General features: G+C 46.9%; 6 protein-coding genes across 16 annotated transcripts; 4 read left to right on the top strand and 2 right to left on the bottom strand.

Annotated features, from left to right (window-relative positions):
- The first annotated feature begins 20855 nt into the window (after window positions 1-20855).
- ENTPD4 (ectonucleoside triphosphate diphosphohydrolase 4) lies at window positions 20856-61451 on the top strand. 5 transcript variants are annotated; one of them, XM_082624828.1, is made up of 14 exons: window positions 20856-21043; window positions 26674-26773; window positions 29674-29764; window positions 30932-31129; window positions 31641-31846; window positions 37177-37327; window positions 38079-38182; window positions 47302-47361; window positions 47644-47798; window positions 49385-49551; window positions 52852-53176; window positions 54863-54948; window positions 56097-56258; window positions 57443-61451. In XM_082624828.1, the coding sequence occupies exons 3-14, from the start codon at window positions 29757-29759 to the stop codon at window positions 57669-57671; spliced, it is 1851 nt and encodes a 616-aa protein (XP_082480954.1). In that variant the 5' UTR covers window positions 20856-21043; window positions 26674-26773; window positions 29674-29756; the 3' UTR covers window positions 57672-61451. The 5 variants fall into 5 exon arrangements, with proteins under 5 accessions (XP_082480954.1, XP_082480953.1, XP_082480955.1 ...); XM_082624827.1 differs by lacking the exon at window positions 29674-29764; XM_082624829.1 differs by lacking the exon at window positions 20856-21043 and having other exon boundaries at window positions 26677-26773; window positions 29487-29764.
- A 23014-nt stretch (window positions 61452-84465) lies between these two features.
- LOXL2 (lysyl oxidase like 2) lies at window positions 84466-188215 on the top strand. The gene is made up of 14 exons (XM_082622073.1): window positions 84466-84654; window positions 113596-114007; window positions 121404-121579; window positions 136138-136349; window positions 144341-144563; window positions 147799-147982; window positions 156170-156321; window positions 167429-167596; window positions 169377-169542; window positions 174178-174421; window positions 181236-181351; window positions 182523-182659; window positions 186429-186540; window positions 187277-188215. The coding sequence occupies exons 2-14, from the start codon at window positions 113653-113655 to the stop codon at window positions 187354-187356; spliced, it is 2325 nt and encodes a 774-aa protein (XP_082478199.1). The 5' UTR covers window positions 84466-84654; window positions 113596-113652; the 3' UTR covers window positions 187357-188215.
- A 952-nt stretch (window positions 188216-189167) lies between these two features.
- R3HCC1 (R3H domain and coiled-coil containing 1) lies at window positions 189168-198413 on the bottom strand (the record flags this gene model as incomplete). Its single annotated transcript, XM_082626676.1, has 9 exons — window positions 189168-189489; window positions 190400-190495; window positions 192249-192319; window positions 193298-193470; window positions 194431-195031; window positions 195758-195895; window positions 197682-197809; window positions 198151-198232; window positions 198397-198413. 9 exons carry the CDS (start codon window positions 198411-198413, stop codon window positions 189353-189355), a joined length of 1443 nt encoding a protein of 480 aa, XP_082482802.1. The 3' UTR covers window positions 189168-189352.
- Window positions 198414-208702: 10289 nt separating this feature from the next.
- Window positions 208703-262685, bottom strand: CHMP7 (charged multivesicular body protein 7). 3 transcript variants are annotated; one of them, XM_082622133.1, is made up of 10 exons: window positions 262569-262685; window positions 219082-219253; window positions 213437-213622; window positions 213167-213300; window positions 212264-212312; window positions 211911-212030; window positions 211526-211624; window positions 211254-211314; window positions 210579-210758; window positions 208703-210146 (listed from the first exon to the last, which is right to left on the bottom strand). In XM_082622133.1, the coding sequence occupies exons 2-10, from the start codon at window positions 219220-219222 to the stop codon at window positions 210094-210096; spliced, it is 1023 nt and encodes a 340-aa protein (XP_082478259.1). In that variant the 5' UTR covers window positions 219223-219253; window positions 262569-262685; the 3' UTR covers window positions 208703-210093. The 3 variants fall into 3 exon arrangements, with proteins under 3 accessions (XP_082478259.1, XP_082478258.1, XP_082478260.1); XM_082622132.1 differs by lacking the exon at window positions 262569-262685 and adding an exon at window positions 221133-221514; XM_082622134.1 differs by lacking the exons at window positions 211254-211314; window positions 262569-262685 and adding an exon at window positions 221133-221497.
- Window positions 222178-225918, top strand: LOC309807283 (uncharacterized protein; the record flags this gene model as incomplete). Its single annotated transcript, XM_082626663.1, has 3 exons — window positions 222178-222193; window positions 222533-222629; window positions 222725-225918. The coding sequence occupies 3 exons, from the start codon at window positions 222178-222180 to the stop codon at window positions 222849-222851; spliced, it is 240 nt and encodes a 79-aa protein (XP_082482789.1). The 3' UTR covers window positions 222852-225918.
- Window positions 238775-276984, top strand: LOC309804659 (tumor necrosis factor receptor superfamily member 10A-like). Of its 5 annotated transcripts, none has more exons than XM_082622092.1 (10): window positions 262731-263039; window positions 266814-266919; window positions 267968-268081; window positions 268805-268916; window positions 269696-269751; window positions 269857-269952; window positions 270486-270517; window positions 270972-271148; window positions 273479-273554; window positions 274979-276984. In XM_082622092.1, exons 1-10 carry the CDS (start codon window positions 262857-262859, stop codon window positions 275290-275292), a joined length of 1266 nt encoding a protein of 421 aa, XP_082478218.1. In that variant the 5' UTR covers window positions 262731-262856; the 3' UTR covers window positions 275293-276984. The 5 variants fall into 5 exon arrangements, with proteins under 5 accessions (XP_082478216.1, XP_082478218.1, XP_082478215.1 ...); XM_082622091.1 differs by having other exon boundaries at window positions 262732-263039; window positions 269696-269769; XM_082622090.1 differs by lacking the exon at window positions 262731-263039 and adding an exon at window positions 238775-239073 and having other exon boundaries at window positions 269696-269952.
- Window positions 276985-286884: the final 9900 nt, after the last annotated feature.

Below are 286884 nucleotides of genomic sequence, written 5' to 3'. Positions count from 1 at the left end.
CAACCACTGCACCACCAAGGAAGCCCCAAAATGTATTTCTTAACTAATAGGACTTGAAAGTCAACACGACTCCTTGATCCACAGGCTGAACAATGAACGTTGTGTTAGCAGGAGTGAACACAACACTAATCTTGTTGTACATCTCCATCAAAGCTCTTGGGTGACGAGGTGCATTGTCAATGAGCAGTAATATTTTTCTGAGCAGTAGGTCTCAACAGTGGGCTTAAAGTATTCAGTAGACCATGTTGCAAACATGCTGTCACCTAGGCTTTCTTGTTCCATTTAAAGAGCACAAGCAGAGCAGATTTAGCAAATTTTTTTGGAATGGTAAATGAGCACTGGCTTCAGCTTAAAGTCACCAGATGCATTAGCCCCTAACAAGAGTCAGCCTGTCCTTTGAAGCTTAGAAGCCAGGTACTGACTTCTCCTCTCTAGCTATGAAAGTCCTAGATGACACCTTCTCCCAATATGAGTCTGTTTCATCAACACTGAAAAGCTGTTGTCTAGCATAGCCGCCTTCATGAATGATCTTAGCTAGATCTTCTGGATAACTTGCTGCAGCTTCTACATCAGCTCTTGCTGCTTCACCTTGCACTTCTACGTTATGGAGACGGCTTCTTTCCTTAAACCTCATGAGCCAACCTCTGCTAGCTTCAAACTTTTCTTCTGCAGCTTCCTTACTTCTCTCAGCCTTCATCAAATTACAGAGAATTAGGGCCTTGCTCTAGATTAGTCTCTGGCTTAAGTGAATGTCGTGGTTTGTTTGATCTTCTATCCAGACCACTGAAACTTTCTCCATATCAGCAGTAAGGCTGTTTTGCTCTCTTATTCGTATGTTCACTGGAATAGCCCCTTTAAATTCCTTCAAGAACTCTTCCTTCGCATTCACAACTTGGCTAACTGTTTGGCAGAGAGGCCTAGCTTTTTTCCTATCTCGGCTCTCAATACGCCTTCCTCACTATGCTTCCTCATTTCTAGCTTTTTATTTAAAGAGACATGCGACTTCTCCTTTCCCTTCAACACTTAGAGGCCACTGTAGGGTTACCAATTGGCGTAATTTCAATATAGTTGTGTCTCAGGGAATAGGAAGGCCTGGGTGGTGGGGTGAGAGAGAGAGAAGGAGAGAGAGAAGAAGAAGGAGGAGGAGGAGGAGAAGAAGAAGGAGGAGGAGGAGGAGGAGGAGAAGGAGAAGAAGAAAGAAGGAGAAGAAGGAGAGGAAGGAGAAGAAGAAGAAGGAGAAGATGAAGAAGGAGAAGGAGGAGGAGAAGGAGGAGGAGGAGGAGAAGGAGAAGAAGAAGAAGAAGAGGAAGGGATGGGGAGAAGGAAGAGGAGGGGAAGGGAAAGGAGAAGGAGAAGAAGAAGAAGAAAAGAGAAGAGAAGAAAGAGAGAGATACGGGGGAACAGCCAGTCGGTGGAGCAGTCAAAACACACTCAGCATTTATTGATTAGGTTCGCTGTCTTAGGTGAGCGTGGTGCTCCCTTTCCATCTCTCTGCTCCTCTCTCCTCTCTCTTGGCTGTACTCTCAGGCAGCCTCTCCCCACCCAACATCAGGTGGCTGCCCAACAGCTAGAGGTGGATACGGTCCTCAGTGCCTGCTTCTTCCCTTCCACCCCAGTGAAATCCCAACCTGACCCATCCACTGTGGTTAGCGTGGTGGTGTCTCTAAGTGGCCACGGTCCTGGGCGCACTGCCCACCCCTGGTGGACAGAACCTCACGTTGGCAAGTAATGGAATGGTTCTTCGGAGGAAAACTGCAGTGCTGTCATTGAGAGCAGGAGGGCAGGGTACTGGCTGGGCAAACATACGATGTCCACATTGGGTACATACAGAGCAGGACGGGGATGAGGGTCAGGGCGATGTTGAATAACTGCAGAGGCTGGGATTTTGGATTCTGGTGGTCGCTGAGGAAAACAAGGCTATGAGGCATGATGAGGTTGGCACTGATAACTCTTAGAGGAAGTGGGCAATCTTCCTGTTCGTTCTGAACACCCAGAGCACCAGAATGGGGCCTTGGCCATGGCGCCATCTAGAACTGTGTCATGGCATAGCGGGGGAAGCCAAGGCACAAGATGGCTTCCCTGTGATGGCTCACTCTTTCAGCACCATATAGTTTGTGGTCTAGGAGACGCAAGGGGTCATTTGCAAATGTCTGAAAGATGTGGGGAAGTTTGGGGAGGAAAAGTTAAGGACCACGTGATTGACAGCAGCTCTTGGCAGTTTGAAGAACCGACCTCTGGAAGAGGGAGGAAACGTAATCTACGTGGCTCCAGAGCAGAATCAGCACCAATGTGTAAAAGCTGGAGGAAAGTTTTGAACTAATAATTACAAGTAGAACTGTCTAGTGAAGAAGTGGCTTTATAAAAGACACATGCACCCCAATGTTCGTTGCAGCACTATTTACAATAGCCAGGTCACAGAAGCAACCTAAATGCCCATCGACAGACGAACGGATAAAGAAGATGTGGTACATATATACAATGGAATATTACTCAGCCATAAAAAGAAACAAAACTGGGTCATTTGTAGAAATGTGGATGGACCTAGAGACTGTCATACAGAGTGAAGTAAGTCAGAAAGAGAAAAACAAATATCGTATATTAATACATATATGTGGAATCTAGAAAAATGGTACAGATGAACTGGTTTGCAAGGCAGAAATAAAGACACAGATGTAGAGAACAAACGTATGGACACCAAGGAGGGAAAGCAGGGTGGGGGGTGTGTGGAGGTGGGATAATTGGGAGATTGGGATTGACATATATACACTAATACATATAAAATAGATAACTAACAAGAACCTGCTGTATAAAAAATAAATTAAATTAAATTTTGTTTAAAAAGTTGTTTTCTTCCAAGGCAGTGAGTTCCCTGTCCCTAAAAGTGTTTAAGCAGTGATTTGAATGCTTCTAGTCAGAGATATTATATAAAGCCTCCTATTTTGGAGATCTAGCCAGAACATTTTTAAGGTAGCTTCCAGATTTAAACTCTGTGACTTGATTCATACTCGGAAGGAGGAAGAAATCATCAGCCAAATAGTAGAGTGGCTAAATGTTGCCTCTGATACCTTTTCACTTCCCTTTTCTTACTCCTTTTTTCTGTCTCCAGGCACCTCCATCCCATCCCCAGGAACCTGCCGCTCTCATCACACCTCCTGGATTCCCAGGCAGGTCTGCCTTCTAGACATAATGTCCCTGCTGCAAAATGAGGCCTCTTCTTTCCCAGCAAAATATCCGGGATCTGACAAACAGCCTACTCTTGACAAACAATGCAGATGTAAACTAGCATGAACGTCAGAATTTGAGAAACTGAGCCCTGTTGGAGGAACTACAAATTTAATTGTAACCAGTCTGTATCATATATTCTGAATCATTTTTCATTTATTAGCTTCTGTGTTCTCTCTTAAATATGTTTTGGTTAATCTTGTCTCCTTTAATCAGATTGCTAGAATCTGCAGGCAGGAGTTTTGTGATATAATCTTCTGAACCCTGGACAAAACTTCATATTTCAGTAATAGGAGGTTTGTGGAGTAAAATCAAGGTGAGTAAACTCTAATCATGAACTAGTTTTTTCACTTGCTCACAACGCCTACCGTCCACACCCCAGGCACTGAGATAGCTGAGGGGGTCTTAAGGTGAGTGGGGTTCGCCCCCTGCAAAGTGCCTACTAAGCGCTGGGCGCTGTGCTAGACACACTGCATCCTTGTCGCATTTGACTCGTAGACAACCCCATCATGCAGGGATGGCTATTTTCCTTTTACATGTAAGAAAACAGGCCCAGAAAGGACTGTCCAGAAAATGAGAGCCAAAACTTAAACCCAAGTCACTCTGGCTCAATGTTGTCCATAAACAAATAAACAAAATATGATTACTAAACAAATCGGTTTTCAATTTTCATTTTTCTCTCTGGAGCCCCAGGAACAAAAAGACCATTTTTTAATCTATGATGGGATCCACAGAATAGAGCAAAAACTGCCTAGGTTAGTCCTGGGGGATACTAAAGTGAAATTCAGCGATGCAGGGAGGGACAGGAGTGGCTGCGTCTTACCTGGTGGATCTCCATGAGCGACCGTTCGCAGCCCAGCGATCACTCAACTCCTCAGAGGAGCCTCAGACCAACCCGCTTCTGGCCCCTCTTCCTGAGCGGCGGCGGTGAGCCACAGCTCGGGCGCCATCTAGTGGTGAGTCGGAAGCCTCACTCTAAGACTCCGAAAAGGCTCGGGACCAGCAGAGCTTCAGGATCCCTGTAGAGCTCAGATTCAGAGTTCGCTGTAACAGGTGGGTCCAGAACCACCGTAGCATCCCCAAAGAAATTCATTTGCTGCCCGCTTGCCATCAGATGCATATCCCTGAACTCAGAGCCCTCTCTCAGCTCACACCTTCACCTTCCAGGCTTTCTGGAAGGAATTGGAATGCCCTTCTACACCCCTCCTTGTATTTCCATTCATGTTAGTGACAAATGGAGAAAATAAAGAAGCTCAGCTAATCTAGTCTTTCAGCTACACACACACACACACACACACACACACACACCCCACCTGTTGGCAGGGTCATTCATCAGAGAGCCTCTCCAGGGGAACTTTTCCTAAACACAAGATCCAGGTGGGGAGAATGCAGCAGCTTGGGAAGGCAAAAGGATGAGGACCACCAAGGAAGAAAATGCTGTTTTTGCGAAAGGAATCTCCATAAACAGAGCTTTGAAAACAGGGGCATCCTCAGCAGGCTCTCAAGGCACTGGGCCACCTTCAGGGTCTCCCTCATGCTCCCCTGCCCTTTCATTTTGACTGGTATCCCACCCCTCAGCCCCAGCACCGCCCCCCCAACAGGGCAGGCAGTTGTGCAGAGCCTGGATCTGGACAGGAAGGGAGACGGGCAGTTTCAGTGGTCCAGAGATGCAGGCTTAACCTTGGTGTCAGAGGTGAGGGAGAGGCATCCCAGAGGATATTCTCTGAGTACCACTGGGTGATGAAGAGTTCTCCGAGCTCATACTTTTGTACTTGATTCACCCAATTTAATCATTCATTATACAAGTGAATGAATAATGTATATGAGCATATGTAATGTGTATGTATTCTGAATTCATATTCAGAATAACGAATATGTTCTGTGAATGCATTTTTTAAATTATTTATTTATTTATTTATGGCTGCGTTGGGTCTTTGTTCCTGTGCGCGGGTTCTCATTGCTGTGGCTTCTGTTGTTGCGGAGCACTGGCTCTAGGCGCGCGGGCTTCAGTAGCTGTGGCTCGAAGGCTCTAGGGCACAGGCTCAGTAGTCGTGGCGCACGGGCTTAGTTGCTCTGCGGCATGTGGGATCTTCCCGGACAAGGGCTCGAACCCGTGTCTCCTGCATTGGCAGGCGGATTCTTAACCACTGCGTCACCAGGGAATCCCCAATGCATATATTTTTAATTTAAAAATATATGTCCATTTTAGATCTCGTGGTCAGCAGAATCATCCCTCCCTCCCAAAATGTCCACCTCTTAATCCCCAAAACCTGTGAATACATTACCTTTCATCCTTGCATGGCCAAAGAGACTTTACAGATGTGTTTAAGGTTAAGGACCTTGGGATGGGGAGATTCTCCTGGATTATCCAGTCAGGCCCAATCTAATCACATTAGCTCTTTAAAAGCAGATGGATAACCTGGAAATAATTTTGCCGGTGACATAAGTGTCACAATGGGGATAAGAGTCAAATTTACAGAAAGTGGCTTGTAGCAGAATAAAATCACTATCAACTCTTAAAAGAAAAACAAAAAGCAGAGAAGCTTTCCAGCCTACGGTCAGAGAGAGAGAGAGATGAAAATGGGAGAAGGACCTGAGAGAGATGTGATGTTGCTGGCTTTGGAGATGGAGAAAGGATGCCATGCCCGAACCAAGGAATGTGGGCAACCTGTAGAAAATGACAAAGGTGAGGAAAAGGATTTTCCTGTAGAGTCTCCAGACAAGAAGGCAGCCCTATGGATTTTAGCCCAGCAAGGACCATGTCAGACTTCTGCTGAGCTGTAAGATAATTTGCAATGTTTTAAGCCACTAAATTTATGGGGACTTGTTAGAGGAGAAAGAAAAGCTCACACAGGCCTTTTTTGGGTTTTGAGATCTCAAAGTCTCACTCCGCGTCAAAGCAAGGGCCACCCGGAGCTCTGTTGCCTTTAGAGACTTTGCTCTGATCAGAGCCATATTTTTTGGATTTTTGTTTCAGGACCTGTGGGAAAAGCACCATGCCTATTAATAATCTATTTTATTACTCAGAAACCGAAAGATCTACTCTATCCCACCACATGAGCCTCCAATGAATGTCTTCAGACTCCTCAGCAGAGTTCTGAATTAAGGGGCTCTTGGGGGTGGCTTCTGTGCCTCTCATCACTGACTAGGACACACTCTGGAAATGGATACATGAGTACATACTGTTGAGAGGGCACAAATGGATTGTCTCTACCAGGAAGCATGGTCCCCTTAAGAAATTACTCATTGAATCATGAAGTTATCCAGACCTCCGTAATGCAATCATATTCTTCTTGGGAGTTTTTTATTTGAAACTAATTCCAAAGAAGTGAAATAAAATACGCATGAAATGTTTTACAATACAATTATCACAGTAAAAACAACAACAATGACGAAGCAAAGAGTCAAAATTCCAATGGAAGGAAGCCTTGAATACATTACTATTCCATGCCATTAGGCAACCATTAAAAATTACAATGATTCATACTATGGAAAATAGGGAAATATTCTTATTATGCTAAATGGAAGCAGCATATTATAGAATGGTGTTCATTCAATAATCCTTTATTGACCTCATGCTATGTGTACCAAGCACCAAGTAATTAATGGGAGTCACAGTAGATGTACATTCATTGCTCTTATGGACCGAGGTGTGCCATGACTGCAAAAATGTAAAATGATCTATGCACGTGGAAGGAGATGTACCCAAAAATGAAGGAATGGTGGGGTGTGGTAAATATTCTCCTTAACCTTCTTAAATTATGCCCTCAATTATAATCATTATATTAAAGGATAGGCCAGGAAGAAACATAAACCTCTAGACCTAAGTCCCAAAGCAGAGTAAGAATTGCAGCAGGCTCCTGGTTGAGGAAGCAGGGTTGGAATATACTGTTTAGAAACATAACAAGCAACAGCCTGGCAGGTCAGGAGGCCAGGCTCTTCCCCAGCAGGGGAGCAGGAATCCAGCTGTACACACAGGTCCTTTCCAGTGAGGTTGGTTCCCGGGGGGCCACATTTGAGCCTGACCTGACACCCTCTGTGTATCTGGGAAATTTTCACTGCACTAGGCTGGGCCCTGAGGGTTGGCGACACCTGTCTCTACCTGTCTCCCCAGCCTCTGAGAGGTTAACTGGGGAAGCAGATGCCGCATTACTCATCATTTTTATGCCACCATCTGTGTCGGGCAAGCCACATCCCCTGGGCCTGCCTCGGTTTCCCTGTGTGAATGAGGAATGTCAGGGCTTGTTAATTTCTAAAGCGCCTCTTAAAGGCTGCAGCCGTGGGAGCTGTGCTGGGCTCTAGGCCGAGCGAGCTAAGTCCTAAGAAGGCACAGCCCCGACCACTAGTTTCCTATCCAAAGACACTTTGATGATGGTACCGATATGAAGAAAATTATGATGACTGAACAACTACTGAGCGCATGACAAAAGTGAAGGTGAGACTAATTATCAATGAACATTAATTGTCCAACATGTATGTGTAGGGTAGGGTGTGGTTAGGAAAGGCACTTATAGAGATCTCATTTCTCTCTTGATTTACCTTCTCCTACCAAACAAGAAGTTACTTTATAAAGCATTAACAGCTTACTTTTATCAACTCTTATTACATGCCAGGCCCATGCTTAGCCCTTCATCTGGATTATTTCATTTAATCCTCGCAACGACCCAAATTAAGTGGGAATATGATCTCCATTTTGCCTTTGAGAAAAGAGGAGCTTAAGCAAGTGAATGACTTGTCCAAGGTCTCATAACCCGTAAGTGGTCCAGGACTTGGAAATCCTGGGTGAGCCTTCTCACCTGTGGATTATCACTGCCATTGGAATCTTGTGTCTGACTAATTCTACTCATTCTTCCAAATACAGCCAATAAAACAGCCTTTTCTGGCCTCCCCACTGTGCCACCTCCAACCAATCTCCCAACCTCCTGGGCTCTGTGGCTCTATGGGCTGTAGTTGCTGCCCACCTGATGTCCCTGACTTCTGTTTCCTCCCCTCAAGCCCTCAGTTTGAATGCACTTCTGTTCTACTCCTTCTCTTCTTCACTTTACCCTGTCTGACCCTCTACTAGGATATTATACTACATCTTGGGATATAGGATGCAGACTTGAGCATGTATCGAAATCACATGGAGGGCTTATTAAAACACAGATTACTGGGCCTCATCCCCAGAGTTTCTGATGCAGTGGGACTGGGTGGGACAGAGAATTTGCATTTCTCGCAAGATTCCAGATGCAGCTGATGTTGTTGGTCCTGGCATCACACTTTGATCATCCTTGCTCTGGGGAGCCTGCATTCCACTATATTTTCCTGTGTTGCTGAACTTTTTTTTTTTTTTAATAAATTTTATTTATTTATTTATTTATTTTTGGCTACGTTGGGTCTTCGTTGTTGCGCGTGGGCTTTCTCTAGTTGCAGCAAGCAGGGGCTACTCTCCGTTGAGGTGCGTGGGCTTCTCATTGTGGTGGCTTCTCTTGCTGCGGAGCACGGGCTCTAGGCACGTGGGCTTCAGGAGTTGTGGCATGCGGGCTCAGCAGCTGTGGCTCTCAGGCTCTAGAGCGCAGGCTCAGTAGTTGTGGCGCACGGGCTTAGTTGGGCATGTGGGATCTTCCCGGACCAGGGCTCGAACCCACATCCCCTGCACTGGCAGGTGGATTCTTAATCACTGTGCCACCAGGTAAGTCTCTGAACATCTCCTTAAACAAACTCTTCCCAATGTCTTACATAAGGAAACATGGCTTTCTGTGGAAGGCCCTTTACCCAGGTTTTGTTCTTTTTTCCTAGATCCCTGATCACAAGACAAGGAAGCGTGGTTCTCACTGGCACTTCTAACACCCTCATCTCACAATTTCTTTATTCTTCCAACTCCAGTAGCCATTTCCACACCAGACACCCAAGGCAAGCATGGCTGTGTCTCCAGCTCCACCTCTCCGCCAGCCCAAAACCCGCCCATCACAAACAAGAAGGGGATTCTCAGCCACCAGTCCAGGCAGCCCCACCGAGTCTGTTTCCTCCTTCCCATCTTCTGGGCTGCTGGAGACAGTCACAGAACTGGGATTGGGCCCATTATGTATTCAAGCCTCCTGACCTCAGATGGAACCCCACAACTGCTCACTTATCTTTATAATCATCACCAGCTGACTCACCTGTCTCATCCCCGCCGCTGGCTCCTATTTTAACCCTGGCCAGTCCCCGCCAGCCTTTACCTGCTCCACACCTCCCTCTCTCTCTTGCCACCAAAATGGCGGACCAAATGGGGATCAGTTATGAGCTACCTCAGCGTCCCTCTGATTTACTTCACATTACCTCTTCCTCTTCACTCATCCTGCCCTCCTTCCCTCCTATTTCAAAACAAGAGGAGTTTTCAAAACCACAGTGACAGGGCTTCCCTGGTGGCGCAGTGGTTGAGAGTCTGCCTGCCAATGCAGGGGACACGGGTTCGAGCCCTGGTCTGGGAGGATCCCACATGCCGCAGAGCAACTAGGCCTGTGAGCCACAACTATTGAGCCTGCGCATCTGGAGCCTGCGCTCTGCAACAAGAGAGGCTGCGCACTGCGATGAAGAGTGGCCCCAGCTTGCCTCAACTGGAGAAAGCCCTCGCACAGAAATGAAGACCCAACACAGCCAAAATTAAAAATAAATAAATAAATAAAAACTTAACCTGAGTTGCCAAAACTCAGGTTAAGATAAAAAACAAAACAAAAACAAAAAAAACAGTGACATACCACCGCACACCCATCAAGATGGCTACTATCAAAACAAAAACAAAAACCCAGAAAATAAAAAGTGTTGGTGAAGATTTGGAGAAAATGGAACCTTTGTGCATCGTTGATGGGAATGCGAAATGGTGCCGCCCTTATAAAAAAACAGTGTGGTGGTTCCTCAAAACATTAAAAATAGAACTACTGTATGATGCAACAATCCAACTTCTGAGCATATACCCCAAAGAACTGAAAGCAGAGTCTTAAAGAGATATCTGTACACTTAGGCCCATTGCAGCATTATTCCCAGTAGCTAAAATGTGGAAGCAGCCCAAGTATCCACCAACAGATGAATGCATAAGCAAAATGTGGTATGTACAAACAAGGGAATATTGTTCGGCCTTAAAAAGGAAGGAAATTGTGACACATGCTACAATATGGATGAACCTTGAAGACGTGATGCTAAGTGAAAAAAGCCAGTCACAAAAGATAAAATACTGTCTGATTCCACTTATAGGTGGTATTTAGAGTGGTCACATTCACAGAAACAGAAAGTAGAAGGCTGGTTGAAGGAGGCTGAGGAGAGGGGAAATGGGAGATGGGTACAAAGCTTCAGTTTTGCAAAAAGAAAAAGTTCTGGAGATTGATGGCACAACAATGTGAAGATATTTAGCACTTTTGAACTGAACGCTTCAAAATGGTTAAGATGGTAAAGTTTACGTTTATGTCTACTTTTCCACAATAAAAAAAATGAAAGTCTCGGCAAGGATATACAATGGAGAAAAGATAGTCTCTTCAATAAATGGTGCTGGGAAAACTGGACAGCTACACATAAAAGAATGAAATTAGAACACTCCCTAACACCGTACACAAAAATAAACTCAAAATGGATTAGAGACATAAATGTAAGACCAGACACTATAAAACTCTTAGAGGAAAACATAGGAAGAACACTCTTTGACATAAACCACAGCAAGATCTTTTTTGATCCACCTCCTAGAGTAATGGAAATAAAAACAAAAAGAAACAAATGGGACCTAATGAAACTTCAAAGCTTTTGCAAAGCAAAGGAAACCATAAACAAGACAAAAAGACAACCCTCAGAATGGGAGAAAATATTTACAAATGAATCATTGGACAAAGGATTAATCTCCAAAATATATAAACAGCTCATGCAGCTCAATATTAAAAAAACAAACAACCCAATCCAAAAATGGGCAGAAGACCTAAACAGACATTTCTCCAAAGAAGACATACAGATGGCCAAGAAGCACATGACAAGCTGCTCAACATCACTAATTATTAGAGAAATGCAAATGCAAACTACAATGAGGTATCACCTCACACCAGTTAGAATGGGCATCATCAGAAAATCTACAAACAACAAATGCTGGAGAGGGTGTGGAGAAAAGGGAACCCTCTTGCACTGTTGATGGGAATGTAAATTGATACAGCCACTATGGAGAACAGTATGGAGGTTCCTTAAAAAAGTAAAAATAGAATTACCATAGGACCCAGCAATCCTGCTCCTGGGCATATACACAAAGAAAACCATAATTCAGAAAGACACATGCACCCCAATGTTCATTGCAGCACTATTTACAATAGCCAGGACATGGAAGCAACCTAAATGCTCATCGACAGACAAATGGATAAAGAAGATGTGGTACATATATACAATGGAACATTACTCAGCCATAAAAAGGAACGAAATTGGGTCATTTGTAGAGACCTGGGTCATCCATCCATTTGTGGATGGATCTAGAGACTGTCATACAGAGTGAAGTAAGTCAGAAAGAGAAAAACAAATATCGTATATTAACGCATATATGTGGAACCTAGAAAAATGGTACAGATGAACCGGTTTGCAGGGCAGAAATAGAGACACAGGTGTAGAGAACAAACGTATGGACACCAAGGGGGGAAAGTGGTGGAGGGGGGTGGTGGTGGGATGAATTGGGAGATTGGGATTGACATATATACACTAATATGTATAAAATAATAATTAATAAGAACCTTCTGTATAAAAAACTGAATTAAATAAAATTAAAAAGTTAAAAAAAAAAGTCTTTCCTCTGCCTCACACTAATTTTTCTCTTTGCATCTTCAGTCTTATCTTGTGTTGCCCTTTCCAGGGGGCTGGTCCTTCTCTTTTCTCCCCTCCAGAATCACCACAGACATTTGTAGGACTGGGGGTAAGAGTACATGTATTGTTTAGAGATGTTCAAGATTATAAATGCAGATAACACACGAGTAGATAGAATGTGGTATTGTTCTAGCTTGAAAATATATCTTTGTGACAACAAAATGGCAAAGGGCATGAAGCTATGGTTTCTATAACACTGAAAATCAGTGAACTATCAAGACCTGGCTCTCTCCTTAAGCCACGCTCTCCCCACTCCACCAGCCCATTTCTGCACAGCAGCAGGGCCCAGGCCAGTCCACACCCTCAGGCCACAGCAGCAGCTTCTACAGATCCAGCCCAGCCTATACCTTCCGGCAAATTTCTTTGCCACCAGCAAGCTATGCATTCCTGCAGTAGCCACAGAGCTGCACAATTCCGCAGTCAGCCATGGGCCCTGGCACTCAGGAAAGCCCTGCATTTGACTGACTTCATGTTCTGCTGCCACTGTGTTGAAATTCTTAATAACTTTGGAACAAAGAGCTTTGTATTTTCATTTTGCCCTGAGTCTGCGTATTATGTAGCAGTCCTAGGTAGCCACACCCTACTGGAAAAGTTCTGAACCACAGCCTTGGGGTGGAGACAGAAACAGGGCTGGGGGATGTCCCCTGGGTCCTCAGTTCCTTCCTGTCCACTCCCTGCCCCAGCCCAGAGGTAGTAGCTGCTTTTCTGCACCTGCTTCTTCTGCATCCCTTCATGAAACCTCTTTTTACACCTTTTAGTAATTAACCACCTTCTACTAGTTAACAGCTCTTTATGTTAAATTTTTCCTTTAAATAGCTTATATTCTTTCTACCTCTTGACTGATATAGGGAGACAAAGAGTAAACTAACAAAATAAGAAAATCTGTAGTACGTCAGATAGATAGGAGCTACAGAGAAAAAGTAAAGCAGGGGCTGTGTGTAGAGGGTGTGGAGTCCACGGGGGACAGCTTGCCATTGTAAATGGGGGTCAGAGGAGGCATCCCAGAGAAGGATGCAGGGCTGAAAATACACATCTGACTCCTCATCCCCAATTCCAACTAAAATGATGAGAAAATGTAAAACTAGGGCTCAACCTGCATCATACAAGTGGAAAAGTCACCATCCAAGTCCAGAAATTCTCCAGAATTTCCTGCTAGTCACACAAGGCAAGTAGGATCAGAATATTGTAAGGAAAGATAAAGCTCATCTCTGGATCACCCCCTGCTTTTTTTTTCTCCCCTTTCTGTCCCCTCTCTTCAGTGAATTTGAAAGGTGGTGAGCAGAGAAGAGACCTCTTTTCCCAGGCTCTAACTTCATCAATGTCTCCCTTTGATCAAGAAGGAAAGTAATATCATTCATTCATTCACTAATTACTTAGCAGACATGTTTTGAACACCTCCTAAGTGCCTCGCTCTGTACTAAGAGAGTCCCTGTCTTCAAAGAGATCACAGTTTAATGGGAGAGGATATGGGAGACAGGATGTGTCTAGGCAAATAAGTATTATTCAATGCTAAGAAGGACAGGGACTTCTCTGGCAGTCCAGTGGTTAGGACTCCGCACTTCCACTGCAAGGGGGCCTGGGTTTGATCCCTGGTTGGGGAGCTAAGAGCCCAAAAGCTGTGCAGCACGGCCAAATAAATAAGTAAATAAATTAATTAAAATAAAATTTAAAAAGACATTCCTTAGGGAGGTGTCGGGAATGAACGGAAAAAAAAAAAAGCTAAGAAGTACAATGAGTGGGTTTGATAACAATATAGGAATTCCAAAGTTTCTGGCAGATGAAGCTTAGCCTGACTTGAACAAGATGAAATCTTCAATTCAGTTCCAGTAGACATTACTGAGCACCTCCCCTAAAAAAATACAGCATGGATTTCAAACAGGGATGAATTTGGAGCTGGGACAAAAGTCCATTGCAGTAGGAGGGGGGTGAAATCTATTTCTTTCTACCGAAGGCAAGGTAGCTAGAAACTTCTCAGTTCTGCAGGGAACAGGAGAGACACATGTGGGTACAAAGCATGTGTTTTTGAATGGAATTCATGTTTGCTCCAGGCTAGGAATGCCCAGAGGAATAAGATGGCAGCAAAAACCAACAACAGTTACACCAAGCAACGGTGCTGAGCGATAAAGGAGAAAGACTTTCTTGCCTGGGGAGGTCACATGACAACACACAACTTCAAGGGGCAAATTGAAGGATGAGAAGGAGGGTTTTTTTCCAGGCAGTCAAGGAAGAGGAAAGTATTCCAGCCGTAGGAAATGTGTGTAAAGACCCAGAGGCATGAAAATAGGGAACAATTTAGGAGCAAGCAAGTAGTTAAGCATGTTAGAACACAGGGCATATATGACATGAGGCTTAAAAAGCTGACAGCCTTGGGGTGTCATGCTAAGGAGATGGGTATTAGACCAACCTGTCAATAAAAATCGAATCACCCCACTGATTCCCAGAGTTGATTTGCTAGGAATTTCAACTGTAACCTAGAGGGGATGAGGAATTAACAAAGGATGCTGGGAAGGAGAATGATACGTTAGCTGGGGTGAGGAAGGAACACAGAAATGTTGAGATTCAAGGGAGCCAATAAATAACCTGCTGCTTCCTGCCCAAGTCTGAACGATTTGAGAAATGAAACAAAAACTGTACAAAAATCAAACTATCATCTTTTTTGCAGATGAAGCTGATATTGAAGAATGTAGCTTATATCTGATCAGAACAGCGTGACTCATGTGCCAATCACAGGGTCAGGGAATGAAATTGCTCTGCTTAACCAGGCCAGGGTCATATGTCCTGACCCAAATGGACTGAGTGCGAGACAGGCGTACTGCTTCAGAAATTCAAGGTACTGTTACCAAAAAGAGAAGGATGGTTGTAGGCAGCAAAAGCAACCATGTCCACTCCCTATTTTGTGTGTGTGTATGTTTATGTGTGTGTAATGATCCACATCCCACTAGACCCCTTTATAGTCCAGTTGGTCACATGCTGTGATGAGAAAAGTTTGAAGGAAACCCTGTGAATTTTGATGCTGCTTTGACCAAGTCCCTTCCTCTTTCTGAATCTCAAGTGCTTTCACTCCATGACAAAACACCATAAAATAAGAATTCTCCTGGCCCATTCCCTGCCTTAGGAATGCTGGGCTCATAAATGAGGTCATGTCTGCAAAGTGCTATGATCTTCTTGAAGACAAATGCTGTATAAATATATAGGATTATTAGCCAAGTCGCTCAAAAACCAGTCTGTGCATGCACGCATTGGAAGGCAAACAGGAACGGAGGAGGGCAATAGGACTCATTGTTTCCAAGGATCACTTGATTCCTTTGTTTCCATGACATCCAGTGCCTCACAGTCACCTCCTCCCAACACTTACAGACTGCCAGGGCCCGTTTGCCAATTTAGTCTCCCTGGAATGATGGGTAAAAACATTTGGAGAGCAAAGCCAACAGAATGCCAAGCTATGGCCATGTTGGAGGTTTTTCCAGAAAGATAACTAAAGGAAATGCTGTTTGGGTTCTAAATATTGATGGTTTTTTCACTGGCCCTAATCCATTCATGAAGATTCCCACATGCACAGTTTTAAAAGAATCTGGAGTTCAATTTAAAAAGGAAAGAGCTCTTCTATCTTATGTTAGATTTTATAATGAGGAAGCAGAGGTGGAGAAGGGGGAGAGGGGAAGGAGGAAGGGAGGACCTTGTTTCTGGTCTCTTTTGCCTCTTAGAAATCGTGGATTTCAGACCTTAGAGGTCAACCTAGCCACCTCTCCACTCCCTTTTTAAAGTTACATATGGATGGTGAGAACCAGTGAGGTAAACTAAATTTTTCTAAGCTTATGCAGTCAATGAATAGCATAGCAGGGACTGGGATCCAGGTTTCCACCTTCCAGTTTAGTTAGCTTCACATTCAATCATCCTGCATCCCTTCCTGTTTTAGGAACCTGAACAAGTCATGTTGCCTCTGAGACCTAATGGCAAGTAATGGAATATCCAGCCAGAAGTAATTTAAACAAACAAAGGCTTTATTCTCCTCTCATAACAAGGAGTAAGATGTACATCAGTGGCTAGTATTATTTTAGTGATTTAGTGATGCCATGATGGACCTAGGCAGCTCTCTCTTTCTGTTTCAACATATTTAGTATTGGCTTCTTATCTGCATCACTGTTGCCTCATGGTTACAGGATGGCTTCTGCAGTCCAGACATCGCATCCCTTTTTGAAACTCTGATTTAATACTTTCTTTTTTTTTAACATCTTTATTGGAGTATAATTGCTTTACAATGGTGTGTTCGTTTCTGTAGTTTCTGCTTTATAACAAAGTGAATCAGCTATACATATACATATATCCCCATATCTCCTCCCTCTTGCATCTCCCTCCCACCCTCCCTATCCCACCCCTCTAGGTGGTCACAAAGCCCCGAGCTGATCTCCCTGTGCTATGTGGCTGCTTCCCACTAGCTATCTATTTTACATTTGGTAGTGTATATATGTCCATGCCACGCTATCACTTCGTCCCAGCTTACCCTTCCCCCTCCCTGTGCCCTCAAGTCCATTCTCTACATCTGCGTCTTTATTCCTGTCCTGCTCCTAGGTTCTTCATAAACTTTTTTCCCCTTTAGATTCCATATATATGTGTTAGCATATGGTATCTGTTTTCCTCTTTCTGACTTACTTCACTCTGTATAACAGACTCTAGGTCTATCCACCTCACTACAAATAACTCAGTTTTGTTTCTTTTTCTGGCTAAGTAATATTCCATTGTATATATGTGCCACATCTTCTTTATCCATTCATCTGTTGATGGACACCTAGGTTGCTTCCATGTCCTGGCTATTGTGAATAGAGTTGTAATGAACTTTGTGGTACATGACTCTTTTTGAATTATGGTTTCCTCAGGGTATATGCCCAGTAGTGGGATTGCTGGGTCGTATGGTAGTTCTATTTTTAGTTTTCTAAGGAACCTCCATACTGTTCTCCATAGTGGCTGTATCGATTTACATTCCCACCAACAGTGCAAGAGGGTTCTCTTTTCTCCACACCCTCTCCAGCATTTGTTGTTTGTAGATTTTTTGATGATGGCCATTCTGACTGGTGTGAGGTGATATCTCATTGTAGTTTTGATCTGCATTTCTCTAATGATTTAATACTTTCAAAACACAGACTTGCAATAACGTACTTTGACCTTGCAACCATGTTAGATGTAGTTCTTTTGTAAATATGCTAACAAACTAAGGAAGATGATTCCCTTTATAGTTGATGAAAGCTTTTTGGTTTAAATCATGAATGCGTGTTGAACTTTGTCAAATGCTTTTGTCTACACTGATTGAGATCATATGAATTGTCTCCTTTATTCTGTTTATGTAATGAATAATACAGATTATTTTAAAATGTTGAACCAACCTTGCATTTCTTGAAAAAAATCTCATTTGGTTAAGCTATCTTACTCCCTTTAGATAGATATTGCTGGATTTGAACTGACAATGTTTTGTTAGAATTTTTGTGTTTATGTTCATAAATGATATTGATGTGTATGTAATTTTCCTTCTTTTTTATCTCTTGGAATCAGGATTATTCTGACCTCGTGAGTTAGGAAATATTCCCCCCTTCTCTATTTCTTTGAAAGAGTTTATATAAGATTGGTATGATTTCTTTCTTAAACAGTTGATAAAATTTACTGGTGAAACCATCTGGGCCTGGAATTTTCTTCTGGGGACCATAAAAGATATAGGGCCATTCAGATGATTTTTTCTTCTGTCAATTTTGGGAAATTGTATTTTTCCATTTCATCTAAATTGTTGAAACCAGCATATAGTTGTTCATTACGTTTTCTTATTATTTTTTTAAAATTTTGTAGGATCTGTAAGGATGTTCTTCCTTTAGTCTTGATTTTGATTATTTGTGTTTTCTTCCTTTTTTCCTGATCAATCTCACTACGAATTGATCAATTTTATTAATATTTTCAAAGAACCAACTTGTGGTTTTGTTAATTTTGTCCTACTTATTTTTAAAAATTACTACCTTCCTTCTATTTGCTTTGGTTTTAATTTTCTTTTCTTATCCTAACTTCTTAAGGTGGAAACTTTGATTTCAAACTTTTTTTTTCTTTACAAAAATAAGCTTTTAAAGCTATAAATTTCTCAGTAATTATCGCTTTGGCTGCATTCCATGAATTTTGACGTATTTTCATTACCATTCTATTTGAAATGTTTTCTAATGCTCTTAGAACTGTGCCTGGCATAAAGTACGCAGTAAGTGTTGTCTCATATTAGCTTAGTTTTTTAATTTCTCCTGTTAACAAGGGAGAATAAGTTGATGGCTCACTCTGACAGTTGTGTTTCTACCCACTTCAGAGCCTCTTTGCTGTTTCCACTGCCTGAAGCGCTACTCCTTCATATAGGCCCAGACTTCATCCATCTTCTGGTTAGTTCCTATTCATCTTGCTGGTGTGACCTCAAACATCACTTCCTCAGAGAAGCCTTCCCTGATGACCAAAACCGGGCTGGTCTCTCATGTACTGGGTTGAATAGAGTCCCCCCAAAATTCATGTCCACCCAGAACCTGTGAATGTGACCTTATTAGGAAACAGGATCTTTACAGATATAATCATGTTAAGAAGAAATCGTATTGTATTGGTTGGGAGGGGAGAGGGTGTGGCTAAATCCAATATGCTGCTGTCTTTTTTTTTTTTTATGCTGCTGTCCTTTTAAGAAGAGGTGAATTTGGACACAGAGACACACAAGAGAACATCATGTGACAAAAAAGGCAGAGATTGGAGTGATGCATCTACAAACCAAGAAATGCCAAAGATTGCCGGCAACAACCAGAAACTGACAGGCAAGGAAGGATCATCTCCTAGACTCTTCGGAGAGAGCATGGCCCTGCCAACACCTTGATTTCAGACTTCGAGCCTCCCATACTATGAAAGAATAAATTTCCGTTGTTTTAAGCCACCCAGTTTGGGGTAATTTGTTATGGCAGTTCTAGGAAACCAATGCAGCATATTCCATGTTTTCATATTTTATACTTTTTTTTCCTAGCTCTTATCAGAAAATTGTTGTATATGAATTATCAAGAAATACTGATGGTGTGATAATTCTAGTCTGGCATTTTGGTAGAGGCCTCCTTGAGAGAGAGACTACCATAATATGAACCAGTAACACAGATGGTAAGGACTTTGAAACAGACGTAATTTTGAGGGGTCCTGGCCCTAAAATCATAGCATGTCGGTGGCCAACTACTTCAGCTTCTCAAAGCTAACCTTAGGTATAAGTCACAGAGCTTTCTAATGTGTAAGCTATCCAAACGGGTCATTTTTTAAAAATAGCAACAGATTGCCATAAAAGGGCACTCACGTAGGAGTCAGAGCCAGAGGTTCTGGTTCCCCTTCTGCCTCTAGGGCAAGACATTCAGTCTCTCTGGGTTCCAGGTTCCTTAACACTAAAAGGAGATGGTTTGGTCTAGATAGTAACTATGGTCTCTTTGTTCGAACATTCTGTGGCTTTATGATTCTAGTATGGAGCAATAGTTAAAAGACAGTATTTACTTCTAAAGCACAAGACTCCTTGGTCACTGCTAGGCTTCTTCCATGAACAGTATCTGAATCCAAGGATGAAATGCTACCACAAGGAGATTTAACCCAAGCTGGTGCTGGACCAAGGATTCTGCTTAAAATTTATAACTACTAGTTTTGTCCAAGCTTGTTTAACTTGACACAAGTAATGGAGTAGACATTTCCAGGACTCTCATTTTTAAAAATATTTTAAACTGGCTAGGCTGGCTGGTCACTTTCTATCTCTGGGAAGCAGTGTATTCACCTGTTTAGAAAAAAAAAAAAAGAAAAGAAAAAAGGATAAAAAGCTGTGTTTCTCAAGGTCTCTTCCAGCTCTGTGACTTCAAGGCACTTTTTTTTGTCAAGCTAGAGTGGGGCCTTGAGCTAAGTCCAGGTCTTGGGGTTAACTCTCTGGAACTAGTGCTGTTCACCTCACTATTTCTACTCATAACCATCGACTATGTTGGAGGTGCTCTAACCCAGAGTAGGCTCTGAAACATGCAACTTTTGGTAAGGATGAAATCCTGGCTTTTACTGATTATGTGGACCTTAAGAGAGTCACTGAATGAGTTTGAGCTTCGTTTCCCCGCTTGTAAAATAGGGATAGCTACTGGCAAAGTTGCAAAATGAAATGTCGAGTCGAGCAAAAATGCCGTTCTTCTTAAGTTTTCAAGTGCTGTTTTCCATAATACTGAAGAACACAAATAAAAGATGAACTGTGGGGCTTCCCTGGTGGCGCAGTGGTTGAGACTCTGCCTGCCAATTCAGGGAACACGGGTTCGAGCCCTGGTCTGGGAATATCCCACGTGCCGCGGAGCAACTAGGCCCGTGAGCCACAACTACTACGCCTGTGCTTCGCAACAAGAGAGGCCGCGATAGTGAGAGGCCCGCGCACCGCGATGAAGAGTGGCCCCCGCTCGCCGCAACTAGAGAAAGCCCTCGCACAGAAACGAAGGCCCAACACAGCCAAAAATTAATTGATTAATTAATTAATTAATTAAGAAAAAATGAACTGCGGTGTCATAAGCACTTTGCGCCTCGCTGTCAGCGGGACAGCCTAGGATCGGCGGTAAGCAGGCCACTACTGGTTATTTAAGCCACAGTACTGGTTATTTCAGTGATGCCACTTTCATTTTCGGCATTCACTGAGCTCGCCTGCACCCGCGTGGTCCGCGGAACAGCGCTGCGCTCGGATGCCAGTCACGGCGGCGCGGCGCAGGCCCCACCCCTCGGCGTGCGCGCTCCCGCCGCTGCCGGTGACGCGACGCGGGTGGCTACGGGGTGGTGTTTTGGCGGTACGGCTGCGGGAAAGGAGCGGAGCTACTGGGGAGCTGCTGCCGGGAAGCCGCGACTGCGTTGCCGGCGCCGCCTCGCTGCGGTGGCCGTGATGCGCTCCGCTCGCGGGTCCCCGCTCCCGGGAACCCCGACCGCCGAGTCGGACGCTGCCGAGCAGGTGAGGCGGCCTTTCCGGCGCGGACGAGGGGAGGGTGGGCGGCCGAAGCGGGGCCCGACGGGGCCCGACGGGGCAGCGAGGCCGCGGACGAGCCACTCTGCCCCGGTGGCCCTTCCCGCGCCGTTGCCTCCCCGCCGCCCGGGCCGCGCGGACGCATCCGGGCGCCAGCCGTCAGCGTCCGTGACCCCGGGCGGCAGGTGCTGTCCCCCAGCCCCTGGCGGGAGAAAGCTGGCAGTCGTGCTGTCGGCACCCGCTCCGGTGACCGCGCTGGATTTCCCCTCTGACACGTAGTGGGCGCGGGTCTGGGCCGCATGGGGAAGGACCTGGCGGGGGAGAAGGATGCTGCACCGAGGACCCTGCGGGTCTTACCTGCCACCTTGTCATGACATTTACAAGTCAGCATCGTTTTTGCTTTACTCTGCCTTTACCAAGTTTCATGCTTTAGGTTTCTCCAAAATCTAAATCTGATTAGCTCCATTGGAAAAATAGAGCTCGTTGGGCAATAAAGTGATGGTAAGAGCAGTGTTTCACAAACTCGAGTAATGCGTGACACCTCTTAAAGGGACAGTTCACTCATTCTCTGGAATTTGACTCAGAGCCCGCAGGGGTTCTCAGACCCCAGTTAGACGAACGCTGGTGTAGACTGTTTAGGAAAGAAAAGAGATGCTTCCATGCTGAAAGATAAACTAGGTTATTAAAGAATTCTAAATTAGAGACTCAGATCCCTAGTTTAATTTCACATTACAGCCTTTACTGTGTTCTGCTTTGTGTAATGAAAATAATTTTCCAGCCTTGGAGAGGCCTAAAAGAATTATATTCTTTGTATTATGTTATATTTGATGTTATTGTGTCTTTGTATCAGGTCTGTTCATTCTGTCTGACACATTAGCAGAATTATAAAATGGAGTATTAATTTGTGTACGTAGTTTGTTTATTCCATTGTTAACCTTAACATTGATTTATTTGTTGCATATTGAATCTGTGGTTTACATCCTTCCAGGCCTAATAGGAATGCATGATCTCAACCCTTACCTATATAGTCTAGAAAGAAGAAACAAAATGAAAGTTATCTAGGTATTTATATTCTCTACATATTTATTCAGCATGTTTATCTTAAATCAACTACACATGAATAAAGAGAAGATTCAGAGTGTGGATAAACATTGGGAAATATAACAAGTTAAATCTTGGCAAAGAAAAATACTGACCTGTGCCTTGAAAGAAGTGTAATATTGTGAACAGGAAATATTACTTAGTAGGAAGTGACTTAAGTAATGGCCCAAGACAAGAACGAGAACAGCTTGTGTGGGAGAGGAGAGACTCACCTCACTAGAGCAGAGAGATGTTATCTGGGGCTGAGCAGAGAACAGTTTAGTAAAATAAGATGGGACCGTTTGATGAATGGAAGGTCTCAGATGCCACACAGGGACGCTGTTGTTGACCTGTAGGCTCTGGAAGGTTCTTTTTTTTTTTAATAGATCTTTTTTTTTTTTTTCTAATTTTTTGGCTGCGTTGGGTCTTCGTTGCTGTGCGCGGATTTTCTCTAGTTGTGGCGAGTGGAGGCTACTCTTCGTTGCGGTGCGCGGGCTTCTCATTGCGGTGGCTTCTCTTGTTGCGGAGCACGGGCTCTAGGCATGCGGGCTTCAGTAGTTGTGGCACGTGGGCTCAGTAGTTGTGGCTCGCGTGCTCTAGAGCACAGGTTCAGTAGTTGTGGCACACAGGCTTAGTTGCTCCGCGGCATGTGGGATTTTTCCGGACCAGGGCTTGAACCCGTGTCCCCTGCGTTGGCAGGCGGATTCTTAATCACTGCGCCACCAGGAAGTCCCAATAGATCTTTATTGGAGTATAATTGGTTCACAGTACTGTGTTAGTTTTTGTTGTACAACAAAATGAATCAGCCATATGCATACATATGTCCCCATATCCCCTCCCTCTAGAGCCTTCCTCCCCTCCTCCCTATCCCAGCCCTCTAGGTCAACGCAAAGCACCGAGCTGATCTCCCTGTGCTATGCTAACTATTTTACATTCCGTAGTGTATATATGTCGATGCTACTCTCACTTCGACCCAGCTTCCACCTCCCACCCTGTGTCCTCGAGTCCATCCTCTATGTCTACAACTTTATTCCTGTCCTGCAACTAGGTTCGTCAGTACCTTTTTATTTTTTTAGATTCCATATATATGCATTAGCATATGGTATTTGTTTTTCTCTTTCTGACTTACTTCACTCTGTATGACAGACTCTAGGTCCATCCACCTTACTACAAATAACTCAATTTCATTTCTTTTTACGGCTGAGTAATATTCCATTGTATATATGGGCCACATCTTCTTTATCCATTCATCTGTTGATGGACACCTAGGTTGCTTCAATGTCCCGGTTATTGTAAATAGAGCTGCAATGAACACTGTGGTGCATGACTCTTTTTGAATTATGGTTTCCTCAGGGTATATGCCCAGTAGTGGGATTGCTGGGTCCTATGGTAATTCTATTTTTAGTTTTTTAAGGAACCTCCATACTGTTCTCCATAGTGGCTGTATCAATTTACATTCCCATCAACAGTGCAGGAGGGTTTCCTTTTCTCCACATCCTTTCCAGCATTTATTGTTTCTAGATTTTTTTTCTTGAGCTGGTTGTATTGTGAAGGTAATGTTTTACAGAGAAATGTTTCCAAAGAATTGTGTTCACGGTGAAGGCGGAAGGTCAGTGACCTGCGTAGAGACCTATCCTGAGGTAGGGGTGTCTGCTGTGGTCATTTTAGATGTGTGGGCTGTTTGAGGAAGAATTGACAGGACCTGATGAATGACATAAAGTAGCAACACACAGATAATTGGGAATCAAGGTTAAGAACCAGGTGACCCCAGTCCATGATGAGACTCCTCTTAGACCTGGGGAATTTGGAAGGGGGTATTAGTTTGTGTCAAAAGATTTGGGAGCCCAATCTTAGACTAAATGAGTGTGTGGTAACTGAGTAAGCTCAGGATGTGGAACTGAAACTTGAGGGAAGTCAGAGTTGCAGATTTGTGAAACTACAGAGGGGATGCAGGGAAAAGTGTGACCAGAAAAAGATCATTTAAAATGGGGACCAGAAGTTTGCAAATGAACAGTGAGAGGTAGTGAAGAGGTTTGATTAGCACTTGCTATTGAAAAATAAAACTTAGAGACTTCCCTGGTGGCACAGTGGTTAAGAATCTGCCTGCCAATGCAGGAGACACGAGTTCGAGCCCTGGTCCGGGAAGATCCCATGTGCCGCGGAGCATCTAAGCCCGTGTGCCACAACTGCTGAGCCTGTGCTCTAGAGCCCGTGAGCCACAACTACTGAGTCCGCGAGCCATAGCTGCTGAAGCCCACGTGCCTAGAGCCCGTGCTCCGCAACAAGAGAAGCCACTGCGACAAAGAGTAGCCCCCACTCGCCACAACTAGAGAAAGCCCGCACACAGCAATGAAGACCCAATGCAGCCAAAAAATTAATAAATTTATTAAAATAAATAAATAAAATTTAAAAAATCTAAATATTAAGAAAATGTCGATCATAAATGCAACTATGTGCATTCTTCTTTTTTCTCTTATTTAAAAAAATTGAAGCATAATTGACCTACAACACTATGTTAGTTCCAGGTGCCCAACATAGGGATTCGATAATCCTGTACATTACGAAAAAGATCACCACCGTAAGTCTAGTTACCATCTGTCACCATACAAAAGTTATTACAATATTGACTATATTCCATATGTAAATTTCACCCCTGTGACTCATTTATTTTGTAACTGGAATTTTGTACCTCTTAATCTCTCTCACCTGTTTCTCTCCTCCTCCCATTTCCTACCCCTCTGGCAACCACCAGTTTGTTCTCTGTATGTTTGTTTGTGTTTCTGTTTTGTTATGTTTGCTCATTTGTTTTTTAGACTTCACATATAAGTGAAATCATACAGTATTCGTCTTTCTCTGTCAGACTTATTCCACTTAGCATAATGCCCTCCAGGCCCATCCATGTTGTCACAAATGGCAAGATTTCATTCTTTTTTTGTGGCTGAGTAATATTTCATTGTATACATACACCACAATTTTTTAATCCATCTGTCGTTGGGCACTTTGGTTGCTTCCATATCTTGGCTATTGCAAATAATCCTGCTATGAACACAGGGGTGCATATATCTCTTCAAATTAATGTTTTTGTTTTCTTCAGAAAAATACCCAGAAATGGAATTGCTGGATCATATGGTAGATCCATTTTTAATTTTTTGAGGAACCTCCATCATGTTTTCCATAGTGGCTGCACCAGTTTACATTCCCACCAACAATGCTCAAGGTTCCTCTTTTTCCACATCCTTGCCAACACGTGTTACTGTGCATTCTTCTTAAAACAACAAACGAATCAAGTTGTTTTGATATATTTTTCCCACAACTGAGTGCCACACAGCATCCTTCACTTCACTTTGGCCTCTCACTCTCCCCAAGACAGTCATTTCTTACAGAATTCTGCCTATTTGTGGGCTTCTTTTGATTTTTCCAGGTTCTCTTGTAATCTTTTGATATTCATATTGTTCTTTTTTGAAGCACCCTTCGTGGCATCTTACCTGTTCTTACTCAGGTTTAGCTCTTCCAGAGTCTCATTTTTCTGTTATTTTGTTTGCCTGTAATTTCAGAATTTGCTAATGTCTGTATCACTGCATCCTGCATTTTTCACCGTGGGAGCCATTTCACTTTGCAGTTGACTTGTATTGTTTTCACTGTTTTCCTTAGGACTGTCAATGAGAAACTGACTGAAAAGACTTTAACTCAGGACCCAGCGGACCTCACTCCGCTAAAGAATGTTCAGCTAAGGGGGGCCCCATCAGCTGAAAGAATTCGAGTTAATGCATCTCTCTGGTGATGGGCCTCACACAACTTAGGCCTTTTAAAAACATGGCAGTTTTATGTAATATTGCTAAGAGTTTGCCACCCTAAACCCTGTTGCCAAGACTCTTAGCTGCAAATACAGCTGGAGTTTACATTTTAAGATCAAATTACTGTCTTGTTGTCTGCTGGGTGATATTCAGCCATACTTTTGTCCTAAGTGAAAGTAATTACTTTAGCAATTTACAAGCTGACCTATTTTCTGTCTGTCTTTAAACACACATTTTGTAACTTACAAAAATATCTATTTATCCTCATTGTCAAAGTCATCACATATCTCAAAAAAAAAAAAAAAAAAAAAGGCCTAAGACAAACACCGGATTAAGTAACATTTACTAAGTTTGCCATGGTGCATCCTAACAGGGCCTCTTCTTTGAAAGGTACTCTCCTTTCTCCTCCCCCATCCAAAGCCTACTTCCCACCTGCAGGAATCTTGTAGCCTTCACCGTGCTCTCTGAACTGGTACAGCAGGAGTCCAGATAATTTAACATTGCCTTCTGTTACTCTCTTGATTATTTCTTGGGTGTTGGTATTTTCTCCATTACCAATCGGCAGAAGCCTCGAGATTGGAGTCAGTCTTATTACTCCTCTGTGCCCTTCATAATACAAATCGTTGAATCGTGAAAGGCCTTCCTTCTCCCAAGGACCTTGACTTTAAGCTGTTAATTAAACATTCTTTTCTTTTGTTCTTAGTTCAGCTATCACATAATTATCGATTTTTTAAAAATGTTCAGACTGGAATGAATTCCTGTGCCATGAAGGGTTTTGAAGACGGGCTTTCTTGATATATCCAGAAGAGGATTGGATGCTGGAAACTGGAGATATCAGTCAAAGGTAGCTTGTTAAAGACGGTTCTGTTGTTTCTTCTGATGATAAAATTAATATATGCCCTTTAAGCAATCTAGGCAAGCCTAGGGAAGAGAACAGAGATGATCCATTATCTCACTACTCAGAAATAACTAACCACTGTTAACATTTTGGTTTTTCTCCTTCCATTTTCTCCTTTCTATGCATGATGTTATTTTTTTTTACTTAACCTATCATGAGTATCTTTCCATGTCAATAAATGTAGATCTGTGTGAGCACCTTTAACAGTCACATCGTAGTCCATTGCATACATGGACCATGTTTAATTTAATCCACCCCCCTATAAGGCACATTCGTTTAGAACAGTGTTTTGCTATTATACGTAATACTGTGATGAACATCTTTAATCCCCTACCCCTCACTTGCCCCTCCCTCCTTTCCTCTCCCCACTGGTAGCCACTTAGTTTGGTCTCTATATCTGTGAGTGTGGAGAAACTGAATTTTTAATTTAAATTACTTTAGCCACACGTGGCAATGGCTACCGTATGGAATAGCGCAAGACTAGATCAAGAAGGACCTCTTTTACCATCCTAAGGAGTTGGGACTTTTTCCTGAGTGAGAGAGAAAAATTGGGAAGTGGGGAAGTGTCATGATGACTGTTTGTTTTGGAAAGATTACCCTAGTGTATAAGTTTGTAACCCTTTTGGGTCCCAGAACTCTGAAACTTGACTTCTTGCCAGGCCCTTTCCTAGGGGCTGCCACGCTGGGAATGCAGCCAAGCAGACCTAAATCTGGCCCCTTGTGGGGCTGGCATTCTGGAGGAGGAGACACATGAGCAAGAGAAATGCAAACACACACACACACACACACAGAGTGTGTTAGAGGACAGGATAGGAGTATGGATTCACATGCTTGAATCCCAGCTCTTTTATTTATATTCACCTTTTATTAGCTGTGTGACCTCAGGCACATTACTTAGCCTCTCTGCTTCATCTGTAAAATATTATGCAAATAGTAGCTACCTTGGTGGTTGATAGGAGGAATAGATTAGTATTTGTAAAGCATTTGAGCAGGGCCTGGCACATAATAAGCACTATATAAGAAGTTCATAAAGGGACTTCTCTGGTGGTCCAGCGGTTAAGACTCTGAGCTTCCACTGCAGAGGGCATGGGTTCGATCCCTGGTTGGGGAACTGGGAACCTCCATGCATGTGGTGTGGCAAAAAAAAAAAAAAGAAGAAGAAGTAAATAAATACGTAAATGCTAAGGAGGAGAAATAACCCAGGGAAGGGAGCTGGATGGAGGGGAGAGCTTGCAGTTATAGATTGGGTGACCAGGGCATGCCTCCCTGAGAAGGTGACATTGAGTAAAGATCTGAAGGGAGTGAAAAAATAAGCCATATGGATCATTTCCAAGCAGAGGGAGCAGCACATTGAGAGGCTCTGAGACCAGACAGTGCCTGGCGTGTGTGAAGACAGTGTGGACACCAGCGTGGCTGGAGTGAAGTGAGAAAGGGAGAGGGACGGTGAGGTCAGAGCAGTAACAGATGTCTGGATCCCGTAGGACGGGGAGTCAGGGTACAGCCTTTGGCCTTTATTTACTTGCGAGGGGAGCCGTTGGAGGATTTCCAGCACAAGATTAACAGGATCCTGGACGTGAGCAGGGATGGGGTGGATGTCAGTTTCCGTTGAAGAATCTGCCTGAAACTATGGGGTGAGGAACTGGAGAGCCGCTGGGTTGAGACGGCAGGTGGGAGACTGACGAGTCGGGCTGCTGTCCTGATAGGCCAGGTAAGAGTAAGATAAGCTCACCTCAGGCAGAAGTGCTAAGAAAAGGGACAGGCTTTAGAGGAATGGAGGTTAAAGAAATGGATGGACTCCGTAAGAAGTTGGCTCTGGAGGACGAAGAGGAGGGAGGGGTCAGGCACGACTCCCTAGTTTCTCCTTGAGCAGCCGATGGGGTTGAGACTGAGAGGAGGAGCGTGGGAGGAGAGGGTGAGGGTTACAGTGGAAGGCTTCAGCTTCAGAAGTGTTTCTCGTGGGCCCGTGCGATGTTCAGATGGGGGTGTTGGTAGGTGCTTGAAGATATGTACCTGTAGCTCAGAGGAGCAGCCTGGGGTGGAGAAAGAAAGTTCTGAGCTGTCGGATCATTGAAGCAGTGAGTGAAGTTGACCAGGAACAGAGATTAGAGTTAGAAGAGATTGGAGCCAAGACAGAGAACCTGGGGAACAGAGCAGACAGGACGTGCAGCAACGCCGAGACGCGGAGGGTCCTGAGAAGGAATCGTTCAAGAGCTAACAAGCAGACTAGGGGAGACAGCTGTCCCGAGAGGCCTGCAAGAGGTACAGCGGTGCCACAAGACCAAGAAGGAGACCCGGGATCACGCGTCCTTAGGATCCGGCGGGTTGGAAGGAGGCCCCGGCCTCCTGTTCTCCTGTGATTTGAGGTCTGGGAGCTGAAGGAGTGGCCGCCACGGTGAAGGTGACAGAGCTCACGAGGAACATGGTGCCTCGCATGGTACTTTGTACATAAAAGAGCCATCTAGTAGGTATTTATCAGATGGACGGAGAGTTCAGGCTCCCAGTCGGTTATTCATTCCGCCTGCCTCCTACTCCCAGCCCTAATCTTCCGTAACATTCAGCCCCATAAGGTGGTTAAGAGCTATTCGGTGACCTGTATTTTGGCGTCACTGATTGGCATTTAGGTAAAAATGCCAGACTGTTATTATCTCTTTTGATTTAGGCCTATGTCTCTGATAGCACGAAATTAACTCTGAAGCGTGTTGCTCAAAATAAACCGAGCTAAGAGCTCCGCTGCAAGGATCACAGACCAGATTACGTGTGCTTGGATTTAAGCAGGCACTTGATGAAGAACATAGCGTCTCCTTGGCTTGTGCTGTCTTGGTGACTTTTGTCGCTTCCTGGAACAGGAGGGCTCTGGCACCGGGAGGCCTTCTGTAATGGTGTGTGAGGACTGACTCCCAGGGCCTCGCCTGACCTCTGACCTGCCAGCATGGGGAGGTGAGTGATGGTGCCCAATCACCGGCACTGTAAAACCCAAGATTTGGTGCCACAGAAGCAGGTCTGGAGAGCGGGGAGGAACCTAAATCCCAAGTGAAAAGTGTTAAAGTTGTGCTACACTTCTGTTTAACACCTTTGTTCTTCCAGGTCCCCAGGGGGGCGCCTGTCACCGAAGGAAAGTGGGGTTCATGTAGTTTACTGTAAAGGACACACATGTTGGAATCTGGGAGGAGGTGTATTAAGCACAGGATAACGACCTGTAAGCCTCGGAGGTATGGGAGGGGTGATAAACTCCATGGCGTGGCCCAAGAACCCACATGGAGACCAGAAACTACAAATAGAAAATTCCATTGGGTTGACGGGATACCTCCCCCTTCTGTGAGATGTTTTAGTCCATGAAGCACTCTTTAAAGGGAAGAGTGTAGAAATTAACAGTAAACAGTAGAATTTATCCCAAAGGCAGCAAGGTTTGTTTTGTTTTGTTTTTTAAGCCTAATAATAGTCTCTCATTCCTGACAAACTGAGAAGAAAGTTTATTTGCAAAAATGGCTCAGGAATATTTCTAAAAACACAGGATATACAAAACGTATTTATTGACTGTTGCAGGGATGTTGTTAAAGATACTGTTTTTTCCCTTTTTCTCACGCAATCAGCACGGGAGAGATTGGCCTCGGGATTCAGTGTTAGACAATCTTATTCCTCCTGGGCTGTTTATATGTTTCTGCTGTAACAGACAGGGTTTTTGGTCGCTATCATGCTCAGCCATCTTTGCAGGCTTTCCTTATTACATGTGTTTCTGGGCTCTAAATTCAGCATCCTTAAACCTGGTTTCATTATAGATTTACATATTTATTGTATTGAACTTATTCTTATAAGCTGTCTATAATTCTATTTTTGGAACAAAGCAGGGCACAAATAAAACTACTTAATACTCTCCAGAAAGGGGGAACACAGAAGTGTCACAGAGCTTAATTCTCATTCATGTAGTTTTATAATAACGAGTTACATAGCAATAGCAATGTGGAAGATGCCGGTATACCGATAACCTACCAGCAGGGAAGTAGGGGCAGCTCAAGCTGAATGTTTTAACTTTCCGATCAGTGGAGGTGAGGGGAGGCCTCTCTGGAGCAGACTGCTTTAGCTAAACCTGTCTTTTTGAAATTTCAGGATCGGCTTCTCCTGTCTTTTTCCGGCTTCCTGGCATTTCAGCATCTCTCCAGTGGGGTGTCCCCGAATTCTGAACACCAACTTACGCCAAATTATCGTCATTAGCATTCTGGCTGCTGCTGTTTCACTTTTATACTTTTCTGTTGTCATAATCCGGAATAAGTATGGGCGGCTCTCCAGAGATAAGAAGTTTCAAAGGTAGGAGGGAAAAACATTTGTTTTCTAGATGGGATGCCATACCTTCATGTTATGACTTGCAGACTTTGGGCATTTGGATGGAATTTAAGGAGCAGGTGGCTGGAGGAAACAGATTTTGTACCGAATACAGCATAGCATGAAAAATTAAACTGCTTGAAATGGTTTAGTCGTTTACCACCAAATCCACATCATAAGAGGATTTAAGCATAAGCTTCTCCTGTGATATCTTTTAAGCTGATTTTTCAGTTAATGTTGATAGTCTGGAAATAGAGTTTTGCTTTTCAGAGCTTATTTGAACTTACTTAAAGGAATGATGAGTGTGTGTCTGCTCTAGATTACTTTTACCAGTATCACTTTTTTGTTTTCTTTTGACTTTCTAATCATTTGGCAGCCGTAAAAGGGTTACGGTGGTGCTACTACACAGCTTAGAGGTCACCGCTTTGGTGTCTGTTTATTGCATTACTGATAGCCTCTGTCTCATTAAAAGTACGTGTTTGTTTCTCTAAACAAGGTACTTGGCACGAGTTACGGACATTGAAGCTACAGACACCAATAACCCCAACGTGAACTATGGTATCGTGGTGGACTGTGGTAGCAGCGGGTCTCGGATATTTGTCTATTGCTGGCCAAGGCATAATGGCAATCCCCGTGATCTGTTGGATATCAGGCAAATGCGGGATAAAAACCGAAAGCCTGTGGTTATGAAAATAAAACCCGGTACGTAAATGATAAATATCTGACTGGTAACCAGGCTCTGCCTTTTCGTTCTCTGTGCTGGCTTTCACGTCTTTCCCTTTCTCTCCTTGCAGTCATCACCCTCATTCAGAGCTCACAGCAGGACCCAGTTGATCTCCTTGTTTCACTCTGTTTCCCCTTTTCTGTTCATCTTGCATAAGGTGACTAATACCTTCATAAAATAGCCTAAACCCTTGTCTGTCTTTTTTGTCTCCCGCAGCATTTACCATAGTGCCTTTACTTATGGTGTCTGCTCAAATGTTGGCTAGTTGACGTTAATTATGGAGGGATTGTTTTCTAGTTGGTAGCCGTTGGTCTGTATCCTTAATGACAAGGTAATTTCAGATAACTCATGGACATCTGTACTTGAATACACTGATATGTATTTGTTATTTTTAAAAATTGCTACCCCAGTGCATTTCTAATCATCTAGGTTATTTAAGAAGAGTGACAGTAGAACTTAGAAGAGCTGATATCACTATGTCTAGTTTTAAAGATACTGTCATTTCTAAGTCAGTGTGTTATGTAAAAATTGGGATTTGCCTTCCTCATTAGACAATTTAAATCTGTGGTTCTCAACCTTTTTCTGTATCTGTATCATTTCCACGGGCATTTCCACCCTTCTGTCAAGAGCGTTAGGAATGGAAGATCTCAGGAGTACCTTGAAATAGGCACCTTACGTCTCGATGGTTGATCATCACTGATGTGATTGGACCATAGATCTTAATGGAGTTTCAGCACTTTTATTTCATTTAGTTAATGTGTTGAATAGTAAAATATTAAATAAAAAATTCTGAAGAATTTATCTTTGAATATATTAGAGAATGTTGACAAAAAATAGCTGTCATAGCTTATAGTCTCCCATTTCAAAAATGTAAGTGAAAAAGAGATTAGTCTTAACCGATAAGAAAACCTGTCCTCATAGAACAGTCCACCAGGACTGTAGACCTTTCGCCTCCTACTCATTCTTCAGGGAATAAGTCAGTCCCACTTCTTTCTTCAGTCAACACTCGACAGGTTGACTGTTCTTTGAGGCTTGGGCAGCTTGGCACCAGCATATAGCTCAGAAAATTCAAAATCTCTACCTCATTTTTCAGGTTAAAGAGAGGGAACTTACTCTGAGTCTCTTGTATAAGCATTATTTTGATACCAGAGTACATTTCCATGAACACTTTTTTTAAATTAATTAATTTATTTTTGGCTGAGTTGGGTCTTTGTTGATGCGTGCAGGCTTTCTCTAGTTGCGGTGAGTGGGGGCTTCTCTTCGTTGTGGTGCACAGGCTTCTCATCGCGGTGGCTTCTCGCCGCGGAGCATGGGCTCTAGGGTGCGCAGACTTCAGTAGTTGTGGCACGCAGGCTCTAGAGTGCAGGCTCGCTAGTTGTGGTGCACAGGCTTAGTTGCTCCGTGGCATGTGGGATCTTCCGGGACCAGGGCTTGAACCTGTGTCCCCTGCGTTGGCAGGCGGATTCTTAACCACTGTGCCACCAGGGAAGCCCCCGTGAACATTTTTTAAAAGTTATTCGTAGAAGATCATTTTCTCTGTAAGTCTTAGTGAATGACTTTTAGTTTTCTATTTTCCCATTTCTTACATTTTTATGTGTCTCTAAATCTAGAAACATTTTCAGGGTTAAAGTAATATTCACCAAATAAATTCACCAGAAAATTAAAAAATAAAACTCTGTAAAGCACTTTGCATTTCATCTGGCTTCACATCCCAGGTTCCATCAGTGATTACCTGCTCTCATGGAATAAGGTGAAAACTTTCATGCCTTGGAGTTGTTCCCTGAGAACAAGGGGCAGCTACAACAGCATCCCAGGGTACACACCAGAATCTCATTAAAATCAGGCTGAATATGATGCTCTTTGACGCTACAGGAAATGTTTGAAGTGGAAATTCAGGTACCTTTTTATAGTACTTCTCTGTCCTGAAGCATGGGCTCTTGTGTAAAAACTCTAGAAATTTCCTTACTTAATAGATTCTAGATAGTTTTGGGCTTGGTGTCCATTGAAATGGCATTGTATGTGGAGTCCAAAAAATCTGGCTTTTAGTTTGCTTGATGCTGATTGCTCTGACAGATCGCTTAATCTTTCTGAGTCCACCATTTCCTAATCTGTGAAATAAATCTTGGACTTCAAAAATCCCCCTCAGCTTTAATGTTGTAGGCTAAATGACAGCTGGAAATAGTCATTCACTTACGTACTCATTCAGCAAATATTTGTTGAGCACCTGCTATTTGCCAAGAGACTGTGTCAGGTGCTGAGAATAAATTTGAACAAGACACAGTTTGTGCCCTCAAGAAACCTCCAGCGGAAATGAGACAGGCAAGTAAATAGGTAGTTTCGATGAGGTGGAATGAGTGCTCCACCGAGAGGTAGGGGTAAACATGGAATGTAATGAGAGCTCGCCTTCAGGGTCCTGTTACGGAGGACTTCCAGAGAGGGCATAGCTCAGTGGGTGAGCGGGAGTCAGCCAGGTGAAAGGGGCGGGGGGAGGGAGGCAGTCAAAGAGAAGCCTCTTCCTGGTGGAGCTGCAGGGGCCCTAAGGCCAGAGTATGATGCATTACAGAAATTTCATGCAGTCTAGTTGAAGCCAAATGGAAAGAATGTGGCAAGAGATGGGATCGGTGAGTGCTCAGGGCACGTTATGCTGTTCTAGAGCTGAGCTTTATCTGGAGGGCATTGAGGAGCCACCAGAGGATCTCAGACCGGGAAGATCTCAGACCATGGAGAGTGGTTGGGGATTGCCAGGACTTGAGAGTAGGATGTGCTGCAGCAGGCTGGCAGAGGCTGGTAGTGTCCAGCAGAGATGAGAAGTGAAATAGTGTGAGCAGAGCCAAGGATAGGCGATCAGTGAAACCCAGAACACACGTTGGGGTGAGGGAGAGGGATTTTACCCAGGACACTGGCTGGGGCTGCTGAGGTAGGTCATGAGCAGTAAGAGCCAGGTTTACAGTGGAAGTTGAGTTTGGGTTTGCATATGTTGCTGTGAGGACAAGCACATGTCCGTGTCCAGTGGACAGTTACTACATACTGATCTGGAGGTTGGGGAAGAGAGCTGGAGGGCTGCGATTGAGATTTGGAGATCTGAGGCATAGATGGTGATGGCCGCCATGGGAGTGAGTGAACTTGCTGAGGACAGTGGGGGCATGTTTCTCAAGGGCAGGGATGAGCTCATGTACAGCTGATCCCAAGTGTCTGACACACAATAGTTGCTCAGTTAGGTCTGTGATGACTGAGAAGAGAGCACAGGACTGAACAGGTAGCACCACCATCACTTAACAGCCGAGACACTGTGGACGGAGTTGCCAGAGGGATAGGGAAAAACTAGGGGTGTATGCTGTGTAGTGTGAATTGCTCTCAAATTAGCCTGATTAAAGAAGCATAACTTTCTTTTCTTTTGTACCTCTGAATCCCCTACCCTTATCTTGCCCCTCCCCCTCCCCTCTCCCCACTGGTAACCACTAGTTTGTTCTCTATATCTGTGAGTCTGTTTCTTTTTTTTAATATTCACTAGTTTGTTGTATTTTTTAGATTCCACATATAAGTGATAATAAACAGTATTTGTCTTTCTCTGTCTGACTTAGTTCACTAAGCATGATACCCTACAGGTGCACCCATGTTGTTGCACATGGCAAAATTTTATTCTTTTTTCTGGCTGAGTAGTATTCCATTGCATACACATACCACATCTTTATCTGTTGATGGACACTTAGGTTGCTTCCATATCTTGGCCATTGTAAATAATGCTGCTGTGAAAATTGGGGGGCATGTATCTTTTCTAATAGTGTTTTTGTTTCCTTCAGATATATACCCAGGAGTGGAATTGCTGGATCATGTGGTAGTTCTGTTTCTAGTTTTTTGAGGAACCTCCATACTGTTTTCCGCAGTGGCGACACCAATTTACATTCCCACCAGCAGTGTACAAGGGTTCTCTTATCTCTAAATCCTTGCCAATATTTTTTGTTTATGGTCTTTTTGATGATATCCATTCTGACAGGTGTGAGGTGATATCTCACTGTGGTTTTGATTTGCATTTCCCTGACGATTAGGGATGTTGATCATCTTTTCATGTGCCTGTTGGCCATCTATCTGTATGTCTTCTTTGGAAAAATGTCTCTTCAGGTCTTCTGACCATTTGTTAATCGGGTTGTTTGCTTTTTTTGATATTGAGTTGTATGAGCTGTTTATATATGTTGGACATTAACTCTTTATTGGTCATATCACTTGCAAATATTTTCTCCCATTCAGTAGGTTGTCTTTTTTGTTTTGTCGATGGTTTCCTTTTCTGTGCAAGAACTTTTATGTTTAATTAGGTTGCATTTGTTTATTTTTGCTTTCCTTTCCTCTGCCTTAGGAGACAGATCCAAAAAAAATATTGCTACTTTTTATGTCAAAGAGTGTTCTGCCTATGTTTTCTCTAGGAGTTTTATGGTTTCTGATCTGACATTTAGGTCTTTAATCAATTTTGAGTTTATTTTTGTATATGGTTTGAGAAAATGTTCTAATTTCATTCTTTTACATGTAGCTGTCCAGTTTTCCCAGCACCATTCACTGACGAGACTGTCTTTTCTCCATTGTATATTCTTGTCTCCTTTGTTGTAGATTAGGTGACTGTAAGTGCGTGGGTTTATTTCTGAGCTCTCTATTCTGTTCCATTGATCTATATGTCTGTTTTTGTGCCGGTACCATGCTGTTTTGATTACTGTAGTTTTGTAATATAGTCTGAAGTCAGGGAGTGTAATACCACCAGTTCTTTTCTTTCTCAGGTTTGTTTCGGCTGTTCGGATTCTTTTGTGTTTCCATACAAGTTTTTAAATTACTAGTTCTAGTTCTGTGAAAAATGATAGGGATTGCATTGAATCTGTAGATTGCCTTAGGTAGTATGGTCATTTTAACAGTATTAATTCTTCCAGTCCAAGAACACAGTATATCTTTCCATCTGTTTGTGTTGTCTTCAGTTTCTTTCATCAGTGTCTTATAGTTTTCAGAATACAGGTGTTTTACCTCCTTAAGTAGGTTTATTCCTAGGCATTTTGTTCTTTTTGATGTGATGGTAAATGGGATTGTTTCCTTAATTTCTCTTCCTGATAGTTTGTTGTTAGTGTATAGAAATGCAACAGAGTTCTGTATGTTTATTTTGTGTCCGGCAACTTTATCAAATTCATTGATGAGCTCTAGTAGTTTTTTGGTGGTGTCTTTAGGATTTTCTATGTGTAGTATCATGTCATCTGCAAACAGTGACAGTTTATGAAGAAGCATACCTTATAAGCTGAAGTATCTACTTGTTAACATGAGTGTCCTTTTTCTGTAGGCATTTCAGAGTTTGCTACCTCTCCAGAGAAAGTCAGTGATTACATTTCTCCGCTCTTGAACTTTGCTGCAGAGCATGTACCACGGGCAAAACACAAAGAGACCCCTCTCTACATTCTCTGCACAGCTGGAATGAGAATCCTCCCCGAAAGGTGATCCTTCCCACGAGGGCAGGGCCAGCCAGCCTGGTGGTGGTATTGGCTGTGGTGGGTTTTCTCCCTCTTCATCCCCCTCATCTCCCTCCTCCTTGTCTTCCTCTTCCATCGTCATCATCAAAAGGAAGACATTAAAAATTCTTTTTTCAAATCTGGAGTAGTACCAGACCTATTCCCTTAGTCAGAACTCACCAGATATCTTTTAATATACCTATTTATGACTATAAATAGTAAACTGTAAACTTGTCATAAAAAACTGATTTTCTATTTTATTAGTTAAGGATTGTTTGCAGTTGTAGTTTTACATCTCAGAATCACATAATTTACACAACTTCTGAAAATTCCTTCTCTTTTTTTGTAACATCTTTATTGGAGTATAATTGCTTTACAATGTTGTGTTAGTTTCTGCTGTATAACAAAGTGAATCAGCTATATGTATACATATATTCCCATATCTCTTCCCTCTTGCTTCTCCCTCCCTCCCACCCTCCCTATCCCACCCCTCTAAGTGGTCACAAAGCACCGAGCTGATCTCCCTGTGCTATGTGGCTGCTTCCCACTAGCTGTCTATTTTACATGAAAATTCCTTCTTAAAATAAACAGTCTTTTCAATGAACTGTTTTGGTTTTAAATTTTATTTTTTTCACATAAGGTGTACCAGAGCCATAGGGTTTTTTTTTTTTCTTTCTAAAACAGAAAAATTCAGGATATAATATATTGATATGTAAATTTTTGGATTGTCTTACAGTCAACAGAAAGCCATTCTAGAAGACCTTCTGACTGACATCCCCGTGCACTTCGACTTTCTGTTTTCTGACTCTCATGCAGAAGTAATTTCAGGGAAACAAGAAGGTTGGTATGTTAGTCTTCAACTTGAAATTTGGGAAGCTATTCCTTTAAGTCCTCCCAGTCTTCCTCATTTACACTTTATTAAATTACTCTTAACATCTTAAACTTTGGGAAACCATGCCTTCAAATATTATAATTTTTAAATGGAAAAATCAGTTTCTTATATGACTGGTCTTTATAATCCAAACATTAAGCCATTAAAAAGTAACTTGGTTTGTCTTCATCACATTTAGGAAGTATATTTTGGACTTGTTTTGATAGAAAAGCTTTGTGTTCCTTGCCTAAGTTATACAGCTTTCTGGAATTATGATAATTACTGAACTGTTAGAACCTTCTACTGATTTACTTGTTAGGAAGGGGAAATTATTCTTGACTTTAATACACTAAGGAAATGTTCTGTTTTCAAAGAAATAATTCTACTTCAGAATGAAAGGACAAGTCACTGAAATTATTTGGGGAATAGCTTGCTAGATAATGGAGACCAAAAATCATTTATTTCAAAATCATCTATCATTTCGCCAATAACTGGGCAAAATTCACATATTGCCGTGAAGCTGTTTATAGACAAGTAAGGTACACAGTTAGCTGCTTATATAAGGCAGAGTTTTAGATGCCATAAGGAAGATAAGGAAAAACTCATGGAAATTTGAAAGAAGGAGACTTTTTTTTTTCCTAACTAGGGGTATCATGGAGAAAGTGACATTTGAACTAGGCCTCAAGGGATAATTATAAACACAGCATGCCAAATCATGGTAAGGCTAGGACTCTGAGAGAGGGATAGGAAGCTCATTCTAGGCAGAAGAAATGATTTGAGTCAACACAGGTCGGAAAAGTTGCACTATGGACAGAGGAATAAACATATTTTAATTTGGTGGGATGATGGCCCTTTCAAAAGGTTGTGGTAATATTAAAAGTTGGACAGGTCTTGGTGATGTCAGCATCATGGTAGCGTGCATGGTTCCTTTTCTCTCTCCCCTTTGATTTACAACTAATTGGGCATCCATAACCAAAAAAAAGTGCCTCTGCACAGCACACTAGGACACCCAAGAGATCAACTCATCAGTGCCCAAGAAAGTGGGTGGATTGGACCTCAGAGGAGGCTACAGAGCCAGGCCAGGAGCAGCAGGGGTGGCAGTGGGCCAGCACGACCTCTGGCAGAGGAGGTGGAGGATGAAGGTGGTAAGCTGGGGTGGGGAGTTTACCTGGCTGAGTACTGCAGCTGGAGGGACTCTGAGGAGAGACCATAGCAACTGGGGGCAGAGAAAGAAAAGAGAAGAAGGCAGAGAGAGCTGAAGAAATGAGTTTCTTGCTGTCTGCCCTGGGATTCTAGCAGGAGGACAGCCCACAGACCTCTGGGACTCCCCCTCTCCACTCAAGGATCCTCTTCTGGGCTATGGCACACCCAAAGCCCCAGGTGCTAAGCACACATCTCCCCAACTCTGTCACCATCCATTTTTTTCCCTTTCCACTGGCTTTTTTTATGTTCATATTCCCAACCTTAGTGATGAGTCAGCTCAGGTAAGAAAAACCAAAAACCTGTGCTGTAGCGCCACCTTCTAGAAAACGAAACAAAGGCTTCTAGTAACCAGTGTGCTGAATTGTTAGAATGATAGTAAACAAAGCTTTACTTAAATAGGAAAGTCATTTGCTACTTCAAATGCAGTGACAGAGGCACTTTTCATCAAACACTATGAAAAATCAAAGCAGTGTGATATCACAAAAAGAAGAAAAACACTTTTCTAGCAACAGAACTTAAAGACATGGAATATTGCAATCTAACTGGTAAAGAATTCAAAATAGCTATTAGGAAGAAATTCAACAAGGTACGAGAAAACTCAGAAAGGCAGTACAGTGATCTCAGGAATAAAATTATCAAACAGATGGGCTTCCCTGGTGGTGCAGTGGTTGAGAGTCCGCCTGCCGATGCAGGGGACATGGGTTCGTGCCCCAGTCCGGGAGGATCCCACATGCTGAGGAGCGGCTGGGCCCGTGAGCCATGGCCGCTGAGCCTGCACGTCAGGAGCCTGTGCTCCGCAATGGGAGAGGCCACAGCAGTGAGAGGCCTGCGTACGGCAAAAAAAAAAAAAAAAATTATCAAACAGAATAATTTAGCAAAGAGATTGAAATTCTAAAAAAGAACCAAACAGAAATTCTAGAGCTGAAGAACTCAATAAATGAGATGAAGAATGCATTGAAAAGCATTGAAAGTGGAGCACATCAGATGAAGAGAGAATAAGTGAGCTTAAGGGTAGGAATATAGAAACGTTTCAGGTGGAAGAGGAGAGAGAACTAAGATTTTTAAAAAGTGGAGAAACCCTATGAAAACCATTAGGCTTTATTAGAAAAGCCAACGTAAGATGAATGGATATCCTAGAAGGAGAAGAGAGAGAGAAGGGAGCAGAGAGAATTCAGAGATATAATAGCTGAGAACTTCCCAAACCTGAGAAAGGAACTGGATATACAAGTCCAAAAGCTGATGGAACACTTTGTTATTTAAACACGAAAGACCTTGTCCAAGACACATTATATTAAAACTGTCCAAAGTCAGTGATAAAAAAATTTTAGATGCAGCCAGGGAAAAAAAGACAGTAACCTACCAAAAAAAAACCCTTTAGGCTATAACCAGAGTTCTCTGGAGAAACGCTATAGGCCAGGAGTGGAATGACATATTCAAAGTATTGAAAGATAAAAATTGCCAACCAAGAGTACTCTATCCAGTTAAGTTATCCTTCAGATATGAAGGAGAAGTAAAGGCTTTTCCAGATAAACAAAAGCTGGGGAGTTCACCACCACTAGACTACAAAAAATGTGGAAAGGAGCTCTTCAAGCTAAAGTGAAAAGATGAAAGTACACAAAACTCTGATTAAGGTGATAAATGGAATTAGAAAACTAAATCTTTTTTAGAATAGTGTACTAAACAATTACAGCATAAAAGTTAAAAGAGCATTAAGAATAGCTATAGGTACTACAACTTGGTAACAAAATTGCAGCATAAAAAGAATTTGTGACATGAAAAATATAGAAGGGGAAAAGTAAAAGGATGGGACCTTTACAAGCGAATGAAGATAAATTGTTATCAGCAGAAAAAGGACTATTTGTGAGATATTTTATGTAAACCTCTTGGTAACCACAGAGTAAAAATCCGAACAGAGATAAGTAACATAAAAAGGGGGGAAACTAAGCAAATCACCATGGAAAACCATGAACTTTCAAAGGTAGAAACAGAAGGAAAAAGAAACAATGGAGAGACAACCAGAAGACAAAAGATTAAATGGCAGTAGTAGATCCTTACACATAAATAATTAAATGTAAATAGATTGGGCTCACCAATCAAAAGGCACAGAATGACTGGATGGATCAAAAAAGAAAAATGACCCAACTATACACTGTCTACGGGAGACTCATTTCATCTCTGCAGACACACATAGGCTCGAAGTGGAAGGATAAAAGATGATATTCCAAGCAAATAGAAACCAAAAGAAAGCTGGCATAGTTATATCAGACAAAATAGACTTCTAGACAAAAAGGATAACAAGTATCAAAGAAGATGCTTATATAATGACAAAGAGGTCAATACATCAAGGAGATATAACAATTGTAAATGTATATGCTCCCAACACCTGAGCACCAAAATATGTTAAGCAAATGCTGACAGGCCTTAGGGGAGAAGTCAACAAAAATACAACAGTAGTAAGGGCTTCAGTACCTTGCTATCATCAATGGATAGATTGTCCACACAGAAAATCAACAAGGAAACATTGGAATTGAACCAGGACAAGCAAACTTAACACACATATACAAAACAATTCATCCAAAAGCACCCAAATACACATTGTTCTCAAGTGCACATGGAACATTCTCCAGGATAGATCATGTGATAGGACACAAAACAAATGTTAGCAAACTTAAGAAGATTGAAATCATACCAACTATCTTTTCTGACCACAGTGGTATGAAACAAAAAATAGGCAACATGAAGAAAGCTGGAAAATCTACAAATACGTGAAAACTAAACAGCATACTTCTCAACAACCAGTGTGTCAAAGAAGAAATCAAAATCAAAAGAGAAATTTGAAAATTACAGTAAGTCCCCTACTTATGAACGAGTTCCATTCCGAGAGCGTGTTCATAAGTCCAGTTTGTTCATAAGTCCAACAGAGTTAGCACAGGTACCCAACTAACACAATCAGCTATATAGTACTGTACTGTAATAGGTTTATAATACTTTTCACACAAATAATACATAAGAAACAACAAATATGAAAAATAAAGAACATTTTTAATCTTACAATATAGTACCTTGAAAAGCAATAGTATGGTACAACAGCTGGCATACAGGGGCTGGCATGGAGTGAACAGGCAAGAAGAGTTACTGGAGGAGGGAGAGGAGGTGGGAGATGGTAGAGCTGAAGGATCATCAGCAATAGAAGATGGAGGGCAAGCTGCAATTTCACTCACACCTGACATTGATGGCACAGGTTCTGGGCTTGGAATAAGGATGCTGTACTACTGTATTCCATACAGTACTGTACAGTAAAGTGCACAAAAGCACAGCTACTTTTAAAGGATGCACACACATGGCAGTGTATGCCAGACTTGTGAATTAACTTATGTGATAGCACATGCGAATGCATGCTTGCATCTTTGAAAGTTCGCAACTTGAAGGTTTGTACGTAGGGGACTTACTATATCTCAAAACAAGTGAAAATGGAAATACAACATATCAAATATTGTGGGATGCAGCAAAGGCAGTTCTAAGAGGAGAATTTATAGCGATAAATGCATGTATTAAGAAATTAGAAAGAGTTCAAACAACCTAACTTTGCACCTTAAGGAACTAGAATATGAAGACCAAATTAACCCAGAAGTTAGCAGAAGGAAAGAAATAATAAAGGTTAGAGCAGAAATAAATGAAACAGAGACCAGAAAAACAATAGAAAGGATTAACGAAACTAAGAGCTGGTTCTTTGAAAAGACAAACAAAATCGACACACCTTTAGCCAGACTAAGAAAAAAAAAGACTCCGAGTTAGAAATGAAAGAGGAGACATTACAACTGATATTACAGAAATACATAGAATCATGAGACTACTATGAACAATTAATATGCCAACAAATTACATAAGCCAGAAGAAATGGATACATTTCTAGAAACACACAACCTTCCAAGACTGAATCAGGAAATAGAAAATCTGACCAGACTGGTAATCAATGAAGAGATTGAATTGATAATCAAAAAACTTCAACACAGAAAATTCCAGGACCAGATGGCTTTACTGGAGAATTCTACCAAGCATTTAAAGAAAACATCAATCCTCCTCAAACTCTTCCAGAAAGGAGCTGGGAACACTCCAAACTCATTCTACAAAGCCAGCATTACCTTGACACCAAAACCACATAAAGATACCACAAGAAGGGCTTCCCTGGTGGCGCAGTGGTTGAGAATCTGCCTGCTAATGCAGGGGACACGGGTTTGAGCCCTGGTCTGGGAGGATCCCACATGCCACGGAGCAACTAGGCCCGTGAGCCACAACTACTGAGCCTGCGCATCTGGAGCTTGTGCTCCGCAGTAAGAGAGGCCACGATAGTGAGAGGCCCGCGCACCGCGATGAAGAGTGGCCCCCGCTTGCTACAACTAGAGAAAGCCCTCGCGCAGAAACGAAGACCCAACACGGCAAAAATAAATAAATTAATTAATAAAAAACTCCTACCCACCACCCCCCCAAAAAAGAAAAAGACCCTGTCTAGTTCTTAAAAAAAAAAAAAAAAAAGATACCACAAGAAAACTATAGACGAACATCCTGATAAATATAGCTGCAAAAATTCTCGACAAATCAACAAAATATTAGCAAACTGAATTCAAGAACACCTTAAAAGGATTATACACCATGACCAAGTGGGATTTATCCCTGGGATACAAGAACGATTCAACATATGCAAATCAATAAATGTTAATACATCAATAAAATGAAAGATAAAAATCACTTCATGTCAACAGATGCAGAAAAAGCATTTGACAAAATACAGCATCCTTTCATGGTAAAACAAACAAACAAGCAAAAACCCTTAATAAATTGGGTGTAGAAGGAACATACCTCAACATAATAAGGGCCACATATGACAAACTCACAGCTAACATTATATTCAATGGAGAAAAACCAAAAGTATTTCCTCCAAGATCAGGAATAAGACAAAGATGCCCACTCTCATTACTCCTATTCAATATAATATTGGAAGTCCTAGCTACAGCAGTTAGGCAAAGCAAAGAAATACATCTAAATTAGAAAAGAAGTAAAATCATCACTATTTGCTGATGATATGTTCATATATAAAGAAAATCCTAAAAACTCAGTCAAAAATATTGATTAATTGTTGCATTAATCAACTATTTCAGTAAAGTGGCAGGATGCAAAATCAACATACAGAAATTAGTTACATTCCTTTATGCTAATGATGAAGCATCTAAAATAGAAATCTAGAAGATGATCACACTCACAGAAGCACTAAAAATGTAAAATACTTAGGAATAAATTTAACCAAGGAAGTGAATGATCTGTACAATGAAAACTAAAAGACTTTGCTGAAAGAAATCAAAGCCATAAACAAACGGAAAGATGTCCTGTGTTCATGGATCAGAAGAATTGATATCGTTAAAATGGCCATACCACTCAAAGCCGTCTACAGATTGAGTGCAATCCCCATGAAAATACCAAAGACATTCTTCACAGAAATAAAAGAAACAATCCTAAAATTTGTGTGGAACCACAAAGGACCCCGAATAGCCAAAGCAATCCTGAGAAAAAAGAACAAAGCAATCAGGCATCTGGGTTTCAAACTATACTACAAAGCCATAGTAATAAAAATAGTATGGTGCTGGCACAAAAATAGACATAGCAACCAATGGAACAGTACAGAGCCTGGAATTAAATTCAGGCCTATATGGTCAACTAATATTTGACAAGGGAGCCAAGAAAGCTCAATGGATAAAAGACAGTCCCTTCAACAGATGATGCTGGGGAAACTGGAGAAACACATGCAGAGCAATGAAATTGGACCCCTGTCTCACACCATTCACAAAAATTAACTCAAAACGGATCAGAGATTTAAACATAAGGCTCAAAACCGCACAACTTCAATAAGAAAGGAGGAAGCTCATCTATTGGTCCTGGCAAGTTTTTTTGGACATGACACCAAAAGCACAAACATCAAAAGCAAAGATCAGCAAATGGGCTACATCAAACTCAGAAACTTCTGTACAGCAAAAGAAATAACTAACGAAATGCAAAGACAACCCACAGGATAGGAGAAACCGTTTGCAAACCATCTATCGTGTCAGTGGTTAGTATCCAGAATATCTAGAGAACTTGTACAATTTAATAGCAACAACCCAGAAACTCTGATTGAAAAACGGGCAGAAGAACTAAGACATTTTCAAAAGAGGCTGTCACAATGGCCAACAGGCACATGAAAAGATGCTCCACATCACTACTCATCAGGGAAACACAAATCAAAACCACAGTGAGCTATCACCTCACACCTGTTAGCACGGCCGTCCTTAAGAAGGTAAGAGACAACAGGTGCTGGTGAGAATGTGATGAAAAGGGAACCCTTAGACATTGTTGGTGGGAATGAAAATTTGTCCAACACTATGGAAAACAGTATGGAGGTTCCTCAATAAAATAAGTTCTCAATAAAAATAGGGCTACCATACGATCCAGCAATTCCATTTCTGGGTATATGCCCAAAGGGAATGAAAACAGAATTTTGACAAGATGCATGTACTCCCGTGTTTATTGAAGCATTATTCACAGTAGCCAAGATACGGAAACAACCCAGATGTTCATCAACAGACAGATGGATAAAAAAAGATGTGGTAGATATACACAGTGGAATCTTATTCAACCATGAGAAAGGAGGAAGGATATCCTGCTATTTTTGACAACATAGATGGACCTTGAGCACATTATGCTGAGCGAGATAAGTCAGAGAAAGACAAGGACTGTATGATATCACTTATTTGTGGAATCTGGAAAAGTCCAACGTGTAAAAAGACAGTAAAATGTTGGTTACTAGGGGATGGGGTCAGGAGATAAGACTGATAGTGTTCAAGGGTAGAAACTTGTAACAGTGGGTAAATAAGCCATAGACAGTTAATGCACAGTGTAGTCAATATAGACAATGATACTGTACCATAATGATGTAATGTGATAATATCACTACAAGGGCAATCATATTACGATATATAAACGTATCAAAGTAACACACTGTACCCCTTAATTTACACAATGTTACATGCCAAATTTATTCAATTAAAAACAAGTTGGACAGGTCTTGAATTGTTGGGCTGTGGAGTTTGGACCTTGTTCTGTAGATCAGCCCAGCAGAGGATAGCATGGGTTGGAGTGGGAGAGTAGGGGCAGGAAAGTCAATTAGGTCTCTGTACCAGCTTAAATCAAGGCAGTAATGAAAATGGGTGAAGGTCCAATGTAGAAAATGTTATAAAAAGAGAATCAGACTTGGAAACTGAGTGAAAGTGTGAGATAAAAGAATGGAACGGTTAAGGGCTTCCCTGGTGGCGCAGTGGTTGAGAGTCCGCCTGCTGATGCAGGGGATGCAGGTTCGTGCCCTGGTCCAGGAAGATCCCACATGCCGCGGAGTGGCTGGGCCCGTGAGCCATGGCCTCTGAGCCTGCGCGTCCGGAGCCTGTGCTCCGCAACGAGAGAGGCCACAACAGTGAGAGGCCCGTGTACCCCAAAAAAAAAAAAAAAAAAAAAAAAGAATGGAAAGGTTAGAGTTCACTTGTCTTTAAAACCTTGTACTTGATAGGTTTAACCTCATAAAAAGTGAAAACTCCGGTATTTCAAAACAACCTATAAATTTCAAAGAAACAGGAGTGCCTAGGGAATTATATTTTCAACCCACGCAAATGGTATGAAACTACAAAACTAAAAGCCGAGAGTTCTCGGAAAACCACTAGGAAAAGGTAATACATCAATAGAAATGTATTTTTTCAGATAACGTTTTCACAGCTTATCAGGGAATGAAATAAATGTTTGCACTGACTGCAATGATCAGGACTATATAAAATATTTTTAAACTTTACTCTTCTTATAACGTCTCTAGGTGTGTATGCTTGGATTGGCATTAATTTTGTCCTCGGACGATTCGAGCATATTGAAGATGGTAAGTATCGTGTTTCCAGCAAATGTATCTAACTGGAAGTTATGGCTTTTTCTGTTTCATGCAAAGCATAAAAAAGGAGCTGAGTGTTGTGACACAGCCGGGTGTGTAGGAGCAGAGTGGGAGGTGCTGCTGTGTCACACAGTAAACTTGGTCTTAGTGGGGAAAAGCAAGCTGGGTCTGCCTAGATACACTTGAACCCACCATCAAAGCAGGATGACTCTTCACAAGATCCCGCTTCTCTGCATTTGTTCCATTCCAGTGGCTGTTTCTTGTTCTTTCCAGATGATGAGGCAGTTGTGGAAGTTAACATCCCTGGTAGCGAAAGCAGCAAAGCCATTCTCCGTAAAAGAACAGCCGGTATTCTCGACATGGGAGGCGTCTCAACCCAGATAGCATACGAAGTCCCCAAAACTGTAAGCTTTGCCTCCTCACAGCAGGTTATTATCTGTACAAATTTCCTTCTGTTTGGTTTGATTTTCATTTAACATGTCTCCATCCATTTGTGTTTTGTTTTCTGAGTCTGAACACATCTTTACTGTGCTTGCTGAGGGTACCACCTTCTCAGCCCAGGAGAAAGGAGACGGGAGGAAACCAAGGCAAACCTGCACTAAGCCGTTTGTGTTTGTTCATTGAAGTCAGCTGGTTTGTTTTCTGAACTTACCTAGAATTTTCCTTTGGTGTATATGTCAGCCACACACTTGAGTTTTTGTTTCTATTTCCAGTCACTTCTTTTCTCAAAGGTACTGTAAAACTTAATATAATAGTATCAGATTTCTTAAGTTATAATTGGGAGAAATACTCTTGTGTGTGGCTCAGACAGCTTTTGATTTTTCTGGAAAGGATAGAGGTTTGTATCCACCGCTTCCACGTTTCTGAACTCATGTTTTACTCTGTCATTTCTGCATTATCCCCTTCGGTACTGTAGTTTCCCAGTAGGCTGGGTGGCCTTCTGTAGAGGGTGTCCAGATGCATTCCTGAATTGCTCTATGTCTTTATTACTGTTTCCATTCAGCTCTAGATTAATACCTAGCAGAGTGAGTGGTTAGAAAAGAGTGGAGCTGGACAAGCCTGAGCTGCATTGTCATCCTGTCCTCACTAGTTCTGGAATCTTATGCAAGTCACTTAGCTTTTTTGAGCGAGCCTCTTCAGCTATAAATGTGACTGCAAGTGCCTCTAACAGAGGATTATCATAAGGCTGATTGAGGTAGTGCATATATCCAATGGCCTGCTAGGCACCTTGTATCAGCTCAGTAAACATTATTGAAGTATTTATTAAGCTCCTTAGAAAATGCTTTGTAAATTCGAGTATTACAATTTGTGTTTCCTGCTTCCCATCCAGACATGCCTCTAGAAGCTATTACACTCTTCGTACAAAATCATGTTTTCCCCTCAAGTAAAGTAAGAAACTCATAGAAAAGTAGTTTGGAAAAATATTTCCCATGGATGCATCATCCAAAAAAATTATTGTTAGCATTTTGGCATATTTCTTTTCATTCTTTTTTATCTGTTTATAGTGTTCAAAAATATGGTTGTTACAATCTTACTGTTCGTACAATTTTTGTCCTTTATTTAGCACTGCATAAGCATATTCCTCCATAAACTTTATTACCATTATTAACTGACCCTACTTGAAATTGTATATATAGATGACATCCAGTTTTTTCTGTCACAGAATTGCAAAGGACATCTTTGTGTATAGAGGCTTTTCAATATTTATGATTATTTTCAAAGCACAGGATTCCATAAATAGATTTACTAGATCAGAGGATATGAAACCACATTGCTAATGTCCCTTTTCAAAAAGTCATATCAGTATCACAAATGTGCAGCCCATCTGAAATTTCTTTAAGTCAGGATTGTCGTATTGAATTAGGAGGGATGCTTAGAAGGACCCTTGGGAAATGCAGATGCAGAAATTTTTGCTCCTTTTTGACGAGAATTTTTGTAGGTCCCTCTTTTTAACAAGAGGTAATTGTTTTTGTATTGCTTAAAATACTAAAGTTTGTGGTCCTTACGTCTGTAGGAAGAAGTAGCTAAGAACTTATTGGCCGAATTTAACTTGGGATGTGACGTTCACCAAACTGAGCACGTGTACCGCGTCTACGTGGCCACATTTCTTGGGTTTGGTGGCAATGCTGCTCGACAGAGATACGAGGACAGAATATTGGCCAGCACAGTTCAAAAGAACAGGTAAAGCACCTTCCATTGCTCGGCCGTCACCTTGAAACCACGGTTTGTCCTCACAGAAGACATATCCAGGCCAAGCAGGGAGGCCTCAGTCAGCAGAAGCATATGAGCACGGTTAGCTGTTTATTGCCCCGCCCGCTGAGCTGGAGAAGAAATGAAAGGGCAGCAGGGTTCTGCCTTTGGCCCCAGCTCACCCGCCTCCAAAGAAGGCTCTCGTTCTCTCAGACCCATGGCTCCCCTGCTGGATTAGAGGTTTCACTTTCAGGATATTAAAATACTTTCGAACCCTGGGTGTTGCTATTCCAGATTGCAAAATCCTGCGGAAACTCAGCACCTGGGCCACTCAGATGTCCTGGAGGCCCCCAGGAAACGATGATAGCATTGAGTTACGGGATGTCCTGGCGGTGTCATGGGAAACCAGCCTGGCAGTTATTTAGTGAATAAGACCATAGTGAAGGAAGTTATTCACGAGAAAGAAACGATCTAGAAGTCAAAGTTAGTGATTTTAACCCTCTTTAGCAGTGAAATTTTAAAAAATGAGTTCATGAAGAATTCTGGTATAGAAAATATGCAAAAACACTTTAACAGTTTAAATTTATTTTATAAGTTTAAGTGTATACCAATTATTTATTTGAAATTAGTCCATAAGAACAGAAAAGCCATATGGATGAATAAGAAATCTGAAATCTGGGGTTTTGTAAAATGGTATTAATTACTGTGCTTTGTTTTGTTTTGTTTTTGACTGCGCTGGGTCTTCGTTGCTGCACGTGGGCTTTCTCTAGTTGTGGTGAGCAGGGGCTGCTCTTCATTGCGGTGCATGGTCTTCTCATTGCGGTGGCTTCTCTTGCTTCAGAGCACGGGCTCTAGGCGTGCAGGCTTCAGTAGTTGTGGCTCTCAGGCTCAGTAGTTGTGGCATGCGGGCTCTAGAACGCGGGCTCAGCAGCTGCGGCGCATGGGCCCAGTTGCTCCGCAGCATGTGGGATCCTCCCAGACCAGGGCTCGAACCCCTGTCCCCTGCATTGGCAGGCGGACTCCCAACCACTGCGCCACCAGGGAAGCCCCTTTGTTTTGTTTTGACGAAACAATTTTGAGGAGAAAAATCCTGATTCATAGAAATAAATGATAGTGTATTTCCTTGATCTATTTTAATCTTTTTTGTTGTTGAGGTATAGTTGATGTACAATATTATATAAGTTTCAGGAGTACAACATAGTGATTCACAATTTTTAAAGGTTATATTTCATTTATAGTTATTATAAAATAATGGCTACAATTTAATCTTAATAAACCTGTGGAGGCCTGAACTTTAAGAAAGGCCAAGTCAGAGCCATTCATTACCTCATTTTCCAGAAATTCACATGTGTGAATAGGAGAAGCAGTAAAAACTTGTTCTTTGTCTGCTCCAGATGTTAACTGAATAGCGTTAGTTAAGAAAGATTAACTAGTCCCTGTTTCTTTTTAAAAATAGTATGTTATATAGCATACTTTAGTATAATTATTTTTAGTAATAGTCTTAAAATAGAAATATTTTATAAGTGATGTTTAAATTAGAATTTTGGAGAAACACCTTCTTCTGCAACCCTAATTTTTACTAATTGGTTTTAATGTCAAGAAGGTTATATAATGGACATTGCAGTGGTACTTTTTAATTTAGTTGTAGAGCAACTAAAAACTGTAACATGAAGTATACATTTGACTCATCTTGGACTTTTATAATAATTGTAAGTGTTAGTCATCACTTTTTACATATGTCATGAATTGAGCCTTGAAATGCATATTTATCCCTTTGCCATTAGGAGTGATGATTGATTTTTTAAAATTACTTAAAACATTTTTAGTGCATTTTGAGTTGCCCTGATCTTAGGAATAAACAACTTGTCAGCTGAGTGGCAGGTAAAAAGTTGACTTAATGTCAGTGACTGAATATCAAATTCAGGCGCCTTCCTAATAGTTAAACACCTTTTAGGCCCATGGGATTTCCTGGTATCAAACAGTAACATAACTCCAGCTGTTGTATGCTCTTTTCTACTTCTCAGTTGCTTAATGGTGAGGACACACAGTAGGATGACAGATCTGGACATTTCATCGGCAGATAGTAAGCATAGGGCATTTCAGTGAACAAGTTAAGATTTCTACAGGACTTCTCAAAGCCTGTAGTACAATAGAAACTGTTATTTGCTGCAGTTGGGATCAATAGTTGGTTAACTTAAAAATTTAGTTAAAACAGAGAATCATAAAAATAGAATCAACCCCAAGCACTTTGTTTTAACTTATGTATTCATTTGCCAATCTTTTGCTCTGGACTAAAGGCTTTTCTTAGGCTATTTCTCTGGCAGGCACTGCACCCACTCATCTTGATGTCATTTTGGATACCAGGGCCTTAAAGACATCTGTGAAGCAATTTGATACCAATTTCATCTAGATTTTTATTAATTTTTCCCAACTTTTTTTCTTTTAATCTTGATAACACCTAATTTGACACCAGTTTTCTAGCGATCTGCCTTTATCATATTTTTCTAAGCCATCTAACCTTAGCTTTAACAGCACCAGCGACTTCTTGTCACAGTCACATTTCATCTGTATATAATTAAAATCACAAGCACTAGTGGCAGAAACGGGGCTGGGAACAGCACAGTGGTGGGCGTTGGACTGCAGTGAGCGGGACACTGGGAGGTGCTTGTTAACCGCGGACCCGCAGCAGCTGTGGACACCAGCCTATGTCACAGGTCACGGAAAGCGTCAGTAATCTGACCAAGTCACAGTTCCACTGGACCCCGTTCAGCTGTCTGCTGTTCGCACATGTGTATCATGAATCTCCAGGAGGGGCTTGAGTCTGTGTTTTCCCAACTTAATTTTTCCAGAACCCCCCCTTTTTTTTTTAAGAAGATGTTGGGGGTAGGAGTTTATTAATTAATTTATTTATTTTTGCTGTGTTGGGTCTTCATTTCTGTGTGAGGGCTTTCTCTAGTTGTGGCCAGCAGGGGCCACTCTTCATCGCGGTGCACGGACCTCTCACTATCGCGGCCTCTCTTGTTGCGGAGCACAGGCTCCAGACGCGCAGGCTCAGTAGTTGTGGCTCACGGGCCTAGTTGCTCCGCGGCATGTGGGATCCTCCCAGACCAGGGCTCGAACCCGGGTCCCCTGCATTAGCAGGCAGATTCTCAACCACTGCACCACCAGGGAAGCCCCCGGAACCCTTTTGTGTTCCACAGGGCAGAGTTTGAGAAACACTGACTTGCAGCCACTTTCTTCTTCACACAGCTTTCTGTTGGTCTCATGATGAAGTTTCTCTTTGTCCTGTAGGCTCCTGGGGAAACAGACAGGGCTGACTCCTGACACTCCGTACCTGGACCCCTGCCTCCCCCTGGACATTAAAGATGAAATCCAGCAGAATGGACAGACACTGTACCTGCGGGGGACGGGAGACTTTGACCTGTGCCGAGAGACCATCCAGCCTTTCATGAACAAAACAAACGAGACGCAGACCTCCCTCAATGGGGTCTACCAGCCCCCGATTCACTTCCAGAACAGTGAATTCTACGGCTTTTCCGAATTCTACTACTGTACTGAGGATGTGCTACGGATGGGGGGAGACTACAGCGCTGCCGCATTCACGAGAGCTGCGAAGGTAACCGCCCAGGAAGCCAGGGTCGACGGCGACAGGCCCAAGTCCAGAGCAGGGCAAGGGGGAGGGCGAAGGCTGTGTGTGCAGCACCTCGGCAGCCCTGCTCCCTTGGTTGGGCCAGAGGAATAGGCACAGCAGAAGCAGAAAGTCCCCTGTGAGACTGCGCTGGCCCTCAGTGGCTCCCAGAGGACAGTCTTTTACGTGTAATAGTGTAATTCTGATCTGACAGTTCCTCGCAGCTTCCGACCCTTTGTCTTCAGGACCCCTTTTCTCCTGTTCTCCCTGCCTTCCTGGCCCTTTCCTGGGCTCTCAGCCTTGGTGACCCCGGACGTCCTCCCTTGGTCCTTCGACCTCCAGGTTCTTGGACGGTGTCGTCCATGTTCGTGGTTCGCCGCTGCCTCTCAGGAGGAGGCTCTGCATCTGCCTGCCCAGCGCCTGCTAGATTTCACGACTGCAGACAACCCCCCTTTCTCCCCATTCTCTTCTGCTCTGTTGTCTCGGTCATGGCATTACTCAACCATCTAGTTCCCCTCCCCCAAACCCAGGAGTTACAGACTTCTGCCTGTCACTCATCCATCCCTCACCGTACACCCCATCAGAGCAGTCATCAAGCATGTTACTGTATGTCATACATTTTCTCAGAGCCCTGCTCTCCCTACTTTCTGTCCTACCCTCGCTGTCCTAGTCCTGGCCACTCTCTGTCGCCCGCACTATGCAGGGGCCTCCCCGTGGTCCTCCTGCATCTGGTCCCCCCTCTGGAGTTCATCCTCCACACCACTCCCAAGTGTTCTGTCTGAAACCCAAGTGCAGCCACCTGCTCTCCTAGTGAAAGTCTTCAGTGGCTTTCTCTTGCTTCCAGGATGAATTTCAAATACTTCAGTGTTTCCTTCCCACCCTGTTGCCTCATCTCCCCACCTAGCACTTGATACTCTAATCGTGTCAGGCATCTGTTTGTTGCCCTCCCATCTGTTCTCCCTCCCATCTTGTCTTCGTCCGTCGTGTTTCCTCTGCCTGACATGCATCCTCACCCTCTCACCCCAGGCTGAGTGCCATTCTCTGTATCCCCTGTTGTGACTTTCACTGCCCCTGTGAGCCTCAATGTCTTCATCCTTTAAATAGGGGTTAGAATAGCAGCTATGCCAAGGAGTTGTTTGAAGCATTACATTTAGAAAAGGTGCCAGCACTGGGTTCAGTAAATGTTAGTTGTTAATATAAACATTACAAATAACTTCAGGAAAAGGTGGCACCTCTTTCCCTTCTCTTGAAGACAAAGCCTTTCGTAATCATCTTTGTGTTCCCAGAACCTTGCACCATATAGCCACAGACACAGGTTTTCAGTCCGACCTGGCGGAAGGACTGCTTCACTTTTCCAAAAGTCTGTGCCTGTCACATGCGGTCACTGGGGGGAGAAACTTAGCAGCTTTGAAGAGGTCGGTTGTGGGCAGTGAGATTCTCTTTAACAATAACTTTGGCTGAATTTTAAGACAAAGAACAAGCGTTGTCTCAGCTCATCAGTAAACATTCACAGAGTGTTTGTGTGTCTCGTCCTCATGGGTCACAGACACAAGCTTGTGTCTCCTAATTGGAAGGATATGTTTGTTATGAATATGAATTTGGTAAAAACTTTTGAAATGAAAAACATTTAATAAACCTTTCCTAGTGATTTATTTGGGGTGAAATTTCTTTCAGGATTATTGTGCAACAAAGTGGTCGATCTTGCGGGAGCGCTTTGACCGAGGACTGTATGCTTCTCACGCCGACCTCCACAGGCTCAAGTAAGTCATAGACAGCTGGGCCCAGGGTGTGTTGAAGAAACTCTGTGTCCATTCTTGGCCACACCATGGCCCCAGTCTACCTTCTTGTCCTCACCAGTCCCTACTCCTCCTCATCCCCTCCAGGCTCCTTTCAGATGAACGGCAAATACTCGTGCTCAAACGTGTCTTGCAGTTTGGGGCTCAGTTTTGCTCTTCCGTCCACCTGGAACTCCCCTGTGCATCCTCTCCTCGTTGATGTCCTGCCCAGACATCAGAGGTCAGATGCTGTCCCTTCCAAGTCTTCCTCTGTCCACTTAGCTAGGCTCCATCCCTCTCTGCGAGTCTCCAGAGCACTCGTTATGTCCCTCTTGTGGCGTTTACCATGTTCTGTTTTTATAGTTATTTGTAGCTTTTTAAAAATCCTCTTTCATTGTAAGTCATTTAAGCACATTGGCTATCTTATTATTTATTTTGATGTCTTATTACTTGCTTAGCCCAGTGCTTTGCAGAAAGCAACCCTCTGATAAATGTTTAGAATCATAGGGCTTCCCTGGTGGCGCAGTGGTTGAGAGTCCGCCTGCCGATGCAGGGGACACGGGTTCGTGCTCCGGTCCGGGAAGATCCCACATGCCACGGAGCGGCTGGGTCCGTGAGCCATGGCCACTGAGCCTGCACGTCCGGAGCCTGTGCTCCGCGGTGGGAGAGGCCACAACAGTGAGAGGCCCGCGTACCGCAAAAAATATATATATATATATTTAGAATCATAGATTATCAGAGCTGAAAAGGACCTGCCTATCTTGTCATTTTATAATAAAGAAACTGAGGTCCAGAGAAGGTGGAACTTGCTCAGTATTTATTCAGAACTGAATTGAGTAAGTGATGCAAGGCCTGAGGGAAAAAATCTCCCGCGGCCACGTATTAAATTACACGGAGACCAAGCTTCATGAGCAGATTGATTTTAACAGGTGAGTGGTGTGGGACAGAGGGCGTAAAGCAAGCACATCAGCTGGAGATGCGTGCGGATGGTTTCGCCCTCAGAGCGCAGGCCTCGTGAAGCCTGTGAAGCCTGTGCACCCCCGCTGATCACAGAGGGCAAGGCCGGCTCCGCGAACGTGCTTCTGGACCCACCCAGTGACTCCGTCCCACTCCCACGTTTGTGCTATTTGTAGGTATCAGTGCTTCAAATCCGCCTGGATGTTTGAGGTGTTCCACAGGGGCTTCTCGTTTCCTGTCAACTACAGAAACTTAAAGACGGCTTTGCAAGTTTACGACAAGGAGGTTCAGTGGACCCTCGGAGCAATCCTCTACAGGACCCGCTTTTTACCCTTAAGGTATGGCTGCGAATTTGGTAATGAGAATCCAACAGCAGATGCTTCCCTGCATCCGAGGCGTCGTGGGCAGTGGGTGTGGTCGTTTGGGGCATTGTTAGCGCTGGCCGTGGGCAGAATGGGGGAGTCGGGGAGGTCTGACTTGGTCTCCCCCCTGGAGCCTCCTCCCTTCCCAGCCCACCATCCCAGCAAAGGCGCCACGAAAGTGCTTATTCTCAGCTGCGTGTTCCCTAGCCCCTGCACAGAAGGGTCCATTCCAGGGTCCTTAACCTTTATGACCTTGGACCCCTTCTCAAAATCTTGTTTTTAATGCATAACGTAAATACATAGGCTATAGAGGAAACCATTGTATTGCAGTACATTTATCAGAATATTACAGAAGACAAATTTGTGATACAGTGATATACGTTCTTCATTAGCACATTAAATAGCAAGACCTGGCAGCAGAATTCGTACTTCCTGTAAGTTCAGTGTGATGATGCCTGTTGATGATATTTTGAGGCATCTGCAAAACACCACAGTGTGATGTAAAAGATCTGTGAGTTTCTCTAGGAACAGATCTGCTGATACTATAGTAGCAATGGTTTTCTGTCTGCATTCACGTTCAGTGAAAATACTGCATTCCAACCAGAGATTGGTAAAATAAAGATGCGCCTTTTTTCCCACTCAAGTTCACAGACTTAGCTGTCAGTTGACCCCCCCCCCATAAGAACCCTGGTTCACTAACAAATGAGATACTGGCTGTTTTTGTTTTTGTTTTTTCCCTTCATTTAATTAAGCATCTCCCAGCAGCACATTTAGCTGGGTTAACTGCAAAACTTGTGAGTAGTGGGTGTTACTGATCATAAACATGTGGTTTGATTCCACATTAGCTTCTGTGTATTAGTGAAACACTCACAGTTGTAACTTTCTCTGATTTTTGTTACCCAAATTATAATGCTGGTAACAGCTACAGGCTTAAGAATACCCTTTCACATGTTATCGTGTTCATACTTACAACTACCCTCTGCTGGGCCACATTATCCTACATTTTAGAGGAGGGAAACTGAGTCTGGGAGACTGAGGTTACAGCTTCTGTCTGCAGAGCTGAGTCCTAAACCAGGTCCCTCCCACCCACGCTGCGCATCAATACATCACACTTCCCGCCTGCCTAGTTCTCACGTTTGTTCTTGTTCCCGTGTGGGCAGAGATATCCAACAGGAGACCTTCCGGGCCAGCCACGCACACTGGCGGGGCTTCTCCTTTGTGTACAATCACTACCTGTTCTCGGGCTGCTTCCTGGTAGTCCTGCTCGCCATCGTCCTCTACCTGCTGCGGCTGCGGCGCATCCACAGGCGGGCCCCGCGCAGTGGCTCAGCCACCACCGTCTGGCTGGAGGACGGCCTTCCGTCCCAGAAGATCGCTAGTACCTTGTGAGCCGGAGTTCGAGCCCCAGAAAGACTCTAAAGGAAAAGCCATTTTTGCCTCAGGGTTTCTCCTCTTCATTCTCATTTGTTTTGTTTTTCCTTTCCCTTTTTGTTCCTTGAAACAAAACCAAAATCCACCGTTCGTAAACTCTGCTGTCCTAGAAGCATTGCATTTAGCCGTTCAGTGTCCAGCTTTAAGTTGCAGAATAGGGAAAAGGGAACATCACTTCATTTTTGCTGCATAGGATATCTGCCAAAAATTACTAAGATTTTTGGTTGTTCTCTAAGGTATATTTGATTTTAAACAGATGCACTTTAATATTGGAGGCAAACGGCAGGCTTTTCTCTGTCAGGGGAGGTGGGACCGAGGGGTGACGCTTTCACAGAACCAGAACACATACCAACTGGACCGATCATCCCCTTTTTCTCTGTCTTGAAAGCGCTAACCTAAAGAGGGAGATGTTTAGTTTTATTTATCGTTCAGGGCTGTTGCTGTTTGTTTTCTTTGCAGGTTAAAAAAATCAAAACTGTTTATATCCAAAATAGAGAGGTACAGGCACCAAGAGGTAACAGTTTTTAAAATTGATAGTGAAGAGACCTGAAAAATGCGAAATGATGACCAGAGCGCTGTGTGTGTGTGAGGGTGAGAGTGTGTGTCTGTAAGGGTGAGAGTGGTGTGTGTGAGAGTGAGAGTGTGTGCGCGCGCGCATGTGTATGAAACCACTGATGGGAAAGAGTGAGGGAGTGCGGTGTTCTCCCTTTTCAAAGCACACACTTCAGAATGCAGTGTTTCATTTCATGTAGAACAATCATTCCCCGTTACCGTCACTACTTCTGACCACAGGTAGTTACTTTCTTCATGCCACCTTTCAGCGGCCTTAGAACACTACGTCTTTGAGTTGGAAAATTCATAGTTCACTAGTTTCGGTGTCGTTAGAACTGGAGCTGGTGCTTGTCAACAGGCACGTCCGTATTTCTCAGTAGCTCGTTTGTGCTTGTTTAATTGTGCTCCGGTTTCTTCCATCTTCAAGTTGGTACCCCCCTGCCCTCGTACTTCAGAGACCTAGCTTGACTGTCGCGGTTGAGGCTGTGCTGGCAGGGCCACTGTAAATCCAAATGAAGTGAAGAACTGAACACAAGAAATCGACTCACAGTTTGAAGAAAACGCGTTTGACATTTTAAACAAAAACCTAAAAAGGACAACTGGATTGCCGTGTATGAGATTAGTGGGTTTTCACCTATTGGTTTAGTTTAGAAGCTTTGGGAATTCTCATGCATAGTTTTTTAGGCGATGTTCTTTGTGTGTGTGTGTGTGTGTGTGTGCACACAAGCTATTTCTTAACTCCAGAACAGCTAAATTCGTCTAGTTGGTAACAAATGTATATTTCCAGAATCATCAACTGCTTTTTTAAAAAATCAATGATGAGAGAAAGAATTCAGGTTCTGAAGCCCTTATTTAATTTAGAAAAAATTTTTAGATTTTCATCTCGTCTATTAATTACTTAAAAACGTGGCATACAAGTATATTGATGACTTAAAAGATTATGAACTTATGAAAGAAATGCAAATCCTGTGATTCTGCTCTTCAAAGTGAATATTCTAACAACACACAAATTATTGGTAGAAAGTTTGCCTCTCAAATATAAAGAAGGTTAGAGGAGCTGTATGGGTTTAACATCTGATGTGTAGAGAGAGTTGTTTCAGAGAGGATGGAGACAGATGTCTCTCGAAAAATCCAGCTTCTGAAATGCTGGTCTCCAGCTATTTAAATGCTTAGTCCCTGGTAAATACTGTTCCTTTTCAAGACGCAGCCACACACGAGCTGTGTTATGGGTACCCCAGGGGCGTAGTGAGCTGGCGTGCTTCTCCTTGACTTCTTAAAGAAGGTTTGCCCTGTGGACTGTGGGTGGCATTAGTGGTGAAGAAGAAGTAAGTTTACGTGTTAGCTTTTCTGCCACCAGCCATTTGGAGTAGTAAGGCCCTAACCTGCAGAATGAAAATTTTCCAATGCCTAGAATATGTGATTTGGCCTTTCAAATCAAGGCAAGGATAAGCTAGCATAGGCACAGATCTAAATAGGCCTAAATTAAGACCTCCTACGATAAATAGCCACTTTGTAAATAAAGGGTGCTAACCTGGCCCAGCTCTGTACCATTTGGGGAGCGCAGTAGAGACCAGCATGGAGGATCCAAGCCTGAGCATCCATCTGCAGGGACCTAACTAACTCTCCAAAGGAAGTCCCCAAATTAGGGTTCCAAGGCCCAGCGGCCTTATACTTTGCACAGTTCGGTGCCGTGTCCCCTGCCAAAGAACTCCCGGAGCAGGCCTGGCAAACTTGCCCACAGAGAAAATCTAGGAGACCCTTGAGCTAAGAATGGTTTTTCAATTTTTAAAGGGTCATTAAAGAAAAAAAAGTGACGGATACACAACAGAGACTGCATGTGGCCTGTAGAGCCTCAAATATTTACTAAGTGTCCCTTTACAGAAGACATCTGCTGACCCTGCGTGGAGAGTCCCGTTCAAGAACAGATACACAGCCACATCCTCTTCATTCAGGAAGGTAGTTACCACCCATGAGCACAAAAAGAGGGGCAAGAGAAGTGACCAAACTTCAATCCCAAAATAGTTGTTTATGCTCCAGAATTTCACTTATCTTTTCCTCTAGATTCTTTTCAAGATCGGTTTTCTAGTAAACCAAGTAGCATACTCCTTCCCCCCGCCCAAATTTAAAACGTGCTGTTCAGGAGGGCTCGCAGTGTTGTGTTGAGATCTCTGCAGTCATGAGAAGGGCTCAGTAGCTTCTCCCCACCCAGCACCAGGGACGAGAAGACGGCCAGGAACTTTCTCTCAGCGATGCAGGCGCAGGCTGGGGTGAGAGGCAAGCACCGGAGGGGGCTTAACTCAGGAAGCAAAGAATATCAGTTAAGGGCTGGCCAAGAAGGCAGTAAACTCTGAACACTTTTAGCAACAGAAAGCAAGAGAAACTGGACCGGTGGGAACTTGCTAAAAGCCTCGCAGAGAACAATGTTACGTGTTAACTCTTGGTGGAAAGACTCCTCCAGTAAACGCTTCTGTTCCATCGTCATATCTGTGCTGCTGCTTTCTGAACCTCCAGAGGATGTTCTCGAAGATTTTACAGTCCACTTAAAAGTACAAACAGACTGATTTGTACCAGTGGTTTCTGCCCATTTTCACCCTAAACTGCTGGCTTTCTGCAGCACTCCCCACCTCGGGGGCTGGGCAGACGCTTGCTCTCCCGGCATCACAGCTGTGCACCCAGGAGGGCAAGCTCTAGATTACCCAGTGTTTAAATTTGAAACTCAGGCCTACATAGGATACTTTTCCTTCTGAGAAGCCTGCACCGCTTAGCAAGAAACTCCAAGAGGCAAATGTGTTTTCCAAGCTTTTAAAAAAAATCAGCTTTAGAATTTTGTGTGGTAACGTGCAATGCAGCAAAACTACCTATGAGTAAATTATTTAGTTATTTATTTCTATTTCAGGGTTTTGTTTTTTATGATTTTTATTGATTTTCCCCTTCCGTAATGAATGATGTGACCAACCAAGGAGAATTCTTTGTTCTGTTACTAAGATTATATTTTACGTTTAGGAATTGTACAAACTAAGGGAGCATCTTTAAATGTTTTTTATTTAAATGATGTTTTCCATTCAAAGAAGAATTATCTTCGGGAGATGGTTGTGGTGTCTATCACTTTCTGTATTTGGCAACCTCACATTGCCACCCTCCACACGGATGAGTGTCGAGAATAAAAAGTTCATTCGGTGGCCCACAGACTGTGTGAGCTTGCTTTCTTGGGATTTAAAGAGATTTTTCTCTGATGTTTGAATCAAGTTATCTGTTAGAATGCTTAGTTGAACTTGAATCTACATTCAGTAAAATAAATTGTCTGAGTCTGACTGCGCACTCCATGCCTTTGCTGTATCTGGCGTGCGTGTAGTGAAGCTCTGCTGTGTGCGGGTTTCCCTGTGTGCAGGGAAACCAAGCATTTCACAAGGAGAAATATATACCATGGTGTAATAGCAACCCCTTTGTCAACAATAAAGGCCATCCTGAGACTAAGGTTTTTAAGGTTATCATTTTAAAGTACCCGTTAACTATATATATACGTACAAGGAAAAGAAATTATCCAACCTTATGTATTTTGTCTTATAAATAGTAAAGTCATTGCTGCCAGTTTTGCAATTAGATCCAAGCTTACAGCCGTTGGCTTATTTCTAGAGAAACCTGAATCCCGTTGTTCACGTTGCTAACAACTGTTAGGCGCTGCCCCTCTTCCTCAGCCATTTGAGAAAATATAAATAGAGCTTTTCCTGCAGGAGGAAGGGCCTGAGCCATCACCTGAAAATAGACGATAGAGACAGATGGAAAGGGAAGGGGACTGGCTGTGAAGAGCAACAAAAATAGGGGCTTCCCTGGTGGCGCAGTGGTTGGGAGTCTGCCTGCCGATGCAGGGGACACGGGTTCGTGCCCCGGTCCGGGAAGATCCCGCATGCCGTGGAGCGGCTGGGCCCATGAGCCATGGCCGCTGAGCCTGCGCGTCTGGAGCCTGTGCTCCGCAACGGGAGAGGCCACAGCAGTGAGGGGCCCGCGTACCGCACACAAAAAAAAAAAAAAAAAAAAAAAAGAATAACAAAAATAAAAGCAGGGAAGGCTCGGGGGAGGCAGAACCAAATGGGAATGTGGGCATATGGTGAGCACAGGAGTGCGGAGCCCCAGCCTGTGACCACGGAAAGGAAAGCATAATAATGTTAAAAGAAAACCTGCTTAAATAATTTTTGAGGCAATGCAATAAATATAGGCCTCTGTGTCTAAGGGCAAATACATTAACATATACCAAAGGCATCTAAAGATGTCTACATTTTATTCCATTTCTTAGGGAAGAAGTGAAGTACGTGCTTCCAGTGGTTGCCCCTGTTAACAGATCTGCAAGGCAGCAGTTCTGGGTTTTGGTTTGTTTTTCATCTGTTTCCATTTGCCCCATGAGTCTGGAATGCACAAGTGGATTTTTTTTTTTTTTTCTCCTGAGATCCCGAAATGCTAATAGTTTGCACAGAGGGGTTTGCGGTGCTCTCACTGGCCTGGGAGCAGGGAAGTGAACGTCATCTCTGTCCAAGACACACTGTCTTCTTACGGAAAGTCATCAAAGACACAGGAGCACCCTTTGCAAAGCCCAACGTGCAGATTGGGGATTTGCCTGGAGCTGAGCGTCCCACCCGAGGAAACGCTACACCCCGAAGGGTCCTCCCAGCCCCATCTCATCTGGGAGCCTGATGGCCTCAGCCTGTGATCTGCTGCCTCTTAACAAAGGAGCGTTGATTGATGTGTTGCGTTTTCCTTTGTCCTCAGCAAGCTTAGCGCCCCCTCCTGCCTTCTGTTAAAGCTTCCATTGAGGCTGAAGAGCCTGCTTGGCCTTCCGTCTCCGCCATCACCCTTGATCCTGTTTGGCAGGTGGATTGCATCTGGGCTCCAGACTTCACGGCCACTTAACCATTTCTGTCAACAGCCCCGTTGTGTGTCAGAGACCCAAACAAGAAGCCCCAACAAGAAAGGCCGGCCTTAAGATTTCCACCCTGAGAAAACTGCTGAAAGCTGCTCACAGAACGTGGTGGTGATGAGCACAGAAGACGGGCTTCTTGTATAAACACAGAAACTCAAGGGAGGGAAAAGGAGATTTTTTTTTTTCTCCTGAAAAAAGGAGAAGGGGGAAAAGTTGGTCTGTGGCCAGGTCACCGGAAGACAGAGTGCATTCCTAATTCCCAGTGTGGGACGTACTCTTTCACTGTATTATTTCTGTAAAAGTCCCAGGCTGGTTCTCGCTGTCCCCCCAGGTTTATACTTGGTAATTTTGATACCACCTTCCACCCTTTTCGTGATAATCAGAGTTTGAAGTGGGCCATTTGGGAAGGATTAATCATCCTCTTCTTGCCTGTGATTGCACATGACTTTAAACTCCAGGAACCAGACTCAGCACTTTCTCCTCCTAAAAGTCCATCTTCTCCACCTGGCACAAGCTTGATTTATTACCTAGATTTTAGATTCAAAAAGATTGAGACACTTCAACGTTCAGTGGGCTCCACTCAGCCTTGTAAAGTTCTTTATTTGGGTCATGGCAGCAAAACAGAATTTTCTGGAAGTTCCTGGCCGTTCTCCATAACGTTCAAATTACATTTTAAAATCCTCTTCAACCTTCTGTGGCCCTGTTGTCCATCGGTCTGTCTGTTCCATCCCTGAATCCCCTTGAACATGGATCATGACATTTATAACTAATCCAACAAAGAAAACACCACGTAGCACACAGTGTTTCATAAATATCTATAGTCTAATTTAAAAAGCTAGTTGCTTTGTCAGGTCACTAACTCTTTAGGTCCATAGGGTTTGGGAAACACATATTTTACAAATCTTTTATTCTCAATCTTCTCTCTTTCCAGATGGCAGAGTTTTTGTGCAGATTTAAAACCACGTGCAGTGTGGTGTGAAGGGTGGGTGGAATCCCAGGCCTCTCTCTCTCTTCCCTCTCACCATAAAGTTTGTTAAGGGAGTGAAGCATTTTAAAGCTTTATGTAGAAGAACTTAGGAGAACCAAATTTACTTCAAGTGGTTTCCTTACTTCTTAACCATTTAGTCTGGGGAAAAAAAAGGAAAAAGAACCCCCCAAATTAGGTATTGATGTGTAGAGGCAAAATAAGATGGGGATTTTCTCCAAGCCCAGCTTGGAGGAAATAATCTCTGTATATGATCTTATTCTAAGCATAGCTTCAGAATTTTTTTTCCTTCTAAATCGTCCTGAAGTTAGTCACCTTTTAAACCCCACCCCCAAAAGCACCAAATGCAAGGAGAGGGGAAAGATGGATTTAGCTGCATCAAAAGTAACAATTTCTGTTAACAGCCATCACAGTCAAAGCTAACAGGTGGCAGACCAAGACGGTATTTGCAGTGACTAAAATTGAAAAGGGATTAATATATGTTATGCAAGGTTTCTTGTAAATCAGCAAGAAAAAGGAAATCCAAAAGAAAAATGGGCTATGGGGGGAGTTCCCTGGCGGTCCAGTGGTTAGGACTAGGCTCTTTCACTGCCGGAGCCCCAGGTTCAATCAATCCCTGGTCAGAGAACTAAGATCCCACAAACCAAGCAGTGCAGCCAAAAAAAAAAAAAAAAAAAAAAAAAGGTTTATGGGTGATCCACAGAAGGGTGAGCCTGAATGACTAACAAGAAGGAAGAAACTGAAGGAGCCAGAGATGTGCAAATGGAAATAAAGAGCTGCCACCTGGGGCTTTCCTGGTGGCACAGTGGTTGAGAGTCCGCCTGCCGATGCAGGGGACACGGGTTTGTGCCCCGGTCCGGGAGGATCCCACATGCGACGGAGCGGCTGGGCCCGTGAGCCATGGCCGCGGAGCCTGCGCGTCCGGAGCCTGTACTCCGCAACGGGAGAGGCCACAACAGTGAGAGGCCCGCGTACCGCAAAAAAAAAAAAAAAAAAGCTGCCACCTTGCTCCCCTGGAATTGACAAACTTCAAGTGTCGGCAGTGACGTGGGGACAGTCGCTTCAGTATTGCTGGTAGTGGTGGAAACTACTTCAGGCACTCTGGGAAGCTGGCAGCACTTTAAATTTAGCTGTGCACATGTCTAAGACCCAGCGTTCCCCAGAGCCATTTCTACCTGGGTCCATGAGGAAACTCCAGGAGGATGCTCTCAGCAGTGTTATTTAAGTAAAAGGTGGCAGGTGTGTACTGTGAGCACTGTGCAGCCGTTAGAAACAACTCGAGGTAAGTACAGCAGGGTGGATGGATTTTAAAGACAGTGCTGGCTGCTGAAGAAAGATACGAGATTGGTAGCATAATGCCATTTATGGAAAAGGGAGGCCCACAACACTGTCTTACAAGGGTGTGCATGTTTTGACTATTATACTTTGAAGTGGATGTGATGGGGGACACAGATGGGCTTTGAAATAAGGACAACAGATAAACCTGGTCTTGTGAGGCAAAACTATACAATGGAGGAAAGACTGTCTCTTCAATAAATGGTGTTGGGAAAACTGGACAGCTACATGTAAAAAAAATGAAATTAGAACATTCTTTAACACCATACACAAAAATAAAATCAAGATGGATTAAAGACCTAAATGTAAGACCAGATACTATAAAAACTCTTAGAGGAAAACATAGGCAGAACACTCTTTGACATAAATTTCAGCAATATCTTTTTTCTTCCATCTCCTAGAGTAATGGAAATTAAAACAAAAATAAATGGTACCTAATTAAACTCAAAAACTTTTGCACAGCAAAGGAAACCATAAAACTAAAAGACAACCCACAGAATGGGAGAAAATATTTGCAAACGATGAGACTGACAAGGGATTAATTCCCCATATTTACAAACAGCTTATGTGGCTCATTATCAAAAATAAACAACCCAATCAAAAACTGGTTGCCAAGGGGAAGGGTGGAGAGGAGGGATAGTTAGGCAGTTTGGGATCGACATGTACACACTGCTATATTTAAAATGGATAACCAACAGGGACCTACTGTAGAGCACAGGGAACTCTGCTCAATATTCTGTAACAACCTAAATGGGAAAAGAATTTGAAAAAGAATAGATACATGTATATGTATAACTGAATCACTTTGCTGTGCACCTGAAACTAACACAACATTTTAATCAACAATACTCCAATATAAAATAAAAAGTTAAAAAAAAATAACGGGCAGAAGACCTAAATAGACATTTTTCCAAAGAAGACATACAGATGGCCAAGAGGCACATGAAAAGATTCTCAACATCGCTAATTATTAGACAATTGCAAATCAAAACTACAATGAAGTATCACCTCATACCAGTCAGAATGGCCATCATCAAAAAGTCTACAGATAATAAATGCTGGAGAGGTTGTGGAGAAAAGGGAACCCTCCTACACTGTTGGTGGGAATGTAAGTTGGTGCAGCCACTATGGAGAACAGTATGGAGGTCCTTAAAAAACTAAAAATAGAACTACCATATGATCCAGCAATCCCTGTCCTGGGCATATATCTGGAGAAAAACATGGTTTGAAAGGATACATGCACCTCACTGTTCATTGCCCCACTCTTTACAATAGCCAAGACATGGAAGCAACCTAAATGTCCATCGACAGATGAATAGATGAAGAAGATGTGGTATATATACAATGTAATATTACCCAGCCATTAAAAAGAATGAAATAATGGCGTTTACACCAACATGGATGGACCTGGAGATTATCATACTAAGGGAAGTAAGTCAGACAAAGACAAATATCATACGATATTGCTTATATTCAGAATCTTAAAAAAAAAGTGATACAAATGAACTTGTTTACAAAACAGAAACAGACTCACAGACCTAGAGAATGAACTTATGGTTAGCAGGGGAGAAGCGGGGGGAGGGATAGATTGTGAGTTTGGGATTGACACATACACACTGCTATATTTAAAACAAAACCAACGAGGACCTACTGTAGAGCACAGGGACCTCTGCTCAATATTCTGTAACAACCTAAATGGGACAAGAATTTGAAAAAGGATAGATACAGTTATAGGTATAACTGAATCACTTTGCTGTACACCTGAAACTAACACCACACTGCTAATCAGCTGCATTCCAATCGAAAATAAAAATTAAAAAAAGAAAAACTGGTCTTCTGGTTTTAGGCTGACCAACCACACCCACTTGCCCAGGTCTGCCTTGGTTCTCACATCCCAGTGAAGCCTCAGTTCCGGGCCTGCGCGGATCTTTCTTGCCCCATCCCTACCCAGTCTCTCTTCAACATGACAGCTGTGAAAAACGCAATTCATATCATGACATTTGTTTGGCAAAAACCCATCCAGTTGGCTATTTCACTCCAAGGAAGAACCAAAGTGTTTAAAATGGCCTGTAAGGCCCTACGCAATATGCCTCTGCTGACTCCACACCTCTCTAACCACATCTATTTCTCCCCCCACTCACTCTGCTCCAGCCCCACTGGCCTCAGGACCTTCCCTGACTTCCTGTCCCATGGATGCCCACCTGGCCACCTACTTAAAGCTGACACTTCTACCCCTCCTCAGCACTCTGCGTGCCCCTTACCCTGCTCTAATTGCTCCCCAAGGTCCTACCTCCTAGCATATTCTTTATTCATTATGTTCTTAGTGAGGCCTCTACCGGAATGTAATCCACAGGGGCAGGAGGGTCTCATGTGTTTCTTTCGGTGTTGGATCCCCAGTATCCGGCACAGGGTCTAATACACAAAAAAAGGCTCAATAAACATTTGTGGGATGAAGGAAAAGAAGATCCCTGCAGGAAGGGGTAACAGTGGGCTAAGAACTGAGGAGTGTGTATGCTTAACTCTGCCCTCTGTCCCTGGGCCATGGGGAAGGGAAACCAGGCTCAAAGGACTTCCTTTACTGGATGGAAAGTACCTCCTGGACAGAACCATCCTAATAGCAGAAGATTATGATGTGCCAGGCAGGCTGCACTTTATGACCTCACATAATCCTGAAGACAACATCTTGAGGAGATGCATTTATTATTCTCACTTTATAGGGTGGGGAAACACACATGGAGAGGTGATATCACTTGCGCACAGCTACACAGCTAGTCAGTGGTAGGGCTGGGACTTGGCATCGGGCAGCCTGGCTCCAGTCTACTCCAGATCTAGCTGTCCAGTATGGCAGCTGCCGGCCACAGGAAATGTGGCCAGTCCTAAGTGAGATGGGCTGCAAAGAACACACCAGTTTTCAAAGACTTTGTATCCCCCGCAAAATAAAGAAAATATCTCAATCTGTATTGGTTACATAAGACATAATATTTTGGGGTTATACTGAGTTAAATAAAATAGTAGATTAATGTCATATGTTTCTTTTTACCTCTTTGATGTGGACACTAGAAACTTGCAAATTACTTGCGTGCTCACATTTTATTTCCATTGGACAGCGCGGCTGTAAATCCTTGCTTCTCAAAGCATGGTCCCTGGACCAGCAGCATCAGTAACACGGGGGCCCGATAGAGGCTCTGAATCTCAGGACTGGTCTCAGACCCTCCTGAAGCAGATTCTTCATCTCACACCATCTCCAGGTCAGTCATAATTCACACTGAAAGTTAAGCAGTGCTGCTCTAGACCAGGAATCAGCAGAATTGTTCTCCAAAGGGCCAGATAGGAAATATTTTAGCTTCACAGCCCATATGACTTCTGTCCAAAACTGACTTCACTCTGCTTTTGTAGTGTGAAATGAGTCATAGACAACATGTAAATGCATAGGTATGGCTTTGTTCCGATAAAACCATTTTTCTTTACAGAAGGTGGGTGGCAGGCCAATTCCATGGGCAGTGTCTGCCAACCCCTCCTCTAGACCACTACACTATGCTGGGCCTCAAATTAGGGAGGGTCATCCGGCCTCCAGATACCATCCTCCGCCTTTCATTTCCTTCCGCTCGAGAGTTACCATTATTTCTGCTTCCTAGCAGCTGTTACTTAGATGCCCCATAGCATCCTCCCCCAGACCTCATTCCTCTGAGCACTACCTGGTAACTCAGACCAGAAACCTGCATGTCATTCTAGACTTCTTTCTTATCACCCTCTCTCTCCATATAATAATCACCAATCAAGTATCAGACTCGTCATTTTTCTTGGATATAAGTTTCCAGGCGCAGCCTCAGTCATCCTATCTCAATAGCTTCTCCTGAGAGCTCGATCAGGGGCCCCATTGGCAGGTCTGGGGCATTCCACCCCCACTCCACCCCCACCCCCCACCCCCGCGCAGGAGCTGAAGTCCACCTGCTGTCCAGCTGCAGAAAGAGATGTCGCCACCTGGTGGCTGCTCTAACCCTCATTTCTCTCCCTCTCTCTCTCTCTCTCTCTCAGGACCTGAACTGCCCGTCTGAAGAAGCAATGTATCCTTTGCAACAGAATCACAAGCTAAAAGTAGTAATTTTATCAGCATAAGTCCAGAAAGGTCACGTGAATTGTACAAAGTGAGAGGGATCTAAGTCCACTGTTAGAGGGAAACCAGAGGTGCTCCCTGGATAACACACCTGTGTCTCCCCGGGCCCCTCCTCTGGAAGTTTCCACTGCTCACTCACCAGAGCAGAGGGTGGCCTGAGGCCTGGAGAGCTGAGGTCTAGCAGGACAGACTCACCCCTCACTCTCACACATGGGTCCTAAGCTGGGGTGGTGAGGCGTGAGTGGCAGGTAGTGAGAAATTCAGTTCAAACCAACACACTGGGATCGCAGGTAGATTAGTTTCCTGTGGCTGCCATAGCAAATAACCACCCATTTGGGTAGCTTAAAACAACACATTTTTTTGTTGGCCTCAGTGTTCTGGAAGCCAGAAATCCAAAGGAGTCGGCAGGGCCAGCCTCCCCACTAAGGCTGTAGAGAAAAGCCTCAGTGAGAAGGAGCCCTGCCTGACCATCTGGGTCCCTGGATCCATCCGGGCTTCAATTCACTCTACCCTTGGACTCCCCCCATTTCATGAGCCATGATGCTTTTGTGCCTAAGAGAGCTCGAGTTGATGAGCTTGCAATTTCCACTTGCAATTAAAAGAGCACTGATGACTATAGAGTTTCCCCCTTACAATGCAATTCTTTTTTTAAAATTCTTTTTAATTAAAAAAAAAACCAATTTGTTTTGTTTTCGTTTTTGGCCACACCACTTGGTATTCGGGATCTTAGTTCCCCGACCAGGGATCAAACCAGTGCCCCCTGCAGTGGAAGTGTGGAGTCCTAACCACTGGACCACCAGGGAAGTCCCTGCAGTGCAATTCTGATTCTACCTCCCCAGAATTAGGCCACACTTCACAGGTTGAGGGCACAGTCCCCCTCACAAGACTACCCTCACTTCAAACACCAGCTGCAAGTTCTGAAGTCCCCAGGCCCTTGCATTTCTGACCAACTGGCTACAAATTTTCTGGGCTTCTCACAATACCCTCAGGTTCAGTAACTCTCTGGAATGACTCAAAGAACTAAGGAAAGCACAATACTTACAATTACAGTTTTATTATAAAGGATACAAATCAGGACCAGCCAAATGAAGAAACATATAAGGCAATGTCTGGGAAGGTCCTAAACAAGCAGCTTTCCTGTCCTCAGGACACACCACCCTCCAGGCAACTAGATGTGCATCACTAACCAGGAAGTGCCACCAAGTCTTGGTGTCCAGAGTTTTTATCGGGGTTTCATTATATCAGCATGATTGATTGAATCATTGGCTACATAATCGGATTCAATCTCTAGCCCTTTTCTCCAGAGGTTGGGAAGTCAGACTGATATCATGTAGCCCCAAACCCCAATCTTCTAATCACATAACTGGTCCTTCTGGCATGCCCAGCCCCCATCCTGAAACTAGCCAGGGGCAAACCATGAGTCACTTTATTATCATAAACTCACGTGTGGCCGAGGGGCCGACTATAAACAACAAAGACACTCCTATCACTGGGGAGATTTCAAGGGTTTAGAGGCTTCCTGTCCAGAACCAGGGACAAAGACCAGACAAATTCTTTATTAAACAACCCCTGACACATAGACTCTGAAAAAAAAAAATCTGCAGTTACCGCAATACAGCCAATCCCTGAATAGCATCTGTACTCTCTACTCTCTCTGCTCCTCAACTAAACTGACAGAACTTTCCCTGACTTTGTAGGGAACAAGTGAATGTGTTTGCAAAAATATGAAAACTGAGAGAGGTATGAACTTCTGATTTTCCAAAAGGAGAGAAGTCAGGAACTGACAGTGAGAGAGAATGCTAGGTTGGGGAGCCATGCAGGGCAGCAGGGCCAGCTTTGTGCCTGCTCTCAGGACTCCCTGGCCTCAGAGAAATCCAGCCATTCATTCCACAAATATTTATTAAACAAAGGTATTGAAATAGCAGTGGAAAAAAAACAAGGAAAATAAAAAGGCAAGCTCTGCTGCTTTTTATGTAAGCTGTAAGCTGCAAGCTGCTGTGGAGCTTACATTCCAGTGGAGAAGAAAACAAATGAATAATGTACCACAGTATGCTCCAAGGTTTAAAGGCTAAATGTAGAAATAAAACATGGAGAAGGTGAATAGGAAATGCCAGAGGGGTGGGGGATGGAAGTGAAAATATTACAGTCAAGAAAGTTCTCCCAGAGAAGATGGCATTGGAGCAAAGTCTAAAAGGAGGCAAGGAGACCCAGAGAAAGACGGTTCTAGCACAAGGAAACCTGTGCAAAGGCCCTGGGGCAGGAGCAGGCCTGGGGCATTTGAGGAACAGCAGTGGGACTGGAGCAGAGAGATCAAAGGGGGGACAAGGTCAGAGAGGCATGGGGTTGGTGGGCAGAGGGTCTGTTTTTATGCCAGTACCATACTGTTTTGATTCCTATAGCTTTGTGGTTTGAAATTAGGGAACATGATGACTCCAGCTTTGTTATTCTTTCTCAAGATTACTTTGGCTATTGGGGGTTTGCTGTGGTTCAACACTAATTTTAGGATTGTCCTGTTTCTGTGAAAAATTCCATTGGAATTTTGATAGGGATTGCATTGAATCTGTAGATTGCTTTGGGTACTATGGAAATTTTAACAATATTAATTCTTCAATTCATGACCATGGAATATCTTTCCATTTATTTGTGTCATTTTCAGTTTCTTTCATCAATATCTTAGAGTTTTCACCCTAGTATTTTCTGTTTCATTCTACTAGATTTCTTTTTTTTAATGATAGTTATGACACACTAAATTGAGTTTATGACCAATTAACATATGGTAACCTAAGAAGGAGCCTTCTCTACTACTATGTAACGACGACGATAATGATATCATCTCATGTTTCTCAAGTGCTCACCAGAGTGGGGGCAGAGTGGTAAAGACCCCAAGCTCCAGACTTAAACCACCAGGGTTATTCTGACTCAGCCATTTCTGAGCTATTTGACTTTGAATAGGTTACTTGTATCAGCAATGACCCAATACAGCTACCACTAACAGACACCCCCCAAATCTTTGCTTAAACAAAATCGAAGTGTATTTCTCTCACATTAAAAAGCAGTTTAGAGGTGAACAGCCTAGGTTGCTTCCTTCAGGTTCTCTCCTCCACCATTCCTAGAGTGTGGCCTTCATCTCTATGATCCAAAATGGTTGCTAGAGCTCCAGCCTTCACATCCAGATCCCAAGCTGCAGAATGGAGAAAATGAAAAGGGACACTCTCCTTTCCTTTTAAGGAGACTTCCAAAGTAAATGCCTTGCAAACTTCTGCTTTCATCTCATTGGCCAGAACTTAGTTGTGTGGCTGTGCTTACCTGCAAAGGAAGGTGGGAAATGTAGTATTTTCACCAGGTAGCATTCTACCACCTAAAAAGGATGGTTTCTGTTAATTTGAGAAAGGGAGTATAGATGTTTAAGACTCTGCCAAATAAGCTCTGTGTGCCTCAGCTCCTGGGCTGTTGTAAGAACTTTGGCTTTCACCCTCGAAGTGACGGGAAGCCAGTGCAAGATGCTGAACAGAGGAGTGACAGGATCTGAATGATATTTTAAAAGCATTACTTGGCCTGTGGGCTCAAAAGTTGACTGTTGGGGCCAAGGCAGAAGCAAAGTGATCAGCTGGGCTATTTCAATCATCTAAATGAGAGGTGACAAGCAGAGGAGGTGAAGAGTGATCAGTTTCTGGAGATCCAGAGAAGGCAGACAACAGGACTTGGAGTGAATTTGGGGGTTAAAAGGAAAAGAGACATGGGTAGATTTGGGGAGACGATCAGGAGCATAGTTTGGGACACAACCCAGTTGAAGTGTCACTTGGATACCCAGTGGTGAGTTGTACACAGGAGTCTTATGAGTTTTGGAGAGGGCCAGGCTACTGATATACATTCTAGAATGGGCAGCATATGGAAGTAGTTAAGGCGAGGAGCCTGGATGGGATCCCCCAAATCTGAGCCCTGGAGCCCTCCAAGGACATTAAGCATTAAGAGATAGGAGAGAGACAGGCAGGCAAGTCATTACCATTTAAAAAAGGGGGGGGGGCTTCCCTGGTGGCGCAGTGGTTGAGAGTCTGCCTGCCCATGCAGGGGACATGGGTTCGTGCCCTGGTCCGGGAGGATCCCACATGCCACGGAGCAGCTGGGCCCATGAGCCATGGCCGCTGAGCCTGCGCATCCGGAGCCTGTGCTCTGCAACGGGAGAGGCCACAACAGTGAGAGGACCGCGTACCGCTAAAAAAAAAAAAAAAAAAAAAAAAAAACCAAAAGGGTGGGGGAGGTAGTGCTTACCTTCAGGGCAGGGAGGCAGTTTGGGGAAGGAGCCTGTGGGTTGTGGGGATGTTTCTGGGATGCCAGTAATATTCCAGTTCTTGAGTTGGATGGTAATTACATGGGTGTTTGCTTTGTATTAGTTATTATGCTCATATTTATATTTTATGTACTTTTGTGTATAACATATAAATTCTTAACTAGGTTATATTCCATAATTTGAAAAGTTTTCAGATGATAGATAGATAGATATATAGGTAGGCAGATAGATGTTGGACTAATAAGGAAAAACTAGGAGAATGAGACTGAATGGCCATAAATTATTTATATTGAGCCATAGGGAGCTGCATTTTCTTTTTTATCTTTTTTTTTTTTTCTTTTCTTTTCTTACAACAGCTCAGGAGCTCGAGGGATCCTTTAAAGGAAAATAATTCCAATTCCCAAGGTAGAAACTGCAAGGAGCGAGGGGCCATGTTCAAAGACTGGTGCTGCGCTGGCCTAAGCATCTCTGCTATGGTCTCTTAGCAACCAAGGAGGACAGTAGCAGGAGACGGGCCTCTAACTGCACTGATTTTCCTTGTGTTGCTCCTCCACCAAGAGTCAGAGAAAAAAGAACAAGTAGCCTTTGTTATCTAATTCAACCCCTCGTTTCCTGGGGAGAAAACCTGGGGCTGGGGTCCACGTTGCCTGATGTTCCTGGGGCTCTCCACCGTACACATCCATCAGCCTGGAAGAAGTCCTCTGGCTGCTGCTGGCACATCGCCAGCTCCAGAGAATAAGAATAAAAAGGAAAATAAGATCTTCGTTTTATTATGAAAATAGTTTAACCTCGTGGACCCCCTGAAAGGGTCTTGGGAACCCCCAGGGGTCCCCAGTCCACACTCTGAGAAACACAGCTAGCCTAGAGCACTAGTGGCCAACTGGGGGATGGGTGTCACCTGGAGGAAAGGCAGGGCAGTGACCTGGGGAAGGTGGTATTGGGGAGACACAACATTCTCCCCACATCTTTAGGGTGCCTCGATTTACTGGGCAGATCCCTTTGGTGGGAGGGCAGCGGGGGCTCAGAGTAACACGCGGAATGTAGCTGTGCTGCAGAGAGAATGGAGACAAAACCCCCAGGGTCACGGCGTTACCGACGCCAGCGGCGGCCAGGAGGCCGTCTTAGTCAGCTCAGGCTGCTGTAACAAAATACCACAGACTGGGCTCTTAAACAACAGGTATTTACCTCTCAGAGTTCTGGAGGCTGGAAGTCCAAGCTCAAGGTGCTGGCAGATTCAGTTCCTGGTGAGAACCCCCTTCCTGGCTTGCAGACGGCAGCCTTCTTGCTGTTCTTAACTCGGTGGCAGGAGAAAAAGAGAGGGCTTTGGTCTTCCTTTTCTCATCAAGCCATGAGCCCCACCCTGAGGGCTCCGCCCTTGTGACGTCATTGAACCCTCATCACCTCCCAAATACCATCCCACTGGGGGCTAGGCTTCAACATATGAGTTTAGGGGGATGTAGTTCAGTCCGCAGCAGTGTTCCTGCCATCGTGGTAAACAAGCTAGCCCTCGGGGTTTGGGCCTTTTTGCTGAACCATGACTTCCCACCCTCCCCAGATATTTCAAATAAGCAACTGCCCTTGCGGGCTCTTGGGGACCTTCTCCCCAGGGGTGGGGGAGCTGGTGACAGCAGGATTCTCACCTCCTCTCCCTCCCCTGGGGTGCTGAACTGGGTCTGGACGTGCAGGAGCCTTATAAATGCCAGTGGCTGGAATGGAACGGAGTCAGGCTGTGTCCTCAGCCAACCCTGAGCAGCCTGGGCAGGACACTCCGAGCTCTCCGGGAGCCAGCGGGGCTTTGCTGGGCTGCGGCCGGAGGAGGGGCCCTGCCAGATGCCAGCCCATCGTGGGGCAGAAGTGCTCCCATTTCTGTCTGGCCCTTCCCCTCCCTGTTTTAGCTGCATCTTTGAGACAAGGTGGTTTGAGCTGGCAGAAGCCAGGTGTCTGGGAATGAGATTTGGACCGATTTTTTAAAAACTTTTTTTCCCTCTAAATGACTGTGTGAGGTGAAAGTCTCCATCTTCTCTCAGTAGGAGACTTTCGGGTGGAGGGGGCGTGTGGGAAGGGAGGGGGGCAGCAAAATTCTAATGTGGGAGAAGCTGGTCTTCAGAACCTGTCACCCCATATTCTGTGGCTTTGCCAAATTCCCAGGGTCCAGTCTATGCCCAGCCCTACCCCACCTGTTCCCAGATGTCCCGAGGCTCGTCCCTGAACAAGGATTAAGCTGGTTTCCCAGGTCTGTGTCTTTCTCTTGCCACTTCCACCTGGACCAGCCTCTTCCCGGCCTGTCTAGTCCTTACCCTCTTCTTCTGCCACTGACCCACCCGTGCAGCCCCTCCAGACTCCATGCTCCCCCCCTGCCCCACCTGGGACTCTCCAGTCTCTCTGATCTCTGCTCACTGCAAAGTGCCAGGCATTTTGACCTGAATCTCATACTGTTTTGCTTGGTTATTTAATGTTTATGTGATTTTCACTCCCAAATCACGACATAAGCTCCAAATCATGATATAAGCCCAGTACAAGAACTGCATCGAATGTTATTTATTCCTAGTAACCATCCCTCTTCCAAATCCTAGCCATTTTACACACACACACACACAGACAGATAGGAAGGTATGATGGAACTCTAGGTGTTTTATGAAAACTGTTCAGAAAATAAAGATAAGCCATAGACTGGGAGAAATATCTTTGCAAAACACATATCTGATAAAGGACTGTTTCCAGAATACACAAAAAACTCAAAATTCAACAATAAGAAAACAAACAACCCAATTAAAAAGTGGAGGAAATACCTGAAAAGACACCCCACCAAAAAAGATAGGCAGGGGCTTCCCTGGTGGCGCAGTGGTTGAGAGTCCGCCTGCCAATGCAGGGGACACGGGTTCGTGCCCCGGTCTGGGAAGATCCCACATGCCGCGGAGTGGCTGGGCCCGTGAGCCATGGCCGCTGAGCCTGTGCGTCCGGAGCCTGTGCTCCACAACGGAAGAGGCCACGACAGTGAGAGGCCCTCCTACCGCAAAAAAAAAAAAAAAAAAAAAGCAGATGGCAAATAAGCACATGAAAAGATACTCCACATCATAAGTCATCAGAGAAATAAAAATTAAAACAACAATGAGACACCACTGCATACTTATTTAAATGGCCAAGATCTGGAACACTGACAACACCAAATGCTGGTGAGGATGTGAAGCGACAGGAACTCCCATTCGTCATTGCCTAAGGGAATATGAAATAGTACAGCCACTTTGGAAGACAGTTTGGCAGTTTCTTACAAAACTAAATGTACTCTTTTTTTCCCCACAACTACTGTGCTTTATGTGACTTTTCCCCCCAATTGTGTTTTATTGTGGTAAAACACACATAACACAAAATTTACCATCTAACACAAAATTTACACTTACATTGAAGTGTACGGTCCAGTGATATTAAATACATTCATAATGTTGTACAACCTTCACCACCATCCATCTTCATAACTCCCTTATAAGATCTCATAACTCCATCTCCTTCATCTTGTAAAGCTGAAATTCTATACCCTTTAAACAATGACTCCTGTTCCCCATCCTCCAAGCCCCTGGCAACCACCATTCTAGACTCTGTTTCTATGACTTTGACCACTCTAAGCATCTCATACAGTAGAATCATATAGTATTTGTCTTTTTATGACTAGCTTATTCATTTAGCATAACGTCCTCAAGATTCATCCATGTTGTAGCATATACGAGAATTTCTTTTCTTTTAAGACAGCATAATATTCCATTGTAAGTATACACCAATTAAACTAAACATACTATTACCACATGATCCAGCAATTGTGCTCCTTGGTATTTACCCAAATGAGCTGAAAACTTATGTCCACACAAAAACCTGCACACACACGTTTACGGCAGCTTTATTCATAGCTGCCAAAACTTGGAAGCAGCCAAGATGTCCTTCAGTAGGCAAATGGATAAACAAACTGTGATACATCCAGACAATGGAATATTATTCAGCAATAAAAGAAAAATGAGCTATCGAGCCATGAAAAGACACGGGGAAATGTTCAATGCATATTACTACATGAAATAAGCCAACCTGAAGAGGTTACATACTATCTGATTCCAACTATAGGACATTCTGAAGAAGGAGAAACCATGGAGACAGTAAAAGGATCAGTGGTTGCCAGGGGTTAGAGGAGAGGGAGGGATTAGCCCATAGCGTGGGACAAAGAATGATTATTCATCCTAGAAAATAGATTATATGAATGAAATTATACTTTTAAAATATAAAACCAGTATATGGATAGAAAACTACGGATGTCTGGATCTGAGAAAGCCAGGATAGGAGGGCCTGATAGATATCCAGCCAACACAGGACCACCGGAATATGTGAATATGTGCACCCTGGAGAAAAGGCAGAGGTATCCCAGCCACTCCTGACAATTGGCAGTTTCTTTTGTGCTTTCTGAGCAGATTCGTGACTCTAGGGCTCCGAAGACCTCAATCTGGATCCGGTTTCAGCGCTGCTGCTAACTTGCCGAGGGACGGTGATCCCATTGACAGCTCTCTGGGTTTTTGGTTCCATGTCTGAAATCAATATGCTTGGGCCAGATGTTCTCTAAAACCCTTTGGCTTTACAACTTGGCGCTGAAGAGTGCAAACGCTCAAGGCGGTGCGAGATGTGAACCACTAGGGGGCGCTGCCTCCTAGGAGGAAGCAGAAGGTGTTCCCTACCTTCTTGCCTATAAAGTGTCCACATTCATTAAAAGTGGTGGTGATACACAGATCAGCGGAACAGAATAGAGAGCCTAGAAATAAACCCATGCACTTATGGTCAATTAATCTATGACAAAGGAGGCAAGAATATACAACGGATAAAAGACAGTCTCTTCAACAAATGATGCTGGGAAAACTGGACAACTACATGTAAAAGAATGAAATTCGAACATTTTCTCATACCATATACAAAAATAAACTCAAAATTGATTAAAGACCTGAATGTAAGACCATAAACCATTAAACTCTTAGAAGAAAACATAGGTGGAACACTCTTTGACATAAATAGTAGCAATATTTCTTTGGATCTTTCTCCTAAGGCAAAGGAAACAAAGGCAAAAAAAATAAATAAATGGGACCTAATTAAACTTAAAATCTTTTGTAGAGCAAAGGAAACCACCCACAAAGCTGAAAGACAACCTACTGAATGGGAGAAAATATTTGCAAATTATATGGCTGATAAAGAATGAATATCCAAAATATATAAACAGCTCATACAAACTCAAAATCAAACAAACAAACAACCCGATTAAAAAATGATCAGAAGACCTGAAAAGACATTGTTCCAAAGAAGACATACAGATGGCCGACAGGCACATGAAAAGATACTCAACATCCCTAATCATCAGGGAAATGCAAATCAAAACCACAATGAGATATCACCTGTCAGAATGGCTATCATCAAAAAGAACACAAATAACAAATATTGGCTAGGATGGGGAGAAAAGGGAACCGTTGTACGCTGTCGATGGGAATGTAAATTGGTACAACCACTGTGGAAAACAGTATGGAGTTTCCTCCAAAAACTAAAAATAGAACTACTGTATGATCCAGCAATCCCACTCCTGGGTATATATCTGAAGAAAACAAAAACACTAATTTAAAAAGACACATACACCCCAATGTTCATAGCAGCATTATTTACAATTGCCAAGATATGAAAGCAGCCTAAGTGTCCATCAGCAGATGAATGGATAGAGAAGATGTGGCATATATAAATATCTATCTATCTATCTATCTATATATATATATATATAGATAGATAGATATATGGAATACTACTACATATAATGGAATACTACTCAGACAAAAAATAGAACAAAATTTTGCCATTTGCAACAACAAGGATAAACTTGGAAGGTATTATGCTTAGTGAAATAAGTCAGACAGAGAAAAACAAATACTGGGTGATATCACTTATATGTGGAATCTAAAAAATAAAACAAACTAGTGAAATAACAGAAAAGAAACAGACTCACAGATATAGAGAGCAAACTAGTGGTTACCAGTGGGGAGAGGAAAGGGGGGAGGGGCAAGATAGGGGTAGGGGATTAAAAGGTACAAACTACTACGTATAAAATAAATAAGCTGGGCTTCCCTGGTAGCGCAGTGGTTGAGAGTCCGCCTGCCGATGCAGAGGACACGGGTTCGTGCCCCCGTCCGGGAAGATCCCACATGCCGCGGAGCGTCCGGAGCCTGTGCTCTGCAATGGGAGAGGCCACAACAGTGAGAGGCCCGCGTACCGCAAAATAAATAAATAAATAAATAAGCTACAAGGATATATTATACAGCACAGGGAATATAGCCAGTCTTTTATACTAACTATAGGTGGAGTATAATCTTTAAAAATTGTGAGTCACTATGTTGTACACCTGAAACCTATATAATATTGTAAATCAACCATACCTTAATTAATTAACTAATTTATTTACTTATTTTTCAGTCATGCCATGGGGGCTTGCGGGGATCTTAGTTTGCCGACCAGGGATCGAACCTGTGCCCTTGGCAGTGAAAGTGCAGAGTTCTAACCACTGGACCGCCAGGGAATTTCCTATACCATACCTTAATTTAAAAAAATAAAATAAAACAAAAGTGGTTGTGATAGAACACTGCAGATTTCCGAATCTGAGAAAGCCAGATAGTAGGGTCTGATAGATATCTGGCCAAGATAGGACCACTGGAATACGTGAAATATTTGGCCAACCTGACTACTTTAACCACAATCTCCTCCTGGAGGGCCAGATCCAGACCCACATCCTGGCCCCTTGACACATATTCCAAATCACTTTCCCACATGGCTGGACCAGTGTTTGCCTGATTGATTGCTGGTTTCCCTTTTGACTTAACAAATAGGCAAGGTAGAGCCTCTTCAGTTCTATAGATTTAAACTACTGGTTTCTCCATTCTTACTAGTATGGGTAATCATGAATAATATCCACTAAAATTATTTCTACTTTAATCATGCCTTATAGGCTTTCAAGTGGTTTCGGTTCAATCTGATTCACTTCAACAAACAGTGATGGCCCGTGATATGCACTGCTGACCACAGAGGTTAAGGGGACACGGACCCGTGGTATCCATGCACAAGGCATCTGTGCTTGTAACAGTCTTCTAAGAGAGATAAATGGAATACACAAATAACTATAACACAAATAGGAAGTGATGCATAGTGCAGGAATGATGCAAGTTAAGTGCTATGGAGCCCAGAGGAATGCGAGTTTTCCACCCCACAGGGTTCCTCGTTCCCTCCTTTGAACCTCTGCCTGTGCCACCTCGCAGGTCGGGGTCTTCCTGGGCCCCCCCGGGCCCCCTCCCCCCCGCCCCCGTGCTTCCCTCACATTCTTTCCTCCCTACTCAGCTTCGGTTTTCTCCGGAGCATTTGCCACCTCCTGACTCCCATATTTCATTGTTTCTATGTATCAGTGTGTGTCTTGCCAGCCTCCCCGCACTGGCCAGCACATCAGCCTGGCCTCCACTTAGCCTCAGGCTGTGCTTCCGGGATGGGACACGCCCAGCCAATTAGGAAGGTGATTTGGCAACAGAACAGAGAGCCGAGAAAACAGTCCACGCCCTTGGACTCGTCATCGCGCCCTGGGAACGTGATTCCCGTGGCCCCTGTGAGGTGGGGTCGGGCAGGAGGGCGCTGCCTCCCAGCTTGGCTCAGGCAGGGAGTCTGCGCAGTGCGGTGCCCTCCTGCCCGCAGCCTTGCAGCACGGCAGGAGTGCACACCGACTTGTGGTGCAGCGTCACGCGACAGGGACTGTTCTGCACCCACTGTGCATCCAGCCCTTTCATTCCTGTAGGAGGTTTTGAGTGAAGTGTTTCCTACAGATGAGGCAAGTGAAGCAAAGGAGTCACCCATCCAGGGCAGGAAGTGGCGGAACCAGGATTGGAACCTAGGTCCTCTGACTGCAGAAATGCACTCAGAATCTGTTGGGTGGCCCTGCCTGTGGGGCAGCACAGAGCCTGGGACATGAGGGTGGCACATACAGACTTAGAGCCATAAAGCATATAGTCTTCATATTTCATCTAGAACAAGGGTCTACTACCTTCCTGAAGTGGCTTCCCAGGTCTTTGGTCCAATTCAACAGAAGTGCATCAGTGAACTACTCTGCAAGCTTCAAATACTCATTTACTCTTGGGAATGTGGGTTGGTGAGGGAAGCCCAGTGGATTTGTTGAAGCCTCCGGTGTGCAGCCACTTAGAACTTGCAAGAGGGGTCATGTACACTTTAGTGATCCCAGCCTGACCACTTAGCAGCTCTGTGACTCTGGGGAAATCACCTAGCCTCTCTGAGCCTCAGCTTTCTCATTTGTAACAATTAGCAGGAACCGCATAGTAGCTGCTCAATATTGTCTTGGTGTAATTTACACTAGTAACAATCGTAAACACCTTGAAGTCTAAGAGTAGAGAAATGACACTATGGAACATGGTCGTTTTGGAGACTGAAATAGTCTAAAGCCATTTAGAAGGACATTGAAAAATGTGCACAAACAATATAGTTTAAAAAAAATCTGGATACAAAAATTCTACACACAATTTGGTTTTAAAAGATATGATGAAAGAAATAGTCCAAAATGTTAAACGTTTCTCTGTGGGTGAGAGGACACCAGGGTGAAAGTTTTTTTCATTATACTTTCTCATATTTTCTGAATGTTCCACAGGGAGGTTGCATTATTTTCATAATCAGGCAAAACAGCATTTATAAAGTGTTTCATTTTATACCTTATTGGTTAATTCTTTACAGGAAGGGTAGGATTAGAAGAAGAGTGATCAGAGAAAGTGTGAGGGGAAGAGGAGAGAGCTCAGTTCCACTGGCATTTATTGAGCATCTGCTGTGTGCAGGCACTGTGTAGGGTGCTCACTGTGATAGCTAAGTGAGATCTCAAAGAACTAGGTGTTGCTGAGCAGACAGGCAAGGGAATGGCATGTGCAAAGGCCCTGGGGTGTGAAACAGTCATGGAGAACAGTTAGTAAGGTCTATGGGGGTGAGGGGAGAGTGTGGCTGGGAGATGGGCAGGCTGGAAATGCCCTTGAGGGGGGCCCTGTTAGCTGTATCAAGGGGTTCAGGCCGCATCCTGAGGGCCCTGGAGTTACTTTGAGCTTTTATTTTCAGTTGAAATTTTTATTGAGGTAACTGTAGATTCACATGTCATTGTAAATACTAATACAGAGAGAGCCCTCATTCACTTTGCACAGTTTCCCACAACATTTTGCAAAACTCTAGGACAATATCACAAGGAGACATTGATGCAATCCTCTGATCTTATTCAGATTTCCTCAGTTTTACTTATACTTTGTGTGTGTGTAGTGTGTGTGTGCTTGTGTATATTAAGTTCTATACAGTTGTATCACCTGTGTAGCTTCTTGTATCCACCATCACAGTTCCACACCACAGGGGTCCCTCCTGTTGCCCTTTTGGAATCACACCCACCTCCCTCCTGGCCCTTCCCTCCACTGCCCACCAGACCAGGGGATTGATTCAGTGTGGACGGTAGGGAAGAGGGCTGAAGAGGGGTCCCAGGAGTTGGTGTGCCAAGTTTGGGGCTCGCTAGGTTAGCTGTGGCTATGGGAATGTCCTAGAGACCAATGGATTTACAAGCCCACGGATGAGGAGAGAAGTCTGAGCTGGAGGCTGAGACTGGGAGTCCCCACCTATCAGGGCTGGAGCTGCCCGTTTGTAGGACGGGAGCAGAGTGGGAGGAGGGCACTGAGGAAGGACCCCGAGGAGGATCGCCATCCTGCCCGGCCAAACCTTGCTCTTGCTCAGGAAGCCCTGGGAATCTCCTTAGAGGGCTCCCCCAGCCCGCATGACCCCCTCACTTTGCCCCCAGTGTGAGCCTCAGAGCCAGGCATGGAATGTCCTTCTGCATGACATGCACCCTTAGCTGTGTCGGGTTCAGGCCCCTGATCGCAGGGCTTGCTAACCCTGGCCCTGCCAGGTGAGGAAGGACCTTAGAAGTCACTGAATCCAAAGCCTTTAATTTACAAAGGAGAAAACGGATTCTCAGAGGAGAGAGAGGCTCGATCTGCTGGAAGAAAGGGGGCTGTTTGTAGTCACCTCCGGAAAATGCTTTGCCCGTAGAGGAGAAACCCAGGAGAGGTAGATGAACGTATCTGAACTCTTTCAGTCATCAGTTTTTATTGAGCGTCTACTACGTGCCAGGCAGTGCTGGGCTCTCTGGATACGGAGATGGGTTAGGCACGAACCCTATTGCTGGTGGATAAGAACACCGAAGGGTTAAATTCCGGGAGCTCGGCGGTGGGGCGGTATGCGGGGGGGAGGCGTGTAGAGGAATCTCCCAGAGGAAAAGCCCTCTCCCTAGCTTCTCAGGCTCCGGAAACCTGGGCGAGAAAAGCCTGGGAAGGGCTGCGCCGCTGGCACGCAGCCTCCCCCGCACAGCCCCTCTGGCCAGGGGAGCTGCCGCTCTCGAATTACAACAAAAGGGGCAGGAGGCCGGGCCTGCTGCGGTGGCCGCCTTCAGGGAAGGGGGTGGGTCCGGGGAGGGGTTTGCGTTCCGACGCTGGTTAAAAGTGCCGGGAAAAGCGTTGGGGAGCGACACCAGCCCGCGGCTTCCTAAACGTGGAGTTCGGTTTCTCCAACGGCCGGAGAAGTCGGCTCGCCCCCTCTGCTCGGGAAAGGGGCTCCGCGGCGACGGGCGCAGAGAGGAGCCGTCGTGGAGAGCCTGACCCCAGCCGAACGAGTGCGCACCCCTGCTGACAAGTAAGAGCGCTGCCTGCGCCTCCTCCTCCCCACGGCGGCTCGCGGGAAAGCGGGGGTCCCGGTGGGGTCTCCAGGCTCCGCTCTCCGCGGGCCGCCTCTCAGCAGTGCTTGGGGTTCCCGGGAGCTGAGATGCGGGCACACAGAGCGAAGGCTCCTTGCTCGGAGACGCGAGGACGTGCAGGCTAACGGGTCCCGCTCCCGACTCGGGCGGACCCACCCAGCCCCACCTCGCCTGAATCCGGAGAGCCCGCGCAGCAGGGGCGCCCCCGGGAGCTGGGCGCTCGGTTCGTGGCTCGCCAAGGGCGCCTGCGACCAGACAGGACCGAGTCAGACGAGACCCGATGCGTGCTAGGTGCCTAGGAGGGTGCACCGTGGAGCCACGGACACCGGGGGCTGCGCTGGTGCCAGGAGTTCTGGCTTTTGAGGATGCGGAGCGCGCGGGGGACGGGGGCGCACTGGGGTGTCTCCGGAGCTGTGGCTTTGGGGATGTGGAGCGCACGGGGCTGGGGGGTGGGGTGGGGGGGGAGTGAGGGCTAGTGAACGAAGGAGCGCCCTGAGTCCTGTGGGCGGAGAGGCGCGGTCCGCACCTCAGGTATTCACTCCTGGCTGGTCAGGGTACCAGGAAACCTCTCCCGCCGATTATCAAGGGGAGGCCCTGGAGTAGAAAAGAGCCAGCACAAGCTAACCCATGGATGGGCCACGCAGGGTCGCCCCGGGGCTAATCCTGGTCTTAACGCTGATACTCCTCCTGTCCTCAGTGCCCACAACTTTTACGCAGGCGCTTTGAACACCGCGCTTCCGCCGCCCCGCCCCGCAACCCGCCGCCCAGCCAACCCCCAATCTGTTGCCCTCTGGAGTAGCTGCCTGCCTACAGGTGTCGCTGTAAATCAGCACCGGAATAGAAATGATTGGAAGAAACAGGCGAGATTCCTACTTCGTCATCCCTCACCCGGCCCCGGGAAAGACCACCAAAAATCAGCGAGGGTGGGGCGAGGGGATGCGGCGAAACACCACTGGGGAGGGGACTGAACTTCTCCTGGCTAGGAAACCTCGAGTCCTGATGAGAGGAGGGAGAGGAATGAAAGTCAGAAACATGCCCCAAATTAATTTCGTCCCCTGAAATCTTGGAACTGCGGAGATCTTCACATCAGTCCAAGGGATTCTTTTTGCGGAAAGGGAAGAGTGCTGAAGCTCAAGGCTTCTAGGTTAGTCGGGGTGGAGACTCGAATCCGTATCCCCTCCTCCAGGCCCCGCTCCTACCCCACCGCTAGCCTGTCTGTCCCTGACCCCCAAAAAGCCGTTCGTCACCCTTGGTGGAATTATTTCGTTATTTATGGTGTATTGTGTACTTAATGGTCAGGGATGGGGCTTAGGACAAAGTCGAAGTGCTCATTTCCCTGGTCAGTTCCCAGATGAATGCCTGACTCCCTGGACTCTCCCTTAGCTAAATTATTCATCTCCTGCCCCCACTCCCTTTGTCCTGTTCCCCTTCCTGGTCCCTAGTATCTGTTCCTGGAGTGACCATCAAACCCATGTGTGTGCCTCTCCGTGACTTTGTGCTAAAAAGTGATTTGGTCTAAGGCCACTTAGCCATTAAGTGGCAAAGTTGAATAAGAAACTTAAGCCTGAAGACAAAGCATCCACTTGACGTTACAGGTTGGCTGACATTTTGGTGCATGGCAGACAGGAGAGGCTACGAAGATGTTTTCATCTATCTCCTTTACGGCTGGGCTCCTTGCCTGGCCTCTCCTGGCCTTTTCCCAAATTCTTGTCCTCTGACCCCTGGCTGACCAGTGTACAAGGGCCTTGTGAACGAGGCAGATTTTCTGTGCTTCTGGTGGTGACCATTAGTGAAGCTTTCTAGTGTCCTAGAAAATTCTACACTGTTTATTTAAACATCATTTTTTTATTCAGAAAAATTTCAAATATAAACAATAGTAGGGAGAAGGCCCCCATATACTTCTCGCTCAGCTTCAACAGTTATTGACATTTTGCCACACTTGCTTCATCTACCCCTTTCTTATTTCTTTTTCAGGGAAGTATTTTAAAGCAAATCCGAGACATAAAATCATTTCATTCTTACATATTTCAGTGTGACCTCTAAAAATATTAAATAACCATTATGCCGTTAATATACTTAAGAAAATTAACAATAATTCTTTGGTATCATCTAATACCTAGTCCATATTCAAATTTTTTCCCCCAGTTTTCCCCCAAATGTCTTTTTACAGTTGACCGGAGTTCTGTTGATTTGTATAATTTATGTTTATTGTATGTTATTCTTTTCAAACCACTTTTCTGCCCACTGTGTTATTTGATTCTTACAACTTCCCACTAAAGAGCGAGGTGGGTTTTGTTGAATTCATTTTACAGTTGAGTAAACTGGCCAACAGATAAGCTGTCCAGATGGCACAGTTGGTGACTGGCCTAGCCAGGACTTGACCCAGCATCCTTATTCCTGGGCAGTGGTGGTCCTGTTTCTCAGTGGTGCTCATGGAATATAAGTTGTGCTCTGACGCATTCATCCTGGCTCTGGCTTCATCCTGGGCTTACCACTTCCTATACACCTGCTATCAGAAATCCCAGTGTAAATACTGAGTAATTGGCCATTTGGTGCTGGAGGTAAATCAGCTGCAAAGTCAGGAAGCCTGGGCTTGTTTCCCAGCTTCCTGTAAAACTGTAGGAAAGCCATTCACCTCTCGAGAACTCAGGATGGCCCTCTCTGAAGTAGGAGCCACCATCCTTCTCCATTCTCCGGTTCCTAGTTCTGAAAGTAGGGTGAGCGAAATGACTGGAGTTGGAATTCCTGGAAGAGACAAAGGGCCCAGAAAGAAATCTCACTGAGAACAATTACCCCTCACTGATCATTGCCCAAGTATTCTGGCAGCTGGCATCTTTAGTTGGAGGCAGCTGAATTCTATGGCAGAGGAGAGGCTCCCCTCTGAGGTTCTTCATTTATGGACAACTTTGTTTATTCTGCCGTTGTCTCATGAGGATACAGGACACCAGAACTTTTTACTTTTAGCATTTTTACTACTTGTGTTTATTTGCTTTGGAAAGGGGTGATAGCGAAGTCATTTTTACATCTTATTAATGAGACTCATGAATTGGAATTCTCCTTTCTTGGCTGGCTGTGTGGGAAAAAGGAGTCTCTTATTTCTTGATGCCTAGATTTTCTGCTCTCATGTTCATTGCCCTGAAATAGACAGCGAATGAACAGACCTTCCACAAAACAGCCAGTTAGGGAGAGAGAAACTGGTTGCTCCAAACCCATTATTCAACCCTAGGAACTCCAAAGGGACAAAGCATTACCCTTTAACCACACCATCCTCTGGCATCCATGAATTCTCTTCCCCCTCAGCTAACAGGCTGTCTCCATGGGGGTAGAATTTCTAGGTGATTTCATGTCAGCAGCTGCTGTGGCTTTCTTCCTTTTACAGTTTTGGGAGCTTTAGGAGGTATACTTTCCCTCTCCTGGGGTTGCCTGGGTTCAGAAGGACAGGTTGTAATGACTATTGTTCATTTCCCTCTGGAGAAGGGCATTATGGTCAGTCTGCATGTCAGTGTCACACAGTCCCACCTGTACTCCAGACCCGGGGGCCATGAGACCTCAGATGAAGTAGCCGCAGCCTGTCCTGCTCCAGATGCATAGAACCAGCAGGACTGGCGATCGTGGGCCAGCAAAAGGAAAGCCAACTTGATGCCCAGAGAGACAGATCTGCAGCAATGCACTACTTACCTTCTAAGTCTCTGCCCTGTCCAGGTTGTAGCGAGTCTTCAGACCTTCTCATCCTCGTCATTCGAGCTGTCCTCCTGCAGGAGGTGTGTGTGACCCACCAGGAGCACAGCCCAGCCAGGTGTGCTGGCCCATCTTCCCCCGCCACCAGCATCAGAGATGTCTTTAGGCACCAGACCAGCCTTTCAGAATAGGCACTTGCTCGAGGGTGATAAAGCATGGTGGTGACAGTTCGGATAAGATGTCCATCTAGAGTTTTAAAAACTCTTTTGCACTTCCCTTGGCAGAAAGAGTATACCCAGATAAGTGTGTGTGGTACATACGGGTGTAGAGTGAGAACCAAGTCAGCAGATGATGAGGATGTGATTAGGATCACAGTTAATAAGTTCTCCTTGTCCAAGGCTTTTTGATCCCTTCACCTGAAACACCTGTAGTATTATAATATTGTATGCGAAGGATGATACATTTTCTTTTTAGTTTTTTCATGTCGGAACTTGATAGACAAGCAGACACAGCTGCACCCAGGGCTGTCCCATGGCAATGGCTCCCATATGTCTTTTTTGATGCGTCGCCAACATGATGCTAAGAGCATCTTCTGAAAAAATAATGCCACTTTTCTATACAGCATATGCCTTATGAGAAGATAACTTTTGTCGACGACTTGAGAACAGCTCTGATTTGCTCCGTTTCTTTGTTCTTCTTGAACTTGGGTCCATGAACAGCCCCCACCCCCAGCCTTGTCCCTGGGGCACCACGGATGTCCTGAGATAAACATAGCACAGCTTTCCAGAGTGCCTGCATGACTCATGACCTAGTAAGGAGGATATTTTTCTAAACATAAATGTAAAACTCTTCTAAAACAAACACAAATATAAATTTGAGTAAAGTACCTTTTTAAAGTACCCGTCTCCCCAGAATAACAGACGTTAAGTAAAATGGCACCAAGCCTAAGTATACAACACTGGATGAACTTTCATTTCGTTTTATTGTGGTAAAATATACATAACATAACACTCACCGTTTTAACCATTTTTAAGTGCACAGGTCAGTGGTGTTACATAATTCGCATTGTTGTGCAACCATCACCACCGTCTGTTCCAGAATTTTTTCGTCTTCCAAAAATGAAACTTTGCACCCATTAAACACTGACCCTCCATTCTCCCACCACCTTGGCAAGCCCCATTCTACTTTCTGTCCCTATGATTTTGATAACTCTAAATACCTCATATAAATGGAATCATACACTGTTTGTCTTTTTGTGACTTGCTTATTTCACTTAACATATCGTCTTCAACTTTGTCTGTGTTGTAGCATGTGTCCGAATTTCCTTCCTTTTTAAGGCTGAATGATATCCCATTGTGTGTATTGTGTGTATATACCACATTTTGTTTATTTGTTCATCTGTCCACTTGGGTTGCTTCCACTTTTGGCTATTGGAAATACGCTGCTATGAATGTAGATGTACGAATACCTGTTCTGGATGAACTTTTACAAGATGAACATACCCTTGTAACAAGCACCTAGATCAAGAATAGGACATTACCCAGAGGGCACGGAATTAAATGCAAAGCAGGAGATTCCAAATACATTTCATGCCTGCATGTGGCTGCTTCCACTACACCTCAGGGTCTTGGGAGTGGATGTTCATTTTGTCTACCATGAGATGGTTTAGAAGAGATTTTTGAAAAACACAATTTATAACCTGAGAGGCAGCAAGATTAGTTGTGAGATTTAAGCAACCTCTTCCCTTAAAATGTCTAGGGAAGATAATACAACATATTTGGGATTTGCAGTTGCAGCTATATTAGGACATCACCACTAAGTATTATTCTTCCAGGCTCTCCCTGGGCCGAAGAGGTTTGCATCCACCTGGAGAACTCCTGCTCTTTTGTCAGCTTCTGCTGGATCATGAGTTTCTTTCTTTTTTTCTTTTTTTTTCTTTTGGCCTTGCCACACTGCTTGTGGGATCTCACTTTCCCGACTAGGGATTGAACCCGGGCCACGGCAGTGAAAGCCTGGAATCCTAACCACTAAGCCACCAGGGAACTCCCTGGATCACAAGTTTCAAGCCATGAGTGAAAAATTCTGTGGCCACGTCCTGCCTTCCTGCCTTTCTTTCCTTCCTTCCTCCTTCCCTTCCCACCTGGTGCTCTCTCTTAACTAAAATGATTTATCAGTGACTTTCTAGTTGCCAGACACTCTGCCAGTCTCTGTAAGAGACAAAAATGAGTAAGATATGATATTTGACATGTGCATTTAGATATAAATCATCAGTCAAGAATGATATTCGGATGCCTGGCAACCAACTCCATGGTGCCTACCTGGTGCCAACAGCAGCCTCGGAGCATAGCCAAAGAATGTGGTGTGGAGTTTGGGCTTCTTGCAACACACAAAGCAGGGAAGACAGCCCATCAGGTGATCTGGAATTGCTCCAGCATGCCCATAACCAAATTGTAAGAATAATTTTAAAAAACTTGCAAGCTGCCTTGAGTTCAGATGCTCTGTCTGAGAGCACTCAACTAAACGTGAGGTTTAGGGACCATTTTAATGATTTAAGAAGAAAAAACTAAAATTCAGACGTCCATGAAACCCCGTGAGTTCTCTTATCCTTTTCACTGTTAATTTTCTTAAATTGATATTCCCCAGGTGTTTTTTCTTCAGGAGGCTCTCAAAGCCACGCCCACCTCCCCACCCCACTATCAACCCCCTATGTCATCTGTTATCCCAACGTCATGATGTTTCAATGTCATGGTACCCCAGCATCTTCTTTGCCTGGAGAGTTGCTAGTTTCCTAACTGGACTCTTTTCCCTTGGTCTTAACCCGTGGGAAGCCATCCTTTATCCAATAGGCACAGTGAGCTTTCTAGAGCAGAGGTTGGTAAACTTTTTCTCTAAGAGCCAGATAGCCAACATTTCAGACTTGATGGGTCCATACGATCTTTGTCGCAACTTGGCTGTTTTAGTGGGAAAGCAGCCATAGACAACAAGAAATGAGCATGGCTGTGTTCCAATAAAAGTTTATTTCTAAAAACTTCACAGATTTGGCCCAAGGGCTGTCGTTCACCGACTCCTGCTTTCAGTCACAAGTCTGCCCCCCTTGCCCTCCCACTTACCTATCGTTGCTCCTCATCCCCAAAAGGAAAACTCAACATTTGTTGGTATGATATTCAAGTTGCCTCATGGCCCTCTGCTTGCTTCTCCAAGCTCACCTCTTGCACCTCTCCTCACCCCACCCCCTCTGCCAGCCCTTCCACTTTTCTTCTTGCCAACTCTGAACCCCATACAAGTCTCAGAACATCCTGTGTTATTTCAGACCTGCCTGGAATGATCTCCCTTCCCCACCAACGACCTGTCAAACTCCTACTTCCCTTCGAAACCTGCCCAGGTGTCAACTCTCTAAAGCTTTTCCTGTTCCTCATCTCTAATTGTAATCACTGCCTTCCCAGTTCTATTTCTGTACCTATTTCTGTACTCTTTTTGGTTCTCTAAATATACTGTGAACTCCTAGAGGGCAGAACCCATGTCAGATTCATCTTTGAATTCCAGTGCCTAATACAATGCTTGCCATGTAACAAATGCTTAGTAAGTAGATACTACTAAACTGAAGTGTCAGTTAAATAGATTCTTTTTTTAATAGCTTAATTGAGATATAATTCACATACTATATAGTTCACCCATTTAAAGTGTTCAGCTCAATGGATGTTGGTATATTCACAGATATATGCAACCATCACAAAGAGAAACCTGTATACTTTAGCCATTGCCTCTTCTCCGCTCCCCCTACTCCCACCGCTAAACAGCCACTCATCTACTTTCTGTCTCTACATTGCCAATTCTGGATATTTTATATAAAGGAGTTATATGATATATGGTCTTTTTGGTCTCGCTTCTTTAATTCATATGATGTTTTGAAGTTTCACCCATGTAGTGGCATGTATCCACACTGCATTCCTTTTTATGACCCCATAATATTCCATTGTGAGGATACACCACGTTTTGTTTATCTGTTCACTGTTGATGGACATCTGGGTTGTTTCTACCTTTTGGTGATAATGAACAGCACTGTTATGAATACTTGTGTACAAATTTCTGGTTGAACATTTGGTTTCAATCCTTTTGGGTATATAAGTAGGAGTGGAATTGCTGGATCATATGGTAATACTTTGTTTAACATTTTGAGGAACTGCCAAACTGTTTTCCACAGTGGCTGCACCATTTTATATTTCATCCAGCACTGTATGAGGCTGCCAATTTCTCTACATCTTCACCAACACCTACTTTTCCCCACTTCAAAAAAAAAATTATAGCCATCCTAGTGTGTGTGAAGAGGTATCTCATTGTGGTTTTAATTTGCATTTCCCTAATGACTAATGATTTTAAGCATGTTTTCATGTGCTTGTCAGTTATTTGTATGTCTTCTTTGGGGAAATGTCTATTCAAGTCCTATGCCCATTTTTAAATTGGACTGCTTGTCTTTTGTTATTGAATTTTAAGAGTTTTTATATATCCTGGATACTAGACCTTTGTCAGATACACGATTTACAAATACTTTGTCCCATCTGTGTGTTGTCTTTTCACTTTCTTGATATTTTTTTTTTCTCGGTTCACATCACATTTACTCAACATTTATTCTGTGCTGGGCTCAGGGGATCCAGAGACGTATATGCCCTCCAAGGGATTCACAGTCTTAGGAGAGAGACAGATATGCAAACAGTACAAAAAATAATTGATCACTACACCCTTTTTGCTACCCCTACTGCTCTAGTTCATGAAGCATGTTGATAGTGTCCTTTGATGCACAAAAGTTTGTAATTTTTATGAATATAGGTATTTTTCAGTTTGTTGCCTGTGATTTTGGTGTCGTATCTTAGAAGCCATTGCCAAACCCAACTTCATAAATATTTACCCCTGTGTTTTATTCTAAGAGTTTTAAAATTTTAGCTTTTATATTTAGGTCTTTGGTCCATTTTGAATTAATTTTTGTAAATGGTGGGAGGTAAGGGTCCAACTTCTTTCTTTTACATGCGGCTATCCGGTTACTCCAGCATTATATTTTGAAAAGACTATTCTTTCCCCATTGAATGGTCTTGGTACCCTTGTCCAAATCAATTGATCGTAGATATATGAGTTTATTATTGGACTCTCAGTTCTTTTCCATTGATCTATATGCCTGTATCTTTGTGCCAGTACCACCCTGTCTTGATTACCATTGCTTTGTAGTACCTTTTGAAATCGGGAAGTGTGAGTCCTCCCACTTTGTTCTCCTTTCTCAGAATTGTCTTGGCTATTCTGGGTCCCTTACAATTCCGTATGAATTTTAGAATCAGCTTGTCAATTTCCATGGAAAAGTCTGGGATTCTGATAAGGATTGTGATGAATCTGTAGATCAATTTGTATTCTCATCTTAACAATATTAAGTCTTCCAATCCATGAACATGGAATTTGAAAAATTTATTTAAATCCTCTTTAATTTCTTTCAACAATGTTTTATCATTCACTGAGTATAAATTTTGTCATGTCTTTTGTTAAGTTTATTCCTAAGTATTTTATTCTTTTTGATGCTATTGTGAATAGCATTATTTTCTTAATTTAATTTTTGGATTGTTCTTTGAAGGTGTGTCCACACAGTTAATCTTTGTATGTTGATCTGGCATCCTATAACCTTGCTGAATTCTTTTATCAGTTCTAATAGTCTTTTAATATATTCCTTAGGATTTTTTATATATACATATGAGTAGATGCTTAAACACAGAGTTGAAGCTAGTGGATGTCATGATAAAGAAAGTGGAGGCACCCTGTAATTGCCAGTGGAAACCATGCCGTGTTTGGAGATGCAATAAAATATTAGAATCATTCTAGAAGGAGGTCCAGAAGAGGCTTGTGATCAGCACCAGTGACATGGGTCAGCTCCAAACATAGCTGAGAAAGTCTGCCTCCTCAGTAAAAGCAAGAACTTGAAGCTCTCTGTGTATATGCCACTACTCTGTGGATGTCAGTATCTTTTAAAAAAAATTTATTTATTTTATTTAGTTTTACTTTTGGCTGTGTTGGGTCTTTGTTGCTGCACGTGGGCTTTCTCTAGTTGCAGCGAGCAGGGGCTACTCTTCATTGCGGTGCATGGGCTTCTCATTGTGGTGGCTTCTCTTGTTGTGGAGCACGGGCTCTAGAGTGCAGGCTTCAGTAGTTGTGGCACGTGGGCTCAGCAGTTGTGGCTTGCAGGCTCTAGAGCGCAGGCTCAGTAGTTGTGGCGCACGGGCTTAGTTGCTCCGTGGCATGTGGGATCTTCCCTGACCAGGGCTCGAACCCATGTCCCCTGCATTGGCAGGTGGATTCTTAACCACTGCGCCACCAGGGAAGCCCCTGGATGTCAGTATCTTGACACAGTACCAGCTGGCATTGTGAGCTGAGCCTGGCCAGTTTTGGTGAGGTGGCAGTTGTTACCTGCTGCTATTACTCACTGGGCTTCTGGAAGGGTTTCCAGAGCTTCTATGGACAGCTGAATCCCAGATCATAGGCTCTTAACAAACTTTAGAACAGCACTCCTGCCCCCTCCCCTGGGTCACCAGACATTTCTAGACAAGCCAAAGATGTGGCCATGGCCTCTGTACCAGCTGCTCCTTCCTTCACTGAGCCCTGGGGTCTATTTCTCATTGAAGGGGCTCAGGCCTGAAGAACTGGCTGTTGGTTCAGGTTGCATTGCTTGGATGGGAGCTTGGCCTGGAAGCTTCTGGAGATACAGAAGGTGTCTAAAGCCATGGTTGAGTCCTGCTGTGACTAGTTCTCCCTGAGGCATGAAGGAAACTAAATAGGGAGGGCTTGGGGAGGATGTCACTTAAGAACTGAGCTCCTTGGCCGTTTTGAGGATCCATCTCTTAGAACAGCTAGTTTGGGGAATTCCCTGGTGGCCCAGTGGTTAGGATTCTGTGCTTCCACTCTGCAGGTTCAATCCCTGGTTTGGGAACTAAGATCCCACAAGCCACACTGCATAGCCAAAAATTTAAAGAAAAGCTGGTTTGTACATTCCCTCCTTCCCAGGACTCCCCCCACTTCCCCCCCTCGTATGCTTCTCTTATCCCCAACTGTCTGAGCCCCTCTCTACCTCAGTGTCTGTGCCTGGACCAGCCCTCAACACCCCATCTCCAGAGATTTGCATGCAGTGACCCCATCCCCAACTACAGTTCCTCCCCTGGAAACAAGACAATGAAATGATTGGATTACTTGACAAATTTGCACACCATTCTGGCCCTGACTTCTGTTCTCCTCCCCTGCCTGCCTTTTATGAATTTTAATATCACCTTCAAATTGGCACAGAAATTTGGACCAATTTGGCTACTGACTGTTAACTCTGAGAAACAGTGTGTCTGAGACTGTGTATGTGTTGGGGGTCAGGGAGGGGTGGGAGGATGGTTAAAACCTGTTACCCAAGTGCCGTGTTAAGAGTGGTCGATGGGTGGGAATTCCCTGGTGGGCCAGTGGTTAGGACTCCAAGCTTCCATTGCAGGGGGCCTAAGGTTTGATCCCTGGTCCGGGAAGATCCCACATACTGCGGAACAATGAAGCCCGTACGCCACAACTACTGAGCCTGCGCTCTGGAGCCCACAAGTCACATTCAATCTGAGAGTCTCCAGTGGCACATTTTAAAGTGTTTGAAATTGTACTTTCATCCTCCCCAGGAAACAGCCTGGTCAGAATGAGATTCCACCCAGAGGCGGCGATGGACTGTGGGGAACCCCAATGGGTCACAAAAAATTATACCTGACAAAGGTCTCTTTCTGGAGGCTGAAAAAAATTCAGTTTTGTATGCCTACCTCTGGCCATTTCACCATGCCCTGAACATTCCCACTCTGTGGCCAGAAATAGACAGGACCCAGGTGGAATCTTTGGCCAGGGGCCAAATGGACCAGCCCTGGCCAAGCGTGGTGTCAGAGTCTGCATTCTTGTCTGAGGTGGTTCAGAAAGGCCCCCTTGTCTCCACCCACTTCCCTCATTCTCTGAGCACCAAACCCATCCACCCAAGACAGCCTTCCTCCAGAAAGGAATGTGCTCCGTGTGCGGCCAGAAGCAGCATCCGACCACAGCTGGGATAGCCTCTCCCGTGTGCTCTGGGCCGTGAATGAGGACCATTCATCACTCCTGCTGGTCGAGCAGGAATCCCCTGGCAGGCAGCAGGGGGAGGGTCTGATGGAGGAGAGAGCCCCCATCCCTCCCCTGACCCCATAGCTGAATGCTGACATCTGGCAGAGACATCAAGGGGACCATTCTGTCTGGGTGAAAGAATCCAGCCGAGTTCTACACTCCACTGTTCTATGACACTAAGCAAGTGGCTTTTGCATCCAGGGCCACTGCTCCTGGCTGGGGAGCCGCATGGTTGCTGATGTGATGTTTCTCATTTGGGTCAGCAGGCCAGTTACTGGGGGCTCCAGAGCACAAGATTTGGAGCAAGTGCTGGGCAGAAGGAATCATTTCCCTACCTACCAGGACCCTCAGAAAGGGTGAGGCCAGTCACGCAAAGCTGGAGCCTGAGGGAGACCCGTTTTAGGAGGTTCTGTGCCCCAGACAGTCATGTTGGTGGGTGGATGGGAGGAGTTAAGGAGATCAGCTTTGGGTCAGAGCAGTGCTTTTTGCTAAAAGCGCTAAATGCACGAATAGTGTAGAATTTTTACAATGTGTTTTCCCCCCCTTATGCATGCCTTTGTTATTGACTAGGAAATAGTTGGTCATATTGGGCATTTTTTGACACTCAGGTGTCAGTGGTAAGAGGCCGAGGTCTGTCGTATTCTTTAAGAATGCATTGGAGTAGTCCAAAGCCACTGGCTTTTCAGAAAATATTGTTGCACCGGCAAGTTCTACAACACAGAATGCCTTTTCTCAGGTAGACGATGAAGTCATTCAAATGGGATTCCTTTGGGGGGAAGAGAAACATTTGAGTAGCCCCAAGGAAATCTTGAGACTCAGAGATTTTTTTGGAGTAGGTCTTTGATATTCTTTCCCAAGCAGAATAATTCAGCTGTCAAAAGAGCAGCTTAAGAAAAGGGCCCTGGGGACTTTCCTGGTGGCACAATGGTTAGGAATCCGCCTGCCAATGTAGGGGACATGGGTTCGAGCCTTGATCCGGGAAGATCCCACATGCCGCGGAGCAACTAAGCCTGTGTGCCACAACTACTGAGCCTGTGCTCTACAGCCCGTGAGCCACAACTACTGAGCCCGTATGCCAAAGCCCGCGTGCCTAGAGCCCGTGCTCCGCAACAAGAGAAGCCACCGCAATGGGAAGCCCACGCACCGCAACGAAGAGTAGCCCCCGCTCGCCGCAACTAGAGAAAGCCCGTGCACAGCAACGAAGACCCAACGCAGCCAAAAATAAATAAGTAAATTTATTAAAAAAGAAAAGAAGGCAAAATATTAAAAAAAATAAAAAAGAAAAGGGCCCTGGAAATTCTAGTTATAGATTTTCTCCTTTTCCTTTTGGAGCCCTGTTGGGTCAAAATTAAGTAAAGTATTTTCAAATATTCATCCATTATCAGTACAATGCCATGCCTGGAATCATAGAAATCAGTTTTCTACAGACTTATGGTCACCAAGGGGGAGAGGGGATGGGGGAAGGATGGAGTGGGGGTTTGGGGTTAATAGATGCAAACTATTACATATAGAGTGGATAAACAACAAGGTCCTACAGTATAGCACAGGGAACTATATTTAATATCTTGGGATATATGGCAAATAATATAAAAAAGAATGTGTATGTGTGTATAACTGAGTCACTTTGCTATACAGCAGAAATTAACACAACATTGTAAGTCAACTATATTTCAATAAAATATAAAAATCAGTGTTTCTAGAATATACTGGAAAGTTCCAGGGGTGACATATATTTTGGAGTTAAAGATGTCCTCCAACAAATGAGGTTTATCAGACAATTGAAGGAGCCCTGTTCATGATGAACTGAGAAACTCGAGCAAGATACGGGCTTAGAACTCTTTCTCTCCCTCTGACCACACCCTCAGCCCCAACTCCCAGCAAGACCAAGAAAATTGACATCAGCCCTGCTTAAAAGTTTTATCTGCAGGCATCGCAGACTCCCTGGAGCCCACCCTCCCCTGGAACTTGGCACAATTTAGCACCTCCATAGTTTACACAGCACATGTGAACACACTTTTTGATTTAGGTAACTAAACTTTTCTCCAATATTGTATATTCTTTGGAGCAAATGTCTATCTCTAGTTTTCAAGTAAGTTCTTGCAAGAGCTAGATCCAGGAAGAACTGCCTAAGCTCATCCTCAGGAGTTCCCAGTTCCCCAAATAACACTTGGGGAAATCTGAAGTACAAAATTAAATGCAACCACTTACATTATACAGCTTAGCATCCACCAGAACTGTAGTCGGCACTTGAACAGTCTGACTCAAATCTACCAGGCAGCACCTGTTGGAACCCAAATATTTTACGTGATTTGGGGGGGGACCACCTACTATGGTTCAGGAACTTAAGAAACATGATCTTTGATTTTTGAAAGAGTCCTGAAATGAAGGTGTTTCTTGTTTTTTCCTTTAAAAAGTTGCTTTTAAGTACGTATCGTTTCCATTTTGTAGATGAAATACTGAGACTTGGAAAATCTAAGTGTGCCTGAGGTCACAGAGCTAAGAGGTGATAGAAGAGGGATCTGAACCTAGTTCTGTGTGACTCTAAACCACTGGGCCACGCTGCTTAGTGGCAATGGGAGGTGATGGCACGTGCAGCCCATTCTTTGTGGAGGATGAATGTGCAAGCTGCCCGAAGGGGACGCTGAATGTAGGGGGTCCTCAAGGCCCTTGGGGAAGGTGAGCTGATTCTGGCAGATGGTTTTCAGGAATGCCTGGGATTTAAGTCCTGGGGATGTGAAGGAATTCTTTCCCCATGTCTCTCAGACACCCCCTGGGTGCCACAGGGCTTCTTGTCAGCAAAGCTTACACTAGTATCAACTGTGTGAACTTGTATCCTTAAATGGATTGAATTGAATTTAAGAATGTCCTCAACTGCTTAGCCAAGAGCCCAGTGAGAAAATATCGGGAGAGATAACTTACCACTTTCTGATAAGCCATGGTCACAGCTGATTCCTTCTAGCACTCTTATTCTTTTTTTTTTTTCATTGAAATAATTTATTTTTTGTAAAACATTCTTGCTTATTATCAGAAATTAAAACAATGCAGTAAGTTCAGATAAAGAATTAAATATTGCTGAAACATCATCAAAATATCTAAATATCTTCTAAATATCTTCTCTCTGTGCATAGACTATTTCACCTGAATATGGTCCTGTAACCTACTTTCTTATTCTGAAACATATTGGAATTATTTCCTTGTACCTAAATGTAGATCTACTTCGTCATTTTTAAAAGGCAGCACAGTGTCTTATTGTATGTATGTATCACAATTTACTGATCCATTTGCCTTGATGAGCATTTTGCTATTATGCATTTCTTTATGCATAAATATATTCACACTCATGACATTATCTCTGTAAGGTAAAATCTTTCTTTTTTTTTTTTACAAGTTTATTGGAGTATAATTGCTTCACAATGGTGTATTAGTTTCTGCTTTATAACAGAGTGAATCAGTTATACATATACATCTGTTCCCATATCCCTTCCCTCCTGCGTCTCCCTTCCTCCCACCCTCCCTATCCCACCCCTCCAGGCGGTTACAAAGCACCGATCTGATCTCCCTGTGCTATGCGGCTGCTTCCCACTAGCTATCTACCTTAAGCTTGGTAGTGTATATATGTCCATGCCTCTCTCTCGCTTTGTCACAGCTTACCCTTCCCCCTCCCTATATCCTCAAGTCCATTCTCACGTAGGTCTGTGTCTTTATTCCTGTTTTACCCCTAGGTTCTTCATGACATTTTTTCCCCTTAAATTCCATATATATGTGTTAGCAAACGGTATTTGTCTTTCTCTTTCTGACTTACTTCACTCTGTATGACAGACTCTAGGTCTATCCACCTCATTACAAATAGCTCGATTTTGTTTCTTTTTATGGCTGAGTAATATTCCATTGTATATATGTGCCACATCTTCTTTATCCATTCATCTGTCGATGGACACTTAGGTTGTTTCCATCTCTGGGCTATTGTAAATAGAGCTGCAATGAACATTTTGGTACATGACTCTTTTTGAATTATGGTTTTCTCAGGGTATATGCCCAGTAGAGGGATTGCTGGGTCCTATGGTAATTCTATTTGTAGTTTATTAAGGAACCTCCATAGTGTTCTCCATAGTGGTTGTACCAATCCACATTCCCACCAGCAGTGCAAGAGTGTTCCCTTTTCTCCACACCCTCTCCAGCATTTATTGTTTCTAGATTTTTTGATGATGGCCATTCTGACTGGTGTAGCACTCTTTTTTTTTTTTTTTTTTTTTTCTTTTTGTGGTATGCGGGCCTCTCACTGTTGTGGCCTCTCCCGTTGCGGAGCACAGGCTCCGGATGCGCAGGCCCAGCGGCCATGGCTCACGGGCCCAGCCGCTCCGCGGCATATGGGATCCTCCCAGACCAGGGCACGAACCCGTATCCCCTGCATCGGCAGGCGGACTCTCAACCACTGCGCCACCAGGGAGGCCCTGGTGTAGCACTCTTATTCTTGTTAGTCAAATACTGAGGTCCTTGGGCATCTTGCCTTGACCCCTGTAATCATGACCCACTCCTCAGCTAAACCACGTGAAGAATTAAGTCCATCTGCCACAGTTCTTCCTGGACTTCACTAACATGCAGTTTTAACAGAAGCCTCTGCAAGATCGGTCATCCTCTTGTGGAACTTTGCATGCCTGCAGAGGGTTGGTGAAACCTGGGCTTCGTTTGGTATGTGTGAACCAGCTACAGAAATGTTCTGCTGACCCAGTGGCTTGTGTTCAGGGTAGAGGATGTTCCTAGAGTTTCTGTGATGGATGGTGATGTAACCTCACTGGCGTAGACTCTTGGGCTGTTGATGACCTTGGAGGTGTTCATAGGTGAAAGCTGAAAATAGATCTCCCCATCATCTAAAAACTCTCCCAACTATGGTATCAGTTAGATGTCTCCACCAGAATTTTTGATTTCTTTAGTGAAATCAAAATCTCTGACTGCGAACTGATAGAGCAGGTATGAAGAGGGGAAATGTGACTTCCATCAATCCAAATGTCATCAAATGTCCAGAAGAGTAGAGGGAGAATTTACCATATTTGTTTATGAATAGGCACCAAAAAAGGTAAGAGACATAACACACTTCTGTTTGTTTGTTTGGGCCTTTTTTGTTTTATTAAAATTCAAGCTTTTGGGCCTCCCTGGTGGCGCGGTGGTTGAGAGTCCGCCTGCCGATGCAGGGGATACGGGTTCGTGCCCCGGTCTGGGAGGATCCCATATGCCGCGGAGCGGCTGAGCCCGTGAGCCATGGCCGCTGGGCCTGCGCGTCCGGAGCCTGTGCTCCGCAACGGGAGAGACCACAACAGTGAGAGGCCCGCATACCGCAAAAAGAAAAAAAAAAAAAAAAAAAATTCAAGCTTTTCTTTGCTTTTGTTTTTAATCTTTTCGATCCTAGTACATTTCTTAATGAAACTCAAATCCTTTGACCCAAAGCAGTTTTCTCAAGGAAATTGGTCCTGGGCAACGCTTGATATACCAGAGTGTGCTTGCTCAGCGACAGAGATAAGAACAATTAGTCAGTAAAGGTAGCAGTTCTGGTATCTGGCTGCCTGGGTGCAAACCCCAGCTTGATTACTTTTTAGCTATAGCTTTTCTGTCCCTTGGGTTTCCCTCAGGGAAATACAGATGCTGATAGTACCTCTCTCAGAGGGTTTCCTGGAGCTGTTACCATCCAGTATGGCAGCCACGACCACATGGGGCCACTGAGCACTTGAAATGTGTTAGTCCAAACTGAGACGTGCTGTCAGTGTAAAGTACACCCCGGAGTGCAAAGATTTAGTACAAATGCAAAAGATCTCATTAATAATTTTAAATCAATTATATACTGAAATGAGAACATTTGGGATATATTGGGTTAAACAAAATATATCTTTAGCCTTAGTTTCTCCCATTTCATTTTACTTTTTTAATGTGACTATCAGAAAAGTTTAAATTACATGTGTGGTTTGAATTATGTTTCTATTGGGAAACGCTAGTCTAGACTAGAGGATTAAATGAGTTCATAACTGTAAAGCACTTTTCACACAGTCATTGATGCAGAATGAGTAATCAATAAATATAGGATTTTAAAAAAATCTAACTTTCTCATTAGCAGAATCCCACCTTCATTGCCAGCTCATGTGGTATCCAGGCTGTGGTATAAAAGCAGAGGTCATCCTTTTAGAATGGGGGAGGGGAGGGGAATTGAATACATAAATTAGGTATAGAATAAGAAAGTCTATACGTCCTAGGTGGGGGGAATTATGTGGAAGGGCTCACCACAGTCCTCGCCTCATAAAACTACCAGACCCCCGGGCTTCCCTCGTGGCGCAGTGGTTGAGAGTCCGCCTGCCGATGCAGGGTACGCGGGTTCGTGCCCCGGTCCAGGAAGATCCCACATGCCGCGGAGCGGCTGGGCCCGTGAGCCATGGCCGCTGAGCCTGCACGTCCGGAGCCTGTGCTCTGCAACGGGAGAGGCCACAGCAGTGAGAGGCCCGCGTACCGAAAAAAAAAAAAAATCATATCTAGTGCTGCCTCTCCAATGACACCTACCCTGACCACACTTTAAAAATATAACGTCCCCCCACCAAAAAAAAAAAGGCTTCCCTGGTGGCACAGTGGTTGAGAGTCTGCCTGCCGATGCAGGGGACGCGGGATCGTGCCCCGGTCTGGGAAGATCCCACGTACCGCGGAGCGGTTGGGCCCGTGAGCCATGGCTGCTGAGCCTGTGCGTCCGGAGCCTGTGCTCTGCAGTGGGAGAGGCCACAACAGTGAGAGGCCCGCATACCGCAAAAGAAAAAAAAAAAAAAAAAAATATATATATATATATATATAAAACGTCCCTCCTTCTTACCCCTGGCACTCTCTTATGCCCTTATGCTACACTATTTTTTCATTATTCTGAAGCTTTTATCACTATCTAACATATTATTTTACTTATGCACTTTGTTTCTTGTTTGTTGTCTGATTCTCTTCTTGATTGTAAGTCACAAATACAGTGATCTTTACTGAAAAAAAAATTCATACCTAGGAATTCCCTGCTAAAACTTAAAAGTTCCCTCTTCATAGAAAAGTCACAAATTTACTCCTTCATGTGTTAAATTTCTTAATACAATAAATTATTAAGGAATGGATTTCTCAGCTCGCTTTCCTATGCAATTAGGTCAGAAGGAAAAGGCCGTTTTGATAAGGTGTGACGATTTGAATAGGAATTTATATTGATTCATTCAATTAATATTTGCTGAGTACCTACTGAGACAAGGCTCAGGGGTTCAGAAGTGGCAGGAAGGAAAGAAGAAAACTAATGTGAACGAAGCCATGCTGTGTGCTAGGGATTTCCACGTTATTTAATCATCACATATACACCTGCAAGGAAGGTTATTTCCATGATCAGAAGAGGAAATCCAGGCTCCAAAAGTACCCCCAAATCTGTAGAGCTTGGAAGTGGTAAAGTCAGGATTCAGACCCTTATATTCTGATTCCAAGATACCCAACATCGTCTCTTTGCGGTACGCGGGCCTCTCATTGTTGTCGCCTCACCCGCTGCGCAGCAGAGGCTCCGGACGCACGGGCTCAGCGGCCATGGCTCACGGGCCCAGCTGTTCCGCGGCATGTGGGATCTTCCCGGACCGGGGCACGAACCTGCGTCCCCTGCGTCGGCAGGCGGACTCTCAACCACTGCGCCACCAGGGAAGCCCCACTTCACTTTTAATAGCCCTTTGACCTGTGATCAAGCAGTAGAGCTTATTTTATTTTTTTTTTTTTTTTTTTTTTTCTTTTTGCTGTATGCGGGCCTCTCACTGTTGTGGCCTCTCCCGTTGCGGAGCACAGGCTCCGGATGCGCAGGCCCAGCGGCCATGGCTCACGGGCCCAGCCGCTCCGCGGCATATGGGATCCTCCCAGACCGGGGCACGAACCCGTATCCCCTGCATCGGCAGGCGGACTCTCAACCACTGCGCCACCAGGGAGGCCCAGTAGAGCTTATTTTAAAACCATCCTGAGGGTGGGTCTACTTTGAGCTATCCTACCCTGTAACTGTCCAACTGTTTTTTTTTTTTTTTTTTTTTTTTTTTTGCGGTACGCGGGCTTCTCACTGTTGTGGCCTCTCCCGTTGCGGAGCACAGGCTCCGGACGCGCAGGCTCAGCGGCCATGGCTCACGGGCCCAGCCGCTCCGCGGCATGTGGGATCTTACCGGACTGGGACACGAACCAGTGTCCCCTGCATCGGCAGGCGGACTCCCTACTACTGCGCCACGAGGGAAGCCCTGTCCAACTGGTTTTTAATAAGCGCCCAACATGAGCCAGGCACCGTGCTAGGCCCGGGGCCCAGCCGAGACCCCCATCACCAACAGCACTGGCTCCGCTGAGCGATGTGAGCAGAGAGGGGACGTCCGCTCCCACGGGGCCTGGCCTGCTTCAAGGGGAGGCCGCGGGGCCTCAGGCGCCGGCTCCAGCGCGGCTGCAGCGGGGCCGGGAAGCCTAGGCGGCCGAGTCAGCGCACGGTCCCCGCTCAGGGACCCTGGTCACCCGAAGCGCCCTTCGTGGGCTCACGTGTGCCGCCCACCCCGGGCCGCGTGCGGCCGCCGCCTTAGCTTGAGGACACCACGGCTCCGCGGCCACCGGCGCTGGGAAGGGCGGGGAGCGGGGACGCAGAGCGCGGCGGCCGGATCGCGAAGGGGCTGCCAGCCCGGGGCCACTTGCCTGCTCCCGGGAGGGGCGCCGGTCCCCGTCCCCGCAACTGGGGACGCCCGGTGGGGCTTGGTTCTAAACCGGGTCATCAGGCTGCCAACAGTCTTGTCACGGGACGCGCTGCAGCGGGGGCCACAAGCAGGGGGACCACCCTGGACGGATTCCCCTCCAGGCCACCCTCGCCCCCAGCAGCTAGAGTCTCCTGCCGAGAAAGGGCTGAACTCGAGTTCAAGTGCAGAAAGCAAACTGACGCCTGGGAGGAGCGGGCGAGGCCTCTGGTCTGCAGGGGGTGGCAGCCCACCGCGGGACAGGGGGTCGGCGGTGGGTGGAGCCGCAGGGCATTTTGCTCTCCATCCTCTGCAGCTCTGCTTTGGACGTTGGCAATTTTTCCCTCCTGAGGGATAGATGGATGCCAATGTGAAAAATGAATGTTACAATGCAATAAGGGAAAGACATATAATAGTAAGGGGATTTAAAAAAAACATGTAGAGATAATTTCCAAAAAAAAGAAATACAGGTGGCCAATAGAGCCTGGAGGAAAGAAAGGTCGACCTCACTAGTAGCAAAGGAAATGTTGGTTAAAACAGAATACCTTCCCCCCCCCAACCCCGCTTATCAGATGGAGAAAGGTCTGAAAGCATGGTCACAGCTAGAATTTTGAGGTTGTGGGGAAATCTACATACTTCAGGCCGACGTGTACCCTAGCACAGCCCTTCTGGAGGCAGTTAATATAGTTTTGCAGAAGCGTTCACTTTTTACCAGCCCTTTGACCCAGCAATTTTGCTTTTAGGAATGTATCCCAAGACTGTGGAAAATTTTAGCTACAAGGATATTCATTTCAACTATGTGAACAGCAGTAAAAAATTTACTGGTAAGATTATTCAATCTTATGGTGCATCCATAAGATTGAATACTATGTAATAAAAACCTTGTAAAAGTCAATGAGGCATGATGTTTGCAATATACTGGTAAATGTGAAAAGCAGTTTACAAAAGAGTATGTAGAAAATTATTCTAAGTTTTAAGAGGAAATATATATGTACAGAAAAAAAGGCTGGAAGGGGTGTACACCAGAGTATTGGCAATCATTCTCTCCAATAGGGGTCTTGCAAATTCTTTTCTACTTTTTACTTGTTTGTGTTCTCCAGATTTGTATCACCAGATTGTATAACTTTTTCAAGAAGAAAGAAAAAACCATAAAAGTTATTTTTAAAAAGAAAAGAGAAGCATCTGGGTCTAATATTTTACAGTTCCCCAGGGTAGAGAGTAGGAGAAGCCCCACAAAGGAAGCAAAAAATTCAGGAGCACTTTTGTAGGAAAGATTTAAGAGTTGAACACTAGCCATTCCCACAGATTGGAGCATCCAAGAAGATGGGTGGAGCAGTTTATAGATATGCAAATCCAGAGATTACGATTTCTTCTTAAAAAATTACAGAACCACATACTTTTTTCCATTTCTTTTTGAGATGTGAATAGACAATCTGCAGGCCTCTGTAGCTCTCGTGTGAGGGGGAGCTTGGGAGATGGTAAGAAAATGCTGGACTGGGGCTGTTAGAGCACAGAGGTGAAGGTGAAGGACACAGGTCAGGCTGCTCCCCTCGTTCAGAGCCTGCCTTGCCACTTACCCAACAGTGCAACCTGAGGCAACTTGCTGAAACTCTCTGTGCCTTGATAATAATGGGGTTTGCCCCATTAAGTGAATTAATACAGCAGAATGTTGAGAATCATGTGTTTAAACATTAAATCATGTGTACATTTTAAAATGTACCCAAGATTTGTTTTAATCAGGTGTGGAAAGACACAGACACAGAAGTGACTGTCATGGAGGAAGAAGATGATAGTCACAGATCCCTCCATGTGGGGCCACATGAAGAAGCACCAGGGCTGGTCAGAGGCAGGAGTGAGGGGAAAATGTGGGCAAGAGCATCTACTATGACTGTCACAGGAAGCAGGCTAATCAGGTTAAGGATTGGTTAGTTGAATAATTTCACCTCTCTCTGGGGCATAGGGACCATCTCTACTTATCTGGTACTTGGTCTTAGAGTGATTAGGGCAGGGGGTTAGTGGCCCAGAGTGTGAGATCTTGAGAATGGAAATAGTTGGGAAGGTATAGCTCTGGACTGATTGGTTTGCACATGCAAACTACACTTGTGGGTGAGTCCTTTATCATCTCTAAGAATTAACCAGAGGTGGGTAGTGTAGTTTCTGAGTAGTCTTTCTCCAGAGTCAGCATAGACCCCACATATCAAAACAGCAGAAATACAGAAAATAAAAAGGCGTGAGGGGGCTTCCCTGGTGGCACAGTGGTTGAGAGTCCGCCTGCCGATGCAGGGGACATGGGTTCGTGCCCCGGTCCGGGAAGATCCCAGATGCCACGGAGTGGCTGGGCCCGTGAGCCATGGCCGCTGAGCCTGTGCGTCCGGAGCCTGTGCTCCGCAACGGGAGAGGTCACTCAACAGTGAGAGGCCCGCATACCGCAAAAAAAAAAAAAAAAAAAAAGGCATGAGGGTTTCCCTGGTGGCGCAGTGGTTGAGAGTCCACTTGCCAATGCAGGGGACACGGGTTCGTGCCCCGGTCCGGGAGGATCCCACATGCTGCGGAGCGGCTGGGCCCGTGAGCCATGGCCGCTGAGCCTGCACGTCCAGAGCCTGTGCTCCGCAGCGGGAGAGGCCGCAGCGGTGAGAGGCCTGTGTACCGCAAAAAAAAAAAAAAAAAAGGCATGATTCATACACAGTGCCTGCATAGAGGAGGCACTTTATCATGTTAGCTTCATATTGGTTGTAGCTCTGTCACTCTGTGGGACCTTTAGCAAGTCCTGGACTTTCTGTCTTAAATTTCTGCCAGATGAGGATATAGACACTGGCTACAAGAGGAAAAACTTTCCTGAGTTCAGAGTCAGGCCACCTGGCTCAGGTGATTCAATCCATGAATATTCACTGATTTCCTGCAGGCAAACCACAGCTAGAAGATGAATGCCCTGTCAATTCCTATTAGAACCATGGCAAGAGCATGTCTGCTTTACCCACATGAGGCCTAATGTGTAGCAGGAGCTCAATGAATGTTTATTGATGAGTAAATCAATTTGATACTGTGACCTCAATGGAAATTAATAGAAATAGACTTATTTTCCTTTTACATCATTTCCAAATATTGGGGGATTTTCTGGTTATTCTTTTATGATTGGTGTAGAGCTTAATTCTACTGTAGTCAGGGAACACATTGTTTGCGATTTCATTAGATGTGGTGAGACTTGCTTTGTGACCCAGCTTAGGGTCCATTTGGGTAAATCTTGCATGTGGACTTGAAGCAAGTCTGTCTTCTGAGTCCAGTTGATAGAAAGTTGTCAATTAGGTCGCATTAGTTTATCATATTGTTCACTTCTTTAGTACAAGGATTTTTTTGTCTGCTTCCCCTGATGAACGGTGTGTAGTATCTCCCACGCTAATTACAGATTTGTCATTTTTTTCCTATTAGTTCCGTCAATATTTATTTCATACATGTGGAGTCTGCGTATACAAACTGAGAAGAGATAGTTAATATATTTCTGATGGACTGACTCTTTCATCATCATAAGTTTTTGTCTTCAGTAACACCTTTTGTCTTAAAGTTGACTTTATCTTACTTTGTACCAACTTTTTTTGGATGAATGTGTGTGTGGTAAATCTTTTTCCATCCTTTTACTTTAAACCTCTTGGTTTTCCATAGGAAATAGAAAATATTGTTTTGTTAAATCCATTATGACAATCTTTGTCTTTTCATTGCAGTATCATCTAATGAAATTACTGATATATTTGGTTTTAAATCCACCATCTTACTATTTTTTCTATTTGTGACAACTCTTCTATGTTACTTTTTCTCTGCTTTATTGCTCTAATTTTGGATTAATCGGGGTTTTTTAAAAAAATAATTCCATCATTTCTCCCCTTTATTGCCATGTTCATTCTACTTTTTTTCTCTTCTTATGCTGATTACATAAAGACTACAGTTTGCATCTAGCTAAGACTATTAAGATTTGCTGAAGTCTGATAGGGAAGACTACTTTCATCACTTCCCAGATAGTGCAAAGACCTTGGAACACTTCCATTTAATCCCCTTCTACCTTTTGTGCTGTTTTCACCATGGTATTTTAATGACACATATATTTTAAACCCCATAAGACATTATTATTTTACACAGTTGATATTCATTCAGATTTACCTGCATAGCTCCCCCTTCCATTTCCTTCATTCCACATCTAGGATGATTTGTCCTGTGGTCTGAAGAACTCCCTTTAGTATTTTCATCTTGGAGAACTCTGATGACAAAGTCTCTCGACTTTTTTTTTTTAATAAATTTATGTATTTATTTATTTATTTTTGGCTGCGTTGGGTCTTCGTTGCTGCACGTGAGCTTTCCTTAGTTGTGGCAAGCAGGGGCTACTCTTCGTTGCGGTGTGTGGGCTTCTCACTGCGGTGGCTTCTCTTGTTGCAGAGCATGGGCTCTAGGAGTGTGGGCTTCAGTAGTTGTGGCACGTGGGCTCAGTAGTTGTGGTCCACGGGCTCTAGAGTGCAGGCTCAGTAGTCGTGGTACACAGGCTTAGTTGCTCCGCGGCATGTGGGATCTTTCCGGACCAGGGCTCGAACCTCTGTCCCCTGCATTGGCAGGCAGATTCTTAACCACTGCACCACCAGGGAAGTCCTGTCTCCACTTTTGTGAAAACCTTTATTCTCTCCAGGGGGTACAGAATTCTAGGCTGACTTATTTTTTTCAACCCTTAGAAACTGTCATGTGATTATCTTCTTTGTTTCCTTGTTTTTTGTTGAGAGGCCAACTGTTAGCCTTATTGCTGCTCCTTTGAAGGTAATGCTCCTTTTATACTCTGGCTGCTTGTAAGCTTTCCTCTTTGTCTTGGATTTTTCCATGGTCTGATTTTGATGTGCCCTGGTATGTTTTTTTTTGTACTTCTTTGGCTTGATATCTTTCATCAGTTTCGTATAATTCTTGGCCATTATCTTTTCAAATATTTCTTCCAGACGTTCTCTCTCTCCTCTTTTGGAATTCCAATTATACGGATGTTAGATCTTTCTAACACGTAGAAAGTAACTCTGTCCTAACTTCTAGAGTTTAGCCCTTCAGGGACCCCTATCTGAAAGCCTGGGGCTATTTAACAGGGCCCTTCCTCCTTGGCAGGCTCTGAACTCCAATTTTTGTGTCCTTAGTCCTGGGAGGATGCTTGAAGTTTTGCTTAGCTTCCCAGCCTGTTGGCAACTGCCTTGGAACTGGCAAATGGCTTAAGGGGAAAAGCAGACACAAGTGTCAGGCTCACCTCGCTGTACTTCCCATCTCTCTGGATTCTTGAGTCCTTGCTGCCTCTATAGCTCTCCAGTGTCTTCAAATACATGCTTTTAGTGTTTTACCTACCTTTTCCAGTTGTCCTTGGTGGGAAGGTTTATCTGTTACAAGCTAGTCTGCTGTAGCCAAAAACACATGATACTGTGTGGAAATGACAAGAGACGGCTTCTGCCCCTGGGACTGAGTGTCCATTAAAGCCTGATATGACACTGGTGTAAAGCACAAGCAGGATGCTATGTTAAAGAGAATCAGAGAAGACATTGATTCTGATTAGGAGCATCTGGGAAGCTTTCCTTGAAGAACCGGAAGGATTGTGACATACGCTTTTCGGAGGGAAGGGGAGGCATGGGGATGGAGCACATTGATTGAGGTGGGAAAACTTAAGCCACTCTAGGCTGATACGATTGGATGGGTGACACGTGAAGGGCTGGAGTGAGGGCAAGGAGAGAAGTGTGGGAACTGAAGCCAGGAATGTAGGTATGTTCCACCTTATAAAGGCATCTGTGTCCCAGGTGGAATTTGGACATTTTTAATATGTGATAGTGGATCATTGATGTTTTGGTAGCTTGGGGTTGACTACTTCTGGCTTTGCCTGCATGAACAGTGCAACTCCGGTGAAGTCTAGCAGAAAAGTCCTCTCTCTCTGCTTCTTGGTTTTCTCCCTCGTAGAGTAAGAATCCTCATCCCTGGCTACTCCACCCATGTCTCAAGGTTCTAGTGAGGCATAGATGAGCTCGTGGACACCAATGTGCTGGGACAGGAATGAAACGTGGCCAGGGCAGAGGAGGCAATGAGGGGTCCCTTCAGAGCCACGTACTAGCCTGCCAGGCTGTGGTCTGAAGAGGGCCGTTGCAGGAACCCCACAACTTTCTGGCCTTGTTTGTGAGTCACAGGATGAGGATGGCTGGATCTCCAGTGAACCAGAGGGCCTTCCGAAGTCCTCGGTCCTGACTGCCCCCCAAAGCTGTGGCATCTCTACCCCAAAACCCAGGATGGGACCAGACACTGCCTGGCCATCTCGACAGGTGTGGAACTGCCTCTCTCCAAGTTAGATCACCCCTCCCAGGTGTTCTGGGCCCTTATCTGGTCCTTCCTTGTTGGTGATGTGCCATGAACTGAGTCATACAATTGGCCTAACACTCTGCACCTGGTTAATAGAGAGTGTATGATGCAGTGCTGTAGCTTTCACCTGCTGGTCCTGGTCTCCTTTGGGGGGCCCATCTTCCAAGTCTACTTCCTCTTCCATGAAATACACCTGCAGTCCTTTAAGACAGTCTTCCTAGCTCTCTGAATTATGGAAGGATCAAGGTACATGAACTAAGTTTTTATTTCCCGCCCTAGGACCTCATCCTGGAATTCTTAGAGGTAGGCTCCACCTGGGTACGGTGACCACAATCTTGAAAATATAAAAATTAAAAATTTTTATTTAGCAAATGCTCCTATAGGGCTTATTATGTACCATTCATTTAATCCTCATAACACTTCTGTGAGCTAGACATAATTATCATACCCATTTTATAGATACGAAACATCAAACAGCAGAGAGAAGTTAAGTATTTTGCCCAAGGTCACACAGCTAGTCAGTATCAGAATGAGAATGCGAACCCAGACTGGCTGGCTCCAGAGTCTGTGATTCCCCCTCCCCCTCACTGTGCTGTTCTGCTCTCCCTGGCCTGATGATGGGCCACTCAGCCCCTCTCCTGTTTGGTACAAAGAGCTTTATGCCTCCCTTCTGTGCACAGAGCAGGCTGGACTCAGCCCCCAGCAGCCCTCAGGGACGTAAACTATGTAAAGGGATGGAATTGTCGCCTGGGCATCCTTGGCTTCCCCAAGTGCTAGAGCAGTGCCTCAGGACTGCTCTCTGGGGCTACTCCACAGTTCAGCTAAGGACAGGTCCTGCGTAAGAGCTGTTTAAGGGGCTTTACCTCTGACCTCGTCGTTCAGTGGTCTCAGCTGTCTTGAGGTCCAGAGTATAAAACATAATGAGATCTGGGGTGTGGGTGGGCAGCATGTCGGGGTGTCTGGAGGCCTGGAGCCTGAAAGCAGAGCTATAGGAAGGTTCAGGTATGTGTGCAGCCCGTGAGCAAGTAAAGATGGAGACTCAAAGCCTCGTAGTGTTATTCTCAGCACCCAGAAGATGCCGTTTCCATCCAGGTCAACTAACGTCCAGGGGGAGGAAGTCCACCTTACCTGGGAGTACCCGAGCCCTCTTCAACATACACTGTCACATCTGCGTTTCTCCAGCCACTCGGTACCTGGAACCAAATCACCTTTTCATTCCATAAACATGTCTTCCAACCTATCATGCTTACTCTGGAGGAGCCAAAGAAGGATGAGAAACAAGTCCTGCCCTTAAGCAGTTTGTAACCTCTTTAGGAATATGAAGGTGTCTGGAAGGGGTGAGGAGAAGATCTAGATAATAAGCCCGCCTTGGAAGGAAGTCCCTGGGGGCTGTTTCAGTAGCCCACCGGAGGGCAATCTCTAGGTCCATCCATGTTGCTGCAAATGACATTATTCCGTTATTTTTTATGGCTCAGTAATACTCCATTGTATATATGTACATCTTCTTTATCCATTAATGTACATAGTCTTTTTTAAAAAACTCTACTCAAATGGGGGTTTCCCTGGTGGTCCAGTGGCTAAGACTCCCTGCTCCCAGTGCAGGAGTCCCGGGTTCAATCCCTGGTCAGGGAACTAGATCCCACATGCCGCAACTAAAGACCCCACATACCGCGGCCAAAGGTCCCATGTGCTACAACTAAGACCCAGCACAGCTAAATAAATATTTAACAGAACAAAACAAACAAACAAAAAACCTCTACTCAAATGAAGTCTAAGTGTGCTCTGTTTCCTGCCAGGAGTCATCCTGGAAAAAAGCATTTCAAAGATCTGGGAAGGTGGTGGGCAAAGAAGTAGGACTTCCCAGTCCTGTCTAGCTGAAGCATAAGATGGGAGAAGAGAAGAGGTTGGAATCCAGAATGAGCTTTCAATCCTAAGCAAAAGAGTACGAAATCACTGGCCGTTTTCCAGATGTCTGTAAGCCGAACCTTTCCTCTCTTCCAGGAAACTCCTGAGCACCAAGTGTCCCCCTCCATCAGGTCTTCCTGCCCGAGGACAGGGATGGAGAGACCCGGAGGCTCCTGCCTTTGCGGCTGTCTGTCTGTGTTCGCCCTCCTGCCCGCCCTGAGCCTGGCGCAGTACGAGAGCTGGCCCAACTACCCCGAGTACTTCCAGCAGCCCGCCCCGGAGTACCACCGGCCTCAGGTGCCCTCCGACGTGGTCAAGATCCAGCTGCGCCTGGCGGGCCAGAAGAGGAAACACAGTGAGGGCCGGGTGGAGGTGTACTACGACGGCCGGTGGGGCACCGTGTGTGACGACGACTTCTCCATCCACGCTGCCCACGTCGTCTGCCGGGAGCTGGGCTACGTGGAGGCCAAGTCCTGGACCGCCAGCTCTTCCTACGGCAAAGGGGAAGGTAAACCGCTCTGCGCTTGGGAACCGAGCACTGGGGTCACCTGGAGAGCCCGGGCACAGGCTTCTAGGGGGATAGCCTGGCAAACGGAGCTGCAGTTACTGTCAAGTAGCAATTCCTGATAATACGCCATCTGGGCAGCCTCCGTGTCTGTGCTGGAAGGTGGGAGCGGAGGCGTGCCGGGGAGGGGGACAGTGACCACCGGTCCTGCGTTGCCCAGGACTTTCCTGGTTTTAGCACACAAAGCCTGGCAGCCTGGGAAACTCCTGGTCCTGGGAAACCAGGCTGGTTAGTGACCCTAGGGAGCGGCTGAAGTCAGTTTGTGGTTACCTCTTGAGCCCTGTGCCCTGCCTGGGGCTGCGTCAGCCAGGGGGAGACGGTGCCTTTCTTCCGCCCCCTGGAAGGAGTGCCTTTTGCTCTTTGTCACAAAGACTGCCCATAGGCTAGTGTCCCCTGACTCTTCCACCCTCCTGTCCCGGTAGAGTTCACACTTTTAATACCAACATGCTATTCTGGGCTTGGCCAGCACAGGAACCGAGTTGCTTTGGGTTTTTCACTTTGATTGGCTTCTTCTTTCCTCCCTTTTTAAGTCAATACACTGAAAAAAAATTGGGGGGGGGATAATTTTGAGGGAGGGCAGGTGTTGGAGCCCAGAACCTTGGGCTTAGTCCTGTGTCGACCTAACTATCTATATGCTTTGTGGGAAGACATTTATCCTCCTTGACCTCAGTTTCCTAATCTGGAAGTTAGGCTCTCTAAGAACTCTTGAAACTGTCATAGTCTGTGGTCTTAAATAAGAAAGTAGATAAGGGTCAAGGACATTATTTAAAAATAAAATCTGGACTTCCCTGGTGATGCAGTGGTTAAGAATCTGCCTGCCAATGCAGGGGACATGGGTTCGATCCTTGGTCTGGGAAGATCCCATATGCTGCAGAGCAACTGAGCTCGTGCGCCACGGCTACTGAGCCTGCGCTCTAGACCCCGCGAGCCACAACAACTGAAGCACGCATGCCACAACTGCTGAAGCCCCGGTGCCTAGAGCCCATGCTCCGCAACAAGAGAAACCACCGCAATGAGAAGCCCACGCACCACAATGAAGAGTAGCCCCTGCTCACCACAACTAGAGAAAGCCTGTGCGCAGCAACAAAGACCCAACACAGCCATAAATAAATAAATAAATAGATAGATACATAGATAAAATCTCCAGCTGGAGTGCCCCTCCTTGGGTTAGTAAAGCAAAAGCAGCTCCTCCACCTGGCCAAGCGGCTGCACAGGTGTCAGCGTGGGCCTGGCTGCTGGAATCAATCAGAGGTGCCCAAACTCTCATCCTGGATAAACAGATTAGTGCCCCACCAACGGCATAGAATCCCCTGGGGTGCTATGCCATGATGTTCAGAATTAAGGTCTGCGCTGGAATCTAGGACTCTGTAACTTTTGGAAGCCTCCCAAGTGGTTGTACATGTAGCCAAGTTTGGGAGTCACTGAAATACATTATTGTTATGGTCCCTTCCAACCCTTGCTTTCGGTTATTCTAGAAATTATAGGAGAAGGAAATAGCATCTCATACATGTCTCACCTCTGTGTAATTGAATACGTCTTTTTGGAATAACCGGATCAAGACACAGCAGTTAAAGTAAAATGTTCCCTGAAGCTGGCTCTGGGTTCCTTACTATGACATGAGTAAAAGCAGCACAGATGAGTTAGCATATGCTGTTTTAAAACCCATTTGCTGTCTTTGTTACAAAAACTCTGGACACTTCTCCATCCTTTCACATCTTCCTTTATTCTGCTAGCTGAGTGTTCTGGGGGTAGCATCAGATTTATGTTTTCTATTCCAGGCTCTCTAAGCCTAATTATTTTATAACAAGTATATCCCAATGACTTTGGGGTTTTTCTAGTGACATCTTTATTTTCTTTCTACCCAAACAAAATTTACCTGTCATCAGGTAAGATGGATATGGTTTTTCCCCATCCCATGTTCACCTGCTCAGGAGCAGCCATGGGGGGACTGGAGAGGTGAGTTAGCCTGACTCAAACTTTGCCATCCAAGGATGATGAAGGGAGAAAAGTTCACAGGAGTAGAGGGAATGTTCAAGGGAACGATTAAAATCGCGGTCCGTGAAGTCCACACTGGGTAAGTAGGAAGGTATTCCGTGGAGCCACTGAAGGACTGGGGAGAGCTGCTAGGATCGATGGATTGTGGGTTGAGATTGCAGTACTAGAACGAGTGTGCTGGAAAGATGGAGTTGTAGGTGCAGATGCACAGCAGAAGTGTTGAAATGGAGATTGGGGAGGGAGTGCAATTGTTTGTAACGTCAAGGCCTAAGCTATGACCATGGGATGCTAGCTGATGTAGGGTGGAGGAGAGTCATTGCAGGGAGGAGGTACAGTAACTTAGAGTATTGGAAGGGTCCTCTCTGGGGCTATTGAGACCATCGAGACTTAGGAAAGAATAAGTACCAAAGAGAGGAAGGGAGAAACTGATGCTAAAAATTGTAACTGTCATGTCTCTAGGACTTTAAGGATTATGCTGTCTATGTAAAGCGGTACTTGGTTTATCATGAGAGACCCTTTAAATGTAAAATGTATTTGAATCTCATCAGCATCCGTTTCGGATTTTTAACACTGGGTACAAGGGGGGCACTCAGTAAATGTTAATCAACTGATTCAGTTTGATTTGGAAGGCAGCTATGCTCACCACGATACCACCAACGCTGATTCAGATTGACTTTGAAGAATATTAAAAACAGTTGGCATAATGACCAGTGCCCTGGGGTGTGCTCCGATGGGGTTTAGTCGGCTCTGTGGATGAACTGGAAACACTGTAGGTGAACCTGTGAGAGGCCACCCGCCCAGGAGTGCCACCGTCATCAACTCCTCTGAAGTTCAGACTGTAGTAATGAAGCTAGGGAGAACATCCATGGACCTTCTAGGTTTTCCAGCCTAGCCTTTCAATAGATCTTTTCTCCCAAAACATCTCCAAGCTCAGAGAAATCATGGCCCCTTTTAGAAGGTTCTAGAGGGGACAGCTGCCCCATTTCTCACCTTCTGGATGGCCTCACAGGCACCCGAACCTCAGATGGTTGCTCTCCTTTGCCTGTCCTCAGATCTGAGGTTAGATGTGATTCCCCCTCACCCCCTCGTTCTTCAGGTCAGAGTGACAAAGCCAGCAGAGGACCACAGTGGGGTCCTGAAGCTCCTAAATTGAATGATTTCCATTGCCCCAACAGCCCTGGGGAATACTGGCCTTCTAATAGAATTTTATTTCTGATGTTTATCCTCCAAATGGTCTGTTAACTTGTTTGTACATCTCTTCTCCTTTCATCAGGAGAAGGATTTCTTAGACTAAATGAGTGGAAACAGTAAAATGAAGTTTTGCTTCGGATTGGCATTTCACATCCAAAGTTTGAGCCCCATCTGTGTCCCTAGTGCCACTTTCCTAGCAGCTCTGAGATGGCACGTACTGAACTGTGCTCAGAATCACCCCGCATTCCAGTAGCAGAACAAGAACTGGTTGCTTTGGAATCAGAACCGCCTAGTTGTTAGGCATTAAGCATACAGGAAAAAAAAATGTCATGAAATCAGGCCAAATTAGTTTATCATGCCTGCATCTGGGGCTAAGTAGAAATCTACATTTCCACTATCTAAGAAAGTAACTGGTAGGAATGCCTAGAGGGTAGAATTATTGGCGGTGAATTGAAGCTTCTTAAGAAAGCAGCTCTTTGGGATAATAGCTCCCATTAGCGCTCCAGGGTGCTAATTTCAAATCTTCCTTATCAAAAAGTAAAGCAGGCCCTGGGGCATCTGTTTTGCAGCTCTTCCTGCTGCTGTTAGCTGTGTGCTGTCCCGTTTCCCCTCTCCTTAGCCAGGGTGGTTTCTCTCACTGCAGATGGAACGAGGGCTCTGTTTCTTTTCACCATCTCTGTCCATTCAGCAGCTTTGCTACAGAATGTTCCAAAGAAGAGGCCCCGCTTCAAATGTGGAGGGTCTTTTCCGTTGCTAGTACTTAGCAAGACAAACATTGGTTTGTTGTTGAAACAGCAATCGATTAGGGAGCATATGTTTCAGTGGAGCTTGATGTCTTGGAAACGAGGCCAAACTGAGAAACTGGTTGGAAAACCGCAGCCCAGATGTTTTCAATAAGCCCTTTGTTCCCCTCAGTACGTCTGAGGGGCTCTCCTTTGAGGCCTGAGCAGCCATCTGTCGCAGCAGACATGTCTCAGCGGGGCCTCGAAGTCAGGAGACTGGCCCCGGGTCCCCTCTGACCTTGAAGAACCTCAGATTCTCCTTGGTTTTCTCATCTTTACAATGGGAGTGTTTTTATCTGCTTTTTCCTTGCATCATGGAAACAACAGAATTCATTGTTTTTCTGACTTACTGGAAGGAGGAAGGAGAAAGGGAGGGTGAACACATACTAGGCACATATGTTATCTCATTGAATCTCCATGGTGACCTATTTGTTGGTATCATTATTTTCACTTGAGAATGGGCTTGGTGAAGTAGTTGACCCAGTCACGTGGTGCCCAGGCCTGAGTCAGAGAGAATTTGAACCCAGGTTTTCTGACTCCATTATGCTATAGAGCAGGGGTCCCCAACCCCCAGGCCATGCACTGGTACTGGTCCGTGGCCTCTTAGGGACCGGGCCACACAGCAGGAGGTGAGCGGCAGGTGAGCGAGTGAAGCTTATCTACCGCTCCCCATCGCTCTCCATCACTTGCATTACCGCCTGAACCATCCCCCCCCCCACCCGTCCCAGAAAACTTGTCTTCCACGAAACCAGTCCCTGGTGCCAAAAAGGTTGGGGACCGCAGTACTAGAGTCCTCCTGGAGTCCTGAGAAAAAGGAGAGCTTTGACTTTGTTTCCTTTCATTGCGTAGTAATACTAATAAAATTCACTACGTGAAAACCCTCTAGCACTTAACATTTCAAAAAAATTTTAATTGTGGTAAAAGGCACGTAACATAAAATGTGCCATCTTAACCATTTTTCAGTGTACAGTTCAGTAATGTTAAGTACATTCACACTGTTGTGCAACCCATCTCCAGAACACGTTTCATCTTGCAGATCTAAAACTCTATACCCGGGGCTTCCCTGGTGGCGCAGTGGTTGAGAGTCTGCCTGCCGATGCAGGGGACGCGGGTTCGTGCCCCGGTCCGGGAGGATCCCACATGCCGCGGAGCGGCTGGGCCCGTGAGCCATGGCCGCTGAGCCTGCGCGTCTGGAGCCTGTGCTCCGCAATGGGAGAGGACACAACAGTGAGAGGCCCGCGTACCACAAAAAAAATAAAAATAAAAATAAAACTCTATACCCATTAAATAACCGCCCCCCAACTGCCCCTGGTAACACCATTCTACTCTCCGTCTCTATGATTTTGACTACTCTCAGTACTTTATATATGTGGATTCATACAGTATTTGCCTTTTCGGGACTATTTCACTTAGCATAATGAACTCAGGGTTCATCCATGTTGTAGCATGTGTCAGAATGCCGTTCCTTTTTAAGGCTGAAAAATATTCCAGTGTATGTATAGACCACAATTAGTCAATGGACACCTAGGTTGCTTCTACATTTTGGCTATTGTGAATGATGCTGTAATGCATATGGGTGTACTGATATCTCTTTGAGACCCTGCTTTCAATTCTTTTGGATATATACCCAGAAGTGGGAATTGCTGGGTCATATGGTAATCCTATTTTTAGTTTTTTGAGGAACCACCCTACTGTGTTCTATAGGGGCTACACCATTTTGATAGGGATAGATTAAGATAATCCAATAGTTTAAAAATCCCACTAAGAGATCATGGACAGAGAGGGAACTTTGGGAGACCCCTGTAAGTTAATGATCACTCAAGAAAGCAAGCTTGCTTAGCAATAAAACCATGCAATAGAAGCACGAGACAGGCCTCAAGACAATAAAATAATGGTAGGAAAATGACACCTGTATCCTGCCACTGAGGTCATTAAGTTAACGATTCCTAGGACTTGTTCCTCTGCACGCACTAAAAACAAAAATACAGGACAAAGATGACATTCCAAAGTAGAAGACCCTCATTATACTGAAACCTGAGATGATTTACCTTATTTTAGCATAGATTGCCACCTTTTTTGCTAATTTCCATTGCGCCATGACAGTCCTGGTTGGGCCACAGAGGGACAAAAAACTACCCCACCCCCGCCCCAACGTGGAGGAGGGGCTGATGATGGAAGCCTGATGTCTACTCGAGAATGAGGAAGGAGGTGGTCTTCTACCACTCCCCACTTTTCCTTTGATTATAAAAATGTAGTTCACCCAGCTCTTGGGGGCAGCGCTCCCTTGCCTACCTGCTTGTATGTCTCACAAGCATCCTATATTATTAAATCCACCTCTTATCTATCACTTTGCCTCTTGCTGAATTCCTTCTGTGCCAAGACATAAAGAACCTGAGCTCCACCGAGCCCTGAGACGTGTTCTGTGGTTTCAGTGTTACAATCCTGCCAACAGTGCACAAGGGTTCCAGTCTCTCCACGTCCTTGCCAACACTGTTATTTCCTGTTGTCGTGTTTGTTTTGGTAGTAGCCATCCTAACGGGTGTGAGATTGTGTCTCACTGTGGTTAACCCTCTAACACTTTGCACTCAGAATTCCCCGCTTACTGCAAATCAGGTAAATGCACAGGAGGCGAGCAGAGTCCCACGGCCTCCCAGGCAGATTGCCCGGCTAGAAACCAGCCCTGCCTTCACCTGACTTCTGAAATGTGAGGAGGAGGCTCTGTGGGTTAGCCTAGCTGGGCCATCTCTGAATCAGTGGATGGGAAACATCAGGAAGTGGAAAGAGCACTGAAAGGACCAGGGTTCTGGGTTCAGGAAGGTGGCCTTGCACGATGAGTTGCCTTCTCTGAGCTTGTGCCATAGTCAACATAACTAAAATCATCACCACCATCATCATCATTACCATTTTTTGAGTAACTATGGACCAATGATAAATTAGGCACAGGTCATGTCTTATATCTAATCTGCACACGCCCCTGGCATTCGAGTGTCATTATTATCCCCACTTTACCTATGAGAAAAGGGAGCTTTGATCAGGATCATACAGCTAAGTGGCTGAGCCAGAATTCCTATCAAACAGCTTAGTATCCAAAGTCCCTGTTCTTCCCATTATACTACGTGCCTTCTGGGCTTAAATCTGATTTCTACTCTAATCATGTTCAATCTGCCACATCCCTAAATCACATCCCTCTGGCAAGGGAATCCAGATGGTCTAGAACTGTATGCAGTATCTCAACACACTGACCAATTGATGACCACACACAGCTGCCAAAATTAGGGAAAAACTCTCTTTCTGTGTACGCCCTTGGTGCCCCCAAAGACTCAAACCTACTCTGACGTGGAGCTTGGCTTCTCTCTTCTCTGCTTCCTTAGGGCCCATCTGGTTGGACAACGTCCACTGCACCGGCAGTGAGGGGACCCTCGCAGCCTGCTCCTCCAATGGCTGGGGTGTCACTGACTGCAAGCACACGGAAGATGTGGGTGTGGTGTGCAGTGAGAAAAGAATTCCTGGGTTCAAGTTTGACAATTCGCTGATCAACAACATAGAGGCAAGTCATGTGCTCTTTTTTTTAAAAATTGAAGTGTAGTTGATTTACAGTGTTGTGTTAATTCCTGCTGTACAGCAAAGTGATTCAGTTATACATATATACATTCTTTTGTATATTCTTTTCCATATGGTTTATCACAGGATATTGAATATAGTTCCCTGTGCTATACAGTAGGACCTTGTCGCTTATCCATCCCATATGTAACAGTTTGCATCTGCTAATCCCAAACTCCCACTCCATCCCTCCCTCACCCTCCCTCTCCCTTGGCAACCACAAGTCTGCGAGTCTGTTTCGTAGGTAGTTTCATTTGTGTCATATTTTAGATTCCACATATAAGTGATATCATATGGTATTTGTCTTTCTCTTTCTGACAAGTTCTTGTGCTCTTGATGACTCCTTAATGTGAATGTTTTCCTTCTTCCTTGTATCTCACTTCTCACCTATGATTCCGAGAAGTGTGTGTGTGATCACTTTTGTGGCAGGTGGGGGGACCTAAACCAATTTCATTTGGTGCCAGGGCAGTTGAGGAAGGATTTCTGGAGAAGAGGCTGCTATCAGTGGGGAAAGGGCATTCCAGACACAGAGAACGACTTGGACAAAGACACAAAGGCACGGAGGTGTGAACTGGGGATGAGCAGGTCGTTACCACTCAAGACTGTAATTATGAATGTGGAAATAGTGTGAAATGAAGCTAGAAAGGCCTGTGCTATGTACAGGAGCTTGCCCTTTGGACTAGGAAGGTGTATCAGCTAGCAACGGCAGTGTAACAAATTATCCCACCCCCCTCACATTTTGCAACAAACATGGATTATCTTGAATAGCTTCTGAGGGTCAGGAATCCAGGAGTGGTCAGCCAGTTCATTCTGCTCAGAACATCTTATGAGGTTGTAGTCATGTTGTCAACTGGAGCTGGGGACTCCTCTCCCAAGTTGACTCCTGTGGTTGTCGGCAGGTTTTTGCTTCCTTCTGGCTGTCAGCTGGAGGCCTCTGGTCTTCTCCACACAACCTCCCAATAGGGTGCTTGAGTGTCCTTAAGACATGGCAGTTGTCTTTCTCTAGGGTGAGTGACTCAAAAGAGAAAGAGAGAGGGAGCAAAACATGGAAGCTGCATCTTTCATAACCTCGTCTCGGAAGTGATGGGCCATCATTTCTGCTGTATTCTATTGGTCACTCAGACAAACAGTATACAGTGTGGGAGGAGATTACCCAAGGGTGTGACTACAGAAGGTAGTGGTCATTTGGGGTCATCCTGGGGACTGGCTGCCATAGGACAGTTGTCCCAGATCTAGCTGGGGATCAGAATCACTTTTATTTTATTTTATTTTATTTTAAATTTATTTATTTATTTATTTATGGCTGTGTTGGGTCTTTGTTGCTCTGTGCGGGCTTTTCTCTAGTTGCAGTGAGTAGGGGCTACTCTTTGTTGCGGTGCACAGACTTCTCGTCGCAGTGGCTTCACTTGTTGCAGAGCACGGGCTCTAGGCGCACAGGCTTCAGTACTTGTGGCACACGGGCTTAGTTGCTCTGCGGCATGTGGGATCTTCCTGGACCAGGGAACGAACCTGTGTCCCCTGCATTTGCAGGCAGATTCTTAACCACTACGCCACCATGGATGTCTCCAGAATCACTTTTAAAATGCACTGGCACCTCATCCCAGACCTCCTGAATGAGAGTCTGCCACTATGGGACCAGGTTATTATTTTTAAGCTCTCTCAGATGATTATGATGTTGCCAGCCTGACCCAAGTCAGCATCTGGGAATGGCAAAAGGGCTTGTGACCCTCCTACATTTATGGCTAAATTTCAGATTGATCTTTTCAACAAGTTCTCCAGCCAGAGAACAAAATGAACAAACATATATTGCAGTCCTCTTGTGTGCAACATATGTGGGGCTTAGGACAGGAAGATGAGGCAGCCAAGACTCCCTCCTCAAGGGGACTCCAACCCCCAAGGGGATGTTGGATCTGCCATGAATCCAGGCCAAGGAGCCTTCGCTGTGCTTTGGCCTCCAGCTGACCTCAGGACTAATGCTGAAGAGAGGTGACTCTTGAAATTGCCCTATTTGGGCTCCAGAGGAAGTTCTCCCCAGACTGTGGTCTTTACATTTTCCTCCTATGACTCACTCGGTCCCAGTCTTTCTCATATGCTCCAAGAGCACACTGCGTATGCTGGGAACTGGTCCAAGCCTGCAGGATAGTGTGGAAAAGGATTCCCAGCCTTCTCGCAGCTGGCAGCATGAGACCACCTCTAGTGGACACTGTTCAAATGCTGCTCTTTTGTTTGGGATAACTAGAAGAGATGGTTACAGAGTTGATGTACTTTATTTAGTTGTCCAGTTCCTGATGACGACTTTGCTTTACCATGAAGTTTGTAATTTGGAGGGTGGTCTTATCCAGTCCAGTTTCACACATTCCATCGCCACTCTTTATAACCTCATATGAAATAATTAGCACCCACTCATACGTATCTCATCTTTCCAATGTTGGAAGCTCCAAAGGGCAGGGCATACATCTAATTCACCATCATATCCCATAAAAATAATGCTGGGTACCTAATGGGAACAAGATCTCCAATTCCCAAATTTTCTTCTTCCCAGAAATGAAAACCAAAGATCATCATCCACTTGGGTGAAGAATATCCTAGGATAAAATATCAAACTAAACAGTGATGAGAAATGCGTAGAAGCAAATCATTCCTTCATAGTATTGCCCTGCCTAATAGGACAGTGAACTTACGTGTGACATCTTTGAGGGTTTTTTTTTGGCGGGGGGGTCCACAGAAATTTTTTAGTAGTAATTGGATCTAACAGTAGTTTTATTCTACCGAACAAGTTAAATCAGGGATCTCTAAATTTTGGAATCCCAGTATTAATCAACTACAAATAAATATTAGCCCATATCTATCACCAATGACTGAGATGTTTCTTTCTAATGAATTGACCGTTACAGTTCCAAAGTTCTGAAACAGCCAACAGACCATAGAAAGAGACTTCTTTAGGCTCCTGCTTGAAACCAAGAGCTTCAGCAAACTGCTGACCTTGATTCAGGGCCAAATGTGTGACATTGTTAATGGGCTTTTGCTCATCCTACAACCTCAGGAAAATCCACATGGATTGTCAAGCAAAGATCCAGGCTTCTGGGCATAAGAAAGTCACTGATAGCTTGAATCAAAGGAGGGTGGGCCAAAATGTTTGTGGGTTTTGGATTGGGAAAATGAAAAGGTTCATCTGTCACTAGAAAAAAAAAATAATGGTTCTGGCAAAGGACTCTGTGAAGGGCACTTCAACAGAGAAATGTTTATGGAATAGCTCTACGGGCCAGTTCTACTGCTTAGCATTTAAAGGGGAAATAAGATGGGTCATAGAGAAAGCAGAACCTTAATTGGGTGGAATAGGCTGAAAAATGACTGGAAAAAAATATGTTGACAAGAACTTTCTTATTCTGGAAGGGCTGAGATTCTGTGATAGGAAAGCTGAGTATCTGCCTTTATTCTGGACATTTGTTGGAGGCCTGCTGTACACACATCATGGTCTGGGACACCACCGGGGAAAGTAAACATGACCCTTGTCCTCTAGCCCTTATAACCCAAGAAGACAAGATGCATGCCTCGGGGAAAATTAGAAGATCATTCCAAGGCAAGGAGCCTAGGTCCTAAATGAGTTTACAGTAGCCCAGAGAGGGCTAGCTGAGGGGAGTCTGGTTTAAAGGGCTGGATAACTTCTGCAGTCTCTAAGCTTTGTATTTTCCTAGAAGGCCTCCCTCTTGCTGTCATATGAATCAGACTGGTTACCATGGACCAGACTAGAAGCTTTCCTGTCTAACCAGGGATGCTGTGGAAATTTTCAGTTGATGAGTAGTCCCCTGTAATCTCTGCCCTTTGGTATCTGCTAAAAGTAGGTCATCAACAGGCCTAGATCTCAGGGTGTCTGACGAGAACCTCGGAGAGTTACCAGAAGATTCTTCCATCCAGGACTTTGTGGCTCAAGCTCATGCGTACGGGCAGGGTTGGCCCGATGGGTAGGGAGCCACCCAGGCCACCTACCAGGAATATTTGTGGGATGTGAGAAGTTTCTCCGAAATACCTCATGTAATAGCTGTGTCAGTAGCTTAAGTCACGCAATCACTCATCTTGGCTAGAGAAATGTCCCCTGTTAGATGTGTGTGGACCAGAGGAAGACATGTAGGTTTGGTGGACATGCAGCTAGGGGGGAGTCGTGACTCATGATACCCAGAACTGCTGATTAATTAGCGTGAACACAGTGGATGGTCTCTACTGCTGTAGCCCAAGGCTCCACTCTGTCTTTCCACCATGTATCAGAAATTTGCGTGGAGATTAAAATGTACACTGATAATATTTATAGGAGACACAAAACTAGGAGAGGTTGCTGGGATAAAACATCATAGAGTGAGATTCAGAAAAACCTCAGGAGGTTGAAATAATAGACCCAAACTGGAACATGTTAGGGATGAATATAAGGTCCTATATCAAGGTTCATGGGGGGCAGGGGGCAGGAGCAGGGAATAGCTAAAGAGTAAAAGCCAGGGAAAGTGACTGAAAGCACTGATTATATTTAAAAGATCCCTGAAGGGAACTGGTTGCCTAAAAGCTCAGTATAAGCCAAAGGTATGGTATGGCTGCTAGAAAAGTGAGTGTAAACTGATACACTGGGGGAAGACTTATTTCCCTAAACTCCTTACTTTTTGGACTAAGAACTAAGTGCAGTTCTGGGGTCATCTCTTAACTGTGTCTCCCGGAGGAGGGACAAGCCGAGTGGAGACAGGTCTGGAAACCACATCATATGAAGAATGAAGATACTGTGTCAAGAAAAGAGATATGGGGGTGGGGGGAGACATGTCCGTTCTCTTCAACTATTGAAGTGCTACCATGGAGAAGAGTGTGATCAATGCTAACTTCCAGAATTAAGATGGATGGGGAGGGATTGGGATGTAGATTTCAGCTCCGTGTGAAAACTCTTTGAGGCTGAGTGATGGGGCTACACATTTCAACACAGTCTGAAGACTCTATAACACAGGGGATGGGGCTTACCTGTTAGAGGTGAGCTCCTTGTCACTGGAGTAGCTCAAGCAAGAACTGGATGACCTCCTGCCAGGAATATCACAGCCAGATCCCTACATGGGAAGGACACAGAACAAGGTGATTACCAAGTTCTAAGATCCCTTGTTTCTCGGCATCTATGAAAATGCACCCAGCCCACACAGGGGGTGCACACTAGCCGGCTATTGGCAGTGCCCACCATTGTGTGAATTGGGGTCATGCACCTTACACACACACACACACACACACACACACATACACACACAGAGAAGGGATGCCAGCTAGTGTGTGTGCTCGGGATCTCTCTCTACCGCTTCTCTGGCCCGTCATGACTTTGGCCTTGAAAGCAGACACTTCTCACCCGCACTCTTCCACATCAAAGTGAAAATTAGAGCCCCACTCTTCTCAACTTCCCCCGGTTGGGGGCCCATAAATTCAAAAGCAGCCAAGAGTGAAGTGTCAATTAATACCTTCTCTGTGTCTTGTGACCCCAGATATAAACAATTAGGCTAGTGAAGGTCATGAAGACACCCCATCTCTTCTCAGCCTTATTTTGAAAGGGTGAAGCCGGGTTCTATAATATCCACCCTCGTTGACGCCTGGAGACTGGGAACAGATTACAGACCATTATAGATGACCCTCAGAGGCTTGCTCCTTCTCCGGAGCACACTGGAATTCCCCAAGCAGAGAGTGGAAGAAAACTGCATCCGTCTAGACCAAGTTCATCCCACTCTGGGATGCCAGAGGCATGAGTCACTAAACCCTGGGGCCTGAATGATGGAATTTCACTCGATGAGCTAACTCTGCTTCTGTGGACTCCTACATCTGCTTGGGGCATCCTCGGGGGCCCCTTGACACTTCATAAATTCCCTTCTAGAGGAGGGAAAAAGTGCCTCTTCTTCAGATGAATGACCCCACCCAAGGAGAGTTCACAGGTTTGGCCCCTGAGCTCCCTGTTGGCCAGAGCACAGAGCGAGTCCACTCTTTTCTTTAAGATGAGTGGGTTGAATTCAATCCCTTCCAGCTATGAAGTCTGTAATCCAGAGTGGCAGTGGTTTCTCCATCAGAATGGCACGGCACACACTCATTCTGTAAGGGGAAAAATCAGATGATTTCTGGAAAAGTGCTTTGCAGACTATAAAGTGTTAACAAGAGATTTGCCTTACCACTGATTCACCAACCTGGGTTCATTTCATCCAGAAAATTAACCAAGCAGGGTCTCCTTTCTCCCCTTTTCTGTGGTCTAAGTTTTAGACCCCAGAGTGGAAGGCAGGAACCCTGAGTTCTGGTCCCCTTGGAGCCTAAGACTTGTAGCTGTATGTCCAGAGGGACTGACCCTTCTTGGGTCTCTGGGCACCTCCTTGTAAAACAGCATTTTCTGCAGGAAAATGAGTCTTGAGCCAATTCTCAAAACCTTCTTCAAAAGAGGGAAACAGGAGCAAAAAATAAAATGTAAAATACTGTTAGTTTCGAGTGAATATATCTTTTTTAAACCTAGAAAACAGAGCTCCAAGGCTTCCCTGGTGGCTCAGTGGTTGAGAGTCCGCCTGCCGATGCAGGGGACATGGGTTTGTGCCCCGGTCCGGGAAGATCCCACATGCGCTGGGCCCGTGAGCCATGGCCGCTGAGCCTGCACGTCCGGAGCCTGAAGAGGGAAACAGGAGCAAATAATAAAATGTAAAATACTGTTAGTTTCAAGTGAATATATCTTTTTTAAACCTAGAAAACAGAGCTCCAACCGAACCTCCCTGGAGTTCAGAGGCTCTTAAATCAAGAGACTTTGTTTCCTGTCTACAGCGGTGGACAAGTTGGAAAAAGCATTAGATAAGGAAAGATTACAAATCCAGATGCCCTTGTGAACAGCCCTCTCTGCACTGGCTCTTTTGCACATTGCTAAGTCATGTGCTCACAGAAAGGCTCGTGGCTGAGGCCGTGGACCGTTAGGTCAGGGAACATAACGGGTTTTTTCCTTTCTTCACCTTCTCACCCCACCTTCTTCTCTACCCATTATTTTAAAGGCTCTTTTGCAAAAGCAGTTACGTTCCCAGAATTGATTGGAAATCCCCCGGCTGTGAGATTTAGGGGTGGCCTGTCCCCCGAGTGGCCCCGGAGCCCCAATTTCTCCTTTGTGACAGCCGGCAGCCCAGGCAGTCTGGAGGGGCCAGGAGTGAGGGGATGAGGATGGAGCCAGGAGCAGGGTATTCGCTTCCAACGGTGGGGAGAATCCGGTACCCTCCCCTCTGCTCTCTCTCCTCCTTCTGGAGGGGCGCTGAGACCTGAAAAAGCTCTTTCTTCCCTCTTAACCACAGGGATGGAGGCTGTTGTGAATTTTTTAAATTCCAGAAGTCCAGGTTTTTATTAGCCACAGTTAGCTGCCAAATGCTTCAAGGTTTTCCCCTCAGCAGCAGCCTCATCTCCCCAGCATCTTGGGGGGCTCTTAGGGGTGGAGGCATGGAGCCTGAAAGGGAGTAATTAACTCTAGAAAGGCCCAAACACTTCCTGGCCAGGAGTTTCCACACACACACACACCCAAGAGGACACGCAGCAGGTTACACTGGGTGGTTTAAAGAAAGGGGGTCTGTTTTCATCTCTGTGGAGTTCAGAAGGCAGTGGTCCCTCCAAGCTAAATATAGCCCTGCTTCCCCCGAAGGCCACAGGGTAGCTGGCCGGCTTCCCTCTGTGGCAGGAGGAGAGATGGTAGCAAGTGGGCAGTTGGTGTCGGACCCTTCAGCAAGGGAGTAAAGGGCCACGATGGGAGCCCACAGCGTCTCAATCCCCAGACTTGCCGAACTGTCAAGCTGGGCCATCACATGTAGCTCTCCTAGGTTTTCTCTCCCAGCCTACAGAGAGCTTGGGCAAGAAGAGGTATTAGATCCTGTCTGGTGCTAACATTCCGTGATTCTGTTTATTGAGAGCCTCTATGTGGTCTGGGCTCACCAGCCACCAACCACAAGGGGAACAAGAGAAGTAGTTCTAGGGTGACCTGTTTTCCCAACGAAAAATAGGTCGCAGCATCTGAAAAGCAAAAGGGCATTTATGCAGCTAACAGAACAGAATATTTGAAATTGCGCACATCCTGGCAGATCTGGGAACCCTATCCCTGGCCGGGGTGCTGTACACACAACCCTCTGAAAATTATAAATATTATAATTGTTTGCGAGTTGAAAGAAATAAGTAATGTTATACTCACTCATTAGATGAAATCAATGAATAAGTAGCCTTATAATTTGTCATAGAAGAAATAAATAAATGGCAGTATGTACTCCAACATTGAACAGTGTGGACTGGATGGTAAATTCTGTGGCAGTTTGGAAAGGGAGAGGTTATAGAAGAAATAAATAAATGGCTTGAGATCAGTGGGAGGGAGGCTCTATGGAAGAAGTAGGAGCTTGAGCTGGGCTGGAGAAAGCCTCTCTCTGCCCTGGTTGGGCAGGTCTGTTCTGTAGGGTGGGGCTCCTGATGTGACTGTGGTGAAGGTGGTGGCAAAGGGCCCAGGTGGTTCATTCGAGTCACCTCAGCCATGCTGGAGGGGTCAGCGACAACGACTCCCCCCCGGCCCCATCCCCATGAGGCTGTTGCTAAGGCAGCTGGATGCTGTGTCTGTTCGTTCGTTCATCCACTACATTTTAATCGGGCACCAGACTCTATGCTGGCCTGGGAATCAAGGGATTAATGAAATGAAAGGACAGTCTTGCCCTCCCGAAATTTGCTGTCCCATAGTGGAGAAAGACGATTTCCCAAGTCATTACTTTGTCACCCTGGTGACGGTTGCTGGGAGGAGAAGCATCAGGTCAGGTCCCCTACCTGGGAGCATGGTGGACCGTTTGGCCAGGCCCACGGACTTGCCTGGTTTGTGGCCTCAGCACCCCTGATGGGCCAGAGGGACTGGTTGCTGGCGCAGGTGTCCTGCCAGCTCCTGCAGACAGCAGGTCTTGACTGTTCTCCAAAGAAGCAGCCTCTGTTACCCACCCCACTGCTTTCAGGTTGGAAAATGAAACACAGAGCATTTGATTCTCCAGCAGCGTTGCAAAGCTCTTGGTTTATAGGAGGAGGGCCCAGACTGACTGTGGGCTTTTTCCTCTGGTGCCTCAGCATGACCTCAGTTCTCAAGCCATTCCCACCCCGACCCCCTCCGCCCAGACTGGTCTCCATCACAAAGAGCTGAGCAACAGAGATGCTGCACTGCCTTCCCACTTCCCTTTCATCTATGTAGCCCAGTAGGAATCACTGGCTAGAGAATATTCCCAGCAGTTTCTTAGGCTGTGAATTTCCGATTTGATCATCAAGAGGGGATAATTACAGCGTAGCCGGCTTCTTCCAGTACAACATGTCTTGTACTGTTGACAGATGACACCCACATAGCTAAACCATCTAAATGTGTGCTGAGGGCCAGATCAGCTTTTAATTCAGTTTATAACTATTTATTAGCCTCAGATTTCAAGGGGAAAGGGGAGGGTGTTAAACAGCTCAGATGACAAGAGGTCGCATGGATAAAGTGCAGACAATCTCCTTGTCCATCTCGGTAAGTCACATAAGTAGTGCTTATGCTGTGAAAAAAGACAAGCCTCTCTGTTTATTTTGCATTACACCAAGAATAAAGGGAGTCTTTATTACACTTTTGGCTGGAGAGCCCAACATTTCTAGTTAAGCTGAATTCCTGTAACTGGATTTTCTTAAATGATTATTAGTTTGTTCCAAGAATATGTGAGGACCCACGATGTCTCGTGTCTGGCACTCGTTGCCATGGGGAATACAAGAATGAATAAAGCACATAAATTCTGTCCTTGAGAGACTCACAGTCCGATGAGGTGGCAAAATGAAAAGGTAGATAGTACAAGGTAGTCAGTATAAGCCAAGAATGAATTGAGGGACCCAGAAAGCAAATGCTAGAGGAATAAAGGAGTCGAATCTATGTGGATGAGATATTTGCGGGAGGGACGTCACAGCCCTCAATAGGTATTTTTCAAACGATTGAATGAACAAGATTGTTCCTGAAGGTCAGGAGGATTCTGATCGGTAGAGAGGAAGGAAAAAAGGATTGCAGGGAGCAGCTTGATGCTGGGGTTAAAAAAGTGATGTCAGCCTGGAACCTTGAGACTGGAAAAAGGGCACGGAGGAGATGAGGTGGGTCCTATCAGGAAGGCTCTTGACCAGGAGCATAAGCCCTGGGGGAGCCACGGGAAGGTTTTGAGCCCAACCCACAAATGCACAGCGGTCAGCTGGATGGATATGCCAGCCATGTGTGAGATGGACAGGGTCAGCCATTCATCCGGACCGGGGAGAGATACAGGGTCCCGTGAAATGACAGAATTGTGATGCTCTTCTCTTACTTCCACTACATACCTGCCTGGACAATAGAAGTGGGAATGAGAAGGTGACTGAAGGGTAGGAAAAGCACTTCTGGGGCAGAATGGTCCATAAGAGTGAGGAAGAGAGAGGGAGCAGAAGGCATGTGAGGCTTGAGGGCTGCAAGCTGGAAGGGCGTCACCTGCCAGCCCGCAGGAAGGAAAGACCGAGGGCATCCTGGCTGCGTTTGGTTTGAGGTGCTGAGGAAGGCGCCAAGATGGCACCTGGGAAAACGGATCTCTATCTGGAAGGCCAGTTTTTAAAAACAGCCAAATAAAGAAAGCTAAGGGCTTTGAGAGCAAGATGCAGGAACCTGTTAGCTGTAGAGGGAAGGAGCTTGCTAAGTGAGCAGCAATTGTGCAGCGCTAACCAGTCACGTGTTCTAGTTGGGATGATGGCGGACGAGTATATCTCCATCATGGTGTTCCCACCTGACACCACTCCAAGGATGACTTCTCGGGTGGGAAGGCCTGGGCTGATAAATTATGTAATTAATTATGTAATTAAATTACGACTTCTAGAGGGAAGGAAGGCGCATAGTTGGGCTAAGATCTGGCCCTTGCTAATGTGCCCTCCCCGGGAGGCCATGAGCTTAGTGCTGACTTTCAGAGAAATTGTGAAGTGCATTCTTAGAGGCTTGCTTGCTTGCCTTGCCTCCCCCTGTATCTTTCCCTGATGCAATCTCCAACTAGACTTTCAAAACTGGTGATTTTTCCTCTTTGGCGACAGCCCCAGGCTGTCACATTGTGGAATTTGCAGTTCATTCACAGATGCGGCAAATGTGAAATGCCATTCAAGCACAAGACTGGGAGCCCAGCCCTGGTGCTTCTTCACTAGACTTTCTTTCCACCAACCCCCTAGTTAAGGCAGGGCAGGGCATGGCCTCAAGGCACCTTTATTTTCCCCTTTGGAAGCCGGTGATAATCACTCCCGGAGGATATGAGGAGTTTTGAATAGGACAAGCCAGGAAGGTTCTGTGAATTCCTTGGAGGGAAGCCTTTTGGTGAGCCCAGTGAACTATTATCTCAGGCAAGAGGACCAGCATTCAGACGTTCATTTGAATTTGAAAAAGTGCCAGGTGCATTGCTGGCTTCTGGGCTATCGGGCTTAATGTAAAACTCACAAGTGTAGAGAGACTTCTGTTAGAAAAGAAAAATGTGTATATGTTTTAGTGTTTCAAATCTTCACTTCTCTTGAAGTTGAACTTCTGGGGGAAAAAAAAGTCCTAACACTTGCGGTTATGGAAGGGATTCCACAGCGGTGAGGTCAGGAGGGCTGTTTGTGTATACGTGTGTGTTTTCCTACACAGAGGTCTCTGAGCAGTCCAAGTGAGCTCTTAGCCAGCAGCAACCCCTGAATGTGTGCCATGGAGGGTTTCCCTGCCACCCCCGGCCTGAGTCCAAGGGCAGCTGGGAGGTGGCTGTCTCCCCTCACGTACGCTCTGGCCTGACTCACGGCTCCTCTGGGCGGGTCGCAGAGTGGACTTCACACATGGACTTCAAATGGGCAGAGCCCAAAGGGAGCCCCCCAGAAGGCTGAGCCCCAGGCCCTGCCCCGTGTGGGACAACTCCATACCGGGCAAGGGATGGGGCGAGGGCGGGAGGGCGAGGACCGTTCAGAGGCCCGGGGTTACGAGCCTGGGGCACGGGCTTGGAGTCAGAATTTGGTTTTCATCCTTGTTTATCTACTTCTTGGCTCTGTGAACTTGGAGAAGGTGCAAAACCTCACCAAGTTTCCTCGTTTTTCACCTGTAGCACGGGCATACCATTGGCCCTCTCACCAGTCGTCATGGGAATTGAGGAAGGGAATGAATGTAAAGTTCTGAGTGCAGAGCCTGACGTGTAACTGGCTCGTATTTGATAAATGAGAGCCCTCACAGTCGTTATGATGCAGAGCGGAGGGCCCCAGGATTGGGGTATAAGGAGGAGGCTGGCAGGGCCCATGGAGGTGAGAGACCGCATTTTCTGGAATGAATGAATGAATGAATGAGGTGGATTTGAGCCCAAGAGGATGGGAAGGAATTGGTTCTGTGGAGGGAGAAGAGAAGGAATGACAAATGTGACGCTCGCCTGACTGCTCTCCCAGGGCTTTGGAGGAAAACTCTGTGCATCCTCCTCCACCACACAGGTGCACAGACACCACTCCACACAACGCACAGACACACAACCCTGTCACCTGCACATCATCCTGCACACGGACACACACGAGCAGTGCGCTCCCACAGAGACACATAGACAGACGCACAGACACGTGCAGAGACACACACACAGAGACATACTCGTGACACTCAGACACACACACTCATACACACACAGTCACACGCAGTGAGTCAGTGGGAGAACAAGGACAGTGACATCAGTTCTAGCGCTTTCTCTTCTTTGAGTCTCATTTCCCACATCCGAGAGCCCACCGGGCTTGCCCACCAGTCATACTTCTGCTGAGGGGATGCTGACCTGCATCAAGACAAGGGTCTGCTGAGCGCCACCCGTTTCCCCCCCACCCCTGCCCCCAGGCCTTCCTCCCTCTGGGTTCACACTCCATACCTCCCCTCAGTGAGGCTGCTGCTGATGCTCTACGGGGGTGGGGTGGTGGCGGGGAGAGAGGCCAGGGGTGGGGGGAAGTGGAGGAGGGCAGGGGCGGGGGAGGATCTGTGAATTTAATAAAGTCAGCCTAGCCTGCTTGCCCCGTGAAGCCGCAGGGCTGATGCCACAGCGGTAACTTTCCTTCTGGGCGTCACGTGTTCCTTACATGCTGGAATTCCAGCCTGGCCTCCCGAGATGGGAGGACAGAGGAGGGAGCTGGCCCACGGGCCAGTGTAGACCTCAGGCCCTTTCTTGCTCACCCCCATCCATGTGTCTTGGTGGCACGGGTCATGTGGCCTGAATGGGGGCTGTAAAGGATCCAGGATGCAGGCAGGCAAACATAATCCTGCCACTGGCGGCTTTCCTTCCGCTCTGCGTGGAAAGGAACCAGGGCCAAACGCCACCGCTCCCGGCCCACATGCTTTCTGCTGCCTTGCAGGACTGGGGAAGCGGGGCCTGGCTTTGCGCCCTGAAGCCAGTGGCAAGGAGACCTGGATCCCTGGGCACCCAAATAATGGTCCTGTTCAAACTCATGGTTCATTTGCATCCTGGCTGGACGGGGGTTTGGGCACTCGGGTCGCCGGGTTCCTCTCTGCCAGCACCCCTGCCCGGCCCCACCTGGCCCAGCTCACAGAGCATCTCACACTGCACCTCGGACGCTCCCTGCCTCTACGTGGTCTTGGGGAGATCACTGGAGTCAGCCAATTTTCTTATCTGGAAAATGGGGATGACAGTCGCTGTAACGACCTCATTCTATTGGGGCAGAAAGAAGAGGGGCTGGAAGTGAGAGATTCTGGAGATTCCATAGTGTTTGAGGGCAGATTGCGTGAGCCTTGGAAAAACATAAAAGAGGTATCACTGGAAATCCCAGGTAGGCCTGTGTTCCTCCACCCACCCTGGCTTCTCGGGGCCCCCTATGCAACCAAATCCCCGGGGCTCGGGTGTGGGCTTGGGGCAGGGACACTGCAGCTCAGTGTCAGGGGTTGGGGAAGGGAGCCCACCCTCGACCCGCAGCCGCCCTCCCCTTCTCTCCTGGGATTTTTGCCCTAAAGACTGCCAACCTGGGGGCTATGAGGTAGTGTGCAAGATGGCCCCACCAGCCTCAGGGTATCTGAGGCTCATCTGCCTGAAACTTCAGTTTTACTGAAGGATTAGTGGGGAGACACACACACACTCACTCCCACGCATGCACACATATGCTTTGGAGTACAATGCAAGCATCCAAGTTATTTTTACTATAGAGCATGAAATTCAAGGAACACGGTCTCTCTTCTGCTCTAGTTCTGAGACCCCTGCAGGAGACTGCTACCCTCTGCTGTTTTTGATAAGAGACAGGAGGAGCGTTGGGGTCCTCCAAGTCTCTGATCGCCCAGGTCACACCCGCTCCCCTCCTCCAGTCCCCTCGGCCAGACTATCTCCCACGCACGCGTGCTGTGTGCCCGCGGAGAGCGCCCAGGGGCCCCCGAGGACCCGAGTGGAGAGGCAAGGGGGCCAGCAGAGCGCCCAGCCTGCCATCACCTCTCCACGGCCAGACCAGGAAAGTAACCCCTCTCCTTCCATGCCTCCTCCCTCCCAGAACATGAATATCCAGGTGGAGGACATCCGGATCCGAGCCATCCTCTCCGCCTACCGCAGGCGCACCCCGGTGACGGAGGGCTACGTGGAGGTGAAGGAGGGCAAGACATGGAAGCAGATCTGCGACAGGCACTGGACGGCCAAGAACTCCCGCGTGGTCTGCGGCATGTTTGGCTTCCCTGGGGAGAAGAGCTACAACGCCAAAGTGTACAAGTAAGGAGGCTGCGGGGAGTGCAGCTGGCTGGGCTCTGGCCCTGCCTTGCTGGAGAGTTAGCTCTGCAGTGGCCTGGGCCGCGGCTGTCTCCCCAGCAGGTGATTAGTCTGAGAAATCTGGACCTCGCAGCCACTGTTAGGAAATTGAGAAACCGATCCATTCGATTCGGTTATATCCATCCCGAGTAAATCTTGCAATGCTGTCAGGATTTCCAAAGTTAATATCTCCCAGGGGGAAAGGGAGGGGCTCATAAGGAGACTTAGAGTAATTTGCCAGAGGCGGGGTCCAGTGAGGGGTTTTCAGCTCAGGACAGGCTGGTGTATTGGCTGGTCGTGGGGTCTTCCTAGTTCCTCTAATAAGGATAATAATCAGCTTTACTGAGTGCTTACTCCATGCCAGGCAGCTCTGTTTTTAGTCTCTTAAGCTTCACAACACTAGGAAGCAGGGGTCTATTTCAGAGTCAAGGGAATGAAGTCAAGAGGGGTGATAAATCTCGGAAGTGGCTGGGACTTCCCTGGCGGTCCAGTGGTTAAGACTCTGCGCTTCCCCTGCAGGGGGCACGGGTTCGATTCCTGGTCAGGGACCTAAGATCCCACATGCCGTGCAGTGTGGCCAAAAAAAAAAACAAAAAACCTAGGAAGTGGCAGATCTAGGATCCAGACCCAGGTCTCCAAACTCCTCAAGAGTGTAGACTCACTACCTCTTTCCTTTCAAGCCAAGGAGAGAGGTGGCTTCCAAGCCAGGACAGGGGTCCCAGCCCCAGCTCTTCTTCCAGATCCCTAGGGTCAGTGTAGGCTGCATCTCTCCCTGGGCTCATCCTGGCCACCTCCGGTCAGAACGCCTGGTCCACCAGGAGGGTGAGTGCTTGGAGGCAAGCTGCCCGGCTGGGCGGGTGAGCATGGTGGTGATTCCCACCCCCAGCAGCCCTCAGACATGGCCCAGACGTTCCTGTTTGCACAGGGTGGGATGGGGGCATGCAGGGTGGTCCCCATCTTCTAAACCGTTTGGAGAAGTCCCTCCAGCTGGCCAGCTCCTTCCCTGGAGTCACCTTCTCAGCTTTTCCTTCCCATTGGAGCCAAGAAAAGCAAATCCCCTCCCCTGACAGGCCTCCTACCTGCTGGACCCACCAGAGCGCCCAGACTGTCATAGGTCTGAGTCCAGTCCCAGGAGCCGGAAGGCTGCCATGAGCCCTGCCCCGAGCAGGATGGGGTGCCTGACGCCAGGCAACACGTGGCTTGTTCAGAGGGCATTTGAAAGCTACCTCCTGAACTGCGGATGGACCGGAGTCCTTTTCTGGCTTTTGAGGAAGGATCTCAGATCTCAGATCTGTTTTGGCAACTGGGCCACTCATGATCCTCTCACGAGCTGGGTTTGAAAACTCCCTCCCTGTTCCTCCTACTGTGTGTCTGTGGCTTTGCTTTTTCAAATGCGGGCAGGAAAAAGGCTGCTAAGTCTGGGAGGCATCCAAGGTGGTGGGAAGTGAGCTGTACTCTCATCTGAGATGGGAGATGATTAGCAGACACTGGAAACTAGCTCCTGGTCCAGCCCTCTCGCTGGAGATGGTATAGAGGGGTGGGGTTGGGGGATGGGAGGGCAGCTAGGCTAAAACCTTCTCCGTCTCAGCTTGTATCTGATGTGGTGTGTTAGTCCCTGGGACGCAGCTGACATTTGGGCCCCAAAAGAGAAAAGCGTGTTGGGGAGAGTTTCCGTGCTTCGGTGGTGCTGTTAGGGATTGTGATGGTAGCTAGCTGGTGGGAGGAAGCTGTTAGCGAAAAGCGGGGCCTCCCAGGGCATGTGGGGTCCTCAGAGGTCACCCGGCCCAAGCCCTCAGGCTGCACAGGAGGAGACCCAGGCCTGAAGGGCAGTGGAGTCGGGGGGTCACAAAGCCACTCCTGCCAGAGACGCAGGGCAGCCCAGGCAGGTCTGCTCCAGGGAGAGCTCTCCACAGTGCTGCCTCCACCCTCAGACCTGCTCCTGCTTTGCTCCACCCTAGAGGCGGGGCCTGGCCACACTGCACAGGCCGCCGCCGCCGCCGCCGCCGCCGCCGCCGCCACCGCCACCACCGGCTGGCTGGTAAGTCTGAGAGCTGGGGCAGCACTGGCCTGGAGACAGGGGTATCTGTGAGCCCTGCTCAGAGACTGAGGACCACAGAGGCCTGGGAGCCAGAGTAAGGGCCACACCCTGCATGGTCCCTGCATCTGGGCCTTCTGGTAGCATCTTTCCCCACCTCCCTTTCACCTTTCCTGCAGCAGCCTGTCTGTCGCTGCTGTTGCTGACCACACCCCCAAGGCAGGTGATGTGGTCTCCCAGGGAGACCCTTCACCCCAGGAAGGAAATTGTTTTCAAAGTAATTCTATCTGGGGTGGGGTTAGTCATCTCCAGGCATCCACCAGGCCCCTAAGGGACTTTGCAGCCTTGGAAATTCACCTGGGCAGCATCTATGGCCTCTCCACCCTGCCTTCCTCTGCTAACCTGCAGGTCTGGTGGCCTTAGAATTATCCCCAAGGCCAGGACTGCAGCTCTTCATCAGAACCTCTGCTGGCCATCCAGCCTCGACACCCCCGGCCAAGTCAGAAGAGTCTGGCGGGGTTGCCTGCGGGTCTCCCAGAGGCCTCTGCACTAACAGGCTCTCCCCAGAGTGAAGTCAGGGGCTCTCACCAAGGGCTGCTTTGCCATGGGCTGACTTCTATGCTGGACTGGGAAGCTGTGCATATACCATGAAATTGATAAAGCTGAAGCTTCAGGGCCCCATCCCCGGGGCCAGGAACATTTTGTAGTCATTTTCTTTTTCTTAAAGCAGGATCGCAATATTGATATTGATTTATTGATACGAGCTTACTGAGCAGAGATTCTGCATCTAATGTTGCATCTTGCGAGTTAAGAAGAGCTCTAAGACTTTGGTGAGTTGGCTGAAACAGGGACCAAAAGGAGGCCCTCCACAGCAAATTATAGAAATGCCAGATCCACTTTGGTTTCATGTAGAGAAACGGGTTCAGAGGCTTGGGGAGACTGGAATGTTGGAGTGGATTTGTCATCTAAGACCTACTCTCCCACCCGGGAGGGTCCAGAAGACAGACTTCTCACCATGACCGTGAGGAATGAGTTTGTGAGGGGAGCCCTGGCGTTCTTAAGAGCTCCCTGATTGCTCTTCTCTGTAAGCCAGACCTCAGGGTGGGAGCTGCAGTCACCGCAGGTTGGGAAACCTAAATGCAATGGGGGTAATCGGATCAGGAGTGGCAGGGGCCAAGTGACAGCATTCAACGCCAAAGGCAAGGTGGGCGTGGCTACTGAATGGCCAGCAGATCAGAATACTCTGACTCCTGCAGACCTGTGGTATTGACCAGTTGATCTAGTTGGCTGGATCGTGGTGTTCCTAGAAGTGAAATAGGGAGCCTCCTCAAATCTGTTTTTTGGGTGGGGGGGCACACCCTGAGTCTTGTGGAATTTTAGTTCCCCGGCCAGGGATTGAACCCTGGCCCTCGGCAGTGAGAGCGTGGAGTCCTAACCACTGGACCGCCAGGGAATTCCCTACTCAATTCTTGATCTGTAAAAGCAGAAAAGTTCTAGGTCAAGAGAACAAAACTCTAACCTGAATCATAAAAACAGGCCCGGCCTCTCAATCAATATCCAGACTTGAGCTAGTTTACAGACCCAGAAGCCCTTGAATGAAGAGGAGGCCAGGTCCCCTTGAAGAAGGACTGTGGCTTACTGCCCAAAATGTATACTGTTAATCATTGGCCCAGCCTTCTCCAAAGGAGATCACTGTATGTTGGGCACAAGGAAATAATCAGAACTTCAGGAACCACTGGACACGGGCTCTGAACTGACACTGATTCCAGGGGCCCAAACATCCCTGTGGCCCACAGTCAGAGTATGGACGTCGGGTGATCAATGGAGTTTGGCCTCAGGTCCACTCATAGTGAGCCCAGTGGGCCCCTGAACCCAACCGGTGGTTATTTCCCTAGGTCCAGAATGCACAATTGGAATAGACATAATCACATAGCAGGCAGAATCTCTACGAAGTCTGGCTTCCTCCTTGGCTGGGGGAGAGCCAGGAGGACTTCTCATTTTTTAGTTGAATCGTTCAGCTCAGTGTTCTTCTAGCCACCCAGCCATCGGGCTAGATACCTCTTTCTTAAGTAGGCTTCCCGCTTGGCCAACGGCTGTCCTGTAACTCCAGTCGCCCACCAATCAGCAGGCCTGGAGTGGGCTGTCCACGCCTCCTCCCCAGCGCCTCATATCTGCATCCCCGTATCTGCATCCCGGGGAGGCCTGTGGGAGTGAATCATGGGGGCGGGGTGGGCTCTGGTGGTGGAAGCCTGTGGAGGATCACGGGCAAGTTCCTGTGAGCTGATGTAAGAGGGCAGTGGGGCTGTCTGGGGAGGAAGGAGCAGCTCTGTGTCTGCCGAGGGTGCTTCTCTCTATATTAAGAGCTCAGTACATCTGTTCCTGGGAGAAGCTTGTGGTCATGGAAATCTGGGAGCCAGAAGATGTTCCAGTTCAGTGGGATCTGACCACTCCTTGTGCAGCTGACATCCCCTGGGTGTATTTGCTCGCCCAATGGTAGGGGTGTCATAGCAAGCTGTAACCCCCACCCCCACCCCACCGAGTGCGTTCTCCAGTCTGATGTGGGAGTGTCAGGGGAAAGAAGCTGGAGGCTGTGTTTCCAAGTGCAGGGGCCTCCCAGGGAGTGGGGAGGGGCAATGGCTCTTGGAATTATTAACAGTCCTCCTGTGTAGGCCTGTGCTCTGTTTGTAGCTATGTTGAGCACACATCCTAAATTTTCCAAGACAGTCCTTTTTTCAAAAAAATAAAATTGGGTGGGGGGGCCTCTCCACGTGGCTTGTGGGATCTTAGTTCCCTAACCAGGGATTGAACCTGGGCCACGGCAGTGAAAGCACCGAGTCCTAACCACTGGACCGCCAAGAAACTCCCAAGATAGTCCTTTTTTTTTTTTTTTTTCAAAGATTCTGTGTCATTGCACCCACAGGTACAGTAGAATTACTACCAGTAGCAATTTTTGATTAAGGAAAGATATCAGCAGCATCTGTAGGGTTTTTCCTTCCTCTTTGTTCATATCCCATTCACTCTGAGACAAAGCAGAAACTTCCAGAGATGCTGGACCAGCAGGGACAGGACCCTGCTTCTGCCCATCTGGGGCCAACTTGCCCTGGGCGGCCCCTCCTCTGAGCAGTCCGGCAGTGATGCCGTCCAGCTCTCCCTGGCATCTCACTGGATTCCGCCAATCAGGGATGAGCACATAGACCCCAAAGACCTGGGACAGCATGAGAGGACAGGGAGTCCTCCCCGCCCTCCTCCTTTTTGAATCCCACCATCACTCAAGGCCCAGTTCAAACCTACTCTTCCTTGAAGTCGTCCACCATCTCTCTTCTCTCATCTTTCTTTTTTTCCTTTAACCAGTACAGTTTTTATTTATTTATTTGACAGACACTTAGGTAGCCCTTCCAAGTGCTGGGCACTGTGGTTAAGTGCTTTATAAGAATTAACTCATTTAACTATCCTAACAATCTGATAAAGTAGATCCCTTTGCTACATCTGATCTGGAGGTGGGGAAACTGAGGCACAGTGACCTTTCTGTTAACCAATTCATTACTTACTGGTTGGTTATCGTTTGAGAAAAAACTTTGACTCACCTTGATCCATATTCTGCCTTCCAAAAAAAACCCCATAAAAACACACAACGCAGGCTAAGAGCTTACCTAGGATATGGTATGGAGACAACCTCAGCCTCACGGACTCCTGGGTGAAGAATTTTTTTTTAAAGGATAAAGATGGTAATTTAATAATAATAAAGGGGTTAACTCATCAGAGGACATAACAATTTGAAATGTTTATGCACCAAATAACGGATCTTCAAAATACATGAAGTAAAAACTGACAGAACTGCAAGGAGAAATAGACAAATCCATACTTATAGCTGGTGATTTCAGTTCTACTCTCAATAATTTATAGAACAAGTAAGGATATAGAAGACTTGAACGACGCTATCACCCAATTTGACCTATTTGGCTTTTAGAGAACACTCCACTCAACAACAGCACTATGCAAAATTTTTTCAAGTATACATTAAAAGAAAACATAACCTAGCTAGAACATAAAATATGCCTGGACCATAAATTATGTCTCAATACATTTAAAATGATTCAAGTCACACAAAGCATATTCTGTGAACATGATGGAATTATGTTAGAAATCAATAACAGAAAGATATCTAGAAAATCCCCAAGTACTGGAAACCGTATACCCAGTTCTAAATAACCCTTCTGTCATAAAAGTAATCAAAAGGTAAATTAAAAAGTATTTTGGCCTGAATTAAAATGAAAACACAGTATCTCAAAATATGTGGAATATAGCTAAAGTAGGACTTAGAGGGAAATGTATACTCCTATACTGGAAAAGAAGAAAGGTATCAAATCAGTGACATCAGCTTTCACTCTAAGAAACTAGAAAAAGAAGAGCAGATCAAACTAGGTGAAGATTTTTTTTTTTTTTTTGCGGTACGTGGGCCTTTCACTGTTGTGGCCTCTCCCGTTGCGGAGCACAGGCTCCGGACGCGCAGGCTCAGCGGCCATGGTTCACGGGCCCAGCTGCTCCGCAGCATGTGGGATCTTCCCGGACTGGGGCACGAACCCATGTGCCCTGCATCGGCAGGCGGACTCTGAACCACTGCGCCACCAGGGAAGCCCCTGGGTGAAGATTTGATGTGGTCTGTGGCTGAGTTTCATCACCATCATAATTTCCATGACGAAACCAAGTGTACTTTGCTTCAGCAGAGGGGATAATTTAAGTCTGCTCTCACTGATTCTCATTGGATTCACATCTTTAATTTTGTCTATCAATGGGAGAGAGGTTTACACTCAACTTGTCCTGCTCATTGACAAAGGGAAATAAAGGCAGAGAAACAAAGGGAAACAAGACAGCATGTTGAAGCTATCTGAAGAGTTTGGGTAACCAACCCTTCTGATTGCTCAGGACTGAGGGGTTTCCTGGGACCAGGGGTCCCATCTCTTTTATTTATTTATTTATCTATCTATTTATCTATCTTTTGAAGTATAGTTGATTTACAATATTGTGTTAGTTTCAGGTGTACAACGAAGTGGTTCAGTTATATATATATTCTTTTATATATATTTATATATAACTTTTCTTTTCTTCATATATACATATAAAACTGAAGATTCTTTTCCATTATAGGTTATTACAGCATATTGAATATAGTTCCCTGTGCTATACAGTAGGTCCTTGTTCTTTATCTACTTTACATATAGTCGTGTGTATCTGTTAATCCCAAATCGTAATTCATCCCTCCCCCGTTTCCCCTTTGGTAACCATAAGTTTGTTTTCTATGTCTGTTGAGTCTGTTTCTGTTTTGTATATGAGTTCATTTGTATTAGTTTTTTAGATTCCACATATAAGTGATACCATATAATATTGGGTTGGCCAAAAATTTCGTTTGGGTTTTTCCATAACATCTTGTCTCTTTCTGTCTGACTTAACTTCACTTAGTATGATAATATCTAGGTCCATCCATGTTGCTGCAAATGGCAATATTTCATTCTTTTTTTATGACTAATATTCCATTGTATTTGTCTCTCTTAGATCCCTTTCTGCATTTTGTATTTGTAGGCTTTAGTATTATCTCACTACACTCAGTCCCTTGTCTTCTAGAATGTGAGCTTCCTGGGGGCAGGAGGCCACCACTGCCCTTCCGGGTCCTGCTCCCCAGTGCCCAGCGTGGGCCCAACATGACCAAGGGCTCAGTGAGTGCTGGCAGATGCACCCTGCAGAGCTCTGTCTGGAGTAGGACTGAATCCCAAGAGCAGGAACCGTGCCTCTCTGGTTCCACCACCAGATCCCCAGCAGCTGGCACAATGGCTGGCCCCGGGAAGGGGCCAATGCCCAGTTGTGGAAAAAGGGAGGGGTGGGCACCATGATGCCTTGGTCACCTGCCCCGTCTTACCTTCTGCAGAATGTTTGCCGCCCGCAAGAAGCAGCGCTATTGGCTATTCTCCATGGACTGCACAGGCACGGAGGCCCACATCTCCAGCTGCAAGCTGGGCCCTCAGGTGTCGCTGGACCCCGTCAAGAATGTCACCTGTGAGAATGGACTGCCGGCCGTGGTGAGTTGTGTGCCTGGCCAGGTCTTCAGCCCTGATGGACCCTCAAGATTCCGGAAAGCCTACAAGCCAGAGGTGAGGATGGGGCAGGTGATTTGGCCACTTGGCACCTGAGGGGGAGGTCTGGTGGTTAAGGGAGCAGAGAGGGACCCCCAAGAGAGAGCAAGGAAATGAAGACCACTTTTCTAGAGGGCAGGAAGGCAGAGGACACCTGTCAGGGCCAGCCTCTCCGATAGATGCCACCTCTAGGGTGTGACAAGAAGCTGAGTCCCTGCCCCTAATCATTAGCACCCCTACCTGTCCTTCCACTGCTGCTGTATTCTAAGGCCAACGTCCCCTTTGTGGGGGACAGATACACTGGAGAGGAACATGACTCATTACTGACGTCACAGGCTCCGTGTGCTATCTGTGGACCGCATGAAGGGTGGGAGTGGCCACCTGGGGCTCCTGCACAATTCCCAGAGGAATCAAGCATCCTGGAGCCTTTGGAAACACCATCCAACCGTCAAAAGCACATGAAATCAGCAACTTTCCAACAAGTTTTGGTTTATTCTGCAACAGAAAGGGTGACAGTTTTTAAAAGCTGTCACCGTGATAGTAAATAGAAACGTGCCATCACCACGTCTGTGTGATCTGTACCCGTTATCACGTGATACGTTTGTGAACCAGCCAGTGTGTGTGCGTGTGTGTGTATTCAAGAGATAGTGTACGTCTCTTCACATCAATTACATCCCCACTTCAACTGACTGATTCCTTAGGACAAGCGAACTATCCCGACCACTGGCAGGCTTGACACCTCCTCTGAAGACGAGAAAGTGCACTATTCTGTCTTCCCTTGAAAATCATTAGCAGCTTTTCTATTTCCTACGCGCCTCTTTTCATATACCCACAAAAGGTCTCTGTGATTTGCATACTCTGAAAACTGCTAATACGGGCCAGTGGGTGGGAAGAGCAGAGGGATGGGTAGGAAAGAGAGCTAATCATTTAGTAGGGATTGATTCCCTGTATCAGATGAAACCTAATTACTTGGGAATCGGTCCTCTGGGCCAGGACAGGTTCCAGGTCAGCTCCGATCGCATTAGGGGTAAGATGAGAGAGTAAACTCTGATGGGGGCAGATGGTAAGTTGGGCGGGTCCAGGTGGGGGGGGTGGAGTGGAGGGCAGGAGTAGCAACCCCTCCCCAAGCCGAGGCAGCCTCATTCTGTGTCCACTGTCCCTTCTCCATGTCTCTCCCCCTATCTACCCCCCTGCCCTCTCCAATCTCTCCTCTCCGTCAACATCTAATGACCTGCTCTTGGACAGGGGCTGATAACACTCATCCAGTGGAAATGAGAAACCCGGGCAGGAGCCGATAAGCCACACTGAGTGGCCCCTCCCAGGCTGGGGTGGCATATTTGGACAAAAGAAGGACCCCTAAACAAAAGGAGTGAAGTGAACACAGCAAGCCCAGGCATCAGCCGGAGGGTGTGGGAACTCTTTGGGGTGTCTTCCTGGCACTTCCGGCCGGAAGCCAGCCCTGTCCCCCTCAGTCCCCACCAGGGCCTCCAAACTGCACAGACCTGACCACACATTACACGTGTGCAGCCAGGCCACACAGGCATGCCTGCAGCCCCTCACGTCCCCCACCTCCACTGCCACGTGATTTGACAGCCACATCCTTTCTACAGCCTCAGCCTGAGCCTCTGAGCTTTCCTCATGTGTCATCCAGAATACCAGGTCCTACTGTTTTGGAATTCCTCTTACTGTGTGGTTGAAAGCAAAGGAATCGAGTTCATACCAGACCAATTCAAAAAAAAAAGAGCAAGCGAGGCTTACATCACATTTTCCCTTGGTTTCTTTCCTCCAGGGCCAGCTGACTCTGCCTGGCCTCTGCCAGATAGGGTAAGGTTATCTGGGGCTCTGCCTTACGCTTGAGTCACGGATGGTCCGCTCCATGGGAAGGGGACCCTGACATCCAGCTAGAGAGCTTGGGAAAGGAAATGGGGGAAGGGAGAGGTCATGGTTCTACAACAGTCAGGGGCTGGGGCCAGCAGTCGTATCTGTCGTGTTTTCTAAAGCTAGACTAAAGTTTCTTGAAGCCAGTGTGGGTTTTGCACCCCTCCCTGTCCCTCTTTTCTTCTCCCTCTAGTGCCAGGGTCTGTCCCTGAGGTCTGTAAATCTGGGTGGGGACCTTGGCTGGAGGATGGAGACACAGGCTCTTGTTGGATGCCTTGGCCCTCGAGATGACTGCTGTATGTTAATGCTTGAAAAACACCACCTCCAACCAGGCCTGCCTCGTCCAGACCACCAGTGGGTGCGATGAAGGGAGTCCGAGGCTGAGGACTGCACGGGCCACAGTAGAACAATGACTCTGGTCTGATCCAACACATATAGAAGGGCTGCACAGTCACCCCTGACTCCTTCTGTGTTGAATCAAATGGCATCAGCCATAACTCAGAGCCTCACAGCCTTCTGAGTTCCCCACCCCAGCACACACACACACACACACACACACACATCCACGCACGCATGCACAGAAACGGATGCAAAGCAGGGTATGTGGGCAGATGGAGTCAAATGACCCGTCTCCCATCTTGTAAGGTGTAATCCAACGGGATTAAGATGCTTGGAGAGTAGGTCTTACTCCTGTGCAATTAATAAGCCTTTAAGGCTGCATCTTCTGAAGAGTTGGGCTGATCTGGACGTGGAGTAGAATCGGGGTGGCGGAGCTGGAGTGGTGACTGCTCATGAGCCCAGCTGCAGGACCGATGTGGGACGTAACCAATGGGAGGCTCCCCATACCCCTTGCCACGGCCCATCCCAAGTCTTGGCCACCTCAGTGGGGCCCCGCCCTCTCACTCTCCGTCTTCTCTCTCCTGCCTCTCATGGGCCTGCAGAGCAGGATTCTTGCGGTTGGTCCGTTTAGCGCCCTGGAATCTCCCCCGGGGCTAGACCACAGCACGCTGTTACCAGCAGCATAGACTTATGATCCATTTGGAACCTGCAGGCTTTGGGGGTAGGAGCTTCTTTCTGTAGCTCTGAAGCTTGAGGTTCTGGAGGTCCTCGAGCAAGTATGGGGTGGGGTGATGGGCTGATGAGGGTCCCTGATGGGCTCCCCAGTGGTCCAGGACGAAAGGTCCACGAGAAGGCTGCAAAGGGAGCGCACAGCCAGCCGACCACGCAGAGTGAGCATGCGCGCCTCCACCCCTCCGCGGGCACACACACAGGTGGAGCGCTGTCAGCTCCTAGCCTGGGGCCGGGGTTTGGAGTGGGGAGGGGTTGGGAAAGGAAGGGAGTGAGCTGCACTCAGCAGGACCATGTATCTCTTCAGCAACCCCTGGTGCGGTTGAGAGGAGGTGCCAACGTCGGGGAGGGCCGCGTGGAGGTGCTCAAGAACGGAGAATGGGGTACCGTCTGCGACGACAAGTGGGACCTGGTGTCCGCCAGCGTGGTCTGCAGAGAGCTGGGCTTCGGGAGCGCCAAAGAGGCCATCACAGGCTCCCGGCTGGGGCAAGGTAAGGCGTGGGGAGGACGTTCTGTGCCTCTCTTCACGGAAAGTGTCACATGGGGAGCCCAGCGGGGGCTGGCTGGCCTCATCCTTTCCAGGCTCTTCTTGCTTTGCCTCCTCCCTCCAGCAGCTGCTGCTCTATTAGACAATCCCAGGCTTCTCTCCAGGCAGTTGGAGCTGGAAGGGCCTTAGGGAATATTGAGTGCCCATTTTATGGATTTGGAAGCTGAGACCCAGAGAAGGAAGTAAACGACCAAGATGAGACAGCATGTTAGCACCCAATGAACATTCTAATGGAGGTCTACCCAACTCCTAACCCAGTGCTCCCCACAGTCCCAGTGAAAACACTGGAATTTCCAGGTCCTTCCCCCAGGAGAAGACCTCAGAATTCATGAGGCTATGGACCACCCCGGGCACAAAAGAATCCTGAATGTCATCTTACTTTTCCACCCTCAGTTAGCACCACAAACATTCTCTCCCTGCCGCCAGAGACTGGGAACAGGATGCCCTGCTCCCAATGTCATGAGATGCTAACAAAAGAAGGGCCTGGTTTTTATTAAGTGTCTCAAACAAATCTTTCCTTTGAGCAAAGAACAAGAGTATAGGAGGCTTTCAAGCAGGTCACCCTGTGGAATGCTGTAAACATGACATGGCAACACAACAGATAACTTCCCCTCCCGACCCCCATGAAGACCACTGCCCTGTGCCAGCCCTGGTCCTGCAGAGGTCCGTGGAGTCTTTGCCCCAAACAGACTCTGCAGCCCAGTGAGCGTCCAGTGCCCCCCGCCCACCCAGGGGGACTTTGTGTGTTGAGCAAATGAAACCAATCATCTGCAGGAATCTTTTCAGTGTTGACCCCCAGGGAGGCTGCTGCAGACCGGGGGCTGCCGTGGTTGGGAGGGGGTGGGGAGGGAGGAGAGGGGGCTGCAGACGAGGGTGGGCTGTCCTATCCCGTGAGGAGAGGATGTTTCCACACTGTCAGAAACAACACCATCACCCCACAGAAAGGAGTATGGTGAGGTCATTGGCCACAACCTGGAGGAAATAACAGCCCAGTGGACCCGAGAGACAGTCTTGGAATGATAGATGCCACCGCAGCAGAAGAGCTCAGATGTCATCTTGTCCAACAGATGAGGAATCTGAGGCTCTGGAGAGCGAGCCTGAGGTCACACTTATAGTTAGTGGCAGAGAAAGATTGAAACTCAGGTCTTCTAACTCTCAGATGTGGGCTTCTCCCTTCTACCCACCTGTCTCAGCCTGCTCACGTTCAGAGCATCTCTACCTCCAATCCCTGCAAGCTTCCTGGGGTCTACTGAAGTTTGAGAGTCTAGGGTGGACTAGAACGTTCCTTCGTGCCAGCCGTCAGTGACCTCAGTGACAATCTTTCTCCTCCCCTGTCGTGGTGAGCTCTTTGCGGTTCCCTTGGATCTCGAATATTCCCACAGTCCATTGTACTAATTGGCTAATGTGTTGGTTTGTGGCCACCCCAGGCCTACAGGACAAAGACCACTCATTCTGAGGAAGAAACAAGCACCGGCTGACATAAACATTCCATTTATCATGGGTGTGTGCTATTTGACCTAATTATTTCACTGCCCAGAGCAGCCAAAATTTTCCCAGGGCCCACAGAACTCTGGGAGAAAGAGACATCTGGCATTTTCAGTGCTGTCCTTGAAAGAACCACTGGATGATTTATCATCTTCTGCCACACTGGGCAGGTCAACTCTGGTAGGCAGAAAGGGAAAAGTCCACATTTGATGTCAAGCCACAGAGCAGTCAGGGTCCATCCTCAGCCCTGCCTCTAGCTGGTGGACCAAGTTTCCACACCCACAGCGAGGGTAGTGAAAGGGCAAGTGCTGAGGGGTGGGCAGTCTGAGTCCTGGTCCTGGCCCTGCCACCTACATGCTCGGTGGGCTTGAGCAAACTTCTGGGTCTCAGATCCTTCACTGGATTCACGGTGTCTGAGGTTCTGTCTGTCCAACCTCCTGAGATTCTGAGACCTGTTCTTATCACCAGCATGGATGTTAGGTCAGAATCAGGCACTGTGCTTTGTGTTCTGAGATTCCCTGTACACATCTGAACTCCAGCTGTCTGTTCACACAACTGGCTCCCACCATGCCTGACTCATAGTGCTCTGGAGACATTCATTTTATCAAGAATGAATGAATGAGGGACTTCCCTGGCAGTCCAGTGGTTAGGACTCCGTGCTTCCACTGCAGGGGGCACGGGTTGGATCCCTGGTTGGGGAACTAAAGAATCCCACAAGCCTCGCAGTGTAGCCTAAAAAAAAAAAAAAAAAAAAGGAATGAATAAATGAATGAGTTCCAGTTGCATAAGTAGGGTGAGCTGAACAAACACTTGGTAAAGAAGTTCCAACACTCCAGACCCACGCTGTCCAACAGACATATAATGTGAGCCACATATGTAATGTTAACATTTTCTAGTAGCCACGTAAAGAACAAATAAAAAGAAACAGATGAAATTCATTTTAATAATCTATTTTACTTAATATTGTATATAATATTTCCAAAATATTTGATTTCAACATGTAATCAGTATAAATGCTCTTGATGAGATAGTTCGCAGGTAGGGTACTGATTCTCTGAAATGCAGGGTGCGTTTTGCACTTACAGCCCGTCTTGGTCTGGACTGGCCACATTCCAAGTGCTCGGCGAGGTGGCAGCTGCTGCGCTGGATGGGGCAGCTCCAGAACAGTGCCTTTCAAACCCTTTTGCTTGAAACCGCCCATCAGAAATACTGACAGCACATGCAAGTAAAGCTTCGAAGCATAAGTCTCTGGAAACAGTGCTTCCCTTTATAACACGCAAAACACTGTGCGTTGTCCTAGTCTATTCTACTGTGATCGTCAAAATCTGATGGCAACCTGCAGAGTTGTTTGTGGGTCCCAAGTCCATAACATCGTTCTCGCAGGTTGGACATGGCTTCTCTCCAGCATCCTCTCCTGCCCCAGGCCTGTGGTCACCGGGGCCAGGGTTTGCACGTGGGGGAAGAGCAAGACCAAGGTGAAGGTGGGGGAGGCATCATGACTGGGAGGGATTCAGAGGACAGTCCAGAGCCCAGGAGGAGGGGAAAGCTGGAGTCAGGATACAGCAGGTCAAACCCAGCTTGACCAAAGGAGCCGGCAGCCCAGAGACACCACTGGGCAAGGGCTGGGCTGGACCCCCAGGCCAGTGTCCTTCAGCGACACCTCACACCCTGCCCAACCCACCCCAGAACTGGGTGGTGTAGGGAAGAGGGTAAGAAACCCTGGTCCTCCCACCTCTGTGCTCTGCCCTGGTGTGCCACGAATGTGCATGCTTCAGGAAAGTGGGCCCTGCCCTCTGGGGCCTCATCCCCAGACGTCTGTAGACAGCCACGTCAGTTTACATAAGTTAGGCCAGAAGGAGCCTAACCAGTTGTTAGCTGGAGTCTAAAGCGTGTTAGGCTCTTGCATTAATCTTTTCTCTCCTGTCCAGTCCTGTAGTCTAGCAATCCGTGCGCATTCATTGAGTACTGTTTGGGCTGGAGCCTGGAACAGAGAATTCATTTATTCCACATTTATAGTAATGGTTTCTACTCTCCAGGAGGTCACGTCAAGTGAGAGAAATAAGAAATAACCCCAATCAAAGCGCTTTTACACTAACAAGTAGGCGATGATACATAAGAAATAACCCTGATAATAATTCTTACCATTTACTGAGTCCCTGGTAACTTGACACACTTTGTCTCATACAGTCCTAATAATCCCAACCGTGCAAGATAGATATTGTCATTGCCCTTTACAGATGAGGAAAGTGGAGTTCCTGAAGGTTCCATCACTGCCCAAGGAGACACAGGCTGCATCCACTCTCAGGCTCCGCACCCAGCTCATTGCCTTGTGAGCCAGGGAGGGGCGTAAAAAGTAAATGCTGCAGACGAGGGTGAGGTCGTTCAAGCTGAGCCATAAAGGAGGAAGGATCCACAGTGATCCTTGAAGGCAGGCCTCTGCTTAGATGGGCAGAAAGGAGGAGGGGTGTCGGGGGGCAGGAGGCAGAGGCGGCACCCCTAGATGAAGGGGAACATAGGCGCTTCCAACAGCTCAGCTCTTTCCCAGAGCAAACTTCTGCTCTTTTCCAGCCTAGGGTTTCCTCTCCTGACTCTCCTGAATGAGCTTCAGAAACTCAGGAAGATCATGCTGTGGGGTCAGACTGCTTGGTTTGAATACTGGTTCCTCCATCAGCCCAGTTACTTAATCTTTGGTCTTCTGTGGGGACCATTTTGTTGGGGTGATTAAATGAGTTAATATAAACAATGTGTTTAGGACAGAATCCAACACATAGTGAGTGCTCAATAAATATTAGGTACAATCTCCACCACCATAATCATCACCATCACCACCATCACCATCATCATCACCATCACCATCACCACCATCACCACCATCACCATCACCATCACCACCATCATCATCATCATCACCATCATCATCACCACCATCACCATCACCATCATCATCACCATCACCACCATCACCATCATCATCACCATCACCACCACCACCATCACCATCATCATCACCATCACCATCACCATCATCACCACCATCACCATCACCATCACCACCATCATCATCATCATCACCATCATCATCACCACCATCACCATCACCATCATCATCACCACCATCACCATCATCATCACCATCACCACCATCACCATCATCACCATCATCATCATCATCACCATCACCATCATCACCATCATCATCATCATCACCATCATCATCATCATCACCACCATCATCATCATCACCACCATCACCATCACCACCATCACCATCACCATCATCATCACCATCACCACCATCACCATCATCATCACCATCACCACCATCACCATCATCATCATCATCACCATCACCATCATCACCATCATCACCACCATCACCATCACCATCACCACCATCATCACCATCACCACCACCACCATCATCACCATCACCACCACCATCATCATCGTCATCATCACCACCATCACCATCACCATCATCACCACCATCACCATCACCACCATCACCATCACCATCATCATCACCATCACCACCATCACCATCATCATCACCATCACCACCATCACCATCATCATCACCATCACCACCATCACCATCATCATCATCATCACCACCATCACCATCATCACCATCACCACCACCATCACCACCATCACCACCATCATCATCATCATCACCATCACCACCATCATCACCACCACCACCACCACCATCATCACCACCATCACCATCATCACCACCATCACCATCACCACCATCATCATCATCATCACCACCATCACCATCACCATCATCACCATCATCATCACCATCACCATCACCACCATCATCACCATCATCACCACCATCACCATCATCACCATCATCACCACCATCACCATCATCACCATCATCATCACCATCACCATCACCACCATCATCACCACCATCACCATCATCACCATCATCACCACCATCATCATCATCACCATCACCACCATCATCATCACCATCACCATCACCACCATCATCACCACCATCACCACCATCATCACCACCATCACCATCATCATTACCGCCAGTACCATCATCACTGTCATCATTGCCATTATCACCATCATCACTATCCTCACAATCATCAAACAAGCCACTGCTCTAACTGGATACTCAAATCCAAGGTTGCTCTGTGTTTCTGAGCCCATCTTAATTCATGAGCTGTGGCCCTGCTTGCTTCAGAGTCCCTGTTGGGGATCTGTATTTTGCATAGCCTTTCCGCTCTGAGTCCTTGGATATTTCCAGCCATAGTGACTGATGTGTTTTTATCAATTTTATAAAATTCCAAGGAATTGGAAGCTTCGTCATTTATGAATTTCCAGGGAAATGGAAACTTGGTTCTTACCTGTCACAGGGGGTTCCCCTGGAATTTAATTTTGGGGCTCCGTGAGCCTAGATACCAGGTGTCTCCAAAAGCCAAGAGCCAAGGGTCCCTCCTTTGGACTCCAAAGCACAGGAAGTCACCTCCATCTGTATCATTTACCACATGATATTACAAGTCTTTGTGTAAGTGTCTGCCTCCCCCAGGCACTAACTGTGAGCTTGTCATGGCAGGGCCTGCCTTAATTCCTCTGTGAGTCCCCAACACCTGGCACAGAGGCTGACATCAGCAGGGACTTAGTGAAGTCAAGGACATCCATTCAGATGCTGCTTGCAACACTTCCTGTTTGCCAGGCTCTTGTTGGGAATTCACAAGGCGCACAGACCTAGTGCCTGCCCTCGTGGGGCCTCCCACCCAGTGGGGAAGCAGACAGACATTGAACAGGGAGGCACTTGAGTGCAGTGTGAAGCAGAGTGCTCAGTGGGGGCTCCCCGAGGGGACCCAGCCTAGATGCAACTCAGAAAGGTTGTGCCATCAAAGTGGCATCAAAGCTGAGCCCTGAAGGATGAGCAGGAGTTCGCTGCTGAGGAGGGGGAGGAAGAAGATCCGGGCGGAGGGAAATGCTTGGCTCAATGGAACAGCCAAAGGGAGGCTGGTGTGGCCGAGCTAGGGAGGAGCAGGCAAAGCTGGAACACTAAGTGGAGGCCTATCCCTGGTTGGACCATTTGGGAACTGTGGATTTTACCCTGAAGTGCAGTGAGAAGCCATCACAGGGGTTTAAGGCAGGGGGTGACATGATTCAATGTGCATAAAAAAATCTCTTGGGCTGTGCGTGGCAAATATTTTGGACTAAGAGAGCCGGAGGGAGACTAGAGGCTATTTCATTCGTCCTACTGGGAGATGACAGGGTTGGACTAGTGTCGTGGTGGCAGAAATGAAAAGCACTGAGATTTGGGGGAGCGAACAGAACATGGTGAAGGATTGCTTGTCTGTGATAAAGGAGGAGGAGGCGGTGCCTCTGGGTTCTGCTGAGAGCAGCTAGGTGGATGGAGGTGCCACTTCCTGAGATGGGGAGGTGCTGGCAGAAAAACACACTGCAGAAGGCCCTCCTGCTGGAATTAGAAAGGACAAAAGCAGATGAGTCTTTCAAGAAGTTCTCCCTGAAGGGGAGGAAAGTGACAGGCCAGAGGGAGGTGGAGGGTCAGGGGAGGGTCGTTGTAAAGATAGGAGATTTTAGCACGTTTGGGTGCTGAGGGACCGACCCGAACCGGAGGAGGGTGGTGAGGACCAGGAGAGAGAGGAGAACGCAGGGCAAGACAGGGTCCAAGGTGGGCTTCCAGGCAGTCAGGAGCTCCCGGAAAGAACTGGACTTGGATCCATCTTGATGGGCAAGACAGAGGAGAGGCGGGTGTGTGAGCTGAGCTGAGCTGAATGCCAGACAGATGGAATTCCCTCTCCCCAGCAGTGGGAGGCTCCCCCTTGTCACCCCGGTGCCCGTAAGGGGAGCTTCCCGCATGCACACTAGAGGTCCTTGCTGAATGTCTTCCATCTGCCCTTACAGCTCCACTCTCTGCCTTGCCCACATGGTCCAGGGTCCTGGGAGGCAGGCTTGGGCGTGGCCAGCTGAGAGCCCTGGGGGAGACTGGAGGTGGGGAGAGTGGAGGGGCCAGGTCTTTATTCTCCTTGTGGGCCACTGTGTCCCTCCACCGAGGGTAACGGCTCTTCAAAGGTGGCCTTTTTGCTCTCCTGAGCCAGATATTGGCACCCTCCCTTTACTCCTGCAGGCCTGGGGGTGGCCTCTGCGCCCCAGGGTTATTAGCCCACAAGTACTGGACTATCCACTGTGATTTTGTGATTTCCCCATGCTCTGTCTATACCTTTATTTTTAAAATCTCTTTCTCTAACTCAGATCATCCAATTTGAGAATGCCATCTCTTTCCTGCAGGGAGCCTGACTACACAGGGACAGTCACCCCTTTCGGATTCATCAGTGCATGGAATGTTGTTCTCTAGTCCAACCCCTTTATTTCAGTGAGAAAATGATATTCAGAGAGGCTGAGTGAGTTGGTCAAGGTCACACAAGTTAGTAGCAACTTTTGTTTCTTCTCATGGAAGAAATGATTCCCAAGACAAGAAAAAATTCTCTCCAGGTAGAAGAGGCCTGGGTCATCGAGCTGATTTTAGGAGGTGGTTGGGAGGATTTTGAGGATGGCAGAGGCATGTTCTTATTGTCTGCAACTTTCTTTCCCATCCTAGAAGCTTTCATAGCCTATGTGCATTTTCCATCCCCAGGGATAGGACCCATCCACCTCAATGAAATCCAGTGCACCGGGAATGAGAAGTCCATCATAGACTGCAAGTTCAATGCTGAGTCTCAGGGCTGCAACCATGAAGAAGATGCTGGTGTGAGATGTAACATCCCCGCCATGGGCTTCCAGAAAAGGGTAAGGAGCCTGGACGCCCAGAGGGAACTCTGTTATATTTTGGTCACTGAAGCCCCAGAAAATGTAGACCAGGTGGCCTCAGGCTAAAGCTTTCCAACAGGTGGTCGTAGGGTGCTCTGATGATGAGCTCAGAAAGTTGTCAGGCTCTGCTGCTCTCACTGTTGGTGACCGTCACCTGGCCTTGGTGGAGGAGCGAAATGAAAAGACACATGGATGAGCTCTACTGGCCTTACTGGCAGATGCTGGGGATCCACTGTGCACCACGCCCTGCACTGGGGCTGGCCATACAGGGTGATTGTAACTCAGTCCTTCCTGCGAGGTATTCAAGTGCCCTTGGCAAAAGCCCTTTCCAAGAACCCAGAGGAACCACATTACAGCAGGTCTGCAAATCACACAGATCTAAGCACAATACACATAGTATCTGGGGACCGAAGACTGTATTCTGGCTTCCAGAGGGAAAGAAAAGGGAACCTTTACAGCATTATGTCCGAGACACATCCCTCCCTTCCTGAGATGGGGTCTCTAAAAACCTGCATCATGTCCCCTCGTGTGGGTGACCTTTCCCACAGGGGTGGCCAACAGGATGAACTCCTCTTTGCCAGGAGGTCGTCTATCCAATCCTCCAAAAAGGCCCGGTAAACCCTATTTAATGCTCTTCACTAAGCCATGAATTTGGTACAGGGCTGACACATTGGAAGAACTTCTTGAAGGCTTATTTTTATTTTTTTATTTTTTTATTTTTTTATTTTTTTTATTTTTATTTTTTTGCTGTACGCGGGCCTCTCACTGTTGTGGCCTCTCCCGTTGCGGAGCACAGGCTCCGGACGCACAGGCTCAGCGGCCATGGCTCACGGGCCCAGCCGCTCCGCGGCATATGGGATCCTCCCAGACCGGGGCACGAACCCGTATCCCCTGCATCGGCAGGCGGACTCTCAACCACTGCGCCACCAGGGAGGCCCGAAGGCTTATTTTTAAAATGAGCAGATGCAGACACATCAGGGTACAGAATGGCTCCCCAGCCAGGTGCCTGCTCTGACAGTGATTCTTGGCCTTGGCACCAGCATGTCAAAGGCACTACTGGACTGGTCAGCCACAACAGTTCACCGCCCAATGGGGCCAAAAATGTGAACCCAACAGCCCTCAGCCAAGCCAGGCATTTGCTTGGGGGTGAGCAGGAGCGAGGGCCACAGCCCCACAGCTGCAGGGAGGGCTTGCCATGTGTAATTGCTGAGCAGCATTCCAAGAAAGCCATAACAGAGCTATAAAAGCTGACGTGCCAAGAGTCCCAGTATGCTGGGGCACCATTCTCTTCAGACAGATTGGACTTGGGTGGAATGGGGTTTTCAACCCAAAGGAAAGACCTAGGCCAAAGAAAGTGAAGTTTTCCAGAAGGGTTTTATGGTAGGTGGAGCTGAGCTTGCCCATGTGCCGGTCATGCCAGTGGGGGCACCACAGTCCCAGCACAAACAGCCCTCACCCTTTCATGGGCCCTCCAGGCTCTAAAAGATGAGCCCAGTGCCCAAGCATAGGGCGTGGGAGAGTTTTACGCCTGGATCTGCCATTTCTATCCCCCGGGAAGGAAAAGAAGGATGTCGCCTCTGAAAGAAATCCCTGTGGGCTGTATGAGCCGTCTCCCATGTCAGTGGGCCAGGCTTCTGCAGGGCCTGCCTTGGGGCTCCCAAGGGCATGGGTAACACCACTGAGCAGAAAAACCAAGACTCCCAAGCTTTATCACTGTGTTAGTTTTCTGGGGCTGCCATAGCAAAATACCACAGACTGGGTGGCTTAAACAATAAAAATTTATATTCTCAGAGTCTGGAGGCTGGAAGTCCAAGATCAAGGTGTCGGCAGGGTTGGTTTCTCCTGAGGCCTCTCCCCTTGGCTTGCAGATGGCCGCCTTCTCACTGTGTCCTCACATGGCCTTTCCTCTGTGCACACACATCCCTGGTGACTCTTTCTCTTCTAAGGAAACCAGTCCTATTGGATTAGGGCCCATCCATATGATCTCATTTAACCTTAGTTACCTCTTGAAAGGCCCTAAATCCAAGTGAGTCACATTTGGACTAACATGGGGGTTAGGGCTTCAGCATATGAATTTTGGGGGGGGACACAAGTCAGTTCATGACAGTCACGCACTAGCTGATTCCTTAATTAATCTCTTTAAGGTTTCAGTTTCTCCTCAGAAAATAAAGAGGTGAGAGAGGTGATTCCTAGCTTCCCTTCCAGCCCGCAGTTCATTAGGAAATTGACTTCTCTATTGAATGACTAATAAAACTCAGAGACTTGGAACTGGGTGGTTTTGTCCATCCAGCCACAGCAGAGCTGCGTTTCTTTCATTGCTGGGGTGAGACGCCAAGGCAGGGAGGCTCTGGGACTGGCAGGTGGGTTTACCAGGCGAGCTAATCCACGCAGGGGCCCTGGCACCTTTGCTGACCTCTAGTTCCCCTCTGAACTGTGAGCCTGGCCCTGACTGGGTAGCAGGACCAAGCCCACATGTGGAATGTGAGTTGGAGAATGCCCATGCTTGCTTTCATGTTAACATTTGGGTTGTGTTAACCTCGCTTCCTACCCGCCACCTCCCAAAATAGGTGTGGGACTGGTGAACCACAACGTTATCAAAACACAGGGCGGCCTCGCCGTGCCCCACTGGCTGGAAGTGGGTGTTTTGTTTTCCCTGTTCATGCTCAGAAAACTTCAGCTGCCTGCGCTTCACTCCCTTCTTTCAAACCGCATACTGCTGCTACCGAGAATCAAAGGAATAGGAAAAAAGAAATGCCTCGGGTTGTTTTTTAAAAAACAGGGCTTCCCTGGTGGCACAGTGGTTGAGAGTCCTCCTGCCGATGCAGGGGACATGGATTCGTGCCCCGGTCCGGGAAGATCCCACATGCCGAGGAGCGGCTGTGCCCGTGAGCCATGGCCACTGAGCCTGCGCGTCCGGAGCCTGTGCTCCGCAATGGGAGAAGCCACAACAGTGAGAGGCCCACATACCGCAAAAAAACAAAAAAAAAACAAAAAGAAAAACAGTGGAGGAGGACTGACCTCTCCTGGCATCCTTGAAGTGTAATGAGGTGGAGAGGGTGCAGGCCAGAGGCTCCTGGCTGACCCCGAGGCCTCTTGGGGTTCCACCAATGCTGGTAGAGTCAGAGCATTGAGCCAGGCCGCTTCCAGAATGGGACACCCAGGACAGGGGCCCTGGAAATAGAGAGTTGTGTCCTGGTCTGAGTTTGAACTTCATGGCTGGCCTCTTTTGTTCCCTCTAGAGTTTTCTAGAAAATGAGAAAAGGCCCCCAATGCATCTTGAGGTGCCTGGATTCCTCCCGGGGTGATGGAACCCTGCTCCCTGTTACGGAGGCTGCTCCAGGCTTGCTTAGCCTTGGACGCACGGGCACAGCTTGGAGCTTTGGGAAGTGCTTCAAGGAGAGGCCCCAGCTCCCCACTGGCGACTCCCAAGTTTTCCTTGCCCCGGAGTCAGTGTGCAGCCACATTCTTCAGCCAGAGCCTCTCAGACTTCTGTTGGCTCCAAAACCTAGGACAGAACACATGGCCAACAAACTTTGGCTGCACAGGCAGTGGTGGACAAAGGACAGGGACCCTCCCAGAGAGAGCCCTTGAGACAGGAGCCTTCACACTGAGACTTAATCTTGGGGCCCCACTGCTCTCTGGTAGCGGGACAAAATGTGAACTGTGGGTTCTTTAGGCTCCCCCCCATCTTCATCTTTCACTGACCTTGGGGCAACAAAATGAAGTCAGTTTTGAGGGGCAGTGGCCTATGAAGGGGGTAGCGGAGGTAGCTATCAGCCCCCAGTGCAGTCAGTAAGACAGGGCACACACTGTAGGGAGATAAAAAATAATGACAAACCCAATTAAAAGTCATTCTGCTTTTTTTTTTTGAATTTTTGAATTTTATTTATTTTTTTGTACAGCAGGTTCTTATTAGTTACCCATTTTATACATATTAGTGTATATATGTCAGTCCCAATCTCCCCACCCCCCCCATCACATCCCCCCCTTGCTGGCCATACGTTTGTTCTCTACATCTGTGCCTCTAATTCTGCCCTGCAGACTGGTTCATCTGTACCATTTTTCTAAGTTCCACATATATGCGTTAGTATACGATATTTGTTTTTCTCTTTCTGACTTACTTCATTCTATATGACAGTCTCTAGATCCATCCACGTCTCTACAAATGACCCAATTTCGTTCCTTTTTATGGCTGTGTAATATTCCATTGTATATATGTACCACATCTTCTTTATCCATTCATCTGTCGATGGGCATTTAGGTTGCTTCCATGACCTGGCTATTGTAAATAGTGCTGCAATGAACATTGGGGTGCATGTGTCTTTTTGAATTCTGGTTTTCTCTGGGTATATGCCCAGTAGTGGGATTGCTGGATCATATGGTAATTCTATTTTTAGTTTTCTAATGACCCTCCATACTGTTCTCCATAGTGGCTGTATCAATTTATATTCCCACCAACAGTGCAAGAGGGTTCCCTTCTCTCCACATCCTCTCCAGCATTTGTTGTTTGTAGATTTTCTGACGATGCCTATAATAACTGGTGTTATTTTCTTTGTTTCTATTTCATTTATTTCTGCTCTGATCTTTATGATTACTTTCCTTCTACTAACTTTGGGTTTTGTTTGTTGTTCTTTCTCTAGTTCCTTTAGGTGTAAGGTTAGATTGTTTATTTGAGATTTTTCTTGTTTCTTGAGGTAGGCTTGTATAGCTCTAAACTTCCCTCTTAGAACTGCTTTTGCTGCATCCCATAGGTTTTGGATCGTCGTGTTTCCATTGTCTCTAGGTATTTTTTTATTTCCTCTTTGATTTCTTCAGTGATGTCTTGGTTATTTAGTAATGTATTGTTTAGCCTCCATGTGTTTGTGTATTTTACCTTTTCTTCCCCCTGTAATTGATTTCTAATCTCAAAGCGTTGTGGTCAGAAAAGATGCTTGATATGATTTCAGTTTTCTTAAATTTACTGAGGCTTGATTTGTGACCCAAGATGTGATCTATCCTGGAGAATGTTCCGTGCACACTTGAGAAGAAAGTGTAATCTGCTGTTTTTGGATGGAATGTCCTATAAATATCAATTAAATCTGTCTGGTCTATTGTGTCATTTAAAGCTTGTGTTTCCTTATTAATTTTCTGTTTGGATGATCTCCATTGGTGTAAGTGAGGTGTTAAAGTCCCCCACTATTATTGTGTTACTGTCGATTTCCTCTTTTAGAGCTGTTAGCAGTTGCCTTATGTATTGAGGTGCTCCTATGTTGGGTGCATATATATTTATAATTGTTTTATCTTCTTCTTGGCTTGATCCCTTGATCTATGTAGTGTCCTTCCTTGTCTCTTGTAACATTCTTTATTTTAAAGGCTATTTTAACTGATGAGTATTGCTATTCCAGCTTTCTTTTGATTTCCATTTGCAAAGAATATCTTTTTCCATCCCCTCACTTTCAGACTCTGTGTGCCCCTAGGTCTGAAGTGGGTCTCTTCAGTAGACAGCATATAGATGGGTCTTGTTTTTGTATCCATTGAGTGAGCCTGTGTCTTTTGGTTGGAGCATTGAATCCATTCATGTTTAAAGTAATTATTGATATGTATGTTCCTATGACCATTTTCTTAATTGTTATGGGTTTATTTTTGTTGGTCCTTTTCTTCTCTTGTGTTTCCCACTTAGTGAAGTTCCTTTTGCATTTGTTGAAGAGCTCGTTTGGTGGTGCTGAATTCTCTTAGCTTTTGCTTGTCTGTAAAGCTTTTGATTTCTCCATCAAATGTAAATGAGATCCTTGTGGGGTAAAGTAATCTTGGTTGTAGGTTCTTCCCTTTCATCACTTTAAATATATCATGCCGCTCCCTTCTGGCTTGTAGAGTTTCTGCTGAGAATTTAGCTGTTAACCTTAAGGGAGTTCCCTTGTATGTTATTTGTTGTTTTTCCCTTGTTGCTTTCAATAATTTTTCTTTGTCTTGAATTTCTGTCAATTTGATTACTATGTGTCTCGGCATGTTTCTCCTTGAGTTTATCCTGCCTGAGACTCTCTGCGCTTCCTGGACTTGGGTGGCTATTTCCTTTCCCATGTTAGGAAAGTTTTCGACTATAATCTCTTCAAATATTTTCTCTGGTCCTTTCTCTCTCTCTTCTCCTTCTGGGACCCCTATAATGTGAATATTGTTGCATTTAATGTTGTCCCAGAGGTCTCTTAGGCTGTCTTCATTTCTTTTCATTCTTTTTTTTTTTTAATTCTGTTCCACGGCAGTGAATTCCACCATTCTGTCTTCCAGGTCACTTATCTGTTCTTCTGCCTCAGTTATTCTACTGTTGATTCCTTCTAGTGTATTATTCATTTCAGTTATTGTATTGTTCATCTCTGTTTGTTTGTTCTTTAATTCTTCTAGGTGTTTGTTTTTTAAATTTTCTAGGTCTTTGTTAAATATTTCTTGCATCTTCTCGATCTTTGCCTGCATTCTTTTTCCAAGGTCCTGGATCATCTTCACTACCATTATTCTGAATTCTTTTTCTGGAAGGTTGCCTATCTCCACTTCATTTAGTTGTTTTTCTGGGGTTTTGTCTTGTTCCTTCATCTGGTACATAGCCCTCTGCCTTTTCATCTTGTCTGTCTTTCTGTGATTGTGGTTTTTGTTCCACAGGCTGCAGGATTGTAGTTCTTCTTGCTTCTGCTGTCTGCCCTCTGGTGGATGAGGCTATCTAAGAGGCTTGTGCAAGTTTCCTGATGAGAGGGACTGGTGGTCGGTAGACCTGGCTGTTGCTCTGGTGGGCAGAGCTCAGTAAAACTTTAATCTGCTTGTCTGCTAATGGGATGGGTGGGGCTGGGTTCCCTCCCTGTTGGTTGTTTGGCCTGAGGTGACCCAACACTGGAGCCTACACAGCTCTTTGGTGGGGCTAATGGTGGACTCTGGGAGGGCTCACGCCAAGGAGTACTTCCCAAAACTTCTGCTGGCAGTGTCCTTGTCCTCAGAGTGAGACACAGGCACCCCCCCCCCGCCTCTGCAGGGACCCTCCAACACTAGCAGGTGGGTCTGGTTCAGCCTCCCCTGGGGTCACCGCTCCTTCCCCTGGGTCCCGATGCGCACACTACTTTGTGTGTGCCCTCCAAGAGTGGAGTCTCTGTTTCCCCCAGTCCTGTCAAAGTCCTGCAATCAAGTCCCGCTAGACTTTGAAGTCTGATTTTCTAGGAATTCCTCCTCCCATTGCTGGACCCCCAGGTTGGAAAGCCTGACGTGGGGCTCAGAACCTTCACTCCAGTGGGTGGACTTCTGTGGTATAAGTGTTCTCCAGTTTGTGAGTCACCCACCTAGCAGTTATGGGATTTGATTTTATTGTGATTGCTCCCCTCCTACCATCTCATTGTGGCTTCTCCTTTGTCTTTGGATGTGGGGTATCATTTTTGTTGAGTTCCAGTGTCTTCCTGTCAATGATTGTTCAGCAGTTAGTTGTGATTCCAGTGCTCTCGCAAGAGGGAGTGAGCGCACATCCTCCTCCGCCATCTTGAACCGATCATCAATCTGCTTTTAATCATCACTGCCCACTGGCGTTCCGAACTTCAGTGCCAACCTGGACCACGGGAGGGGTCCCCACTCACGGCCTCCACCTCCCCAGGGTGCATCCCTGTGCCGGCCTGCAGCTCCACCAGGCTCGGCGGTGAGATTCTAGAAACCACACCAAGGGGAAGGGGAAAGGACTTGGACCTCCCAAAGAGAAGGGAGGCTCAAGGCTCCTAAATCAGGACACAAGCTGTTAGAGGGCTCAGCCCGAGGCCTGCGGTCGCCATCACAGTCCCCACTGTCTGTCTATCCAGGACACAGAGTGTCCTCAGGCCAGGAGGCTGGAGACTCAGGGGGCCAGGTGGGTGGGGAGAGGGGACATGCGTGGTGGGCTGGCAGACCGCTCCTTGCCAAGGCTGTAGCCACTCAGAGGCGACCGGAGATGGTTTGCACAAGGCACAAAATTAGGTGCCTTAGTGAGTATCCTAAACCTCAGGGCTCAGTCTGACCCCAGTGGACATAAAGCCTCAGAACATAAGCCCAGGCTCCAGAGCCCCGACCTCCCAGCAGGAGTGCTCCATCCTCCATCCTGACTGTGAGTCGGTCCTCAGTTCTGGCTTGGTGGTCCCTGCTTTGGGACAAAAGCATCCCTGGAGAAGGGGGCTTACGTGCATGGTTTGGAGGTGGTCTAGCATGGTAGCGAAGAGACACTCACTGTATCTGAGACTCTACTTTCTCATCTGTGAGATTTGGGGGACGTGGTAGTGCTGCCTCCTAGGGGTGCTGTGAGGACCGAAGGTCCACAAAGGGCTTGCCCAGGGCCGGAGACACGATAAGTGCTCTGGAAGTCTGCCTGTGAATTTCCCAGCACTGAGCAGTGGGCCTGTCATATAGTAAAAGCTCAATAAATACCGGATGAATGAATGGATCCTGTGAACTATGCACAATTCATTTCATCTCTCAGGAGGTGCCAACATTACCGTCAGAGTTCAGTAAGCACATAAAGGAAGTATATGGTAAAGTCCAGGCCTTTATTAGGTCTCAAATAAGCAGAGGGGATGGCTTGAAGTTACCTCTAGAGACATCCTGGATGGGTTGAAGGCGCACCCTGCCCAAGGGCTGCTGGCCTCCCCCTGCATGTTGGAGCTGGGTGACTCGCCTCCTGCTGAGGTTCAGACCCTTCTAGGACTTTCTTGATGGCTCTGCCCATCTTATCTGTCTGTGTTTTTATATAGATCCAAAGATATGTTAGTCATGGCTGATGTGCAATGCATATCCAGTGTCCAGTGTCCAGCTTCATCGGGGTTTCCTTCAGCCCAGAGACACCCAGGAAGACAAATGTCAGCCTCCCGAAGGCCAGCCCTCTTCCTGCCTGCTCTGACCTCTTCTAGCTCCTCTGAAGAGAGGCTTGCTTTCTGCTGGGACTCCCACCCTAATGATGATCATTGCTGTGAGGATGTCTGATAGTTCTCGGCACTCACTTGGTGCCAGGCCCTGTTTGAGCACTTTCCATGAACTACCTCATTTATGCATCCGCCCCACAACCGTGGCAGGTAGATCGAGTATCATGTCTGCCCTCGGCTTGTCTGTTTGTCGGCTGACCTCAGTGACCCTCCCAGCCCCTGAGTCCGTAAGAATTAAGACCTGTGACTTAGGGGTCGTGCTGTTGCTAAGGATGGGCAAACAAACAGCTGAGGATTCCTGGAAGTGTTATGCCTTATCTCAAAGGAATGAATTGTTAGAAGCATAAAGGAAAGCAGGGTAAGGTATCTGGATTAAAGGCTGCAGTTTCAGAACCCTTCCCCAAATTCCAGATCTCCCTGCTTGGGCTTACTTAAGTTGGTCCACGCTTTCATTCCGTAAGACTGATCATGTATTCATCCATTCCAAAAATAGTCTTGGCATATACCTAACATGTGACAGGTGCAGTCTTAGTTATTGATCATCCAGTAAGTCAGCCAAATACAGCTCTGCTCTTTGGCACTTATAATCTAGCAGAGGAGACAGACGTTAAAGTGTGAATTAGCTTAATTATAATTGTCAAGAATGCTAGGAAAAGGATTCCCTGGTGGCGCGGTGGTTGAGAGTCTGCCTGCCGATGCAGGGGACACAGGTTCGTGCCCTGGTCTGGGAAGATCCCACATGCCGCGGAGCGGCTGGGCCCGTGAGCCATGGCTGCTGAGCCTGCGCGTCCGGAGCCTGTGCTCTGCAACAGGAGAGGCCACAACAGTGAGAGGCCCGCGTACTGAATACTAGGAAGGAGATGTAGAGGGAGTGATAGACTGTACGTGGGCACTGACCCCCATCGGAGGGAAGTACCATTGGGTATAGGATTGGAAAGATGAGTGGGACCAGCCAGGCCAAAGGGCCTCTGTATATAATAGGCTTCAGTGTGAAATGAGACTTACTGTGTGACATGATCAAGAAAGTTAGGTAGCCATGGAAACTGAAAGAAGGCCATGCACTTGGAGGTCAGAGAACAGGGAGGAGAGAGACGTGATTAGGATGAAGAGGGGCGTAGTGGAGCAATGGGAAACCATGGACATGTTCTAGGGGAGGAATGCGGTTGGGTGTTTTTCAAATGTCACTCTGGCTTCTGCGTGGAGAATGGGTCAGTGAAGGCGAGAGGAGAGACCATGGGAGGTGAGGAGGGCTGGTTCAGGCGAGAGGTGATGGCGCCTGGGACGAGAGGGTCAGGATGGAGCTGGAGGGAGGAGGTCACGTCGGAGAGAGACTTGGGAGATAAAATCTACAGAGGAAGATGTGGGGGGGATGAGAGAGAAGACGATGCTGAGGATTGCACCCAGATTTCTGGCTTGTCTAACAGAGTAGATTCGGGATTGGCAAACTACAGCTTGCAGTCCAAACCCATCCCTCTGCCTGTTTTTGTATATATGGTTTTATGGGCACACAGCTGTGCCCCATCATTTACATATTGCGATGCCTGCTTTCACGCTACACGGTTTGCTGCCCCTGCGACAGATGGTCGTGGCTTTAGCTGAAATAGGGAACGGGGGGCAGGTAGAGCGCAGCTTTAGGTGGAGAGAGAAAAGAGGACAAGTTAGATCTGGGGTCTCCGAGGTGCCCGGTGGGACAGGCAGCTGGCTGTATGGGTCTCAGAAGAGAGTTCTGCGGGGGAGGACAGCAGGGGACGCTGTGGGAGGAGATGGGATCAGGATCTGGAACGTGGGGGCAGGAGGTGTGGTGAGGAGAAAAGGGTCCAGGAAGGAGTCAGGGGATTCCACCCTTTTAAGGCCTCTTGCTACATCCTTCCAAGTGTCTGATCTATGAGCAGCCCCCCTGGTGGGCGCATGGGCAGCAGAAGCAGACTGTGCTGTGCTGCTTAGAGGGATCCGTGGGCCTCCCCAGCTGCACAGCCTTCTAGGGCCCCAGGATGCCTGCGGTGGGGCGGGGGAGGGGGACCGAATACAGAAGACCATGCCGGGCACGATGCCTGCGGCACACAGTAGGCTCTCAGCGATGCTGCGGGATCTGTGTCGCAGGCAGGACCCCCTGCCTTAGGGAAATTGGGACTGAGGGCAGTACGGCGGGGCGTCAACCTGCCTTCCCCTCGTGGCGATCATGCCTTCCTTTCTCTCCACAGCTGCGCCTGAACGGGGGCCGAAACCCCTATGAGGGCCGAGTGGAGGTGCTGGTGGAGAGGAACGGGTCCCTCGTGTGGGGGACCGTGTGCGGCGAGAACTGGGGCATCGTGGAGGCCATGGTGGTCTGCCGGCAGCTGGGCCTGGGGTTTGCCAGCCAAGCCTTCCAGGTGAGAAATCCCCGAGGGCCTTGAACCCTCCATGCAGCCTGTTCCTGCCCATCTCTCGTCAGCCCCCATCGTCCATGAACCCCAGGAGACAGAGAGCCCTGGACTCGGAGGAAGAGCCTCATCCCGGCTCCCACGCCGCTCTCCACAGCGCTGAGTCCTGGGGTGGGTCACGTGCTCTCTGCACTCTGGTTTCACGGTCTCAGCTCTGCGTGCTGGGATTCGCACTGTGCCAAGGGCTCCTCCCCGGGCCGTCCTGATGTGCCTTTTGCAGATGGAAGCGACTCAGTCCTGTGGGGCAGTAAAGACCGCCCAGCCCAACCCCCCAGACGCCTTAGCTCACCCGGAACATGCTTCCCCACGGTGTCCACATCCACGCATCCTCTCCTTGGTTGGCTGGTAAATCCCCAAGCCTTGTCCAGGGCCCTTTCACAGCCGCTATGCCCTCCTCCCCGCCGGCCCTTCCTTAAAGAGAGGGACTCAGCTGAGGGCAGTTAAGTTCCTGCCCCTATCAGAAGAAAGACAAGTAGCACTTCGGCTTCAAAAATCATTGCTTTCTGGACCCCATCCTATGAGGGAACATTGTCAGAAAGAGGCTGGGGGCCAGAGGAGCAGGAGCCAGGGGGCTCCGGGTCTATTCCAAACCGGAGCCCTACCAGCCGGCTGCACAGTGATCTGGGGCAAAGCAGCCACCCTTCTACGCCTCCCCGTGACATGGAATGAATAGTCCCAGGTCCTCAATATCCTGGCTCTAAACACTTTCCTTCAGCTTCTCCCAGAGCAAGAAAATGTCTGAAGCTCCCCCATCCTGCTTTGCTAACCCTGACTTCAGCCCCTGTGCCCAGGTGGCCTGCTCGGGGAAGGGGTTTCTTAGGAAGGGACGTGGGAGAACTCAGGCAGCCTTGCTGAGCCTGACTGCCTGCTGGGGGCTGCCCAGGGCCCAGAGTAGGTGCTGGGCATCCAGAAGGGGCAGGCCTCTGGTACCCAGGGTCCTCTGGGAGCCTGGCTTCGCAGGGCCATGTAATGTTTCTGCTAATACTGCTTATGACAAGCCAAGGTGCTCTCTGGTTCTTCAAGGAGAGTCGAAAAACAGTGCTCATTACAACAGAGTGGCTGTCCGGCTATTTTTGTTCCCCGTCAGCTCGTTCCTAAGACACCTGGGCCTCACAGCTGAGGCTGTGAACGGACCTGCCCCTGATATCAGTCCCAAATCTGTCCCTGATTGCAAGCCCGATCCCTTCCCGAGGCCCCAGTTTTCTCTCTAGAGGATAAGGGTGTGTAGTCAGGTTCTTTAGAGAAACAGAACCAATGAGATTTATGAACGTGGAACTAACTATTGACATATGTGAATAGATTTCTTCTCTCCTGCCAATTCTGATCAATTGGCAGTGTATTCCTGGAGCACTGTGTTGAGAAGGATTCTGAGAGCACAGTCAGGCTTAGAGGAGAGTGCTGTGATTGATTAGTAATGTCTGCCCTGGGCTCAGGGAGAGAGAGTGGGCAGCCTGAGCTGCCATTCCTGACACACAGCATTGAACATACCCTTAGCTGTGCTTTCCAGAAGGGGGGAGGGGCAGAATCCAGTGTGAGGGTCTCACTCGCACTGCCACCAACAGACTGCATGACTTGGGTAAGTGACTCTTTGTGCCTTGGCTGTCTCCATCTGAATAATGGGATCATAAAGGCTTGGGACTTTTGTGAGGCTGAAATTTGATAGAATATGGGAAAATGACAATTCTAGGTGATGTACTGCCCATTTTGTTGTTGTTGTTGATTCATCCAGGAGACCTGGTATTGGCACGGAAATATCAACGCCAACAAAGTGGTCATGAGCGGAGTGAAGTGCTCAGGAACAGAGCTGTCCCTGGCGCACTGCCGCCACGACGGAGAGGACTTGGCCTGCCCCGAGGGCGGGGTGCAGCACGGGGCTGGAGTTGCCTGCTCAGAAAGTGAGAGCTCCTGGGTGTCATAGCCCACCCTCCCTGCCAGGCTCCAGTAGGGGATCAGAGTCTCACTGATTATTCCTTGCAAGGCTCTGAGGCATCTGCTATGAGCCGAGCAAAAGAGGAAAGCAGAGATGGATTCGTGTTAAGTGGAAGAGTCGGGGGCAAGAGGAACTACCCGCACCCGCAACCTGGAATCTTGCCCGATGACAGTGGAGAGGAAGGCAGGAGGGAGGACTTGGGAGTCTGGGAGACTTGGGTTCAAAGGCCGGGTCACTGTAGATTATTTAAATGACCTTAGGCGAACTTAGTGACTAAGAACTTGTTCTTCTGGGGAGCATGCTTCTGGCTTAACAGGTGAAGCACACGCTAAGTGCTTGGTGAGTGTCAGCTTCCTTCCTTCCGCCCTGCTCCATACATCATTTCCTGGGACTTCCCTGGCGGTTCAGTGGTTAAGACTCCATGCTCCCAATGCAAGCGGCGCGGGTTCAATCCCTGGTCGGGGAACTAAGATCCCGCATGCTGTGTGCGGTGTGGCCAAACAAAAAGAAAAAGAAAAAGAAAGATCATTTCCTGCCTGTTTTCACACCCTGGGGGTGATTTAGCCTCCTGGTGACTCCCTGGGAATCCTAGAGAGCTTGACAATATAGAAGGGAATCCCATCCCACCCCTCCCCCACCCCAGCCAGGATTCAGACTGACCATCTCAGTATGTTCCCTTCCATGCTGAGAGGACCCATTGACAGCACTGCAGGCATGTTATTCTCTGCATCCCCCCGTCCTTGCCTTATCATATGATTCCCTTGTGAACCTGGGAGGTAGGAGAGGCCTGGAGTCTGGCCAGAGAACTCCAGACCAGACCCTGCCTGCCACTATTAGCTGATCTTGGCAAAGTTAGTTAACTGCTGTAATCCACAGTCTTTGTTGTTTTTCCTAGAAACTGGAAATTAGATTGTTGTTGTGACAACAAATATACACAAGCACTTAAGAAACAGTGATGCACTGTTGTTTACCATCACGGAGAACTAGGGAGAAGATTAAACTTGAACTCAGTCACTTCTCCCATCAACCCCTTTTAGACCCACTCAGCATCTCCTAACCCTTGTAAGGCAGGGCTCTCAACTCCAGTGCGAGCTTCTCTGGGCAGACGTCACAAGCTGTCGCATCCTGTCTGAGAGGAGAGAGCGAGATGACCACCCTTACCAGCCCTCCAAGGGGAGAGCATCCAAGCAAAGTGGTCTTACCCTCATCAGGAGACTTTTCTTAGCTTAATAATTTATTTATATTTATAATATATCATTTTTTCCAAAAAGAAATTAAGATAATGTACACCTAAATAAAATTCAAGGTAGCCTAAGATTAAAGCAGATTTTTAAAAAAGTACGTATTGGCAAAAAGGTAGTGGCTCAAAATGGAGCCGAGAGAGGTTAATAAAAAATATGTACTATACAGTCCTATACATTTACTGCTATAGACTCATATACCTTTACTATTGTAAGTATACAGTGAGCTTCCTAGCAGCCACAGGGAAGAGGGAAACCTGGTCATTAATATAATTCACAGTATGCAATAGAAACAAACCCTTGAGTCAAAGAGAAGTCCACTATTCTAGATACTGAGATGAAAAGGAACTTCTCATTATGAGGACTGAGAGTTATGAGATCAACAATGCCTGCCATATCCTCACGGCAGACAAAAATTGACTTTCATGGGGCTATTGCTCAGAGAACCCCTCAGCTTGGACTGAAGGTATCAGTCAGAGTCTGCAGAGGGGCAGAAGTTATTGGGGCCAGGAACACTGATCTGGCTTAATACTTTATTCAGAAAGAGAAAGTATATTCTTCAGGCAACCCTTTGTAATGACTTTTTCTCATCCAACCAATTCCATCCTAAACCTGGAAGTTCTCCCTGATATCACTCTGTCTTCCTCATCATACCCCCCAGAGTCGAGCCATCTGGATTTTTACCTTTCCGTAGTTTCTCAACTCCCTTTACCTTCTTGCATCCCACTGTCCATCCTCTACACCGTGTTACCACAAAGGCTCCTCCCTGGCACCTCCCATTGCTTCCCTTCCCTGAAGCCAGGGTCAGTGCTGGTCCCCAGCTTGTGCTGCCTCCTGTTCCAACCCCGTCCAAGCTGTCCCACCAACTTAAGTGAACGCAGGGTCTTGCACAGGCACGTGTTGTCCAGCCTCATATCAAGCCGCCTTCCCTGCCCACCCTTCCTCGGTACCCGCAGGCCTTGGTCCTCCTTCATGCTTCAGGGGCCTGGCATGTGCTACTGAGCTTAGCATCTTAGAGCAGTTCCCTCTAACCTCTGCTTATCCTCCATGGAACAACTAAAATGCCACTGCCTCCAAGGAAGTCTCTCCTGACCCCTCTCCCCAGATTGGGTCTCCTGCTGTAATTCCCAAAACACCGCGTGTTTCTCTTTCAAGCTCTGGTCACAATTATAATTAAGTAATTAATATGTACTCTATCTGTCTCTCCTGCCATAATATAAGATCTCCTTGTTAGCACTGTCCAGAGAGGCTAGCGCAGTGCTCACTGTAATACTTGATAGACAGGTGGATGAGTGCATGCCTCGGATGAGCTTCTGGAGGATGTTTTGGGTGTTAGGGAGGTCAAGGCCCCATTCCATGGCAGGTGCTGAAAGCGAGCTACTGGCTAAGTTAGGCCATGTTACCTTAAGACTCCTGAGCTGGAGGGAGGGCTGGCCTCCTCTCGGAAAGAGGAGGGTCCGGTGGAGACCCCTCTGCCCAGCTCAGAGGGAAGCTGAGGGGCTGTCCAGTGAGTACTGAGTAGTGTACAGACAATGAATAAGAGACCACAACACCCTCAAAAAAGGTGTGCCCAGGACACTCAGTGCCAGCAATGGTGCATCCCGGTCTGTGCCCTCCAAGAGGAAATCATTCCCAGCAGATGGGAGCCTCCCTACCCCTCATCCCGTTTGAGTGCCCTTTCAGTCCCCTGCGGTTCCACACCCAGTCCCTGCAGGTAGGTTTGCTCTCTAGAGGCGGCGGGGCCCCATCACTGAAAATCTGCTGGGCTCCATGTGCAGCCTGGGGACCATGGGAAGGAGATGCAGACAAGCGAGGGGTGCTCTGGGCATTGGTGAACTTGAGCAAAGCAAAGCTCACAGATGACACCTACTTCAGAAATTTACAAGCAACCTGTCGGGAAATAAAAGATGGATGGGTCTTGTAAATGATTCACATACAACATTTTTGTGAATTGAAGTACACTAGAAATGTTCAATGCAATCTCACTTTTAAAGGGAAACTTACAGTTAATCCTTTGGTCAATACAGTCTCAGTTTTAAAGGGAAATTTACAGTTAATCCTTTGGTAAAGAAGCTAAGCCTTCTAATACAGTTGTTTAGCAAACAGATTATAGCCATTGGTGATTTTTTTTTAACACCTGCTATGTGCAATGCACTAATGAGTAAGTCAGGCTTGTTTTGTTTTGTTTTTTAATTTATTTATTTAATTTATTTATTTTTGGCTGCCTTGGGTCTTCATTGCTGCGCGCGGGCTTTCTCTAGTTGCAGCGAGCAGCGGCTACTCTTCGTTGCGGTGTGTGGGCTTATTGCAATGGCTTCTCTTGTTGCAGAGCACGGGCTTTAGGCGCGCGGGCTTCAGTAGTTGTGGCGCACGGGCTCAGTAGTTGTGGCTCGCAGGCTCTAGAGCTCAGGCTCAGTAGTTGTGGCACACGGGCTTAGTTGCTCTGCGGTGTGTGGGATCTTCCCGGACCAGGGATCAAACCCGTGTCCCCTGCATTGGCAGGTGGATTCTTAACCAGTGCGCCACCAGGGAAGTCCCCAAGCTTGTTTTAAAAGAGGTACCTGGGGGAGAACTGTCATGTAGAGCAACAGTGCGAGTGGAAACTGGTAGAACCTGATATACATCAGAGCCTTGAAAGTATGCAACCCTGCCCCCCAGCAGTTTCATTTATAGAAATATATTCTAAAGAAATAATTAAAGTTACATACACAGATTTACTGCAGGATGTTTATCACAGCTTCATCTTTAACTGAAAGGTTCCAGGCAACCCTTGTATCTAAAAGTATGGGCTAGGGTTATGAATTACATATTATGGAGCCATGAAATGGATGTTGTAACGGATATTTATTAACAAAGGAATATGTCAAGTTATGTTTTAAGGGAAACAGTATTAGCAGACTATAAATCTACATACAATATTACACATGGTGGAAAATACATTTGTATCATTCCCAGAAGAATCAGACCAAGGTATTAAGAGTGTTCTCTCTCTGCATAGCACAATTTCGTTGTTTTTGTATGCTTTTTATTATGGAAAATCTCAAGCCACTCAAAAGGAGAGAAAATAATATAACAAAGCCTCGTGCACCCATTACCCACGTTGAACAACTGTCGATATTTTGCGCACATGCACTGGGATCTGTAGGGGCGTCCAGGAGGACTCTCAGAGAAGGGGGAGAGGAATTGGGGGCAGCGATCCACAAGAAAGGTGACCTGGAGGGGGGACACCACGAGCCAGTTCTAGACAGTGAGGCTCGGCAGGGATGGAGGCTAGTGCCAGCTCAGGACTCAGAAGGAACCTACTCAGGAGGGGGTGAGGGGTCTCTGGCCTCGTCTGAATCCTGTGTCTGCCTTCCCAGCTGCCCCCGACCTGGTCCTCAACGCAGAGATCGTGCAGCAGAGCACCTACCTGGAGGACCGGCCCATGTTCATGCTTCAGTGCGCCATGGAGGAGAACTGCCTCGCAGCCTCGGCTGCCAACACCAACCCCGCCACGGGCTACCGGCGGCTCTTGCGCTTTTCCTCCCAGATCCACAACAATGGCCAGTCTGACTTCCGACCCAAGAACGGCCGCCACGCATGGATCTGGCATGACTGCCACAGGTGAACCCTCCCTGCCAGGGCCATAGGCTGCGCCAGGCCAAGGCACCCAGATGGGATCCAGAATCACAGGGTCACTTAGGGATAGCCGAGAGGCCACACGGTCCCGGGGGCGGGGTTCTCCCCAGCTGGAGGGATGGCCCGCTGGCCTCGCACATTTGCAGACGCCATTCTCTCTCCCCAGGGGGCCCTGGCCCACCTCCTCTTCCCCGAGCCCATTCTCTCTCTTGGCTCCAACGTCTCTACCGTTTGGAGACAAACTTTGTTTTGAGAACCCTGTGCCCCTGCATTGACCTTCAGTCGACAGTTTTCAAGTGTGTCCACAGCAAGTTCGTGCTCTGCAGGGTGCCTGGGGTTTTGCAGTTGCTGGATTCTGAATTCGTTTAGGAATGTACTTTAAATACCAGTATAAGTTTTAAACATCTCTACGAAGGCGGTGGGGGTGGAGACAGGAGTTCTAGGCCAGGAGTCATGAGGCCTGTTCTCTCGACCCAGCTGTGCCTCTAACTAGTTGCATGATGTCAGGCCAGCTGGGCCACATCAGCCGGGACTGCTAATACCCTTTCCAGCCCTCAGTCCGTGGCTCCGTTCCCAGTGCTATATAAATCATGGACAAGAACAGAGTGCAATCCCAGAGCCGGCCCTTGCTGGAGCCAACAGAAGCCTCCCTGTTCACCTCCCTGCCTTCCCCCTTCTTTCTGTCCCTTTGCCTTGATTCCTCCCCTAACCCTGAACCGGCTGCCAGTGATGGGTCTCATTTTCTTGCTCAGACCTGAGCTGGGCAGGTAGAGAGAGCAGAGTCAGTACAGTTTTGAAAATGAAGGGAGGGAGACCCCTGCCATTCAACCTGGCAGCCACCCCCTGCCCCCCACCGCGAGGGGCCACAGACTTGGGCACGGGGAGTGCAGTCTCTATGCTCAGAATCCCATCCGCACAGGAGCTTTTGCACCAGGTCCCTGCTTCTCAGAGCGGGGCCGGCGGGCTGGCAGCATCTGCAGTCAGTGCTGAATCCAGGGTCCTTGGCAGATTCACAGCAGAATCTGCGTGTTAACAGGTCACCAGGGGACTGTGCACAGCATTCTGAGAGGCCCCAGTCTGGCTGACCACCAGGCATCCTTCCAGCTTTAAAACGTGATGATCACAGTTAAGGTCATATGAACTAACATTTACTGACCCCCTTCTAAGTGCCAGAGCAGGGAACCCTCGTTTTCCTGAGTCTGGAAACGGCGGCTCTGCATTCATGGGACTAGCCCAAGGTGAAGCCGTGGAGCAGGGACCCCGACTCGGGGCCTCTCTGACTCCCAAGCGTGCGTTCTTCCTCATACCTTCACCCAATCTTCATCAGAAATCTGTGTTGTGCTGCTTTTTCATGTCATAACTTACGGCCTAGTCACATTCGAATCTGTTTGGGGATAGAATTGTTTAACCCATCTCAAAAGAAAGGACTGTGGACGACTTCCCTGGTGGTCCAGTGGCCAAGACTCTGTGCTCCCAATGCTGGGGGCCCGGGTTCAATCCCTGGTCAGGGAAGATCCCACGTGCACGTCACAACTAAAGATCCCGCACGCCGCAACCAAGACCAGGCGCAGCCAAATAAATAAGTAAAAGGAGTATGGTAGAACTCAGGGGTGCTGATATTCCTTTATATTTGACCCTTGAACAACAAGGGTTTGAACTGCATGGGTCCACTTATATGTGGATTTTTTTCAATACATATTGTACCTCACTATACGCATTTTCATTATACAGCTTTTTAAAAAAATTTATTTAATTTATTTATTTTTGGCTGCGTTGGGTCTTGGTTGCCGTGCATGCAGGCTTTCTCTAGTTGCGGCGAGCAGGGGCTACTCTTCGTCGCGGTGCGCAGGCTTCTCACTGCGGTGGCTTCTCTTATTGCAGAGCACGGGCTCTAGGCACGCGGGCTTCAGTAGCTGTGGCACGCGGGCTCAGTAGTTGTGGCTCACGGGCTCTAGAGCGCAGGCTCAGTAGTTGTGGCGCACGGGCTTAGTTGCTCCACGACATGTGGGATCTTCCCGAACCGGGCTCGAACCCGTGTCCCCTGAGTTGGCAAGCAGTTTCTTAACCACTGCGCCACCAGGGAAGCCCTATACAGCTTTTAAATTAACTCAGTGTGGGGAAAAGTTTATGTCTGATTAGAGATTACAATACGTGGAATCTAAAGAATTACAGCTTGAGCCCCGAATCTATCCAGTTTCAGCTTCCTGTCCTCGGGTGAGTCATTTATCAACTCCTTTGTTTCTGAGGCAGTGATAGCAGTACTTGGATTTTCAAGTTCACGGGGGTCCGTGCCCCTAACCTCGGCATTGTTCAAGGGTCAACTGTAATTACTATCTGTATGTCCTAAAAGTCCTAATTAGCCAAAGAAGTTTTGGTCTTTATATAGAAGCATGGAGGTCTTCTGCAGGGAGAAAGTCAGAGAGTAAAATTAAAGCCATGACATATGGGTGCCTGATTTCCTTCAGAGAATACATGGTGGAAGTGCTGCCCTGTGGGCCTACAAGTAGAAGGTAATTGCATCTCTGCCCTGCATGTGGCACTCCACCCAGACATCACACGGTAGGAATCTCCCTGTGACCTAGGCTTGCCCTCCAAGGAATGTTCTTTTCCCTAAGAATACACGTGGCAACATCATGGAAGTGTTTCTTCTGATCTGGTGCTCCAGGGACCCTGACCCGGTCCTCCCCGCCCCTACACCAGCTTTTCCTGTGTTCTATTTTCTTTCTTTGTTTATAGATGTTGCAATCAATGGTTTGAGAGGGACGGGTGGGAAAGAACATACTGGCTAAGCATATGTTCCTTCAGGCCTCGACCTCCTGGACCAGGGCTGAGAACCTCTGATCATAAGACCCCAGAGAGTATAAGAAACTCCCCACCCCTGGCCTCCAGAGCTCCAGGGGCATTCTCCAGGCTCTGTGGGAGGACCTTTCAACAGGAATCCTGGCCTGAATCTCCGTTGGGTCCCTTTGGGAGTGTGATGAAAGCTGGCCCTCCACTCAAAAAATTTATTTCTAGATTTAACATCCTATTTCAGCAGATTTACAGACACTGAAGCCCATCTGTGGAGCCAAAATTAAGAACCCTGGCTCAGGGCTTCCCTGGTGGCGGGGTGGTTGACAGTCCTCCTGCCGATGCAGGGGACACGGATTCGTGCCCCGGTCCAGGAAGATCCCACGTGCCGTGGAGCGGCTGGGTCCGTGAGCCATGGCCGCTGAGCCTGCGCGTCCGGAGCCTGTGCTCCGCAACGGGAGAGGCCACAGCAGTGAGAGGCCCACGTACCGCAAAAAAAAAAAAAAAAAAAAAAGAACCCTGGCTCAGATTAGTGTGTATGGGGAAAACGATAGCTCCCAGTTTAGTTGTTGCTATGATGAGGAACAGAGCTATGTTCTTCGAAAGCCCTAAGATGAAACAAAGAACGGCCCCCTTAGAAGTCTCCTCCCCAGCCAGACCTAGAGGGAAATGCCCTGCACCATTCTCTCTCATATACATGGCCCTTGGTTGATGGTCTCGATGGGGGTCCCCCTCCTGCTTCTTGTGTTCCAGGGAGTGGGACCACACCTGCTCCCCTGGCACATGAGGTCACAGCTTTGACAGCTGGGCACAGAGCAACCCAGCGTCTCCTGGTTCTCAGCCCCTGCTCTGTCCTAGGGCTCAGTCTCCCTGCCCCTCACACCTTGGGGAAGCCCGGGAGAGGAGCTGGGAGCTGGAGCGGCAGGGAGGTGACATCCAGCACAGGTGCCAGCCCTCCAGTCAGGGATGGCCCGGGTACAAAGGGGGGACTTTCCTTCATTCCGCCCCACCCCCTACCATGTGCGGAGCAGCCCCCGTATCAGGTCAAAGCCCCACAGATTCAGTGCGGCCTCTGTGAGCCAATTTTAGGCCCTCATCCTATCCGTGGGGCTTTGTTCCAGCCAGGGGCTGCCTAGCACATGAGGAGGGCAGGGCAGAGCAAGCGGAAGGGACCCCGCCCTTTGTGGCCGCACCTCCTGAGGCTGGAACACACCCCCAGATTTCTCTGAAATGGGGATGGGAGCCTTTTCCCAACCACGACTGAGTGCCGGCCAGGACTCTCCATCCTAGAGGCACCGGAAGACTCGTGGCTGGTGTGGGAAACGAAAAAGAGTGAAACATCTCTACAACGCACATTGATGCTCAGATCAAGAGTTTTACCCGAGATGACCTAGGGTAACAGAGAATATACCCAAACCTCCCTTCTTGCTCTGGACTAGCTTTGTCTGTCATCCACGTGTTCACCCAGCACCTCTTGCCTCGGCTAGTACCGTGTCCTAGAATACTGTGATCTGGAGTCTCACGGTAGAAGGCTGTCCTTCCTCTCATCCAGATTACAATGACCTCACTCTAGTGTCAGGTATTCGCTCCCGCCTTAGACTTCCGGAATTTCTTTGCAAATCGGAGTTTCCCTATCTTTATCCCATGGATCAGGCCCCCTCTTAGACTTCCAAAGTTCAGGACACTCAGCCTGAAAAGGGGAAATTTCCCCTGATCATCAGGGACCTTCCCAGCAGCCACGATCCATACCCCCTGGGATGTGTGTGTGGGTGGTGGAAGGTGGGTGCCCCTGGGCTCCACAGCCAACCGGCTGGGAGGGAAACGTGGCCCCGGGGCTGATGTCCACGTTTGCCCCAGCGGTAAAGCACAGAGGCTCCCGGACCTCAGCAAGCTAGCATCGGGAGGCTCCAAACCAGCTGCTTCCCTCCTGACATCCACAGGGGGAAAAACTGAGGAGCTGAGGAAGACGACTCTTAAATCGAGTCTGCAGGAAGCCGGGGGAGCGGGAGGTCAGCCTTACAAGAGCCCATCTGTGGACTCTGTCTGAATTTTGTTTGGACAACGGAACATAAGCCTATTCCTCTTCAGTCTTTCCAGCCGGTAAACATGACAACATAAACCCGTCTCTGAAAGAGGCAGACATGTTTTAGGCAATGAGTCAGACCTCATGTCTCACCTTGCTCCTTCAAGAAGCCAAAATAGACTCTTTCAAAGTCATCCCTTCAACTGCCACAAAATGCATCCTTGTGACTGTTCCCTGTGGGTCCCTGGCTCAGCATTCTTTTACCCAGAAACATGAGTGACCTGGGAAGAGCCCAACTTAGGAACTTCTGACATTTTTTTTCAGCACAAGCCCAACACAGGATGAAGGGAAAAGAGCCTCTGATCTCCTCTCTGAAAACCTGTCCTTTTAATTCCCCTCTTCCCTCTGTTCTCTCCTGCTCCCGATCCGGCCAGCGGAGGGAGCCTGAGGCCAGCCCCCCCGAGGCCCGGGAGGCGGGGAAGCTGCTGTCGGGGCTGGGAATAACCGTAACAGTGGTAGTGATGGCAGTAATAAAACACGGCCCCATCACTCCTGGGAGGAGCAGCAGTAAGCAGAGAGCTGACAGGTACTAAGTGCTGCTCTGTTCCGAGCCCCACGTTCGGTATTCCTGTGATTTCTCCTACCGCATCCTTACAGAACCCCTGACAGGGGATCATGCTATCATTCCCTCTTTCCTGCAGAGGGAACTCAGCTCGCATGGAAAGGAAACATGTGATTCTGTTCCCCAAGCCTTGGTACCTTGTTCCTCAGTTTTTCCCCATTTTCCAAATGTCCCTGTAATGACAGAGATAACTGCATCGCAGTCTCTTGTGATACATGGGTAGCAGCTTAGGACGGGCCTGGCCACCAAGAGCTTTAGGAAGACCCCCCCCGGCAACACGTGGCAGCTGTGTTTCCCTTGTTTATTCTGCACCAAACACAGGCCTTTCCAAGAATCTGCATCTGTTTTCAATTCCACCCAAGTGACCGGATGGCACACCATTAGGTAAACACTCAGCCGAGGGAAGAGTCACGGGGCTGTACAAGCTCTCTCCCCCTCCACTCCTTTCCAGGGCCCGCAGGATGTGCCTGCCAGCCTCTCCCTCCCACAGGGCCTACGAGCCCTCTTTTCGCCTCCTTTTTTATTTACTTGATGCCGGGAGCACAGACTTCTGCCTCCGTCACCTGGTTCAGGACACGCATGGGTCCCACTCATCAGCACCTGCCCGGAACACCCCTCCTCCCCCTCTGCAGTCTCCCTCCCTCCCGACCACACTCCCACCTTAAAAGTTTTCAGAAGTCATGGAAGAGTGACTTGCAGTTGTCTGCAGAAAATGTCTCAAGTAGGCATGGGCTGTGCTAGCCACTTTAGCACCCAGGAAGATGTTACACACATTTACTAAAAATGTCCTAAGTTATTGAGCTTTTTTTTTTTTTTTTTTTCTGCGGTACGCGGGCCTCTCACCGTTGTGGCCTCTCCCGTTGCGGAGCACAGGCTCCAGACGCGCAAGCTCAGTGGCCATGGCTCACGGGCCCAGCCGCTCCGCGGCATGTGGGATCCTCCCAGACCGGGGCACGAACCCGTGTCCTCTGCATCGGCAGGCGGACTCTCAACCACTGCGCCACCAGGGAAGCCCTGAGCTTATTATTGATGCCGGGCTCTCTGCTCAGCAGTTTATCTTACTATTCTCCACAACGTCCTGTGCATTATGTGCGTCATTATTCCCACTTAGGTGATCAGAGAACTGAGGCCTGGGGAGGTGAGCGGGCTGTGCCCCTCCAGAGCCCATGTAAGCACCACGGTTATTGGCTCCATCCCCCCTTCCCTAATGTCCTGTCGCTGCCCACGCCTCTCCCACTGGCCGCCACTTTGGACCACGCTGCTCTGCTCATGGTGTCCCCAGTGGGAAATCGCCAGCTGGGCCATCGCTTGCAGGCGGCCGTCACTCCAGAGACTGACATCCAGGCCCCCTCTCTCGCCCCCAGGCACTACCACAGCATGGAGGTGTTCACCCACTACGACCTGCTGAACCCCAATGGTACCAAGGTGGCAGAGGGCCACAAGGCCAGCTTCTGCTTGGAGGACACAGAATGTGAAGGAGGTATCTCTGGCGGGGCAGGTGGTGCTGGGGGCTTCCGAGGGACTCCCGTGCTCCCGTGTGCGCTCACCCGGCTGGAAGCCGAGGCCGGCGCTGGTCTCTGTGTCACCCTGGCCACTGCTGACTCTCCCCGTGACCTTCCTCACTGGGGATCCCATGACTATAGCCTGGGGCTGGGGGGTAGGTAAAGCCTAGCTATAAAGGCACCTGGGTCCCCAGAGTTATGCTGATGGGCACTGGTGGGTCCACGTGGCCTCCCAGGTAAGGCCCAAACCCTTGAACCTGACACGCAGTCCCCTCCCACTCTGGCTGCCACAGCCTCTTCTCCCTGGGTCCCAACACAAGTGCCCCCGCCACACTGGTTCTTACCTCCAGGTTCAAGTTAAACCCTCACTCTGAGGTTCCCAGACCCTCTCAACTGCCCCAGGCAGAGGCGGCACCGCGCTCACACCCCTAGTCAGCTGCCATGCCTGCACCGTGACCACCTGTGCGCGCACCTGCCATCCTGGCCTGACCAGCCTCTCCCAGGGGAGACTCGATGACCCTTCTCAGTATGGCTGGAGCTTAGAGTAGCGCCCAGACAAGGCAGCCTCTCGATAAATGGGTGCGGATTGTCAGTGGTTGACGTGGCCCCTGACATGCCAGGAAATCACACAACAGATGGGTTTTGAGCACCTACCATATGCCAGACAATGGACTGACCCAGGAAGGGTCAGAGAAACAAGCCAGACCTGAGTCCACATCCAAGTGCAGATTCCCCAGAGGGAGACAAGATGACCCCAGCATCAAGCTCAACAATAAACACCAAAAACTTACCCAGATAAGCACACGCTTCATTCCTAGGCTGATATTCCTTGGAAAGGCCAAGGTGGGCCAGGGTGGCCAGGGAAGGCTTCGTGGAGGAGGCAGCAATGGGTTGTGGGTAGGGAAAGAGGGAGGGATTCCATCAAAAGGAGAGCACAGAAGGGATGGGCTGCCGAGCCCAGATGAAGCCAAGGTTGTCGGCCTGGGAGAACGGAGAGATGCTGAGGGTGGGGTCTGGGGATGTCACCCACCCAGCAGGGCCGCTCGGGGCCCTTTGTGGGCAGGGTGGCACAGATGGCAGAGGAAGCCTCTTCCGGCAGAGGGGTCATGGGTGCGTGGTGACTGGGCTTCCCTCTGCCTGTGCCTTCAGACATCCAGAAGAGTTATGAGTGTGCCAACTTCGGCGAGCAGGGCATCACCATGGGCTGCTGGGACATGTACCGCCATGATATCGACTGCCAGTGGGTCGACATCACCGACGTGCCCCCTGGAGACTACCTGTTCCAGGTGAGAGGCATGAGAAGGGGCTCCAGGCCCCCGCTGATGGGAGGAGGTGTCTCTGCCTTAGCAAGTGGGTGGGTGGCCTCCTTCTGATGGTGCCCAGGCAGAAAACGCATGGAGGCCAGGCCATCTAAAGTGCACAGAGCCCTACACCCGGAGGCTGTCACTGTCACCCAGGTAACCTAGGTATGTGAGACATGCAGGCCCCTGGGGACCTGCAGGCCTCCTGAGACATTAATTCAGTTAACACCTGGTGCTTGCAAATCAAGATGCATCTGAAGGCCAGATTTGGTCCTCAGGCCGGGAATTAGTGCACAGACACTAAGGCGACCTACACCTCTTGTGTCCTTTGGAGCTGTACTTTCACCTCCACCCCATCGCTCCCAGTGCCCTCACCCTGCCTTGCTCTGTGCTGTCAAGGCTAAAAGCAGTCGCACAAAGAGCCATTCACTCCCAAGTGTTTGTGACTTGCCTCTCCCAGAAACGTTTGCCTCATAGAAGAGGATCTGCAGAGGGGGCAATTTTCAATGCAAAGAAATGAATCTATAATGGTAGGCTGTTAGGGACCATAGACAGCCTTTCCAGTGACTGTTTGTGTGGAGACTTCCCAGGACTTCCACATGCGCTGGCCAGGGGGAAGGCCCGCCCTGAGGAGGAACTAAGAGGGCTTGGCCTCCCACCTTCCCACAAATAGCTGCAGGCTCCAGCCAGGGCCCTGACTGGTGCAGGGGCCAAGGGGCAGTGTATCCCCACCGTCTCCCCTTCTGGGGCACAGGTGCACTCCTGCCTGTGGAGGCTTCGTTTCGCCTTCTCATTTTTCCCACATCCCCACCCATCTTGCTTTCAAGCTTGATGGTTGGGTGGCAAGTGGGCGATCAGAAACGTGTCATTCTGTGTTGAAAGCTTTCCTAAGGGGGTGTTCAGCCGGCGCAGGGCCCAGTCACGGTCCCCACCCTATAGACAGTCCGGAGAGGAACCAACACCTGCAGGGAAGTGACCACAGAGGGGTTTTGAAAGTTTCCCTGGTCAGTTTCAGAGACCGAAAATCAGACAGCCAAGCGTTTTTCCACCCACAAGCCCAGAACCGCAGACTTGGAGAGGACCAACCAAAGAGCAGGGTGTTCTATATTTAAAAAATTGAATATCTGTGTCTGTGCACGTACTCCATGCGTGGTGGTGTACGTTTGACGTCTGCTATCCCTTTGCCTGGGGGACGTGTAGCATCGTGTATTCTGACAATGTCTATTTAAGAACTGCGGCTCCTTGAAGATCAGTGATGGGCCAGAACCTGCCTACACCCTGTGAACCCATGGTCTCATGTAATCCCCCAGGGATGGGTGTTACCATTACCCGCATTTCACAGCCAGGCCAACCCGGGTCACATCGACTCCATCTTCTGTGTTCTCGACTCCTAAACTATACAAGTAGCAAATTAACTCATTAGGGGAATGTTCATGGAAAAGACTGTCCCTTGTGATAGACGTGGAGCTTTAGACGTGTGAGAGCCCCGGCCTGAGTCACCGGTTCTCTCCATTCCCATGTGGACCCAAGTGCAGGCATCAGTAATGCTGCTCCGGCAGGAGAAAGCCAGGCCAAGGAGGAGGTGGCATTCCATCCGGAGGGGCCTGTGCACAGAGGCTCAGAGGCAGGGCTCACTGCGTTACCAGGTTCCTGGATCCACAGCAGATCTTTTTTTTTTCAATATAAGGTTGCCACTGCCACTGCCACTGCCAATTTATTTATTTTTCATTTGTTTGTGGGGTTTTTTTCAAGTTTTTAAAAATTGAGGTAGAGTTGATTTACCGTATTATATTAGTTTCAGGTGTCCGACATAGTGATTCAATATTTTTCTAGCTTATACTCCATTTATAGTTATTAGAAAATATTGGCTCGATTCCCCGTGCTGTACAATGTATCCTTCCTTGTAGCTTATTTATTTCATACATAGTAGTTTGTACCCCTATCTTGCCCCTTCCCTCTCCCCATTGGTAACCATTAGCTTGCTCTCTGTGAGTCTGTTTCTTTTTTGTTATGCTCACTAGTTTGTTTTATTTTTTTAGATTCTACATAGAAGTGATAACATGCAGTATTTTTCTTTCTCTGGCTTATTTCACTAAGCATAATACCCACCAAGTCCATCCATGTTGTTGAAAGTTGCAAAATTTCATTCTTTTTTCTGGCAGAGTAGTATTCCATTGTGTATATATGTATCACATCTCTATCCAGTCATCTGCTGATGAACACTTAGGTTGCTTCCACATCTTCGCTGTTGTAAACCACAGCAGATCCTTTGTCTAAGGAACTAAAGCCAGTGCCCACTGATCCTCACGAGATTGGAAACCATATATCTGAGAGGCTGATGGGATTGTGGAGACCATTCTTTTCAGTCCCCACCCCTGCACCCAAGTGGGTCAAGCAGGCCCTGATAGCCCCTACTGCCCACATGGTCACCCCACAGGGACACCTGGGTGGGCTCCCTCGGGGCACGGCTGTCCATGGGCGAGGGGCTGCCCGGGCCTTGGTGCAGGGGGTTTGTCTGTCCTGGTCTATGAGCCATGCATGGGCTGGGGCAGGGGACAGCTAAGGTTGTCAGGTAGAAAAGAGATCAAAGAAAAGTAAGGTCACCCCAGAACAGGACATTGACCAGCCTTACCTAGAGACACAGAGTCACGGTGGTAGCCTAGGGCCCCCAGAATGGCCTGCACTGGCCAGGATGCAGGGCTGGGGGCTCCCACTGGCCCTTTTCCCACAGCAGCTCTGGTAGGGCCCAACCAGCCTACTAAAGGCTCACACCCAGAACCTTCTGGAGGGAAAGGTCCTGAGGGCCCCAAACCTACAGAATGTGCGTTAACTAGTAGGCTACCCCTCCCCCATCACACTGATCCGGGGCAGCACTGCCCCCCTTGTCTCCCTGGGCTCTCAGCCCTTCCACATGTGGCAGGGCCCTCGGGAAAAGCCTCGTTTGTGTCCTCCATACCTTCGCCCACAGCCCCAGGCCCAGCTTCTGTCCCTCCCCTCCCCCTCCCTCCCCTTTCTCCCCTGGCTTCCTCACCCCAAATCCCCCTTTTCTGCCTGCTCTCAGAAGCCCCCTCAAAATGATGGTCTTCCTGCCCCTGCTCCTTTGGGCTGTGCCCTCTTTCCTAGGATGATGCAGAGGAAGGGGGTGCAAGGCAGGCCCAGTCTCCCCCAGAGCCCAGGCCCTGCACTGGTGAGCGGGAAGGGCTTGGGGATCCCCTAGAGCAAACCGAGGCCTGGAGAGCGGAAGGGACATGTCCAACGTCACACCGCCGGGAGTAGTGTCGTCTCCAGCACCCAGGGCAGCCCCCCTCCAACTCCCCACAGCGCCTGGGCCTTGTCCCCACCCCTCCCAGCACATCCTACTCCCCGGCTCCCTTCTGGCACCTTCAACAGCCGTTCCGTGGCCTCCCCAGGCCCCAGCTCCTGCCTCTGTACCAAACCTCCCAGCGCACCCAGGAGGGAGTACGATTGTGTGTGTGTGCGTGTGCGTGTGTGTGTGTGTGTGAATTACACCGAGACAGACAGAGGTGCACAAGAGGTCTCACTCCTCCAGGCCTCACCCCCCTGTGCCCCCCCGACCTCATCTCCGACCAGCTCTGCGCCCACCCGGCTGCTCCTGGAACACAGCACTGGCCATGCTTGCTCCCTTCCGTGAGGTCAGCCCGGCTCTGGGGGCAGACCTGGTCTCAGCATTTCAGCTGGGCCTGGGACGGAGGGTGGCCAGGGCAGGACCCCCTCCAACCTGACTCTCCCCCAGGTCGTCATCAACCCCAACTACGAGGTGGCGGAGTCTGACTACACCAATAACGTCATGAAGTGCAGGACCCGCTATGATGGCCACCGCATCTGGATGTACAACTGCCACATAGGTAAGGCCCCCGGGCCCCCCTGAGGAGCACAGCGCCCCAGGCCTGCCAGGTGCCCCCACGCCGCAGCCCAACTCCAGGAGATGGGCAAGAGCTGCCCCACTTTCTCCAGGAACCAGAGCAGCTTCCTAACTTGGGTAAAGATTTCAGGGAATGGGGCCAGCCTCGCGTTTCCACACGCAGGAAGGACACTGTAGACACCACAGGCCTGGATGGAGACCGGGTTTTCACAGCCAGCTCTGGCTAAGGAGAAAGGACGGGGCAGAAACCGGGCCAGCCCAGCATAGACCCCAAAGCTATTTCAGGGCTGGAGCTGAGGCCACCACCTCATTACGCATGAGACCTCAAAAATGGGGGCGTCAGGCTTCCCTGGTGGCGCAGTGGTTGAGAGTCTGCCTGCCGATGCAGGGGACATGGGTTCGTGCCCCGGTCCGGGAAGATCCCACATGCCACGGAGCGGCTGGGCCCGTGAGCCATGGCCGCTGAGTCTGTGCGTCCGGAGCCTGTGCTCTGCAGTGGGTGGGGCCACAGCAGTGAGAGGCCCGCGTACCGCAAAAAAAAAGAAAAAAAAAAAAAAAAAAAGCACTAGATTTAGTCGCTCCTTCACTCAACTTTGACAGAGCAGCTGACATGCGCCTGGCCCTAGAGGTGGCCGCCCAAGGAGGGTGGTGGCTCCAGGGATCCTGTGACCTGTGCATCTGGTTTGCCAAACTCTGTCTCCTTGATGCCCACCCCTCAGGTGGTTCCTTCAGTGAAGAGACAGAAAAAAAGTTTGAACACTTCAGTGGACTCATAACTAACCAGCTCTCCACGCGGTAAAGCAGTGACATGGTCACCTCCTGCCTTTGGGCCACAGCACATCTTCCCCAACGACCGACTGTCTCGCCCTGCTCCCCCTCATCCAGCCCGGCCCCGCCTGTCTCGACCCCCTGCAGCCCCGGCCAAGCTCAGGAGGAAGGCGAGGAAGGCGTGTTCCTGACACCTGCAGGCTAGGAAGGCCTCTGGGGCTGGGGCTTGTCCACGGGGCTGTGGGAGCAGTGCCAACGGAGAGCCATCCTGTCCAGGACCCCAGCGCACAGGTTGTCACCAGCTTGTCCCATCCCAAGCAAAGTCCACTCCGAGTCTCACCACCTGCCTGGCTCACCACAGATAACACGGGGCCATTTTCTTCTCGAGTTACATGCTGGCAACGTGAGTGATCAACCCGAGGAGGTCTGGCTGAATCCCATTTCTCCTCCTCTTAGGTCATTTCCAGCCAACTGGAGTATCTAGACTTCTCTTCCAATTAAACAAACTGCCTCTACCCTATTCTATCCACACATATAAATAATGCTGCCACACATCTTCTGATTCAGTGAGCTCAGAGCTCGTGCTTCTCTCCCCCATACACCCGTGTCCTCTTATTTTTCAAGATACTATTATTATAGTCTATCTTCACAGACTTTGAAACACAAATTTAGTGACATTTCATATTGGGCATCTGGGCCTTTGAAAGTATAGCTCAGAAGAAAACCAGCCCCCCTGTGTAAGTGACTTCTCTTTCTGTCCTTCCAGTTCTGTAACTGATTCAACGGTGCTATAACCAGGGTCCTGGGTGATGAGGACACTTACCGATCGCCATGTGTCACCACAGACACTTACACATACTTGAAACTTGGAATAAAAGATTTATGACCTGCATGTGTGTTTCATTTGGGCCTCTGCACGCAGCTCCCGAGCAGCAGAGCTCCTTTCCCTAGTCGGCAGTCAGGGAGCTTGGCACCTTGACGTGTGCTCTCCTGCAGAGACGTGAGTTCTTGGGCCCCTCCCGTCCGGCGTGGCCACAGGGGCCTCCTTCAACGCACACCACAGAGGAGGGGCGACTCCTGCTGAGAGCCGCGGTCTAAGGAGGTCAGCAAAATCAACAGAAACACAGGCCTCAGCCTTTCTTCAGCTCTTGTTTTTTAGTGAAATGTGTCAGGGGCACAGTGGTTGTGTGAGGACCCGATGGGACATCTAGACTTAAGTCTCAGGCTCTGGGGGAGGGGGAGTCAAGTAGATCATGGGTCCCCGGGGTGCAGTGAGGGTGGACCCCGAGCCAGCCACTCTCCCCCCAGGCGCGGGGCTCCCTCTTGTGTCACAGCACACCCAGCAAATCGAGGGGTCCACGATGACCTCGGGGCGCCAGGCAGGACCACTAGGCACCAACTCCGCCCAAACCGTAAAGATGAGTGTGCTGGGACCTTGTCCGCACAAACCTGCCCTCCCAGCCGTTCCAGTGAGGGGAGAGAACTCGGCGGGCATTTCAGATTTTGCCTCTTGGCTTGTTCATGTTTATTTCCGCAAGGACCCCCCCGCGTAACCCGTACCACTGGTAACGCTGGGACCAGTCCAAAGAGGGGGGGCCCGCAGCACTGCCAACAGCCCACAGCTCCTCTGGGGGAGACTGGGCAGGTGTCACACAACAGGTGTAACCTACACCCCCAAGCCAGGCAGGCTCTGCGCAAAAATGCCTTCGAGGCCCAGCTGGACCCTCGAGCCCAGTCAACTAGAGTGAGGAGAGCTGCTTCAGCAGCCCCAGGTCTCAAATGGGAAGCGAACAGCGCCCCCTAGTGTCCCGCGGCAGACCATCCCGTTTTGAAGCAATCACGTTAACAATTCTTACATTTTTATTTTTTCTCAACTTCTGGAACTAGACCAAGGTAAAGCCCCCCATGCCCCACAGTGACGCTCCAAGGATGGCTCAGGGCTGCTCTGGTGTGTGTAAAGGCTTGCGGTGTTGGGGCCCCAGCTGAGGAGGGGGTCGGGGGGCGCCGATCCAAGCCACCTGAGCCTCTCAGGGGCTCAGGGTCGGGGGAGGCTCCACTGCAGGCCGCTCTTTCTTTCTGTGTTGGAGCCCCAGGGCCCGGGCCACCAGCCTCCGGGCCACGGCTGTGTTTGTCTGTGGTCTCTCCTTTGCCAGACGCAGAAGCTCTAAAAGGAAAGCCCCACGGGGTGGGGACTTGAATTCAAGGCTATAGCCTCTCCTCCCAGCAACACAGCGGCCTCAGAGGCCATTAGAGCATGGCCAGATGCCGGTGAGGGGGCCACCTAGGGCTCCAGGCCCCCGGTGGGGTCCTGACTAATCCTGTCACCTCTCTGCGCCCTCCCTGCTTCTCTGCGGCGGCAGTGTTAATCCTGTCTACCCCCTGCTTTCTAGGGCCCTTTGAGAGAGAAAGCAAATCAGGATGGGACACCTGGAGCTCTTGGGTCAACAGACAGGATGTTTATTGTCCCCAAGAAGTCTGGGACAAAGACCACGTAATCCACAAGAATGTGGACCACCTCAGCAGGCTTCTCCCAGGCCAGTTTTGCCAGCCACTGCTTTGCAGCCATGGAAAACTGGCCTCTAAAGCCCCCCTCGTGCTTTCTGGAAGGAGGAGAGGAAAGGGGAGGAGATGTCATTTATACGACATCTTCTGGGTGCCCCTCACCGCTGTGGGCACGTGTGCCAGGCTTTCTTATTCACCCCAGTGCTTATCTCACAGATGTTAGGTGACTTGCTCAAGGCCAGCTTACGTAAGTGCCAGAGCCAGGATCACACCAAAAGCCAAGCTTTTTACCCTACAGCAAAACATGGCTTCCACGGCCGCACAGAAAGACCAAGCTTCCCCCTGAGCCACACCACAAGAGGTGTGAGCGGAGGGCAAGCCCGGGACACAGCAGCTGGCAGACAGTGCTGCTGATGGGCCCCCCTGGGGTGGGGAGGAGCACCCCCCTGGCCACTGCAGCCCAGGAGCCCTAAAGCAGAGAACTGAAGAGGGGAGGGAATCGGAGGGAAGGCCCCGCCCCGCCCAACCGAACACTCACACAGCCCTCCCACCCAGACCACCGGCTCCCTTACTTGGCCTCTGCAGGGCTTTCAGCTTGGACTGCTTGGTTCCCTGCGTCAGAGGCCGGATCTTGAGCATGGAGAAATCTCTGGTCAGGGCCTCAGCAGCTATGGAAAGACAACAGCTCTGGAGCCATGCCCTCTTCCTCCTGCTGAGGCCTCCACAGGACCCAGGAGCACGAGTGCCACCCCGAGGCCCACGCAGCTGCTTTGTACACCCATTCAGAGCTCAGGGACAGGGCTGCCCCATGAGCTTGCTTCGCGCCCAGAGCCCGCAGACCTACACGGGGCCACCCATGCTCTCAGGTGGAGAGCCCGCTCGGGGCCCAGCTTCCACGTTCCTGCCCCGGGCTGGTCGGGAGCCATGTGAGCCTACGGTTCTGACGTCAGGAGAGGCAGGCCCCCGCCTTCCAAAGCCCAGGAGCTTAAAACAAACGCCACCCTTCCCCCACTCAAGACCCTCCCAGGGCACGTGCCCTCACTGCCCCAAGCTGTGCCAGGCCTTGGAGCACTCAGGCCACTTAACAGACAGAGCAGGTCAGAGCTGGGAGGGGCTTTGGGTCCAAGCCACTGTACAGATGAGGAAACTGGGGCCAGGACGTGGCCTGCCTGTGCCAGGCAGCTTGGTGGAGCCCAGAAGGCAGCCATGGCCACGCCTAGCCCACTGTTCCTCCTTTCCGCGGACCAGAAAGCCTCTGGGCCTCCCCCTGCCCCCGCCTCTCTTTCAGTGGCTCCCTCCCTGGGGCTGAAGCCCCTACCTCGCCCCAGTCCTCTTGCTCCCTAGACACTGCCCCTCCTCCCTGAAACCCCAGGCTCTCCTGAGAACTGGGCCCACCCCGGCCATGGTCACTCCCAGCTCTGTGTTCAGAAGCTGTTGTTGTGAGAAGCCCAGCCAAGGGCGGCCGGGTACCAACTCTTTACAAATACACCCAAACTGAGCAGTGGCGTGGCAGGGGCAGCTCAGGAAAGTGGCCAAGACGGAGGATGGGCACCGTCCAGGGCTACAGCCAGGAGGCTGGCTGGCCTCCCCAGCTCTGACGCCAAGAGTCTTAGTAACCTGACCAGACACTGACATCCAGGGAACTCAGTTTCCCCATCTGTGAAATAGGGGTCACCTGACCTACTTCTTGGCGCTGTAATGAAAACGGAATGAGTCGCATCTGCTCAAACCGTATGAAATTGCCAGTATTTGAATGCTTTTGACCTATAAAAATGGCACCTTCAGGACTTCCCTGGTGGTTAAGAATCCGCCTGCCAATGCAGTGGACACGGGTTCGAGCCCTGGTCCGGGAAGACCCCCACATGCCGCGGAGCAACTAAGCCCGTGCGCCACAACTACTGAGCCCGCGCTCTAGAGCCCACGAGCCACAACTACTGAGCCTGCTCGCCACAACTACTGAGCCTGCTCGCCACAACCACTGAAGCCCACGCGCCTAGAGCCCATGCACCGCAACGAAGAGCAGCCTCCACTCACCGCAACTAGAGAAAGCCCGTGCACAGCAATGAAGACCCAACACAGCCAAAAATAAAATAAATAAAATAAATAAATTTATAAAAAAAAACATGTTGCCTTCATATGCTTTCATTTAGTATGTGGAAGTCCGTAGGGCTTGGCCCTACATACTCAGTAAAGGTCACCTGAATCTGAAACCTCTGAACTGAAGGCACGAAGATGAACAGGCGAGGCCGTGAGCTTCCTGGCCCGGCTCCTGCTCTGCCCCCCAGGACTTCTGGAGGGGCTGGGAGACACCCTGCCAGTCCACCGGCAGGGTAGCCTGCACCCTGACCTGCGGGATCCCCACCCAGGGAAACCTAGGCTCCCGCCCTCCCCAACGGCAATCAGAGGAGGGTCCCGCCTCACCTGAAGCCAGGCAGGGAAAGACCCCGAGCGCGTGCGTGTCGTCCACCCACTGGATCTTGAACCCCTTCTCTCTGCCGGGGAAGAGACAGTGATGAGACAAGCAAATGGGCAAAACCCCTCCTGCTACAGGAAGTCCCTGCTGCTCAGGAAAGCACCCCTGAGTCTGGGCCCCGTGGGAAGCCACAGCAGTCCCGAGGCCCACGGCTTCTCCCTGGCACTGCCACGCCGGCCAAGGAAACCACCAGTGGCCCCGGTCTGGCTCTGCCCTCAGGGGTGGAGAGCTGATGAGCCCCTCGAGCTGTCCACCAGCTCAGGCTTGGGGAGGGAAGCGGAGGCTGTTCGGGAAGCAGTCCCTTTCTTCGGGACCTGAAGAAAGGGATGTTTTTAAAGCCTAAGCAGGAAAAGAGAGGGAGGACTGGAAAAAAGAAAATGAGCATTTGGAAAAAGAAAAAGAAAAAAGGAGAAAAGAATGGATTTGGATCCAAGGAATCTGGGGAAACGAGAAATCTTTCTCTCACTATATCCCCATCTCCCATCTCCACCAGACCCTGCCCCAGGGCCGCTCAAGCCCCGTTCACCCCAGAAATAGTTCCTGCCTGGAAATGGCCCCATTCTGCTGACTGACCGACTAGAAATGGCCCCATTCTGCTGACTGACCGACTAGAAATGGCCCCATTCTGCTGACTGACCGATGGGTGACTGCTCGTGGAGCAGGGGAGGCAGGGGCCCCGCCGGGTCCTGGCCACCACGTGGGTGTGTGGGGTCCGGGACGGAGATCTGCTGCCCGGTGCCAGCAGGACCAGGTCTCGGGCCTCTGGAGAGTGTCTGCAACCGAAACCTCAGCTCTCCTCCTCCACCAAGTCACGGCCAGCAAGCCAACTGCCCAGGAGGGTGGAGCCCAGAGCAACCACATCCACTTTCTTCTTTTCTTTCTAGATCGATGGGCACCGGGGGAGGGGCAGGCAACTGTCCCCCACAACAAAGGGGTGTCCTAGCTCCTCTCTAGAAGTTGGGCACCCCATCCTCCCCACCTCCCCGAAGCCTCTCACTGGAATTCGGAAAAGGCTGCCAGCAGGTCCTCGGTCTTGAGCGCCGGCTCAAAGTCGTAGATCTCCACCACGTGGGCAAAATCCTTCTCTCCAGGCAGCTCCTCTGCGAAGGAGGACGTGTCCATGTGGATCTTCTCTACCTGAATCTCCTTCTCGGTCAGGTTGTCCGTTATCTGGGAGAGGTCAGACCCTTTAGCGAGGGGAGCTCTGACACACATGACTCCAAATGACTGCTCTCAAAATCACACGCTGAGAGTCCCGCAGGCTTCTGGGTAGATAGGGAGGTGAGCACCCTGGGTAGGGGTCTGGGAAAGACAGCAGGATGGCAGACTGGGCCAGAAGATGGAGAAGCATGAGTTTTAGGGGAGTCCCCACTGGGTGACTGGCACGGACACACATCAAGTTTCACAGAATCCCGAGAACCCTATTCTATAGGCCCACTTTACAGATGGGTAAACTAAGTCAAAGAATTAAGTAATTTTGCCCCAAGCTGCCATCAGTAAGTCACAGAGCTGGGCAGGCCCAGGATCTTTCCTTCTCTCATTAATGATGTGATAATAAGCAAGGCTTTCTGGCGTCCATCCTTCATATATAAAATAGTGATACAGGATGCCCGCCCTCCCAACTGACACTGCGGCCAGGCTCAGGGGCGGACACATGACACACAGTTCCAAGGGTACAAGATCTGTAAGACCAAGCTTCAGGCAGAAGAGTGATTTTCACGACCAACATCTGCAGTGCATTCTGAAGCATGTGCACGTCTATGTTTCCTTGGGCAGTGTGTATCATTACCTGCTATTTTTTCAGATGAGGAAACTGAGACTAAGAAAAGCCAAATGACTTGCCCACAGTTGAACAGCACCTACATGATTGAGCTGGGACCCAAATCCACACCTATGATCCCAGACCTTGAGCCTCCTGCCGTCTGCAGTGTCAGTCCTGACTCCTGTGGGCAAGGCCCTTGTGTCCCTCCCCGCACATCTCCTAAGGGACCCGTATCACCCAACACCCAGGCCTGCTCAGCCAGCACCCGCCCCCCACCCCTCCACACCATGACCCTCGGCCCCCATCCACCCTCGACTACACCCACCTCACTTCCGCCCTCCCTTTTCCGGGCTTAAGAGCCTCATCACCTCCTGCAGCAGCTCACTGTAATCGTCCTCCTCCTCGGAGCAGCTGCCCGGCGCCTCCTCTTCCACCTCATCCTCTTCCTTCTCTGCCGCCAGGCTCCTCTCCAGCTCACTCCCACTCCCGTCTTCCAAGTCTGGCTGCAGACCAGGCCCAGGCCGTGTGGCCGACTCCGACCTGTCTCCTGTCCCTGAGTGATCCTCTGGCCCTGGGGACTCAGTGGCCACTGGGTCTGGCAGTGACTCTTTCTCACTTTTGCTACGGCCTTTTTGGACCTCTGCTGCCTGAGTTGCCAACACGGGAAGTTCCTGATCGGAGGTGGGGTCCCCGGCACGGATATCATCGGGCTCTTCTGGGAGCCCGCCAGCTGGAGCACCTCCCTGAAGCCCTGGGGCCGGGAGGGGCGCCCATTCTTCTCGCCTGCGCAGCGCCCGGGGCACATACAAAGCCTGGTCCGGCTTGCGTCCACGATGCCACCGGCCGGCCCGCGCTCCTCGAGGACGAGCAGCCGCTCCCTGGCTTGAGGTGGACCTCGGACCTCGATACTTGCTAGGGTGGGAAGCAGGAGGGCGGCAGGGGCCAGAGAGCCCATCTGAACCGGGTAACCTGCAGCAGGAGCAGGCGGTGATCAGGGCGGAGTTTGGGCCCCAGGGAAAATGGTTTACTGGAGCGACCTGCCATTCAGGCACGAGGCTCTCAAGTCAGCCTTGGGCAAAAACCAAAGCCAAAATGACCCTCAAGAACACCTTAACAAGGCATCAGAGTGGAGGCTGGATGCCCTGAACAAGCCCAGAGCAGTCAGCTCTCCCTCCAGTGTTATAAACCGAATACGAGACCGCCAGGTCTTTGCTTACTCACAGGGTAAGGTGAGCACTAGCATTTAGGAACCGCGTTATTAAAAAAATATGTAACTTTAAAAGCTAGGATCACAGTCATCATGATAAGATCCTGCAAGATGCACGTGGAAACAGGTGAGTGAAGGCCCAGATGTACTCGCACGTTCCGTGGCCTCTGCGGGGCACGAGCTCACAGAGCAACGCTGGGCAGACACCTTCGCTGTTTAAACCACTCTCTCTCTCTCTCTTCTGGCCCAACGTGCATACGCTGAATTTGCTAAAGGAATTCCACAAACAATGCACATCTACCCCGCTGCTGGAGCAGAAAGCAGCACTGACTCTAAGCACCTGAGGCTGGAGACAGAGGTGGCGGCCTGGGGGCTCCCGGCCCTGGTTCCCTCTCAGACCCTGACCAGCTCACCCAACCAGCCCCCAACCCCCCGCCCCCCCCGCTCAAAGAACTGCTGAGGGCCCTCCAAGGCGGCAGGATACACACCTGATGTCCACGTGACAGATGACTGTCCTCCTCCTCCAGCCCTCCCCAACAGAGAAGCTGCTCAAAAGATCAAAATTCTCTGCTGTCCTGTGGATCAAGTACCGGAGGCGACTGGAGAGTGGGGGGAAGAGAAGGACCCTGGGGAGCAACGGGAAGGGGTGCTGAGCAGGGGCTCCAGATGCAGCCCCCAGGCCTGAGCCCCACCGAGTCCACTCCCAGTTTAACGGTGGCTTAAACACTAGGCTCCCTCTGCCACCTCGGGTCCCAGGCTGACTGCAAAGGACCTGCCAACAGAAGTTACAACAGGGAGCTACTGGCCCCACTCCCCTTCCAGTGCTGGGCCCCTTCGGTATTAGGTGATGCTCAGGGTTACACGTGAAAGGTGCAGCTGGCTTCAGACTATACTACAAAGCTACAGTAATCAAGACAATATTGATGTCTTGGCACAAAAACAGAAATATAAATCAATGGAACAGGATAGAAAGCCCAGAGATAAACCCACACACCTATGGTCAACTAATCTATGACAAAGGAGGCAAGGATATACAGTGGAGAAAAGACAGTCTCTTCAGTAAGTGGTGCTGGGAAAACTGGGCAGCTACACTTAAAAGAATGAAATTAGAACACTCCCTAACACCATACACAAAAATAAACTCAAAATGGATTAGAGACCTAAATGTAAGACCAGACACTATAAAACTCTTAGAGGAAAACATAGGAAGAACACTCTTTGACATAAATCACAGCAAGATCTTTTTTGACCCACCTCCTAGAGTAATGGAAATAAAAACAAAAATAAACAAATGGGACCTAATGAAACTTAAAAGCTTTTGCAAAGCAAAGGAAACTATAAACAAGACGAAAAGACAACCCTCAGAATGGGAGAAAATATTTGCAAACGAATCAACGGACAAAGGATTAATCTCCAAAATATACAAACAGCTCATGCAGCTCAATATTAAAAAAACAACCCAATCCAAAAATGGGCAGAAGACCTAAATAGACATTTCTCCAAAGAAGACATTCAGATGGCCAAGAAGCACATGAAAAGCTGCTCAACACCACTAATTATTAGAGAAATGCAAATCAAAACTACAGTGAGGTATCACCTCACACCAGTTAGAAAGGGCATCATCAGCAAATCTACAAACAACAAATGCTGAAGAGGTGTGGAGAAAGGGAACCCTGTTGCATTGTTGGTGGGAATGTAAATTGGTACAGCCACTATGGAGAACGGTATGGAGGGTCCTTAAAAAACTAAAAATAGAATTACCATATGACCCAGCAATCCCACTACTGGGCATATACCCAGAGAAAACCATAATTCAAAAACACACATGCACCCCAATGTTCATTGCAGCACCATTTACCAGGTCATGGAAGCAACCTAAATGCCCATCAGACGAATAGATAAAGAAGATGTGGTACATATATACAATGGAATATTACTCAGCCATAAAAAGGAATGAAATTGGGTCATTTGTAAGACATGGATGGATCTAGAGACTGTCATACAGAGTGAAGTAAGTCAGAAAGAGAAAAACAAATATCGTATATTAACATATATATGTGTAATCTAGAAAAATGGTACAGATGAACCAGTTTGCGAGGTAGAAATAAAGACACAGATGTAGAGAACGTACGGACACCAAGGGGGGAGGTGGGGGCGGGATACGAACTGGGAGATTGGGATTGACATATATACACTAATATGTATAAAATAGATAATTAAAAAATTTAAAAAAAGAAAGATGCAGCTGGGAGAGGCCTGAGAGCAGATTATTAAACCTAAAGGCCAAGGTCAGAGCCAGCTGCGAGCCCGTTACTTTGGATGCACCACTGGGCAAAGGGGCACAGGAGGCTCCGGGCGAACCCTGACCTTTTCAGCAGCCCAGGGCCCGACGCCACCATCACACCAGCTTACTTTGACAGCTGCTTCTGCAGCAGGAAGCGGTCCAGCTCCTCCTGGATGCGGTGCACGAAGTCATTCTCGGCTGAGGAGAGGAAGACGCCGTCCAAGCAGAGAAGGGCCAGGGTGACAGGTGGGAGAACCTGCGGGGCAACGGACACGGCCGCAGTCAGAGCGCATCCCGGGCCCACCCTCGACCAAGGCCAAGGTCTCTCCTCCGATCGGAGAGGAGCCAGGCTCCGAGGCGGGGAAGGGACGTGGCCAGGGTCGCCAGGCAGGGCAGTAGCGGGGCAGCGAGGGGTCTCCCGACCCCTGCTGCGCTCGCTTTCGCTGTCCCCGGGCTCGCGCGCCGCCGCCTCGGGCCTGCTCAGCCGGCGCTATCGACACTCCCCAGCCCGGAAGCGAGAGGCCCGGGGGGAGCGCGAGGCCGGCCGCGAGCCAGGAAGCGGGGCGACCCGCCCCCAGGCCCGCCCGCCGAACTCACCGCAGCCGCCCCGCGCGTCGCCGCCGCAGCTCTGAGGGTCCCCAGAAGCCTGCGCGCCCCGGAGCCAGAGAACCACCCGGGCCTCGGCGGAGGCGCAGCGCCACCATGCGGCCCGGAGGAGGCATGGCAGCAACGGCAGAGGCGTGTTCTTGATTGTTTTGCCCCTGAGAGCACACTGTCTCCTAGGATCAATTAAGTTTGGCAAATACTTTGAGGTGGCTCCTATATGCTAGGTCGTGGGGGTACCAGATTTTCCGGTTCATTGTTCCCCTCCCTAGGAACGTAAAAGAGGAATAAATAGGAAGTTTCTGGACACCAAGAATTTCATCACCCTTTGACCACCGCTGACCTTCCTTGACCCTTATTGATGGAACCTGCAAAGAGGTCTAACTCACACCAAAGGGTCACTGACAAGGTGTACTAGCCTTTGGGTAACAGGGCGGGGTAGACACTAGAATGGTGATTTGCAGACCATCAAATTATACTACCTTGCTACATCTAAAAATGACTAAAGCACCCACCTTAAATAGGGTTTGAAATTCTTCCCATCAGACAGTGTAGGATGGGCTATTATAATCTAGGAGACCAGGGTTGAAATCCTCCTCTTCCCTGAAAGGTGCTGAAATGTAAGCCTTCGATCATCCTGAGTCAAGCGGGCCCCTGAGTTAACAGCATTGAAGACCCAGGTTTTAGTACGGGGTGGGACAGTCTGAGTGGGCCCTGCAGTAGGCTATGGGCAAGGTCACAGGGAGAGTGTCCCTCAAAAGGCCAGGTAGGAAAAGCTGGGAACAGAAAAATGAAGAAAAATTAAGATGCATTTTGCTCTCTTGCAGTTTTTTCCAGAGTATTTCTTTAAAAAGATGGTGGTATTATATCACATTTACAAAAACTATCTTTCTGGATAGTTTTTCAAGAATAAAAAGGATCTTGGGCTTCCCTGGTGGCACAGTGGTTGAGAGTCTGCCTGCCGATGCAGGGGACATAGGTTCATGCCCTGGTCTGGGAAGATCCCACATACCGTGGAGTGGCTGGGCCCGTGAGCCATGGCTGCTGAGCCTGTGCGTCCGGAGCCTGTGCTCCGCAACGGGAGAGGCCTCAGCAGTGAGAGGCCCGCATACGGCAAAAAACAAAACGAAACAAAACAAATTCTTGAAAGGGAAAAGAGAGGATAAGGAAGAATTTTAGAATTTGTTAGAAAAATGTATAGTTAAACCCATATGCTAAAAATTTGAAGGTAATCACTGAAAGACTAGAAATATAATCTGTAGCTTTCAAATCATCACAGGAAAATAATAATAATATAAAAACTCTAACCAACATAAAGTACAAAGAAAAAGAGGTAAAGGATAGCAAAAGAAAAATTGTGTCTCTTTGCCTTAATAAAGATATAAAGCAAAAAAAGAAAAGGGAAAGAAGACAGGAAAAATGTATAATCTTTTTTTAAAGGACAATCCCATGATCCAGCCCAGCCCACCCTTACAAGTGAATTTGCAATAGATTGCAGATGATCTGTCCTAAGAGAACTGGGTGAAAATTAAGAATTTCTAATGAAAATCTAGACTCTTATTTGCTTAATTCTTTAAAATGTCTTTACATAATTTATTAGTCAATATTTGACTATGAGGATCTTGGTGTTTATTTTTAATCTAATGTGTATCAGCAAAACACTGCAGAGGGGCACAGACACAGAGAGGTACAGAGAAGCATGTGACGGTCTATCCAGATACGTGAAACAAAACAAAATACAAACTCTGCTTTACACATCTCTTAGGACATCCCACACAGTCGCCCACCGGCAAGAGAGGAGAGTTCCACCATGAACTCAGAAGGTCCCTTGGGTGGACCTGTCTGGAGGACAACAAGGCCTATATAAGGGTCTGAGAGCTAACACGTGTTGAATTGGCTTACTCTGTACCAGGCACCCTCTGTGCCCTTTGCATAATTTAACTCATTGCTCACAACGGTGCTATGTGGCGGTACAATTGTCATCCTCATTTTATAGATGAAGACATTAAAGTAGAGAGGTTAAGTGACTTGCCCAAGCTCATACAGCTAATAAATGGCAGAGCCAGTTCAACCTTTCCTCCCCTTCCGGAGCCCAGCTCAAAGACCCAAGTAGGGAGGAGGTCAGGCCACAGCAGGGCAGATGCCTGATTTGTGTTTGAGACTGAGGTTTATAAGACAATGGCTCAGCCACCTGGGGGAAGTGGCCCTGATTCCAGAGGAGGCAGTCTGGAGAACCCCACCTTCACGATGCCCTTCATTTATGCAGCTCTTGATACTTTCAAAACGCATTTACAAAGTTCCCATTTCTCTGCAACACCTCCCTTTGAGGCAGGCTAAACAGAAATAATTATTCCATTGGATCTTTCCTTACGTCTCACCTCCCTGCAGTGATGGAGCCAGAACTCAGACCTCTCGTCTCCTGCCTGCACTGGGTCACGCTGGTCCATCCCTGCACACACAGAAAGCCAGCCCACAGTTGTCCCCAGTGAGGGGGGTGGCTCCAAACACCCACCCACCGCAGTGACAGCAAATATGCATCTCTGCCCGTGGAACAACAGAAAAGCCAGACTGAAGACACATACGACTGTATTTTGTACAGAATGAGTAATTGCCTCTATAAACACATAAGAAGGAATCAAGTCCTAAGTAATTTATTAAAATAGCCAAAAAAGATAGGCGTTCCATCCCAAACTCTCCCTCCTCCCATTAGCCTAGCATAGCACAGTGGTCAACAGGGCAAGTATTGGGGTCAGACTATCCGTTCAAATACTGGTTTGATTACTTGTTAGCTGTGTGACTCTAAGCAAATTGGTTAACCATCTATCTGTTTTAGTTTCTTCATCTGTGAAATGGGGATAAGAGCTCTGGCCTCACTGAGGCCTCAAAGATGAATTAATCCAAAATGAGGTTAACCCACGTAAAGCACCTAGCACGGTATAAGGCTGGTGGAGATGGGACCCCCTGCATACAGGTGAGGCATTCTAGGAACTCCAGCTCCAAAAGAACCTCATCAAAGGCTCTCCTGGTCTCCTCTAGCCACGGACCCCAGGGTCCAGGGCCAGAAAATCACAGGTCCTGCTGCCGGCCTTAGGTGGTGACCTTTCTCTACCACCCAATACAATTTGTAGACAAAATCAGAAAGGGCCACTCCATCCTGTTTGCCCAACCCTTAATCTATGAGGGGAAGGGAGGATGTCACAATGTTAATCAAGTGACCGTGGGTCCTGGCTGAGCATGGGCCCCCGCTGTCCACACACAGCCTGGCTCCGAGGGCCCTCAGCCTTCTGCCACTATGACCACCATTGAGCAGGCTACTGCACAGGTGAAGCTGAGGCTCGGGGTGCATCTTTGAGCCCAGATAGGGAGCTCTGTACTGTTAGGCTGGGCTCTGCCCTACGCCAGCTGCTCCATTTGCCAGGGATGAAGGATAGGAAAACTGAAGTGTCACCTTCAGTCACCGCAATGGCCACCAAAGCAGCCCTGGGGGTCACATGCTGCAGGTAGTTGAAGGGGCTGGTCTGCTGAGGCACAAGTGCAGGATATAGGCGGTGGAGCACATGATGCCCAAGGCCAGTCAGATGTCACATAAGTCCCCAAAGGGCTAGTAGCCAGCTGCCTGGGCTGCCACTTTCCAAGGCATCACCAGCAGAGCCACCAGGAGGTCCAAGATGACCTTTTGTGCACGCTGGCGGCAAAAGTGCAACACGCCAGCACACACCAGGACGTTTCTCAGCAGCGTACAGGTGAGAAATCAGAGGAGCCCTGCACTGACGCCAACGCGTAGCGGGCCTGGCTCACCCCTGCTCTGCCCTCTGCTGGACTAGGGCCTTGGTCACCTCTAGTGCCGCCGTGAAGGCCTCCTGGCTGGGAGTTCTGGAGGCTTCCGAGCAGGGCCGAGATTTGGAACAAAGGCCAGGTCGTGAGGCCAGGACGGAGGCACCAGCCTTCTCCCTTAAAATCAACCAAATGCACCCCCGGCTTCCTGCGGGGTCCTTCTCCCTGCACTGAAGAGGTGCCCCTGGCAGGATCCCGCTGTTGGAGGAGGTCCTTGCACAGCGCAAAGAATAGGACGTCCTGGATTTTACCCGGTGAAGGGAGCAGGGAGGTCTTGATCCGTGGTTCCCGGACTCCTCCCAACGTCGAGGAAGACGCCAGTACGGGCCCAGTAAGGGCCCAGAGCCTGCGCCAGGGACCGACGTGGGGGCATGAAAGGCCTGGGCGCAAGAAACGGCTGGAGAGGGAAGCGTTATGTGGGACAGGCAGGGTCCGACCGGGGGCGCAAGGATCCGATAAGAGCGGACTTTCCGTCTTGCTCGGTCGCCTTCCCCCGAGGACCCGACTCCGGAGACTTTTCCGACGGGTTCCCCGCGCCTGGCATCCAGCGTTCGCAGCAAAACGAGACACGCGCCCCGCTCCAGAGCCCCGCGGCCGGGTACCCACACGCCCACTTCCTCTGGAGCGCGGGATTCGCTCGCACCTCCTTCCCCGGGGGTCCGGTGACCCAGAGCTGCGCTCCGCGCCTGCGTCGCAGAGTAAGCGCCAGTAGGGACGGGATCGGCTCTCCCAGAGGCCTAACCGCGCGCGCTCCAGGCCCCTCCGTGACCCCTCCCCGAGTCCCCGCCCCTTTCCCGCCTCCCCAAGTGCCCGCCCCCTACCAGCCTCACGGGCACCCCACCGAGTAGAGACTGGACAAGAGAGACTCTGAACATAACTCCGACTCTGGAAGCTTTTTTTCTAGAAGGATCACTTCTTCCCACCATGGCTCGTCGCTGGACTCTGGAGGACCAGAAGAAATGTTCTCTTGCTATAGCGGTGTTTTGAGACGACGGAGGGGCCTGGGGGAGCCTGACGCCAGAGAACCCCGTATGCAGTATCAGTGACAGAGAATCAGAACAGGGCGCTAAGGAATCTCACCTCTTCCCCATCATCCTCTCATTAATGCCCAGGACGATGCCTGCAGCTCGCTTCTAATCCTGGAAACTGGTAAAGACAGCTGAGATTTGGGTCCATTCTATAAAGGGCCCCACCCCCAGAAGCTCTAGTTGGTGCTCCTGGTAAACAAAAACAAAAACAAATTCGGTTCTGGTTTCTGGAAGTTTCTCTTCCAGTCCTCTCCTACAATCAAAGGGAATTATTCATATGAAACTTGCAGAAAAGCTGCAGTTTTCAAGAAACAACATGGTATGTGTGTGCGCTTCATAAATCTGTTAGAATGCTCAGAATCACAGCCAACTCTTGCCCTAATTGGGACTAGAGCAGAAAAAGAGGAAAGGAAAAGAAGAATGCAAAAATTAGATTCACCCAGCTAAAGCCTCTCTCCATCATTAAAAGGGGTTCTTTACCCAACTGCACTGTGTAGGGATGTGGGGAGTTTTCCCCACACCATCAAGCAATTCTTGGACACCTGCTGGGTGTCCTACAATTCAACTCCTTGCTAATAGTATCTACTGGGAGATAGCATCAGATCCCAGAGGTTAAGGGCTCAGTCCCACAAGAATAACCTCCCCTACCCAGCTTCAGATGGCAATCACAAGTCCAGGTTGTTACCTATACTTCTGACAGACTGGCTATAAGTCAGAGATTCCCACACCCCCTCTTTGGGTTCAATTAATTTGCTAGGGCAGCTCACAGAACTCAGAAAACCTGCTCTGGTTTATTACAAAAGGCTATTAAAGAATATGAATCAACAGCCAGATGGAGAGATACATAGGGTGAGGTCTCAAACAAAGGCGCTTCTATCCTTGTGGAATTTGGGGCCCCATGTGGTGGCATGTGAAGACATTTTGGTTACCCAACCTGGAAGCTCTCTGAACCTTTTTGGGATTTTATGGAGGCTTCATTACCTAGGCAGTATTGATTAGATCATTGGCCATTGCTGATGGAACTCAACCTCTAGCCCCTCTCCCTTCTCTGGGGGTTGGGGCAGGGGTGGGGGAGAATGAATGTTCCAACCTCTTATCACGTGGTTGGTGACCTCATTAACATAAACTCAGGTATGGCTGAAAGAAGTTTTTATAAACATCAAGACATCTTTTTTGTTCTCATCGCTTACGAAATTCCAAGGGTTTTAGGAGCTCTGTGCCAGAAACAGGGACAAAGACCACATATATATTTCTTATTATAAATCACAATCACAGTCATCCACTGGTAACCCTGGACAAATTATTTACCATTTCTAAGCCTCTGTTAACTCATTTGTGAAGTAACAGTACCTGGCTCATTGGGAAGATTAAATACATTCAAAGATCTTAGCACAGCCAGAGAGTCATGGAGATGCACTGTCCAGGGCGCCCTTCAAGGATTTGCTGCCCAGCTGCAGGGAGTGTGGTCAACAGCCTCCCAGCCAGCTGTCAGCTCCTTCTAGGCTGCCCCAACTGCAGAGAGCCACCAAGCTGAGGTCAGGCCCTTGCCAGGAGTATCTGATGACTGAGGGAGAAGGGTAGGGATGGATAAAGGCCTAGCTGTTTCTGCTTGATATGAGATATTCATGGACAATACTTGCTCTAGAATTTTCCACCAGTGTGACCAAGAGTTTAGGGGGCCTGCACTGTAGATTGACCTCTTCTCCCTAATTGTGCTTCTTCCCATTTTCCTTCACAGGTGGTGACCCTGATACCCCAAACTCTGTCTCCAGGCCTGCTTCTGAAGAGCCCAACCTGTAGTGTCCAGCAGACAGTAAGCACCCAATAAATGTTAGCCACTGTTCATTTTTTTTATTATTGCATTAAAATAGGAACCATAGTCCAAGATTGGGCATTCTCCTCCCAACCCATCCAACCCCTGCTCTACAAATTCCTAGTACTATACTAAACCTTCATTGTGCCAATACCTTGGAATTACCCTTTGCTATAGACTGAACGTTTGTGTCTTCCCCAGATTCATGTGTTGAAATCCTAACCCCCAATGTAATGGTATTAGGAGGTAAGGCCTTTGGGGGGCAGTAATCAGGCCGTTAGGGCGGAGCCCTCATGAATGGGATTAGCGCCCTTATAAAGGAGATGCCAGACAGCTCCCTTGCCCTCTTTCCATCATGTGAGAATATGAGAAGGGGGCCATTTGCAACCCAGAAGAGGGCTGGCCCTCACCAGAACCAGACCATGCTGGCACTCTGATATCCGACTTCCAGCCTCCAGAACTATAAGAAATAAATTGCAGTTGCTTGTAAGTCGCTCAGTCTATGGCATTTTGGTATAGCAGCCTGCACTGACTAAGACACCCTTCCTCTGACTTTAAGTTCCTGAAAGGCAGGGCCCCAAACTAAAGCTTCCTTCTTTCCTCCTCTGATTTGTTAGCTCACATGTAATAGGCACATCACTTGAGTTTGTGTTTTGTTTTTAAATTTTATTTATTTATTTATTTGGTTGCACCGGTCTTAGTTGCAGCAGGCGGGCTCCTTAGTTGCGGCTCACTGGCTCCTTAGTTGTGGCATGTGAACTCTCAGTTGCAGTATGCATGTGGGATCTAGTTCCCTGACCAGGGATCGAACTCAGGCCCCCTGCACTGGGAGCTAGGTGTCTTAACCACTGCACCACCAGGCAAGTCCCTTGAGTTTGTTAATTTTTAACTTTCCTGGGTCGAGAACTTCAGCATGGTATTTTTGTGTGGCTGAATTCTCTTCTAACATGTATAATCTAAATACATTTCTATTATCCTAGGCTAGCCCATTATTATCCTAGGCTAGCCCAATAAGCAGGCCTACACTCATTACATTGTGCAGAAGGATGGGAATCCACTAGCTGAGGTTTGATCTGCCCTGCAGTTCACAAAATGCTTTGGGGATCCCTTGGGGGTATCATGTCACCTAATCACAGCACTGGTTATCTCACAAGGGCCCTAAGTCTGGCTCCTTCAGGAAGTTCAAGGCAGCCCAGAGCTGCACATTTTTTCTGCACAGTTGATGTGCCTGCTATAAAATACCAGTCAAGAAAGATTACCATGGGCTTCCCTGGTAGCACAGTGGTTGGGAGTCTGCCTGCCGATGCAGGGGACACAGGTTCGTGCCCCGGTCCGGGAAGATCCCACATACCGTGGAGTGGCTGGGCCCGTGAGCCATGGCCGCTGAGCCTGCGCATCCGGAGCCTGTGTTCCGCAACGGGAGAGGCCACAGCAGTGAGAGGCCCGCGTACCGCAAAACAAAAAAGAAAGATTACCATTATGGTGCATATCAGCAAAGGAACAGTGTGAAGACTGTCCTGGTTTCCCTAAAAACTGGAAACTGGCCAGCCAGTTAGGAGGTGGTTTTCTACACACAGAAGTCTGTGCAATCACAGCTCTGACAGCCAGAGGAAGCTGAGCTGCCAGCTCAAAGCACTGACACGCCCGACTACCACCCACCCACCACCGACCACGGGAAGTAGTGTACTTTGGAGTTACACGGTTTCTGAGAGCCTGCCTTAAGAGGAGCCTGGTGTACTGAGAGACTACCAGCCCGGAAGACAGCAGTCCTAAGTTCCCCTGTGAACTACTCTGTGCCTTGGGCAAGTCACCAAAGCTTCCATGTCATCATCTGTGAAACGGAGGCTTTACCACCAGTTGCTGAGACTCCTTCCAGCTCTCATGCTTGGGTGTCTATTGTTTCTGTGCAGGAGGAGGAAAGCAACCACACTTTCCCCAAAGAGTAGCTGCAACTTGAGTAAAATGAAACGTTGGCGGAGAAAACAGTGAAATACTTCAAAAGACAAGAGAGTTGCCGAACTCCCCCGTCAACCCCAAAGCCAGGCTGCTTTTGGATTCCTGTGCGTCAGCAGCTCTGCCAGTGGCCTCGCCCCTCTGAACAGCTTTGGTAGCTCTCTCTCTTTTCCGATGGCCTTGATGACATTGCCAGCAGATTGAACCAGCATATCCTGACCTCTTCCCGGGGTCTGCTCAACCTTGGACACTCTCTCTGCCCTTTGGGCAGGCAGTGATCATCACAGCAGTTTCACCCTTCCTGGGCCCTCTCATAACAGGGTGCCCGACCTCGGAGCCCATGCAGCCGCAGGGCTCTGGCTAAGAGCCGCTTTCTGGGAGGCCCAGCAGACTCTGAGGCTGAGCCCGTTCCCTTCCTCCCACCCCCACCTGCCCTCCGCACACCACATTCATGTCCCCAGCGGGCAGGGACTGGGGACTCTCCAGCCACCTTTCCAGGCGTGGCTTTGCTGTGGCACTGCCCTGACTCCTGTCACGGGGCAGCAAGGATTCAAGAGAAGGGAGAAGCAGACTGCTCAGAAGGACCCTAAGACCATCAGAATTTCCGGATCACCCTGTCTGTCTGCGTCTCTTTATGAATGAGAAACAAGAGGCCCCGTGTTTCCAAAGCCACCAGTTAGTGGCGGAGTTGAGAACTGGAACCAGGTTTCCTGATCCACATCAGGACCAGTCCCTACCTGATGAGCTACACTTTCTCTCCCTACTTGATCTCAGTGGAATTAAGGATATATGATATTCTAAAACTTGTAGATTGCTTGACAAGATTTAAAAACCCCAAGGGAATATTCAAGGGGAATGAGAGCTTGGCCGTCGTCTCTTCAATGAAGCCCTCCCTGAGCCCTTAACTTGAAATAGTTGTTCCCTGAATGCCCTTGCTGTGTATCTGGACCCCATAGGGAACTTCACTCCCAATAGGACAGCATCTGAACCTGATTCATCTGGGCCTGATCTCTCTGCACATAGAAGAAAACTCACCAGCTCCCTTATTAAACCGAGTCAACTCCTTCAAGAGGAGAGAATCCTGAGGCCAGACCCAGGCCCCCCACGGGAATCCAATGCCGAAAATGCAGCTACCACCAGACGGCGGCTTGTCTTCACTCTGATCCAAGCCCTGGATCAACCTCTTAATTTCCTGTTGCACAGCAAAGAACCAGGACGAAACATTGGAGCAAGGACTCCTTATCAGCTCAGGTCAGCGAGAGAAAGAGTAACAAGAGAGCAGATAAGAGGCTCCAAGTCCAGGCACTTACACTTTGGGGGGCGGAGAGGGTTCCCTACTACATCTCCCCTCCCCCTGCCGCCCCCCCCCCCACCGCCGGCCTATCTTCACTCTGTTCTGTTCAAACCGTCTCTGCCCTTGGCTCCTCCAGTTGCCTTTTCCTGGTTGGTTCACCTGCTAACGTACCAAGTGCTGCAGCAGATCTTCTAGCCTGTTCTAGCTCTGCTCGCAGTCTCAAAACCTGTCTCCCGCCGTGGACGGCAAACCCCACGCATGTAACAGGCACTGAGTAAATACTGGTGCCAGACTAAAGTATGGTACGATCACACGGGCCGAGGAAAGTGGGTCATCTAGAGGGAAGAGGGAAAGGAAAAGAGTAAGGAAAGTGATGACGCATTCTTAAACAAAAGAGGCCATTTAATAACAGCATCGGCGTGAGAGCGATCAGGTAGGCTGCCCACTTTCCCAGCAGCTAGGGACTCCCGCTAGGAAGCCAGTCAGCCTTCTCCTGTGGTGTCAGTGAAAGAACCCGTGTGTGTGTGTGTGTGTGTGTGTGTGTGTGTGCTGGAGGTGAGGGTGGGGATGCAGGAAGGAACAAGGCACTTTATACAACCTAAAAAAGAGACGAGGACGAGGCGCTCAGGGTTTTTCTTTTAATTATTTACCAGATAAAAAAAGAAAAAATAGTGATTGTTTCTCTTCACCCCCAACATTTCAGTTTCCCAAGGCCGAGTGGGAGAGAAACTTGTCGAACAGTGATGTGCTCCTGGCCTGGAGCAAATTCCTCCCCTCTGTTCTCCGTCACCCTAAGCAGGAGGGGCAGGGCCAAGGCAGGTGTCTGGGACTGTGCAGCAGAGCGGCAGTATGGCAGCTGTCTCTCTTCTCCCTGCTGCCAGCGCACTCAGGCCCTCTCCTGCCTGTCCCCCTCCGCCATCCTGCCCCATTCGTCAAAGGAAGTAGAAGGACGGCCCTTCAAGAGGCGGGGCCGGGCGCAGCGCAGGACCGGGGAAGCACACAGCAGACGTGGCTGAGGCCACTGTCTTCTGCATCTATTGCACATCCTGGCTCAGATCCCCTGCCCCGAGTGGCGGGCTACAACGTAACATGCTTCTGAAATTCAAACAACCTGCTGTTGTCTGCCAGGCTCAAGAAGGGGAGGTGTGCTGTTGTGTGGCTTCTTCTGATTTATGTATTTAAGTTATATTTAATTTATTCACCACGGGGGCAAGGCAAAGATGATGCCGTTTTAAGAAAGCATATGGGGTTTGGACACCCGGGGCCCTGTAGTCCCCTGGGCTTCTCCTCGTCAAGTTCAAAAGACCAAGTGTAACCATTTCTCCAGTCAGCAGATCTTCTTTTGCATAAGATGGAAGAGGCGGCAGTGGCCACCAACCCCACAAGGCCCCTCTCCAACTTTCACGACTCTGAGCCACTCGGGGGTTACCCCTCTTTCTGAACACCTGGAGAATCTGAACCCCAGAGGAGAACCTTTCACACTGTGTGTTTCTCCATAACGTGGCTGCTGTTTGATTCTCCTTCTTCTTGCTACCAGTGGAAACAGAGAGGGGCTGGGAAGAGCTGTGTAACGGACCTACTGACAGAATCAACTCCTCTGAACACAGTGAGGGTGGGGGACGAGGACAGCTTTTGATTTGGCAAAGCTGCACGAATCTTTCGCCTTCGCTGGCTGGAACGAAGCTGGTGGGGGAAGACAAACCTAACTGAGCCCGTGGCAGAAGCCGCAGGCTCTGAGAGACGACAGGGCAAACACAGAACTGTATAAACTGTGGCACTATAAAGATGAGAAGGCAGGGCCACGAGCCCAGCTGGCAGCACGCCTCGCGAGCACGCTTCCAGAAATTCTATCTGTCCCGTAGTAAGTGGTAGCATCCAGATACATCAGAGTGGTGGTCCTTCCTCCTCCTTCCAACACATTCCGAGAGTTTCTCGTTTAAATAACTATGTACACACACACAAGCCTGGTCTCTCTTTGACACGAGGGTCCTTCACTTGAGGGTCCTACAATGGCTTTATAGAGTCGGTTCCAATTGTCTTTTTGGAGATTTACTGCTTGGGACCAAACCTGCAAGGAGAAGAAATGACTGAACTCTATACCAGGCAGATCTTTTTTTTTTTTTTTTTGGTACGCGGGCCTCTCACTGTTGTGGCCTCTCCCGTTACGGAGCACAGGCTCCGGACGCGCAGGCTCACGGGCCCAGCCACTCCGCGGCATGTGGGATCTTCCCAGACCGGGGCACGAACCCGCGTCCCCTGCATCGGCAGGTGGACTCTCAACCACTGCGCCACCAGGGAAGCCCCCCAGGTAGATCTTTGAGATGAAAGCATCCCAGTGTTTAAGGGACCGAGTCTGAATAATGAGCCCACAACTCCCTCACCCGACTTCAGTACCCTGGGAGATTGGGCAATGGGGCTGGGACACGTTAACCTCGAGCCTCGCTACTGTCAGCCAGAGGACCACAAGCCCACCAGCAGCCCTGGGAATACAGCTCCGTACCTCCCTCTGATAAGGACAGTTTCTCAAGTTCAGCTTCAAGTTCAGCGTCCGAGATCCTAGGGTGAGGCACACTGTTGGTATAAAACGTCTCCTGGGGGTTGTCGGGCAGATCCAAATGTTCTTTGGTGGTGTCCTGAAGGAGGATGTCCAATTCCTTCTCCAGTTCCTCACTGTCAAAGTCTGGAAAGAAAAGACGACATAAGGACACATAAAGTCCAGGGAGGAAACGCATTCATGAGTCAAGGATTGAGGACTGCAAACCCAGCTCGGCTTTACAAAAGATGCCCAGGCCTCCTTGGAGGTTTATTAAAAAAAATCGTGTGAGTTGGGAGGCAGAGGACACCTTCAAGCAGATATGCTTTTTCCATACACAGAGCTAAGTCACCAAGGAGGTGTATTTTGCTGACACCATGGAATGGACCCTGCTTCTCCTTGCCCTTGAAGAGGCCTAGGGAGTAAGGGACGCCGGAGCACCAAGGGGTCGTTAGCATAGCCTATCAAGGGGGAAATGCCAATTCCTTCTCCTTACTCCTGTGGAGAAGCCCCAGAGAGAGGGGACGGTGGGCCAGCCCTGCCTGCACCAAAAAAAACAGATCCACGGCCAAACCTATCACAGCACAAGGAGCTGAAGTCACCTTAGAGAGGAAAGAAGATGGAATCACCATGTCAACTCACCTAAGCCATTGGTTACCCCACCAGCCAGAGTCTGAGAAATTTCGTCCTGGGTGTCACACAGCTGTAAGAGAAAAGCACAACGCCTTGAACTCTGAATGGTCTTTGGGTCTCAGTGTTCAGGGTTACAGAGTAATGCTGCCCCATTGGAGAATCAAGGAAAGCGTCCTCAAGTCCACAAGGTAAACAGTTTGCAAAAGAAGGAAGTACGACAACGTCACTTCTGTCCTCAGGAACCGCCTTGTGCAGGTGTGTCCTCCCACCCACTCCTGTACCTCTTGGATCTGATCCACAAGGCTCTCTGCCTTCTCCACGGTGACATCCTTCATGGAGAGTTTCAGTGCTCCTACCCCGGCCTGATACGCATTGAAAACCTAAAGAGAAAGCAAAGTTATCAGTGCAGATAAAGAACACTGGGCAAAATACAGACAATATTGTTTCATCTCCAAAAGAAAGCTTTGTGGTTTTTTTCCCCCACCCATGCGTGATTCACCCCATGTCCACTGAGGCCAAAACTGCCCAATGGAAGAGGCAAAGGCAGTCCCAAGCATATCCTGAAAGAACCCAGGCCTCCTCCAAACAGCAAAGCCACAGCGGAGGGGATGAGCGGTGGACACCGCAGAGACCAGCCAAGCACTGGGGCAGAGGGGCAGTGGCTACCATCTGATCTGTCTGCGAGGCATAGATCCGGTCCAGGATGCCTTGAACAGTGTCCAGCTTGGCATGCAGGGCTTCGATGCGCTTCTCCGTCCGCTGCTTGGCCTTGAGAGACCTCAGGGCCTGGGGGGGGTGGGGGTGGAGACATGGTCATAGTCAGGGTCAGAACGGGCAGGCGAAAGGGCTAGAGGAAGAGAGCCCTTCCCAGATGATAAGACCATCCCAGGTTTGTAAAACAAGCTGTGGTGTCTGGGCCACCCGCAGACTGTTCCCCTCGAGAAGGTCGCTCCCTGAACTGGGGCTCCTCTCGCTGTGGGCACAGGTACACAGCTGTGGGGGGAAGAGAGAGAACTCACCAGCTGCTTCTTTCCTGCTCGGCATGCCCGGCGGGCTTCTTCTTTATACCTACAAACAAAGGGACAGCTCAAGATGACGAGGCCAGAGGATGCGGGTGGCACGGTCCTGAAGTGTCCCCAAGACTAGCACTTTTAGTGAAGGTACTTTCAAATCTGAAGATCAAATTCGTACTATCCAATGGCCAGAAAAACGATGCCCAACAGCCCACCGCCAAACCCCTGCAGCAAGCTGAGATGCGGGCTGGGCGGGTCTGCCCGTGGGAAAGGCAAAGGACCAAGGAAAAGCTGTTTCAACCCACAGCCGGGGAGGGCCGGGCGTGGGGGGTGCAAACATGCTGACGAGGCACCCTGAAGACAAATTCCCATCCTGGGAGCCAGGAGGTAGGGAACGTCTTCCTAACACCACCCGTGACGCTGGCCTTCCCACGACATGGGGTTTCTCCCACTGTGGAGGGCGTGAACAAGCACGTTCTAATTCCATGTCTACATACCCTACGTTTTGGAGACGTGGTAATGTGCCTTTAGCACGGACGCCTTGCATAGTCATTGGAGGGGAAAAGCAGAGGTCCCTCAGCAAGACCCCTGGAAGGCAGAGACCTGTCGCGTTCACTACTCTATCCCCAAGTCCCCAAGACAAGGCCTAGCTGAATAAACACTGGTTAAATGGATACTGGCACGGAAGAGCATAAACATAGTGTTAAAAGCTGTACTCTCTGGGGAGGAATTCATTTTTTTCTCCTTTGTGATAGTCTGTGCTTTCCATGATGGCTGCACTGAACAGTCAGTACTTTCACAATTAGTAAAAAAAAATAATAATAATAACTTTTTTTTTTTAAGCGCCCACAGACACCAGCTCTAAGGGCCAGGGTGGAGGTCAGGGGTGCTCAGCTCAGGGGGAGTTACCTCTCTGCTTCCTGGGATAAGGACTCCACCTTGCGCGACAGCAGCTGCTCGCTCTGCATCAGCTGGTAAACCCCGACATCTACGTCGTTGACAGGAGAGACCTTGGCATGTGGGCCCCGGGCAAACTTCACAATCTGAGGGACAGGGACAAATTACTGGTGCCCTGACCCCAAATGCTGAGGAATCACCAGGCAGGGATGCTGGCGGGCGTGTCAGTACACACTGAACAAGTCCTCGGTGAGTCAGGGAAGGAACAGCGAGTTTCCATACCTTCTCCCCATTCTGCTCAAGGACGGTGACTCGCTTCTCTTTCTGCAGCTGCAGCAACACCAAGTAGAAGGTCCTCTCATCCAGACAGGAGCCCGCACAGAGGGTGCTCAGCTCCGACAGGGCCACCACGGGGTGCGAGGAGAGAGGGGAGTTCTGATACAGACGATACACCTCCTCAGCCTTCTCCTGCAGGGAAAGTGAAAGGTGCTTGCGGGCCCTGATCGCTGCCCACGGAACCCGGAGAGCCCTGACCCCGTGCTTCAGATCCACGATCACAAAAGGCAAGAGCAGGGGAGCACTGACCCTTTCCTTTCCTTTGGAAAAGGAAAAAGGATTTGTGTTTTTTTAAACCTCGGAGGCAAGTCTGGGGAACATGGATGAAATGAGGTACGTAATATACTGGGAGCCAGATGTGTGCTTGCCCTTCCAGCTAGGACTTCATGTCTCTGCAGCTCCCTGGCCCGTGGTCCCCCAAGGGGAGAATGAGGTGGTGTGGTGGGGTGCAATGGCCAGGAATGAGAGCCAAGGCCTGGTGGTTGGCCTAGCCTGTGTGACCCTGGACCGGTCAGTCTCACTGGTCCTCAGCATCCCACCCACCAACTGGAGAAGGTGGATCAGATGAGATTTAAATTCCCTGCCAATCCTGGGCTCTCCATTTTTATGCCAAATGGCAATCCTGCAAACTGGAAAATTATTGAGTCTATAAAGAGTCTTATGTGACAAATGGGTGGGATAGGATTTTGGTGAGAAGTCTAAGAAATACAAGTTCCAAAAAACAATGCCACTGTCTTCCTCTTTCACGGAAATTACTCTCTCGGTCTTCTGTAAGCAAGAAATATTTACTGAAGTATGCACAGAATGCTATGAAAATACAGGGAAGGAATACCCAAGGAGTTCAGCAATGGCTCAGAAAAAAAAAAGATTGTTGAGCAGAATCCTGTAGGCTGAATAAGTCATTAGGTGAAGTCGGTGGGAAAGGCATCGTGGGAAGAGGGATGGTCACGAGTCCCTCAACGGCCGGGAGTCTGAGTCCAGCATGGTGTTTGCGGATGCAGGTGGGAAGGGCTGAGACAGCAGAAGCCCTTCTACCTCATACAAAGGGTAATGTATCTTCTATGCTGTCCTTACTCTGCAGATGGTGGGTAGTCCCTGAAGGGAAGGCCATGGCCAGATTAACAGAGATGTAGCTGACAACGGGGAAAGGTTGGATTGTAGCAGTTAGGCTCAGAGGCAGGGAGACCACTGATGCAAGAGAATACGAGGGACTGAACAGGGCAATGGGAATAGGGACAAAGAGGCAGGGATTCAAGCAAAAGTTAAAAGATAAAACTGGCAGTCCATGGTAACTGGGTCTGGGGGGAAAGGCAAAAGAGGAATCTGGGATGACTCCTGGGTTCTGGCTTGAGTGACTGGGTGGATTAACAGCAAGAAGTCAGGAGGAAAAGCATACTTTAAAGGCAAGACAAAACATTCCATTTTGGACATGTTGGTTTGGGATGCTTGAGATTGCACAGGAGATAAGTGGATATAAAAATCTGAAGCTCGAAGGAGACGCCAGGACAGGAGATATATTCATCTGAAAGTCCTCAGCATATAGAAGGTAATTAAAATCGCAAGTATAAATGAGTTACCCAAGAAAATGCAGATAGCAAAGTAATAAGCTGAAGGAAGACCAACGTTCAAAACGTTCAGGAGATGAAGGAACTCACAAAAGTGATCCAGAGGGCTTCCCTGGTGGCGCAGTGGTTGAGAGTCTGCCTGCCGATGCAGGGGACACGGGTTCGTGCCCCGGTCCGGGAAGATCCCACATGCCTCAGAGCGGCTGGGCCCGTGAGCCATGGCCGCTGAGCCTGCGCATCCGGAGCCTGGGCTCCGCAACGGGAGAGGCCACAACAGTGAGAGGCCCACGTACCGCAAAAAAAAAAAAAAAAAGCAGTCCAGAAACTGCTTGGGGAGAACCAAGGAGAACCTGCACTGTAGTGACAACAAAGTCAAAGTCAAGGTGACGGAAAATTTTAAGGAGTGAGTGGTCAACAGTATCCAAGGCAGCAGAGGAGTCTAATAAGACAGAAACTAGAGCTTTCATTAGATCTGACTGCGCTGTCAAATAAAAACATTTACCACAAAGCTACCGTAGTAAGAACGGTGTGTTGTCCACACACACATACATTAATGGTACACAACAGTAACAAATGATGTTAAGACAACTGGCTACTCATTTAGAAGAAAACAGTTTTTCTCTACCACATATACAAAAATACATACCGAATTATTAAAACTTAAATTGAGAAAATGAAAGTATAAAATACTTCGAAGAAAATATTTTAAAAATCTGATAACCTTGAAGTAGAGGATGCCTTCCTAAGTAAGAGTAGAAATTCAAGAGCCATAAAGGAAAATTTGAGAACTCTGTAGAAATATAAAAACGTTTATATAGTAAAAGACATCATAAATAAAAAAGAAAAGCAAACAAGAGACTGGGAAACAATATTAACATCCCTAATACTAAATATATTATATATCTATCTATCCCTAATGAAGAACTCCTACAAATTAATATATAAGACAAAGAATCCAAAATAAAAACAGGCAAAGGATATAAAGAGGCAGTTCACAGAAAGGAATATGTAAATGGCCAGTAGATAGGTGAAAAGATGCTCAAATCACAAATAGGAAGTATCATTTTTGTTCATCAAATTGGCAAAACTTGAAAGATTGCTGTTATCCAGCGCTGGCAAGGATGTGAAGAGACTGGACACTTTAATGCAAACTTCATGAAAGTGTAAATTTATACCAACTTTTGAAAAGTAATTTGGCAATTTCTGTTACAATTTAAAATGTACATATGCATTTCTAGAAATCAATTCCATAAAAATAAAAGTAGAAGTACATACGTGTAGGCACGAGGCTGTCAAAGTATCTTTTTGTAGTAGGGAGAAATTGGAATGACTCAAATATCCATTTGGTAACTATTGCATGAACTGTGGCATGTTTATAGATTATTCTGCAGCCATCCAAAGGAATGAAGTAGATCTATATTGTGTAGGGACCCGGAAAGATGCTCATGATATACTAAGGTGAAAAATTTAAAAAAAGGAGGTTGCAGACCAATAGGTGAAAGCAGATTCCATTTCTGGAAAAAAAATGGAGTGTATGTATATACATATGTATGTATGTGTATATTCATTTATTTACTTAACTAATATTTACCGACTCTCTACTATGTACCAGGCACTGTTCCCAGAGCCCATGGAACTTCTCCTTCTGGTAGGGGAGACAGCTTATATAGTAGATAAGTAAACAAGTAAATAAGATTTCCAGGAAGTAGTAAATGCCAACAAGAAGATACAATGGAAAGTAATATAATAGGCTCAATAAGAAAAGATGTGTATGTTTTTACAGACACAAGCAGGAAGGGAATGGACCCAAAGAGATGGAAATGGGATGAATAGAAAGGAAACTTTAATTTCTTTCTTTAAATTTTTAAATAGCAAAATCTATGGGCAATTTTTACTTTTTGGTATTTTTTTCAAATAAAATTAAAAGTTGCTGGCTGCTTTCTGTGTTTAGACTTGGGAAAATCAATTTACCGCAGAAACAGGCTTTTTTGTTTTATAAAAATATCCAGATAAGACCCTTTATTTTCACACATGAAAACAAGTCTCTAACCCAGGAGAAAACCATATCTTTGAAGTCACCATATATTTGATAGCAGATGTCACCGAAAGGGAATAAGTGTTAAGTATTCTATTTAGTGATGTAAGCTGCGTACAGATTTAACAGTCCATGCCCCTGAAGAGCTAAATTTATTTTTCTACCTAAATAGGATTAGACTACTTTGCTGTCAGAAATTATTGTTGGTTCTTAGATCTATGTAATTCCACTCCCACCCCCATCTCTGTGTTTGCTCTCAAAAGACTGAGTCCAAAATCACATCTGTGGGGATAAATGGATCTACCTCTCTTTGCTCCAGACTGGAGAACACTGGAGGTAAAAGACGGCAAGGAGGGATGGAGGTGGCCCAGAACGACCTAAAACACCCCACGGTTTCTGTGGGGTCTTGGCTGAGCCCCAGAGGTCCTGGAGGTCAGGGCCCTGGGAGGGGAGGGGGTGCAGCGCAAAGGGGGAGAGGTGTTCCCCTGAAGAAAATGCATGCTGCTCAGTCAAAACTCCTGGGGCGACAGAGAGCTGGTAGATTTTGGAGACCTGCTCCCCAGGCCGAAGGATGGTGCTGGGGGGTGTCTGTGGAGGTGAGGAGAAACTGGAGCTTCTCATGGGGCGGAGGCGGGGGGATTCTGACCTGCGTCCGGCGGTGTGGAGGCCTCCAGGGCTATGCAAGGGCCCTGAGGTTGGGCTTGGTCTGTGAGTTTCAAAAATAACCACTGTCTCCGAGTCTACTCCTGCCACCTGGTGTTCAGTGAACTTTACAAACACACACACGCACACACTTAAGGTTACTGTAACCTCGCCCACAGCAATCGGGTGGATTGATGGGGGTGAAGCAGGTCTGCCCTGGGTTAAAGGGTGTGTGGAGGTGAGGACATGGGGACGACAAAGCTTGGCCAAGAAGGAGAGACAGAGAGGTGACTAGCAGGGGCCCCAGGTCCCACAAGGAGTCATCCTGAGATGGGAAAACCAGAGTGGGTTTAGAGGCTCAAGAAGGAGAGCACCGACAGAGAAGGGAAAGGAATATACAGACCTGGAGGGTCACAGATGCCACAAAGGGGAGGGAGAGGCTCGAGAGCACACGTGGAACACAGGAAGGACACTTCATCCTCTGAGCTTGGGGAGAAAGCAGGGCTCAGAGGAAGTCAAACTGGAGGTGGGAGGACGGACAGCTGAAGGCACGACTAAGGGGATTCTACCTTCTCAGTGCAGTGACTGCAGAGAATGCAAGGCGTGTGGGAGGGCCGGGGAGGGGACAAGAACACTGGGCTGCGGAGTGGCTCCCAGGGCCCTCCTAAAGCTGGGGACCTTGAAAGGGGCCCCAGGCTTGGCGATACAGCGATTTTCTCTGGCAGGGATGGTGGACCATGGGGCTGATCTAAGGTGGCTGATTTGCTGGTGTCTCTGGTGTGGCCCGAAAACTGCAGAGGCGCCCCAGGGTGTTGATAAGGGAAGCAGTCAAGCATCAGCTGCATGCTCTGGGCTGCGGACGGAAGGCAGGCCAGGAGGAAGCTGACTGACTAGGAGAGCATGAAGGGATCAAGGGCCTGGTGGCTTCTTTGATGGAGGTAAGTAAGTACAAAAGGAGGACCTCTGAGCCTAGTTCACTGATTTAGGGGAAGGCAAAGCTGAAAGTCTAAGGTCCTCAGAAAGAAATTTTTGTACATAAACTACAGAAGGCAAAGCATTTTCTAAACTTTAGTTTATCATTAAGCCCTACAAATACAGAAAAGAATCAATTGTGTGTTAACTGACAATTCCTAGACAGAGGCTCACCCTTGAAATGTACAGGTCCCACTAACAACTAAATACTACAAAGTACAGCAAAAGGGAGGTTAGATAAACTCAGTTATCAACTCTGTCACTGTGTAAAAAAGATCCGTTCTTTTTCTAACCATTCACCCAAGCAACTCAAGGAACGTGGAGGGTCCTGCCATCACCCCAGATGACACCCAGACCTCTTGCTTCTGAGCACCCACCTTAAGAAGCTCCAAGGCCACGAGCACCTCCTCGGCAGGAACCTTATTATCCCCTAGCATATTGGAAAGAGTCCACTTGAGGGGCTTCAGCAGGAAGACTCCGACCCCCCAGGAGATCCAGCTGCTGTCTACACTGGCCATGAAGTCTGACTCCCGCTGCAGCTCCCCTCGACTGCAGGCAAAGAAAGAAAAAGGCATGTAGTAGGATTACTGCAGTGTCCCCACCTCCCTCCTTACCCCCAAAGAGGAATTTGGTCATCATCATAGACATCATTTACCGGGCACCTACTCCGTGCCGGCTACTGTGAGCGGTACTGTTTACGCTCCAGCTCTAAGCCTCACAATTTTCTGCAAGAAACAATTGAGGGACTGAGAAGATGACAGAGGCCAAAGCTAAACTATGAGTTGACTCCAAAATGCAAGCTCTCCACTAAGAGTACAGAGAGGCACCGGAGGTCACACAGCCTATGTTGAGACTTCCCGTTACAAACGGAGCTCAAAACGATAAAATGAAAACAACGATAATGGATTAATGTCAAGAGCAAGACATGAGGAAGAATACAAAGACATTCAGAGAAAGGGTTTTCTGCTATTCCTAAGCTTGGGTGGAGATACGACATAAGCATTTCACGGTACTAGTGTTAAGTAGCTAAATTTCCTGAATGCTTCCCCTGGGCCAGTCACTATGCTAAGGGCTACATAAGGAGTATCTCTTCAAATACTCACAATAAACCTAAGTACAGTTATCATCACATTTTATAACTGGTCAGACTGAGGCTTATGGAGGGGCATATAATTTTTCCTCTGTCACGTAATTTTGCACGTGGCAGAGCCAAGATTTGCACCCAGGCCATCTGGTCCTCGTGCAAAGCTGTTAACTACTCTGCTATGCTGCTTCTATGGAAAAATATCTCCCTGAGAAATTCTTCAGGTCCTAGACCCCATCAAGCCCCAAGGGGCATCAGTGGAGTGCCAGCAGTCAGGAGAGGAGAAATCGAGGTACTAAAGGTCTCTGGGTGGGAAGTGGCCGAGGATGGTCCTGTTGTAATAAGGAAGCCCAGACTCTTCCTGCCCCTCACGGACTTTTTCAGCTACTGTTTCCCCACACTGGGCATGAACTGAAACTGTCCACAGTACACTTTCCTCGAAAGGTGAAGTTCCAGAAATGGCTTGCCCCATTAATGTCAGCCAAGGGAAGGGGGCTGGGGAGAAGGGAGATCTCTTAACCAGGAAGAGCAGAGAGCTAAAAGCAACATATCAAAGTTGACTTTCGTCTTCAGTCACGGAGGGAGTCACTGTGCTAGGGAGGCTGCTCTGGGTATGACTTATACAACGTGAATTGCAAATGCTTTAGAATCAGAAGACCCGGCGTCCAGCCCCGGCATGGCCTCTATCTAGCTGTGTAACCCCCAGCAAGTCGCTCGATCTCTCTGTGGCTCAGCTTCCTCTTCTGTCTGCTGAGGATAATTCTACCACCTCACACACAGGACTGCTGAGGGAGCCAGATGGTGTACGCATAATACCTGCACGCTGCGAAGTGCAGTACGTCTGCTTCACGTGCATGCTACCACCTCAGGAACCAACTGTGGCGGGGATGGGATGGAGGCTGCTGGCAAAACCCGTACAGGCCTCTTCCCCACCACTACCTTCTTCTTAGCTCTGCCCTTCCTTAGTTCAATAAATCCTGTCTCACAGACCTTCTGTTCCGGGGTTATTCAAATGTGGAAGCCCCGATGAAATAACTACATAACGGGATTCCAGTCCAGACAAATCACTGTCACCTCCGCCAGGCTGGCTTCTCCTCTTACCGTCTGGATCTCATCTAATCTCTCCCTCTAACTGAGGGGCTATCCTGGCCCCTCAATCTCCCCCCATACCCCGCCTCCCTCTCCCTCCGAACACCCCTAACCCGGCCTCCTTCTTCGCCCAGTGAGCAGACGCAGACGGCTCCTGGAGGCCAGACCCCGGGCTGGTCGCGCTGCGCTACGGAGAACGACCTGGGTCCCTGCCCGCGGGGAGCCGCCCCGCCCCCGGAACGGGCCCGCCCTCACCGCAGCAGGTCCTGCAGCACGGTGGCCAGCCCCAGCGGGACGCTGCCCTTGCGCTGAAAGGCCTCCTGCAAGTCCCGCAGACGCAGGCGCACCACCCCCTGGCGGCGGCTGTGGCTCAGCACCAACGGCGCCCAGAAGCCCATCTTGCTGTCCCAGTCGGTGCTGTTCACTTCGCGACTCCTTTTGAAAGCGGAGAACAGGAAGGACATGCGTTCCTCATCCTCCTCCCACTCGGGGGGCAGTAGGCCCGCCGGGTCTCCCCCGGCCGGGGCCTCGGCCTCCCGCTCCGGGGACCACATTGGAACCCCAGGCCAGCCGAGGTTCCGAACACAGCCCTGGCCCTAGTCCCCTTCCGCTCTGGTTCCTTCCCGGCTTCCGTTCCTGGGCCGCCTCCTCCTCTGTCATTACGTCACCGCCGCGTGAAATAAGTCCCTGCCTCCTCACAGCGCATGCGTTTCTCTACCGGCTTGCGCCAGGAGGCGGGATGATGACCCTATTTTCCGAGAAACTCAGAGCGCTTGCGCCGACCCCTCCCGCAGCTTTTGTGCGGAAAGGAGGACGTAGCGCTTGCGCGGCGGGTAAGTGCGTGTCGCGACCCCCTGGCAATCGTGGAGTTTGGCATGGTGTTGTAGAGAGGCAAACGATTACGCTCAGACTTGCGGTGGTTTCAGGTAGTAGGACTGGAGAGTCCCGCTAAGGGGCGCCAAAGGCGCCAGGATCGCCCGCGTGGTTCACCGTTTAGTGCTCCTCGACCAGGCGTTCTTACTTCGGACATATAATTTAAACCTCCAAGTTAGCTTCCGTTTACGGTAATCTCCGCGGATAAACGAAACTCTTGGTCACTCAAGCTCTGTGACAGTATATACGCCGAATTACAGGGATATATAAGGTTCTACTTGCTCCCCACCTTCTGGAGTGTCCCTCTGTTTCCTTCTCAGAATCAATATCCTATGGATCCCTTAAGATCCAGCTCAATTCTGATCGTCCTTGAGGGACTTCCCTGGCGGTCCAGTGGTTAAGACTCCGCGATTCCACTGCAGGGGGCATGCGTTCCATCCCCGGTGAGGGAACTAAGATCCCACATACCACGCGGCGCCCCCCTCCCCCTCTCCCAATCTTCCTTGGAACCGTTTCCGACTGTCCTGATGATCTCTTTCCTGGACTGAACAATTTAGCATTTACTAGTCTGTGTCCTGATATTTAAGCAATGGCTTAAATATCTACCACGCATAGTGGTTCCGTAGAAATATTTCATAAACTGAAAGGTGAGTAACTTCACTCTTGCCCTTCTAATATCTTAGGATCTTGTTCGAGTCTCACAAAAAAAATCTCATGAGCAAGGAACACGTCCAGTGCGTTAAGAATAAATTGGTTTTCTTTTTAACTGAACCACTTAAAAGGCGAAAGGAGGCCTCCTCACGCCTACTGGCTCTCGGGACTGCGGGGCGGCGAGGCTGCGCGCTCTTCTCGGAGCCGCTCACTGCAGGAGCGAGTCCGGTGCCCCGGCCCAAGCCTGCGAAGCTGCCGCCGCCCCGCGACGACCACCGCCGCCCCTGCCCTGCCGCCGCCGCCTCGGGACCAGCTGTATGAAGGCCACAGTCTTCAATGAGTAGACATATTCCTCAGTTCTGTGGTGTTCTTGGTCACACGTTTATGGAGTTTCTGAAGGGCAGTGGAGATTACTGCCAGGCACAGCACGACCTCTATGCAGACAAGTGAACTGTAGAAATTCATTATACTCCACAAAGATGCCCCCATAAGAGTGCTTAGAAACAGTGATTATTTAATGTCTGTCTATAAATCTCATTTTGTGCTGTTATAGAACACCTCCATTTTGAAAATCTGCATTGTACAGAAGCACTTTTTTAAGGTCTCCAGACAAAAAAGCCTTATAGTTAATTTTAATGTTTGCACTCTGGGGGTAGAAATACTTTGTTATTGTAGCTAAAACAATTCTTAATCATAAAATTTCTGAAATTCTTGTAATTTTTTTCATACTTACCTGAAGTTGTTTACCAACTTATATTTGTTTGAAGTGTGATTCCCAACCTCTCTTGCAAAAAAAAAAAAAAAAAAAGAAGTGGGTCTCTGCTAACGAATTGAGCAGACGTTTAATATTTTATATGCCTTTTGAGCTCTGTAACTTAATATTTGGATACCTGACAATTTGTTTTATTATGTAATGGATAAAATGGTGACGTGTATTAACGTTAGCTCAACCATATATTTATACTGTCTGGGAACATGTGGTTATAGTTCTGTGGGAGAAATAATTTGTCATTGTTCACCAGCTTGTAAAAATCTAGTGTGAGAGCTTAAACATTAAATAAGTGATGAAATGCAAAAAAAAAAAAAAAAAAAAGTGAAAGGAGTTTCTTGTTTAATGGAACCAGGTAACAGTCATCAGAGTTGAATGTAAATTTGGCTTCTGCTTCTTACTGGCTGTATGACCTTGATCAAGTGCTTAAACTTTCTGAGCCTCTTTTGTAAAATAATATTTCCTAATAGGGTTGTTTGAAGGAAATGTTACGATGTATGTAAAATACCTGGCACATAATGTAGTAGGTGCTCTCACTGAGAGGCAGGATGTTTAGTAGTTGGGACTCAGTGTAAGGAAGAATTTTAATAAGCATTTTGAAGGAGGGGAAGGGATATGATTGGTTACATGAATGAATGTGTCCATTGATACTAATGTGTTGTGTTATAGTATTACAAGTACTTTCACAGTCAGTACCTCATTTAATACTCGTAACAACTGACAAAAATTTTCCTCGACCCCGCTCTGGACAGGCTCCTCTGAAGCCTCTTCTTAACTATACCTGTCCACCTTGGCCCATAAAGACATGAACAAACACTAACATAGTTTCTGGCAGCTCGAAGCATATTCATTGGCTGACCCTAGCCCCCCTTAACATGCCTACCTGGGAAAACTCAAGGTTGTCAAAAAATTTACTGTATGTTCCAGCCAACACCCGAAGACAGGGCTCCTGTCTCCTGGCCTCTGTGGGAGGGGAGGAGTCTTACTTTGATAAGCCCTAGTTAGCAAACCCAGATGAGTTTTACAGGGATCAACCCTCCCTTCCTGTAGTTTGTAATTTTTCACTGCCCTGACCCTACTGAGACACCCTCACACTCTTCCCTCGTTCTCCCTTTAAAGAGCCCAGTCACCTCTGTACAAATGAAAGTTGAGTACAGTTCACCCTGGACTCTCTTCTCTATTGCAGTAGTATATTACTGATTAAAATCTATCCTGAGCACTTTAACTGGTGTCTGGCTTTGTAAACAAAGACCAGACTTTGACACAACCCTGTAAGATGTTTTGGCACTTTTTCCATTTTTCAGAAGAGAAACTTGAACCATGACTATTTTGAGTCTGGTGGAGAACATTCCAAAAAAGAAGAATAGTATGTAATGTGAGCAAATGAGTTTGTACCCTGAGAGCCATATTTTGGCCATGCTCTCATGTCCTATAAAATGGCCGGTTGGTTTGTGTCATGAGAGAGACCAGGTTGTTTTGTCCCCTAGGTCTCTGAGTCTGATAAAAGTCCTGCTCCTAAGCGTTTTCAGGAGACCAAAGTTGTGCACCTGTGACCATCTGTATCTCAAAGAGCCACTGGGTTCCTGACACCTCTGGGCGCAGAGTTCTCTGCTTCCACCTGTTGGAGATTGGAAGAGCTACTGGGAGTGGTGGAGAATGGAAAGAAAGCTCTGCTGATCTTGAGGGGGCGACTGGGTATATGGCAAGCTCTTTCACACTGCCGGGCCTCCAACGGCTACACTCTTCCTCTGCTCTGCAGGACTGGCTCTTTTTCATCCTTAGGTCACAGCTTAAAGGTCACTTCATCAGAAAGGCCTTGTCTGAACACCCCATCTAACATAGCACCCTTGGCATTTTAGATATCCTTGTTTTTGTTTTTGTTTTTGTTTGCAGTACGCAGGCCTCTCACTGTTGTGGCCTCTCCCGTTGCGAGCACAGGCTCCGGACGCGCAGGCTCAGCGGCCATGGCTCACGGGCCCAGCCGCTCCGTGGCACGTGGGATCTTCCCGGACCGGGGCACGAACCCGTGTCCCCTGCATCAGCAGGCGGACTCTCAACCACTGCGCCACCAGGGAAGTCCCTTGGCATTTTAGAATGGATGGGTCAGTTTGACAACACCTGCTGGTTAATCTTAACATCACAAAAGGAAAGACAACCCAACATTACTTGCCTCCTGAAGTAATGTGATGGGAAGTACACAGAACCACCTGTGAAGTATTTTTGTCAAAAAATTGAACCTTAATCTGATCAAGGCATTAGATCTAAGTACTAGTTGATGGAGGTTAAAAAAAAAAAATCAGAAGGTAGAGGAACATGTTCGTGAAAACTGAGGTTGCAATTGGCAAAATCCAGACTGGGGTATTCTACTAGATAATGACCTTGTTTCTTCAAAAAAAATAATGGCAACAAAGAGACGTTTAATGGGCAATGTTATTAGATCTGATTTGGGTCCAATTTACACAATCATAAAAACCCATCTATGATCATTAGATACTTTCAATATTAGACTGGGTATTTGATGATATTAGCAAATTGAGTGCAATGATATGGTGATTATGTTTTATTAAAAGTATATCTTATAGATATATCTAAAGTATTTATGAGTGAGACTGTATGATACTGTGGCAGGAGGTTGAATGGAGGACAGTAGAGAAATATCTGAGTATAAATTTCATATTTTGTACCCAGCACATAGCTCGACACTTAGATATTATTCATTTTAAAAAGAAAGAAAGAAAGAAATCACCTAGACCTGCATTCTTGTTTCATCTCTATTAGTAAAGAGCTGCATGGCCTCAGACAAGCAGGTTTCCTCTCAGATTCCTCCTCTGTGAATTAAAGGTTTCTATGTTACGATCTTGAGTTTTTTTCTAGCGCCCACCTTCTGCTTCTGAATGTAATATCTACTGTAGATGTGTGATTGCAGAAGTTCTTTAGTTCTGCGGAGTCTGAAGAACAAAATGCCACCTAAACATCAGCATATCATGGCAGTGGTATGTATTTACTGATGCTCCAATATGTTTTTGGCCGGACACCAAAGCAGCCTCACTTCGGCCATAAAGCACAAACTCTGCAGATGCTACCACAATGCCTCCATGCTGCACGATGCTCCGTGTCATCTCACCTGCTTATTGGGGATGCTTCATCATTTTTGTAGCAGTATGCATGCCCTGTTGCATTATCCAGTTATTTCTAGTTCTTATCTCTACGATTTACAGCCATTAGGACTTGGCTAAGAGAGGACTGCGAAGGAAAATACATTATTCTTAGCCCACAAGGTTTATAGGGGAAGAAGCCAGGCACCGCTGTGTTATGGGATACTTCTCCGATCTTTGTTTCCTCTTCCTTCCTTCCTGCTCCAGGCTGGATTGGGTGTCCCTCCTTATTTTTCTTTTTTTTTTTTGCGGTACGCGGGCCTCTCACTCTTGTGGCCTCTCCCGTTGCGGAGCACAGGCCCTGGACGCACAGGCTCAGCGGCCATGGCTCACGGGCCCAGCCGCTCCACGGCATGCGGGATCCTCCCGGACTGGGGCACGAACCCGTGTCCCCTGCATTGGCAGGCGGACCCTCAACAACTGCGCCACCAGGGAAGCCCCCCTCCTTATTTTTCTATAACCTGTGTCCCTCTCTATTATTTAAAGTGCCACATTGTTTTCTAAGTTTCTATTTGTGTGCCTGTCTCTCTGACTAGCTTAAGTGCCTTCCTGGTAGGGACAGTGTTCTTAATTATGTTTGTTTCTAGCACAGTGCCTGGCACATCCTAAGGACTCAGTTTGTTGAATGAATAAATGAATGAATTTAATTGATCAAACTACGAGTAAAGAAACAATTTCATCAAGGCCTATCCTTTACAGTATAAGAATATTTATCCAAGTATAATGTACTAATACAGTAACTGAATCTTTTATTTATTTGAATGACTGTTTGTTTCTTAGCTGTTTTGGGCTGAAATGCCTCTAAATTTAATTGCCTGCATGTTCAGACAGAGGGGTTAGAGCAATCACAGATGTGGGAAATCCCCTTTCTTCTTTCTTCAAAGCTTGCAAACCACGGGAGACAGTTGCTATCTCCTCATTAACAACCACGATCTTCTAGAATGCCTCAGTGACCATTTGTGAAACTATTCAGTTTTACTCCAAAGAATTTATCCCTTTTTAATCTCACTGTCTTCTCTTCCACTCTCTCCTTCTAAATTGTTCTATATTTCCAGTCCAGCATGTAAGTAACTTGGAAGTCATCACTTTGTCCTAACAAGAAAAGAGCTGAAAAAACAATAAATTAACAACTCTTAGATCCATCAGAGAATTGAGATCAAAGGGCAAACTTCTACTACAAAAATTGGAGAGACAGACAGGCAGATGCAGAGAATCACAACTTACTAGAGCAGAAACCTACAGGCAAAATCCTCCTTGGGAACCAGTATCAAAGTAGGAAAACCAGAACTGTATGTGTGGATAAATCTGAAAATTAAAGACAACAAGGAAGGCCAGTCTTAGAGGGAATCCCCAAACTATTGTGAGTTTTACTTCCAGGAGCTCTACCAGGTTCTCACAGTGAAGATTAAAAAACAAAAACAAAAACCTCTTGCTTTCTGCAGGGAAAGGGGGAAAGTATCATTTTGAAGTAGTGTTAGATTTTTCTAAAGGCCTGCCTTCAAGAGAAACTTTTTTTTTCCACCAGCACTACACAGTTTTATTAACCATTCAAGTACAATAGCATCTGGTAAGATCTGGACAAAATTGGGATTTAAAAGTTTCGGCATCTAACAGTTTGAAAGAAGTCACTACTTACTCTTCTCAAGAAAAATAGATACATTAGAAAGACGTCAACACTGTAGAAAAACGAGTAGAACGCTTTCAGTTTCTCCCTTTAGCCCCTAAAACAATATCATACCGTATGGATCTACCTATACAGTCCTACCTCAGCCTCTAGAATATTTGTCAAGAGGGCAAAAATAAAATGACACTGGCCAGTACAGTCTTTGGATATATGAGAACTGGAGGGGGAAGGGGAGTCTCATCAGCAGGATCTTTTCATGTCTTGACAGCTCATTTCTTCATATTGCTGAATAACATGCTCTTATCTGAATGTACCACAGTTTATTTACCCATTCACCTACTGAAGGACATCTTGGTTGCTTCCAGGTTTTGGCAATTATGAATAAAGCTTCTGTAAACATCCATGTGCACGTTTTTGTGTGGACATAGATTTTTAACTCATTTGGGGTAAATACCAAGATATAAACCTTAGAATCAGTTCATTGATATCCACAAAATAAGATTTTGACTGGGATTATGTTGAATCTATAGATCAATTTGGGAAGAATTGACATCTTGACAATATTGAGTCTTCCTATCCATGAAAATAGAACATCTCTCCATTTATTTAGCTCTTTCATCAGTGCTTTGTAGTCTTCCTCATGCAGATTTGAATATATTTTGTTAGATTTATGCCTAAGAATTTAAATTTTGGGGGTGCTAATGTAAATTGTATTGTGTTTTCCATTTCAAAATCCACTTGTTCATTACTGGCACGTAAGAAGGCAATTAACTTTTATATATTAACGTTGTATCCTGCAACCTTGCTATAAATGCTCATTAGTTCCATTGAGGGTTTTTTTTTGTTTGTTTGGTTTTTTTTTTGAATCTTCTGGATTTCCTACATAAGCAATCATGTCATCTGCAAACAAAGACAGTTTTATTTCTTAATGCATTAGCTATGACTTCCAGCATGGTGTTGAAAAAGAGTGGTGAGAGGGGACATGCTTGTTTTTTTCCTGATCTTAGGGGGAAAGCTTCTAGTTTCTCACCATTTAGTATGATGTTAGCTGTATGTTTTTGGTTGATGTTGTTTATCAAGTTGATGAACTTCCCCGCTATTCCTAGTTTGCTGAGAGTTTTTATCATGAATGGGTGCTGGATCTTATCAAATGCTTTTCTGCATCTTTTGATATGAACATACAGTTTTTTTCTTTAGCTTGTTGATGTGGTGGATTACATTGAATGATTTTCAAATATTGAACCAGGCTTGCATACCTGGGATAAATCCCACTTGGTCATGGTGTATAATTCTTCTTATGCTTGGCTAGATTTGCTAATACTTTGTTGGGGATTTTTGCATCTATATTTGAGAGATATTGGTCTGTAGTTGTCTTTTCTTGTAATGTCTTTGTCTGGTTTTGATATTAGGGTAATGCTGGCCTCAGAATGAGTTAGGAAGTATTCCCTCTGCTTTTATCTTCTGGAAGAGATTATGGAGAATTGGAATAATTTCTTCTTTAAATGGTTGGTAGAACTCACCTGTGAACCCATCTGGGCTTGATGCTTCCTATTTGGGTAGTTTATTAATTACTGATTTGATTTCTTTAATAGATATAGGCCAATTCAGATTGTCTGTTTCTTCTTGTGTAAGTTTTGGTAGATTGTTTCTTTCAAGGAATTTGTCCATTTTATCTGGGTTATCAAATTTATAGGCATAGACTTGTTCATAATTATGCCTTTATTATTCTGTCAGCATCCCTGGGATCAATAGTTATGGTCTCTGTTTCTCTCTCTCTCCCCGCCGCCCCGTCCCCTCAAACTTGCGAGAGATTTCTCAAGTTTACTGATCTTTTCAAAGAGCCAGCTTGGTCTGGTTGATATTCTTTACTAATTTCCTGTTTTCAGTTGTATTAATTTTTGCTCTAATTTTTATTTGTTCTTTTCTTCCTCTTACTTTGAATTTAACTTGCTCTTTTTCCCCCTAGTTTTCTAAGGCGGAATCTTAGGTTATTGATTTTAGATCTTCCTTCTTTTCTGATACGTGCATTCATTGCTATAAATTTCCCTCCATGCACAGCTTGTGTTGCAGCCCACAAAGTTTAATTATTTCCATTTAGTTCAAAATATTTGATTTCTCTCGATCCTTTCTCATTCGACCATGTGTGGTTTAGCAATTATTGTTTAATTTCCAAGTATCTGGGGATTTTCTAGATGTTTCTGTTATAGATTTCTATAGTTTTATTCCATTGTGGTTTGAGAGCAGACATTGTAGGATTTTTATTTCTTAAAACTTGGTAAGGGGTGTTGTATGGCCCAGAATGTGATCTGTCTTGGTGAATGTTCCATGTCAGCTTGATAAGAATGTGTATTCTGCTACTGTTGGATAAAGTAGACTATAGATGTCAATTAGATGCAGTTGATTAATGGTGTTGTTGAGCTCAGCTAGGTCCTTACTGATTCTCTGCCTGATGGATCTGTCTGTTACTGATAGAGGCTGCTGAAGTCTTCAGCTATAATAGTAGATTCATTTATTTCTCCTTGCATTTCTGTCCATTTTTGCCTCACGTATATTTTGAAGTGTCAAAATGTTGTTAGGTGCATTCACATTAAGGATTGCTAAGTTTTCTTGGAGAACTGACTTTTTTTTTTTTCATTGCATGTTGCCCCTCTTTATCCCTGATGATTTTCCTTACTCCAAAGTCTGCTTTGTCTGAAATTAATATAGGCATTCCACCGTTCTAGTTTTAATGTTACTATATTTTTCTCTACAGCTTTACTTTTTGTCTATCTGTGTCTACATCGCCTTTTTTCTTTTCTTTTCTTTTTTTGCAGACATCATACAGTTGAGTGTTGTTTGTTTTTATCCACTCTGTCAGTCTCTGTCTTTTAGTTGGGGTATTTAGACCACTGATGTTTTTAATTATTATTTATATAGTTGAATTATATACTATGATATTTGTTACTATTCTCTATTCATTGCCTTGTTCTTTGTTTCTTGTATTGACTTCCACTTTTTCTGGCTTCTATGGGTTTAATTGAACATTTTATATGATTTCATTTTTAACCTCTGTTAGCATATAAGTTTTACATTTTTTTTTAAACTTTCTGAGTAGTTGTCCTTTGGTTTACAATATGCACTTAAGACGAATCCAGCTGGACTTCCCTGATGACACAGTGGTTAATAATCTGCCTGCCAATGCTTGGGACACGGGTTCAAGCCCTGGTCCGGGAAGATCCCACATGCCGTGGAGCAACTAAGCCCATGCGCCACAGCTACTGAGACTGAACTCTATAGCCCGTGAGCCACAGCTACTGAGACTGAGTGCCGCAACTACTGAAGCCCGTGGGCCTAGAACCCATGCTCTGCAACAAGAGAAGCCACCGCAATGAGAAGCCCGCGCACCGCAACGAAGAGTAGCCCCTGCTCGCCGCAGCTAGAGAAAGCCCAAGCGCAGCAACGAAGACCCAATGCAGCCAAAAAAAAAAAAAAAAAAACTTAATCCAAGTCCTTTTTCTAACAACACTATATCACTTCACAGGTAGTGCAAGTGCCCTATAGCAGTGTCATCCCAATTCCTTCCTCCCAACCCTTATAACACTGCTTTCATTCATTTCACTTATCAAGAAGTTACAATCACTAGATACATCTTTGCTAGAATTATTTTGAACAAACTGTTATCTGTTAGATCAAATAAGAATAAGTAACCTTAGAATATAGTTTGTCTCTAATCTGAATGAGGTAGTTAAATTTTATAGCAATATAACTAAAAAACAGTTGTCACTGCAGAATCAGAAAGTGTATTACAATTATATTTACTAGTGGATAAGCTGCATGATGACAGTCTTTTGTTGTTGTCGTTGTTCTCCCTGGGTGTGCAGAGTCTAAATAGTTACTGGTCCATAGTCAGTGTTCAATAAAGAACAGCTGAATGTAAAACTTTTCTTTCAAAAAAAAAATAAGAAGTAGGGACTTCCCTGGTGGCACAGTGGTTAAGACTCCATGCTCCCAATGGAGGGGGCCTGAGTTCAATCCCTGGTCACGGAACTAGATCCCACATGCATGCCGCAACTAAGAGTTCGCATGCCACAACTAAGGAGCCTGTGAGCCACAACTAAGACCCAGAGCAACCAAATAAATAAATAAATATTAAAACAATAACAAAGATCTAAATAAATTGAAAGGTGTTTATACAAAAAAAGAAGTAGGGCTTCCCTTGTGGCGCAGTGGTGGAGAGTCCGCCTGCCGATGCAGGGGACACGAGTTCGTGCCCCTGTCTGGGAAGATCCCACATGACGCGGAGCGGCTGGGCCCGTGAACCATGGCCGCTGAGCCTGCGTGTCCGGAGCCTGTGCTCCGCAACGGGAGAGGCCACAACAGTGAGAGGCCCACATACCGCCAAAAAAAAAAAAAAAGAAGTAAAAGAAAAGATTTTAATTTGCCTTGTTTTATTCCTTCTCTAAAGCTCTTCCTTTATGCAAATCTGAGTTTCTGACCTATATCATTTTCCTTCTTTCTGAAAAAAAAACTTTTTTAAAACGTATATTGCAAGGCAGGTCTACTAGCAACAAGCTTCCTCAATTTTTTTTTGTCTGAGAAAGTTGTTATTTCTCTTTTACTTTTGAAGGATAATTTTGCTTGATACAGAAATCTAGGTTGGTGGGATTTTTTTCCTTTCGCACTTTAAATATTTTACCCCACTTCCTTCTTGCTTTCATGGTTACTGAAGAAAAGCTCAATATAATTATTCTTCTTCTTCCTCTATAGGTAAGGTACTTTTTCCCTCAGGCCTCTTTTAAGATTTTCTATTTTTCTTTGGTATTCTGCAGCTTGAGAATGATATGCCTATGTATAGAATTTTTGGGGTATTTATCCTGCTCTGTGTTCTGCTAGTTTGGTGTCTGTCATTAATTTTGGGAAATTTGAAGTCATTATTGCTTCAAATATTTCTTCTTTTCCTTTTCCTTTTCTTTTCCTTCCAGTATTCCCCTTATGTATATGTTACTCCTTTTTTAATTGTCCCACTTCTTGAATATTCTATTCTGCCCTTTTTGTTCTTTTTTTTTCTCTTTGCACTTTGCTTTTCTAACTTTCTGTTGACATTGATTCAAGCTCACTGATTCTTTCCTTGGTCATGCCCAGTCTATTCATGAGCACATGAAAAGCATTCTTCATTTCTGTTACAGTAGGTTTTTTTGTTTGTTTGTTTCTAGCATTTCTTTTTAATTTTTTCTTGAAGTTTCCATCCCCTTGCTTACATTTCCTATCTGTTCTTGAATGTTGTCCAGTTTTCTATTAGAATCATTAGTATATTATTCATAGTTGTTTTAAATTCCTGGTGTGATAATTCCAACATCTCCACCATATCCGTGTCTTATTCTGGTACTGGCTCTAACTCTTAAAACTCTATGGGTTTTTTTTTTTTTTCTTTTAGTATGCCATGTAATTTTTTGTTGAAAGCTGGACATGATGTACCTGTTAAAAGAACTGAGCTAAGTAGGCCTTTAGTGTGAGGTTGTATTTTTGTCTGGCTAGGAGTTAGAATGTGTTTACTATTTGCCATAGCTGTTGCTGTCAGAGGCTATAATTTCATCTGTTGTGCTTGTTTATCTATTCTCTGTCATCTTTGGGTTTCCCTTAAGCCTTCCTTGTAAATAAGGTATTTATTTATTCTTCTCTATTCATTTTTCTTCCTTTCTCTTCTCCTCCTCTACCTTCTTTCTCCTGATTATCCCAAGGTTTTTTCCCTCCAAAGTAAAAATACAAGTCCTTGGTGATGTGAACATTTTTAATATGTCCTGTGAATACCACACTTTATTACAATTGTTTTACTGTAACCTTACTAGATTGCAAGTCTCTTGGAGGAGGTACTGCATATTTTAATCTTTGTATGTGTTATGTCTGGTACATAATCAATTCTCAATAAATAGTTATAAAATTAAGTATGCGGGGGCTAAAAAACATTTTCACATTGTCTACTACTGATACTTCCCATTACATATCTCTTCCTTCCAGGTAAAATTTATGTCTTTCCAGTGGTTCTTAACTCTAATTCATAATAGAGTCTCTTTTATGGAGATTTCAAATATATGTTTGGTTTATAGAAAATATTATTAAAATGAATGGAAGGTAGGATATCTCAGCATACAAGTGATGACTACAAAACAAGAACCAAAAGGAAATTCTCGAGCTGAAAATTCCATTATCTGAAATAAATTCACTTGAATGTTATTAACAGAGTTTGAACACTGCAGAAAAAAGAATGAGTGAACTTGAAGAGAGATTTGATAGAAACTATTCCATCTGAAGAGCAGAGGTTAAAAAAAAATTGAAAGGAAACAAGGAACAGAGTCTTGGTGACCCTTGGGACAATACCATGGAATATATTTGGAATTGGAGACTGAAAAGAAATGGCTGAACAAATGAGAAAAAAAAATGGCTGTAATTTTCTCAAGTGTAGTGCAAAACACCAAGTTACAAATTCAAAAAGCTCAGAAAATGCCAAAGAAAGATAAAAATAAAGAAGACACCACCTGGGCACAGCATAGTCAGTGGCTTTGTGCATGAAAAAAGGTTTTTTTTTGCATTTGTAAGACCACTGAATGACAACTGACTTAAACAGTGGAGCTCAGAATCTTTGAAGCTGTGAAAGAAACCTGCTGAGTCATGATTCATTTATATCCAGTGAAAATATTTTTTAAAAACAAGGGCAAAATGAAGAAATTGTGGCAGATCCTATATTCCAAATAAGGCTGCAACGATAAATGCAACTAGAATAAACATTCCAGTTATAAGGCTGAGATCCTCCAACTGGAAAAAAAGCCAGCTGAAATTATAAGCTGTCTAAAGCATAGGGACTTTATTTTTTTTTAACAAATATACATGCATATTCTTTTTTTACATTCTATTCCATTATAGGTTATTACAAGAATTTGAGTATAGTTCCCTGTGCTGTACATTAGGTCCTTGTTAGTTATCTACTTTATATATAGTAGTGTGGATATTTTAATCCCAAATTCCTGATTCCAGATAGAATGAAAGTAAAAGATGGGAAAAGGCACACAATGCAACCAGTAAGTATAAGAAAGCCGGTGTGCCTCTCATTATTTCAAACAAAGTAGATTCAATATTAGGCATATTAGCAAAGATAAAGAGGGATGCATAATGATGAAAGAGTCAGTTCATCAGAATTACATAATGCTCAAAAATATGTGTATACCTAATAACAGAGCTTTAAAGACTTGAAGCAGAAATGGACATGATTAGTGGGAGAAATAGACACATCTACAGTCATAGAAATTTTTAACACCCTTTGCTCAACAACTCATAGAACAACTAGTGAGAAAAAAAAAATCAGTAAAGTCATAGAAGTTCTGAAAAATTCCTCAGCTACTTTGACCTAATTAACACTTATAGAGCACTATACCCAACAACTGTAGAATACTCATTCCTTTTGAATGCACATGGTATATTCACAAAGGTAGATCATATTTTGGGCCATAAAACAAGTTTCGATAAATTTAAAAGGTTTGAAATTGTACCAGAGTATGTTTTCTGTTTGCAAAGGAATTGAATTAGAAACCAAAAACAATAAGATATTTTTTTAAAAACTTCCATATCTGGAATTTAAAGAGCATACTTCTAAATAATCCATGAATCAAAGGAGAAACTACACATAAATTAGAGAATATTTCAAGCTGAATGATAATGATACTGCAACATATCAAAATTTATGGGAAGCAGCTAGAGCAAGGGTTAGAGAGTGTAAATGTTTATATTTGTAAATAAGAGAAGGTTAAAATCAATGATCTCGTTTGCTATTTGAGAAGCTAGACAAAGTCAAAATAAACCCAAAATAAGTAGAAGAAAGATAAAAACAGAAGAAATCTATGAAACAGAAACAGAAAATGAAACTGAAAGAGAAAGAAAGTTAATGTAGATCACATAGTTATTTGAAAAGATTAATAACACTTATAAATCCCTAGCAAAATTCATCAAGAAAAAGAGAGAGAACTCAAATTACCAAAGTCAGAATAATAGGATATCACTATGATCATTAAAGATAATAAGAGAATAGTGTGAACAACTTTATGCCAGTATATTTGACAGCTTAGATAAAAGAGACAAATTCCTTGAAAAACGTCACTTGCCAAAACAAATACATGAACAAATAGAAAATCTGAATAGCACTATATCTATTAAAAGATTTGAATTTATTATCAAAAACCACACACATACTCAAACAAAAACAACAACAGATAGCCTTCGGATCCAAGTGGTGTTATTGGTGAATGCTATCAAACCCTTACAGAAGAAATAATACCAATCTTATAAAAGTCTCAAGAAAATTGAGCTTATTTTATAAGGCCAGCTTGAGGCTGATACCAAAACCTTACAAAGACATCATAGAAGGAGAAAATTATAGACTATTATCTCTCATGAATACAGACACAAAAAATCCTTAAGAAAAGTGTTAGCAAATCAAATCTAGCAAATATGTGAAAAGGACAATACATCATGACAAGTGAAATTTAGCCCAAAAATTTAAGGTAGGTTTAACATATTAAAGTCCATCGATTTGATTCATCATTTTAATAAAGGAGAAAAGCCATATGATCATCTCAATAGATGTAGAAAAATATCATTTGACAAAATTCAAAACTCATTCATGATAAAAATTTATACCAAACTTGGAACAGAAGTTAATTAATCTGATAAATGGTATCTATGAAAACGCTACAACTAACCTCATATGTAACAGTGACATTTTGGATGCTTTCCCTCTAAAATTAAGAGTAAAACAAGCAATTCTGTTTTCACCATTTCTATTTAACATTGTACTGGAAGTCCTAGCCAGGGCAATTAAGCAAGAAAGACAAAAGGAATAAAGACTGGAAAAGGAGAAGTAAGACTCGTTTAGTTGCAGACAATATGATTGCTTATATAGAAAATCCTAAACAATCTACAAAACAACTAGAAATGCATAAATTTAGTAATATCATAGGATACACGATCAATGCAGAAAAATCAGTTGTGTTTCTAAACATCAGCACAAAAACAATTTGAAAATAAAATAATCTAAACCAATTCCACTGAAAATAGCATCAAAAACATTTGGGAATACATTTACAAAAGATGTGTACAATTTGTACACAGAAAGCTTACAAAATATTGTCAAGATAAAGTAAGAAAGATCTAAAACAAAACCATCTCATTGATTGGAGAACAATATTGTTAAAATGTCAGTTCTTCTCATCAATCACCACATTCAATGCAATGCCACTTAAAATCATAGCAGGATTTTATTTTTTTTAACATCTTTATTGGAGTATAATTGCTTTACAATGGTGTGTTAGTTTCTGCTTTATAACAAAGTGAATCAGCTATACATATACATGTATCCCCATATCTCTTCTCTCTTGTGTCTCCCTCCCTCCCACCCTCCCTATCATATCGCACCCCTCTAGGTGGTCACAAAGCACCGAGCTGATCTCCCTGTGCTATGCAGCCGCTTCCCACTAGCTAACTATTTTACATTTGGTAGTATATGTAAGTCCATGCCACTCTCTCACTTCGACCCAGCTTACCCTTCCCCCTCCCCGTGTCCTCAAGTCCATTCTCTAGTAAGTCTCACAAGAGGATTTTTGAATTGAATATTTTAATTTATATAAAACTTATATGGAAATGCAAACAATTCCAGGGGAAAAAAAACGGTTGGAGGACTTAAACTACCTGATTTCAACACTGTATAGAGCTACAGTAATCAAGACAACATGGTATTGGCATAAGGATAGAAAATTAATAGATCCATGGAAGAGAATATAGAGTCCAGAAATGGAACATATATATAATCAATTGAATTTCAACAAAGGCAGTAATAATATTCAATGGGAAAAGAAAGTCTTTTCAATAAATGATGTTGCAACAACTGGATAAACATATGGAGAAAAATGAATTTTAATTCCTACTACCCTGGCCTCACAAAACTGATACAAGGGGTGGAGCTGGATGCTCCCAGGTTCCCTTCTCTCCTACGCAGTCCCCAGCCCTTCAGTCACCCTGTGAGCAGGACCTAGCCTTGTGCCGCTTTCTGAATACTGGACTCCACATAACTTGGGCCCAGCAGAGTGCCCAGTGTGAAGGGACAGCTGGAAGGGCCTGACCCACCTAGGGACCCCCGTCTTGGCCCATTTGGTTTCACGTGCCAATTAGTCTCCAGCAGTTTTGTTTCCCAAGGGCTTTAAAGAATCTACAGAGAAGGAAAACCCCGAAGAAAGGCTTAATAAAGTGGATTCCTCCAGCTTGCCTGACTGCAGGAGCAGCAGGGTTAAGAAGAGATGGCATGAAGTCCTGAGTGCGAAAGTCAGATGACAGACCTGGAATTACGGGAACATGCAAGGTGGTGATGGGGGAGGTCGGGAGCCTAATGGTGACCTGAATTTAGATCCACCGCTTGCTGCCTCTGCGACCCTCATTCTGTCCACCCACGTGTTCATTGAGTGTCTGCTGCAGCCAAGCACCTGGTTACTGAGATGCTAAGATCAAGCCTCTGGCTCAGAAGCTTGGCACTGGGACAGAGCTGCAAAGTGACTCTGAAGGCAGTGATATCCATGCACCCACCCTGCCAATGAGGGTGGAAGGAGCAGAAGCTGAGTGAGCAGAAGGCTGTGGTCAGAAGCCCAGAGCGGTAGCTCGAGAGCGTCGTTGGCCCTGGTAAGGGACCCGCTTCAGGAAGGGTTTTTAACGCCTACTCTGTGTTTTTTCTCAGCTCCAGACGGAGCTTCTTATTCGCCCGGCACTGATTGCGCAATACCAGCGTAAGACTAGGCGGGGTTACCCGCTCCCTTCATTCACTCCAAACCCGCGAGAGCAGTGGGTCGGGACTGAGGCATCCCGCAGATTTCCAGCAACTAGCAATCAGAAGCGGACTTTCCCGCGTTCCGCAAAAGACACTCTCGATCCCTGATGGCTCTGCCGGCTGTCACCGCGCGGCGACCTGAACAGCGAGCGCTCCTCGACCGCACGAGGCAGCGGGGACATAGCGCGCCGGCTGCCTCGGGCTCCCGGGCCTCGGTTCCTAGTCCCAGGCCTCCGTTCCGGGGCCCCAGGGCTCTCATCTTCGTCCTTTTGGGTGTCCTGCTGTCGGTGAGTCCCTATCGCGGGTCCTGGCTCCGGGAGGCGCGTTTGGCGGCCGGGAAAGGGGGGGGCGGGGCGTGGGGGACACGGTGGGGTGCCTGCCCGAGTCACCTGCGGCCCGGGTTGTCTGAGCGGGACCAACAGTGGGCAGAGTCGGGAGAAGGAGCAGAGGCATGACCCGGCAGGACCGACCGGGGCCCAGAAGGAGAAAAGCCCGCGTTCCTAGGCTTGTCTGGCTGCCCCAGAAGTAAATTCCAGAGAGAAGAGTTGAAAACTCCTTAGCAAGCCTTGATGTGGCCCGGCCCTTCCCTCTCATTACCATACTCCACTTCGCACCCCCTCTCTCCTCCCTCTCCCTTCCTTTCCTTCCCAGCTTCCTCCCTCCCCCTCCCCTCCCCCTCCCCTCCCCTCCCCTCCCCCTCCCCTCCCCCTCCCCTCCCCTTCCTTCCCCTCCCCTCCCCTCGTCCCTCCCCTCGCCCCTCCCCTCCCCCCTCCCCTCGCCCCTCCCCTCCCCTTTTTTATGCCTCTGTTTAAATTCTAAAACATGCTCATTGCCTCTATTCTTCCCATTGATTTTTACAGATAAGTAGCTTTCCCATCCTCCCTTGCATTCAGCACCCCTTCTTGGCTGCTGTGAGCAATTTGCCAAATTCCTTCCGGGCATTTTCTTCCACAGCAACATACAGGGCTTACAGGGTAAACCACCAGTAATCATACAGCTGACCCCAGGGGCTGTGTCTTTAGTTTAGGAGGAAAGGGTGTGAAGCTTTTATTTTGATTTCCATTTTGAGATCGAAACAGGTAAGGTGTGCATCCTGGAAAAACTATTTAATGGCTGCCCCGAGCTAGGAGGCGGAAGGCTTTAGTGTTAACGTAGCTTGTCTTTTTACCTGAACAACAACCATCCAAACCCACAAAAATCTCAGAAGAAACAGACCTCAGACCACAAGAAGACCTTGAGAACAAGTCTGACGCACTATGTCACAGCTGCTCAGGTTAACAGCTGCTCAGGTTAAGAGTAAAAGAACCAGACTCACGCGTATAGAGAACAACCTGGTGGTTACCAGCGGGGAGAGGGAAGCAGGGAGGGGCAACATAGGAATAAGGGGAAAAGAAGGGTTGTTATGGTATTATATGAAATCACGTGTGTGAAACGTTTGAAAATTGTAAAGCACTAGAGAATTTAAAGAATCTTTAAAGAATCTTAAAAAAAAAAAAAAAAAAAGAGTAACGGTGCAGCTTTAGGGTGTGTTTGTCCCGGCAAGCAAAGAGTAGTGTTTGTTTGGTTGACTCTTAACAGGAAAAAGAGAGAGTGAAGATCAAACTAAACTGTTCTGCAGTCTAAGGGGGGGCGGGGGGGGAGGGCGGGAAGCGACGGGGGCGGGAGGCAGGAGAGGGAAATCCCTGCTCATGATTCATCTCTGGGCAGAGCAGGGTCAGTAGAGTCTACACAGGACTCAACTTTAACACACTTCCACATCTCCTCCTTCCTTCTCATTTCCTCCCTCTTTTTTTTTTTTTTTTTTTTTGCCATGCCGGCAGCATGTGGGATCTTAGTTTCCTGACCAGGGATCAAACCCTTTACTCCTGCAGGGGAAGCGGGGAGTCATAACCACTGGCCTGCCAAGGAAGTCCCCTCGTTTCCTTCTCTCTTTTGTCCCACGCTGCTGCTCCAGTGCCGCCCTCCTGTCTCCCTCCTCTGTCTCTGTCTCTGTCTCTGTCTCTCTCTCTCTCTCTCTCTCTCACACACACACACACACACACACACCGCCCCCACAGACACACAAGTCTGTGGGTCGGCAAAGCCTCAGATCTCCACCGCACCCAGGTCCCTGAAACAGGGTGCAGTGGGGATTACACACTAGGAAGCCTCCTCCTCGCCCACCCCCTCCCCCTTTTACTTTGACTTCGTTCTTGTCTGTGATCCTGTCCGTGTGGACTTTTCACTCCATGTCCACCAGTGTCCCTGCCACCCGTAGCATTGTCACCTCTGTCTTGCAGCCCCTCCAGGCTCTTTTCACCTTGGTGACCTTGGTGGTGTTTATGGGGGTGCGGGGGATCTTTGTGTCTCTGCCTCATTTCCCTATGGCCGGAACTGTCCCTGCACAGGGCTGCTCAGCAAGCTCCAGACGTGCCTCCCCTGAACGCACATGGGTTCTAAGATGCCTGCACTAACGCTGGTATGATGTCCTTGTCCTGTTCTAGGGGGTATTTACGTGGGTGTTGGGAAATATGACTGGCAGGTTGGGAACAGAACAGAGGTAACTGAATGTCCTGTTGAGGGACTGCCCAGGTCCAAAGGCACCATGGAGTCAATTTCAAGTTTTCACTTGATGTTACCAAAGATTTTTAAAAAGGCACCATCTGTAGTGTTAAAAATGTCAATTCATCAGGAAGACATCTTAAGCATAAATATTATGTGCCTAATAGTAGAGCTTTAAAATATCAATACATAAAGCAAAAACTGATGAAATTAAAGGACTATCATATCACCCTTTAATGAAGATGAAAAAAGGGTAGTAACACTATCAACCACCATGGGAATTCTCCCACAGTCCAGTGGCTAGGGCTCTGTGCTTTCACTGCGGAGGGCACCTGTTCACTCCCTGGTTGGGGAACTAAGATTCCGGAAGCCCTGCGGCACGACCAAATTAAAAACAAACTTAAAAAAAACCTATCAACCACCTTGACTTAATTGACATTCAGAGAGCACAATGCAACATCTAATGAAGTCTCTTTCTTTTTTGACGAACGTGGTACTTTCATCAACATAGACCACGTTCTGGACAATTTTAAAAAGTCTAAATAAGTTTAAAAGCAATGAAATCATATAGACTCTGTTCTCTGACTTCAATGAAATTACATTACTAGTCAAGAATGATCTCTAGGGCCTCCCTGGTGGCGCAGTGGTTGAGAGTCCGCCTGCCGATGCAGGGGATACGGGTTCGTGCCCCGGTCTGGGAGGATCCCATATGCCGCGGAGCGGCTGGGCCCGTGAGCCATGGCCGCTGGGCCTGCGCATCCGGAGCCTGTGCTCCGCAACGGGAGAGGCCACAACAGTGAGAGGCCCGCATACCGCAAAAAGAAAAAAAAAAAAAAAAGAATGATCTCTAGAAAAAAACTCCAAAATTTGAACTTAAAGCGACATACCTCCAAAGCATTCATGGTTCTTAGATGAAATCAAGAGAATTTTTTAAAATTTCAAAATAAATAATAATGAATATATACCACATGGAAATTTGTGGAAGGCTGCTAAAGCAGTGCTTAGAGTAAACTGTGTAGTTTGCAATTAAAGACCTTCCTTCTATTAAAAGAATAGGGGGTTGGGAGAAATGGGGAGTAAAATTTTAAAAAATAAAAAATAAAATAAAATCAGTGACTGGAAGATCCACATTAATCACCATAAAATAAGTGCAAATTAAACTCAAAAGAATAAGAAGGAAATAATAATAATATGAGTAGAAATCAATGAAATAGAATACAAACAGTTAAAGGAATTGACAAACCAAGCATTGATTCTTTGAAATAATCAACAAAATGAATAAAATAAATAAAATAAAATCAATAAACCAAATTTTAAAAGAAAGAAAATCAAAAAAAAAAAACCAATATCAAGAATTAATGATGGGATGTTATTACAAACTCTGCAGCCATGAAAAGGATAATAAGGGGATCTTATGAATAATAATTTTATGCTGATAAATTCGACAACTTGAATAAAATGGACAAATTCCTTGAAAAATACTACTTAGCAAAACAGGTACAAGGTGACTGTACTCAGGTCCTGGACATTGCTCTAAGTCAGAGGAGAAAGGCATAAAGATCGGAAAGGAAGAAATAACCAACTGTATTCATCTGCAGAGAACAACTGCTAGAACTAAGTGAATCTAGCAGGTCATAGCATGCAAGTCCGGGAGCATAGGAGGCAATAGGATTGTGTGAGCAGAAAAAGAGGACACAACCATTACCTAAATTCAGAGGAGGCCCAGCCTGGAAAAGGGAGGACTAGAGGGACACACATTAGCATAGCTGTCTCTAAGTTCTTGAAAGAATTTTATGTGTCAGAGGGCTGCATTTTGTTTTATTTGGATCCAGCCAGTCAAACTGGGCTCCACATAACTTGTTTTTGGTTCAATCTTCTTTTTAAAATTTAACTTCCTGACTTAAAACACTCTCAAATTACAGAAAATTGCAAAAACCGTACTAAACACATTTCCTTGAACCATCTGAGAACAAGTCAATGACAGAATGCACATCACCCCTTAACGCTTCAGTGGGGGTTTCCAACAAACCAGCACATTCTACCCCCATAGTTAAATGCAGCCTTCAGAATCAGAAAATTAACATCCAAAGGGTACTATCAGCTAATCCTCAGACCCCATTCATATTTCTCCAGTTGTCTCTATGATATCATTTATTGCACAGAGATCCTATCCTGAATTGCTGTTTCATCTTTTTCTGTGACTCCTTGATATTTAGTGGGAAATTGACAGACTATTTTTGAGGACAGGTTGTCAACTTCCTTTTTATTTTATTTACTTATTTACATGTATGTTAGATGATTTTGTATTTTTCCTACGTGCCTGTTATGGGCTGAATTGTGCTCCCCCACCACCAAATTCATATGTTTAAATCCTAACCAACAGTAGCTCAGAATAAGACTATGTTTGTAGATAGGGTCTTTAATTTAGTTAATTTTTTAAATAAAAAATATTATTCAATTTATTTAAACTGAAAACCAAAACCATAAAAAACAGTTCATCCATTTCACCAATCCTGCACTCCCACCTCACCTCTTGCAACCATCAGTCTGTTCTCTGTATCTATGAGCTTTTTTTTTTTTAATTTTTTTTTAGATTCTGCATATAGGAGAGATCATATGGTATTTTTCTTTGTCTGACTTTTTCACCAAGCATAATGCCCTCAAGGTCCACCCATGTTGTCATGCATGGAGAGATTTAATTTTTTATGGCTGAATAATATTCCACTGTGTTTATATATATATACCACAATTTCTTTATACATTCACCCATCAATGGACACTTCAGTTGTGTCCATATCTTGAGTATTGTAAATAATACTGCAGTGAACATGGGGTGCTTATATCTTTTTTAGTTAGCGTTTTCATTTTCTTTGGATAAATACACAGAGGTGAAATTGCAGAATCATATAGTAGTTATATTTTTAATTCTTTGAGAAATCTTCATACTGTTTTCTATGGTGGTTGCACAAATTTGCATTCCCACCAACAGTTCACAAGGGTCCCCTTTTCTTCACATCCTCCCCAACGCTTATTCTTTTTTTGTCTTTTTGATAATAGCCATTCTAACAGGTGTGAGGCAATATCTCATTGTGGTTTTGATTTGCATTTCCCTGATGATTAATGATGTTGACCATATTTTTATGTACCTGTTGGCCATCTGTGTGTCTTCTTTAGAAAAATGTCTATTCAGAACTTCTGCTAATTTTTAACTTGGATTGTTTGGGGGGTTTTTGCTATTGAGTTGTATGAGCTCCTTATATATTTTGGATATTACCTGTTTATCAGATATATGATTTACAAATGTTTTCTCGCATTCAATATGTTGCCTTTTCATTTTGTTGACAGTTCCCTTTGCTGTGCAGAAGCTTTGTAGTCCCACTTGTTTATGTTTGCTTTTTTGTTGCTTTTGCTTTTGGTGTCAGATTCAAAAAATCATTGCCAAGATCAGTGTCGAGTTGCTTACTGTCTATGTTTTTTTCTAGGAGTTTTATGGTTTCAGTTCTTACGTTCAACTCTTTAATCCACTTTGGGTTGATCGTGTGTATGGTATAAGATAGTGGTCCAGTTTCATTCTTGTGCATGTTGCTGTCCAGTTTTCCCAACACCATTTACTGAAGAGAATGTCCTTTCCCTATTGTATATTCTTGGCTCTCTTGGCATAAATTAATTGACCATATACGCATGGGTTTATTTGGGGGCTGTCTATTCTATTCCACTGATTTATGTGTCTGTTTTTATGCCAATAACATACTGTTTAATTGAAATAGCTTTATAATATAGTTTGAAATCAGGAAGCAAGATGCCTCCAGCTTTGCTTTCCTTTCTTAAGATTACTTTGGCTATTCAGGGTCTTCTGTGGTTCAGTACAAATTTTAATTCTTTGCTCTATTTCTGTGAAAAAGGCCATTGAAATTTTGATAGGGATTGCATTGAATCTGTAGATTGTTTTAGGTGTATGAACATTTTAACAGTATTGATTATTTAAATCCATGGGCATGGACTATCTTTCCATGGATTTGTGTCTTCTTCAATGTAGTTTTCAATATACAGGACTTTGACCTCCTTGGTTAAATGTATTCATAGGAATTTTCTTTTTTAGATGCAATTGTAAATTAGATTGTTTTCTTAATTTCTCTTTCTGCTGGTTTGTTATTAGTGTAAAGAAATGCAACCAGATGTTTTCATATTGATTTTGTATCCTGTAACTTTACTGAATTCATTTATTAGTTCTAAGAGTTTTTTTGATGGCATTTTTAGGATTTTCTATACATAATATCATGTCATCTGTGACATGTGACAATTTTACTTACTCCTTTCCAATTTGGATGTCTTTTGTTCCTTTTTCTTACCTAATCACTCTGGCTGGGACTTCCAATACTATGTTAAATAAAAGTGACAAGAGTGAGTGTTCTTATCTTATTCCTGATCTTAGAAGAGGTAATTTTAGCTTTCCACCATTGAATATGTTTGCTGTGGCCTTGTCAGATATGGCCTTTATTATGTTGAGGTCTATTCCCTCTATATCTGCTTTGTTGAGAGTTTTATCATAAATCAATGTTGAATTTTGTCAGATGCTTTTTCTGCATCTATTGAGATGATCATATGATTTTTATTCTTCATTTTGTTAATGTGGTGTATCACATTGACTGATTTGTGGATTTTTTTTTTTTTTTTTTTTTGCGGTATGCGGGCCTCTCACTGTTGTGGCCTCCCCCGTTGCGGAGCACAGGCTCTGGATCGCAGGCCCAGCGGCCATGGCTCACGGGCCCAGCCGCTCCGCGGCATATGGGATCCTCCCAGACCGGGGCACGAACCCGTATCCCCTGCATCGGCAGGCGGACTCTCAACCACTGCGCCACCAGGGAGGCCCTGATTTGTGGATTTTGAACCATAGTTTGCATCCTTAGAATAAATCCCACTTGATCATGTTGCATGGTCCTTTTAAGGTATTGTTGAGTTCAGTTTTCTAATATTTTGTTGAAGATTTTTGCATCTATGTTCATCAAGGATATTAGCCTGTAATTTTCTTTGTGCGTGTGTGGCTGGCTTCCAGTCATCCTGAATCTAGGCACTGAGATCTTCTCCTTTGGGATAGGACATGTCTTGGCACATGCTCAACTACAGGGAACACTTAAAAAATATAATAGGCTGCTTCAGCAATCCCAAAAGTTTGAGAGATGACTAAGAGCTGGGGGAGGGCTGAACAAAAAATTCATTTCCTACACAAGGCTACTCCTTCAAGACTGGGAGAGAGATGGTTGTTTCATCTACTGAATAGAAACAAACACAGAGAGTCAAGCGAAATGAAGAAACAAAGAAATCTGTTCCAAATGACAAAATAAGATAAAACCTTAGGAAAAACCCTTAATGAAATGGAGATAAGTAAGTTCCTTGATAAAGAGTTCAAAGTAATGGTCACAAAGAAGCTTGCCGAACTGGGGAGAATGAATGAACACAGTGAGAGCTTCAACAAAGAGATGGCAAATATAAGAAATATAAAACATTGGGATACTTTTTTCTTTTTTTAAATACTGTCTTTGAAATTCAGAGTGTATTTTTCACTTGCAACACACCTTGATTCAGAGAAGCTATTTGAAGTGCTCCATCCCCACATGGGCCTAATGATTACTGTATTGGACAGCAGCACCTGGGTCTCTAGAACTGAGAGAAGAAAGTCCTAATCCCTGTCCTCAATGAGCTGCCAGTCAATGGAAGACTCAAAGAGGCACAGAAGTAATACAATAAGGAGGGAAAAGCCTTCAGATAAAGCTCATGCCATCTGCCCCAGCAAGAAAACAATAGGAAAAAATTTAAGCCTCAAAGAGTCAAACGGTGACCCAAAGAAAGGGGGTTCTGTGCTCTGGAATGCAAAGGTATTCTCCAGGAACTAAGCTGAAGACTTGCAGGAGCTGTCACGACCTGGGAGCCCATGTCCCAAGGCTTGACCTTCACCTCCAGGCTTTCCTCCTTCAGGTGACCTCACTCTTCCCTGCAGGATCTGTCATTCTCATCTAATTCATATTTATCAGTAATGAAAGATACTCTAAAAAAGCCAACTTTCAAAACCTTTCCTTAATAATATGTTATGATGATGACACTTCCTATCAATGATAAAAAAGTGACTATTCAATAATGGTGATGGAGCAACTAGGATGACTTCTGAAAAATAATAGTGTCTTCCTTATGCTGTTCTTATATTAGAAAACTAAGACTAGATGGATCAATTAATTAATTGTAATATATGAAACAAAAAAGTACTGCAAAAATATGAGAAAAAAATTCGTACAAGTTTGGAGAGGGGAAAGACTTCTTCAGTATGACAAGAAACTATAAAACTTGCCTAAAGTCAACTATATAAAAATTAAGAAGAAAGCTGCATGGAAGAAATCATGACAAAGTTAAAAACAAATCAGAAAAAAATACTCAGAATACAAAGCACACTTAGAAGTGTAATTTCCTTAATCTATAAGAATTCATAATGGGGACTTCTCTGGTGGTCCAGTGGTTAAAACTCCAAGCTTCTACTGCGAGGGGCACAAGTTCGATCCTTTGTCAGGGAACTAAGATCCCACACACTGCACAGTGTGGCAAAAAAAAAAAAAAAAAAAAAAAAGAGTTCATAATGAACTGGAAAGAAGATCAACAAGGAAATAGTAGACTTGAACAATACTATAAACCAACTAGACCTAGCAGACATGTATAGAGTACTTCAGTCAACCACAACAAAATACACATTCTTTTCAAGTGCACATGGAACATTCTCCAGATTAGACCATATGTGAGCTCATAGAACAAATATCAATAAATTTAAAAGGAGAGAAATAATAGAAAGTATACCCTCCCACCACAATGGAATGAAATTAGAAATCAATAACATGAAGAAATTGGGGAAGTTCACAGCTATGTAAAAATTAAACCACACTCCCAAATAACCAATTAGTCAAAGAAGACATCAAAAAGGAAATTGGAAAATATTTTGAGATGAATGAGATTGAAGATACAGCATACCAAAACTTACGGGATATAGCTAAAGTAGCTGAAAACTTAGAAAGAAATTTATAGCTGTAAATGACTACTTTAAAGGAAGAAGAAAGATCTCAAATCAATAACCCAATATTGTACTGTAAGACACTGAAAAATGAAGAACAAACAAAAGGTAAAGTAAGCAGAGGAAGGAAATAATACAGATTAGAGCAGAAAGTAATGAAATTGAAAGTAGAAAAACAACAGAGTATGTGCTGATGAGTGTGTGATGGGCCTGTGGTGCCCTAGCCCTTCTGCTTACCCATGACCATGGTAGAAACAGGGAAAAGCCGATGCTGGTCAGGTCTCCTGTGCCATGGGGAAGTGGTGAAGGAGGGAGATCAGGGTCATGGAGGGGAAGGGAACCTGCCCCCGGCTATGGTAGACTGGCAGCTCTGTGAGATGTTATGCTACTTATTAACTGTCTTGTTTTCACTAGCTATATTCCTAAAACCTAAAACAGGCAGGCACAGAGTGGGTACTCCCATGTTTGTTGAATGATTAAATAAAGGCTGCATAGTATGCCACTGTGTGGTTTTTATATAATTTAGTAATAATCTGCATAACACTAAGAATTTTTTATTTTTTTCAAAATTATTATTACATTGAATATATTTGAAAATAAATCCATATATATTTTTCTGATCATGTTAGTAGGGTGACTTTCTAGAAGAAGAGAATCTGGGTCAACCTGCAAAAGTATATTTTTACCATAGACCTGCATACACACACTCATGTGGGCACATGTGCATCTGGTTTTGGTTCATATAGTTCAGTAGTTTTGATCTTATGTTGTGGGCCTTTTTTCATTTTTGCTAACTACAAAAAAATTAATCGGTTTAAACTTGCATTTCTTTATTTTCATTATTTTTGTTTATGATTTTGGTCTTTTCTGCTTAGAGTCTTTCCAAGAAGACAAGCTATCATGCCTGTGCATTTTCTCACATACAGACAATAAGTTCCTAATTTTTTGTTATCATTTTATTTAGTTTAATATTTTAGTGTACAGAAATTTTCATTTTTGACTAGTGAAATTTGTAGATACAACACTTTTTAATTGCTTATAAGCTTAGAGAGACCCCATATAAGATGAAGTTCTCTAATCCCATAGAGAATTTTAATTTTTTTTAGCGTATAGCTATAACCTAAATGGAATTTATTTTGTGATTGATATGGTGTGTTCCCTGAATTGTTCTGAGTCACTTTCTGGTTCTTCCAACCCCATTTAGCAATGGATTCTCCTATTTCTCTCTGCTTTTGGTCTGTCCTTGATCACAGTTCAAATGTTTATACAGACATTGGTCTCTTTCTGCCTAGACAGTTCCTTTTTGCTCTTTTCTTGCTCAATCCACATTTTAACTTAATAAAGTGAATGTAAAAAAAAAAAGAAAGAAAACAAACATTTAAAAGGTCAATTATCCCTCCATCCTGATTAACTACTTTGATATTTTAAAAAAGAGGTCAATACACATTCAAAGTGAGAAAATTTAAATAGTACAGAAAGGTTCTCAGACAATAGTGAGACCTCTTTCACTCTTTTCCCAGCCCCCTGGCTCTTTTTATTTCAAGTAACTAGGAGAGGGAATTTCTTGTGATTGTTTGCCAGAATCTTTATGTATATGCCATGTATATATGCATATGCATATGTATAGCTGTATATTTTTACATGCAAGACATTATATTATGTAATACACTCTTCCCAATGAAATTTTCTAATATATTTTAGTATGTAACAGAGCAAATACCTTTTCCTTACTTTTTAAAAACTTATAATTTTACCCAGGCAGAATTTAGAATTGTTTCACAAGATTTCCTCCAACTCCCCCCCAAAAAAATCATTGAAGTTTTTATTAAATTTATCTTAAAATTTAAAAAATAATCTAGTAAGAATTGAGATATTGTCAATATTCAACATATTTCTTATGAAGATAGAATTTCAAGTCAAGTACAGTTGTCCCTCGGTACCTGCAGGAAATTGGTTCCAGGAGTTCCCACATATGCCAAAATCTGCAGATGCTCAAGTCCCTGATATAAAATGGCATGGTAAAGGCAGCCCTCCATACCCATGGGTTTTGCATCTGTGGATTCAACCAACTACAGATAGAAATTTCAAAATGTGCAAATATGGAGAGCTGACTGTATATGTTTTGAAAAAGTCCACATATAAGTGGATTCACAAAGTTGAAATCTGTGTTGTTCAAGGTTCAACTGTATTTTATTATAACTCAATTAAGATTCATGCTTTTCTTCACATAAATTATTACATTTTCTTGTCAAGGCTGTTTTCTTTGTATTTTAAGCATTTTGTAAGTTGGACCCTCTTGTAATAAATTTTCTGATTCATTTTTAAACTCTACAGTCATATCTAAAATAATGACTGTTTTACCAGCTCCATCCAAGAATCTGCCTCATTTTTTTTTTCACAACATGCTTCATAGGCTAGAGTTTTCAGAATAATGTTCAACTATCCTTAGAAAAGGCAGGTGTTTTCATATTGAATGGACTTTCTTGGAGAGGCCCTTAGTATTTAACCATTAAGAACAAGGTTGGGGATAAAAGGTCATACTGTATAGCACAGAGAACTATGTTCAATATCCTATGATAAACCATAATGGAAAACAATATTAAAAAATTATATATATGAATAACTGAATCACTTTGCTGTACAGCAGAAATTAACACAACGTAAATCAACTGTACTTCAGTAAAAATTAAATTAAAATTTTTAAAAAAGAATGAGGTTGGGGCTTCCCTGGTGGCACAGTTGTTGCGAGTCCGCCTGCCGATGCAGGGGGCGTGGGTTCGTGCCCCGGTCCACGAGGATCTCACGTGCCGTGGAGCGGCTGGGCCTGTGAGCCATGGCCGCTGAGCCTGCGTGTCCGGAGCCTGTGCTCCACAATGGGAGGGGCCGAAGCAGTGGGAGGCTTGCGTACCACAAAAGAAAAAAAAAAGAATGAGGTTGGGTCTTGGTTTCATGAAGAAATTCTTGTCATTGTGGATGCAGCCTCCAATTTTGAGATGGTTTCAAAAACTCAAAATTGGTGCTTAATTTTACCAAATGTCTTTCCACCTTCCATGGAGACTATCAGATGCTTTCATTCCCTTATTTAGATTATTGATATGGTACATTATTACTGATCAAAGCACCTTTGCATTTGTGGTATAACCTTTACTTCTATTTTCCAAAGTGCCCTCATATATATTCTTCACTTGAGTCACATATAGCCTGGGATGGAGTGCCTGTCTCCTGATGGGGTGGGTGAGAAAGGACTAGAAGGAGCAGAAGGGAGCTGTGTGGGGTGCTGGGAATGTTCTGTGTCTTGATTGGGTGATAACTGCTCAGCTGCATACAGCTGTGAAAGCTGGAGCAGACACTTAAGAAGTGAGGATTACTGCAGGGAATGTGTCCATAAAAATAGAAAATATCAAAAGGAACCAAAACGAAATTGTAGGGCTGAAAAGTCAAATAGCTGAAGTGAGAAATCCACACTAGAGGTGTTTAACTGCACATTTGATAGGTAGAAGAAAGGATCAGTGAACTTGAAGATAGGACAAAAGAACACAGGGCAGATAGCCCCTGCATGTGCATGGGAGTGGAAGAATTGATTTAGGAAATCACAGTGTCCCTGGTTTATCTCTTCTCCTTGAAAGGGAAGCAGTTGATTATCCCTTTGAAGAGTTTGTCGATAGTATCAAACAATACAAGAAAGGCCATTAGCTACAAAATATTTACATATTTATGTATCCATGACCAAAATATGTAATTTTAAATAAAAAGAAGTGTGTGTATTTTTCTCCCCCATTCTCCTGCTCTCCTCTGGAGCAGTGCTGAGTGACCCAGGTGCGGGGGTGTTTTCTTGCTGTGTGACCAGCTCCTTCCTTCTACCCTTTATGCCTCAGGCTCACCCTACATGGGTGTGTCTCCTGCTCTGACTCTGGATTTCTAGGCGCCAGGCTCCTGGGGGACTGGAATCCAGCCCCTCCTCCCTCCCTCTCCTCCCTGCCCTTCCCCTGGGGGAGGGACCCCAGCCTGGCCCAGCTTCCCCACAGCCTCCCCAGGTGATGTCTCTGGGCCACACCTGGGCCTGCTGGGCTCCCTTCAGGTGCAGACCGGCTCTGACAGAGCTGCTGGGAAGGGGGGGTGGGGCGCTGCTTGCTGGGGTCATTCTGTGACCCCTCACCTGGGGGCCTCCTGCAGCTCCTGGGCCACCTCCCCTTTCTGTCCCCACTGGCCTTTCTGCATCCTCATCAGTGGGCCCAGTGGCTCAGCCCTGCGACCTCTTGGAGCCCCAATTCCCTTCCCCTGGACCTTAGGGTCTGGCTCTCCTTCTCACTTAGAGTTTCTGGAAGGCTCCATGGTCCCACCTCTGTTCCCTTCCCAGAACCAAGGTGCTGCGTACAGAGCTGCATCCCCCACCCCCAGAGGCTGCCCTCTGCCCCTGCCCATTGGTACCTCAGCCTCACCCTGAAGCCACAGAAATCACAACCTACTGTTTTAATCTTCCACAGTCCTCGAGTACCATCTCTCCCCTCCTCCACAATCTGCTCCTGCTCAATTATTCCCCTTTCTCCTTCCCTTTTGCTCCCAACCAGTACTAGGTGTCCTCTTACTATAGGGCATTCCCATTCTCCAGCCCTGTACCTTTTCTCCTGAATTTCACCTTTGCCCCAACTTCCCCACCCCAACACAGACAATAAACCTTCTGTGGTGTCACCTCTGAAGGTGAGGAAGATAACCTGTATTCCCAAGATGGCAAGTGTCCATTGTTATGTTGGAGCCCTGCAACCATCCCCTCCCCCAAAGCTCAATCACCAGCATCCTGATAGCCAAGAACTTGTGAATATATTTCAAAATATATCTTCAGTTAGATTCTTGATCATGTTCTTAAGGTAACTCCCTAGAACAAGTGGAATCTTGAGTTAAGCTGTAGAGATATTTTTTCTTCTACACACACACACATACACACACATACGTGCACACATGCACATATGCATGCACACATACACACACACGTGCACTATTTTGGTTCCTACCAACAGCTCATTCATTTTGGTCTGGAGATTTTGGGGGAGCTATGGTCAGGGTTCCTCACAATTGATTCCGTGCACTCATTTAGCCCCATGCTGGAGAAAGGTCAGGCGCAAGACTGGGGTTGAGAAGGCAGAGGGTCATGCTGGGGCTGGGAAGCGGCAGGTCTTCACAGAGCTCTTCAGGGCCCTGCAGGTGGATGAGGACAGACCCTGGCAAAGTATTCACACCTTGAGAGGGATCAGGGCATCCTTAGGGAGGGAATGTCCTCACCACAGGGCAGGAAGATCCCTGGAAGGGAAGTGGCCCAGACAAAGCTCACCTCCATCTTGTATGCCCTGGGACAGGGACATACATCTCCTGGCTCCTGAGGTTTCCCTGGGAAAATCCCTTCCTGCACCCACTGCTGTCTTGTGAGTTGTTCAATCATTACTACCATTATGGTTATTCTAACTTCCCTTATTCAAAGAAAAGAAGTGTGCTGAAATTAGTGTATCAATTTAAAGGAGAAAAATATTCAATTATATACCTGATCATTAACTTTACACTTAACATCTTCCATCTATATCTGCTTACTTTTCTCTGTCATATGGGCCCAAGTCCTAATCTACCTTACTGCCATTTAGAATGTAGAATATTGCAGTACTGCCAACAGGTGGGATCTTTAACAATATCCAAAGGTATGTTTAAGGGAGAACATGCAGGATTCTTATTTCATTTTAAAAGTCAGGCACAATATATATCCAATATTTCAGTGTTACATTAGGAAAACAACCAGCTCATCAAACTTGTGCTTTACAGTTTGGAACCCTTTCTATTCTCGTACCTTGTCTTGTACATGTTTTAATGATCCATTACTAGGTTACTTTTGTGTTAAATTTTCTTCTGGTTTTAAAATAATCCATGAGGCAGACATACCCTGAGATGACCACCAATGAGTCCAGCCCTGTGTAATCCCACCTGTGGGTATGGACAGAATCTGACTTGCTTCTCACCAAGAAAATGCCAAGGTGATGGGATGTCACCCCCTGATTGGGCTACATTATGTGGACAAAGGGATAGGATGGCACTCTTTGTTTCTATTAGTTGCATCCTCCGTCCACTAAATCTCCAACCAGACTCCTTCTCTCTCCACATACTCCCTGTGTCACGCAGGCACTAGGGGGCCTAGTGATGGTGACATTCAGCATACACAGGAACGTCATGAGATTTCCTCCGAGGCCAAAGCACTCAGCAGTGCTCCTACAGTACCCACAAAGGCTGTTCAGACCCTGACCACCAGGCAGGCCTGAAAGGGCCAGAGGTAGGGGGCGGTGGGTGAACTCATGCCCACTGGCTCCAGTGAGGTGGTCTCTACACTTGCGTGGTTCTGATTCTTCTAGCTGGCCAATAATCCAGGCAGAAGAAGTTCTGGAGGATCCTAGGTCACCTTCCTCATGGAGAACCTAAAACCCCTTCAACACTCACCATGCATTTAATTTTCTCCTCTCTTTTGGGAATTTAAGATGAACAGGAATGTTGTTAGCAACAGTTCTCAAATAAGTCTCATCAAAATTTGTGTGTACAAATTGTAGAAAATAAACGTCCCATTATTGCAACAATCAGATAATACATAAATGTTCCTAGAAGAAATCTCTCTCCAGCATTGTCCTGGTTGGCTCTTGACTGCAGCTAAGGACAGGGAGGAATCTGTCCATGAAAAGATGCCCAAAAGAGGTGATGGGGCGACACATGAGGTCACCCATCCGAGTCACGTCTGCCCCGGGAGAAAGAGTAATGAGCGTCACAACTACTGCCCTCCTGAAAAGCAGATTCACTCTTGTGGCTTCCTCTCTGTGTCCTTCCCCAAAAGGGGAGGGTTCCACATATGACTGGGCTTTTGAAAGCATAGTTCGCTCACAAGAGAGGTCTGAGAGCAGCCGAGTGGTATTTGAATGTTGTGTAATGTTTTTCAATTGTAACTAAAGGGCAGTAGTTACCCTTTGCTGATCTAGATGTGTCTTCCTTATCTGGAAGTTCTATGCGTGGCATAATTCACAAGAATCTGAAAACTTTTCCTCTAAGATCAGGAATAAGACAAGGGTGCCCACTCTCACAGCTTTTATCCACATAGTACTACAAGTCCTAGCCAGAGGAATTAGGCAAGAAAAAGAGATAAAAGGCATCCAAATAGGAAAGAAAAGGAGACGCAAGGGGGAGGAGATATGGGGATATAAGTATATGTATAGCTGATTCATTTTGTTATAAAGCAGAAAATAACACACCATTGTAAAGCAATTATACTCCAATAAAGATGTTAAAAAAAAACAAATAGGAAAGAAAGAAGTAAAACTGTCACTATTGGGGCTTCTCTGGTGGCGCAGTGGTTAAGAGTCCACCTGCCGATGCAGGGGACACGGGTTCGTGCCCCAGTTCGGGAAGATCCCACATGCCACGGAGTGGCTGGGCCCGTGAGCCATGGCCGCTGAGCCTGCGCGTCCGGAGCCTGTGCTCCGCAACAGGAGAGGCCACAACAGTGAGAGAAAAAAAAAAAACAAAAACCTGTCACTATTCTCAGAGAACATGATATTATATATAGAAAACCCTCAAGACTCCATCAAAAACTCTTAGAACTAATAAATGAATTCAATAAAGTTATCTTTATTGATATAAATATCTACTGTATTTCTTTACACTAATAATAAACCCTCAGAAAGAGAAATTAAGGAAATAATGTCATTTACAATTGCATCAAAAAGAATAAGATTCCTAGGAATAAATTTAACAAAGGAAGTGAAAGATCTGTATATTGAAAACTACAAGACATTGAAGAAGACAAATAAATGGAAGAATAGTAAATGTTAATGAAATTGATGAATCAATATTGTTAAAATGTTCATATACCCAAAACAATCTACAGATTCAATGCAATCCCTATCAAAATTTCAATCGCATTTTTCACAGAAATAGAAAAAAAATGATCTTGACACTTGAGGTAAGGAAGATGGTAGAGTAAAAGGACGTGCTCTCACTCCCTCTTTCGAGAACACTGGAATCACAACTAACTGCTGAACAATCATCGCCAGGAAGACACTGTATCTCACCAGAAAAGATACCCCACATGCAAAGGCAAAGGAAAAGCCACAATGAGACGGTAGGAGGGGAGCTATAATAATAAAATCAAATCCCATAACTGCTGGGTGGGTGACTCACAAACTGGAGAACGCTTATACCACAGAAGTCCACCCACTGGAGTGAAGGTTCTGAGCCACACATCAGGCTTCCCAACCTGGGGGTCTGGCAACAGGAGGAGGAATTCCTAGAGGATCAGACTCTGAAGGCTAGCGAGATTTGATTGCAGGACTTCGGCAGGACTGAGGGAAACAGAGACTCCACTCTTGGAGGGAACACACAAAGTAGTGTGCACATTGGGCCCCAGGGGAAGGAGCAGTGACCCCACAGGAGACTGAACCAGACCCACCTGCTAGTGTTGGAGGGTCTCCTGCAGAGGTGGGGGGCAGCTGTGGCTCACCAAGGGACAAGGACACTGGCAGCAGAAGTTCTGGGAAATACTCCTGGGTGTGAGCCCTCCGAGAGTCCGCCATTGGCCCCACCAAAGAGCCCAGGTAGGCTCCAGTGTTGGGTCACCTCAGACCAAACAACCAACAGGGAGGGAACCCAGCCCCACCCACCAGCAGACAAGCGGATTAAAGAATAAAAACCATATGATCATCTCAATAGATGCAGAAAAAGCTTTTGATGAAATTCAACACCCATTTATGATAAAAACTCTCCAGAGAGTAGGCATAGAGGGAACCTGCTTCAACATAATAAAGGCCATATACGACAAACCACTGCAAACATCCTTCTCAATGGTGAAAAACTGAAAGCATTTCCTCTAAGATCAGGAACAAGACAAGGATGTCCACTCTCACCACTATTATTCAACATAGTTTTGGAAGTCCTAGACACGGCAATCAGAGAAGAAAAAGAAATAAAAGGAATACAAATTGGAAAAGAAGAAGTAAAACTGTCACTCTTTGCAGATGATATGATACTATACATAGAGAATCCTAAAGATGCCACCAGAAAACTACTAGACGTAATGAATGAATTTGGTAAAGTTGCAGGATATAAAATTAATGCACAGAAATCTCTTGCATTCCTATACACTAATGATGAAAAATCTGAAAGAGAAATTAAGGAAACACTCCCACTTACCATCACAACAACAAAAATAAAATACCTAGGAATAAACCAACCTAGGGAGACAAAAGACCTGTGTGCAGAAAACTATAAGACACTGATGAAAGAAATTAAAGATGACACCAACAGATGGAGAGATGTACCATGTTCTTGGATTGGAAGAATCAATATTGTGAAAATGTCTATACTACACGAAGCAATCTACAGATTCAATGAAATCCTTATCAAATTAGCTATGGCATTTTTACAGAACTAGAACAAAAAACCTTAAAATTTGTACGGAGACACAAAAGACCCCGAATAGCCAAAGCAGTCTTGAGGGGAAAAAATGGAGCTGGAGGAATCAGACTCCCTGACTTCACACTATACTACAAAGCTACAGAAATCAAGACAATATGGTACTGGCACAAAAACAGAAACATAGATCAATGGAACAAGATAGAAAGCCCAGAGATAAACCCATGCACCTATGGTCAACTAATCTATGACAAAGGAGGCAAGGATATACAGTGGAGAAAAGACAGTCTCTTCAATAAGTGGTGCTGGGAAAACTGGACAGCTACATGTAAAAGAATGAAATTAGAACACTCCCTAACACCATACACAAAAATAAACTCAAAATGGATTAGAGACCTAAATGTAAGACCGGGCACTATAAAACATAGGAAGAACACTCTTTGACATAAATCACAGCAAGATCTTTTTTGATCCGCCTCCTAGAGTAATGGAAATAAAAACAAAAATAAACAAATGGGACCTAATGAAACTTCAAAGCTTTTGCACAACAAAGGAAACCATAAACAAGACGAAAAGACAACCCTCAGAATGGGAGAAAATATTTGCAAATGAATCATCGGACAAAGGATTAATCTCCAAAATATATAAATAGCTCATGCAGCTCAATATTAAAAAAACAAACAACCCAATCCAAAAATGGGCAGAAGACCTAAATAGACATTTCTCCAAAGAAGACATACAGATGGGCAAGAAGCACATGAAAAGCTGCTCAACATCACTAATTATTAGAGAAATGCAAATCAAAACTACAATGAGGTATCAACTCACACTAGTTAGAATGGGCATCATCAGCAAATCTACAAACAACAAATGCTGGAGAGGGTGTGGAGGAAAGGGAACCCTCTTGCACTGTTGGTGGGAATGTAAATTGATACAGCCACTATGGAGAACAGTATGGAGGTTCCTTAAAGAACTAAAAATAGAATTACCATATGACCCAGCAATCCCACTACTGGGCATATACCCTGAGAAAACCATAATTCAAAAAGACACTTGTACCCCAATGTTCATTGCAGCACTATTTACAATAGCCAGGTCATGGAAGCAACCTAAATGCCCATCGACAGATGAATGGATAAAGGAGATGTGGTATATATATACAATGGAATATTACTCAGCCATAAAAAGGAACGAAATTGGGTCATTTGTAGAGATGTGGATGCATCCAGAGACTGTCATACAGAATGAAGTAAGTCAGAAAGAGAAAAACAAATATCGTATATTAACGCATATATGTGGAACCTAGAAAATGGTACAGATGAACCGGTTTGCAGGGCAGAAATTGAGACACAGATGTAGAGGACAAACGTATGGACACCAAGGGGGAAAGCGGCGGTGGGGTGGGGGTGGGGCTGGGATGAATTGGGAGATTGAGATTGACGTGTATACACCGATGTGTATAAAATGGACGAGTAATAAAAAAATTAAAATAAACATTAAATAAATAAGTAAATAAATAAATAAAATAATCTTAAATTTGTATGGAACCACCAAAGACCCCGAATAGCCTAAACAGTCTTAAGAAAGAAGAACATAGCTAGAGGCATCCTGCTTCCTGATTTCAAACTATATTTCCAAGTTATTGTAATTAAACAGTATGGTATTGACATAAAAACAGACACATCGATCAGTGGAATAGAATAGAGAGCCCAGAAATAAACCCATGCATATATGGTCAATTAATTTATGCCAAGGGGGTCAAGAATATACAATGGGACTTCTGTTTCCTAAATGGTGTTGGGAAAACTGGAAAGCCACATGCAAAAGAACGAAACTGGACCGCTATCTTACCCCATACACAAAAATTAACTCAAAATGGATTAAAGATTTGAACATAAGAACTGAAACCATAAGACTCCTAGAAGGAAAACATAGGCAGTAAGTTCCTTGGCACTGGTCCTGGCAATGATTTTTTGAATCTGACACCAAAAGCAAAAGCAACAAGAGCAAACATAAACAAGTGGGACTACATCAAACTAAAAAGCTTCTGCACAGCAAAGGGAACCATCAACTAAACAAAAAGGCAACATGCTGAATCGGAGAAAATGTTTGCAAATCATATATCTCATAAAGGGCTAATATCCAAAATATATAAGCAACTCATACAACTCAATAAGAAAAACCAAACGATCCAATTAAAAAATTGGCAGAAGATCTGAAAGATATTTTTCCAGAGAAGACATACAGATGGCCAACAGGTACATGAAAAGATGTTTAATATCACTAATCATCAGGGAAATGCAAACCAAAACCACAATGAGATATCACCTCAAATTTGTTAGAATGGCTATTATCAAAAAACCCCAGGAAATAACAAGTATTGGTGAGGCAGTGGAGAAAAGGGAACCCCTGTGCGCTCTTGGTAGGATGGTAAATTGGTGCAGCCAGTATGAAAAATTATGGAGGTTCCTCAGAACATTAAAAATAAAACTACCATATGATCCAGCAATTCTACTTCTGGGTATTTATCTGAAAAAAATGAAAACACTAACTGGAAAAGATATCTGTACACCCATGTTCATAGCAGCATTATTTACAATAGCCAAGATATGGAAACAACCTAAGTGTCCATCAATAGATGAATGGATAAAGAAATTGTGGCATATATATATATATACACACACACACACACACACACACAATGGGCTATTATTCAACCATAAAAAGAATGAAATCCTGCTATTTGTGAAAACATGGATGGGCCTTGAGGGCATTATCCTAAGTGAAATAAACCAGACAGAGAAAGAGAATACAATATAATCTTTCTTACATATAAAATCTTTAAAAAAAAAAATCAAAAAACAAAACCCCCAAAAACCCCAAATCAAGTTCACAGATACAGAGAACAGATTGATGGTTGCCAGAGGTGGGGAGGGCGGGTTGGGGGTGGGGGTGGAGAAATGGGTGAAGAGGGTCAAAAGGCAAAAAGGAAAGAAAAAAGGACTGTATGCAAACGGAGAGTTAAGAGACTCAGAGACAGCTCCATGACTGTGGGCTTTAGCACAGGGGCTGGGGAGGATTTCCTCTGACTGGTTCGAATGTCTCTTTCTTCCTCTTGTTCTCAGTGCCATGGTAGGTGACGAGGCTGGGGGTACCCAAGACCTCCACCAGCCTGAGTCATCAGTTCCATCCAATCTGCCTTGGATTCTCTCTGGCAGCTCCCCTCCCCAGGACCAGCTTAGACTCCCCTTCCTCTAGTTGGACTGTTACTAGAAGACCTGCCTCAGGCCACCAGGGTCAAGGGGCAGTGTGTAAAATATTTTTTAAATGTTTTTAATTTAAAAAAACTTTCCTCAAGTCACACAGGGATTTATTGACTCAGGGATGATTAGAACCCAGAGGTCTCCAGTGGACATGTTGGTTTTCTGGTCTGCAATTTAAAAAAAGAAAAAAAAATCAAATATAGGGTCTGGTTGGGGGCCTTGCTGTTGACAAACAGCAAATACAAAAGCACTTCCCTACCAGGCTTCTGGGCCCTCACCAGGCTTCTGAGGGGGCAGCTTCCTGAACACCTCCCAGTTGTGGTCCCCCCCACTTCACCCCACCACTACCACCGTGCAGCACAGGACAGAACAGTACAGGTTCCCAATCTGCAACATCCTAATAGGAAGTAGGCCTGTGGCGCAAAATGATGAAGGAAAGAAAGGAAAGGCATAGAGGGAAGAGGAGGATGACTTACTCTGCTCTGAACCAGGCTCACCGTGAATAGATTATTCCTTTCAGTGGAAGAGGTTTTCATAATAAAGGTTCCTTTCTCTTTATTTTGCATCATTATATCTGAAAGGAGCCATAACAGACTTTGATGGAACATTTTTTTATTTTTTTAACAAAGTATTTGTACCTGCATTGTGTCGTAAATGCTCACACACCCCTAGGATAGAGAGCCCAGCACCAGTGAAGAATGGGGGACAGACTCGGGCTTGGGAACAGCACCATGGAGTCCATGGCAAGAGCCCACAGATATCAGAGGCCCAACCCAGACACTGGAGGGTGAGAGAGAGGGTAGAGGAAGATGCTGGGAACCCTGAGCGGGTATTCACCAGGGTCCAAATGTTCTATCAGGTAGAACTTCAGGTTTATAAAACAAACGTGATGAAAGTACATTTATACAGCCATGCTAATGATAATTAAGGTCCTTAAAAAGTAGAGTTCGCAACAGGAAAATATAGTGTGTATCCTTTGCCTTTAAGTAAATACTTATTTGCAATTCGATAGTAAATTGATCATTAACATTAATTACGTGAATAGGCCCAGGGCAAAAAATCCCTCCAGGTCTGTCTCATTCTCTAAGCACTTAAATCTCAGAAAGTGCAAATGAGTCTGGCAGTCTACTGATTTTTCTAACAATTCAAGATTTCTTAGTTCACACCCCTACAATACGTGCAGGGCATCCACTCTTTGCCAAGCGGGGCTGGAGGCGCTCCGCAGACTCTCGGGGGGGTCTCCTTCTTGGGAGTGCCTGTTCTCTGGCCTCCTTGGGGCCCTGGTCAATGGAGGGCGGGCGGGGAGGAGCAGAAGCTGAGAGTGGGCAGAAAGCGGTAGTCAGAAGACAGGTGGTTCAGGGTTTATGAACGGGTGGGGCATTTGCCCTGCAAAGGGGCAGGGTCAGGACCCGCCTTGAACGCAGATTCTGAATCTCACAGCCCGGATCACAACAGAGCCTGTGGGAAGTGCCCTGTCCCCACCTCCCAAAGGCACAGACCTTACCCTTGATGAAAAACCGCATCCCCGGGTATCAGCCGCCAAAGCAGGCAGTTTCCTCTATGAAACAGAGGGGCCCTCAAGGTCTCTGGGCTCCTCTCCTGAGCCACACGCGATTGGCTAAAGTGGTGAATGTTTACGTCAACTCGACGGAAGGCGTAGCTCATTCGCCCCCGAGGGTGGCGCAACCCCAGGCCGGTGTAAAGCTAGCGTCCGACTGAGTCATTACCCTGCCCCGTGCACCCGCAGGCGGCAGGACGATCCCGCGCTCCACGAAGCACACTTTCATTCCTGATGGCTCTTCCAGCTGTCACTCCGCGGCGACCTGGACGGCGAGCGCCCCGCGACCGCACGGGGCAGCGGGGACAGAGCACACAGGCCGTCTCGAGCACCCGGGCAGGGCGCGTTCTCGGTCCCAGGCCTCGGCTGCGGGGCCCCTCGGTTCTCATCTTCGTCGTCCGGGTTGTCCTGCTGTCGGTGAGTCCCCGCCGCGAGTCCCGGCTCCACATGGCGCTCTCCGTGGCCGGAAAAGGGCGGGGGCGAGGGGGGGCGGGACACGGCTGGGCATGTCCCGGCAGGACCCACCCGGGCGAAGTCCAAGTACATGGGGTGAGGGGGTGGCGGGGTGCGGATCCGGGGCTGGCAGCATCTACCTGCGGCCCCGAAGAAGAAGAGCCCGCTCTCCGCCTCCGGGTCCTTGGAGGGTCTGGCCTCCAGATTGGTCCTAGGGGAGCATCAGCGAATGACAGATCGCCTTTTCTTTCTCTTCCCCTTTCCTTCCTCCGATCCTCCTCACTCTTTCTTTCTTTTTATTTTGCACTACGTTTAACTTTTAAAACGTGTCCTTTGTAAATCGATTAACCGTGTAGGTCCCCGCCTTCCCCCACCACTGCCTTAAGCACCTTTGAATTTCCTTTTCCCTGAAAGGGGAGCAACGTTGTTTGCTGTTTGTTGCAATTTATGGGTGCTGTGTAGAAACCATCAATCAACCCACAGTTGGGACCAGATTCTCCCCACTTCTTTTTTTGGGTTGGGGGGGCGGTACGCGGGCCTCTCACCGCCTCGGCCCCTCCCGACGCGAGCACAGGCTCCCGACGCGCAGGCTCAGCGGCCACGGCTCACGGGCCCAGCCGCTCCGCGGCATGCGGGATCCCCCCGGACCGGGGCACGAACCTGCGCCCCCCGCATCGGCAGGCGGACTCCCAACCACTGCGCCACCAGGGAAGCCCCCTCCCCACTTCTTTAGGAGGCAAGCTGGAGGCTCTGGGGGCGATTTAGTACTATCGGTGTGCATCCTAAAGAAAGTCACTATGGAAAAAAAAATGTGCCTACTTCCACTGCTTTCTCAGGTTGTTTGAGGCTCTTTTCGAAGTTTCTTATATGTTCACAGGAAAAAAAAAAAATTAAGGGCCTAACAAGGTTACAGGAATCATGGAAATGTGTACTTTGCATTGTACAAATTAGTACTAAAAATCAGAAAAGAAATAACGTTTTGTATTCACAAAAAAATATAGACTTAGTTTTTAAAATATCAGTTTACCATAGGTAGGACTCACTTGAACACTGCTTGACGAATGGCTCTGGGTGCCTGTAGGCACTGTCAAGTATCCGTGTAGCCATGCGCGTTGTCTGTTAGGTAACTCCTTAGAAGTGGAACTGCTGTCAGCAGGTTAGCTAATTTTACACTCTCGTTTAGTTAAGGATAAACTGGCCTCCAAAAGAAGGCTGGACCATTTTACCTCACACCGAGAGCCCACAAGTGTGCCTGTTTCCCTACACCTTTGCCACACTAAACTTTAATTCTTTGCTAGTCTAAGAAGTAAAAATGGGGCACCACAGTGCTGTGGTTTTGATTCCTCAAGTGCCAGTAGAGATTTTCAAGGATCCATGAGATCTCTGAGACTGGGAGTGAATGACCAGGAGACCCCAGATTAGGCAGCAGGGGAGGGGGCAAAAATACAAACAGTAAAAGAACTGACAAAAATCTTACACAAATTCTTTCAGGCAACTTAAGAGTGCTTTAGTAGTTTCTAAGCCCAGTATAACCCTAATAGTGAAACCTGACAAAAACATTTGAAAAGAAGAAAAATATTAATACCCTTCAATATCCTTCCTAAAAACAGAGGCAAAATTCCTTAACAAAACAAATAGTAAACTAAATTCAGGAATATTTAAAGAAGAAAACATGCCATGACCAAGTGGGGTTAATCACAGGAATAACATCTGAAGATGAATCAGTGTTTTTCACTATGCTACCACCATGAAGGAGAAAAACTATATGAACAGCTTAACAGATGCAGAAAAAGCATTCGACAACACTTAACCTCCCTGTCATGATAAAACCTCTCATTATATCAGGGCAGAAGAGACCTTCCTCCACCTGATGAAGGCCACTTCCTCTTGGAGTCACATAGGAGATTAGGATAACCTAGAAAGGGGTGTGAAGGAATGTTCTGTAGTAATGCTAATTTCCGGGATCTAGATAGAGGGTTTGGGTTTCCCAAGTGTATGCGTTTTTAAAAACTATTTGAATGGTACCCTTAAGAATTATGCATTTCCTTCTTTGTAAATCTTAACACTGAAAAAAACTGTAAAGAAATATGGAGCTCAAGTGACTGACAATGCTGAAGTATTGAGTTGCAGACGTGAATTTCATCATAAAAATAAGACACATAGGAGAATGGACAGAGGGATGGATAAAGAAAGAAATATGGGGCTTCCCTGGTGGCGCAGTGGTTAAGAATCCGCCTGCCAAGGCAGGGGACACGGGTTCAAGCCCTGGTCCGGGAAGATCCCACATGCCGTGGAGCAGCTAAGCCTGTGCGCCACAACGACTGAGCCTGCGCTCTAGAGCCCGCGAGAGCCACAACTAGAGAAAGCCTGCGTGCAGCAACGAAGACCCAACGCAGCCAAAAATAAATAAAAATAAATAAATTAATTTTAAAAAAGAAAGAAATATGTGATAAAGCAAACATAGCAAAATATTAGTTACCGAATCTAGGTGGTGAGTATATGAGAGTTTACTGTACAGATCTTTAAACTTTGTTGGATGCATGAAAATGTTCATAATAAAACATTGAGGGAGACAGCCTGTGAGAGAAGAACCAGGAAAGAGAGGAGGGAATAGGACTGTGAAGGCAGGGAAAGGAGATTCCACCAACTTGTGGGGAGTCAGAGGAGGCCCAGCCTGGGGAAGGGACAACTTAGAGGACATATGTGGGCTTAGCTGTCCCCAAATACTTGACAGGCTTTTCTGTGGAAGAGAGCTGCATTTTATCTTGTTTAGATCCAGGCAGTTGAACTGGGCTCAACATAAGCTGTTTTCATCTGAACCGTGTTTTTCTTTCTTTCTTTTTCTTTTTCCCTTAATTTCACTTTCTATTTTGTCACTCCCAGGTTAAAGCAAAGTTGCAAAGACTATACAAACCCCCCCCTTTTTTCCTGTACCATGTGAAAAACAGCTGCTGATATGATAGAGCCCATGACTGAATACTTGAATGTATATTTCCTACAAATGAGGACATTCTCCCCCAAAACTACAACACAGCCTTCAACATCAGAACACTAACATCAACACGTTAATCCCCATCAAATCCTCAGACCCCATTCAAATTTTTTCGACTGGCCCCATTGTGTCATTGTTTGCACGGAGACTCATCTCAAAACCCTGTGTTGCTATTTCTTCTTCCTCTGTGTGACTCATTATGTGGAACGCTAACAGCTTCCTTTCCAGGACAGCTTGTCCGGTTAAAGCCAAAAGTTCCTTACTCAACTGTGATTCTGTATCCTGATTTTGAAAAAGTGTGTGCCTAGTAAGACTCATTTGTGAAAATGTGTGTGTGCGCGCACGTACGCGCACGTGAGAAAGAAAGAGAGAGAGCCTGAGAGTATTACACATATGGTCAAATAGAAGAAGTAAAGACACAAAATAATGGATGTTTTCTCTAACTGGGGGGATCCCTGTGGTTTCTGTCTTCTTATAAAAAATGTTTCCTTGCCCATACTTTCTGGAATAAACATATTTTATTTTATTATAAGAGAAAGGAATACCAGGAAAAAAATTTAAGTGTAAGTTACTTGGTAGCACAAAAGGCCAGGGGACAAACATGAAAAGAATGAGAGTTTATAGCTGGAAGAAAGGCCCCAGTTCTGTTTCGTCTTGCAGGCTGTGGTCAAGGGACTGTGGGATGCATCCTGGGAGGGATGAGAGTCTGGAAGCCACTCATGCCTGTCCCTGCTTTGTCTCCACAGATTGCAGCTGCTTCAGCCATGCCCATAAGGCAGGAAAAATTTCGCCAGCAATTAACTGCCCTGCAGGGATGGAAACTCAGCCTCTCAGGGAAGCTGTGTGCACCAGGTACGTTCTAAGACTGATCTCCAACCCTTACCCCACCCTTGTCTCCAAGTCCTTCTGGTCTTCTGACCCCAGCAGTTCCTGGCTCTTATTCCACAGGCATTTACTGGAAGTCTTGCATGTGCCAGGCGCTGTGCCAGTGGAGGGCACGAGACCCCCACCCTCCTGGAACCCTCCTCCTAGGATGGTACCCAGACAGATGGACAAATGTGACAGTCAGAGAGATGAGATAGGAACCGTGAGGATAATTGAGTGATGGGTGGGACAGAGTTGGGGTTGGTGAGGCCTCCTGGGGATGGTGACTTTGGTGCAGAGAGCCAGGTAGAGTGCTCCTAAGAGGGCCCCGGGAACTGTCACCCCAGGGGGCAGGGCTGGGCTTGTTTGAGCAAAGCTAGGGGGCAGCTGGGGTGAGTGGAGGGTGGAGAGGTCACTGGGACAGGTAGGAGGAGGCCACAGACCCTGAACACTGTGAAGGGAGCATGAGTTTTATTTTTTTTAGTGAGGTATTAAAGTAAGTAAAAATCTCACTCTTTTATATTGATACACGTTGAAATGATACTGTGTTGGATATTGCCTCTTTCTTTTTACTCTTTAATGTGCCAACTATGAATGTGACTTTTATGTGTGGCTTGTAATATATTCCTGTTGGCAGTACTGGTCTAAGGTATGTGGTAGATGTAGAATCAAAAGATTAAAGCCAGGGCCTCCCTGGTGGCGCAGTGGTTGAGAGTCCGCCTGCCGATGCAGGGGATACGGGTTCGTGCCCCGGTCTGGGAGGATCCCATATGCCGCGGAGCGGCTGGGCCCGTGAGCCATGGCCGCTGGGCCTGCGCGTCCGGAGCCTGTGCTCCGCAACGGGGGAGGCCACAACAGTGAGAGGCCCGCATACCGCAAAAAAAAAAAAAAAAAAAAAAAAAAAAGATTAAAGCCAGGTCAAGGAGAGTTCCCCGTGTGGATTCCACTGATGGCCGAAAGAGGCAGCGCTGTCCACATTGCCAGCCTCTGGGAATCCTGTGGGGATTTACTCACCAGCTTTTCCCTTCCTTCCCAGGGTTCCATATGGAGGAAGCCAGTGGAGGTTGTACACCGTGCACGGATAAGGTGGATTACACCAATTATTCAAACACCCTCTCTTCTTGCTTACTCTGTAGGATTTGCAAATCAGGTACAGAACATGTCCCCATGCCTACATTTGGGTGATGAGATGGGATTTGAATGGAACGGGGAGTCAGAAACCTGATTTCCAGCCCAGCTAGGTCTTCATCCTACCCTGTCTTAGGTCAGTAAAATAAATGAAAACAGAAATTATTTGTATAACGTATGCCACCTGGTAGGGAAGTCTTTCAGAGCATCAGTTGGAAGGCGGGGAGTAATGTGTCCCTTGACGGAGGGGCTGGTTAGTGACAGCACGGGAGGCCTGGTTGAGTGGGACAGGGCTGGGTTTGAGCTGTGTGGCGAGTCTGGTTCTGGGCCGCGCCCCTGTGAGCCCTGTGACTTCTGCTCCGGGATCTCAGCCTCTCTCAGCCTTCATGACCAGCAGGGCCAGGTGTTGGGAAGTCACCCAAGTGGTCCTCTCCATCCAGAGTGTCTCATATTACACCCCACCCCGCCCCACCCCGGCTCTTGCTCCTGATTTGTGATCTAAAACCTTTTTCTTCCCAATCCTGATGTAATCTGTAATGACGCATGGTCCCTTTTCTACGCCTCTGTTGGTGACACGTGAACAGTGGCTGTCCTTTGGATGGTCTGTGTGTGTTGCTGCAGAAAATGGCCCCCAAATTACTTCCTGACCTGAGTAGAACGGAGTGGGTGGGGATCTGGGTGGTGAAGAATGGTTGAGAGACACGTGAGGGAAACACCCCCCCAAAACCTTATCTTTGGTCTCCAGGGGAAGAAGAGAAAAGCCCGTGCACCTCAACCAAGGACACTGAGTGTCAGTGCAAGGCTGGCACTTTCCGTAGGGAAGATGCACCCGAATTCTGCTACAAATGCAGCGCCCGGTGAGACATGGGAGCCTAGGGGGCTCCCAACCCACAGAGACCCCCAGTTTCCTTGTACCCCTTTCTCCAGTCTCCATGCAGCCCCTCCTACGTCCTCAGGGCTCCCTTGTGCCTGTGGGGTCTCCTGAGCATGCAGCAGCCCCTCCTCATCACTCTGTGTGTCCTTCCCCAGGGCCCCCTTCCCACACCTCCTCAGAAGGAGCCTAGAAAGACAAGTGTCTACCACAGACAAAAGTCATAATGAGGCCACATGTGTGCTCCTTCAAGGTTCCCATAAAACCCGAGCCAACTCAGCTGGCCTCACATCCAGCCCTTGTTCCCCAATAAGATCTGAATCTTTCCTATTTGGGGATTTAGAGGCCAATAGTAATTAGGTCTTCTCTGATGCTCCAGTGCTGGCTGTGATTGGTAGGAAGAGTCAACAGGTGGAGGACAAGAGGGTCCTTGTATTAAAGCTTGACTGGAGGATGAGGCTTGGCTTGTGCCCAAACCCTTCTGACCCTTGACATGGATGAGATGCCCCCTCCCAGGGGCCCAGCTCCTGAAGGGGCAGCTCTGAACACTCAGCAGGAGCCCTGGGGCCTGAAGTGCACAGCCCAGATCCTTCTCCCACCCAACAAGGGGTAGTGAGGGAACCCAGCCCTGCAGACAGGAGAAGCCTGTCCCTCCTGCACTGGCTGGTCAGGGTACCGCAGGTGGGAGTTTTCTCCCTCATTCTCCTCATCTGGCCAGCTTTCCCTGACGGATCCTCTTCATATCCTCCCTGTGTCTGTACCCAGGTGCCCTGATGGGATGGTCGTGGCCACGCCCTGTAGCCCCTTCAGCGACCTCAAATGTATGGACCGAAAATCAGGTACCCAGGCCAGTGGGGAGGCCCCGGTTCCTGGTGAGACAGTGACCATGCGTCCAAGACTGTCCACCACTCCCTCTCCCTCCTCAGGCACTTCAAAGCTGGTGATCGAATCTGTAGCTCTAAGTGTGGCTTTCTGTGTCCTGCTGCTGATTCTATATGTTATCTGGAGGCTCCTCATTAAAGGTGAGGTTCTGGGAGGGAAGGGGGAGGTGCTGGCCCCCTCCTCCATCTCCCCAATCCTCCTGTTCCTCCTGGCTTGGCTCTGATCTTGTTCCCCGGGATCCCCCTTCACCTCCCACCTCACCTGCTCCTACGAAGCCGGGATCACATGAGTCCCCCATCTCAGCTGACGGTCCCCTCTTCCCCCTGGCCAAGTATGGTGTAGCTGGGGGCAGGGTCAGTTCTTAATGGCTTTAGGACCCCCAGCCGGGGCAGAGAGGTGGTCAGCACCTTGACTGGGTGACAAGAGTCAGGGGAGAGGGTCGTTCAGCAGAACCCTACAGAGATTTTACATGGATTTCATTTTCCCCCTTCTCTTCTCCCTCCCCGAGGGTTCTCCAGATTTGGAATGGCCCGCTCCCTGTCACCAGGCCCGGGGCTCCTTGTTCAGTGTCTGAGCCCCCAGCCCACACCCTGTCCCTAGCACTGTCCCTGGGGAGGGAGGTGCTGCAAGAGGGCCCTCCCCACTGCTCAGGTGGATGCCTCTTCTCTTCTAGGTCGTGGTGTGGACCCTAAGTGCATGGACAAAGTGAGTTGGTTTCTCCAGGACCTGGTGGCATCAGGCCCTCAGTAACTGCTTGGCCCTGGGTGGACACAGTCCCCAGTTTGTCCTATGCTGTTGTCCCTGGCTCTCTCAAGTGGCGTAGGAGCTCTGGGCTGACTGTAGGAGAGCAACTGGCCTGTTGAGAGCAACCCTAAGGCTGGTTGGCAGCCCGTCCCTCTTACTGCTTGTGAGGCACCCTCACCCCATAACGCTGGATGCACCCTGAGGCATGGAGGGTGTCAGGAAGGGGTGCTGAACCCCCCTTAGCACAGCACCAGGGTCCAGGTGCCATCAGCAGAGCCCTGGATGTGCTGAGTCTGTACCCACCTGGGGGGCACAGCATGGGAGTAGGTGGGGAGGCAAAACCCACAATGTCCCCCGCAGACACTACATGGATCTGTGGGTATGGACTCCTGAGTCAGCTCTTTGCCTTCCCAAGGTCCTCTTCTGGCGCTCACATCCCTTAAGAGGTCCTGGGAGTCTGGACAATGCCCACAACAATATGCTGATCAACAGAGAGTCGCTGATTGATCTGGTCCCTGAGCAGGAGGTAGAAGAGCAGGTGAAGCCGACAGATGTCACGGCCCAGTCCCAGGGGGAAGCAAAGCATCTGCTGGTGAGTGTGGTGCCCTGGCCCTTCTGCTTGCCCAGGACTGCGGTAGAAACAGGGAAAGGCTGATGCTGGTCAGGTCTCCCGTCCCATGGGGAAGTGGTGATGGAGGGAAATCATGGTCATGGAGGGGAAGGGAGCCCACCCCCTGCTATGGTCGACTGGCAGCTCTTACGCTACTTATCATCTGTCTGGTTCTCACCACATTCCTGGTGTCTAGAATAGCCAGAGTGGTCACTCCCATGATTGTTCAGTGACGGAATTAAAGCTACATGATATTTTTCTGTGTGATTGTTACATGCTTTTAAGCCATTCCTCATCACGTTAGGAATTTCACATTTATTTCAAAATTATTATTAAGTTGAATCTATTTGAAAATTAGTATTTGTCTCAATGAATAGACATATTTGTGGGGTGGCTTCCTAGTAGAAGTAGAATCTCTTTGTCAACGTATAGAAGTATTTTTCACTGTACACACACACACACACAGACGTTTGGGGTCATATCATTTCGATAGTTTTTTTTTTTTTTTTTTATGGTACACGAGCCTCTCAATGTTGTGGCCACTCCCGTTGCGGAGCACAGGCTCTGGACACGCAGGCTCAGCGGCCATGGCTCATGGGCCCTGCCGCTCCATGGCATGTGGGATCTTCCCGGACCGGGGCACGAACCCGTGTCCCCTGCATCGGCAGGCAAACTCTCAACCACTGTGCCACCAGGGAAGCCCTCAATAGTTTTGATATGAGATTAATATATTTCTTTTTTGGTAACAAGCAAAAAACTGACTTAAACTTGTATGTTTTTTGTTTTGATTATTTTCAGATGACTGTTGTCTGTTAAGAGTCTTTCTAAGCAGACATGCTCTTGTGCCCATGAGTACATGCATGTGTGTTTTTTCATTTGGTTTAGTATTTTAATGTGCAGAATTTTATATATTAACTAATTAAATCTATCGATACATTTATTTTTCACTGCTCAGAGCTTTTAAAGTCCTTTATCGGGGCTTCCCTGGTGGCGCAGTGGTTGAGAGTCCGCCTGCCGATGCAGGGGACACGGGTTCGTGCCCCAGTCCAGGAAGATCCCACATGCCGCGGAGCGGCTGGGCCCGTGAGCCATGGCCGCTGAGCCTGCACATCCGGAGCCTGTGCTCTGCAACGGGAGAGGCCACAACAGTGAGAGGCCCGCGTACAGCAAAAAAAAAAAAAAAAAAAAAGTCCATCAAACAGAAGATAAAATTCTTAGGCAGTCTTTTTTTTTTTTTTTTTTAATTTATTTGGCTGTGTTGGGTCTTCGTTTCTATGCGAGGGCTTTCTCTAGTTGTGGCAAGTGGGGGACGCTCTTCATCGCGGTGCGCGGGCCTACCAGGGAAGCCCAGGTAGGCTTTTTTTAAATGATGTGATTGGTAGCATAGAATCCGCCTGCCAATGCAGGGGACACGGGTTCGAGCCCTGGTCCGGGCAAATCCCACATGCCATGGAGCAGCTAAGCCCATGGGCCACTATTGAGCCTACGCTCTAGAGCCCACGAGCCACAACTACTGAGCCCACATCCCACAACCACTGAAGCCCGCACACCTAGAGCCTGTGCTCTGCAGCAAGAGAAGCCACCGCAATGAGAAGCTCGCGCACCACCACGAAGAGTAGCCCCCGCTCGCAGCAACTGGAGAAAGCCCACATGCAGCAATGAAGACCCAACACAGCCAAAAATAAAGAAAGAAATAAAATTAAAAAAAAAAAGCTAAGTGGAATTTATTTTGTGATAAATAAGACATGAGGAGCTCCCTGAATTGTTCTGAGTTACCATCTCATTCCTTATACTCGATTTAGCTGCTGATGTTTTGAGTATTACCTTAATTTATAAATTAATCTAGGAAGAACTGAGATCTTTTAGATATTCTGTACTTTTCTTATGAAGAGAGGTAGCATTTTCAAGTCAAGGGTTTTATAATACCTCAACTAGATGTGTGTTTTTCTTTGGTAAATTTCTCCTATTTCTTATTGAGGCTGTGTCTTTGTACTACAAGTGTTCTGTAACCTTATGAGTTTTTCTGACTCTTGTAATTCTTTATATAATTTATTATCTGCTACAATTTTTAACATTCATCCATCGATACACTCACATTTAAGTATTGTTGCTAAACCATTAGAGTTTTGTAAGAATACAATCATATATCAAATAATGACTATTTTGTCTTCTCCCTTCAAATATCCTACATTGTATTTTTGTTTCACTTATGGCTGCATATGCCAGAATTTCCGAACAATGTTTGCTAGGCTCAGTTCTGGAATCCAGGACCCCTGATTAAGACCAAGGCTGTCCTCCACTGTGTTTTACAGGAACCAGCAGAAGCTGAAGGGTCTCACACGAGAAGAAGGCTGCTGGTTCCAGCAAACGGTGCAGACCCCACTGAAAGTGAGTGCTTTCCCTGGGCAGTGGAGCAGGAGTGGAGGGAGGAGGGAGAGTGTCCTAACTGCTGTCCCCATAGCTGTTAGGGCAACTCAGAGCAGGGATGGCTCGTCACTGGACCTTCGGGACTCTAATTCCCTCTCTGCCCCCTCTTCTTCTCCCCACCCTGCACCCCTCTGTCCCCTAGCAGTGTCCCCTAACACCTCCGTGTCCTTCCCTCCCCCCCATCCTCCCTCCTCCCCTGTTGCTCAGGGCCAGGTTGGCCCACCCTGAGGCATCCAAGGGGCTGTGCCGTCCAGCAGGGCACCCAGTGGCCGCAGGAGGCTGTGGAGCACCTGACCTGTGGCCAAATCTGATGAGCTGTAGTGTAACTCGATACTGTATTGCAAAGAATTGGTAGGAAAAAGGACTGTAATATGTCTCATTAACAGCTTGTTGTATATTGATTACATGTTGAAACGAAAATTTTTAGAATATATTGAGTTAGTACCCTATTTTATGAAAATCAGTTATTACTTGTTACTTTTTACGTTTTTCAGTGTAGCTGTTAGAAAATACAAATTTGTATTCGGTGCCCACCTTATGTACCTATGGACGGTGGTGTGCACTGCATTTCACACACCACTCATTGAATCCCCAGTACAGTCCCGTGAGGTGGGTGGTGTTTGCTCCATTTTATGGGTTAAATTCTTGCTCCGAGTCTGTCCCCATCTAGCTCTGCCACAGTGTCAGTCAGCGAGGCCGAGCTGGGCGTGAGGCCAGAGACCTTCCTCCCTCCAGGCCCTTGCTCTGTCCCCATTGCAGAGGTGGCAGCCGGGGGACCTCACTCTCGTGAGAACGGCAGGTGCCCTCCTCTGAGGTCTGTTGCACCACTGTGTCCCGCCCTCTGTCTCCTACCACAGACTGCCTTCTCCCTCCATAATGTCCATCTCCCCTCCCTGGTGGGCCCTCATCCCCGCTTAGGGCAGGACTCTCTGGAGACCTGGACTCCCTGCAGTGCCTTGGGCACAGGTGAGGCCCATGCAGTGTGGCCTGATTCTCTGCTGATGGGAAGCATGTCAGGGACGCAGAGCAGCAGGTTCACCAGCAGGGGGCGCTCCTCAGGTCCCACCCTGGGTCTAGGCCTGACTGAGGGTCCTCTGCCCTTTCTTTTTTTTTTTTTTTTTTTTTTTTTTTTTTGCGGTACGCGGGCCTCTCACTGCTGTAGCCTCTCCCGTTGCGGGGCACGGGCTCCAGACGCGCAGGCTCAGCGGCCATGGCTCACGGGCCCAGCCGCTCCGCGGCATGTGGGATCTTCCTGGACTGGGGCACGAACCCGTGTCCCCTGCATCGGCAGGCGGACTCTCAACCACTGTGCCACCAGGGAAGCCCCTCCTCTGCCCTTTCTGAAGCCTGTCCCAACTCTGTCTCTGTGACTTCCCCCAACTTAGGCCTGAGGCGGTTCTTTGATGACTTTGCAACCATCGTGCCGTGTGACTCCTGGGATTCACTCATGAGAAAGTTGGGCCTCACGCAAAATGAGATCCTTCTGGTCAGAGAAGGGGTCCGGGTCCCTCGGGATGCCTTGTATGAAATGCTGGATACTTGGGTCAGCAACAAGGGACGGGAGGCCTCAGTCAACACCCTGCTGGACACCTTGGAAAAGCTCGGGCTAAGATTGGCAAAGCAGAAAATTCAGGACCACCTGCTGGACTCGGGAAAGTATGTCTATGAAGATGGTGAAGCTGGCTCTGCTGTGTCCTGAGTGTTTGAGGACCTCAGTCTTTCAGTTGAAGACACTTTTTTATCTTAATATACGTGCACTTTTTATTTGTATTTGTTATTTGTATTTGTCATTCATGTTGATATGTATGCATTTAATGATGTGTAACAGAATACACATCATTAAAGTGCAAACATATTGTGAATCTTCGTACATTTATGTTTATATGTAGGTATTTATATAAGTATGAAAAAATTTTTGTAAATATAGTTTCTAGGTTGTTTATGTGGGTTACCTGGATGAGGGCTGGCAATCAAAAACAATTAGAAGTACAAAAGGAGGAAATTCCCTGGCAGTTCAGTGGTTAGGACTCTGCGTTTTCACTGCTGAGGGCCCAGGTTCAATCCCTGGTCGGGGAAGTAAGATACCAAAAGCTGCGAGGCAAAAAAAACAAAACAACAAAAACAAAAAGCACAAAAGAACAAACACAAAACAACAACAAGAAAAAACGAAAAAGAAAAACAAAAAGGAAAGGAGAAAAAGCCCACTGTGGGGAGAGCACTGATAGATGTTCCCCCTCAAAGGAAGTTTGGTCACTTTTGGATGCCTGGTGACTTCTCCAGGGCCCACTTTAAACATGTCAGTTTTATAGCTGTGTGAATATTTACATTTTTTATAGGTAGGAGTTTACAAGTGAGCAGAGAGTGAGGAGAAGTGGCATCCATGTGCAGCCCTGTATCTGGTGTCTGTGAACTGGGCTGTCATGTCTGGGCCTCCTCCTGTTCATCTGAATTGGCTATATAAAGGATCTCAGACCCTTCGGAGGCTTTGGCCTTCTGCAGAAGAGACTCACACAAAAATACCAGTTCTTAAATACTGTGAGAATTGACCTAAAATGGCTGCTATATTAAGGTTTGGTCCTTTTACTGCTTTTTAAAAATATCTTTCTTCCATCAAACCCTTCTCCATAGTGTTCTAACCGCTGCAGGAAAACGTAATGGTGGAAGCAATTCTCAGGGGTTTTTGGTCTATTCCATCTCAAAGCTTTGTGTGTTGTCTTCCCTAAGGTTGATGTGGCTAATGTGGCCAAAACTGGAATTGTCAGTGTTTAGGCAAATCAGGATATAGCATGTGGAGTCCACTTGAGTTTATAGAAAGGCTGACCCTGTGGTCTTGGTGCTATATGCCCCTGGCCCTGATGTCCCTCCCTTTCCTGGAAGTCAGGTGTTTCCTGCCTTTGCTGTTCCTTCTGTGCAGGCCACTTTGCCTTCATCTTCAGAGGGAAATATAAATGAATTCTTGTCAGTCAAGTGTTGGGTCACTTGTCCGTTTCTCAGAAGACTTCCTTGAATGCCCATCTAAAGTATTAGCCCTGCCAGTGTTTGTCAGCTATATTCACTTGTTCACATGTTTATTGTGTGTTTTACCAAGGAGAATCTTTAAGAAACACGAACTTGCATCCTATACTGCCTTATGCCAGGGCAAATATGATACTTTTGAAGTTTTACTTGAAAATTGGATGTCTGTTCAAGTCTCTTCTCAATGAGAGGACCCCTTCTTGAAGATTTTGTTAGAAATATCAAACAATACAAGAAATATCATTAGGTACAAAATACTCATGTGTTTATGAATTTGTGACCAAATTATGCAATGTTACATTAAAATTTTTATAATTTTATATAAACATGCATTTTTATGAATTCGTGACCAAATTAAATATGCAATTTTATCTAATTTTATGTGTGCTTTTCTCCTCCATCCATCCTCCTGTCCTCCTGTAGAACAGTGCTGAGTGACACAGGTACGGGGTGTGTGTTCTTGCTGTGTGACCCGCTCCATCCTTCTCCCTTTTATGCCTCGGGCTCAAGCCCGCCCTGCATGGGTATGTCTCCTGCTCTGACTCATGGATTTCCGGGCTCAAGCCCGCCCTGCATGGGTGTGTCTCCTGCTCTGACTCATGGATTTCCGGGCGCCAGGCTCCTGGGGGACTGGAGTCCAGCCCCTCCTCCCTCCCTCTCCTCCCTGCCCTTCCCCTGGGGGAGGGACCCCAGCCTGGCCCGGCTTCCCCACAGCCTCCCCAGGTGATGTCTCTGGGCCACACCTGGGCCTGCTGGGCTCCCTTGAGGTGCAGACCGGCTCTGACAGAGCTGCTGGGAAGTGGGGGTGGGTGGGGGTGGGGCGCTGCTTGCTGGGGTCATTCTGTGACCCCTCACCTGGGGGCCTCCTGCAGCTCCTGGGCCACCCCCCCTTTCTGTCCCCGCTGGCCTTTCTGCATCCTCATCAGTGGGCCCAGTGGCTCAGCCCTGCGACCTCTTGGAGCCCCAATTCCCTTCCCCTGGACCTTAGGGTCTGGCTCTCCCACCCACCTAGAGTTCCTGGGCGGCCCCGTGGTCCCACCCCTGTCCTCCTCCCCAGAGCGAAGGTGCTGGGTGCAGAGCTGCACACGCCCTTGGGCCTCCCTCCTGCCACTGCCCATGCCTGTGAGTTATTACATAGTACATCAGGATTAGGAAGAAAAATACTTTAGATCACAAATCAGGAGTAAGAGGTGAATTTATAATTACTTTAAAATAAATTCTTGAAAAGTAATTTTGCCTGTATGAGGCCCTTGTATCGAATCATCTGAATTGTCCTTGAACTGGGCAGTCTGATTGGGCCTCCATCTGTTTCTGTGTCTGTCAAAGTTTTACTGGAGCCTGCGGGGTGAGAAGGTGAAGGTGTTAGGGGCAATATTCCACAGTCAATAGGCTTTATTTCACAGTCCACTTGGGGTGAACCTGAGCAGTTTTGCAGGATACGTAAAAGCCCGTATCAGTAGAAATTACTCTAAAACTTAGTGTTTTAAAAACCACAGCCTTTATTACATCACCATTTCTATGGATCAGGAATCCAGTCCCAGCGTAGTTGGGTTCTCTGATTCTGGGTCTCACAAGACTGGGGCTGTGGTCACTGCAAGACCTGAGTGGGGAAGGACAAGCTTCCAAGCTCACACACAAGGTGGTGGCAGGATTCAGTTCTTGGGGGCAGTTGGCAGGAGGCTCCCCTCGGTCTTTGTGCTGTGAGCCTCTCCATAGGGCTGCACACCGCGTAGCAGCTTCTTTCGTCAGAGCGAGAGAGCAGGGAGAGACTGGGGGAGTGTCAGGGTGACTGCAGTCACCGTCCTTCTACCCTGATCTTCAAAGAGACGCCCCGCTACTTCTGCTGTCCCATTTCTCAATATTTTGTTTGAAACTCTGACAGGTCTGAGATCCTACGAGCGAGTTAACAAGTTACCTTGCCACAGTTATATATGTGAGTCCTTGTGTGTCTGTGTAGACCTGGGTAGCATGTATGTATTTGTATCCATGTATCCATGTGTATATGTATGTATTTGTGTCCATGTATACATGTGTATATGTATGTATACAAACGTACATGCTAGCAGACTATACACACACCATCACGTCGTGCAATTTCTGGATCAAGGATCAGATTGTTTAGTTGCCAAGCAAACTTAGCCCCGGTTACCCAAGCCCCAGGTCTCCATGGAGTGAGGCGGTGGAGGCAGACGTTCCTGAGCGTGCAGTGGGGTTTATGCCACTGGAGAGGAACCCCATATTATGAAACTCCGAGCTTATACAGATGGTTGACACATCTGCCCCTGCTCTCCTCCTCAGTAAAAAAAAGATCATATATCTTACTCTGCAATAGAAACAAAGTCTCTTGGAGGAGAGAAGCCTAGAATGTGAGCACATGTCCTTGACAGGGAGGGGACAGCCTCTAAATCCCTCCAGGGAGGTAGCCAATCTCTACCTTCTAAGGCATGTTTACCACTCAAAGAGCCTTTAAACAAAGTGGCCCACAATCTTTGCTCAGAAAGCTTAAACTTTAAGCAAATCTGAAAAATGTCATCTTGTCCATTTTATAAATGAAAAACAATAGTATGAAAGGCCAGAAATTCATCCCAAGTAGTAAAGAAGATAACCAGGGTGCCAAGTAGTAAAGAAGATAACACAGCCTCCCGGCCTGGATGTTAAACATTCACTCTGGAATTTCATTAAATACATATAAACTTCTAAACCCACAATATCTTGAGATTGGACAAATAGAAAATAGAAAACTCATTTTTAAAAATAGATTTCCTGGGCTTCCCTGGTGGCGCAGTGGTTGAGAGTCCGCCTGCCGATGCAGGGGACGCGGGTTCGTGCCCCGGTCAGGGAGGATCCCACATGCCGCGGAGTGGCTGGGCCCGTGAGCCATGGCCGCTGAGCCTGCGCGTCCGGAGCCTGTGCTCCGCAACGGGAGAGGCCACAACAGTGAGAGGCCCGCGTACCGCAAAAAACAAAACAAAACAAAAAAACCTAGGTTGGTGGATAAAGACGTGAAAGGAAGGGACTGTCTCTGGGCTTGTCTCTGCCCTCCCAGACACCTGCCTCTCACCCTCCTGTTGCTCAGTCATGCTGTGTTGAGTGATGTGTGGTCCACATTGGCGGGTGGGGTCAGGCAGGTGGGGGCTGGGCTGGGCACGGAGACTGACACCGAGTGCTTACAGCCCAGTGCTTCGATCCCTGGCCCGCCTGAAGCCCACCATGAAGCTGGAGGAGGGACTGTGCAGGGCCGTGCAGGAATGGCAGCGCAAAAGCGACATTGACCGGAAGATACACTACAAGATGGAGGAAAAGTGAGTCAGCGTCCTGGGCCCAGGGGCTGCGTGGAGGGTGAGGCGAGTGGGTGAGGGCAGGGTCTGGCCGTGGGGGTGCTCATCAGAGAGGACAAAGGAGAAGGGCTGTCGCTCGGAACAGGGGCCCCGCAGCCCAGAGGCCCTGCAGTCCTCCAGAAACCCCTCCCTCACCTTGAGAGTGTGGGTCTTCTGTCCTTCCTCCACCAGGAGCTCTGCCCTCCCCTGACTTTGACCTACCCTTGCCCTGACATGAAGGTCTCAGGACGGGGCAGGGTGAAGCTGTGAGTCCAGTAGGGGTCCAACTCCGGATATATGGGCTGGGCCGGGGAAAGAGCTCCACCCGCCAGCTTGCTGCTTCCTTAGTGGTGGGTGGCTGGCGGCCACTGATGTAGATTTGGGACCCCCTCTCCTCATGAAAAGTGGCCTGAGTGGGTACACTGGCATCCCTGAAGAGGCTGGGGAAGCCAGCTGTCATCAGCCCAGGGGTCTCTGGCCCTTCCGGTGTTTGCTCCACGGTAATCCCCTTGGTTTAAGAAACAAAACCAAACAAACAAGTGCCTCTCAGAGGAAAGGAAGGCCTGTCCTCTAAGCTCAGCATCCACATCGTCCAGCCTCTCCTGAACCCTGTCTCCAGGTCTAAGTTCCAGGACTCTCAGTCCCAACCCAGGGTCCTGGATTCGGGCAAGGACCCCTGTGGGGAACACATGCCTGTTCCAGCCTCTGGCTGTCAGCCCTTCATGTGGTTCTGGATGGGGACGTGGGGGATGAGGAGGGTGCCCCCTGGGTCAGCCATGTGTCCCGTTGACCTGGTTCAATGCAGCGACCTGGCTCTATGCTGTTGAATGCTCTCCAGTGCTGGTGAAGCAGGAACGGTCCCAGATCTTGTATCAGTTCCAGGAGCAGCTCTCTGCTGTGGACATCACCTCACAGGGCCTTGACAGCCCCAAGGCATATCCTCTCCCAATCCCTCATTCTTGGCTGCCTTTGTTGGGCTCCAGAACCCAGGCCATTTTCTCAGGGTGGCTGTGCCTCCGTCGCCCCCCAGGTTCATGGACTTTGAGGCCGAGGAGGAGATGCAGATTCAGCAGTTGCAGTGGATGCAGCGCGCGCAGGGCCTGCCTCCTCCAGCCCCACTGAAGCTGGATCCTCGGGGGCCCCCAGCCCCGAAAGTGGGCCTTCAGCCAGCCACCCAGGTTCCCACTGGAGTTGAAGGCACAGGTAACAGAGGCCTAGGGTTGGCCACTGTCCCCATGTGGATCCTTTTCCTTCAAGACAGGGGCATTGGTCTTTCAACCATAACAGCCACCGAGGCAGGGGGTGGGGGGGTTGGGGTCTCAGCTGCCCTTTGTCACTGAGGGGTATTGACTTGGTCAGTTTTGTAACTCCTCTCACACCTCCCTGTCAAAGGACTGCACACAAAGTCTGCCTAAGAAGTGGGCTTGATGGGGACACCCCTGGAAAATTGGAGGTTCCCCACTTCCTTACATGTGACTCTCTTAGATGCCCCCTTACCTCCCCCCTCCAACTGTGCATGAGGCTTCAGGTGGTCCTGACCCCCCCACACACCCACATCAATGTCCCCCAACAACGCCCTCACCAGCGTGCGCTCGGTGGTCAGGAGGTGGACCGGGAGCCCCTCACCTTCCTTCCCTTCCTCCTGCTCCGCCTCAGCCTGTGCTCCCAGGATGTCCGGCCCCAGGGCCCAGCCCTCCCGCCCGACGCCACACAGGTCCCAGCGGCCCCCGGAGCCCAAGGCACCCGAGGAGATTCCACCTGAGGCTTTGGGGAGTATATGGACATCATGGAGGTGCTGGTGGGGCCCGTCCACTCAGCCACAGGCGACTCAGATGCAGAATGGGGAGAGGACGGAAATGAGCTGCAGCAGGAAGAGGACGGCACCTACTCGGACCCGGATCTCTTAAGCTACATCGACAAGCTGTGTTCCCAGGAGGACTTTGTCACCAAAGTAGGCTAGGCCTAGAGCCTGGGGTCTGCAAGATGCCAGGGCATGGAACACTCAGCACCCAAGATCTGGGTTCTGCTCAGGCCGTTGGGACTTAAGCTCAGCTCCTTGTTCCTGAGCCTGGTGTTAGGGGAGGTGTACGCAGATGTTTGTGTGTATACGTTTGTGTCTGTCTGTGTGTATGCCTTTGTGTCTGTGTTTGTGCCTCTGTATATGTGCTCTTTTGTGTGTGACTGTGTATATGCATGTTTGCGTGTGTGTATGTGTGTGTGTGCTGACCATCCCCGCCTTGTGGAGGAGAGTGGGGTGGGTCTCTGCTTTTCACTTTCCCTCCTGGCCTTCTTGTCTCACAGGTCACTCCTGGCCAAGGATGCTCACAGCCTCTTCTCTCTGTCCGTGGTGGAGGCAGTCATTCACCCTGGATTCCTGGCAGATTTGCTTTCCCCAGCCCCACAGCTGGATCTCTTGGCCCTAGAGAAGGAGCTGGAGCAGGAGGAAGGGCTCACCCCCGAAGAAGTGAGTCAGGGGAGGGAGAGGGACACTCAGGGAGCCAGGGGACCCCACGGGAGGGGTACCCCAGGTGATCCAGGGGACAGGGGAACCCAGATGACCCAGGGGAGCCAGAGGAGGGAGGGATCCCAGGTAGAACAGGGGACACAAGGGACACCCAGGAAGACCAGGGCACGGAGGGACCCCAGTGAACAGGGGAGAGGTAGGGCCCCAGAACTGGGGGGCCACATAGCGCTGTCCATCCCTCCCCTGCCTGGGAGGCCTGGCATGGGGAAGGGCCCGTTCTGGGGTGGGTGCAGTGCAGGGTGAAAGGAAGGAGAGGATGGGGAGCCGGGAGGGGAGGGAAAGACACAAAGCTGGGAATCAGTTGCAGGAGGATGGCAGGACTGCCACAGCGTCTGTATTTGGATTCGAGTCCTGGGGTCGCCCGTCCCCTCCTCCCCCCCGGGCCATTGTCCCACTGCCCAGTGCTCCTCCTCTCACACGTGTGTGTGGAGCCGTCACTGTCCTCCTCCCTCCTACCAGCTGGTGCAGAAACGACTCCTGGCCTTGAAAGAGGACGAGGGTGTGCGGGCAGCCCTGAGTCACAGTGCACCCGGAATGGCCTCAAGTCCTTCTGAGTCTGACGCCGGCCAAGGTGCCCAGAGGCACGACCAAGACCCCCATCTAGCGGTCAGTGTTGAAGCCTGCCCACCAGAGACTGATTCTGAGGTTCTTCATAGGCTCATCCAAACAGACACTGACCTGTGCAGGCCCAAAGTCTTTGTTCCCTCTCGAGGACGTCAGGAGGTCTCTCCATTCCGGGCCGGACAGCCTTCCCGTCCCCAGGGTCAAAGGCACACTGGCCCTCTACAGGGACCCAGGGATGCATCTGTTCTCAGAGAGGCCTCTCCTGTTCGGGAGGCCCAAGGGCCCAGGAACGGGTCCAGTGAGGACGAGGAGGAGCTCTCCAGCCTGGCCTTCCTCTCTGGCTCTCTGCAGAGCCTGCTTCCTTTCTGGCTGTCCCAGAGTCCTGTGCGTGCCTCAGGCCTGGCCTCCCCTGGGGGTTGGGGGGCCCACAGTGCTCCCCAGGCCCCCTACCCTCAGAGAAGAAGCCTCAGCCCAGCTCCACCAGCCGCTCCCAAGTCGAGGAAGTGGGCTCTGTGTGGACGCCCAGCCGCTGCTGAGAAGCTGCCCATCCCCGGGGCTGGCCTCGGCGTCTCTGGGAGGCCAGCCTTGGCTCTGGGGCTGGCTCGCCCGTCACAGCCCAGAAAGAGAAAGCGTGACCCGTTTGTTACAGAGAAACGTGGGTGGAGGAAGAAGAAGCCCTGCAGCCAGTAGGGAACAGCTGGACCGGCCCTCCAGGGCGAGGCCCCAAGGCAGCCCCCAGGGGAGCCTAGGGCTCCTCCTCCTCCCAGTGCTGATCCTGGATGATGTGGGGGGAAGGGAGGGGGGGCAGGACCACCAGGGTGGGGAGGGGGAGCGGAATTGGGGGGGTTAGGGAGGTGGGGGAGGTGGGTGTGGCCAGGTGTGGGTGGGAGGAGGACCTTTGGAGTGATGTATGTAAATTGTGAACAGAGATCGTTTTGGTGGGAAATGCTCTCAGGCCACTGTTGAGCTGCTCCACAGAGAGCGATCCTGAGAGGAAGGAAGGATGAGGGAGGTCACAGGAGCTCTGGGTCTACAGGTGGCCACACCTTTCCTCCACATAGACAAGGACTCCTCAGGCTGCCCCTGGGAACGCACAGCTCTCACTTTCCCCAGGGATCCCCTCATCACCCCCTTCTCTAACGCCTGCTCGGCTAGGGGCCTTCTGGGGCATCTGTACCGTCTTCTGCATCCCTGAACCTTTTGGGATGGCAGAGCTGCTTTTGTGCCTGTCAGCTCTCTGGACACTCACCAGTTTCTAGGGTGGAGCCTGGAGACAGCCCTTGTCAATATGGAGCTTCTCTCTGCTTCCCTGAAGTGGCCAGGTGACGGCACTGGGATGACCCTCCGCTTATCCAGCGTTTCCTGTGTGGGTGGCCTGACCAGAGAGGAAAAGTCTTGGCCATGGGGACGGGACTGTCTTCCTCATCGTAGCGGGAGCATCCTCTAGTCCCACTGGGATTATTGCAATGTGGAGAGTGGTGGAGGCAGCTACCTCTTAATCCCACTGAGGATGGAGCAAGGGGAATGGGTGAGGGGAAATTCATGGGGCACCCGCTAAAGGTGTGTATAAGGGAAATGAGAGTTGGGCCCCTTTGTGGAACTTGCGGGATTTCTGTGCAGCAGCATCTCGTTCAAGAGGGAGGAGGACCCATCTGGCTGTGGCTGTGGGGACTGGCCTTAGGGGCCTACGGGTCTGCAAAGACACCCCAGAACTACTGTCCCTTCCCTTTCCACCCATGGCTGGACATGTGTGTGTACTGGTATCAACACTGGCTTGTATCCCCATATAAAACAGTTCCTCCTAACAAACTATGACCGCGTTTCACAAGAACGGCTTGCTCACAGGGGCATCAGGGGTGGGGGAGAGGTGTCTGTGGCCCCAGATCTGGGTGGGAGCTGGGATACATGCTGAGGAGTGTGGAGGCCTCAGTCACCGTCCCGTGGGTGCTGGCAGAGACTTGGAATCATCAGAGCAGGGGAAATGACCCGCTCATAAGGGTGAGACGAGCAAACAATGAGGGGCAGGGCGCAGACCCCTGCTGTCTGTCTCCCCGAACTGCCCCCCTTGCAGCCCGCTTAGCCCCCGTCATGGCCTGTGCTGGCCCACCTCTGAAGCCCCTTCCTCCTAACGCACTCAGATGCTCTGATCCTTTATGAACCCGCCCTGGGCCTCACCCCCGCTTCCCTTGCTGGCCAAAGCCTCTTCTCCTGCTTCTGAGTTCTGATTCCTTCCCCAGGGCCCAGGCGGGGGTTGGGACAACAGAAACTCCCTAATTCTCCCTCCTCCTCTCTGAGATCTTGACAATCACCTTTGTATGTTTCTATGATTTTTAACTACTGTAGATACTTCATGTGAGTGGCTATGATATGTCCTTTTATGAGTGGCTTATTTCACTTAGCATAATGTCTTAGAGGTTTATCCATGTTGTAGCATGAGACATGGTTTCCTTTTATTTCAAGGAAGGAAATATTTCATTGTATTTATAGACCCCATTATCCGTTCATCTGTTGATGGACATTTGGGTTTCTTTACATCTTGGGTATTTTGGATAATGTTACGATGAATGTGGGTGTGCAAATATCTGTTTGAGATCCTGCTTTGAATTCTTTTGGATACAAACCCAGAAGTGGGACTGCTGGATCACATGGTAGTTATATTTTTAATTTTTTGAGGAAACTTCATATTGTTTCATAAGGGTTGTCCCATTTTACACTCTCACCAACAATGAGAAAGATAGCCACCATCAAGAACTTGGTATATATCCATCTTATAAAAATGTTTATGCTTTCAGCACAGCTGTAGATAATCAAAATTATGTATAATAATAATATTTTGGTTATATATGTGTCATGTAAATCATATTGCCTTTGGCTTCTTCTTTCAACATTCTTACTTTAAGAAAAACTGATATATTGGATGTTCTTTAATTATTTATAATTTTGCATTGTATGCATACATTAAAAATAATTTATCAGTTCCCTTGTTGGTAAACTTTTATAAATCATAATGTGACAGGGTAATCAGTTCCAGAGGAAAAGTTTTTCCTTTCAGAACTTTGAATATTTATTCCATCGAATATGGCTTTTGTTACTGTTTTTTGAAATTATGCCATCAGTACACCATTTCATGGTGGGTGATCAGTTTCCTTGCTAATTGTTTTTTTTAAGATTGTCTTTTGTCTTTTGTGTTCTCCAGTTTCTTGACGTGTGATTAGTTTCAGGTTAAAAAAATTTATCCTCCATGTGATCTATTTTGCTTCATTAACGGATAATACACGTTCTTCATCTCATCCAGAACGTAATATTATCTTTTTCAAATGACACTTCTACTCATTCTCTCCTGTCTCTACTTCTAGAACCCTGGATATATGTATATTAGACCATCTTATATATATTCTCTATGTCTTCATCAGCTTGGACGACTATAACAAAATGCCATAGACCTGGTGGCTTGAAAAACAGATGGTAATTTCTTAACAGTTCTGAAGGTTGGAAGGCCAAGATCAAGGTGCCATATTCAGTTCCTGGTGAGAGCTCTCTTCCTCCTTTTCAGATGGTTGTCTTCTTACTGTGTCCTCACACGGCAGAGAGAAAGAGGGATCTCTCTTGTGTCTTTTCTTCTAATGGGCACTAAACCCATTATGAAAACTCCATTCCCATGACCTAATTACCTCCCAAAGGCCCTATCCCCAAATACATTGAAGGTTAGGGCTTCAACATAAGAATTGGGGGGGGGGTATACATCCATAGCATTCTGCCCCTGGTACCCAAAATTCGTTTCCTTATTGTATGCAAAATACATTCATTCTATCCCAACAGCCTCAAAAGCCTTAACTCATTCCAACATCAACTGTAAAATTTAAAGTCCAAA

Source organism: Mesoplodon mirus (genome assembly GCF_964341445.2).
Source record: "Mesoplodon mirus genome assembly, chromosome: 1".
NCBI lineage: Eukaryota > Metazoa > Chordata > Mammalia > Artiodactyla > Ziphiidae > Mesoplodon > Mesoplodon mirus.
The sequence above is the reverse complement of the archived record's forward strand: the minus strand, read 5'-3'. Positions and strand labels throughout refer to the sequence as shown.

Excerpts from the sequence above, each read along its gene's own strand:
- ENTPD4 (XM_082624825.1), top strand. The coding sequence starts at position 29,978 with ATGTTGGAATCTGGGAGGAGGTGTATTAAGCACAGGATAACGACCTGT. Across the intron at positions 49,552-52,851 it reads AGCACAGTTCAAAAGAACAG|GCTCCTGGGGAAACAGACAG; the intron begins GTAAAGCACCTT and ends TTTGTCCTGTAG. Across the intron at positions 54,949-56,096 it reads GCCGACCTCCACAGGCTCAA|GTATCAGTGCTTCAAATCCG; the intron begins GTAAGTCATAGA and ends TGCTATTTGTAG.
- LOXL2 (XM_082622073.1), top strand. The coding sequence starts at position 113,653 with ATGGAGAGACCCGGAGGCTCCTGCCTTTGCGGCTGTCTGTCTGTGTTC. Across the intron at positions 169,543-174,177 it reads TGGAGTTGCCTGCTCAGAAA|CTGCCCCCGACCTGGTCCTC; the intron begins GTGAGAGCTCCT and ends CTGCCTTCCCAG. Across the intron at positions 186,541-187,276 it reads GATGTACAACTGCCACATAG|GTGGTTCCTTCAGTGAAGAG; the intron begins GTAAGGCCCCCG and ends CCCACCCCTCAG.
- CHMP7 (XM_082622134.1), bottom strand. The coding sequence starts at position 221,431 with ATGTGGTCCCCGGAGCGGGAGGCCGAGGCCCCGGCCGGGGGAGACCCG. Across the intron at positions 212,031-212,263 it reads GAGCAGGAAAGAAGCAGCTG|GCCCTGAGGTCTCTCAAGGC; the intron begins GTGAGTTCTCTC and ends CACCCCCCCCAG. Across the intron at positions 210,147-210,578 it reads ACTGTCCTTATCAGAGGGAG|GTTTGGTCCCAAGCAGTAAA; the intron begins GTACGGAGCTGT and ends TTCTCCTTGCAG.
- LOC309804659 (XM_082622089.1), top strand. The coding sequence starts at position 262,857 with ATGGCTCTTCCAGCTGTCACTCCGCGGCGACCTGGACGGCGAGCGCCC. Across the intron at positions 268,082-268,804 it reads CTGTAGGATTTGCAAATCAG|GGGAAGAAGAGAAAAGCCCG; the intron begins GTACAGAACATG and ends TTTGGTCTCCAG. Across the intron at positions 273,555-274,978 it reads CGGTGCAGACCCCACTGAAA|GCCTGAGGCGGTTCTTTGAT; the intron begins GTGAGTGCTTTC and ends CCCCCAACTTAG.